The 243,793-nt window shown below is 38.2% G+C and overlaps 5 protein-coding genes across 12 annotated transcripts; 2 read left to right on the forward strand and 3 right to left on the reverse strand.

The window, feature by feature from the left end:
- Nucleotides 1–21,977: 21,977 nt before the first annotated feature.
- On the reverse strand, nt 21,978–34,130 carry ANKRD66 (ankyrin repeat domain 66). The gene is given in 6 exon segments (XM_028847496.2): nt 21,978–22,431; nt 27,140–27,368; nt 28,975–29,149; nt 31,091–31,110; nt 31,113–31,173; nt 34,062–34,130. Coding segments are annotated over 6 exon segments (753 nt in total). The 3' UTR covers nt 21,978–22,232.
- Nucleotides 34,131–50,190: 16,060 nt separating this feature from the next.
- On the forward strand, nt 50,191–83,519 carry PLA2G7 (phospholipase A2 group VII). 3 transcript variants are annotated; one of them, XM_015136497.3, is made up of 12 exons: nt 50,191–50,883; nt 64,732–64,874; nt 70,897–71,018; nt 71,465–71,609; nt 73,435–73,528; nt 75,657–75,725; nt 76,419–76,542; nt 77,372–77,485; nt 78,639–78,730; nt 79,905–80,075; nt 82,747–82,895; nt 83,350–83,519. In XM_015136497.3, exons 2-12 carry the CDS (start codon nt 64,766–64,768, stop codon nt 83,478–83,480), a joined length of 1,320 nt encoding a protein of 439 aa, XP_014991983.1. In that variant the 5' UTR covers nt 50,191–50,883; nt 64,732–64,765; the 3' UTR covers nt 83,481–83,519. The 3 variants fall into 3 exon arrangements, with proteins under 3 accessions (XP_014991983.1, XP_077855957.1, XP_014991984.1); XM_077999831.1 differs by having other exon boundaries at nt 50,525–50,883; nt 64,735–64,874; XM_015136498.3 differs by having other exon boundaries at nt 50,642–51,811.
- Nucleotides 83,520–83,730: 211 nt separating this feature from the next.
- Nucleotides 83,731–100,822, reverse strand: TDRD6 (tudor domain containing 6). The gene is made up of 4 exons (XM_001103211.3): nt 93,317–100,822; nt 91,531–91,655; nt 89,947–90,036; nt 83,731–86,183 (listed from the first exon to the last, which is right to left on the reverse strand). The coding sequence occupies exons 1-4, from the start codon at nt 99,363–99,365 to the stop codon at nt 86,154–86,156; spliced, it is 6,294 nt and encodes a 2,097-aa protein (XP_001103211.2). The 5' UTR covers nt 99,366–100,822; the 3' UTR covers nt 83,731–86,153.
- A 2,512-nt stretch (nt 100,823–103,334) lies between these two features.
- Nucleotides 103,335–133,099, reverse strand: SLC25A27 (solute carrier family 25 member 27). 4 transcript variants are annotated; one of them, XM_015136461.3, is made up of 10 exons: nt 132,755–133,071; nt 130,034–130,225; nt 127,005–127,089; nt 123,586–123,708; nt 121,205–121,317; nt 118,430–118,514; nt 116,989–117,081; nt 115,960–116,062; nt 105,902–106,014; nt 103,335–103,504 (listed from the first exon to the last, which is right to left on the reverse strand). In XM_015136461.3, exons 1-9 carry the CDS (start codon nt 132,855–132,857, stop codon nt 105,970–105,972), a joined length of 942 nt encoding a protein of 313 aa, XP_014991947.1. In that variant the 5' UTR covers nt 132,858–133,071; the 3' UTR covers nt 103,335–103,504; nt 105,902–105,969. The 4 variants fall into 4 exon arrangements, with proteins under 4 accessions (XP_014991947.1, XP_014991949.1, NP_001247778.1 ...); XM_015136463.3 differs by lacking the exons at nt 103,335–103,504; nt 105,902–106,014 and adding an exon at nt 109,107–110,590; NM_001260849.1 differs by lacking the exons at nt 103,335–103,504; nt 105,902–106,014 and adding an exon at nt 109,188–110,855 and having other exon boundaries at nt 132,755–133,099.
- Nucleotides 133,100–133,175: 76 nt separating this feature from the next.
- On the forward strand, nt 133,176–238,766 carry CYP39A1 (cytochrome P450 family 39 subfamily A member 1). 3 transcript variants are annotated; one of them, XM_001102611.5, is made up of 12 exons: nt 133,176–133,645; nt 142,646–142,781; nt 145,151–145,325; nt 146,856–147,005; nt 148,348–148,441; nt 153,998–154,105; nt 159,479–159,569; nt 190,965–191,098; nt 200,270–200,365; nt 201,230–201,318; nt 234,428–234,515; nt 238,140–238,766. In XM_001102611.5, the coding sequence occupies exons 1-12, from the start codon at nt 133,469–133,471 to the stop codon at nt 238,209–238,211; spliced, it is 1,410 nt and encodes a 469-aa protein (XP_001102611.3). In that variant the 5' UTR covers nt 133,176–133,468; the 3' UTR covers nt 238,212–238,766.
- The last annotated feature ends 5,027 nt before the right edge of the window (nt 238,767–243,793 follow it).

Raw genomic sequence — 243,793 nt, forward strand, 5'->3', positions numbered from 1 at the left:
TCTGAAATTCTGAAACCTCCCAAAAAGAATAATATTTTAAACCAAGGAATCTGACATATAGTTCCCTCCCCAAATGTACAGCCCATCTGAAGTTTTCAGAACATTACCTTTGTCTAATAATCTAGACAGTATATAACGAGACCAACAAGGCCTACCCAGTTGCCCATCAACGCAATTATGTTGCAAAAAAATGTCAAGCAAGAAGCCTAAAATAAAAAAGTAATCATAATTAAAACTAAATGCAATTATTATATAATTTAGAGCTACTTAATTCTATAATAATTACATCTTAAAACTGGGGTATTATGAAGGTTTACTGACAAAAAAAAAATGACAGAGAAGAATAAAGCCTCCATTATACCCTTGATTTTTGTTTGTTTGTTTCTGTTTTTGTTTTTCCGAGTCTTATCAACACGTGCAAGCCAACCAGGCAAAAACTTTCTCGAATTTCGTTGCTATCAGTTAAATATTCTTGCAGGCACATTCTCACATATCCCCCATTTCCCATACATGCGAGGTTTCAGATTATGTGGCCCAGTCCTCCTAAAGAAAATGTAGACAACACAGCTAGTAACTTTTTTGGCCACAATGTACTCATTCAAGCCTGTTCTTGCTCTCATATTTCCTACCTGAATTGCCATCAACTTCGTTGCTCCAAATCAGAAATTTTGGAGCCATTCTTGCCTCTTCCTTTCACAGCAACCAGTTTCAAAAGGTTCTGTGAATTCACCCTCATCAAAACTCTCTAAACCATCTGCTTTACGGTCTTCCTGCTACCCCACCTCATTGCAGGTCAAGGTCAGCATCATCACCCACTTCCATCAGGGCATCAACCTCATCATTAGCCCCCTCCACCCAATTCACTCTTATGTAGGGTGAGAAACTTCAAGAACGTCTATGGGATAAAGAACCATAAGGTGTATTATTAACAGTATTAATTTTAAAAATTAAATTTATTAAATGAAAATTTATTGAATACATTTTAATAAAAATAAGTTAAATTTTATTTAATAAATTTTAATAAAAACAAATTAAAATTAATTTAATTAAGATTTATTAAATTAAAATTGAAAATTAATTTGAAAAGTATTTTAAAAGGTATTATTGAAATATTTCCCATACTACATGTTTATATTTCTCTTGAGGCATATCTCTTCATGATCTTTTATGCACACTCAGCATGTTAATGCTATTCTTATGAAAGGTTTTAAATTCTTAGCAGGATCTCAGATTGTTGATATTTTATAATTTGAGGATAAGTCACTTAATTTCTTTGAAATTTGGTTACCTTATCTGTCAAATGATGTGACACCTTGGTGATGTAGTTCTCAAATTCTAAGGCTCTCTGTTGTGTTGAGTAAACTTATCTACTAAGATTTTATTTGCTTTTATAATTCATTTCTAAGGGTTCAGTGCATACGTTGGTGAATGAATGCTGCTGTGCTTAGACAGTTTAATCCTTTATTGATAACATCTGCTTTTCTTTGGTATTAAGTGTTCCACAAGAGGGCGCCCACTTTCTGGCAAATTGGATATTATAGCCTTAGGCCTCAAATTTTAGGGAAATCCCCAAGAGCGATTTAAACAGCAGTTTAAACTTGTAACCTATTTAAATAGTACATATCACTTGTTTAAATATTTCAAAAGATAATTGTTAGTACAAATTTAAGTCTTTAAAAGAGGATCCCTACAAATGGGGTGAATTGGTGATTTTTCAGTGACATTGAAACGATGAAAGACATGAAATTTTGTATGAAGATAGACTTGGGGTTCTATTAGACTTTCTAGAGAACCTTCAATTTCTTAACTTCCTGCTTAATAGCCATGCTTCCTAATTACATCTGAATGGTCTACCTCAGAGGGTTTTATGGAGGTTGATTTAAAGTATATGAAAATGATTTGAAACATTATCTAAATATAGGCTATTGTTTTTAGGCAAGAGTCTATTGCTAAAAACCAGGACTCAGGTTGTGTCTTAATTATCTTAACTATCATTAGATATGTATAGCAGGAAAAGGTAAAACAAAATTATGAAAGATCCAGTTTTTCATGCTGAAATGTCTGTATTTGAAATTCCCATCAAATAGATGAAAGGTAACCACGTAAATAGCATGTCTGCACTCAACAGCATCAAACGTTTTATACTACATGGTGGCTTTATCAAAATAAAGCCATTGAGTCAGACATTTTCGATAAAAAATAATTTTGGGTAGAATTCTTCACAAAAACAACAAAGCACTCTGGAGAGCAAATAAGCAGTTTCGAGGAAAGATTCCGCTATCCATTGAGAAAATTTCATTCAAGGGTCCACATTTATAAACTTTAGGCAAATTATAATGGAGTTTGATGGTGGAGATGATGGTGATGGTGAAAGGAGTGGGGCAAAGTTGATGAGAATAAAGGAAGGGAAGTGAATGAAGTTGGGAGATTGGTGGGGGATGGGGAAGGAGGAATAAACTGATAGTCAAAGGGACCCTGCAGGCAGGCAGACATTAGGTCAGGACAGCTAACACAAGACAGCAGCTTCCAGGCTCACTGGACACTAGAAGGACTCAAAACATCACACCAAAGGCAAAGCAGCCACCCAGGAGACTAGCCAGGGCATCAAAAGATGTGAGAGATGACATCTATGTATGAGGTTATAAAGTTAGTAGAAAGAGTATACGTTTCTCTTTCAGTATGGTTTTAAGTGACTTTGAGAAAGTTAAATAATGTTTCTGAGCTTCCATCTGTTCAACTTTTTTTTTTTTCGGTTCTAATCTATTTTATTTTTATGTACTATTATTGTTTTTATTATTTTAATAGTTTTTGGGGAACAGGTGGTATTTTGTTGTATGGGTAAGTTCTCCAGCAGTGATTTCTGAGATTTCAGTGCACCCATCACTCAAGCAGTGTGCACTGAACCCAATGTGTAGTGTTTTATCCCTCACCCTAGAGTCCATTATATCATTCTTTTTGTTTTGTTTTGTTTTTTGTTTTTGAGACGAAGTTTTGCTCTGTCACCAGGCTGGAGTGCAGTGGCGCCATCTCGGCTCACTGCAACCTCTGCCTCCCGGGTTCACGCCATTCTCCTGCCTTAGCCTCCCGAGTAGCTGGGACTACAGGCGTCGCCACCACTCCCAGTTGATTTTTGTATTTTTAGTAGAGACAGGATTTCACCATGTTGGCCAGGATGGTCTTGATCTGACCTCATGATTTGCCCGCCTCTGCCTCCCAAAGTGCTGGGATTACAGGCATGAGCCACCATGCCTGGCCCATTATATGGTTCTTATGCCTTTGTGTCCTCATAACTTAGCTCCCACTTACGAATGAGAACATTCGATGTTTAGTTTTCCATTCCTTAGTTACTACACTTTGAATAATGGTCTCCAACTCCATCCAAGTTGCTGTGAGTGCCATTATTTTGTTCCTTTTTATGGCTGAGTATGGGATATAGACATATATATATAGAGAGATATATATAGATATATAGATATATCTCACAGGTTCTTTATCCACTCATTGGTTGATGGGCATTTGAACTTGTTCCATATTTTTGTAATTGTGAATTGTGCTGCTATAAACATGTGTATGCAACTGTCTTTTCTTATATGACTTCTTTTCCTCTGGGTAGATACGTAGCAGTGTAAATGGTAGATCTACCTTTAGTTCTTTAAGGAATCTCTACAGTGTTTTTCACAGTGGTTGTACTAGTTTACATTCCCACCAGTAGTAGAGAAGTGTTCCCTTTTCACCACATCCATGCCAACATCTATTATTTTTTGATTTTTTAAGTATGGTCATTCTTTCAGAAGTAAGGTGGTATCACATTGTGGTTTTGATTTGCATTACCCTGACAATTAGCGTGTTGAGCATTTTTTCGTGTCTATTGGCCATTTGTGTATCTTCTTTTAAGAATTGTCTATTCATGTCTTTAGCCCACTTTTTAATGGGATTATTTGTTTTTTTCTTGCTGATTTGTTTGAGCAGCTCTTCAACTTTAAAATGAGGATAATAATACCTCTCAGTGTTATAATGATTTAATAAAATAAAACATAAAGCTGCACATGGTAAATACTATTACACAAAAAACAGTACCTCTACCATCACTATCATCAATATCCTCCTCTCCTCCTCATCATCATTATTTTTATCTGTGTCATCACACATTATTTCTGTTTTAAGACTTGATCATGTGGTAAGTCCTTCAGTGAATGTACCTGGCTAAAATACTTCTGTGGCTTTCCATACATGGCAATTAAATTTTTTTAAAAAAGAACTCTTACAAAGGTTAACATATATCTACCTGGTGACCAAGCAATTTCATTCCTAGGTGTTACCAGAGATAAATGGAAGTATTTGTAAATAAAAAGACACATACTAAAAGACCATACTAAAAGTATTAATTGTAATTACCTCAAACTGGAAGCAACCCAAACGTCCATCAAGTGGTGAATTAAACAAATTACGGTATATTCATCCAGAGAATAAGCCACCGGCACAATCAATAACACATAAATCTCAAAAACATTATGTTGAGAGAAAGAAGCAAGACACGGATAATGGATACTAATGATTTCTTTATACAAAATTGAAGAATACACTAAACTAATCCATGTTGACAGAAATCAGAACAGAAGTTCAGGCGGGAGGAAGAGGGAGCAGAGGAGGGAGCGGGACAGGACTGGTAAGGATTGACTAGAAAGGGGTATCCTGGAATGTAGAATGTTCTCATCCTGCCTAGGATGTAGATTTTATGAGGATACACGTTAAATGGTTCACTTACGCTGTGTACATTTGCCATATGTGAGTTATATCCCAATAACATGTCAGTTCTTTGGAAATGTAAGAGAAAATAAACAAGTCTGTGAGATTTAAGTAGCCAGAAATTGCTCACAAAGTGAAACTGATCTACCAAGATACAGTGAAAGGCAACACGTACAGAGATAGCTTCCCTGGCAAAAACGAAAAAAAAAAAAAACCCAGAAACCTACAGTGATTAATAAAGTAAGAGCAGATTTTCAGAAGTTGCTGAATCCATAGCTCATGAGAAAAATAGTCAGTTGTCAGGGGCTGCCTGTAGCAAATTTTCCCTGTGTGGAAGTTGAATTATCATTAAGCCAGATCAGCGTCTGTGAAACGGGTTCATGGGGGCACATTCTGCACATTTACTGCACATCCTACTCACCCTGTAACTGAGTCCTCTGCCAGGCCTTCACGGTATGTCCATAATCTGGGCGCTTCCCACCACCTTCACTGCAGCTCAAGCCACCATCCCCTCTAGCCTGGTTATGGCAATAGCTTCGGTTTGCAGTCTTCCTGCTTCCACCCTGGCCTATTTTCAGCATAGCCTACTCTCAGCACAGTAGCCAGAGAGACCTGGTTAAGACTCTCCAGTAGTTTTCAACGACCCTTAACACAAAATTAAGAAATTTCTTAATCCGACTGGATTAAGAAAATGTGGCACATATACACCATGGAATACTATGCAGCCATAAAAAAGGATGAGTTCATGTCCTTTGTAGGGACATGGATGCAGCTGGAAACCATCATTCTCAGCAAACTATCACAAAAACAGAAAACCAAACACCGCGTGTTCTCACTCATAGGTGGGAATTGAACAATGAGATCACTTGGACACAGGAAGGGGAACATCACACACCGGGGCCTGTTGGGGGGTGGGGGGAGGGGGGAGGAATAGCATTAGGAGATATACCTAATGTACATGACGAGTTAATGGGTGCAGCATACCAACATGGCACATGTAAACATATGTGACAAACCTGCACGTTGTGCACATGTACCCTAGAACTTAAAGCATAATAAAAAAATAAAAAAGAAGAAAAAAAGCCTAATTATTTATTCTCTTGGCCTACAAGGTCTGCATGAACCTGCTGCTGCAGTCCACCTCTCCAACTTTATCTCATTCCCTGAGGCACTCTCCAGTCCTCTGTGATCCACCCTTAGCAGTTTCTTATTGTAGTTTGGATATCCTAAACTTGTGTCAGATATAGGGTTTCGTACTTGCTATGCCCTTTCCTGGGAATGATCCTCTTTCACAGCTTCTGGCTTTTACTTCATTTAGATTACTGCTCTTATGGCCTCTTCCTAGAGATGCCTTCTCTGAAAACCCTTTTAAAATAGCACCCCCAATTACCACCTTTCTCATTAACTCATATGATTGTTAATTTTATGTGTCAACTTGACTGAGCCATAGGTGTGCCCAGATATTTAGTCAAACATTATTCTGGGTGTTTCTGTGCAGGTATTTTGGGATGAAATGAATATTTACATATGTAGACTGAGTAAAGCAGACTGTCCTCCCTAATATGGGTGGAAAATCATCTGAAGGTCTGAATAGAACAAAAGGCTGACCCTCCCCAGAATAACAGAGTCTTCTTCTGCCTAATGGCCTTCCAACTGGAACACTGTCCCTTCCTGATTTTGCAGCAGTCTGCCAGCCTACAGGCTCAAACTGGGACATCAGCTTTGTGGGCCTTGGACTTGCTGCCCCTCCATAATCATATGAGACAAAACCACTTAATGAATAATAGATCCTATTGATTCTGTTTCTCTGGAGAACCCTAATACAACATGATTTATTTTTCCCACAGTGCTTACCCTCATCTGGCACACAATATATTTTCTCATTTATTTGTTTATTGCCTGATCCGTCATGTAAGTTCATGAAGGCAGAAACTTTGTCTTATTTTCTGCTATAGCTAAGCACCTAGCACATAGTAGGTGCTCAGGAAATAATTGTGGAATGAATTCTACTGGAAAAGCTTATTCTACTTGAAATGCCAGTTAAGAATACTTAAAAGGCTTTCCCTTACAACGCTAGACACCTTGAATAGTGGTTTCCTACTTTGGTTACACATGAAAATCAATAAGAAGCTTTTATGTATTTTACTTTATGCTTTTAATATATGATTCTGATAAGTGGTGTAGAAGCTTCACCAGGCAACCAAAGGAGTCCATGGTACACAAACGCTAAGAATTTACCTCGCTCAATGAACATGGCAGGAATTATATCTTCATCTTCACTCACAGTGTTTAACACATTGCTGCTGTGCAGTGAGTCTTTCTTGAGCAGAGTGTGAGATGGAGAGGCTATGGTGGATCCCCGCTGCCCAATAGCTCACATTGTTGAGCACCTGATGCCAGGCACTGTGTACGACGCTGTAGAAGCCTTGTCACTTCATTCTCACATTGACAATCCTGTGAGGAGGGTGTTATTATGCTCCCCAATCACAGATGAGAAGTTTAGAGAAGTTAGGCAGTGTATCCAAGGTTCAACACCTCTTTGATCAGGCTGACTTGGGAATCCAAGCCTTTACCTACTGTGCTGCCTCCCTGTGGCATCTCTTACCTACGTTGCTCCAGAAGTTTTCTAGTTGGTCTCCCTGCCTGCATTTTTGCCCTGTTCCAATATGTTTGCAATACCACTATGTCACAACCAACTTTATCTAAAGCCCTCCAGAGGCTTCTCGTTGCCCTCAAGGTACCATCAAATTGCTATGCCCTGGGCATCTGTGACCGGGCTTCATCTGCTTTCTAGGGTCGCTAGGGCCATCGCTTCCCCTCCCTGTCCCAACTCCCTCACACACACTATACTCCAGCCTTGCCAAACTTGCTTTGGTCTCTCAAACTTGGCACAAATTCTCTTCAGTCTGGGCCTTCCTAAAGCAGCTCGTTGGCCTAGTGTGTGCTGTCTCCTCCTCTTCTCCTGCTTAACCCCAGCCTTCCTTTTAGTTTTCTGTTCAGATACCACCTCCTCCAGGAGACCTCCCCTGACTTCTTCACACTACATTATGAGCTCCAGGTAAGCGTTCCTGAGATCTTTGGGCCTCTCCTTCACATTCCATCCCCCTTTACTGTTTTTGGTGAGTTAACTTCTTGCCTTCCCAGCTGGATGGGATCTAGCCCATCTTGTCCACTTTAGGGTGAGCCCCTAGCACCTACAACAGTGCCTGGCACATGAAGTGTGCCTAATGTATATTTGCTATATGTTTGAAGAGATGAGTCATTGAGACACCTACTCTTAAGAACTCATCTGTTCATTTGCATGAAATGTCCAGAAATGGCAAATCTATAGAGACAAAACAATTAGCAACTGCCAGGGCATGTGAGTGGGAGCTGGGAGTGATTGCCAATAGGCAGGAGAGATCTCTGTAGGGTGTTGAAAATCTTCTAAAATTAGTTTGTGGTGGTGGTTGCACAACCATATGTCCACTAAACATCATTGAATTATACACTTAAAATAAGAGCATTTTATGACATGTAAATTATTCTTCAAGAGAACTGTTTTAAAAAGGAACTCATCTAGGCTTTGCTGGCTCCTTGTCAACTAGTTCCAGCAATTGCTGTAATGGCAGGAAAGCCATCCCAAAATCTTACATAGCTTAGCATTTTTGTAATAGCAATAAGGTCCAGACCTCAAGTTTCACTGTTTCACACACAACTTTGACTTCTCAGTGGAAAGTATTTTACTCCCTTAGATTCTTCAGGAGCTGCCGTCATCAAGTTTCATGGAACCTGATAAGGAGGCTCAGAGTCACATGGCGGAGGGAATTCCTGTACTGAACATTAAAAAAAAAATCTTTGTAGCTGAGTTTACTTGGAGACTAGCACAATGTGCACGGGTGTTAGATAAGGCCAGAGAAGTGTCTGAGTGTGACCAGGCAAGGGATAGGAGAGCAAAAGCTGTTCTCTCTAATTTCTGAACCCCGGCTGCAAAGTTGCTAAACAGTCACATGGTTCCTAGCGGGTGGAAGGTCTCTGATTTCTCTTCTGCAAATGTGGCAAGAATTTAGAGTTCCCCAGCCCAATAAGAGGAACATGTGTGGCCACAGGCTGGCCTTGGGACTCCAGTTACACCCTGGAGGGGAGCTTCTTTTTGCCTTGGTTTTGTCAAATGACATGTGGCAAGAAATGGTTTGCTAAGAACCTGCTGCTGTACTTATAATGTTCCCACAAACCATGCCAGAGTACCCAAAGAGAAAAATGATAGTGCCCCTCAAGTCCAAGATCCCTGGAGAGCTCACGGCTGCTGCCCCAAAGTCCTTTGGTCTGATGGAATCTAGGACTACCCAAATGTTGAGAACAGAGTGACAAAGCCAGCAGGGAAGAGAACTCCTGAGCTGTGTCTTAGTGAAATTCCCTCTTTTGCATACGAATTATTGGTGATGCCTGCCTGATTGCCCTATAGTTGGTATATGTGATTTTATAAGATGGGGGGAACAATCCTCTGGAAGGAGTGTGGAACGGTGGACAGATGACTGGACTAGAACATAGAAAACCTGAATTCAAATACTAATTCTACGACAAATCCGCTATGTGAGCTTGGGGAAATCACTTTTCTTCTCTGAACATCTGACTGCCCATCTGTAAAATGAGGAGTTTTGGTTAGATGAACTTTAAGATCCTCTTGACTCCGATAACGAGAAGAGTAATAACTATAATAATGAGTGCCAGGTACATCGTGTGTAATCCTAAGAGGCAGGCATAGCTATCACCAATTACAAATGAGGAAACTGAAGATATGGCAGACTAACCAAACTCCTCCAGTTCAAACTACTTAGAAAGAATTGCTTGAAGTGACTACCCTAAAACAGATCCTGAACTCTGACTACACAGCGGAATGTGAGGGAATTGTTTCTCATTTCTTGGGCTTGTGAGCACCGTAGACATTTCCAAAGGCGACTGGCTACTACAGAAAAGCCTCTAGATTTTCCCCCTAACATTACATTTAGAAAACTTTCAAATACACAGAAAAATTAAAAGCATTTTATAGTACCATCCTAATACCTACCTTCTACTAGCTCTTACTGCTTGCTTTCTCACATAGCTAGTCACCTGCCATCCCACTATCCCTCCATCAGTCTTATTTTTGGAGGAAGCTTCAGTCTTGATGAGTTCTAAGAAAGGGGTCTCTCATTAAGCTTTCTCAGTTCTTTCTCCCTGGCCACATATTGCTTAACCTTCACAAGCGTCAATGAAGCCAGCGCAAACGGGCCTCATGGAGGAAGAAACTGAGGCTCACAAAGGTCAGCAACTTGCTCAAGGCCACTGAGCTGGGAAGTGCTGGAACCCACCTGCCTCAGGCAAAAGCCCCTGCTCTTACCACCATGTTCTGTTGCCCTCTGACACAGCACTTTTCAAAAACACAGGCATCATGCCTTCGTTAGCCAGTCATCTTATACTTCCACTGAGGGTTCTTTTTTCCTCCCTAGGACATTAATATCTTTGAGGCAAAATGAAACAAAATAAAAACAACTCAGGTTTTATTCACTCTGCTATAAGCAGAACTTCATGTATAGTGTCCTAAAAGAGAATGAGTAAATTATGTGGTCCCCCTCCATAGAGGTTAACTTTAGCGTCTGGTTTTGTGTGTGTGCGTATATGTGTGTATTTATGTGTATTCCATCATATCTGTTTGCTTTCACAAACCAGTGCCTTTCAACTCCGTTGCCAACCTTAGCTGCTGCTTTTGTCTTTCTTCCTTTCATTTTGCGTGCCATGTTCTTGAAATGGTGGGAGAAGAGGAAGTTCCATCAGGGTGAATGAGTGTAGGTATAGGCACTTGAGTGATGTAGGAATGCTCATATTTCTCAATGTGCCTTTCAAGACCCAAGCCTTATCGTCCTCAACCCGTCAGCTGGGCTTGCACAAGTAAATACATTCCATGGAATTTTTTTTTTTTTTTTTTTTTTTTGAGACTGAATTTTGCTCTTTTTTGCCCAGGCCCCAAAGTGCTGGGATTATAGGCATGAGCCACTGCAGCTGACCTAAATACATTTCCTTGCCAGCTTGATTGAGTAAAGGGATGTTGGTAACCAGAAATGCCTTAGGTGATCCAGAATCCCATCACACCTTTATTTTAAAGTATCTTTTCCCCTCTGCTTTCATTTAAATATTGGTGTGTCTGCAGTTACAGGAGCCATAATACTTTATTTTTTAGGATTTTTCCCCACTTTTTATTACTTTTTATCTATTTATTTATTTCGAGACAGAGTCTTGCTCTGTCCCCCAGGATGGAGTGCAATGGCACGATCTCGGCTCACCACAACCTCTGCCTCCCAGTTTCAAGTGATTCTCCTGCCTCTGCCTCCCAAGTAGCTGAGATTACAGGTATGTGCCACCACACCTGGCTAGTTTTTTTTTAAATTATTTCTAGTAGAGACAGGGTTTCACCATGTTGGTCAGGCTGGTCTCAAACTCCTGATCTCAGGTAATCCACCCACCTCGGCCTCCCAAAGTGCTGTGATTACAGGAGTGAGACACCATGCCAGGCCCACTTTTTTGTTAAAGAATAAATCACAGATTGGAAAAAATGGGTTAATATTCTTAGTGGACAAAGGTAGTGTACAAACTGGCAAAAAGAAAACACATTTCCAATACAAAAATGGGCAATGACAATGGGAGCCCTAACACTTTAAATCAGGGAAACTTACCATGAAAGCGTTTAACTCTTTTGTCCCATGAGCCATTCTGGCTGCCTGGTGAAGTCTATAAACCCCTTTCTAGAAAAAGCATTTTTATATAAAATGTAATATAAGAGATTACAAAGAATATTGATTTTATCATAATGCAATTATTAAAATATTAAAATAATTATGACATAATATTTATGTCATTATTAATATATTACATAACTAAATTTAGAGATAATTCTAATAGTTACTATAATTTCTGGTTAATGAGTGTAAATATTTTAAGATATCTGAGATATTATGAAAATATTTCATAATTCAAAATATAATATTAATATAACATGAAAATATTTGAGAGATCTGTGAGCAACAAAGCCACAGGAACTACTAATACACACGAGTTTTCTTTCCCACCATTCATAGTTGAAGGAAATGTTAAATGTCACATAGGGCTGGTAAAAATAAATATTTTTCCTCCAAAGACGTTTACATCCATCCTAAATTCTATGCAGTCATAAGAATGATTAGTTTAGAAAGGATTTTAACAATTATACAGCTCAAGGGTTCTAACCCTGGATGGACATCACATTAATTTAGTGAATATTGAAAAAATAGAAATTCCTGGGACATGACTTATTGAAATAGAATCTCTGAGGGGAAAATCCATAAATTTGTATTTTTTATAAATTCCAGAGGTTATTCCGATACAAAGCCAATAGGGAATCCACTGAGCTAGCCCAATATTTCCAATAATTCATTCACGAAGAATTTATGGAATACATTCCCTTTTCCATCCTCAACTCTCATGGACCTGGTGTTTTGACAGGGGCTTTGTCTTACTACATGAATTAAATAATCATTTTTCCTCATATTAAAAAATGTTTAACATGTACTTTGCACATACTAAAACTTATATTTTTAGTGTACCATACAGTCATGTAACCCAGTCATGTAATCACCACAATTATCAAGATAGAGAGCAGTGACTTCACCCTAAAAAAATTACCTGTGTTCCTTTGGAGTAAACTCTTCCTCCTATTCCCAATACCTAGAAACCACTGATTTGTTTTCTGTCCTGGTTGTATATTTTCCAGAAAGTTATACAAATGCTTCATACTGTATGTATATATTTTGAATCTGGCCCTCTTCCATTGAGCATAATGCATTTGCGATTCATACATACTGTGTGTATTAGTAGTTCATTTCTTTTCATTATTAAGTAATATTTCATTGTATTGGGATACCAAGTATTTTTACTCATTCATTAGTTGAGGAATATTTGGATTGTTTCTAGTTTTTGGCAATTATGAATAAAGCTTCTATACACATTCATAGGCAGGTTTTATGTAAGTTTTTCTTTCACTTGAGTACATATCTAAAAGTGAGATTGTTTGGTCATATGGTAAGTGTATATTTAACTTTATTTTAAAACTCCCAAGCTGTTTTCCAAAGTGGCTGCACCGTTTTTCATTTTCGCTAGTATGTGAGATCCCGTTGCTCTGCATTCCCAGCACTTGGCATTGTCAGCTTTTTGTTTGTTTTTTCTTATTCTATTCTAATAGGTGTGTATCTCATTGTCATTTTAATTTGCATTTCTCTTATGGCTAATGAGGGCAGCCATCTTTTCATGTGCTTATTTACCATCTGTGTATTTTCCTTGGTGGATTATCTATTTAAATCTTTTGCCCATTTTATAAATTGGGTTGTTTGATTATTATTGAGGTTTGAGCTTTTAAAAAATATATTCTAGATGCAAGTCTTTCATCAGATGTTTTTCAAATATTTTCTCCAGGTTTGTATCTTGTATTTTCATGTCCTTAATAGTGTCTTTTGAATAGAAGTTCTTAATTCTCATTTTTTAATGCTAAATCATGGTTTTGGTACCGTATCTAAGATGTCTTTGCCTAACTCAAAGCCACAAATAATCTCTCCTTTGTTTTTTCTAGAATTTTCAAAGTTATGTGTTTTATTTTCAAGTCTGTGGTCCATCTTGTGTTAATTTTTATATTTGATGTAAGATATGAATTAAGGGTCATTTTTGCATATGTGGATATCCAACTTAAACCATTCAAACAAATGATTCCTACATCATTTGTTGAAAAACTTTTCTTTATTGAATGTCCTTGACACTTTTATAACAAAAAATCTATTGACTATTTTCATGGGGATCTATTTCTTGACTTTCTATTCTGTTTCATAAATATAGGTATCTGTATTTTTGCCAACATTACACTATCTTGATTATTATTATAAGCCTCGAAATCAGGTAGTGTGCATCCTTCAATGACGTTCTTTTTCTAAATTGTTTTGACTATTCTGGCTCTTTTGCTTTTCCTTATAAGTTTTAGAATCAGCTTGACAATTTCTAACAAAAAATCGTGATGGCATTTGGATTGGAATTGTATTGAATTTATACAGCAGTTTGGGAAGAACTGCCATTTTAACAATATTGAGTCTTCTAGTCAAGGAGCATTTGTATCTCTCCACTTACTTAGATCTTCGATTTTTCATCAGTTTTATAATTTTCAGCATACAAATCTTGCTCATGTTTAAATTTATCCCGAAGTATTTCATGTAGTTTGGGTACTATTATAAATGGCATTTTATGCATCTTTCAATTACCAGCAGTGCATTTGCTAATATATAGAAATGAGGAGTGACCTTAAATATATTGAACTTGTGTCCTGCAACCTTGCTAGTTTCACTTACTAGTTCTAGTGGCTCTGTTTTATGATTATTTGGAATTTTCTAAATAGACAGTTGTGTCATCCATGAATAGATATTATTTTAGTCTCTTTTTAGTCAGCTTTTTTTTTTCTTGTCTTTTGCACAAGCTAGAACCTCCAGTATAATGTGGAATAGGAATGGAGAAAAGGACATCCTTGTCCTATTCCCAGTATTAGGGAGAAAATGTTCAGTCTTTTACCACTCATTACAGTAGCTATACTTCTCCTGATAGATGAGATCAAGTAGGTTTTTCTAGTTTTCTGAGTGTTTTTATTTTATTTTACTAAATTTTCTCAAATGCTTTTCTCATGTCTACTGAGATGAGAAAAATTATGTGGTTTCTTTTCTTTAGTCTGTTGATAGACTAAACAGAGAATTACGTAGAGTTATTACTGAATGTTCAACCAGTCTAGCATTCGTGGGGTAAAAAAATACTACCTAGCCATGGTGTATTATCTTTTCATATATTGATGGATTTGACTTGTTGCATTTTGTTAAATATTTTTGCACCTGTGTTCACGAGAAATATTGGCCTGTAGTTTTCTTGTGATGTTTGTGTCTGGTTTTGTTATCAGGGTGATACTGGCTTAATTACAAGTGTTAGAAGTGTTCCCTCCTCTTCTATTTTCTGGAAGGGTTGATATAAAATTGGTATTGTATTTTCCTTAAATGGTTAGTAGAATTTTCCAGTAAAGCTATTTGGGCCTGAAGTTTTCCTTCTTGGATTATTTTTAACTAAAAATTCAATTTTTAAAAATAGATAACTTCTTTATGAATAAACTTTGACAAATTATGTCTTTCAATGTATTTTCCCATTTCCTATAAGTTGTCAAATTATAGGCATCAAGTTTTTCATAGTATTATTTTTCTCACTTTTTAATATCTATAGATTTCTCCATTTTTATTAATCAAAAATTTTATCAAATTTGTAGTCACCCTAGTCAGATTACCATAAAAGAACGAGGGTTATCTCACTGGATTGATATAATTCTAGACCTAAGCAAAAAATTAGATGTTTGACTTATTAAGGTCTGTCTTCCCTACTAAGATTTATGTTGGTCATTTTGAACTATTATTCTTTTAAGGTCATCATTGGTGTATTTGCAACGCAGTGGCCCAGATAGTTCTAGCAGTTACTTTTCCAGATGTTTTGGGGATTTTCTAGGTAGACATCATGTCAACTGTGAAAACCATATTTATAAAAAAGAAAATTGAGATCAGAACTGTTAAGTAGTTTTCCCAGAAACATTCCAGATGCAGGTTGAGAACTAAGGGAATTCAGCTAAATCCAAAAAAGGCAGCATTGGAGAATATAAAATAATGAGCTAAAAAAAAATCAAGCGCAGCAGCTACAGTTTGCAATCTTTCATTAATAATTTATTGATTGGCTGGGTATGGTGGCTCACACTTGTAATCCCAACACTTTGGGAGGCTGATGGGGGGCAGATCTTGAGGTCAGGAGTTTGAGAGCAGCCTGGCCAACATGGTGAAACCCCATCTCTACTAAAAATACAAAAATTAGCTGGGTGGGGTGGTGTGCACCTGTAGTCTGAGCTACTCAGGAGGCTGAGGCAGGAGAATATCTTGTACCTGGGAGGCAGAGGTTGCAGTGAGCCAAGATTATGCCACTGCACTCCAGCCTGGACAATAGAGGGAGACTCCGTCTCAAAAAAATAAAAAATAAAAATAAACTATTGATTGATTTCAAGCAAATGACTTTATTAAACTTGCATTTCTCTATCTGTAAAACACTTATCTTACTTAAGTATGACGTTTTGAAGAGATTGATACAAAATACCTGGCATGCACATGGTTGATGCTCAGTAAAAAGAAGCTTCTATTATTTGTCACTGCAACCACTTCAGTAACTTGAGTTAAAATTCAACTTGAGCCACTTCCGAAAGGCCAGGCTTGGAAGACAAAAAGGTCAAGTTTCTCCAGGTTGCTGAGAAAACCATCCTTAACTTAAATACTCCAGCTTAGGTTCAATGAGGTTTTTATTTGTTTTGTTTTGTTTTGTTTCAGTTTTAGGGAAAAAAATTATTCCTCACCCTCATCTAGAAAACACTCAGTGACTCAATTTCAGTCAAGAAATGTATATTGAGCATGACATGTGACTACCTAGGCCCACTGGGAGAAACAAAAGAAGTATATGCAGAGCCCTTGCTTTTTAGAGAGCTTAAAGAAGACCCAAACTCAGAGGAAAGTGATATCTATGAATCAATCAAGAAAAGGAAACTATCTCATTAGAAGTTTATTTAGAACCCAAAGCAGGACTAGATAGAGTGGGCGTTGTACTCTGAGTGGCTTTCTGGTGGAGGCAGACCCTGAAGAAGGAATAGGATTTGGAGAAGAAGGAGGGAAGACGGAGGGTGTCTAGCAGAGATGACAGGAGCCAGGGCTCAGAGCCGACAGGCAGGGTAGCACATGGGCATGAGGCCAGGTTGTGGAGCTTGAGTGCTTAAGTCCAAGTTCCAGCTCTGTCCCTTGCTGGCTGTGTGACTTGGGCAGATTACCTAACCTTATGAACCCCTATGTACTCACTTAAAATAACAACTACCTCAAAGACTTATTGAGTAGACATGGTAACACATTTGGGACAGCACACAGGGTAGGTATCACCAGGCAGCAAGCAGCCCAGCTTGGCAGGCACCAGGGGTGTACAAAGCAGAGTATTAGGAAGTGAAATTAGATTGGAGAATTGGGATCAGAAAAAATTTTATATAATTATTCATAAATTTTATTATTAACTTTTTTTTAAAAGAAATCTGTCTTTTCTCTGAAAATTGTACCCTCCTGTTTCAGTATTGTTCTTGATCAAGGTGAGTTTTGTTGTTGTTGTTGTTGTTGTTGTTTTAAGACGGAGTCTCCCTCTGTCGCCCAGGCTGGAGTGCAGTGGCATAGTTTCTACTCACTGCAACCTCCCCGTCCCAGGTTCAAGCGATTCTTCTGCCTCAGCCTCCCAAGTAGCTAGGACAATAGGCATGCACCACCACACCTAGCTAATTTTTGTACTTTCAGTAGAGACAGGGTTTCACCATATTGGTCAGGCTGGTCTTGAACTCCCGACCTCGTGCTCCACCCGCCTCCACCTGGAAAGTGCTGGGATTACAGGTGTGAGCCACCACGCCCGGCCGATCAAGGTTGTTTTAAGGGTCTCATTCTTGAGAGATTTTAAAATCCACATTGTAGTCACTTTATCTTCTAAATTTTTCTCCTCTTCACTTAATAATGTGGAGGGTGGAAAGCAGGAGTCAAGATATCATTGTCTCGCAAATCAATGTTGCAGTATTATAAGAAGATGAACTGAATCAGTCATTTTAAGTATTACAGAATAACAGTGTGAAATCCGTGATCTGGTTAAGTTGGTTTTTGCTAAATGCTTTTTTTGTTTTACTTATAATGTTTCTCTTCAGGAACTTTTAAAGTAACATTGCCTGCCAAGGGAGTATATAAGACAGAAACAGAAAATAAAAAGTTGTTAATTCTGAAGTTAAAGGATTAAGGTCTGAAAATTGATAAGAAAAAACTTTAACAATGTTTTTGGCTGAAATCAAGGTATTTGTGATTCTCTTTCAAGGAATGACAAATAAGGGATATTGTTAAGCAAAATAGATCCCACCAATCTTTTTGATAATATAAATACTTTTTTTTTCTTTTTTTTTTTTTTGAGACGGAGTCTCGCTCTGTCGCCCAGGCTGGAGTGCAGTGGCGCGATCTCGGCTCACGGCAAGCTCCGCCTCCCGGGTTCACACCATTCTCCTGCCTCAGCCTCCCGAGCAGCTGGGACTACAGGTGCCTGCCACGACGCCTGGCTAATTTTTTGTATTTTTAGTGGAGACGGGGTTTCACCGTGTTAGCCTGGATGGTCTCGATCTCCTGACCTCGTGATCCACCCACGCGGCCTCCCAAAGTGCTGGGATTACAGGTGTGAGCCACCCCGCCTGGCCTATAATATAAATACTAAACAATAACATTGTTGCCTGCGTTTTTAATGTTTCTAACTAGTTGCTTTTATTTCATGGAGACACACCCTGAATGCACTATTCTGTGTTGCAGTTCTTAGAATTCACAGTAAAGGTTGGTTTTTAAAAATAAGATATAAAAATCTTCCCATGGACAAGAAAATATTTCCATATAATTCTGTCGTTGGCCAAAGTAAACATGTAAATGCTATGCAGAAGAGCCCTGGACATACATAGTACTACCCACCCTCTTGGTAATATAATGGAAGTAGCTCAGAGCCAAGAGTCAGTAGCTTCTGAATTAGTTTGCTAGGGTTACCATAACAAAGTATCACACACTGGGTATCACGCACTGGGTAGCATAAACCAGAAATTCATTGTTTCATCCTAGTTCTGGCAGTTAGAGCTTCAAAAATCAAGGTGTTGGCAGGGCTGGTTCCTTCTGAGGACTGTGAGGGAAGAATCTGCTGCAGAACTCTCTCCTTGGTGTGCAGATGGCCATTTATTCCCTGTGTCTCTTCATATCCTCTTTCCTCACTGTGTGTCTCCTTCTATAAGGATAGCAATCATACTGGGTTAGAGGCCCACTCAACTCCACTCCACTTAATTACATCCGCAATGACCTTATTTTCAAATAAAGCCACTTTCTGAGGAACTGAAAAGTAGGACCTCAACATATAAATTTAGGGGGGGAAACAATTTAACCCTTAACAGCTTTGATTTCTCATTTATAAAGCTAAGATAAAGGCATCTTCTAATATTTTGATTGCAGCTCTCTGAATTTTCTCTTAGCAAGCGTTTATAATTACTGATCTAGGTAATAGATATCCAAAGTTGAATAAAGTGCCCTCAGGAGCACACAATCTACTCAGGCCTTATTTATCGTTTGATTCTCAGAATCTAGCATAGTGCTAGACATAAAGTATGGCTCTACAAATATTTGACAACTGGTAAAACAAAAGAAGGGAGGTAGGACTGTGCTTACTTTAGATCTTCCCTAGTGAAAGAAGAATTGCTTGTCATTTCCTTAATGAGTTCAGGTTTTGTATGGGTCCAAAATTAATGATTATAGTGAATGTGAACATCTTAATTTAAATATGTAAATTTAGATTGGATGCCTGGTGTAAATTCATTAGGGGCAACATCCTGCTTTATCTTGGTTTCTTAGTCTAGATCAAAGGTTCCAGACTCTGGTATGATATCAGCAATAGATGTGATCTTGGAGATCTGGTTCTACCCTTTTGTTTTATAAGTAAGGAATCCCATCCCGGAATCACTGTCCACAGTCACATAGCCAGTGCCAGGTGCAGTCAAGTCCAGAATCATCTCTCCTCTTCCACTGCCCTTTGTATGACATGATACCACCTCTACGTCCTGCATGATATAAACAGCTCATTTCTCCTTGCCTGTGAGGGTGGGAGAGGATAGGCAAGGACCACAAATACCCCTCCCTCCAACTGCTGCAGATCCTCAAATAGACCCCAGTGAAATGGACAGTCAGCATGACAGAATGAAGGCAGGATGTTGGAAGCCCATCTGTTTCGGCTCAGATACTTTGCAAGGGACAAACCTCAGCCCTAAGGCTGCTCGGTGGAGAGCTCAACCTCAGGAGCAAGAATATAGTGGACAACTTCATTCAGGGTTTTGATGGGCTTCAGAGAATGATGTCACCCCAAATCTCTGCCTCTGGACTGAGGGAAATGCTTTGTAGCAAGCCATTCTTCATTGTTACATATCTGGGACACTGAAGGCTGTGAAAAATAATAACTACCACAGCAACTGACATTTGGTGACCCACACCTTGTTGAGGACATTGTACTAAGTAGTTGACATGTATTATCTCATTTGATCCTTACCACAACCCTATGACATAGGTGCTGGTATTATCCCTGTTTACAGAAGAGGAAACTTGAGAAGTTAAACAACCTGCCAAAGGTCTTAGAGCCTGAAAGGTTAGCCCATCGACCAAATCCAGCCAGGCTTTACAGCCTGCACAACCACTGGTCAGGTGGCCTAGGGCAAGTCATTCAACCTCTCAGAACTTCAGTTTGGGATGTCAGTTGGGGATAATGATACTTGCCTTGCAGCTATGTCATGCAGATTAGATATAATACATGTAAAGCACTTAGTACAGAGTCTATGTTGCATCAAATTAGCCATACAGAGAAGCTATTTTAGCATTCTCTTCCTGCTGTTCTCATTGACTACCTAAAAACTTGTGGGAGAAGACATAAGTCTCTTTATATCTCAATGAGAATAAGTATGAAGTGAGGGCACAATGAAGGCACTGGGAGCCACAGGGTTGTGGACACAGTAAGAGACCCCCAAGGACACTTTGCTTATCACAGTTTTGTACAGCTGATGGAGGACAGGCTATTATCCATGCCACAAAATTAGATGGGATATTTATGGACTAGACAATAGAGAGCCTCATTTGACCTATAAAAGGCATTATTCCTGGATCCCCTTGGGATTCCCAGGGGGAAACTGAGTTCACTTCTGTAGTAATACAACAGCCATGACATAAACCAGTTACAGTGTACCAATGTCAGCATCTTACACACATTGTCCATCTCATTTTCACAGCAACCCCAGGAAATGGGAATTCTTTTACATTTCCATAGAGGAGGATACAAACCTAAGTCAGCTTTACTCATAAGTCCATGATTAAAATATTGTACTTATTAGAAAAGTCTGCTTGCAAGGAAAATAATCAATTCAATATACTGTAAGCAAAGGAAAACTTTTATGATAAAATAGTATTTCACAGATTCCTGAGTAAGGAACCAGAACTAGGAATAGCAAATTATCTAACTATTCATCTCTATCTATCTATCTATCTATCTATCTATCTATCTATCTATCTATCTATCATCTATCTATCGAATCTATCTATTCATTTATCTACTGACCTATCTCTATCTCTTTGTCTTTTCCTCTGTCTTCTTGTCCTTTTTGTAGAGCATCTCTGTACCCTTCCTCAGTCCTAGTGTAGAATTAACCACTCCATACTTCTGAAGTCATCTGCTACTGGTCCAGCCTCTCATGAGGATTTCTTTCCAAGTACCCAGGAGAAGAATCTTATTAGTCCAGCTCGAGTCAGTTGTCTTCCAATGTTTGTACTGGTCCAAAGCAGGCACTACTCTGTATTGCAGAGCATAGAGAAAGGGATTGATGCTCAAAGGTAGACCAACACGAGGAAAGATATCCTCTATAGCTATACTGCTTTTCTATGAGATTTTCAAGCATTTTTTTTTTCATTCCAGAAAATTCAAACTAAGCATGGCCTGTATTAACACAAACATTAATTAAGGAATGTGTAATAAAGGTACTTGATAGCTAAATAAATTTATTTAGGCAGAGAAATTAGTATATCTAAAATGCAGAGCAGCCAGGGAAAGTAAAATACACCAGACTAGTTTCCTAGGAGAGGCTTAACATGCTGTTTGGGTTCTATAGCAATGCTGTCTGATAGAAATAAAATAAAAAACACATGGGTAATTTTAAACATTCTAGTAACCACATGTTTTAAAAAGTAAAAAGAGAAAGGTAAAATTCATTTTGGTGATATATTTTATTCAACGCAATATCCAAAATATTATCATTTTAATGTGTAATCAATGTTAAGTATTACTAACGAGACATTTTATATTTTTGTACTAAGTGTTTGAAATCTAATATGTATTTTGCATCTCAATTTGGATGCAATTTTTTATTGGAATTATCTCATCTGAATTTAATTTTCCAAAATTTACAGTTGAAAAAGTAGGCCTATAATCACATGTTCATTATTTTACATTATCTCTTGTTCGTTATCAGGGATGAAGTTAATTCATGCCAGAGTTTCCTTGTCCCCTGAAATTCTAAAGATGCTGACCGTGCAAACTGATGACACTGATGACAAAATGCAAGCAGGTTTTGTCCTCTCCTGGCAATTATTGTACACAGTAGGTGCTAGCCAGGAAACAACAGCCCATGTAGAGAGCACCTAATGACAGGTCCATGGGCTTTTGGCAGAAGCCAGATGAGTACGGGTCTGTAAGTAAAGTCATGGAAAGGCCACCACGCCTAACAGCCTCAATTCTGGCAGGAAAAGTTCCCTGCCAGAAAACGTAAGGTTAAGTTCTCATACTCTCCTCCCCTTGGTATTGCTGGGCCTGGTAGGGCCTCGACTTTTCTTATTCTTTTTATTCGTGTTTTGATTTAGGGAAGGAAGAGACAGCTCCAGCTCCCTTTTCTTGGCATCCCAGTCTTCATCGCGCTCATCCAGAGGCAGCCCCTTCTGCTGGGCAGCACGGCGGTGGTCTTGGCACTCGGGCTCTGCCCTAGGAAAGAAGAAAGGGGCTTCTGAACTTGGAGCAGGAGGGCCTGTCCCAGCCTGGGAATCGGCCTCTATTCACAGGTTCTGCACACAGCAATTCAGTTGAGAAGGAAGGAGGCCAAGTTTGAGCATTTCCAAGCATACACTTAGGGAAGGTCTCAGACACTAAAGAAACGACTTGGACGTGGAGAAAAATTGTGTGACCCCAGTGAGATGTTAACAGACTCAAAGATAGTCACTCAGCTTGAAGAAAATGCTACTGATTCTTGAAATGCTCACATTTATAGAGCAGCTTGCAGATTATTGGGAGACTGTTTTCATTTGTTTATTTTTAGTTTTATTTTTCATAACCGTAAAAGTGATGTGTGTTCCTTGTATAAAATTTAAAAGTACAGAAACATATAAGGAAGAAAACGAGAATCACTCACAATCACATATGTATTATATGTACGAATGGATTATGTAAAAAATATATAATTTTAAATGGATATATGGATGGATAAATAGACAATTAGATAAATAGAGCATTATACACACATAGACAATGGGAAATATACACATATATAGTTTTGTATGAGGCCAAAGGTGAGTATGTGACTTGCTTAAAGGCACTTGGAAAAGTCACTTTACAGAGAGAAAATTTGAACCAATATGAGGACAAACGGAATTTAAGAGGGTAGATAATGGTATAGGGAAGGCAAATAGCATCTTAAGTGCAAACCATTATTAAAAGCACAATTCATTCAAAGGACAGTAAACTCGCTAGTCTTTCACCCTAAGCTGGAAGTGACCTTTCAGTCTTCAGATCACACCATGTCCTTCCTCTGCCTAGTTACTCTCTGTCTTGTATTAGTGTTATTTATGTAAACAAGTTATTTCCTCTCCCAAACAGTTAAACTTCTTGATGTCCAGCACTGTATCTGGTTTATTTTAGGTCGTTTTTAGTGTCTAACTCAATGACACACACATAGTAGAACTCAAAAATATTTGCTAAATGAGTGGTTTAATGTGAATCAATAAGACATTCCTTAAGTGATCCCCTTGCCTGAAGTCTAGCATTCTTCAATCCCTCACAGTACCACTGCCAACTCCTCTACTACACTAGTAAATTGCTAATGCATCTATTTCAGCCTGTGACTCCCCTGATGAGCTCACATTCTTCTGCTTGCCCTGCTCACTGTGGTCACCCTCCCCCTCACCTGACCTTATCCTCCATTCCTCTCTAGTGTGAATGCTCTGCTTAGCCAGGCCACTCATCCCTGCACTGTCCCTGCACTGTCCCTCCACTATCCCTTGCCTTCTCACATATACACACAACCTATGCACATTTCCAACTTGGTGCCTTCACTCCAAATCAACAGTTTTCCCCTCCTCCACTAGCCTGCTAGCTTTCAAGATCCAGGTTAATCCCCCCTTAATTCAGGATTCTTCTCCCTAAACCCTCTAACTGTCAGAAGGGAAGTTCTTAGTGGGAGCTGATGATAAGTAGAAATGACTCACACGTGATGTGACTGATGTGACTTTGCTGTTTTTGCCGGCTCAACACTGTCTACTTTTCTTGGTAACAGCACTCCCCACTCTTTGGAGGCAAGCACCCCTCCTGCATTTCAGTTATGCTGGGGTCATATTTCATGTTGATCCCTGGTCACTAGGGAGGGGCTGGGATTACTTAGAGAGAGTCAGTAGAGGACAGTCAAGGGCAGGACCCTGAGGAATGTCAGCATTTAAAAGGCATGCAAGAATATATCATGAGATTTATTCTTAGAAAAAGCACATTTTAAAAGTCATAAGGAATTCTAGGAGAAGTAGAAGAAAAACTAAAAGAGAATAGCATCAGATAAAACAAGGGAGAAGGGTTTCAGGAATATTAAATACCGAATTAAGTGGAGGTAAGATGTGAATTGAGAAGAGGCAATTGATTTACCGTGAGGAGATCCCTAATGACTTGAGTGACAGCTGATTCAGTATGAGGATCGGGGAAGAAGTCTGAAGCGTGGGTGAGGGATGAAGAAGTGGAGACAATTATGTAGATTAGTTTCCTCAAATGTAATGTTTCAAAGAAGTACAACTATCATGATTAATACTGAGATATATATACATATATATGTTAAAGTTCCAAGGCTACATATGACTATCAAGTAATATCAGTAAGCATTCCTATCATAATATTCAAGCAAATGAAACAATGTTGCCTTTTTAAGAGAAAAACATATTTTGAAACTTTTACAAGCAGACATAAAGACAGTTGACATTTCCAAAAAGGCACACATAATTTATGAAAATCTATTACGTTCCCAATTTAGTACAAACTCAAAGCTGATCTAATTTTGATATTTAAAATGCACCTCTTTCCTCTGGCTGAAAGTGAAATAACAAACCCTTCCAATTAACAGACATTTAAAACCTACTCAGTTTGATTGATAACAAGTCAGAGGAAGGACATTTGTCTCTCCCCAAGATTTTAGGACCTAACGTTTATCATGATCTTAGATATTGCAAACACGAACTACTAAAGAATTCAGGTGTTTCTTGATTTATATAGAGTCAAAATTCTATTCCACTGGGGAGAAGAAAGAGAGGGTAGTTGTTTATGGGTATGGAGTTTCAGTTTTACAAGATGAAAAAGTTCTGGAGATCTGTTTCACAGCAATGTAAATGTACATAACACTGATGAACTGTATACTTTAGAAACAGTTAATATGGTACCTTTTATGTTATGAGTTTTTCATCACAATAAAAATACAGAAACTATTCAAAGATTCTATTTTTTTACACAAATTATTACTATAAAACATGTTAGACACTCTGAGAGGATAAGTGTTTTTCCTTTTGGATTAAAAAAAAAGTAGATTAGCTTTCAAGTTGCTTAGAAGTGTAGGGAAGAAGAAAGACACAGAGGAATTCAGAAGGGCCTCTAACTTTTTGTTTGTTTGAGAATACCTATTTGAACACGTTCACAGTCCAGAAAGAAGTCAAGGGAAAGGAAAAAACACTAAAAATACAAGAGAAAGAGTAAAGATGTAACAAAGAATACACGAATAATGAATGGCCTTCTAGAAGACATGACGGATTGGATCAAGAGTCTATATGGAGAGATGACACTTTACAAAGGAGGGACAGGACGGCAAGAAGGAGCTGATGTAAATATACATAAAATCTGCAGGTGTGAGCCTTGAAAAATTTGTAACTCATGGCTCAATATTTTTTCTAAAGTAGAAGGCATACCTCTGAAAGCCAGGCTGAGGTGTGATGTTGCTTTAGAATTGCCAATGAGGGAGTAGGACAGGAAGAGATAGCCAAGCTGCTCTGAGGGCTCAGATAAAAGTGGAAATATTCAAACTGCTGGTGATACCCATATATTGACATGTGGGATTTTCTCTAGCTGAACAAGCATAAATGTGGAGAAGACAGAGATTCATCTAAGGTTGGGAATTCCGGGTTATATGCTGGGTTGAGAATTAATAGCAGGAATAGCGGGAAGAGAGTGGAACAATGAAATGTATTATGGTGCTCATATGGTAGAGGAAATTTAGTGAGACCTTCAGGAAAGTGATAGATTAGGAGAAAAAGGAGAAGTTGAATGACAAGATATCTTGATGAATTCAAGACCTGGTGATAATGCAGGAACTGATAAAGTGAAGAGAGCTATGGTCACATTGTGGTATGTTAGGATTTTAAAAAGTTCAGAGAACAATGTCTGCTGATGCTGAGGTCCACAGAGGATGGAGATCATTGAATGTAGGAGATGACAGTTGAAGTTGGGGAAAAGTGAATCCGTGAGTCGGGACTCAAGTTTCTGCCTCTTTACTCCCCAAATCATCTCAATTGTGATATTGGATATTTTTAATGTAAGACATTACCTTTAAGAGAATGTCTCTTGGGTTACTTCTATGGATAACTAACCTCACCACAGGCAAAATTTTCACTTGTTCAACTCTCTGAAGATAACTGCATTTTCAGGTTCTTCAGAGGGCACCCCATCATGAACTGCCCCTGTAGATGGCATTGCTGTCTATAGTCTATATCATTTGGTTTCCAAGCAATGATGCCCTCACTCTGATACTGTACTTTCTTTGGTATGAATTGCTTGTCGAAACAATCAAATTCTAAGTTTCCAAATTTTGTTCAATCCCTCTCAGAGCTATAACTGTTATGTAAATTATTGGTGCTTAATTATGTTTGAATGCTTGGCTGAGCGAAAAAAATAAACAGGTGCTAGATAGATAAGTTCTTTGGTGTGCCTATAAGTAGGGCATTCACAGATGAACATAGAAGTTTTAAAAGATAGGAGGGTACTGAAAAATTGAAGTCTAATTCACCTGCCTCACTTTAAATATGAGACAACTGAGGGTCAGGAAGCTGCCGTGACTTGCACAAGGTCACACAGCCAGTTTGGATGCCTTTCAGAAAGCTGAAGGTCATGATTCTTGCACCATGTCCCATCTTCAAACTTGGTATCCCAATTTTCTTACCTGAGATAATTTCTGCATAATCTAAAACAACATGTTAATATAATTTTGACCCCCAAACTAGTCTTTCAAGTGAAACATTAATAAAAATAACTCAACTAAAAAAATCAATAAAATAATCATTCGCTGGCTGGATTTCCTCATTTCATTTTCATTGACCTGAGACCACAGAATCAGACAAGATCTTGATCACAGACTCCTGTTCCTCTGCTCCTTCTATAGATGGAAAAAAAATAAACTTACTTTTCCAGAAATGCCACACAGGCTTTCTGCCCATAGATCTGTGCAATCCTCTTTGGTGTGTCTCCAAAGAAGTCGGGGGCATCGATGGCAGCGTGCAATGCATGGAGAGTTCTGAGTACATTCAGATGGCCTGATTCTGCTGCAAAATGAGCTGGGGTCCAGCCCACACTAGTAACCAGGCAGGGCCTGGCTCCGTATTCTATCAGGAGCCGTAACACCTCCATTTGCCCTTAGATATACCAAGAAGAAACAGGATGAGGTTAGGATAAAGATGTCCCGAGTGGCCTGAGGCCAGGGCCAGTCTAGGTAACACAATGGAAAGGGAACCTTTGCCTTTGAGGAGCCTCCAGTTTCCAATCATCATCCCCTCCTCCCTTTTCCCTCTTCTCACCAGGAACTCAGTGCCCTACTTTACCCCACGAACCTAGTTCTCACCCAGGGCCTGAGCCCTGCAAGCCTTCCCTGTCCTCCTTCCAGGACACTCCCCTACCCTGTGCATTGCCACAGGCCCCAGGAATCTTGCTTTCTCTCCCAAGCCACACTATACCTGCCTATTGGTAAGGCCTACTCTGTTTTTGACAGTCTCAACACTGAGTCAAAACCAAATATTTTAAGTCCTATTTACATGATAGCTAGCACAAGTTAAAGCACAGGCTTTCTAGTTGATAGATGTGATTTCATATCCTGCCAATCCCACTTGCTAACAAGTGGCACCTCAGATAAGAAACAAATATCTGAGGCCAGTTTCCTAATTTGCAAATTAATGATATTACCCCTTATATCATTGAATTCTTGTAGAGTGCAGATGAAATCACAGACATGAAGTTCACAGTACAGTACCCAGCACATAGCAAATGTTCACTAAAAGGTGCTTTGGTATAGCTACCATTACTTTGCACTTAGATTTTTGCAAAAATATCCCAACTAATTTCTCTGCAGCCAGTCTTGCTTCTTGTCAACCCATTCTCCATGCAGGAATCACAATAAATGTTTAAAAAGCAAGGTTGACCATAACACTTTCTTACTTAACATTCTTTAATGGCTTTCTATTGCCAAAGCCTTTGAGAAGCCCATTGCCAGAGTTTTTGCCACTATCTTCCTCCAATTCTGTAACTGAGCTATGTAAGGCGTGAGGGATTCAATGATGAATGAAACAAAGTCCCTATCCTTCTTCGTGATGTTCTATTCCTGTTAAAGGTTGAGAGGGAAAAGGGCTAATATTAATTGAGAGCAGACTATACGATAGGCACTGTACACTCGTTATTTTACTGAATTCCCATCACAGGGCTCCAAGGTGGCATTCCTGCACATATTATTTAGGTGAATAAACAGGCCCAGAGACATTAAATAACTAGCTTAAGGTACTACAACTAGTAAGTGGTGATGTCAGGATTAAAATGTTCCATCTGGGGCTGGGCGTGGTGGCTCACGCCTGTAATCCCAGCACTTTGGGAGACTGAGGCAGGAGGATCACTGGAGGTCAGGAGTTGAAGACCAGCCTGGCCAACATGGAGAAACACCTTCTCCATTAAAAATACAAAAATTCACTCGTCATGGTGGCGCGCATCTGTAATCCCAGCTACTCAGGAGGCTGAGGCAGGAGAATCGCTTGAACCCAGGAGATGGAGGTTGTAGTGAGCTGAGACTGTGCCACTGCACTCCAGCCTGGATGACAGAGCGAGACTCTGTCTCAAAAAAAAGAAAAAAAAATGAAATGAAGTTTCCATCTGGCTCTAAAGAAACGTTTGTTCCACTCCCCCACATAGCCTATTGATTGATAGCCTCATGAATGGTGGACTCAAAGGGGCAGATCTACCTAAGCATCGCCCACTCACCTTTGATTGCAGCCCAGTGAAGTGGGGTCCGGTCATTCCAGTCTACATATTTGTAGTTTGGGTCACAGAGACCTTTCTTTAAAATCTTCTTCACTAAGCTGTAGTCTCCTGCAGCAACAGCTTGGTGAAGCTTTGTCATGTCTGACATTTTGGCCAATTCCATGACAGAAAAAAACTGTGGGAGAGACATGCCACTTAGAAAATTCTATGTAACGCTTTATTCTTAGCCAGTAATCCCACAGACTTCCGTATCATTTATTTCCTTTCCCGCCACATGCATTTGCCTCTACGTTTGCCTCATGTGTGTGGCATGAGTGTGTACTTAGACCTTAGGTCCTGTGGTTAGTGCCTGCCTGTCCCCTACCCTAAAACTATCGGTGGCTCCCACTGCACACAGAATTATGTCTAAACTCACGGGCTGATACACGGCTACCTGGCCTCAAAACATCCTCTAGTGCTATTTCCTACTCCTACTTCAGAGTTCTAGTCGTGTTCCTTTATGTTAGTTGTGTAATTCTGTGCCTTATCTTTCTTATCTGTAGAATGGATATAATCTGCCAGGGTTGTTGTAAGGATAAATGTCAATTTGCAAAAAAATTTATATTGGATACAGAGCAGGTACTCCATGAAAATTAAACAGTATTAACATTGTTACACCAGTTGAGATGGACACGCAATCACACAAATAAATACCTAAAAATTGTTATCAATGTTATGCCATAAACCAGCAGTTCTCAAACTATAGTCTGTAGACCCTCAGAAATCCCTGAGGCTCTTTCAGGGGATCAGTGAAGTCAAAGCTGTTTTCATTATATTAAAATGTTACTGGCCTTGTTTCACTGTGTTGACAATTGTTCGGATGGCTCAAAAGCAATAGTGTAGAAAACTGCTGGTGCCTTAGCATGAAGCAAGGCAATGACACCAAACTGGACCTGGAAGCATGCCATTCACCACACACTCAGAGTAAATTTTAAAAAGCCAGTTACATAGGAACATCCTAAATGAAACGATAAGAATTATTTTTATTAAATCTTTATCTTTGATTACATGACTTAATAAATGTGTTTTTAGAATACCGTACAATGAAATGTGTGAACGTTTAGAAAATATTTATCACCCTAAAGACAAATATTTTCCATGACAAAGAAAGGATGTTATGAAATCATGCATGGATAAAGAGATCCATTTGGTAGACCAATGGATTTTAATATAACAGTGTAGAAAGTGCATTGATACCATTTCAGATTGCACATTGCAACTAACCTTTAAGACACTACAACTTATACAATTTTGTTGTAGTATCAAACAATATCCATAATTATCTGAAAATATTTCTCCCTTTTCCAACTTTATATATATAATATATACATGTGTATATTATATGTACACACATATAGGTATATATAATATACATGTGTATATATGTATGTGTATATAATATATAATTATATATTATATATACATGTGTATATGTATATATATCATACATATATATGTATATATGTATGATATATATATTGTATATACGTGTGTGTGTGTGTATAACCACATTGTCTTTATATACCTTAACCAAAACAACAAACTGAATGCAGAAGCAGATACAAGAATCCAGCTGTCTTCTCTTAAGTCAGATATTAAAGAGATTGGGCAGGGGAGCGTAAAGCTATGTGACTAGTCACATTTCTTTTGTTTTGGAAAATACATTTATTTTCATAAAATGTCATTTATATTATAGTGTAATAAGTTTATTACAGTCTTTTAAATGAACTAATCAATATTTAAAAGTTTTCTCAGTTTTAATTTCCAATAGAATAAATTGACAGCTATAACCCACATAAACAAAAGCTCTCTGGGGCTCTCAATAATTTTTAAGAGTGTAAAGAAGCTCTGAGAACAAACAGGTTGAGAGCTGCTGGTGTAAACAAGGAGCTGAGATAGAAAACAAGAGTAGAGAGAGTACCATGTGAGACGGGGCCGTTGGGAATGTCTCTGATCTCAAGATTTAAGTTGGGATCACAAGAAGGAGCTGGTGTCAACCTCACTAACTGTGACCAGCAGCAGCAGCGCCTGCGAACTTGTTAGAAACACAAAATATTGTGCTCAGCCCCAGACCTACTGAATCTGAAACTCTGGGCGGGGGCTGGCCATCTTTGTTGTGGTAAGCCCTCCAGGTGAGTGCATTGAAATGTGTGAACAGCCCTGGAGGGAGAGAAAGAAAATAAAAGAAATTAAAATACAATGCCGTAAATGCCTGGGGGACAGAGAGAAAGAGCCATTCACAAAGGCTGGGAAGTAAAAGGAGCTTTCTCTAAAAGTGGCCTAAGCTGGGTCCTGAAGGGATGGGTCAGAGACATATTGGCAACTGATGGAGGTGGAGGATCCCCTGCTGAAGGACAGCCATGTCTGTGGCCGGAGTCACACACTGCAAAGGGCAAGTGGTTCCTAACGTGTAAACCAAGAGTCAATAAACTTTTTCTGTAAACAACCAGATAGTAAATATTATTAGGCCAAGAGGAAAAAAAAGAGGGGAAAAAAAGAGAAAAATATATATGCCAAGAGTCTATTATACATATGAAAGAGAAAACTCCTGCTCCACCCTGCCCTACTTTCCTGGGGTGGATCTTTCTACCTTCTTTGTACCCTGGAGGGTATCTCCTCAGCTGGAGATATTCTTAGTGGAAAGAGGACAGGCCTGAGGGGGAAGGGCCTGGTCGGTGAGATGGTCAGTTTCACTCTGCCCTAGTGATGCTCAGATCCCAGTGAGCTTTCTCTCCTCCTAGAGGGGTCATCTCCAGTTAGTTGGCAGGAGACAAGGTGGTTCATGGAGCCACCAACTCCCATACTGAGATTCCACTGCTCAGTCCCAGCAGTTGCCACCAGGAGAGTCCCCATTGTGTAAGTGGTGACCAGCAGGGCCCGGGCAGTGGCCAGGCACAGCGGTGGGCTGCTGACGGGGCAGCAGGGGCAGAGGGCATTGCCTGGGCTTGCTCTGGGAGTCTCACTGTGCCATCCCATGGAGATTCAGCACCTTAAATGGTGACCACGGGCCTACAAAAATGGGGTGAGTAAGATTTGGTCTGTAGACCATAGTGTGGCAACCTCTGATGTACACAAATCATTAGAGATCTTATTAAAATGCAGATTCTGATTTAGTAGGTCTGGAACCTGGCCTGAGATTCAGCATGTGTAACAAGTTCTCACAGTGCTACTAGCTCACTTACCACACTCTGAGTAGCAATATCTCTGTGGCTAAAAAGTAAGGTATAGACTGGCAGGAAGCAAGATTGGAGAGCTGAGGAGGGAGTAAGGATGTGGTAGCTGTTCTCAACTGAGGGGCTACATGAGAATCAGCAGTGGATTTTTAAAAATACAGATGCCTGGGCCTCAGTCCAAAAGGAATCAGAATTTTGGGGTGTGCAGGACAAGGATTGGGCATGTTTTGTGAAATAGATGCTCTGTACATACTATGTTAGGTAAGAGAGAAGATGGCACAGACTGCATTTTACTTTTAAAATTCATTTTAATAAAATCCCTTATACTGGAGTGTTTGATCAATGATAAAATTGTAAACAAAAACACTAGAGTGTTTCTAATCTGAGGGTGCCACTAAAACAAAACCGTTTTTTAAATCAGTGTCTAGAAGTCTTTTCGCTTGCCTTTCATAGAAGCCTTCAAACAGGTTTACATTTCAACCAACCTCATTTGTCCCACATTTGAGTTCATGCCAAGATTCCATAACTTCCCATGGATGAGTTGCAATTCAAGTGGAAGCATTGGGCAGCAAAATTTATTTCCAGAGAAATGGAAAATCTGATTCTAAAAAATTGTATGGAAATGCAAGTGATCCAGAAGAACTGAAACAATCTTGAAAGAGAACAAAGTTAGAGGACTCACACTTCCTGATTCCAACAAGTATACCAGGACAATTCAGTGACAAAATAACAGTCTTTTCAATAAATGCTGCTGAGACAACTGGATATCTATAGGTAAAAGAATGAAGTTGCTCCTTTCCCTCACAGAGATTTATTCCTGTGTTTTCCCCTAAGAGTTTTATAGTTTTAAGTCTTACTATTAGGTCTGTGATCCATTTTGAGTTAATTTTTATACATGACACTTGCTGCAAAACAATTGAACATAAATGTAAGGGATTTTTTCTAGACTCTCAATTCTACTCCATTGCTCTAAATATCTATCTTCATGCTAGTACTACACAGTCCTGATTACTGTAGGTTTGTAGTAAGTTTTGAAATGGGAAAGTCTGACTATTCCAATGGGCTATATACCCAAGAGAAGAAAAATAGATATCCATATAAACATTCGTACATGAATGTTCATAGAAGCATTATTTATAATAGGCAAAAGTGGAAATATCCCGAAGGTTCATCAATAGATGAATACACAAAATGTGGAGCATCCATATAAAGGATTATTATTTGGCAATAAAAAGGAATAAAGTACTGATACATACTGTATGGATGAACCCTGAAACATGCTAAGTGAAAGAAGCCAGTTACAGAAGACCACATATTGCATACTTCCATGTATGTGGAATGCTCAGAATAAGCAAATCTAGATAGCTAGAATGTATACTATAGGCAGCCTAGGGCTAGGATGGAGGTTGGGGTGGGGAGTGACTGCTGATAAGTACAGGATTTCTTTTTGGGGTGATGAAATGTTCTTAGATTAGATGCTTTCACAACACCAAAAGGCCAAAAACCACTGAATTGTACATTTTAAATGAATCGAATTTTATGGTATGTGAATTGTATCTTAATAAAGCTGCTTTAAAAAATACCTATTAATTAGAAGCTTTCTACAGAACAAAAACAAACACAATTTGTTTGCAGAAAATATATGCAATTCACTAGCTTAGCATTGACTACTGAAATTTATCAATTGGTTCCTTTAGCAACCAATCCTTGTGAATTTGATTAAATGCACTTGATTTCCTATCTTTCTGGTGGATGTGTCTCTACCAGAAAGATAGGAAATCAAGTGCAAAGTAGTCAATAAATATCAGTTCTAATAAATGTCAGTGATTTTTAATAACTATAGTAAATAAGAGAGGGTAACATAAAGGCACTTACTGTCTTGTGTGAAATCCAAGGAGCTCTGTGCTGGCAGGCAGTCCTAACTATCCGGAGTGTTGTGCCCATGCCATGGAAACTGACTCCTCCTTCTGCATGAAAGCCAGCCAGTCAACTTCAGCTTCCCTAGGTGTTTGATGGGGTAGGATCCCCAGTCTGTTTCACATCCTAACTCTTCAGCAGTTCCAGCTATCTTTTTTAGTCCAAATGTGCTGGCCCTTAACAGGATCTTTCAAATAGTATTTAATGCAAAAATAAAAATAAAAATAAAAAAAGCTGTGAATGATTTTCTGCCCATATAACACTGTGATGGAGGTAGGCTGCATAGTGACCGTGTATCCATAGGAGATGTGAGACCTGTGGGGGAGTGGGGACAGTTTGGGCTCCTCACATTCAGAACCAGTTGTCAGGTCTTGGGCAAGTTCCTTAACTTTAGAGAGATTTTTTTTTTCCTCAACAATAACATGAAATTTTAACATCTTTTTTTGCATAGTGCTATTAAATATGATTAGTTAAAATAATTTAGAAAACACTTGGCACAGGGTAGATGCTTTTACAAAGAAGAGGAAGAAGAAGAGGAAGAGGAAGAAGAAGAGGAAGAAGAAGAAGAAGAAAAAGAAGAAGAAGAAGAAGAAGAGGAGGAGGAGGAGGAGGAGGAAGGTCAATGAAAAATTCCTAGGTGCTTTCTTTTTACTTCCTGTTTTTACCACTTGCTCTAAGTGAAAATCTACCATATTGATGATGATGCTGGTCAAAAAGACCTTATTTCTTCTTCCTTCCTTTCTACATTTTCCCTGCCTTTTCCTTCTCTCCTTCCTTCTCTTTTTCCCTCTCTCTGAAGGGAGTTCCTCTCTCTCACTCTCTCTCTCTTACTCTCTTTCCCACGTCCCTCATTCTCCATCCATTTCTCTCCCTGCCTTCCTTCCCATATATATTTAGCAAATGCCTTATATCTGTCAAGCCCCACTGTACTGGGCCCTGTGAAGATCAAGACACCCATTGTTCCTGTCTTCCTTGAGCTTATGGTCTAGATAAGAATAAACAAGAAAACAAATAAATGTACACAAGTAGACTCACAACCTGTACAAGTACCATGAACAAACAACCTACAATAGCAGACAACACCAGGAAAGGAGTGTGGGCAACCTTTGGGGATGACATTTGAGCGTCTGAAGGAAGACCTGGCACGGGAGAAGAAATCAGGCATCTGAAGAGCTAGGGAAGGTGACCTCGGTGGTGGGAGGAGAGGAGCTTGGCTTAGATGAAGAATGAAGAAGAGGATGATGCAGCTGGTTTATGGAGTGTGGGGCAAGTAGAAGATGAGATCATTCCCGGTCTACTAGGACACGGTAAGGAGTTTGGATTTTATTCCAACTACAAAGAATAGACATTGGAAACACTTAAACAGTGAAGAAGAATGTGCAACTTTCATTTTCTTAAAAGACTACTTTGACTATTATGTGGAGAATGGAGCAAAGGGAGACAAGATGGAAAGCAGGAAGACTGCTAAGGAGGCTACTGTGGAAGTCTAAACAAGAAAGGATGGTGACTTGGTGAACTGTGGCCATAGACATGAAAGAAGTGAGTGAAATTAAAAGTTTTTTAGGAGGGAACATTGACAGGAGTTGCCAATGGATTAGGCATCAGTACTGGGGGGAAAGAGGGCATCAAGGATGACCCTTGGGTTTCTGGCTTGATGAACCTGGTGGAAGGTGGTGACATTGGTGGTAGGTGGTGACTGGGGTAGGGCCAAGTTTGGGTAAGGGAAGGACAGTATAAATGAAGTGTTCTGTTTCAATGTGTTAAGTTTGAGATACCTACAAGACACCCAAATATCAAGTAGGAATCTAGAGTTCTGTGACTTTGGGCTAAAGATACATATACTGGAGTTATCAGCATATAGGTGTCATTTAAAGATGTAAGAGTATATAAGATAATCTAAGGATAGCAAGTGCAGAGATGAGACCCAAGCTCTCAAGCCCTTAGATCTGGCAGCAAAGAATAATTAGCAAAGGGTATTAAGAAGCACCACTGAGAGGTAGGAGGAAAACCAGGAGAATTGAGTCTTATGGAAGCCAAGAGAACAGTGTGGTTAGAAGCAGTAGCTGTCAACCATTTAAAAGGGAGTAGATTTAATGTGTGTCTATCACAACCAGAAAGATGCATATGAGACCCCTTCCCCACCCTCAAAGAGCTCAGTATCTCATCACCCTTTCTAAGATTTGTAACAGTCCCGGTTCATATCAGGGGAACTCACCCCTGATAGTTAACATGGGTTCTTCTCTATTTCCCTAAGCATCGACTGGTCTGAGAAATGAAGGGAAAGAGTACAAAAGAGAGAAATTTTAAAGCTGGGTGTCCAGGGGGGACATCACATGTTGACAAGTTCCATGATGCTCCCTGAGCCATAAAACCAGAAAGTTTTTATTAGTGATTTTCAAAAGGGGAGGGAGTGTACAAATAGGGTGTGGGTCACAGAGATCACATGCTTCACAAAGTAATAAAGTATCACAAAGCAAATGGAGGCAGGGCAAGATCACAGGACCACAGGATGGGGTGAAATTAAAATTGCTAATGAAGTTTTGGGCACGCATTGTCATTGATAACATCTTATCAGGAGGCAGGGTTTGAGAGCAGACAACCTGTCTGACCAAAATTTATTAGGTGGGAATTTCCTCATCCTAATAAGCCTGGGAGCACTACAGGAGACCGGGGCTTATTTCATCCCTTCAGCTTTGACCGTAAAAGACGGCCACCTCCAAGGGGGCCGTTCATAAGCCTACCCTCAGGGGTGCATTCTCTTTCTCAGGGATGTTCCTTGCTGGAAAAAGGAATTCAGTGATAGTTCTCCTATTTGCTTTTGAAAGAAGAGAAATATGGCTCTGTTCTGTCTGGCTCACTGGCAGTCAGAGTTTAAGGTTATCTCCCTTGTTTCCTGAGCAATGCTGTTATCCTGTTCTTTTTTCAAGGTGCCCAGATTTCATATTGTTCAAACACACATGCTCTACAAACAATTTGTGCAGTTAATGCAATCATCACATGGTCCTGAGGCGACATACATCCTCCTCAGTTTACGAAGATGATGGGATTAAGAGATTAAAGTAAAGACAGGCATAGGAAATCACAAGGGTATTGATTGGGGAAGTGATAAGTGTCCATGAAATCTTCACAATTTATGTTCAGAGATTGCAGTAAAGACAGGTGTAAGAAATTATAAAAGTATTAATTTGGGGAACTAATAAATGTCCATGAAATCTTCACAATTTATGTTCTTCTGCCATGGCTTCAGCCGGTCCCTCCATTTGGGGTCCCTGACTTCCTGCAACATCTCTCCCTTTCTTTTTATATAAATGTGCCATGGCTATGAAGGTTTGTTCATTCTCTCGATTTTGAAGCCAGATTCTTTGACTGGTCCAGCACACTAAAAACAAGCTGATTAAACAGAGAAACATAATTCCAAAATGTACTACAGTGGAGTCCCCAGTAGACTTAATCCAAGTCAAGAGGTTTAATCCATAAATATTTTCTGCCACCTGATCTAACACCTCAGCTCTAGGCACAATGGATAAGTGAGCTTGAGAGGCTTCAAAAATTTGTTTCTTTAATTTAGTTATGTCCAATGATAAATTGTCTTCCCTACCCAGAAGGTGTCCTTTGACCATTTCCCATGAATGATCAGTCTTGTTTTAGGAATACAGGGTGATACAGAAATCAGAGGTATTCCAGTCACACTGCTTTTGCATGCAATGTTTGAGACATTATAACAGACTGTCTTAAATCATTAATTTGATTAGCCAATTTTTGATCAATGCCTTGTTGAGAATTCTACATTTGGGTGGAATTGGTTTGCTGATCATTAACAAAATGAGCCGTTTGAATAGATTGATGTAATGCCATTCCAGCAGTGGTGGCCAGCGCAGTGACTGTAATTAGGCCCATGATCACAGCAACTAAAGTAAAAACAAATCTCTTAGATCTTTTTAGAATTCACTGTAACACTTCATTAATTAAATGTATTGAGTGGGAGGATTTCCAAGGTCTGGGCAAAGTTACTGGAATCCAGATTCCTTCTCGAGCTCGAACCAACATTACACTTTTCCTGGAGTCAAAATGGGAGTTAATACAACAGTAAAAGCAAATTTTTCACAATCCAATTTATGTAAAGCAATATGAAAAAAAGACAATCTTTAAGATCAATAACTATGAGGGGCCAATTTTTAGGTATTAAAGTAGGGGCAGGCATGCCAGGTTGGACGGCTTCCTTAGGTTTAATTACAGTGTTAGTGGCCCTTAAATCGGTTACCATCTGCCACTTGCCTGATTTCTTTTTTGCTAGAAACACTGGAGAATTCCAGGGGGAAAGAGAGGGTTCCACATTTCCAAGTTGTAACTGTTCAGTAAGCAGTTGAGTTAAAGCCTACAGTTTTATTTTATTTATTTATTTATTTATTTATTTATTTATTTATTTATTTATTTTAGAAAGTGGCCACTGCTGAATCCAAATGGGTGTGTCAGATTTTCATTGTAAAGGGATAGGATCAGGAAGCGTGGCAGCAGCCGCCACTAAAACAGTCCTGTTTTCTTTTATAATAACTGGGACGGGTTTAGTAATCCCTTCATGTTTTGGACCGAGACCGAGACCAGGAACAAACCCCATGTTTTCCATCATATGCTGACTGGGAGCACTATAAAAGTTACATGGAATATTAATTTTAGCCTCAGTATCTACTAGGCCATCAAAGCTTTTTTCCTTGAATGTGTACGGTGTAGGTGGGCCATTGTTTAGAAATTACATTAATCCAAGAAGTGGCCTTTTCACCGCCAGAGCTCATCCCAGGGCCACCATCCCAGGGCCACATGTCTTGTCTCCTTTGTTTAAAATGATATTAGGTAGTAAAAGCAATTGAGCTTGTTTAACAGTAGTAAAAGAAACAGGAGCTTGGCCCGGGGCACATAATTTATCCCAAGCTCTCATACACACCTTTGTTACTTGTTTTGTGATAAGAGTATCAAAACCTAATTGGGCATAAGTATTAGAGAAACTATCAGAACCTGTGAGCTGAGCCTGAGTAACTAGAATGCCATTAGTTCGATTTAGTTGAGCCTGCAGACAGGCCTCCTCTGCCCACCAAGCTGAGATAGAACAGCTTTTTGCCAAAAGGTCCCAGTCTAAAGGGAGCAAAATGACCTCAGTACAAAAAGTTTGTAATACCATTTTAGCATAAGAAGAAGTAGGGCAATACTGAGTACAAGCATCCTTAAATTATTTTTAAAAAGTAAATTTGAGCAGCGCATATCAACGCAGACTGGAATGAGAGTGTGAGAAAGGGGAATTGAAGAAGTAGAAGAAGCAGAAGTATACTGGTGATCACAGGCATTTATGTGTGAAGAAGGGTACAGAGAAGCAGGCTGAGTGGATGGCAAAGTGACCAGTTGAGGAACCGAAACGACAGGAGGGTGAGGGGCTGAAGTGGACAGGAAGGGCCTATAGAATTACAGGTAAATTGTAGTTTGGTCCTGGAGCCATTAGGTAACACCCAGAGGCAAATGCTGCAAAGGTTTGAAGAGGGAAGAATTAGCATATCTATGGTCCATATGGTCCCAGGCTGTGTGAGTCCTGGCCTCGGGAGCTTCAAGTACCGGCTCTTCATGAAAAAAAGTAGGATCATCAGGGGGTAACATTAAGCCAAAGTCACTAGAGTTAGACATTGAATTTTCGGTATCTTTAGGTAGGGGAGGAATAGCTGAAGGGAGAGGCTGATCTGATAATGAAGGCCCTGTGGGAGAGGAAAGTTGAGGAGGTATTAGGATGGCATGCACAAAGGCCCAATCATCCCAAACAGTGTTGGAAACATAATTCCCTGTCAAGACCAGTTCCTGGAATGCTGCAACAAGATCCCATACTTTTACATATATGGTTCCTTTTTCAGGAAACCGAGGACAGTATTTTTCCACTGCCCTGAATAGAGTGACCATATTTTCCATGGTTACTCGGACCCTTCCCTGTTTTAACAGGTCTACATCTAAGGTTCCTTTTTCAGGAAACCAAGGACAGAATTTTACCACTGTCCTGAATACAGTGACCATATTTTCCATGGGCACTCAAACCCTTTTCTGTTTTAACCGGAGTTTAATATAGAAGAGGTAAGTATAATTTTTATACTCCATATGACCCACAGTTAACCCAGACCATACACAGACTACTTACCAGTTATCAGGGAGTTGAACACGCATATCTGTGGACCATACCAATGACGTTTCTCCACACCTACCAAAGGGAATCAGGTTCCCACATGCACCTAGGAAAAAAGAAAAAACCACGTTGCCGCATCAGATATCAGGGGAACCCACCCCTGATAGTTAACGTGGGTTCTTTTCTATTTCCCTAAGCATCGACTGGTCTGAGAAAGAAAGGGAAAGAGTACAAAAGAGAGAAATTTTAAAGCTGGGTGTCCCGGGAAGGCATCACATGTTGGCAGGTTCTGTGATGCTCCCCAAGCCATAAAACCAGCAAGTTTTTATTAGTGATTTTCAAAAGGGGAGGGAGTGTACGAATAGGGTATGGGTCACAGAGATCACATGCTTCACAAAGTAATAAAATATCACAAAGCAAATGGAGACAGGGTGAGATCACAGGACCACAGGATGGGGCGAAATTAAAATTGCTAGTGAAGTTTCAGGCATGCATTGTCATTGATAACATCTTATCAAGAGGCAGGGTTTGAGAGCAGACAACCTGTCTGACCAAAATTTATTAGGCGGGAATTTCCTCATCCTAATAAGCCTGGGAGCACTACAGGAGACCGGGGCTTATTTCATCCCTTCGGCTTTGACCATAAAAGACGGCTGCCTCCAAGGGGGCCGTTCATAGGCCTACTCTCAGGGGTGCATTCTCTTTCTTAGGGATGTTCCTTGCTGAGAAAAATAATTCAGTGATATTTCTCCTATTTGCTTTTGAAAGAAGAGAAATATGGCTCTGTTCTGTCTGGCTCACTGGCAGTCAGAGTTTAAGATTATCTCCCTTGTTTCCTGAGCAATGCTGTTATCCTGTTCTTTTTTCAAGGTGCCCAGATTTCATATTGTTCAAACACACATGCTCTACAAACAATTTGTGCAGTTAACACAATCATCACAAGGTCCTGAGGCGACATACATCCTCCTCAGTTTACGAAGATGATGGGATTAAGAGATTAAAGTAAAGACAGGCATAGGAAATCACAAGAGTATTGATTAGGGAAGTGATAAGTGTCCATGAAATCTTCACAATTTATGTTCATAGATTGCAGTAAAGACAGGCATAAGAAATTATAAAAGTATTAATTTAGGAAACTAATAAATGTCCATGAAATCTTCACAATTTATGTTCTTCTGCCATAGCTTCAGCTGGTCCCTCCATTTGGGGTCTCTGACTTCCCGCAACAGGTTCAGCTTGATTTCATTGGACAAATACTTGATGAGTAACTAGTATGTGTTGACGCAAGGGTACAGAAGCAGAAGTCCTGCCCTCAAATAGCTTGTAATAAGGGACAGATGGTAAAAAGTTGCATGCATCTGTGGCCTCACCTTCTCTTTACACCCTCTCACAGGTTTCCTTCCCCTAATAACAGGTGTCTGACATCTAATTTCTTGGCAAGTCATAAGCTGGCCAGAGAGTAAGGCAACCAAAGGCAGAGGCCCCCAGGATTTCCCCAGGATTTTCCACAAGTCCAGAGTGATCTACTTCCACTATACTAAAAAGAAGAAGGAGAAGAAGAAGATGAAGTGATGAAAAAAGGTGCAAAATACTATAGTATGTTTTGAATAAAAAAAATAAAACTTTGACATAATACACAGAGTTCTATAAAAATAAGGCCAAAATAAATCTTCATCTTATGAAAATATTAATTATTTGCTAACTACAAGTAATAGGGTCTGCTAACGTGATACTCAGTTTGTATGATACGTGTTTCTCTGTGCTCTTAGTGTGCCTTTGTGACTGAATGAAGGTCAAAAGTCTACAGTCAAGAGTCTCTCACTTATCCTGCGATAGGTCACAGAGGTCACCTGGGGCAATATCTATGGGTCAGCCATTGATCTTTGGTCACATTGGCTAAAGCACTGGGACTAAATTTTCTGGATGAGGTGATTTGCAGGAGACCTTTTTTTCCATAGAATCAAAGTCATTTTTAGATCAGGAAGAAACTCTGGAAATAATATATCCAAAACTCATTTTATAGGTGAGAATATTGAGAGCCATTGACATTAAATTATTTATTTAAAGTAACACTGCTGCTGTGTTTTAATTCATCTCTTACCACCTCCCGGACCCCAGCTAAGTTCAACATACATAATCTATGCACAGCAACTGCACATTACGGGTTCAGTTCAGGGCTCAGGGTTCAGGGTTGAATGGGTGTGGTCTAGGCAGCTCCGCCACCCATGAGCTGCTGACTCTTGCTCGGAACACTGAGATTTGATTCTCTCCTACCTCCCTCCAATTCTAAAGAGGATGATAATAATAACAAACCCATATAGGCTTTGTTCTAAGTACTTGAAAACACATTAACAAGTTTATTTCTGTGGGGCAGGTACACCTATTATGCCTGCTTTACAGAAGCAAAAACAAAGGCACATAGTAATCAAGTAACTTCCTTAAGTTTACAAAGTTAGCTGTGGGACAGTTCTGGTAGTTTGGTTGCAATATCCATGTTCTTATCTACTATGCTACACATTGCCTCCTGAGGTGGAAGTCAAACTTAACATTTGAAAGTTATTGAAGTTAAGACTTCTCTCCCCGGGAAATAACCCAGTTTCAACTTCAATATGCATGAAAGAGGCAATACAGTAAAGGGACAGAATGGTGACTTGGACAATGGGAGTGGCAGGAAGGAAATGGAATATCTGTTAGATGCCTTTGTGCATGAGGTATTGTTCTAAGTATTTTATGGATATTATTTCATCAGTCCTAACACCAAGCCTGAAATACAGATAACTTGCAGGCAAAGAAACAGGCTCAGCGGCTCTGCCTATGGAGTAGCCATTCTTTTCTTTCTCTACTTCTCTCTTGAAAAAAAAGAAAAGAAAGAAACTGAGGCTTAGAGGGCTTACACATACTCAAAGCAGGTCTCTCTACTTCTTGTTGAGTGTTATGAGGATGAGAGCTGATGAAACTTGGTGCCTGATGGCGCTACTACCAAAGCTCAGACCTCAGGCAAGTTCTCGAGTTCCCTGCCTCTGGGACTAGGAGGGAAAGAGTTGGGTTCCTTCTGGGCTTCTGGATTATTCATTCCCTTCTGTATATATCCATTTTACTGGAGCTTTCACAGGGCCTCCTAGTCAAGGAGTAGGACCTGAGTTGACATCTTGGACCACCCATGGGAAGAGACTGGAGAAAAAGCCTGTGCTGGATGTAGGATTCCAGCATTGCTGCTAATCAGTCCAAACTGGAAGTGTGTGTCAATCCATCATGAAGCTTGTAACATCTTGTTCTGGGGAGTTAGGATTTCCAAGTGGACCATGTTTCCTCTAAAGTGTTATTTGAAGCAGATACTAGCTTCAAAGACACAGCTATGGCTCTCCTCTCAGTCTCTCCTGTGTGCTGCACAAACTGAAGGTGGGCCTACGTAGCTCCCTCACTCTGTAGACCCTGACTCTTGCATGGGTTTACAAAAGGGCTCCATATCATTGCCTTGGTATCTCATATGCCTTCCACCTAGGAGCCCTTGTCCAGACAAGTCATCCTTTTTAGCCTCTCTGGTATACCTATTGTCCCCATATCAAGTTCCTTGAAGGAGTTTCTTTGGGGGATAAATTCACAACAAATTATTTCCTGAGTACCTGATCACACATGTGAAAAAGATCACTTCTGTCTTTAAGAAGTTATTAATCTAGTTGAGGAGGTAAGATATTGCACAACAAAATGTAATTGAGGCTATGTTAAATGCTGTAACAGGGGCACTAAAGCACTTGAAGACTGGTATATAGGAATAAGCGGGTATGCTGGACATCTTCCATTTGTCTCATCAGATCCACTCTTCATTGTTCCCACCTGGCATCCGTGGGCTCTGGCGCCACTGGCTTCCAGTCGGGCCTGGGCAATTTCCATCATGAGATTGGAGGATGGATGGAGAATGGGTTTGGAATATTTAGTCCCTTGGCCTCCCTCCTGCCTGAATGCCAAGGATTTGCTGTGACGGTCACAGCTCCTGCCTGGTGGCCTTCTCTATAGAGTTGTTCTTGCTAGGTCACAGCTACTGTTTTCTCCTCTTGCTCCTGCAGGTCCATGCATGATAAGGGCTCTTCAGTGTTGTTTGCCCAGAGTCACTGCACTATGCCTTGTTAGGTTTCCTAAACTCTCCTTTCACCTTTGTCCACATTCACTTTGTTAAACATTCATCCAATAATCCAGTTTGAGCATGCTGTGTGCTTCCTGCCAGGACCTGGACCAATAAAGTAGGAATTCAACAAGCCAAAGGGATGCCACGACATGACATCCAGAATCGTTGAGCATAAAGTGAACTGAATATGGGAGGCCTAAATGAAAAAGAGCTTGAGGCCAGATCCTGGGAGGACACAAATGCCATGTCAGGATGTCTAGATTTTATCTGTACCTGTGTCCAGTGGGAAATGTTGGCAGTTACTGAATGGGGAAGTAGACTGAATTAAAGTCCATCCTTTATTTTTGGAGATGTAATTTTGCCATAACAATGTAAAATGTATTCTGGGGTAAAGGATACCCATGGAGGTGGAAGAACGAGTTAGAAGACAAAAATATGCATAAACTGTGACTCAGAAAATTCATTTCTAGGTATTTCTCACAAACAAATAATTAAAAACATGCATAAAAATTTAACTGCAATGATAGTCACTGAAGTACCTTTTCAAAAATTAAAAATTATGAATAACCCAAATTTTCACTAACAAGAAAATAAATATTTAGCCTTTCAAACCGATGCTGTAGATGTGGATCTGTTGGCTTAGTAAAATGCTAGTATTATATGGCTGAATGAAAATAGAGTCTTATCAAAATAGCCAATAATTTCAGTATATGTATTTGTTTATGTGGAAAAAGCCTAAATGGATATACATTTAATTAGTAATAAGAACTTTTTAAAATAATGAGCATGTATAATTTGTGTAAACAAAAGAAACATTTTGTAATTGTCAGGGTTAGACCTTTTGAGGGCCTTGATTAGCACGAAAACAGTAGGAACTGCACAACTAGATAAAGGATGTGGGTGACTGAATCACAGTGTCAACTGAGAGAAACCTGGGAGTTCGGATTTAGCACAATGCCTGCTACATCTTGATTAAGGTGAGTAAGGGTGTTATCAATGACTGGGGTAAGGAAAAATGCCCTGAAGACCAATTTGGCAGTCCGGGTGGTAGAATCCAGTTACTGAATGCATACAAAAAAACCCATTGTGACATTCACAGTTCTCAAGTCCCTAAGTGAACCACATCCACAAAAGATATCAAGGCATTGCCAATGAGGAATGAAGGCTTAGTCTGGCATTGGATAATTCGTTTTTGAATTGGCTAAAATATCAAATAAAAGATTAGTTTTTTCTACTTCAAAAACTTAGAGGCATAGTTACTATCATTGAACTCTTGGATCTCAAATTCTATTCTCAGACCATGATATGCTACCTTCCCACTTCTGTCACTCTGTCTTGTGGTAGGTTCTTCCAACCCACACAAACCACCAGTATCTTCCAGGTCTTCCTAGTTATTCACATACATATTCATATATGTATGAATTGTCTTTCTCATATGTATATTTATGTGAGATATGGCAAGATTTCTCTTCAAACAGCCTGCTCAGCTTCTTATTCTCTAATTCCAAATTACCACCCCTCTTTCTTCTTTCTGATTTTACTACATGCCCAGGCATGCCACAGCCCCAGCTCACATTTCTTTCCTTATTTGGGAATGGACTGGCACTCTAGTCCTCTGTAGATGACCCCTTTCTCCTCTCCCGTCTCTCCCATCATAATCCCACCTTATCTAAGAAAGTTTAAATATTTAGCCAATCGAGTCCAGTTTAGATTGTGCCATCTGACCCCAACCAATGGGGAAAGGACACAGGGGCAGGAGTCGCCTCAGGAATAAAAGCTTCTACTCTCCTTTGTTCTGTGTGCTCTCGTGGCAACCAGCCCTACAAGAAGTATCCTTCTGCACAGAAGTAAATTTGCTTTGCTGAAAAATCCTTTATTTGCTCATTTTTCTTTGAGACTCCGAGCTTTATTTCTAACAATTTACGTATCTCTATATGCATATATATCTATATACATACTAATAGCTAACATCTATCAAGTGCTCACTCTGCTTGTCAAACATTGTTCCAAGCACTCTACATGCATAATTCCTTATCATCCTCACTGCAACCCAGTGATGTAATTGCTGTTATTATTTCCATTTTACAGATTAGGAAACTGAGGGGTTAGAAGGCTACATGACTTGCCCAAGACCTTAGAAGGAGTACAGGTAGAGCTGGATTCCAGGCTTTGTCTGACTCTGCTCTCTTAATAATCACACTCACATCTAAAAAAGCATCTAGAAGGTATGTACCAAATTGTTAAATAATTACCAAATGAAGTTGGGGTTATAGGGCAACCTGCACTTCGTATTTTTTTCTGTTTTGTTTAGATTTCTAGCAATATTAATATTACATCTTAACTGGAAAACATGTTTTCAAATTACCATCAATTATGTCATTTTCTTATGACATAATTGATGCATGTTGTGATGTACTACTACTGCCATATGCTAGACTTTGTACTGGATGCGAGAATAACAATGATGTGGTTTCTGTCCTCAAAGTGCTCGCTGTCCAAATTCTATTACATTACCCAGAGGACTTTTTTAGTAACCCCAGCCCTCCTTTCATTCTTATCTTCTGGTTTGTCCTATCCATATCCCTAATGCTCTTGACATGATGGAGAACTTGACATTCCCAAGATGTATTTTTCACTTTTAGGCCCCTGAGCCTTTGCTCATGAAGTTCCATATTCTGTAGAATGAGTAGGAGTTCTTCTGGAAGAACTTCCAGAAGAGCTCTTCTTCCAGAAGAACTCCTACTCATGCTTGAAAGCTACTGCCATGGTGAAGTCTTTTCACAAAGTTCTAATCTTGAAAAGTTTTAAATATGTATTCTGTACAATCATGAGCATAGTTCAAATAAGTAGCACTGAAGTACTAAAAAAGAAAAGCAAGAGTCCCCACCTCAGCCCACCCCAACCCCAGCATCAACCTCAATCTCAATCTCATTGCCATTCTCCAAACTCTTAATGGTTTCTGCTTTTAGATTTCTGGTGGTGATCTCCACGTTTCCAAAATAACATGTTATCTTATTATTTCTGGGTATATCATCTTAGGCCCTATCTACCTAACTTTTCCTAACAGAAATGAAGATTTAACTCAAATACACACTGGTCTTACCTCCTCCTTAACCTCCTAACAGAGATACCTCTCTATACTCAGCCCTGCACTGCTCTATCCTCTGTACACCCAGACCATTTTGTCCTGTTAACCACAGAGAGTATCTTCTGACTGTCAGTTCCCAAAATGAGAACCTTAGTACCCCACCCTTCTCTACACCCTGCTCCTGCTCCTACCCCTTTCTACCTATTGATGTTTACCCTGTGCATTAAAAAAATTAGTCATACTTACATTTTCTTTTATAGTTATAGTTCTTCTTCGACTTGTTTATAAGGTGAATCTAAAAGCAGAAAACCAATAGGCAGCATTTCTGTGACTATGTGAATATTGTTGCCTGTAATCTTGTGGAGGGCTTGATTATGCTTCCTGCTCTGGGTCATTTGGACAACATTCAGATTTCAGATTTAAATGGGATCTCCTGTTTGAGACACCACTAGTAGCTCAAAATCAATCCATTTTAGGTACATCACACTTGCATCAGGCCTTTCCTGGACATTTTCTCCCTTGAAGATCCTAGTTATAATTTTAACTTTATATTTTAGATGGAAATAATTTAACCATAATTTTTTTTTCTTTGCATTCTGTCACCCTCTAACAACCTTAAGGGCTTCCAAGTTCCTAGTCATGCTTTCGATTGTATTGAACCCTATTTTTCCCTCCAGTCTTCCTACTGCAGTCAGGATGGGTTTCTTCCTAGCCTCAACACTGCTGCCATTCTGGGACCTCTCCTGCTTATCTGAGTTGGAGCCACTTTTCTTTGGGTCCCACACAGTGAGGTGTCCTTGGCTCCCACATCTTTCTCAGGATAATTAAATAACTCACCTTGCTGAACTCCCACAGTACTCCATTTGCCTAATAGGGTAGCACTTTATGTTGTTATTTCCTTATCCTCCAGGGAAGGACTGTCTTATTCATCCTTGAAATGGTAACTGACATACAGCTGGGCCCTCACCTCAATAAACACTATTCAAATTAAACAAAAACACTGAGCGCATGGCAAGGCACAGTGGCTCACACCTGTAATCCCGGCACTTTGAGAGGCTGAGGCCGGAAGATCGCTTGAGCCTAGGAGTTCAAGACCAGCCTGGGCAACATAGTGAGACACTGTCTCTACAAAAAATAAAAATAAAATTTTAGCCAGGTGTGGTGATATGTGTCTGTGATCCTAGTTACTTGGGAAGCTGAGGTAGGAGGATTGCTTGAGCCTGGGAGGTAAAGGTGGCAGTGAGCTGTGATCACGCCACTGCACTTCAGCCTGGGTGACAGAGTGAGACCATGTCTCCAGAAAAAAAAAAAAAAAAAAAAATTGAGCACATTATTACAATTTAATATCTTGATTGAAGGGAAGAGCCGAGTCATCGGTTTCACTCATATTAAAGAGGAAATAGGTACTGTTATGTTGATGGGAAATGAGAGGAGGAATTAAATGTAGGAAATATAATAACAAAGAACCAACTTACAAAAAACTAAAACAACCTATATCAGACTCACTTTATAATCTGTATGTCTGTGTTGACTTATCCTCTTGGAATGTGAGGAATATTCTTTATTAATTTTACTTACTGGGTTGCCAGATATAATACAGGAAGCCCAGTTATCTGAATTTCAGATAAACAACAAATAACTTTTTAGTATATGTACCAAATATTGCATGGGGCATATTTATACTAAAATACTATTTATTGTCTATCTGAAATTCAAATTTCACCCAGTGTTCTGCCTTTTTATTTGCTAAATCTGGGCACTCTTCACCGGGCATCTTCTCAGGGCACTAAACTGTCAAATGCCAACCGATGTGGGGCTGCTCATAGAATATGACCTAATGACAATGGGAGATGACATTTGCTGGCAATGAGAGAAATGAATAAAATGTTGTATACTTGTTTTTAGGAGCTGTTCTCAAAGCTTACCACCTTTTTAGTGTGGGGTTAGGTCTTCAGCTTCAACTTTGTCTTCATCTTTGTCTTAAGGTCAAAGGAAGATATTAGGGATCTCTTTGGTAGGGCATAATGTATCCTTTTAGATTGATGTTTGTGGGCCATTTGTTTTACAGGGGGTTAGTCCAGGAAGTACAAGACAATGTCATTAGGTGGATAGAGTTTCATTTAAATTAAAAAAAAAAAATCTATTGTTAGGTTTAAATGAGTCACTGCTTCATTAAGCATCAACGCTAGATAACACATATTGAATGAATGTTTCCCATAGGCCAAGCTCTGTCCAAAGCATTTCACATGTATTCGCATTTTATGCTCACAAACTGCCTCTGACTGACTGATTTTTATTTTCTTGATTTTACGGATGAGGGGACTGAGAAGCAGAGATGATGAACTTCCCCAAGGTCACGCCACTGGTAAGTGGGAGAAACAAGCTAAAATTCAGGCCGTCTTACTGCAGAGTACTCAAAATCAAAATAAACCAAATTTCATCTCCAGTTCTGACAACTCACCAAAAACCAAAACACTATTTAAAAATATAAAATTTTAATAACACCCCACATAAATTTCCAACTACTTTACCTAAGTTTCTAACTGAAGTTTTAAATGAGTGTGTTTTTTAATTTATTAGAAAGTGGATTGAAGAGAAAGCATTGGAAAATGAAGGAAGGCGTTTCAGTTAAACCCCAAATAACTGTTAAACTGAGCTATAAAACGGCTCCTTCTAGCTCCATTTGTCCTCACACCATAAGTGCTATTTCTGATTGCCCTTCATTGTCATTTCCAGGGAGAAATCACACCAGCACAGTGGCAGGCCTTCCAATCTGGAGCACGGTCCACACAGCTTCCGAATTGGTGTTCAGTGTACAATGCACCGGAGTGCGGAAAATGCGCAGGGCATTGCCAATTATAGATGCTCGGAGTAATTCAGTGTATTCAGAGAACATGGGGAAAAAAGCAAAACCAGCCTGATTGTGGGGCGAATTCAGCAGGGAGTAAATCTGATTCGCATCAGTTCTGCGGCCCGGAGTTGGCGAGCACGGCACCACCCAGGCATTGCTGCACTCTGCCCGCAGCGGGCTGTTAACTGCGGGTCCAGGTGCGGGCCCTGGACCTGGGGAGGGTGCTGGGTGCGCTGGAGCATGCTCGCGTCGGGAGCCGCAGCTGCTAGTGGGAGGCCGGGGCCACACACGCTCCTCCCCGGTACCTCCTCCAGCATCGCCCGGGGAGAAGAGGGTCGGGGACAAAAGGCCGCGCGGAGCGGACTCGGGACACAGCCGGCGCGCAGCCCACCCGCCCGCCTCCTGCCAGAGCTGCTCGGCCCGCAACCACGGGGACCGCCGCCGGTCAGAGGCTCGCAGTGCTGGCGGCGAGAAGCAGTCGGGTTTGGAGCGCTTGGGTCGTGTTGGTGCGCGGTGGAACGCGCCCAGGGACCCCGGTTCCCGCGAGCGGCTCCGCGCCGCGCCTGGGTGAGGAGGGGTCCCGGGGGCGAGGCGGGGTCCCGGGGGCGAGGCGGGAGTGGGAGGAAGGGCACAGTAGCCGCGCTGGAGGCCAGGATCCCGGAGCGGCGACCGGCTGGGGTGGGCTAGCTGAGCCGCACCCGCTCTGCTGGCCGGTCCTGGGCTCACAGTCCCTGCAGCCCTCGGAAACGGCGCTAGGATCCCCGCGGGGAGCGGGGGAGGGTGCCCGGATTCGACACCAGTTCTTCCAAACCTTTTCCCAAAAGGAAAGGAAGCAACTCTAAGAGCTCAGAGCGAGTGGGGAGAATCAGGTCAGGGGAACAGGGAACACACGGAGTTTTGTTTTCTTTTCTTTTTTTGGTGGAGTCTCACTTTGTCACCAGGCTGGAGTGCAGAGGCGCGATCTCGGCTCACTGCAATCTCTGTCTCCTGGGTTCAAGCGATTCTACTGCCTCAGCCTCCGGAGTAGCTGGGACTACTGGCGCGCCCTATCACGCTCGGCTAATTTTTTTGTATTTTTAGTGGAGACGGGGTTTAGCCGTGTTAGCCAGGATGGTCTCGATCTCCTGACCTCGTGATTCGCCCGCCTCTGCCTCTCAAAGTGTTGGGATTACAGGCTTGAGCCACCACGCGCACTCCGGAGTTTTCTTATCTGTAGCTCTCATACAGGGACAGTCTCTCTCTCTCTCTCTCCCTCTCTCTCTCTCTCTCTCTCTCTCTCTCACACACACACACACACACACACACACACACCCCACTACACACCTCTCACTCTGCCTCCTCTCTCTCTCTCCCCGCCGCCCCCCCTGCCCCCCGCTCTCTCTCTCATTCTCCTTTTGAGGAGTATTGCGTCTTTTGGAGCCCAGTCATGAGTGACTGCTGTAGGAACAAAACAAAGCACGCTTTGTTCTGCCTGGAGCATCCTTCTGCTGGCCAGGTAAGATCACAGCTGTTTCACCAAGTCAAGGGAGAGGCTCATTTTCAAAACATTAAGCAAAATCAGAAAACAGGGAACACTGTCTTCCTCCTCATCTCTTGGAGCTTGTAAGAGAAATTTCTGTCACCGAAAACGAAAAGTTCGGGCTTTTATTCATGCCTGTGGTTCTTGGGATTGCTGCAGGGGTGATGAGGGAGGAGGAGAGATGCCTATGGCTCGTAAATGGCAGCTTGCCACCTTTAAAAGGCACACGGATTCAGATTTGGGAGGGATGTGTTAACAAATCAGGCTTGCACAATTTCCTTTGATCCAAATGAGAATGCTGAGCTGGGAGACTGGTATATGGGTAGCAGCTGGAAAATGTATCCCCTGAGGTGTTGGCAATCCCAAGAGGCTCAGCACCAAACCTTGAGCTTACATTGAATTCAGAGATCTGAGCATTAAGCACTGGCCTGATCAAGAAGAAGCAGATGGCCTTCTGGTCATGAGGCACTGGTGAGCTTCCATCACCCAGGCGGATTCCCTCACAGAGGAATTCTGCTGGCCCTGCAGAAAGCCCTGAGACAGCCCACCACCTTGGGATTTTCCAGCAGGCCTGCTTCAGCTCCTTGCACTTGGGCACTGAAAGGGCTTTCCCCTCCCCAGATATTTGTGCAGCAGAAGCTGCTGCTGGCCATGTGGTGATGTCTCAATATCTTTCTTCATTGAACTGCGCCCTTCATACCCCAGGCTGGCACCATAGTCTGTCACTACCTGTACAGCCAGCGAGACTGAAGGAGTCGCAGCGTTAGGAGTGTTGTGAATCTGGTTTGGCCACTCATTTTACAGTTGAGAAATCCCTTCTGAGGTGTGGAAGGGCCTGCTTAGCACTGCAGGACTTTTCCCTCAAACAGAGCCTGGCACAGCTGGGTCCTCATTTCCTCTGCATTGCATCTCTGTGCCCTTTGCACTTTTGTCGCCAGGAACATACATGGGCCTAAACACATTCCCTCACCCTCACCTTTACACATGAATACGATTTTCCACCCTCTTTGAAGCTCTGTCAGCACAGAACATTAAGAAAAGTACTAACTAGGTACCTGAGCAGCTGGAGTGGGAGCACCTGGGAAGGTCAGTTTAGGAGTCCCCTTTATCTTCCTTTTCCTGATACCCAAGAAGATGGCTCTTTTCTGGAAAGGAAGGCGGTTATTGAATTATTTACACTCTGATTCCTCTTAAGCCTAATTTTTTTTTCAAGATCCATGATAATAAGCCTGACTGATGTCTCAAGACGTTGAGAAATTTCCATAAAATAAAAGCATTGAAGAGAAAGCACTGAGTGAAGAGAAATTGAAGGGGAACATTTAATTCTAAAATCATATTGTTCCAGAATATGATTCTGGGTTCTTACTGCCTTTCTTTATGACGCTAGTCACCTGTTAGACACATTATGTGCCCTCACTGTCATTTTGCTCAATTTTATGGGCGTGACTCATAACACTTATAGAAACACGCTAATACATACAAATATGTAGGGTTTTTGTTGTTAAAGAAACTTGGCAGTTGAGGAGAAGTAAACAGTCTATTGTAAGAGTAGATGCTCATTGAATTAAGTGGGCTAGTTGATTCCTAGTAGAAATTGTATTCATTCATTCATTTCAAAAAAAATATTTTTTGATCAGATCCTAAGTGCCATGTGCTGAGTACAGAGCAGTTGGTAAGATACATATGCTCTGTGCTCTCATGGTGCTCACATTCTAGAATTGAGGGATGAACAACATGAATTTATATAGTGAGAAGAAAAGCAAGCAGAGTGCTGCAGAATAGTGGGGTGTGTGTGTGTGTGTGTGTGTGTGTGTGTGTGTGCGAGTATGTGTGTGTTGGACATATGGGAGGTGCCCAGTTTCTTGGATTGGATTGTGAGGAGAGACCTCTGCAAGAAGGCCTTGAGATGAAACCTCAGGAAGATGGGCAGACATTCCTGAAGAGGGAACCACAAGCACTAAACGTGCTGGTCCTGGGAACAGGTGTGATGTGTTGGAGGCACTGTTGAAAGGCCATTGTGGCTGGAGTTAGGTGAGGGAGAAGGAGAGTTGGAGGAGTGAGCTTTAGGGGCCGGAGCCAGATCAGGAAAAGCCTCATAGGCCAAGGGAAACATTTGGATTTTACTCTAAGTACAAAGAGAAGCCAAAAGAGAGTTTGAAGCAGGGGTGTGACATAATTGATTTACATTATAAAGAGATGACTCTGGGTGCTGTGTGGAGAGTGGATTATAGGGGAAGGAGAGGGGACAGGAGGACAGCGGCGAGTTTACTGATGGAGGGTGGTAACAGTAGATGGGCATAGGCTATTTTTTATACTTACAGTGGGAAGTTAATGTTTCTCTGTCTCAAATTTCCCATCTACAAAATGGGAATGACATTGCTATACCTGGTCCACTTGTAAAAGCTAATAAACAAATGAATATGCCCTGAAGTGTAGTGTAACACATTATTACCATTATTATTTGCTAATATTGTATTACTTTGAATTCCCTGTGCTTTATTTTAAAATTTGTTTTAATAAATTTCGATGTCTTATTATATTCTTTTCAATAAACCTAATTTATTATACATAAAAGTATTTTTCTCTGTTCAGAGAATTGGAAACTCTTAACTGAGAGTTATCAATAAAAACAAGTCATCCCAGAATGTAGGGAAATTATTGCTAAAATAATAGCTGGCTTAATTTCAAAAGTTGAATATGCTCAGATGAAAATTCAAAAATGGAATAATTAAAGCTGGGAATGGGAAAAAAATATTTTGGACCGATTTGCCTTTGTCCTGGCTATGGCCATGCAGATATCTGTGAGTGCAAAGATTTGTAGATAACTGAAAATATCTGTATGGCAGCAGAATTTCTGGAGAAGGCTTGGACCAGAGTTGAGTAGGGTTGTTTCCCTTAGTGAAGCATTCCTCAGAAGAAGCTCTTGAATTTTCTCTCGTTGATAACTAAGTTTTAGAGAGTCAGGAAGTTTTAAAGTTGTTTATCAACTAGGATAGCGATGTTTTTCACAGAGACAGGACAACCAACTGCCACAATGAGGCAACTCTGTTTCTCTTTCCTGACTCACTTTGATGTGCAAGTCACTAGAAGGAGATATGCCTGCTTAAAGGAAACCAAGCCCTTCCTCGTTTATATTGTGGGCAGTGGAAATGTCAGTTCATGACTTAATAGTCCCTAGGTCATGTTAACTTGCCAGATCCCCTTAATTATTTATTGGTCAGTGTGTCTGAATTTCAGCTCGAAGTGGCTAGTCTGGTGATTCGAATTGCAGACAAAATGTGATAGTAATTCTGGGAGCTGTATGATTTATCTCTTGCCATATCTACCACCATATTTCTCTTAGGACTTGGGAGTGGGGGTGTTTGGGTATCTTAAAGGGAGAAGTTACATCTCTCCTTGAAGCCAGAAATCTATTTGTTTCACTCATGTTTTGAAATGTTGAATTAGTTGCTCCTTTAAAAATCAGTGGAAATTACATACAAATGTAATTTTCCAGCTTTTCTTGGAAACAATCAGATCATCTAGTGACATGGAGCTGCCATTCCTACATGGAAGCAATTAACTGGAATAGAGTGGTAGTTGCCTTCTTTGGATGATCCAGCTTGCCACAGTCCACGCCAGTCCTTATGCTATTGCATGGACCTGTTTGATTCATTTAAATTACCTGTCTGGCCCTTGTAGACTTTTGATTTTTAACTTCAGGTTTAGGGCAATCAAGTGCGGCCTGTCTGTTACACTTTCACCCTCATCTAATGCAGGAATCTATATTCCAGTACCCCTGCTGGTAGTCCCCAGACCTGTACTTTAACTGCTCCTCTGATAAAGAAGATAATGCTAATTGTTGAAAAGCTCCCGTTGATGGAGCTGTACAGTCTGGGCCCACATAGAACATGTTTAGGACCCTTGCACAGGACTGTGGCTGTCACATGCCATCTTGGTTTTCCCCATTAAAAGTAAATATTCCTCATTCCTTCAACAGCTCCTCATGTGACTTGCTGCCTTGTTCCCTCATCATTCTGGTTATTTTTGGGTTATTGTCCCTTGGCCTGAACCTTTATTTCTTAAAATCCTTAAAGCCCCACCAATTCAATAAGATGTGGTCTAACTGGTGCAGAATGCAGTGGGAGGGTGGCCTCCCTTTCTCTATGATGTTATACTTTTGTCATGCAACTGAAGATGTCTTTAGATTTTTCTTGGCCAATCTATTGTGTTTTTAAATTTACTTTCAGGGCTTATTTTCCAGTTAGATTGTTCCTGACAGTTTACAGGAGAACTGTTCGATGTACAGCTTGAGAGCAATTGTTTTCAGCTGAGGATGATTTCTGCCCCCACTCCAAGGGACATTTGGCAATGTCTGGAGACGTAATATTTAGTTGCCACAACTGGGATGTGCTATTGGTATCTAGTGGGTAGAGGCCAGGGATGCTGCTAAACACCCTGCAAGGCACAGGACAGCCCCACAACCGAGACTTATCAGCCCTAAGTGTCAATAATGCTGAGCTTAAGAATCCCTACTTTATAGTCAAAGTCTAGGTTCAGATCCTGGTTTAGCTACTTCCTATCCTTGTGAACTTGGGCATGTTATTCAACCTCTTTGTCTTCATTTTCTCATCTGTATGTTGAAGAACTCTGAGGACTAAATGACTTCATTTATATGAAATGCTTAGAAGGGTACCTGTCACAGAGTAAGTCATCATTATTAATAACTGCCATACAAACACGATCTTATTTTTCTACCACATTTTATTCATTTTGGTGTGTACATATGACGTCAGATAAGTGGGTGGGTAAAGTTTGAGGGAAAGCACTTCATTTCTAATCTTGCCTATGGGATGGGCACTGATGCATTTGGATGTTTTAGGGAGCTAACAGCTCTTCTCAGAACTGCCTTCCCTCTATGGCCTTCATTATCATTTTTCCAGCTTCTTTTAGTATTTTCCTCTGTATTGGGGCATATATGTCAGTTTAATACTGCATCTTCCTGGAGAACATGGACACTGAGTTCCTTTAGCAGGAGAGGATCTGTGCCTGTTGCTTGTACATCCTGTTTCCGGTGTGCCTCAGGCTCCTCCACACTGCAGTCACTGTGGCTTGCACCTGCACAACAGACTCCTGGGGCTGAGGAGCAATTGGTAGACTTCAGATAATAATAATAGCATTCCTCCAAGGGCTCACATCCCCATAGCAACCTCACTATCAGGGTTCCCCTTTGACAGATGAGGAGAGAAAAGCAGAAAGTAGGTAAGAACTTAACTGCGGCTACCAAACTAGTAAGTAGCAGATTCAAGATTCAAACCTTGGCAGCCAGAAACTGGAGCTAGATTTCTAAACCACTTTATTATTCTGACACAGGTAAGTTTTCTCAAGAAGTATACCCATGGCCTTAACCTGACCATCATGTAGCCATTTATGCATACAACACTCAAGAGATCCAGTTACTCTTACTATTGTGAGTAATATTGCATACATGGGGTGTATGTATTTGTGTATATATATGTTTATTATTCTTTCACTGTGTTTCACTTTTTAAGGGCAGGGGTTGATTGTGACTTTCATTTTTCATGATGCAAGGAGCTCTGATCCTTTAAGGAGAAGCCACAGTTACTCTAGAAAAATCATTCTTCTGAAGCTTTAAACTCGTTGTAAGACTATAGAGAATATAATAGCTGAGGTCATAGTGCCAGGTTGGCCTATCTAGGCAGGCAGGTTGGGGGACTGAGTCTGAGAGTAAGATCAGGAACTTTCAGTATAACAGCAAGCTGCACAGTGATCTTAGACACCTTTTACCTTTTATGACCATTAAGCCATATAGAACACCAAACATTTGGACATTTGCACATGGGATGCAGATTAGTTCCCATTTCCAAAATTGTGAGTAGAATCAACTAAGTATATGGTTACTTGCAGGTTTTCAGTACAGTACTTGTACTTATAAATGGCTGTGTTATTAAACTACTTCCACAATAGGGAACTGTTTCTTATTTTGCTCTTTTGACCCTACTTCTTTTTGTAGGTTGTGAAATGATTATGCAAGAGTTGTGGCTACTGTCCCCAAAATAAGAGGCTTTTGACACTTCTGCAGAAGTCACTTGAGTGCTACACATTTGAGATAACGTCCAGGTTAAGTTTTGATTCCATTAGCCAATATGGTGGAGAGAAAATAATAGAGTAGATACTATCTTTTCTCTTTTCTTGGTTTCAAATTAGCAAGTATTGAGTAGGACATTTTTTGCAGATACTTTTAAAGAGAATCATATATCTTAGATAAAGATGGGACCTGAGAGTTCAACCACACTCATCCCTTTTTCAGCATCCCTGGCAGGGAGTTATTTAGCAGTGTCTGAGTTCTCATGACAGGGAACTCCACACTGTGAGGTAGACATCACAAATTACTTAATTATCAAAATGTTCTTCCTTTTATTTCTCATGCATCTGCCTCCCTAGAATGAAATATTTCTTCCTTATTAAACAAGAATAGAGTTGCCCCAGCGTTTTCTTAGATCAGGGTTTCTCAACCTCAGCATTATTGAAATTTTGAGATTCCTCTATATTGTAGGGCTGTCCTGTGCACTGCAGGATGCTTAACGGCATCCCTAACTGCTACTCACTAGATGCCAGTAGCAGCCCCCTCCTGGTTGTGGCAACCAAAAATATCTCCAGACATTAATAAGTGTCTTCTTGGGGGGCAAAACTGCTTTAGATGAGAGACACTGTTGTAATGTTCTAGCTGCATTCTCCAGCCTTCATCCTATTGTAAAATATCCAAAGAAGATTTTATCTTCTTCAGCAATCATTTGGTCTAATAATGGGTCCGTTTTGAGGTATTTAAGCCACTTTCTTTGACTTTAGTTGAAACTGAATTGGGCTATTATTTGCTCTTTGTCTCATTCGGTTACTTTATATGCTCCATATTTGTTTTCTATTGCTGCTATAAAAATTTTCCGCAAATTAATCACTTAAAGCAACACAATTTATTATCTCATGGTTCTGAAAGTCAGAAGTCTGACATGGCCTTAATAGGCTAAAATAAAAGGTTGAGTGAAACTTCAGAGGTCAGCAAGGCTGTGTTGCTTTCTTGAGGCTCTAGAGGTCTCCTTACCTTTCCAAGATTCTAGAGGCCATCCACATGTCATAGCTCATGCTGGCTTCCTTCATTTTCAAAGCCTGCCATGGTAGGTTAAGTTCTCACATCACATCATTTGGACCTCTTCTTCTGCCATCCTCTTATAGTTTTAAGGACTCTTGTGATTACATTGGGCCAGATAATCCATGATAATCTCCCTATTTTAAGGTCAACTGATTAACATTAATTCCATCTGCATCTTAATTCTTTTTTGCTATGGAATGTAACATATTCGCATGTTCTGGGGTTTAGAATATGGACATTTGGGTGGGAGTGCATTGTTCAGCCTGTCACATGTCCCCATTCCAAAGGTCAATCAGGAAGAATTTGGAGAGTACTGATACTTAACAAATGAGCATTTTCTTTTCTGACTCTTTACCAATAACACAAGAGTTAAGGCCTGCCTGCCCTAATCTCTTGCCAGGACTGGGTTTTACTTGGATGGTTTATTTGTCAGCTCTTCACGGAGATTCCAGACTTGAGATTGGACATTTTACATGTTGTTTTGGTTTGTCTTTTGTTTTGAAAAGGGAAATGATGCCTGATGAGAATTTAACAGTGACAAATAGGGGAAATAAGGATTTGTGGCAGTTATGGTTGTGTATGGAGACTGCAACTGAGATCTGAAGAACAGGTAGGGAACTGTGGTTTCAGTGGGAGAAATGAAGTCTACGGGAGAGAGCAGAAAGGTGGAATCCATTTAAATGGAATGTATTATCTGAGTGCTCATTGAAAGTCTTCTTGATTGCCAGGATGATATTTTATCTAGTGGTCAAGGTGCCAAATTGAAGATAATTATTTTCAGGCCTTACTATTTGAAGAAAATTATTGATTTTTAAAGTGAACATTCCCATTGATTTAGAATGTTGGACAAGAGAAAAGTAGGAAAAGCTTGAAAAAATTACCTTTAGTTTCTAACTATACAAGACTCTCCAAAGAAGATAAACTTGGCAAACATTTGTTATTTTTTGTATTTGTTTTTCTTCCTCCTCATCCCCCTCCTCTTCTTATTCTTCTTTCTCTTCCTCCTCCTCCTCCTCCCTCTTCTTCTTTTTCATGTATCTGGGATCATGGATAATTTTCTTAATTCTCTACATGGCGTTTTACTTGATATTAAACATAAACACTCTTCATGATCATACAAATGCTTTTTAAATGTCCTTTAAAAATTATTTATTAGTAAACAAACATTTTATACTAAAAAATGGGGAAAACACCCATAAGTTCATAACCCCTTTTTATATATGTTTTACTATGAAGTTTTAAATGGTAATTTTATATATATTTTTTCAATTAAAATTGCATTGTAAATAGTTAATTTTGTGACTATCATGTCAATAACTGAATAAAAATCCCATTGATTATATCGTCTGATATTTGTAGGGTTTTCATTGTAAGTATATATATGTGTATGTGTTAGCTCTTACAGAGTTGGAATAAACATTGCAGGTCATCAAGGTTTCAGAGTTTTATTTTCCTGTGTATAAGATATTTTTGTGCTAATCCCAGGGATTTAATTAAAAGGTCAGTTAAGGGTGTGGACAATTTAAGTCTTGCCAAATTGCCTTCCTGAAATCAGTGTTTCCACTTACAAGTCCACTGGCATTGCTGACTTGTTTTGGTAAACTTTGCAGTCTTAAAACGTAAGTCCTGTGTTCCTAGATTTCTGGCCTACTAGTTATTGATCTGTTTGACCAGTTACATGTTTCTCAAAGAAAATTTTGACCGGATGCGGTGGCTCACGCCTGTAATCCCAGCACTTTGAGAGGTAGAGGTGAGTGGATCACCTGAGGTCAGGAGTTCATGAGCCGCCTGGCCAACATAGAGAAACCCCGTCTCTACTAAAAATACAAAAATTAGCCAGGCATGGTGGCAGGTGTCCGTAATCCCAACTACTCAGAAGGCTGAGGCAGGAGAATCCCTTGAACCTGGAAGGCGGAAGTTGCAGTGAGCTGAGGTGGTGCTATTGCATTCCAGCCTAGCTGACAAAGTGAGACTCCATCTCCAAAAAAAAAAAAAAAAAAAAAAGGAAAAAAATTTTGTATTTTTGTATTGACCAGTGATTGTGGTTATGGTAATAGATTTTCATGCAATGTGATGATGAAGACTGCTGTACCAAGGGTTTTAGTGTAGTCCCTTTGGATTCTCTAGTTCTAAAAGAATGTCTAAAGTTATCATTAGGCTTTTCAGGGTCCTAGTTCTTAAATATAAAAACATTTCTAGCTAACTGATATCCCATGGTTGAGAAAAAGGCACTTACCTGTGTAAAGAGAACTTTAAAAGTGAAAAGACTTTTTGTGAATTATTCCTGTGTGTTCATATTCAGAAGTCTCTCTGTGATTATTACATGTTAATATGGTTCCTGGCTCATAACTCCCGCAGCCCTTGCTAGAGTCTTTTGTTATAATATTGGAGTGTTTTGGGCCTCAGGAGCAGATCTCAGAAAGGAGAATCTTTCTCTCTGACCTTTTCCTGCCTTCCTTTCACCTGCCCAAGGCAGGACTCTAACCTGATTGTAGGTTATGAGACCCTCATTCCAGGAAGGGTCCTCTTACCCTGGAGGATGGAAGGCTGCACAGAGAGACCAAGGATAATCTGAACGGACAGGCCTTGCTGGGTTTCCCCTGTGAGTCTATTAGCATTAGAGCTTACCCTTATTGTCCAGTCATATTTCCACACAGCTGTTCATACTTTGTTGAACCTATGCATAAAAATAGACAGTTTCCCCTGTATCTTTGGGTTTTCATTCTGAAGGCTCCTTGTGAATACATATTAGATAAATAATCTGCCTTTTACAAGTTGAGTTTTCAGTGAACCTTCAGAGGTCCAAGGGCAATGCCACCCGTGGCCCCCTTGACCCCTGCAGTGTGCATGTATTCAAGCCTAGAAATGCGTCTGGAAAAAAATCTGTTAGCAAGTCATTATTTGTGAAGAGACAACTCAATTTACCTTTTCCTGTTATGTTTGGAGTTTTGAAATCATCTATTAACTTTATAATAAAATTAAATATAATACTGAAATAAGATAAAATAAAATCAACCAAAATTATAAATAATCTTATAGAGTTACACTATATATACTTTTTTTTCTGATCAAAAGAAAGATGTTGAATAAGGAAATACAGTCCCTCTGCAAGTAGTTTAAGAAGTTTTGACCGGGCGTGGCGGCTCACGCCTGTAATCACAGCACTTTGGGAGGCCGAGGAGAGCAGATCATGTGGTCAGGAGATCGAGCCCATCCTGGCCAACATGGTGAAACCCCGTCTCTACTAAAAATACAAAAATTAGCCGGGCATAGTGGTGGGCGCCTGTAGTCCCAGCTACTCTGGAGGCTGAGGCAGGAGAATTGCTTGAACCCAGGAGGTGGAAGTTGCAGTGAGCCGAGATCACACCACTGAACTCCAGCCTGGTGACAGAGTGAGACTCCGTCAAAAAAAAAAAAAAAAAAAAAAATGTTTAGAGCTTCAGCAACACATTTCCCAGTGGCCTGTATGGGTGTTTCTAGCCTGTACAATAGGAGCTGCCCTTGCACGAAAGCCCCATCTCTTTGAAATCTTTCTGTCTAAATTTCTGTTGCTCTCTCGGAACTTGCACCATATCATTTAAGAATTATAAAATGCCCCTGTAATTTGCTTTCTTCCTGTATTATATTATTAATATATGCTAGTTTTGTCTCTGAAACACAATTGTAAACTCTCTGAGAGTAGGGATTGTGTCACATTCTCTGGTACTTACCACAATTGTTGCCATAGCAGAGGGCATATAGTATTTGCTTAAGAAATACCCTTTGATTGAATGACTGCAGATCTGACATTCAGGATAGGCCATGCTGTGCTGCAGTGAGGCAGTAACAGCTTCACCTGGAAATTTCAGTGCCTTAACACAGCAAAGGTTTATTTCCTATTTGTGAAAGATCATTTGAATTGGCAGGGGCTCTTCTGTGTTTAGTGACTAGGCATCCAGGCTCCTTTCACTTCAAGACTGCACTATGTCAGCACGTGATTTCTAAGTTTGCTGTGTCAGGGAAAGTAAGGCATGAAGGAGATACAGTGACTCTGTTTCAGACCCACTTCTGTTCAAATTTCTGTTTCTCAGGAATGAGTCCCACGGGCCCAGCCCAACCACAGGGGCAGTTAAGAAATGTAGGGACGCACATAGATGTTCAGGGGCACTCATTGTCTGTGCCACACATCTATATTATATCTGCCCACAAAATAGCTATACTAACGAGTGCTTCATTAGTGTCCGTGGGACACCGGATCATTAAACTTGGCGCAGTTTGTATTACTAACCAGATGTGCTAGATTTATTCACTCAGCAGGCATTTATTGAGTGCCTCTGTATACCAGGTACTATTCTAGGTCTTGGGAATACAGCAGGGGGAAAAAATCATAAAAAATCCTGCCACTCACGGAACTAAGTTTTTAGTGGAAGGTGATACACAGCTAACAAATAACATACAAAGCGTGTTTGTTGGTGATAAATATTGGAGAAAAATAAAGTAGGGAGGGAAATAGGGAATGTATTGGTGTGAAGAAGGAGGTTAGATTGCAATTTTAAATCGATTGATCCAGGAAAGTGTCACTGAGAAAGTATCGCTGGAACAAAAACCCGGAAGTGAGAGGACCAGTCATTTGGGTGTCAGAGCAAAGAGGATTCCCACAAAAGGGAAGATATTCAAAGCCCTCAAGGTGGGGATGGGGGGTGGGTGTGGAGTACTTGGCATGTTTGGTGAATGGCAAGGAAGCAAGTGTGATTGCAGCAAGTGTCCAAGAGGGGATAGTGGAAGGATTGGGAGTGTGTTCAGTAAAGGCTATATAGAGCCTTATATGCTATTTTGGGTGAATGGCTTCTGCCCTGTAACATATGACACCATTTGGGGGTTTTGTGCAGAAGGGTGACACAATCACTCTGGCTGCTGTGTTGGGGATAGATTATAGGGTCAAGGGCAAAAGCAAGGAGACCTGTTAGAGGTGATGGCAAATTTTAGATGAGAGATGGTGGTGGCTTGGACCTTTTCTATCCCCCACAAAAGTTGAAGGCCAAATTTTAGAGGGGAAAATGGGTGCACAAATGCAAGATAGTTTTTGCTAATAAGATGTTAGCATACAGCCTAATTGTAATATAATTTATTATTACCACGCATCTCATATTCTGTTGTTTCATTTGCTGATTCAACAAGCATCTATGCAATACTACTTCTTGCCAGGCCCTCTATTAGGCACTGGGACAACAAATAAGACCTGACATCTGCTTTTTGGAAACTTGTATCATAGTAGGATTATAGAAATTACCAAGAATATAACATCATATTAACACCCAAAACAACCACCGCAGCAGAAATATAATCACTGTATAATTAAATGATGGCAATAGCCAAAATTTATCAACTGTTTACTATGTGCTAGACATACCTATGGATGTTATTATGAAGATGATAGATGGTTGTTATCTTTGTTATATTTTGTTGGCTATTTTCATTGCTGACTATACTGTTATAAAGTTAGAAAACTAGTGACCAAAAACTTAATCTAACTGTCTGAAAGTATTATTTCTGTGCTCTACAATCCAATGTAATCCTTGGTAATGTAGGTAATGGTAATCCTACATTACCAAGGATTTTACTATTCTAGTGCCAATCTAAAACCCAGCCCAGAAAATACACGTTTTATTTTTTCCAAGTGTTACTAGTACCTCAGCCTCTCTTGATTTGTCAGCCTATTTAAGGCCTCTTCATTGCATGTTTTTTTTTCTTTTAATCATCTGCTTTAAAGAAGACTAAGCTGAAACTGCTGCTCAGCTCCCAAGATGGTGCCACCCAAATTGTGTGTGCTCTTCTGCCTCTGCGGCTGCCTTGCTGTGGTTCATCCTTTTGACTGGCAATACCTAAATCCTGTTGCCCATATGAAATCATCAGGTAAGAGGTATATTTGTTCAAGGTCTTGAGCAACTGATCTGTTGCCATACTTCAAGTGGGCCCCAAGAAGTTGCACATCTGCACATCTAAAAAAGTCCTATTTAAATGCTTATGGAGATCCTGCATTCTGCTGGAGTCGGGGAGAGGTTCTCACTTTTTCCTTATTTCAATGGAAATTGAAGAAGCGCCTGTGTTCTTCAGTGTCAGGACTGCAGGACAGAACCAGGATGGGATATTTTAAGATACACTGGAAGCTCAGCTTGCAATCACCAAGGAGAACCTCCTTAATGCCACCCCTTTTCTCTCCAACTGCCCTAACATATGCCCACACAAGCATAGTAATGCAACGGCTCTGGAGTCCACTCCAAGGCAGTCTCAAAACGTGCTTCCATGAGGCGGAGAAGAAGCAGGTGTCTTGTTCAACAGGCCTAGTCCTGGTTAATAGTGGAAAGTCATGTGAGATAACAGTTTCAGGTCTTGGGATCCAAAAGGAAACAATCTTTCCTACCTAATAATAGAGAGAAGTAGGGACAAGGGAGGTGCTGGGGAGTTCCAGATGAGAATGGATGTGATCACTGATTCTTTCTTACCTTGTGATAAGAGGGGAAAGAAAGCGGAGGAAAGCTGAGACAAACCTAGGAAGAGGAGGGGTCAAAACAGGACAGCCATCTTTAGACAGCTACATTTAATGTCATTAAGAGGGACCTTAATTGCAAAGAGATTGTTTCTGGAGCTTTGCAAATTCCTGCTCATCCCAGAGGGTTGTGATGCATAAACTTCTCTTCCCAGTCTCCTATGGAAAGCAGTGTAGGTGGCTTCTGAATGGTGTCATAGTGACTATACCTACAGAGCTGTGCACCTGGGTAGTTGTGGGTCACTCTGGATCTAGTTGTTCAAGCTTGATGGGTGACTCCTTACTATAGAATTTGCAAAAGAGCTTTCATAACTCAGTACCTTAAATTCTGCCCTACTACATAACCAGGAAAATGAATGCATTAGGAGAGGTCCTATATCTTATATCTACATTTGCATAGGAAATAGAATAATATCCGCAGGTCCATTCATCCTACAACACAACAGGAAGTTAAGTCATCAAGGATACACTAGTGACTAAGATAATAAATTTATAGCCAAATTCAAGGGTCCTGCATCCTAGATGACATTAAATTCATTTTTTCTATTACCTTTTCTGTGGATTGAGAACAGGTAATATCTTATATGGTGGGAAAATCATCATCCAGGAAACATTTATATCATTCACTTTTTATTGGTACAGGATAAAAATTTAAACAAATTTTAATTCCCTTTATCTTTAAAAATCATTGGAAAGCTGTCACTGGACTGACAGAAACTTCGAGGACAGGGACATTGCTTTATTTATCTTTATAGTCCCAGCATTGAGCCCCATGCAGTGCCCAGATGAATGCAGGCCAGGCATGGTGGCTTACGCCTGTAATCCCAGCACTTTGGGAGGCCAAGGTGGATGGATCACTTGAGGTCAGGAGTTCAAAACCAGCCTGGCCAACATGGCGAAACACCATCTATATTAAAAAACAAAACAGGCCGGGCGCGGTGGCTCAAGCCTGTAATCCCAGCACTTTGGGAGGCCAAGACGGGCGGATCACGAGGTCAGAAGATCGAGACCATCCTGGCTAACACGGTGAAACCCCGTCTCTACTAAAAAATGCAAAAAACTAGCCGGGCGAGGTGGCGGGCGCCTGTAGTCCCAGCTACTCGGGAGGCTGAGGCAGGAGAATGGCGTGAACCCGGGAGGCGGAGCTTGCAGTGAGCTGAGATCCGGCCACTGCACTCCAGCCTGGGCGACAGCGCAAGACTCCGTCTCAAAAAAAAAAAAAAGAAAAACAAAACAAAACAAAACAAAAACATAAAATTAGCTGGGTGTGGTGGTGCACACCTGTAGTCCTAGTTACTTGGGAGGGTGAAGCAGGAGAATTGCTTGAACCCAGGAGGAGGAGGTTGCAGTGAGCCGAGATTTCACCACTGCACTCCAGCCTGGGCTACAGAGTGAGATTCTGTCCCAAAACAAACAAACAAAATGAATGCATACATATTGGTTTAAAGTATTAGAAATAGTTTATTAAATAAAATTAAAATAATAGGTGATTCTTTATAATTTCTTACTAAATGAATACACAGAAAATATGGCTATGCAGGTAAAAAGGTTTCTAAGAATGGGCTAGAGATATCCTCTTTGCTAATGGAGGACCTAAAGCCATATAAGAGGGTAATTTTCCTAGCATGTTTACAGTTCATCTCCAAACCCAAGACTGAACATCAGGAATATTTGACAAATGAACACCACCAAAAATATGTAATAAAATTAATAGCATGCCATAGGTTCCAATCCTCCTATTAAAGTTGAAGAAAACTAAGAAGAGACATTTATAAATTCTAAACCACAAAACCGTGTGAGTGGTCATTTGATCTGATGAGTTTCCTCCTTCCAATTCCTTAATGATGACTCCTGACAGATGGTTAGAGAATGGGAAATCCAGGCCCATAACCAGGTCAGCTGCAGGCTATGGAGCCTGTTCCACTGCCACCCCCAGCACCCTGGCACTGGTGCACAGGACCCCATAGACCTATACCAAAACCTGGGTCAGCCTGACGATTCCTGAGGCCTTCTCAGGGATCAGGTGTCCTGAAACAGGTAGACTTATAGCCTCACCTTGACATGAATGCGCCTGAATGCTGAATGAGGAACCTTCTCAGGGAGAACAGGTGTTGGACAACCAGGGCACTCCTAACTTATTGGAAAAGGTTCCCTGGTCCTTTGGAGTTGAGATCTCACAAATGGAGGCTTGTGTTGGGTGAAACCCTCCCATGCCTCCAGAACTGAGCCTCCAATTCTAAAGGTTAGTGTCTCCAACAGCAGCTGTGACTCTGGGGCTCCTTAGCGAGTTGTGTGAGTCAGAGGTCTCCCTGCCCCAAGCCCTGCACAGGCACACCATGTCTGCCTAGGGGTGGGGGCGCAGTAGCGCCAGGCTGCTCACCACAGAAGAAAAGGCAGGTGTCCCTGCCCTAAGGTCCTCCTCCTTGGGACTTCACATCTCCCTGTTACACCAGAAGCATGGCTCAATAGATACTCTTTTAATGGAAGAAGAAGAGCCTTTTGTAATTCTAAATAGACCCTGAAAGTTCACCTTACAGGTAAAGTTTAAAAAAAAAAAAGTTTCTGGGGTTTGAATCTACCTCGGGGGAGGTTAGACCTGCTAAAACTTCCCTAAGGACTCAGCACAGATTTAGCTAGCAAGAGTAAATGAACTCTGGGGAAGGAGTAAACAGCATTAGTTGTCTGCTCATGATGTGTCATGTTTTGTACTAAGAACTTGACCTGCATTCTCACCTCATCTTTACAACTGTCCTGTGGGCTGGTCAAGTGCTTTTATGTCATTTTACGAATGTGGATCAGAAAGGGGAGCAAATTGCCTAGGCCAGAGGATTATAGCTTGTAAGAGGTACACCTGAAATCTGAAATAGAACCATGTCCCTCCAATTCCCAGGGTTTGTTCATCTCAACCCCCTCTCCCCTTGTCTTTCTTGAAACTACCTCCTACCATTTGACCATGGATTGCTGAGCAGTGTGTCAGGCCAGGTGGTCTGGAACTTCAGCCCAGTGTCCCTTAAACTTTAATGGGCACTCCTTTTCTAATTCAGTAGAACTGTGGTGGTGAAGTCCAGGAGCCTGCGATTCCAAGCTCCATGTGGTGCCAATGATGCTGGTCCATGGATCAACTTTGAGTAGCCGAGCCTTATGTATTGAAAGGCTTCATGATGGGCAGGTGTTTCACACATGAGTCACCAGTGTGGAGGCTGTAAATTGGTTTCTTCCCATGACTCAAAACCTTTCTGGGCAGTGTTCCATGGTATTGATGCAGATGCCTTACCTAACATAGCTCTTGATAGCTGGCTAGCAGAGAGTAATCAACTCTCACCATCCAATGGAAGGAATCTCACCATCCAGTGGGCAAGCTGAGTATGTCAAGAAAAGTGAGAGTCTGAATATACTGATATATGGATTCAACATCTTGGAATTAAATATGGATTTGATTGGGATTTGGAAAGGAGAACAGATGAAGCTGCAGGTGTGTGGAAGGATTGCACCAGAAAGATAAAAGGAGTTGTAGGAGCAGGTAAGTAAAATACTACATATGATAAAGGGTTTAAAGGAAAACAAGAAAGACCAGTGGCCATTCAAGTTAACTAAGCTCATTTTCACAAGTATTTGTTGAGCACTGACTATGTGCCAGACACTGTGTTAACATCAGAGGATGCAAAGACATGGATATGACTCTGGAGAAATAGCCTAGTGTAGAATGTAGACACATCATTTTAATATGTGATAGGAAGAATGATTACATGTGTGTAAACACACAGGCACATAGAATCTATATAATACTAGGTTGGAATGATTAATTCTGTCTAGGGAATCAGAGAAGGCTTCAGAGAAGACAGGATATCTGACCAAGGTATTGAAGTTTGAATAGGAGTTTGCCAAAGGGATTTAAGCATAGGCAGTAGCATTTACAAAGGAGCAGAGGCATCAAATCAGCCCAGTGTGTCACTCAGGGGTACTGTAGCACAGGGAAGGGGGATAACTTAACGGGAAGAAGCAGAAGAAGAGTATGAGGCAATGGGCCTCCAGTGGAGGGTTTGCAGTGCCCAGAAACTTGGGATTTAACTTGTGCACCTGTGAACCTCAGTATGTTTCAACGCCAGAGCACTGGAAGGATAGGCCACATTTTTGCAAGTAGCCGTGTATTTGCTTAGGAAAGCATGCGGAGGCTTAAATTCCTCATACAAACTGCCTTCCAAAAAGATTACAATACATTCCCCCTTCAAGGAAAGAACACTTGCTGATAGGAAGCCACTGAAGGATTTTAAGAATTGTCTGGTGTGATTTGTGCTTTAAATCCCTCCAGGAGCTATGTAAAGGATGTGTTTGAAGGGGTCAAGATCCAAAGTGGGTAGAACAGTTAGGAGAGAGAGCAACAGTCTGATCAAGAGACAGTGAGGGCATAAATGAGACAGTTGAACTAGAGGGTCAGCGATATATTGTGGAGATCGTTCTAAGCTAAAAGCTAATGTTAGCAATAGAGGCTTGGGGCTGGGTGCAGTGGCTCACATCTGTAATCCTAGCACTTTGGGAGGCTGAGGCAGGTGGATCACGAGGTCAGGAGATCAAGACCATTCTGGCCAAGATGGTGAAACCCCATCTCTACTAAAAATACAAAAATTAGCTGGGCATGGTGGTGCATGCCTATGCCTGTAATCCCAGCTACTCAAGAGGCTGAGGCAGGAGAATCGCTTGAACCAGGGAATCGGAGGTTGCGGTGATCCCAGATTGCACCACTGCACTCCAGCCTGGCAACAGGGCAAGACTCCATCTCAAAAAAAAAAAAAAAAATAGAAGCTTGGTTGAATGTAGGGGGTTGGTGGGAAAGAGGTAGGAGAGTAGGATGATTCCCAGGCTTCTGACTTGTAGTGCAGGAGATGAGGAGTTCTTGAGTTGTAGGCTGTGTGGCTGGAAGATGAGAAGGGGGAGTTGAAAGATGGTCATTTATTTTCATTTTGGAAACTAAATGGCTTTGACATTCTTATGGGAAGGACATCAAGTAGAGATGCTTAAGGAGAAGTTGTAGGCACAAATCTGAAATGTGAGATAAAGTTCATGTTTAGGAAAAACAGATTGTGAAGTCATCTTTAATATACTCTGGATAGAAGTAGAATGAGAGGGCAAGGCTGCAAACATTAGGAGGTAACAGTCCAAGGTAGCTTGGGAGAAGGGCTATGTCTACTTTCATCTCTTTACACTCCAAAACCCCTACACAGTGTTTCGAACAGAGCAGACCCTCAATAATTGCATATTTTACTTGTTAGGTTGAGAAAGGAAGAAGGCCAGAAACTATGGGAAGTAATTTGATTCCATTGGAATTCCTTTGCATAATAAAATCTGATGTGTATTGGATGACAAATGAGATAATATATACCTGTTTTTCAGCGTGGGTCAACAAAATACAAGTACTGATGGCTGCTGCAAGCTTTGGCGAAGCTAAAATCCCTAAGGGAAATGGGCCTTATTCCGTTGGTTGTACAGACTTAATGTTTGATCACACTAAAAAGGTAATGCTTAATTTATACAACTTATCCTGATACTCTAATATTGTCTGTCACTATGTACCACTGGAAGGTGTTCAAATGTGACCTTGCCCTAACCTGAGAATGACTCATTTTGCAATTTGTATTGTTTCATATGAAGGCTTTTACTAGTTTAGCCATTCCCCAATTCACTGCTATTGTCTGATTAATTTCACTATAAACCCTATTTTTCACTTCATAAAATACCTGAAGCCAGGCTGCTTATATTTTCCTTTCACTGAGAGAGAACATTGTTTTTCTGTTTCTCTTTCATGACTGTCTTCAATCACCACAGCAGCCTAAAAAGTTCTCTAGACCTCTTTGTGAACACAGAGGTATTTGGGTCCCCACTAATTAAACATGCAAAATAGCTGCTCGAATGTGTTTGAGACACAACTTCTCTAAAAGTGCATTAATTTCTTTCTTAACAGGGCACCTTCTTGCGTTTATATTATCCATCCCAAGATGATGATCGCCTTGACACCCTTTGGATCCCAAATAAGGAGTATTTTTGGGGTCTTAGCAAGTATCTTGGAAAACACTGGCTTATGGGCAACATTTTGAGTTTACTCTTTGGTAAGATTTCTGTTGGTCCTCTGTAGGCTTGCATATAAGAAAACCTTGAAAACAACAATAATTTCAAGCAGTTAAGACCAGAGTAGATTTTTCTCCACTCCCAACAGCTCCGAAAATGATAAGGAAATTATTTTTTTAAAGCCCAGGCAACTATGACAGAATCAAGGGTTCTCATTTTGTCCATTCTGAGTTGGATGGGAGTGGCCGAGAGTATCAGACTGACTCTGACATCTTTCTATGGCTGCTCTTTAGTGTTCATCTGACATACCAAGGAGAAGGCAATACCGTGGTGAGAATAGCAGGTTCTTTGGTGTGGCCACTATCCTGCATGTTCTGGGCTAAGTTAGACAAAAAGGGAAAGAAAGTAGAAGCCACCAGACTCTCTAGATCCAAAACAAAGGAGTCAAAGCTAATGCCTTACTTGTCATAAATGAAGAGACTCTACTCTCATTTGCATCACCTACCCCCATTACTAAGACCATCTGATGTGCATTCTTCACTTATTGTCTACATTACATTAATGTAGACTTTTCCTTCCTTACCTGTTTGACTAGACACGACTGTTGAGCTGATGTTAACTGTGTCTTCACATTTCTCCCACAAAACTATCTACAACTTTTGGGATTCATCTTAAACATCGGCTTCTAATTGTCTTAAAAACCACTTACAACAGACATGAAAATACCATAACTCTGCATATTTATATTGCAAAATAACTTATAAATCGCTTCCATAGCAATCATCACATTTAGTCTTTGTGACCACATCTGCATTTTATAGACGAGAAAATGAAACACAAATGATTGCTGATAATAATGGTGATAATAAAAATTGAGAAGTGCAAGAAGACAGTATATCCGTTTTTGAGCCCCTTACTATGTGATGGGTAGGTGCTTTACATATATTACCTAATTAAATAAAATTCTCACAAAACCCCTATGAAAGAGGTATCATTTTCTCAAGTTTACCCAAGAGGAATCTGAAGCACAGAAAGTTTGAGGAACTTGCCCAAGATCCATAGCTAGGAAGTGGCAGAGCTGCATCCATGACTCAGTATGAAGTCAGTGGTTTCTCTACCTTTTGCTGCATGATTATGACCAAATCATAATGAACAGCATCTCTGTTTCTTAGATTCTAGCTCTCAGTGTAATATGTGTGAGCTTTTATGGGTAGTTTGGTTTCAGAACATTACCTTTGAAATTTTTCCAAAACCTGGGAATGGCAATAAGTAGCAGCCTTTATGAATACACCTGTGAAAATCTCTCACCTTAAGTCCAGAGCTGTCAGTGACAACTCATCGTTAATAATCCTGTGGTCTGAGGAAAGAACTTACGCCGGATGCGGTGGCTTGTGCCTGTAATCCCAGCACTTTGGGAGGCTAAGGTGGGCAGATCACCTGAGGTCCGGAGTTCGCGACCAGCCTGACCAACATGGAGAAACTCCGTCTCTACTAAAAATACAAAATTAGCTGGGTGTGGTGGCGCATGCCTGTAATCTCAGCTAATCCGGAGGCTGAGGCAGGAGAATGACTTGAACCCAGGAGGCGGAGGTTGCAGTGAGCTGAGATTGTGCCACTGCACTCCAGCCTGGGCAACAAGAGCAAAACTCTGTCTCAAAAAACAAAAAAAACAAAAAAAACCTTACAGTTCGGGTCTTTGGTTGGTGGGTATCTAGTAGCAGTCTTTTTAATGAATCTACGATTATTCATCCATAAAAAAGTAGATATAAATCAGATGGGTCTGCATTTTATGCTAATGAGATATGAATTAAATTCACTAGCAACACTCAGAGAAAACACTAACTATAATCTCCCATTGTTGTGTAGGTTCAGTGACAACTCCTGCAAACTGGAATTCCCCTCTGAGGCCTGGTGAAAAATACCCACTTGTTGTTTTTTCTCATGGTCTTGGAGCATTCAGGTAATCTTTGAGAGGTTGAACACTTTTAGCTTCCAGGAATAAATGACAATTTTTTTTATTCAAAAAAGAAATAGCAGATTTGGGAATGTCATGCAGGCCCTTGTCTGGAGGAGTTAGGGTTCCTCAATAATTGGCTGTGGGTCTGTTGATCAGTCCTAGCCCTGTCTGGTCAAGTAGTTTTTTTCCCTACTACCAGCTCATTGAGATTAGCCTCACAGCAGAGAAGAAAGGGTGTTGCATTTTTTATAGTTGTCCTTCTATACTGTAATATTTACACCCTTAAAATTATCCTCTGTAAAGTTTAGGACTTTTGAAAAACCAATTTCAGATTAGCTCTGAAAGACATTTGTTAAGAGAAGTATCTGTGAAGGCGAGAGAAGGAGCAGGAAGAGATGGGGAGAAACCTTGGACCATGACACAGGTTGGACATCTGAAAAGGTGATGGGGAAGGGAGAAGGATCAGATAAGAAGAGCTTCAGACTGCAGCATGGTTCTAAGAAATATTGAGCCAGGCCAATGGAAGGAGTGCTTGGCCAAATTTGCTTATCAAGAGTCCTGTATCTCATAGGAATGGGTTAATGTTAGTACCCATGCTGTGCCAAGTCTCTGGGAGCAGCTCACTGGATGCTTAGATTCCACTTGACCATGGTGATGGATCCAGAGGGGCAGGAGCTGGATAGGGTCTTTAGTAAGCTATGAAGTCTGTAGCATGATAGCTGAGTGGCACATTTTCCTGACAACAACCACCCTCTTCACTTTCTTCCACCACTTTATCATCTGTTGCCCCTCTTCTACCTCAGGGGATTGTAAAACACTCAGAAAATAAGAGAGATGGCTTTTAGCTGGGCACAAGTTGGGTAGCACCTGCAATAAAGAATTCTCTTCAGCACTTTAAATGTAGTTCAGCTAGCTATTTGATTTCTCCTACACTAGTGATTGGCAAATTAGAACCCAAGGGCCAAATCCAGCCCACTGCCTGTTTCTATAAAGTTTTATTGGAACACAGCCACACCCATTCATTTTTGTACACTGTCTATGGCTACTTTTGTCCTACAACAGCAGAGTTCAGTAGTGGTGACAAAGACTGTATGGCCCACAAAGCTGGAAATATTTACTCTCTGGCCTTCAGCAGAAGAAGTTTGCTAATCCCTGTGCCATATCATTTCCCCCTCTTGAAAAGGTCCTGTATCTTCAGCAATAAAGACATAGTTTCTAGCTACCTCCTTTTTATTCTCTGCGGACATTTCCTATTGGATGCATGGTATGGGGAAAAGGTTGTGCAAATGAAGCTGTGGAAGAGGGCATAAATGCAGTGCTTAGCACATGATTTTTCAAGTATTTCACCCAGTCCAATCATTTAATAATAGCTAACATGTATTAAGTATTTACCTGTTTCTAATATGATTATAAGTACTGAAAATGTATTAATTCAATTGATCCTCACTGATGAGGTACCATACTATTATAGCATCACCATTTTATAGATAAAGAACCGAGGCAGAGAAAATATTGTGACTTATTAAAGGTACACAGCTGACAAGTGGTAGAACCAGGGTTCAAAGACAGTGGTCAGACTGCAGTTCTCATTCTCATAACTACCATACTGTAGTGCTTTCCTGTATACATTATCTTAGCAAAACCTTGCAGCTACCGTAAAACAAACACTTTACTCTTAGGCCCATTTTACAGGTGAGGACAAACATGCAGTAATTACCTAAAATCATATAGCTGGGAAGGGGCGGAGCGAAGATTAAAAACCCAAAACTCTCAAAGGCAATATTTATAATCACTGCACTGGGTTTTCTCAACTTCAGTAGTCTTGACATTTTGGACCAGATAATTTCTTGTTGTGAAGGGTTGCCCTGTGCATTGTAGGATGTTTGACAGCATCCCTTTACCCACTAGACATCAGTAGTACCCTCACCCACATTCATGATAATGAAAATACCTCCAGACATTATCAAATATCCCCTAAGGAAAAAAATCACCCTCCTTTAAGAACCGTAGCTCTCCACTCCACCCCAGGGCACTACTATGGGATGTAACGGCCTCCATGTTCCCAGTTTTGTTAGTGGACTCAGCCTTGTAATCATGACTGGTAGTTGTAATGCTTCTTTTTGTTTTGAAGGACAATTTATTCTGCTATTGGCATTGACCTGGCATCTCATGGGTTTATAGTTGCTGCTGTAGAACACAGGTATGTTACCTGATGTAATTGGGCTCTTTGGCCAACTACAGGGAATGTCAATGCTCATAATTATGTTTCTAATTTTCATAAAAGTTTATTTAAAATGTTGATGGAACTTTCAAGTATGATAACATGATGAGCAAAAAAGGAGATTGAGTCTGTCGACTTAAAAGACTTAAAAACACCCAACATTTCTAGAGGGTTTCTTGCCTGCCGTGTTCTATGCAAAATGTTTTTTATACACCATCTCATTCAGTCTTCATAACAATCCTATGAGATGGTTATTATTGTTGTTGTTGTTTTAAGGAAGGGGAATATAGAGGTGATAAAGGGTAATTTGCCCAAAGTCACACAACTAGTAAGTGGCAGGGCCGGGATTGGATTCCTGAGAGTGAGTTTCAACATGGCTAACATTGCCTCCCAGAATTAGGAAGATAGAATGCTCATAATTTTGTTTCTAATTTTCATAAAAGTTTATTTAAACCCAAAAGTTTAAAAACCTGCAACTTGACAATAGACAATAAGGTTTTTTTTCCTGGAACTCCTTTAGGGTCTTCTTTAATTTAAGAGAAAGTATAGAGTGGAAGAAGAGAGGGACGTCAAAAGATCAGAGGAAGTTGAGTCAAGGATGGAACTGAGAAACATGGACCAGATGAGGAAGGGAAGGAGCATGCATAAATAATAATTTTACTTGTATTATAGAGATAGATCTGCATCTGCAACTTACTATTTCAAGAACCAATCTGCTGCAGAAATAGGGAAAAAGTCTTGGCTCTACCTTAGAACCCTGAAAGAAGAGGAGGAGATACATATACGAAATAAGCAGGTACATTGCAATGAAAGGAGAGGTGGATGGTGACCTAAAAGCATGTACAAAAGGATGACATTTGTTAATTTAATTTTAGATATGGCAAGTTATGCTTCTAGCTCTCCTATTTCCCATTCTCAAAAGACCTGTCAATAGATTCCCGGAGTAGTAAAATTCCTTTAATGGAATATCTCTTTCATAGTGAAAACAAAGGCAAATACAAAAATGTGGGAGATGACGGTGACTATTCAGAAGTCCCCTGAATTAAAACTTCTAATTTTAGAATCTAAAAAGTGCTAGAAAATAAATTCATAGATTCTTCCTCACAGGCAATAAAAAAGGACTACTTTTCAGAGAGGCAGTATACAATAGAATTAAGAGTATGGGCCTTAGAACCCAACTTTCTATGTTTGAATCCTGGCTCCACCACTTAATTTTGTTATAAAATAATGAATAAAAACATTGTCTGTCTGACAGAGCTATTAGGGCAATTAAGTGAAGCATATTGGCTTCCTCTTTATAGTGGGTGTTTTACATATATTATTACATTTGAGCCCACCCACATTTCCTTTAGGTAGGCATTATTGTACAATCAATGGAAACTCAGAGAGGTTAAGTAGGTCATCTCAAGTCACATAGTAGGTAAGCAACAGAGCCAGGATTTGGACCAAGCTATACCTATGTGCAAAGCTAGGGCCTGTGTCATTATGGTAGCATGTAATAATCACTAATCACATTCCCAGTTTATAACTGACCAACGATTTTTCCCACATACAGCTTCTACACAAACTTTAAAATAAGTGTTTTAACTTTTTGCTTTGTCATTTCCTTCTAATAATTATATTAGGTACGACAAAGAGCAAAAGAATGTTCCCAAGCTCTCAATCTGATTCTTGACATTGATCATGGAAAGCCAGTGAAGAATGCATTAGATTTAAAGTTTGATATGGAACAACTAAAGGTAAGCTAAAAAAAGAAGTAATTTTTCTCTTGTCCTACAGTTCTTTATTGTTTTTTGTCATCTCATTTTCTGCTGTATTGCAAGGTGCAACATCATAAAGGGCTGCAACCACCTCCCTCTGCAACACACACACACACACACACATACACACACAAAGCAGTACAGGTAAAGTATTGCAGCAATTAAGAATGCATTGTCTTGGACTAGATATGAAATTGCCAAAAGTTAGTCAGTTTTGATCTACAAAAACAGCAATATCATATGGTTCAACTTAACTCCCGTGGAAGTGTTATTATTTCATGGACAGCTCCTGCTAGTTTTTAAGCTTGACCTTGAAAACTTGACACAAGTTTGGGAGTGGGCGGAAAAATATCAGACAGAGTGGGCAGCAATGAGCAAAGACTCAAAAGTGTGTGTGGCATAGAGAGTGCAGGGATTAGGGGGAACTAGAGAAGAAGATGACGGTCTGTTCTCCAGATACAATGAAGAAATTTGTTGTCCCTCAAGCAGCCACTCTCCTCTGTATCCTTGCCTTTGTACATGTTGTCCCCTTGGCCTGACACACTCTTCCCCTTGCCTAACTCCTACTTAATTTCAAAACTCCAGTTAAGCATCACCTCCTCTCAGAAGTTTTCTTGGACCCCAATGCCCACTTCTGGACCGGGCTCGCTGTCTGTCTTGTGTGCTCCTTTGTACCACTATACAGTATTGCATCATGCCTCTGTGTAACTTTCTTCCCTGATGGACTGCAAGCTCACTGAAATGAGACTGCAGTGCCTGGCACAGAGTAGGTACTCAATAAATACTCATGGAAAGAAAAAAACAAATAAACATGGGGTGAGGAGAGGCAGAAGTCAGAACTGATGTTGAAATTTCCAGTGTGGGTGACTACAAAGACCATTAAGTTTACTTTCAAACCTTTACATATATTATATATATATATGTGTGTGTGTAAATGTGTTTTATATGTGTATGTATATATGTATATGTGTGTATGGTATGTATAAATGTATGTGTGTATATGTATATTCTATTTTATAAGAAATCAAGGTATTTAACCATCCCCATGAGATGAACAATTATATAATTGACAAAATCATTTTTTCTAACATGACGAGATAATTATAAATTTATATCATGCTTTTTCACATAGGACTCTATTGATAGGGAAAAAATAGCAGTAATTGGACATTCTTTTGGTGGAGCAACGGTTATTCAGACTCTTAGTGAAGATCAGAGATTCAGGTAAGAAAATAAGATAGTAAAGCAAGAGAATAGTAAATTACTGGAAGAGGGGGAGTGATAACTCATGTAAGATATAATTTTTTATTCAAATTCTTAGTGAAGAAGGGATCTCTTGGAGTTTATAAGGCTATTCTTTTGCCCCCATCAAGTACTCTGTATACATTTTCCTAGGCTAAAACATCTACTTCTCCTGCTATTAAAATCTCCCCTTACTCCCATGTTTTCCCTCATTATTCTTGTCTACCCAAGGGCTTGACACTTTTCACTTAAAAATTTATCTTTATATAATTTTTTGGGACATAATGGTTGTGATAATAATATTGTCATCTTACAGTATTGCCAGACTTCTCCAGTGGGCAGGACATTTTTTAATTAGGCTTTTCCCCCTTCCACCTTTAAGATGGAGCTGGATCTAAAATTACGATTATTTGTATAGGAGTGGGGACCAGACCCCAGTTTTCTAGCTTGCAGGAACATTTTCTTTCTTAAACTACTTCATTCCAGACTGATGAGATCACATAGGGCCAACTGTATAGACAGTGGGCAGGATCATTTGTAAAACTTCACCTCAAATTTCTTAGAAGTTCATTTCAGTGTAAGATAATTCTCTTCTTTCATCCATTTAGCAAAAGGCAGGAAACGTAGGATAAACTTATTTTTTAAAAGGAAGTTAGTTCCATTTTCAAATGATATGCTCCATGTGTTTTTCTTCAACCCTCTGACAGTTTTTCAGCTGAAGCGCCTCTAAATGTAAAGTAATGGGCCAGTTGCTACTCTGAAAAAGCTATAATAAATACACTACAAGGTGCATAAAAGCTCTGAAAACAAAGGTGCATTTATTATACTTTTTCAGATACTCCACAGTGTTGAAGAAATTATTATGTATTTAAAAATTTATTTTGAATAAAAATTGTTAAGGATATATCACTCAAATGGTTGCAATTCCTAAAAGGCATATAAAGAAAATGATTATACATAATTCCAGGTCTGATACTTTACAAAACTAATCATATCTCTTTCCCACATTGAAGCATAATACCTCTTTATTCCAATGAGATAACCCATAATAAACTGGTATGGTGCATGTCCACCAATCCTAGCATTATTAGGATGTTCTCAATGTTGCCTAGTATGTAACCAGTTTAATTTCATCATTGTCAACAAATATCTACAGATGTGGTATTGCCCTTGATGCATGGATGCTTCCACTGGGTGATGAAGTGTATTCCAGAATTCCTCAGCCCCTCTTTTTTATCAACTCTGAATATTTCCAATATCCCGCTAATATCATAAAAATGAAAAAATGCTACTCACCTGATAAAGAAAGAAAGATGATTACAATCAGGTAAGTATTAGTGGCTTATTTCATTATCTGAAACAAACTTGAAGCTTGGATAAATAACAATAGATATCATTGGGTAACCATTACAGAATTGCTGAATTGGTTGTTTAGGCTTTCAATAAGGAGAGAATTAGATAATCTCAGTTTCTAAGAACATTTAGTCTTACTCTTTTTAAAATGGGAATGTTAATGTATATAGCATATATACTGGTTATATTCGTCTGTTCTTGCATTACTATATAGAAATACCTGAGACTGGGTAATTTATAAAGAAAAGAGATTTAATTGGCTCACAGTTCCGCAGCCTGTGCAGGAAGCATGATGCTGGCATCTGCTTGGCTTCTGGGGAGGCCTCGGGAAACTTACGATTATGTCAGAAGGCAACGGGGGCATGAACACTTCACATAGCCAGAGCAGGAGGAGGAGAGGGATGGGTGACGGTACTACACACTTTTAAATAACCAGGTCTCACAAGAACTCACTGTCACAATGACAGCACCAAGGGGGATGGTATGAAACCATGAGAAACTGCTCCCATGATCCAATCACCTCCCACCAGTCCCTACCTCTGACACTGGGGATTCTAGTTTGACATATGATTTGGTGGGGACACAGATCCAAACTATATCACTGGTAATTTTTAAAATTAGCATAATACTATATACTACTTTAATCTAAACATCAGAACATGCCTACAGATTTTTGGGGGTAGAGCTAGGGGGAAGTATTTCATCATTAAGCTGGGCTAGGAACTCTTTAAAGAAAAAGTCAGATTATCTATCGAGACCTGCAATATACTTACCTGTTGAGAAAGAATATGAGTTTATAAATTCCCCAAAGCTATAATGGGGTACCATCAAGTGTTGGCAATTCTTGTATCCTGGAGGTGAAAAAGAACTCCTGATAAGGTTTTGAACTCTCAATGAGATATTACAAAGCAAATATGGACCTGAACTCAGCCCTTTCCTATCTGAAATCTGGTTTATTTAGGAGAAGAGAAGAGGCAAGAAGGAAACATACAGAGTATAGGCAATAACCACTATGGGCTCAGAGAATAGAGGGGTCTCTTCCAACGGAAAAGGATTCATAGATGATACTAAAATTGGATTTTGTTTCGATCAAGAGAGTTTAGATAGTAAGGAAGGGTTTAGGTATTTCAGGCAAGGACTTCATTTAGCTTATGTGTATGTGCAAGTCTCTCTAATTCTAAAACGGAAATAATACAAAGCACCTAACCCTCCCTCAACCCTACTTCCTTGCTAGGCTCTCACCTTTTCTTTCTTCCCTTCTCTGCTAGAAACCGTCAAAGAATAACAAATATTAGTTATTGCATGTGCTTACTTCTACTCACTCTTTAAGTCTTATGGTCTAGCTTCCTGGGCCCCCACCGGCATGCCAAAACAAAGACACTAAAGGCCTGCTGCATGCCACACCAGCAGCCTCTTCAGAATCTCAACCTTGCTTTCTGCATCTGTTCAACATTGCTGACCACCCCTCTTCCTGCTCCCTTGGCTACTATGACCCTCCTCTTTACTGCTTCTCCTGTCATTAATACTGCTCCTTCCATTTCTCCTCCTCCAGCCAGTTCTCCACAGTCAGAGCATCCAAGCTTCTGCTCGCAATTCTCTTGTAATCCTGCCATTTATCTTCTTTATGTTTCTGACATTTGAGTTTCCTACTACAATGTGGGGAAGAGTGAGAGGGAGTTAAGTGGCCCTATTTTGAGCTTAGAAAACTAAGAGAATGATGGTTTGCTTATAAGAACCAGCAGAGTCAAGAGGCAGAGTAGCTTTGGGTGGGGCTGGGAAGATGTCTTTTAACTTCACAATTTCTTAGCTTGAGAACGGGGGAATCTGTTTATAGATGTCTGGCCACAAACTGGATGATTATATAACTTACATGATAACATAGATGAAACATTTGAAGTAGAAGAGATTGCAAAGTGAGAAAAGAATTGGTCTGGCAATAGAATCGTAAGGAATGCCTACTTTCAGCCAATGGGAAATGGGTGAAGAGCCAGTGAAGAACATAGAGTGGTTATTGTCAGAAGGGAAGGTGCAACGCTAAGGAAGTGAAAAGAAAAAAAGTGCAAGAAAGCCATCAAGTGTCAAATGTCCCAGTGGTGGTAGAAAATAAGGACTAAAAAAAGGCCATTCTATTTGACATTAGGCTATTGATGAATGTAGAGAGCAGTGCAAATGATATTTATAAAGTGCTTACAGTTTAAAACTGGGAAAGGTGTTGTTTGAAATCTATTTCCTCTAAGGCTTAAATCTAAAGTGATTTAAATTTAAAGTGACTAGCATCAAATACATACCATGTTCAGTGGTGAGGGCAGGTGGCAGGCTCTGGCTGTGAGTTCAGGGACCCTCAACACACAAATTGGAAGTATTCCAATTCACTAAAAAGCAAGAGTCATTTCTTCTAAAATCAAGATACCAAGCAAGACCAAGATTCTTTGTTTTTCTAGAGGGAAGATGAATATCCTCTGGGATCCCTAAACAAACAGCCTGTGACCCTTGAAATACATCTAAGTAGATCAAATTACAAGTTTTATTTCTTCCTTGGTTTTCATTAAACAGACCAACAAGACCCGTATCTTTCTTACACCCTAACTAAAAAATTAATAATTTTATCAAACAATGTGACTTTTAAATGTCTTGTTTTCTTTTAGGGGTTCAGTCCATCAGAATTTTGCTGACTTCACTTTTGCAACTGGCAAAATAATTGGACGCATGCTCAAATTAAAGGGAGATATAGATTCAGATGTAGCGATTGATCTTAGCAACAAAGCTTCATTAGCATTCTTACAAAAGCATTTAGGTAAGAAACCAATATTTTTTCATGAAATAAACCAGATGAATCTCAGGACAAACCTGTCTATCTTAATACAGCTTTAGTACCATTTAAACTATTTCCAGTTGGTTTACAATGGAACAAAGCAGTAAATCAATTTGAAAACAGAAATTTGAGAGTCAATTTTGCTGCTTTACATCATATATATTATAGAAAGCAAACCCAACTGTTAAAGCTAATAGTCTTTGTATGAAGCCTAGAGTGGACTTCCATGTTGAGGATACTGACAGCAGGTTGCCTCACTCCTATCCCGTTTGCATTCAGCTGCTAAAGCAGCCATGGGGCAGCTGAAACAGAGCATTGTCTCTACCATCCTAATGCAACTTGGGTAATTTGTAAATCTGTATTGCCACCTAGGGGCACCAAACTGTTTAATGCTCTCAAAAGTTTAATATGTTCATTAACACTTTATATTTTACAGGACTTCATAAAGATTTTGATCAGTGGGACTGCTTGATTGAAGGAGATGATGAGAATCTTATCCCGGGGACCAACATTAATACAACCAATCAACACATCATGTTACAGAGCTCTTCAGGAACAGAGAATTAGAATTAGGATTAAAACAGTTTTAGAAGTCTTGCTTCAAAACTGCCTAAAATTATGTGTGTGTGTGTGTGTGTGTGTGTGTGTGAGAGAGAGAGAGAGAGAGAGAGAGAGAGAGAGAAAGAGAGAGAGAGATTTTTAATGTATTTTCCCAAGGACTCATATTTTAAAATATAGGCTATACTGTAATCGTGATTGAAGCTTAGACTAAGAATTTTTTCCCTTTAGATGTAAAGAAAGAATACAGCATACAACGTTCATATCAGCCTAAATTTTAATTTTACAAAGATGTTTCCTTTTTAGTGTCGAAGTTAAAACATGCTTTTACATTACTTTGACAGACAAGTAGATTAAAACAGGCAAAATGCCAGTGAAAACCTGTTGCAATGATACAAGACCCTCTAAACATACAGTAAAAACAGAATTTCTTGCTTTTTATTATCTACTATGGGTGGTAGAGTTTAATTTTAGCAACACGATATTCTAGGTAGAATTTGGCAGCACTTTTCTTTGACTTTTGGTCATGGTAAGAAAAATTAGAACAAGCAAAAGCCCATTGTTTTAGCACAGGATTGGTGGTACTACACAAATTCAAATGATGATTAAATGAGGAGTGGAGAAGGGTTAAGAATATTAGAGATGAGGCAAAGGCAGTGGATTAGAGAAAATTGGTAATTTTTGGCATTTTCTTTAATTCTTTAAGGCATTCTACTTACTAAAGAAAGGTTCCATAGGTATTACAGCATATAGCAGGGATTCCAGTTAAAATACATTAGTACTCACACAAAGGCTGTGAAGGATAATAAAACATTCAGAATTACATTTAGCTTCTTCATATTCCAATTAATTTTATGTTTTCAATTCTATATGTAGTAGTAAAACAGAGTAACACAATTAAATGGAGGTAAAAATATAGCTTAAGAATTTATACACTTATAAATATGGGAATCATGGAAAATGATTTTATTTCCCAAGGGATATAAAAGTTTTTACCACTCATTTGGTACCCTAGTCCTATCTTAGTAGCGTCAGGTGCAAAGTCACTAATTCTGAGAAATTTTACCTCTGTAGCCATTCAATGTTTTAAAATAGGGAGTTAAACTCAGCTTGAAACTGAAGGCTTCCTATAATCTGACCCTAACACATCTTCTCTGAGCTTTGCTCCTGACAATTCACATTATATTGTCTATACGAGTAAGCCAAACTTGTTTATTCATTATTCCAGGAGTAATATACCCATCTACCTCAATTACTTTTAATGCAAACCTCTCTCCCTTCTACTTACTGAAATTATACCTGGTTTTTAAGGTTCATAATTCTATTTCCATTAGGCTTCAGAGTCTGATAATGCTTCACAGAGATACACCTTTACCCCAGTCTCATTTAGCAAACCTTTTTTCCCCATTTATTTTAGAAATAAACATTCCAACTGTATGGATGTGCCATTCAACACTTTTTTTTTTCTTACAATCTCTTTTGTTGGTGGTGCATGCTGATGCTGAAAGGAGAAAATAACTATTGAAAATATCTAATAAGTTAAGGTTAAAAAGAAATAACCTAACATAGTACACACTGAGTATTTTTCAGGGAAAAGAAACAATTACCAAATGCCTACACCTTTTCAGGGACTTTATATAAATTATTTCTAATCTTAAAAAACACTGCAAGAAAGGTTTTATCATCACCACTTTACAGATGAAGAAGATCAAATCTCAAAATATTACATAATTTGCCTATGTCACATATCTGTTAAGCAGCATACAGCTAAGATCTGTTTCCAAAAGCTAAGATCTATACTTTGCAAAATCATGTTTAAAAAGTCATGGGCTTTAAAGTTAGGTAGGTCTGGGCTTGATCAAGCCTCTGAGACTCATTAGCTATCTGACCTTAGGCAAGTAATTTAACCTCTCTATGAAGCTTCAATTTTCTCACCTATAAAATATGGATAATATTGATATGCACTTCAAAGTTGATGATTAAAGTGAAAAAATGCATTTAAAGTACAAGCTAAGTGACTAATACATAAGAACTAACATTTAATATTACTATGCTTTCCCCAATCCTCCATTATAGAGGAGAGATGGAACCAAGTATATTTAAGAGTTCTATTTCCTTTTTAATAAACTGAGACCATCATATTAAGGATAAACTTTATTTAAGGATAAACTTTATTCAAATCTTGTATTAGAATACTTCCAAATTCAAACAGAATGTTAGTCAAATGTTTAGACAAACAGGCAAAGATTCAAAATCAAGACAAAAATTCTGAAGGAGATCCTGCTAAAAAGCTATCCTAAGTAGAATCAAATAATGTACTTGTCATGAGGCTTTATTTTTCTATTTTAATGTAAACACTGTATTTGAAAGGTACCAAAATAGTTTTTTGAAATGTAATGTGTTAGTGAACTGTTTAGCAAAATAAATCCTTCCAACTAATTAGAAACATAAGACAATAAAGAGGAAAGATCCCAGATCCGTATATACAACAGTGTCACTATAAATACACTCCACTGTCAACCTGAGACCTATTTTGTTTTCCACCTATATAAAAGTTTTTGAAAATAACAACTTCCTGTGGTTACATGTTTTCAATTTTCTCAAATATTCTGTCGGTCTGGGTAAGATGCCACTTGTTCGAGGGCAGCTTCTGACTGATTGGCCACAGCTATAGATCCACAATTAAATCTCCATCACCTCCAAACCCCTTTTCTGAAACAAAAAGAGAAAAACTTCAAACAGAAAGAAACATACAAACAAAAAAATTTATTTCCATGGGTGTTACCGTGACAAATGTAATGTTCTCTAAAAGGGAGGGGGGACAGATGAGTATTCTAGTTACTACAGGGCATTATTTCCATAGAAATAATGTTTTATTTTATTATTAATATTTTGGTTCTCACACTGTACCATCAAATCAAGTTTCTCTTAAAAATTATGAAATTGGCATATTTTATATTTTGCTACAATGGTGTGAACAAGGCTGATAATCAATTAGTTCTTTGTCCTTTTTGATTAATATATATTTTTCACATGATATTAAAGCTATCATGAGCTGATTTTATTCTCAACGTGCCTCATTTCTAAGAACATTGCATTATTTATGAACAAGAATGTGCAATACCAAGAACCAACCAATAATTTGAATCTTATATAAAGATTCAAAAATTCCAAGAGATTATTTAACAAAGATCATTTGAACATATGAGTTAATTAACAGATAAAATTCTTTAAAATGTGAATTGATCACATTCATAATTTAACTTTCAAGATCAATTAACAAATTTCCTATATTTCAAGAAATCCTCATTTTGGTTATTTATTCCCATAAGTATATTCAAACTTTTTTTACCTAAAGTGGTTTTTCTTCCCTGCTACCTATGTCCAGAGAAATTGATAAACCATTTTTGTTTGAGGGATTCAGCATAACAGTATTTTTAAGAGATTGTAATTCTGGGTGATAAAAGTATTTTGTTTTAAAAACACAAGTTACCTTTAATTGTGGTATCACCTGATGACATGAAGTAAAGATCTTTCCCTACTCTTTCGGATACAGCCTAACAAAAGGAATCTTTGAATTGCTATTGATTCTTTATCATGAGCACAAAATAATTCAAATCAGAAATAGAACCACAGATAAGCCAGAAAAGATGTAAACAACAAAATGTATTTTTATCAAAATTATGACAATCTGATTTTATAATGAGGATCACGTGAAGTACATTTTCTATTCTTCAAATACTCATTTCTCTAGAACATACCCCTGGAGCACTCTACATGGGGCGTAAAGTACCCTTTTCCAATGTTTAGCTCCCAAACCCCCAACAACTCTGGTAATTGGTGAAGGGGGGAGGCACATCATTGTTCAAGGGGCTGTTATTCAAACACGGTATCCATGTAGAGCCACAGATGCTTTATTAAAGACAATGAAAAGGGAAATATTTCTCCTATATTCCTTTTAACAACCAACAGCAACATGTGCATGCATTATGTGATACAGAAACTAATTAACAAGATACTCTTATGGTAAAATAAAATAACTCAGATGAGAAACCATTTTTTAAAAATGTAATTAGATTCCTAGATCATAGTGACTTGATGTATCATAAAAAACGTCATGCATAATACAATATTCACTTTGTAAGGAAAGTTAGCTCATTTGTAGACAGGTATCCAGATTTAAGAGCTTCCTCAAATTTGAGGGAAGGATATTTAAATCTCATTAGTAACTAAATCAAAACATTTTAGAGCCTTACTCATAAGTAATTTCTATATGTCTGCTAACTGGCTTAGTCAAAGCCAGAGGTAGTTATCTATTTACTTATCTAGATACATGATTTTATGTTTACTTTTAATAGTCCTAAATAGTTCTTTTCTATGTGGCAGGCATAGAGAACTTTATCCAACTGAATCTTGTATGTACATATGTATGCATTTGGCTCTGGATTCTTCATAATTAATGGATGGAGACAACCTGAATGTAAAAAGTTTTAGTAAATACTGACGCAAAAAGTGTAGTAGGCTGTTATTTCTGACCTAAGCAAAAAAGTAATTAACATAATGTAAAGAGAGATGTTCAATGATTTTTAATAGTAAAAATTTCAAATGACCTAAATATCCAACACTACAGAAAATATTTACTACATTATGGTTCACTAGTGTCATGCAGCATTATTCAGCTATTAAATATTGTTTATGGCTTTCTGAGTGCAGCCAAGATGGAATAAGCTGACTATAACCTCTCTATCACTGATTACAATGAAAAATTCTAGACAGAATATAAAAAGCAACTACTCAAAGATTCAAAAGTGAACAGGAATAGGTAGATTAAGAATTAAAGTAAAAACGTGAATAATGACTCACAACAAGAGTGAGTTTCACAGGCCTTTTCTTTTTTTTACTTCTTTGTCTCCTGATTTTGATCTGAGGGTGGGCCAAATCAAAACTGCCCAGCTAGGGCAGACAGTAAAATTCTGAGAGAAATTTCTTATTTATAGTCAGGGGACAAGGGATAAAGGAACCCTGAATGCTAGAGAGTAAGAAATAGGTAGGAAATCTCTTTGCTGTATTGTGGTGTTATGTTTTTTTTCTGTTTTTCTTCTGGCCCTGCCCTGAGGGTGGCTAGCCCCAGTTACTACCTGGTGACAGCTATGGCAACATAGGCACCTACAAATGTAAGAGATGACCCATCTCTCTAGCCAGTGGAACCAGGAAAAGAGCTTTCTGTTGTCTGAAGAGTAGTAATAGGAGATTGTTTTTGTTATCTCTTTATCTGCTTCTTATGCGCAATCAAACAGAACTGTGTGGTGGAACAGAGGTTGAGAGAAAAATACTGTCTGGCTAGGGGATGAGAAAAAGGGGCCATTGGAGGCTGGATAAAAGAGGATCCTGGGAGCCAGAAAATGTGGAGAACATCTCAGAGAGGAAAAGAGTTGAAAATGTTTAACTCCTAATGCTACACGTGAACTGTAAGTCTCAGGATTGCCCCTGAGCTATGCACATGCAGAACAGAGCCAAATAAGCACAGCAAAGTCTCTGACACCTAACTACTATATAAACCACTGACCAAAGTCCATGACTACCCTGGGTGGCTTATGTACCGGGAGGATCTGAACAGCAAAGGCTTTGAAAACTAAACCGACAGGAGAATCACCAACTATAGAAGGAGAAACAGAACATGTGGTATGAATTGAAACCAGCTGATCATCTGCTATAACAAAAACTTCAACATTCTCCAGATTTTAACAGGACCCAAAGTCTTAAAACATAATATGCAAAATGTTCAGGATATAATCCAAAATTACTCAACATACAAAGAACCAAGAAAAGCTGACCATTTCTCTAGAGAAAAGAAAATCAACAGCTACAAACCCCAAGAGGACCAGATATTAAAACTATCAGACAAAGATTATGAAGTGAGAAGTTCAAGAAGTTCAACCAACCCCAAACAGGATAAATTCAAATGCCCAGACACATCATAATGTCATGGCAAATTGCCCACCATATCGTCTTAAATGAAGAAAATCAAAATATAAAACTACACATAGGATGAAATCAATTGTGTCTAAACTATGTAGATGCAATACTTACATTACATATAAACAGAAAAATTATAAAAGAAAACCAAACTGGTCAACCTACTTGTCTCTGGATGGGTATATTACAGGTGATTGTTACTTTCTCGTTTTTAATATTGCCATATTTCCCAGGTTTTCTGCATCTAATATATATTTTATAAGAGTCATGAACACCAAAACATTTTCTAATCAAGGAGTAAAACATTAATAACAGTTTTCTCAGAGAATACTTGGCATAAGGACCAAAATCATCCATTTTGTTATTGCTGCTTTTAACTATTGTCACAGGATTTTTCTCCCATTTTTCCAAACGCAAGGGCTTTGGAAATAGTTTGTTAAATCACCTTTCAAAATGAAGAACAATGCTCTCACTAATTACTACTCATACAATTCCATACCTCAGGTGGACGCTTATCCGATTTGGGTATGCCATTCCAGACATTCTCAGGGTTCACTATCTCCTCCATACCATTTGAAAGGTTCAAAACCTACAGGAGAAAACAATTTTTTTTTAAGTGTCCAATTCAAAAAAATAACTGATTTATGTACCAGAGCAATTATTTTAAAAATAATATACTATTATTATTATTTTGAGATAGGGTCTTGCTCTATTGCCCAGGCTGGAGGGCAGTGGCAGGATCACAGCTCACTGTTGCCTCGACCTCCTGGGCTCAAGGCAATCTGCCCACCTCAGCCTCCCAAATAACTGGGACTACAGGCGCACACCACCATGCCCAGCTAATTTTTTGTATTTTGGGTAGAGACAGGGTTTCACTATGCTGCCCACTCTGGTCTCAAAATCCTTGGCTCAAGCAATCTACCTGCTTTGGCCTCCCAAAATGCTGGGATTACAGGCATGAGCCACTGCACCTGGCCCTAAAATGAAATACTTTAAAAAACAATGAAAATGAATTTATTGAACTTCAACCTTATGTTTCAAACTCCATGCTACTTCAGTTTCCCAAACATATACAGAGTATCTATGACTGGTGATCAAAGATGGATAAAATTTCAACATCAAATAGTTCAAAATCTAGCAGAGGAAAGACCTCTAAGCAGATAATTACAATACACCATAGAAGTACAGACTTCAGCAGTAAGGGGTATAGGAATGTAATACAGAAATAAGGCCTTTTTGGGACGGGGGGAAGGTTGAGGACAAGGATTAATTTAGAAAACAACGTCAGTGAATGGCTCCCTGGTAGAGGCAATGGGTAAGTAAATTGGAATTAACCAGTTCGGTAACAGGATGGAATATAGGTAAAATAGAACTGAATTATTAAATATATCGAAACAGCAAGCAGATTGTATATCCTATGCCATGTTAATGAGCTTGACTTTTATGTTCCAGGTCAGGGGCTCTCCAATTTTAATGGAATATTAATGCACATTCTGGAATCCTAACCCCAGAAATTCTGAATTAGCAGGCCAGGCCAAGGCCTAGGAATCTATAATACAATTTAAAAAATACACCAGGTAATTCTCAAACAGGTGGTTTTCAAATCACGGGAGAAACACAATCAACTGGAAGTCCCTAATAAGTTTCACGCAATAATGATGTAAACAAATTTGCCTTTTACAAACTTCACCCTGACACCGTGGACCATCAATTTAAAGAAGACTAGAAGCAGCAAACAAAATAGAAGGTTATTAGAGGAATGTAGCTGTGAAATGACTCAACTAAGGTAGTGGCACTAGATATAAAAAATTCCAACTAAGAGGTAAGATGTGTAAAGTGTGGAACTAGATGACTAACAGAATTTAGAAAGAGTAAGAGAGATAGATGATACAGCCTAGGATGATTTCTTGCTACGATTCTTATATATGGAGATTTAAAATATTTGTGCATTACATCAAATTATCAGGGGGAACAAGCAGGTAAACATTTGTTCAATTGCATTCTCTAGTCTAACAGAGTCTGGTAAAATTTCCTTAATAGTCTGCAAATACATTTGGAGATAAAGAACTTAAACGTCACTTACCCTTGTTCCTTCTTCAGCTGTTTCTAAAATCTCACATTTAGACCATGTGTTTCTTAGACTTGACCACACAACACATTTAGATCCAACAGTAAAGGCTTTCAGAGTGTAGGTGTTCTGTGGTTGAGCTGCCAAATTGAATTAAGACTCAATGCATATCTCTTAATTCCTTAATGTAACATACACAAGCAAAGCATTTTCCTAATGTGCATTATTTCTATATCATCAATATCATGTAATTAGTACATTGATATGACCGTCTCCCTCAATTTTGTTTAAAATTCTTCTAGCGCCCCTCCCCCATATAATCTCTTGCTGCTTTTCTAAACCAACAAACCAAACAAAAAAATCACCATCATAAGGATGTGAATCTGATTTCTAACACTGAAAATCGCTAATAAAATATGGTACTATTAAGACAAGTGTCTTTTATACTTACAACAGCCATTTCTATAACAAAGCAGCGTGTTACAAATGAGCAGACATTCTTATCACAGAGTTAATACTTACTATTATTAAATGTGACAATGAGGAATAAATATCTAATACAAGGGAAATACTTAAATAACTTATGTGTACCCACAGGATGGCATACCATGCAATTAAAATATTTTGAAAGCATTTTTAAGGGACTAAAATGCAGGATTCAATACTGTATGATAGTATGATCTAAATTGTTTTTAAAACTATGCAGTAGACATACACAAAGATGGTAAAAGACAACAAAAAGAAAATACATCATGGTGTTAACATTGATCACTTTTTGTTGATTTTCATTCTCACTATTTCATTATTTTCCTTATTTTTACAATGGTTCAAATTTCATAATACAAAAATTGACATTTAAAAAGTATAGCATTGATTATAAAAAGCTAAAAGTTACCCATTTAAATTTTTTTTAAGTAGCAAAGAAAACAGCAGTAAAAATAATTTATAAAAATGTTAATATAATAAATGTTCTCCAAGATTTACTCATGACAAATTTTTTAATATAGGCTACCTAAATCTATTTTTTTTTGTTTGCGGGTTTCTAATGAATTGCAAGATCAATGCATGATACAGTTAAGTCTAAAAGACCCTGTTAAAATAATCCTTACTGTAAAGTTATGCCTACCATAGTACTTGGCAAGGGAATACCATGTTTTATAAAACTTACCAACACTTGCCCTCTTGATTATAAATGTGATTACATTTTAAATGTGATTACCTTTTGGAGACTCATAGATTTTAAGCATTCAATTTTTAAACACAAAACTAATATTTCAGCATTTCTTCCAGCATATAAAATTTTGCACTGATTTCACAATATATTTTCCCCAAGTTTAAAATGCCCTTCATAAAATCCAATCTGATTCACTTCCCAGGTTTTTAATCTTTCTTACAAAAAATTATTTTTTAGCAATCCATGTAACAATTATTCTCTTTTCTTTAAAACAAACAACTTTGGAAAGTCACTATGTTAAACTTAAAAGTAAAAGGACACTTTGGGAGGCTGAGGCAGGAGGATTGCTTGAGACCAGGAGTTTGAGACCAGCCTGGATAACACGACGAAACTGTCTCTACAAAAAATACAAAAATTAGCTGGGCGTGGTGGCACACGCCTGTAGTCCCAGCTACTCGGGAGGCTGGGCTGGGGTGGGAAGACCACTTGAGTCCGGGAGGCAGAGGCTGCTGTGAGCCAAGATCACACCACTGCACTTCAGCCTAGATGACAGAGCAAGACCTCACCTCAAACAAATAAACAAACAAACAAAATTACAAAAGTAAATGGGAAAAAAAATTCACATACCTGAGACATGATCTGGTAAACCATTATTGTGCTTGCTTCCATCACTGCTTTCTTCCTCAGGGAACAAAGGCATCAATGCTGAAATGTCATCCCTGTTTTTATACTCTATAAATTCTTCTTCATATATATTCATTTCAATCTGTGTTTTAGGATCACAATCTGCTCCATGTAGATGCAATGACATCCTGTGCTGGTCATCAAAAGATTCTACACAACTTGACTTTCTCACGTCCTCAGTACACATGCACTCTTGTGCTTTCTGACTAACTCCTAAAGACAAAGGATCCATCTTGTCATCTAAAGGCAGCTGGGCTGTAGGTAGCTCTAGTTCTGGTTGTTTCTCAGCTTCACAGGTGAGAGGAATCTGCCCTGTAAATAGCTCCAGGGCACCTTTTGTGACACACTCTTGGGAGAGTGGCATACTTGGTGGCACCAGGCTTAGCTCCTCTTTTTCTTCATCCACCACCAGAGAATTCTGTAACTCAATAGATTCCAGCTCTAAGAATTCTTTTGATTCATCATCAGGAGAAAGTGGCACCTCAAGTGAATTCAGTTCTAGTATCTCCTTTGTTTCATCACCATGTGGTAGTAATGTGTTAAATCCTGTAATTAGGTATTTATCATCAAACTCTGCTTTGTCAACCAGATGACACTCTACTTCACCTTCCAGTTCCTCAGTATCAATTTTATCTTTGCAGGGGTTTTCAAAACCTTCACAAATGTTATCAGTTTTAGGGTCACGGAAGTTACTTGGTTTGGTTCCGATATTGTTTACATCTTTTTCAGTTCTTTCAGCAAGCTCATCTGCCCGTTCCATATATATTTTATTTTGGACAGCTTTATTACTTAATTTCTTAAGTCCTACATCAAGATTGCAGGACCCAAGAGCCTGCTTTATCTCCGAGTCCGTATTTTCATAGGGAAGAGCACTTTTAGCAATACCAATCTTAGAATATTTCTCCATTTTCTCATTAATACTTTTACCTTTGCTTTTCAAGTCGACAATTGCTAAAGGGATATCACAAACATCCCTTCTGATTTCTAATATTGTTATTTCCAACACATCTTCTGTTACTATTTCATAGAAATAGTCATTTCCCTCTTGAGAACATACTCCTTCTGAAATGTTAAATCCCGAGAGGCAACATGGAAAGGCTTGCATGGGAACCGACAAAAGTTCAGAAGGAATGGCCCAGAGTGCTTTTGGGTCCACACAGTCTTCAACGTTTCCAAAGTCCACAAGCCTGACAGATACAAGATAATCTTCACAAATATTAGTGATAAGTGCTCTATAATAATGTCCATCTTCTCTGTATCTTACTATACAAGGATCTCCAATATAAGGACATGTGATACAATTTCTCCTGTCTACTACCTGTTCTCCAGCAGTCTGTACTTCTACTTCTAAATACTGAAGTTTCTCTGTATCAGCAAACTGACACCAAAAGTACTCGGGTCCATCTATCACAGTGGCATAAGCTCTTACCATTTTTTTTTCTGGATTATACCAGTTAAGAAATACTGAAGTGTCAACGTCTGATTTGTTAGCAGAGTTTGAACCGGCACCTTTAATTACTTGGGTAGAAAGTTCTATTTGAGATTTTTCACTGACAGCATACCTGCTAATCATGTCATCTGCTATGATCCCATGTTCATCAGCAAGAATAACTTCCCATCTGTCTCGAAATGTTACAAATTCACATCTTATTGCAGTCTCGCTGGTCCGTTGGGAAAAGTAATGCATCATTTTCTTAGAGTTTTTATTGTCAGGAACCCCAAATCCCTGCAAGGAGCAATGAATGCACAATCCTGGCAATACTGCATTAACAAGGTCAAGCCTACCTATTTTGTTAGTATGAACCACAGAAACATTGCCATAATCTATAAACTGCACAGAGAGAAGGTCATTGGGTTGCTGCTCCTTGACCACAGCACGATACCATAAATTGTCTTCTGGGAAAACAGCACATATCACATCTCCTCTTTGCAAAGGTGGACCTGCATAATATTCGGGCACTGTTTTAACACTGTTTAATCTCTCTGAAAGACGACTAATTTCAGATTCATCTTCTATTAGTTGAACATAAAAATCTGAAAGGTCATTTATATGAGAAACATATACAGTTGTTTTAAATCCAGGCATTATAGTCTTCTGTGGGAACTCACAAAATTTCAGAGGTAAATCTTTGTCACATGAATCTCCTAATTTTCTCTCTGAAAGAGTGGCTTCTACTCTTGCTGTTTTCAAGAGTGTCTCAGCACAAATTTCTTCTTTCTTTTCTGTTGTTAATGGAAACACTTGACTATTTTTATTTCCCACAGTGTCTTGATATTGAGTGACTAAGTTTGTTTTTGTTAAACTTTGTAAAAGTCTGAGTTCCTTGTATGATGAGTTGATCTTAGGTTTATATGACTGTTCCGAAATTTCTTTATTATGTAACTTGTTCCCTACTGATTTACTTAAATACTCTGTACATGGCAACTTCATATTCTCATTTTTTTCTGCAAGATTTTCAATTGTAGAAGGGAGCAGTTCACTTTCTTTTTTTCTTATTCTATCTTTGTAACTAAGTAGCCCCAACTTCTTATTAATACTAGCACTAACTTGAATATTATCACCATATAGTTCTATAATCAGTGTTCCATCTGGATCTTTTGCTACAACTAAAGCCTTCAGTGACTTATCTAAAATAGTCTCCTGAAACCACAACACCACTTCTTCTGGTATATGATCAGGAATATCAGATAATGAACATTTGACAGCTTGCATGGGCAAAAGTAAGACATCATATGCATCACTAGGTATTGGAAGCAGATCATCACTTGTTACTACATAAATATTCCCAAAATCAACAAAGAAGACTTTCTTTGGCTCTTTTTCTATTACTATGCCCCTATACCAGTTTCCATCAGTATATTTGGCAAGGCACAAGGTTCCAGGGTTCAAGGGAGATGTTTTTAAATTCAGCAAAACTTTACTTAGTTGTGTAATACTACATGACAACTGTTCTAAAATACTTGCATTTCTTGCCAGCTGGCAATAAAATGTCCAAGGGTCATCAATATGTGTTATATACACTAATTCTTCACTTCCAATTTTCATATCATGCATAGAATAGAAGTAGGAATGTAGCTGAACAGAGGACTCCAAAGGCTTCTGAAGTTTTACTGGTCTCGCAAGTCTCTTTTCTACCAAGAAATGGCATGCGCTCTGAAAGGGTGTTAGCAAATCCACAATGTTAAACAGTTCTTCATTATTAATTGAAGCCAGAGCAAATACCGTACATTTTAATTCTAGATTTTTTTGCCATGCATTATCTACAAATTCATTGAAAGCTTGTATCGCCTTTACATCCCAAACAAAGGGATTTTGACCATTTGGTTGAATTAAATTATAAAGGCTGCACCTAAAAGCCTGAGCCTTAACCTTGAGAAATTCTTCACTAATTGAATAAATATTCTTCACAGATACCATTTCTCTGTCTCCATAATCTACAAATATTACATTGACATGCTCCACAGATTGTATCCCACTAATGAGCGCTCTGGACCATTGTCTGTTTACCGTTCGCTTAGCCAAACAAGCAGGGGTGTTTCCCTGGTGAGGAGCAGCTATATTTTTGCAATAGTACTGAATATCAGACATTAGAGTTTTAAGTCCTTGTATATTCCTGGTCAGCTGACACCAGAAATAGCCAGGGTTTTCAACATAAGACACTCTGACTTCTACTGTACTTCCAACTTCCAGCTCTCCTTTACAAGAGGAGCCTGGCTTAATTTCCAAGAAATTCTGTATAAGAGGAAAATAAACAGATGCTCTTTTCACTTTTTCCTGCACAACTGGTTTAGCTGAACCATTTGTCACAACTGTTGTGTCACTCAAAGCTTTTGAAACAGATGTGGTTTTATTCTCTCTCTTGGCTTTCTGCTCTCCTTCTCCAGTTTTGGCAAAAGGTATTTTGTTATTTTCCGTAGTAAAATGATTTGAAACATGCCCTGGGGAGTGGGCATTTACCGGGATATTTTCCTTTGTTTCAAATTCCTGATACTTGGCATATCCAGCTTGGGCAATTACCTTACTAATGTTTTCTTCCCCTGTTCTTGATTCATCAAGAATCTCAATAACATATTGATGATCCTGTTTATCAAGAATATGGATGACTAATTCTTTGTGGAGCACAGTCTTTTCAAAAAAGGAAACTGCCTCCTGGCTCCAAGTTTTTCCCAAAGGCCAAATATCAGCTAGGGTGCACTTCAGAGCCAATATTGGCAGCTGCCTAAACTGAGGAAGCAGCATCCTTACGTCATACCAGTCCACATTTTCCGAATTGCCTCGGTCAACTAAGAATACATCCACACTCTTGTCATCCAACTTGGTGACTATGGCCCTATAATAACCATTTTCTTTCCACTTGACACAGCAAAGGTCATCAGGTTCAGGTTTCAAAACTACACCATCCAGCTTACTGGCAGAGGAATAGAAACCGCACATTCTCCTCATCAGCTTACTGAAGGTGACATTGTGTTTCCTCAATCTAATCCAAAACTCAGAAGGATTTTTAACAAACTCTACCTGTGCATCGTAGAAGGCATTCATCTTTAACCTGATAGATCTTAAGGCTGGGAGTGAAATCTCTTCATCTACTTCTTCAGCAGGAGACTGAGACTGAGGAGATGTTTCTGGTTCCTCTTCCTCTGTTCCCTGGCTCTGAAGGACTCGGTCAGCCAAGCAATACGACTGTACTCCAAACACACGGTTCAGATTAATCCCATCTTCTCCATACAGGGTGACATAATATACATGCTCAAAGGAGCAATAAAATTCAATCTTTGCATTCACTGCCTTGCCCAGTATCAGCGCCTTCAGGTCACCAACCTGTGACCGAGACCAGCCTCTCCCACCATCCCAGAGTCCATACAAAGCGCAAGGGTAGGTCACCACTGGCATTCGAAAATATTCAGGCAACAGGTACCGAAGGCTACTGCAACTCACTAACTCCTTCCTTCCATAGTCCACGTGAAGCACCTGGGCACAGCGCTGGGGCCGAAAAGTCTCAAGCAAGAGTGCTCTGTACCAATGTCCATTCAGGCCACAGGATGCACACGGAGAGCCTGGCTTGTCTGGGCTCTCCTCCCTCTCCTCCCAGGTGGCGCTGGTGCAGTTCTCATCCCCTGTCCCTGTGGAACCCCGGTATACCTGGGCCATACTCTCAGAGAGGCGGTGGATCTCCTGCGAGAGGCTGCGGAGCTGGCAGTGAATGCGGTGGGGATGGCACACTTGGGTTACGACCACGGGCTCCGTCACGCCCAGCTGCAGCTGGGGATAGAAGTAATCCAGACCAGGCTGCTTTTGCTTGAGCGGGACTCGCGAGAGAACCGGGACCCCAGAGCCCACGCTAGCAGTGGCCGCTGTGAGATAGCGCTCCAGCAACGAACGGAAGAGGCTGTCGGGCACCCGCCGGGCCAGGCCCAGCTCCCGCATCTGTTGGAACACATCGGGCACCTCCAGGAGGACTAGGCGATGGAGCAGCAGCACGTCCAGGACGCACCCGTGCACCTCCTTGCCCTGAAGGTTGCTAAGGAAGTCCACGGCGTCGGCGGGCCAGTGCTGCGGCTCGCCCGCGCCCGCGCCGCAGCCTGCCGGCACCAGGCCTGCCAGCACGCAGCCCAGCACTTCCGAGGGCAAGTTGAAGAACTCTCTGCGCCCGGGCGCCAGCGAGCCTGCGCCGGCAGTGATGGTGCGGCCCTCGTCCAGCAGGAAGACACGGCTCTCCTGTGCCTGCCGGCTGAGCACGCGGCAGCGGTGCCACAGAAGCCCCACCTGCACCAGGCACAGCTCGCCGGGAGAGGCCGAGGCGCTGCCCAGCGCCCACTGGCCGCGCGTGGCCGCCGCTTCCTGGATTTCCCGGCTCAGCCGCAGGTACTCGCCCCGCCGCTCGCCCACCAGCCCCCACAGCTGCACCGGGATCACATCGGGATGCACGTCCACGAAGGATACCCGCAGGGCCAGCGAGGCCCCTGGCGCCGGCATTCCGGGCGTCGAGCACATCTTGACTGCGCGGTGTGGACCCCACTTCCGGAAATTCAGGGCCGCGCGTCAGGGCCTTGAAATCCTCCGCGCCGCCAGAAGGCGAGTCCCAGCCAAACTAGGTTCAAAGGACCCCGGGGAGGGGAAGGACGCCGGAGAGGCGTTTCCTCGGCAACCCCCCCTCCGGGACTCACGCAGCGGACTGGTAAGACCCAGTAGCCCCACCAACCGCCCGAGGTCGCGCCTACGGGCACGCATTTACTGCGCTCTGCGCCGCCACTTCCGGCCGCGGGGAGTGGGCGGGGCCAGTCGAGGCCTGGGGTTGGCCTAACGCCTAAGGGCCTAAGGAACTTTTTGGGACGTTCAGGAGACCCGGAAGTGGGAGGTTTTGGACACAACTTGCATCTCCTCAGAGCGCCTTTAACTCTGGAGGCCTCCGTGTGAGGGCCTGGCTCAGGGCTGCGGTGAGGACGGAACAGAGAGGGATTTCCTTTTCGTCCTCCCAACTACCAGGGATTGAGCACTGGGGGCCAGGCACGGTACTAGCCAGTGGCGTTCCCGACGAGAATCGGGAACGAGAAACACAGGAGACAATGGCACATTTCTAGGCGTTAAGGCCAGAACTCTCGGAGGGCCCCGGGCGCTGCCGCGGTGCTCCTGCTGGCTCATTGTGTCTGTGGACAGCCAGGTGCTCAGCCTCTATTCTTTAACCCTGTGTCATTATCTGAATTGATAGAGTTGATATGAGGTTAAAATGACGTATGAAAGTATATAGCGACTGGTACATATTTCCCTTCCCACACTTAGCTGATACGTGTTCCTTTGTTGCTTTGCTGGCTAACTCTGGCATCCCAATTTTGAAGGCATTTTCATTTACTCACAGAGCTAGCACAGAACTGGATTCATAAAAGGAGGCCAAGAGATATGGAATCAACATTCCTTCAAGCCCCTGCTGTATCTACTAAAATCTTAACAGGATAACCCTTTGAGGCCTCTGTTTGTTAAATGTCCAAACCTACATTTGGAATGGAAAAGTGCAGGTAAATTATGGGAAGTTTCCAGGATATGTCTACATTAGATTTTTGTTCATTTGCAAAGTTAGACACATCCCTGGAAGCTTCTTATAGTTTGCCTGCACTTTTCCTTCTACTCCATGTTTCGAAATGTTATTAAATACAAATACAATAAGGCAGTGCTTAAAATGACCCTTGCCTAACTGTAAATCTCAGTATCTTCCATCTGTCCAGATTAGAGGCACCATGTGCTTCCACATCACCCTATGCTTACTTTTTCATGGCACTTTTAACATTGTGTGGCAACTGTCTGATCTCTTATCATCCCGCCAGCCAACAGGTTCCGTTTGGCAAGTAGCGTTTGTTGGATTCTTGGAATCTAGCTTGGAGTGAAGGCAATTAATATTTGCTAAATGAATATGAATGAATGAATGAATGAATCCAATTTCTCTAAAAGCTTTGGCTTTTTCCTGAAGAACTCATCCTTGAAAACTCAGTTTTCCCATTTTTTTTCTAATTGTTTCATATTCATTATGGAAGAAAAACATTTTATTTAAAAACATCTAGCAAAACCTAGCTCAAATGTCTTTTCCTCATGACCCTACTATTCACCCTGGCAGAACTGGTTATTCCTTTTTTTTTTTTTTTTTTTTTAACACACTTCTATATTATCTATTGTATTTTGTAGCTCTCTATCTACCACAGTAGGAACATCTTAAAAGCAGGAACACTTCTCATTTATTTTTATGTTCTCGCTGCTTAGCCAGTGCTGGACTGTTAGCATCCAGTAAATTTTAACAAAAGGGTAAGCAATCTAACACTATGCCCTTTACAGTGGAAAGAAGGAGTTCATTATAAAATGGTCTTATGATCACTTGAAATTGTTTTATCATTACATAGAATAATGGAGACTTTAATCCATCGTCTATTTCAGGTTCATGTTGTATAACCAAACTCCTTTGTAGACCACAGGGTTGTAGATACTATGACTTACTTTTTCTATTTCATTTGTCCTCCAACCTCCTTCCATGGCTCATGGCCTTAATCCTAGGATGTCTGGGTGTATCACGTGGCCGTTGATCCGAATCCCTTACCCCCATCCACCCAGATGTTTCAAATGTCCCACTTTTTCTGTATCTGGAGCAGTTAGTGTTAGTTTGTTCTGTCTTGCTCTGCTGTTGGACAAGGACTTGGGTTAGTTTTGAAAATCAGGTCATTGCACTGTGAGGATGAAGATCCCCTCATATATCTCCCCTACTATATTAAGCAAAATATCTTGAGTTTTATAATAAATAAACTTTCCTCCCATTAGTCTTGAGAGGCCCTTGGTTTCGGAAAGGAAGGGAGAGGGGATATTCTTTTATTATTATTATTATACTTTAAGTTCTGGGACATATGTGCTGAACATGCAGGTTTGTTATATAGGTATACACATGCCATGATGGTTTGCTGCACCCATGAACCCGTCATCTACATTAGGTATTTCTCCTAATGCTATCCCTCCCCTATCCTTCTACCCGTTGACAGGCCCCGGTATGTGAAGTTTGGGAGACGGGATATTCTTATCCTAATATAAATATGTAAAGGATAAAGGGGGAAAGGATAAGGCCAGGGATGAAATATGTATGACAGGTGTTTGAATACTAATATTGTGAGCCACTTCAATATTTTTTATGGAAAAGATGCAGGAAAATTGGGCTAAAGAAATCATATTTATTTTGTGCTACCTTAGACCTCTGTATATAGAGAACTCTAAGTAGAAATGCAGTATACTTTACAGTCTATAGTTTCTATACTACTAGTTGGCCTTGTTTAAAGTTGCTTAGAAAAATTAACATTCACTGGATATTTTTAGAAAACAATTCAAGTAAGAAATACCCTGTTAGGATAATGAAAAAGACAAGCTATAGACAGGGAGAAAATATTTGCAAACCACATGTCTGACATAGGACTTGTATCTATAATAGATAAACAACTCTCAAAACTCAATAGTAAAAAAAAATAAATTTGGCAAAAGATATGAAGTAGCATTTCGCAGAGGAGGATGTACAGATGACAAAGAAGAATATGAAAATATATTCAATGTCATTAGTTATTAGACAAAAAAAAAAAACCCACAATGTTATATCATTACATTCCATGATAATGACTAAGCTAAAAAATTGTGATAACACCAGTACTGGCAAGAATGTGAATCAACTGCATCACTTATGTTGCTGGTAAGAATGTAAAATGGTACAGCCACATTTTAAAAACTATGTACTTGCCATATGACTAAGAAATTGCATTTAGGCATTTATCCCAAATAAATGAAAACATGTTCATGCAAAAACCTGTACATGAATGTTAATAGCAACTATATTCCTAATAACCCTAAACTGAAAACAACCTAAATGCCTTTTGATGGGTAAATGGTTCAACAAACTGTGGTATATCAATACCAAAGGGTCCTACACAGCAATAACAAGGAAAATGAATTATTGATGTGAGCAACAACTTAGGAAGGTTCTCCATAGAATTTTACTGAGTGAAAAAAATAGTAAAAGGTTACATACTGCATTGTTCTATTTACATAATATTCTTAGATTAACAAATTATAGAGATGGAGAAAAGATTAGCGGCTTCCAGGAGTTAGGGATGGGGAAAAAAGGGATGAAAGTGCCTATAAAGGGATAGCATTAGCCATGGGCTGATGAACTGTTCTTTATCTTGTGTGTAGTGATAGTTATCAAAGCTACACAAAGGTGATGAAATTGCATGGAATCACACACACACACACACACACACACACACACACACACAGAGAGAAATGTGTGCTTGTAAATGAGTGACTTTGGAATCTGTGGATTGTACCAATGTCAGTTTGCTCCTGGTTTTGATTGTGTACAACAGTTATGGTACATCCCTATACATTTTTTTGGAAACTTTATGAAAATCTAAAATTGTTTTTAAAAATTCTAAAAAATTAAGATTTCAGTGCCACAAAATACAATTTTATTAGAATACACACACAGACAATTCAAGACCAAATCATTATAGGGGGCAATGAGAGTAGAGAGAGCATAGTCTTTTGAGTTACAGCAGGATTGGCCTCCATTTGTAAGAGCCATGTAACCCAAGCAAATCATTTACCGTCTGTTTCCATATCTGAAAATGGATATAACGACATGCACCTTACACTTTGGTTCCAAGGACTGCATGAATTAATGTAAATACAGTTAACATGTTTGCATTAAATAAATACTTGAGATGCAACAAAACATAGTGGGAAAGGAAGGACTTTAGATTTTGAAAGTCCCTGTTCATCATCTCAGGGTGACATGGATAATAAAATTTTCTTGGTTAGGTTCTTCATCTCTAAAAATGGAACTATACTTAAATATGATGACTAAATGAGCCAATATGGGTAAAATACCCACCACAGGAAATGTAATAAGTTGTCGTTATTAGTAATATGAATGAAATTGAAACTTAAAAATATGTTCTCTCCTAAGATTCTTAAAGATTAAAAATCTTAAATTAGGTTTTTAAAAAATTTGATCTATTTAGGCATAATTTTTGTACAGTAAAACACTTTCATATTATACAGTTTGATGATATTTTGACAAATGTTTACAGTTTTATTCCCTTAAATAGTGTCTTTTGAAGAAAAGAGTTTGTAATTTTGATGAAATCAAATTATTCACACATTTTTCTTTTCTAAATGGTAGTTTATTTTGTTGTTATTGTTCCATTAAATCTTTTACTAACCCAAGGTGAAAAAACAAAACAAAACAAGAACTCACAAAAACAAACTTTCAGTGCTTTGTTTAGAAGTTTTATAATTTTAGCTCTTGTATTTAGGTCTATGATTCATTTTAACTTTACTTTTTGTAGTGAGGTAAGGATTGAGGATTTTATTTTTCCATATGGATATCCAATTGTTATATTGCCATTTGTTGCAAAGACTATACTATTCAGTTAAGTTATTGGCGCTTTTGCCAAAAATTAATTGACCATATGTATGTGAGTTTATTCTTTGACTCTTTATTCTGTTGCATCAATCTCTACATCTGTCTTTGTGCCAATACCCCTTTGTTTTGATTATTTTCTAAACTGCTTGAAAGCTAATCTTAAAATTAAGTAATATTAATCCTCTAACTTTGTTCTTTTTCCTCAAAATTGTTTCTGATTTTCTATATGTATTTTAGAATATACTTGTCAACTTCTGCAAAAAAAAAAAAAATTGAAACCTGCTGGGGTTTTATTAGAATTTCATTGTAGGTAGAGATCAATTTGACAAGAATTAACTTTGGAGCAATACTGAGTCTTTTAATCCATGGACACAGTTCATTGCTCTACTAAAATCTTTAATTTCTCTCAGTAATGTTTTATATTTTTCAGTGAACAAATCTTGTATACTTTTGTTAGATTTATATCTAAGTTTTTAATGTTTTTATGCTATTGTAAATAATATTAATTTTTAAATATTTTAGTCCCCAGTTTTTCATTGCCAGTATATCAAAATATATTTTTGTATATTGGCCTTATATCTTGTGAATTTACTAGGACTTCATTATTAATTCTTGTAGCTTTTGGTATCCTTGAGGCTTTTTTATATACATAATTATATCATCTGTGAATAAAGGCAGTTCTATGTCTTCTTTTCTAATAAATGTGTCTTTTATTTCCTTTTCTTGGTTTACTGCAATGGCTAAGAACTTCAGTACAGATTAGAATAAAATGGTGAGAATTGATATTGCCTTGTTCCTGATTTAAGGAGAAAGTCTTTCACCAATACAATGTTAGCTATAGGTTTTACTTAGATCCTTTTTAACAGGATGAGGAAGTTTCTTTCTTTTTTTTTTTTTTTTTTTTTTGCTATTTTGTTGAGAATTTTTATCAAATACTATTGAATTTTATCAAATACTTTTTCACATTCTATTGATACATGTTTTGTTTGTTCTGTTAATTGGGTGAATTATATTGATTTTTTTAGGATGTTGAACTAATTTTGTATTCCCAGGATAAATCTCACTTAGTCATGATGTATTTATACTTTATATGATGCTGGATTTAATTTGCTAACATTTTTTCGCATCTACGCACATGGATTTTTAAATTTTCTGTTTATTGTGGTACAATATACATAAAACAAAACTTACTATTCAAACCATTTTTAAGTGTAGAGCTCAGTGGCATTAAATATATTCACATTGTTGTACAACCATTACCACCATCCATTTCGATTTTTTCATCTCCCAAATTGAAACTGTACCCATTAAACAACTACTCATGCCCTCCCCACTATTCTATATTGTCTTTATGAATTTCATTATTCTAGTACCTCAAGTAAAATTATGTATGTGTTCACTTTTGCCTGGCTTATTTCACTCAGCATAATGTTTTTAAGGTTCATCCATGCTGTAGCATGTATTTTCTTCCTTGTTATTACCTTCTTAACTCAGAACTATAACAGGACAAAACAAAACCCGTGATAACAAGCAATTAGGCACTTTAAAACATTTACTTTTAAAATCAGAATAACACAGTTTATTTACTCACATATATTCCTGTCTGTTACCAGATATTTTCAGCAAACAGACATCTTTAAGCATCTTCATCTGCTTTTATCAAACCTTGAAGTGGCTCCTGCTGCTGTTGACAATCACAGCAGCCTGTTGGGGGTAAAGTATGGGGAGAGAAAAAAATAATGTATTCCTCAAAATTCGGAAATAATTAAACACTTGAGTGTGGGTAAAATGTGCATGTGTATGGCATCAATGAAGGCCAAATAAAGGCTTTGTTTCCGTACATTTCCATACATGCTTTAAAATGAAGAATAATGTAAGCATATCACATATTTATTAACTGTTAGTCAATTATATATTATTTGAAACTATCAAATTCTAGATTTTATGGAATAGCTATTAAACTGATGAAGATGATCCTTAAAAATTATGACATGTTTTAAACACACATGATCATTTAAAAACAATTAAGCATTTAATATGGTAAAAAAATTTTATAAAATCAGAAATGTTATTGACCCAACATAATTATTCTGAAGAAGAGAACAAAATGATTTAATCATGTGTATAAATGTCTTTCTCCCCACTCCCCAAAAAACCCTCTCAATTCAACGGGTACCTTCAGAGTGGCTCCTATTTGAAGTTTATAAGGGATACAAAGATGTGTTACATGGTCCTTGCTTTCAAGCGATACATCTTGTGTAGGGGATGCTGATACGTACATCTATGTAGTAGGGGAAGCAATGGGAGAAAGGGGGTACTGAAGATACTGAAGGCTTCAGAGAGGAAATAGTAGGTGATCGTTTTAGATAACTGAGGTAGAATTTAATCAATACAAATAAAGATGACTAGGTGGTGGTGGTGGGAAGAAAGGTAGATGGAGGGAACAGAATAAACTACATAGAAAAGCAGCAAGTATAGAGCATCTCCAGGGAAATAATTAGAGCAATGCATTTCCAAGGAGGTAGGGTACAGGTAGCAGTGAAAGGTAAAAGTGAGAAAAATGGCCTGTAGTCAGATTGAGAAGGTCTTGGATATAGCATTAAAGGTTTTAATTTTTACTATGTGTGTATATAGGAGAAATTGAAGGTGAGAATATGCCCAAAGTTGCCCAATGGAAGATGAGGGTGCTTCCCTGTGAAGAATGGATTTCAGGATGAGACAGTCCAGACACATTAAGAACTCTGTATTATACTTTAAGGTCTGAATAATTTTTTCCCCTATCTTGAAATACGAGAAAATAAACCCAGGCAAAAAGAATCCTAATGAAATTTTAAAAATTCTATTTTTTTAAACATTACATCAATATAATGGCTCCCTTTAAGTATATACAGGTTAAGATTCTAGAGGTCAATCACTTCAGCATTTTTTTTTTCTTTTGCAGACAGTCTCCCTCTGTTGCCCAGGCTGGAGTGCAGTGGTGCAATCTCAGTTCACTGCAATCTCCGCCTCCCGAGTTCAAACAATTCTCCTGTCTCAGCCTCCTGAGTAGCTGGGACTATAGGCGCATGCCTGCACGCCCAGCTAATTTTTTGTATTTTAGTAGAGACGAGGGTTTCACTCTGTTGCCTAGGCTGGTCTTCAACTCCTGAGCTCAGGCATCTGCCCGCCTTGGCCTCCCAAAGTGCTGGGTTACAGGTGTGAGCCACCATGCTCGTCTCACTTCAGCTTTTAAGGAAATGGGAATTCAGAAGTGAAGGGACTTGATCCTAGTTATACTCTTCTGTCAGAATTAGAACCCAAAGTAGGATACTCTGGGTTCAGTCTTTCTTCCACATTATCTGGCATTCAATAATAATATATATTTGCTTGGTAGTCATCTTTAAAGAGTCTCAGTTTAATTGGAAAGCAAAGAATTACTTATTTTCCTTTCCAAAGAACTTGTTTTAACCATCAAGTATTAAAATTAACCATTTTTTTCTAGGAAAGTCCTGAAGGAATTTGTTTTCATTAATAGAAAAAATATATGTAATTATAACAACTGTAAATAAATGTGCTTGAAAATTTGAAGATCACTGAGTAACAAATTCTTTTATATTTACATTGTCCTGAATTTTTTTATTAGCAAAGTAAAAGAGAAATTGCAGACTCATATGATAGTCACAGATTCTTAAAACAATAAAGATAAAATTAATTGATTCTTGTTATCAATTAATTTTATCTTATCAATGTAGCTGTAATCACTTTTTTCTTAATAGCAAATAAATGCTACTAAAGAGAGCAGAGATTTATATAAAAATGGAAGATGTACACCTGTCCACTAGTGGCTTACAATCAAATAGGATTTGGAGCACTTGAAAAAGACATGTTATTCCATATTGAAAGCAAACTTAATAAATGTTACCACTTTAATTATATATATAAATTAATTCATATATAATTTATATCTTATTGTATAAATTAGTCTATAATTAGATATACTAATTCATTTATACAAATAAAAAACTGTACATAATTAAAAATAAGTATATGCATTTTCAGTAAGAAAAAAATCATTTGAGAGGAGAAAAAATGTAGAGAAATACCACATAGAGTGGTATTATAATAAGTAAGTGAGTTTAGAATTCTTAAGCCTGTGAGTATGGACACAAAAATTACTGAAATTTTAAATCCTTTTTATTTACTGAGAATTATTTTGGAAAATGAGTTGATAATTCCGAGTTGGCAAAAATAAGCAGTGTTCCAAGATAATCAGTAGATATGATTTCATCAGAAAATTATGAATGTGATTGGATAAGTGATGGGTATACTGGATTTGGTTAGATTATAGAAGGTCTTAATGTTCAAGCTAAAGCATGGTGACTCCATTCTAAAATGTATGCTAGAGGCAATTCAGATTCATTTAAAATGTATGAGACAAAAATGCCATAAGGAAAAATCTGTTTTTAGAAGACTTTACTGGTTTGTGACCATGATATAAGAGCCTTCCTTGATACCTAATTAGTGAACAATAACTCTCAGTCATAATAATCATATTAATTAGGGGAACTGTGTTTTTATCCTGGCTCTGCTACTAAGTCACTCATGAGCATGAACAACTCTACTCTGAATCTCAGTTTACTAACATGTGAAATGGGAAGGTTGAATCAGATAATCTCAAGGAGTCATTTCAGGTTAAAAATTCCTGAAATTCATGTTGATCCAGATCCCAAGGAATGATGTCAGTGCATAAGCAGTGTTTTCATCCCAACTCCCCAACCCCCCAAAGAATAAAGCTAAATCAATTGTTCATGGTCCAGTTTGGATGTAATTATTTTGATCCAGTCTTTACTTAATTTTAAAAATTACAAAACATAAAAAAACAAAATTTTCCCAAAGTGGTTCAATGCAGAACATGTGGGAAGTTAAGCATATATATATATATATATAATATTTTACAATGCAATTACATATTGACAAATTCAATGAAAAAGTAGACCATCTAAATATTTTAAGAGATTAAACTTCACATTCTCTGCAACTAGAAAAACAATAAGCTACTGCATATCAGTACATGACATTCAAATATATTTTAAAGTGTACTTTCCCCTCTTAAAATGGCAGTGAGTATACATTAGTGCAACCACAAAGCACTTGTAAACTTTTTTCTGTTCAACATCATCCATGTCCATCAGAACCAATTCTGTTTGGCTGGCTCCAAGGCCTTTCTTGGGCCTGAGCTTCATGTTTTTCTATTTTAACAGTTACAGGCTTTATCCATAACCGCAGCCAACCATCCAGAAATGCCCACCGTCTGAGGCTGGGAGAGCTGGTGGTATATAGCTGAATTTGAAGAACTCTTTTACCTTTCTAAAATAAGAACATGGATTTGATTCAAAGATTGGAGACATAACTGTATACCATAAACAGATTTTTACTTATCACTTTTTAGGCAAGGAGCTTCGCTAAACTGAGTAAGAGTCAGGCCATTGGCAGTTTTAGTGTGATTTGTGAGTGCTCTCTCTGCCTCTCTAGAGCCCCTAGTGTCAGGTAAGGGAGATAAGAAAGGACGCATGACTATCTGCCTTGCTTTTAAAATACCAATGAAAGGCTGATGGTTAACAAAAGGTGCTTTATAAAAGGATCTATACAGCTGAGTTTTAATCAAATAAGTTGTAGTTCTTAATATATTACAATTCTTGAGAGCTAGCAATATATCTGGCTTGTAACAGACTATGTAACAAGGCAAATGCTCTGCTCTTTTTTCATCAAGATTCTGTGTGTGGCTGTCAGAGGAAGTCATTAGCATGTGCAGTGGAGTGCTAACCAATTAACACATCTAATGAGAGGGTACTGACAGCAGCCTCTTTTCTTGAAATTCAAACATCATTTCAACTTGATTTTTTTAATCTTTCTGACAAGAAGTACAACTTCCTTCAATACTAGGGAAACTCAAAATGTTTATTCATTAATTTCCATTCACCTCCCTTTAATTTACAATATGTACACTTTAACAATGACAGAAAAGTGAATTATCAAACTTCAATTATAAATACTGACATAACAGGTTAAATGTATTTCTTAAGCACTACGTATATGTTCTTCCACATTCCTATCATCTACTTCAGATCTGAGATGCTGGCTCCCTCCTGGTACTCCTCCTCTAAGCAGGCTCTTCAGCATAGAATAGCAACTCAAGGGCCAAACCTTCTTGCCCAAGGTGAAAGTGGTCAGGCTTCGATTCTTCTTTAGAAAATGCTGTGCGGGGTCTCATTGGATGGCCTTGTGAGATCCGACCAGATCACTTTTGGACAAAAAGAGGAGTCAAAGAGAACTTGGGTTTCCAGAAAAAAAATAAAGTGCTGCCCCCTATAAATCAGTCTCTGTGGAATAGGTGTCTTCCTAAAGAGGTAGAAATAATAGGGGGTATGTGTTGCAGATGCCCATATTTCAATAATACTGAACACTGTATCTTTAAGGGCTGCATCTTTAGGGGTTTAAAATGGACTGACTCCACTCATCTCTCTGATTTTTTCATAAGTAAGCCAGAACACCATTGACCAAGGGGTCTGAAAGATTAACCAAAGAAGTTAGTGCATATTTCAAAGCAATTATAAATATTCTACATATGTGCATACATATATTTGAATGACAAAGTCATTTTCCATCCACTTAGGCTGAAAACAAATATTTTGGTATTTCACCTTTGTAAAGGACTTTATAATTTACAAAGCATTTTTATGTCTTATTTATCACAGATTTCTCTAAACAACATCTTACAATAGAAAGGAAAGATATTAATATCCCTGTTTTTCAAATGAGACCACTGAGGCTTAGCAGTCAAATGCCTTTTGGCATGTTATAGAGCTAGACCACAGGCTTCTGTTTTCCATTCTCAGAGTTCTTTTTATTGAACCATTACTGGCTAAAGGGCTGGGACTCAAGATGCCTGAATTCTAGGCAGGCTTTTCTATATCTAGTTTGTATATGGAGCATAAAAATAAGTCACTTTAGAACTTGAAAGTGAGGAAGGTGAAAGATTATCCTTGGCGATTTAGGTCACAAAACCAACACCTGATGTCTCACAACATTTACATAAAAATTCACATTAAATATAGAAAAGCCCTTCCAGTTCAGAAAGCATTGTCTTTAACTTGAATGAAGGTATAGCTACATCTAAAGGAATTATAAAAGAATAAGGGTTAGAAGAAGACATAAATGCTGAGGATGTAAACAGTAAAGATACAGAGGGAAATCACAGGGTAAACACCGGAACAGAGAATGCCTTGGATCTAATAATTCCTGTCTAATTCAGTTCTAATCAAAATTGAACAGAAAGCAGCTCTATCATTCTAGAGTAGATAAATAAGCTTAAGCAATTAGAAAATAAAATGTATTTAGTTTTGTTTGTAAAGCAATGTTTATCTCATATTTGTTTGGAAATACTGAGCATGTTATATTAGTAAACTGAGAATTCACTAAGTAGTGGATTTAGGAGAATATATCTTGGTTATTTAAAGGTATGATGACATACATGAAATAAGGAATATAAAGCTATGATGATACCATATTCTTGTGACAACAAAAATGAAGTAAACGAATATAACTGGAGTTGGATGAAGAAGGTAGAGGTCTTAGTTAAGAACCCCTATGCAATCATTCTTAATTGCTGTGGTAATCAATCTTCTTCTTCATGTTAATGACATTATAGCAACAAAAACTATAGGCAAATGAAATAAGTACTGACCAGGGACTGAGCAAAGCAAGGTCATAGTACCTCTATCCAGTAGAAGGGATCAGGATAGAGTTTAGCTGGATTTTGAATAGAGTTTTTTTTTAAAGAGTAGGAGATCATATAGCCAAAGAATGTGGGTGGTATATAAATGGAATTTACCAAGCCTCTGTACAGGAGTAGCACATGTGGGCACTATGTTTGCTTGCTGATTTTCTCACTGATCTAGCTATGAGCATTGCAAATAATACAAGTGTATATGAACCTATATTGTTTCTTTTGGTCTATCTTTTGCCATAAGGCTGGAGAAAAACCAGAAGCAGAGTCCCTTTTCATGCCTGCTACTGTGGAGCTGAACACATAAGAGCTCTCTTGGGTTGATTAAGTTTACAAATAAGCTCCTCTTGTTCTGATTCTGTGTTAAGAAAGAAACCTTCTAATTATTACTTGAGTACCCATATAGCTTGAATTTAGGAAAAAACACATTGACCAGAGGACTTGAACATCTAGATCACTTGCCAAATGTGTCGTGCGATGTGAACGAGCCAACTATTGTGGCCTGATCATCAGTGTCAATGAGATCAGCTGAGTCAAATCTATATTTTCAAGGCCAATTTACTTGGAAATGCTCATGAACTAGGTTTCTGTGCTCCGGGTCATGCACTGTGGCAAATCAACCAGGCAGTGACTTTCTGGTGATCTCTGGTGGTTAGCTAGCCTTTCTTTAAATACCCCTCCACTGCGAGGAATGTCTCTTCAATTTTAAAACTTCTGTAGCTAGCTGCAGGATGTTGAGCAAATCAGTATACTGTGTTAGTAAGGAGCATAACGTTTTGAGTGGAACAGATCTGAGGTCAATTCCCAGCTCTGCCACATACTAGCTACATGAACTTGGGCAAGCTTCTTATATTTTGAGCCATGATTTTCTTATCTGAAAAATAATGAGGATAATACTGCTTGTTTTGCTAGGTTCTTATACAGTTTAAAAAAGTAATGTATGTAGAGCTTTGCACGTATTAAGTACTCTTTTTTGTTATTTATACTTCCTGAGTCATATGTATAAAGACAAAGGATTAAACAAAGTGGTCCCATCCTTTGTACTTAAATATTCTACCTGCCCCTCATCCCTTCTGACCCTGATTTTGGGTTTCTGCAATGGTCTCACTCATCCTCCTAAAGAAACACAAGAAGCCCCATTTGCTTTTTTCTGCCCCTCACCTTCTGCATATAATCAGTTACTAAGTCCTATGGAGTTAACCATAAATGTCCCTAAAATTTATCTTCTCTCCATTTCTACAGTCATCTAACTGGTTAGATCATTGCTAAAACTTCTTTTCTTATATCCTAGCTTTCAATGCATCTACTATACGGCTTCCAAAGTAATCTTGCTGTCAAACAAACCTTAGCACATTGCTCCCGGGCTTAAGCAGGTGCTCCATAGAGTTCATCTAAACTACTAGGCTTGGCCCACAAGGTTCTTCCCAACTTGGTCCTTAAGTACTTCTCTAACCTTATCTCCTACCATCTCCCCTATGAGGACCTATTCTTCAACCAGACTGAATTTTCTGTAGTTCCTCAAACATAACAGGCCTACACATGACATGATCCCTATGCTCATGTTGTACCCTTGTATTTCTCTTGACAAATGCCTATTGATGCCTCAAAGCCCAGATCAAATATCAGCTCTGTGAAGCTTCTTGTGACTTTCCAGATTTAGTCATAGCCATTTCTACTCCACTCTCTGTGTTCCCACAGAGTACTGTTCATACCACTGGTAGAGCAAGAATACAACCTCCTTAATAAGGCTATGTTATCGGGTGTCAGGCCGCCTGGGTTTGATGCCCTGAACCACTCACCTGGCCAAGCTATTTAGACTTTTGATGTTTTTTGTTTCCCCCTCTATAAAAGAGGGATATGATAGTAACCTACAGCACAGATTGTTGGGAGAATTCAATGGGTTAAGCCATGAAAATGATTAGCACAATATTGGCCATATACCAAGTGATTCAGTAGTATTTATTTAGTAATTTTTATTATTTCTGTAATTTTAACTACTTACATGTTTAACTTCTACATCTCATTGTAAGCTCCTCTAGTGCAAAGACTATGTTATTCCTCAGTGTTACCAGCGCTTATAACAGTGCCTGGTTTATGCAGGCCAAATCAAACTTTACCTTTCCAGTAAGAAACAGCCACAGTTTTGACATAATTTCAAGGTATAATCAAAACCACCAAAATAATATCTCAAACTCGAGTATACTTTTATCAGGTATTGCCAAGGGCTTTGGCTGTTAATTTCATATTAATACACAAATACCTACTATTCCTTGATGATATCATTTATTACCAACATTTCAATTACTATCTATATGTGGAAAATGCTCAAATCTAAACCTCCATCCTTGTATTCTCTCCTAAGACCCAGACCAGTATATTCAGTTTGTCATCCAGACATCTCTGCTTGGATGTCCTATGGGTATCCAAAATTTCACAGGTCTTAAACTAACCTTATTTTACCTACAGATCTTCTTCCCTGCAAATGATCCTTGTTTTAGGAAATTACATCATCATCCTCCTTATCTTCTCCAACCATTCTCCTATCCCCATCCAATTAGTCATGTTTCTATTCCCCTTCTACCTCCTAAACATGTTTGTAGTCCATCTTCTGTTCCCACTGTCATACTCTTGTCCAAGCCACCATTATCTCTCATATATCATTACTCCTGGTCTTTTCCCAATCCACATGACAGGCAGAACAAATTTTCTAAAAATGCAGGTTTCTTCAAACCGGTGCCCATTACTCTTCTGGCTCATATGTCCTTCCCAGTGTGGTGTCTGCCTCTCTCTGGTCTCACCCTTTGACTCTCTCCATGAGGTCTCTCTCTGTGGCTTGGCCTGCTAGGTTTCCTTGAACTCACCCTGCTCTCTGTCCACTCCAACTGTCCCTCTATAGAGAATGTTTTTTTTCCTGCCCTCTTTACCTGGCTAAGTCCTACTCATTTTGCAAATCTAAATTCAAAAGTCCATTCTCCAGGGAGGTTTTCCTAATTGCCAGTTTAGGCTGTACTTATTTGCTATATATTTCTATAGCACTATGCACTCTTCCCATAACATTTATCACTTATAGTTTCTTATTCAAAACTGAGACCTCAGGACAGGGCTTTGCATGATGTAGGTACTCAATTAAAAAGATACATGTAATATTATATATAATTGTATTATAATATATTGTGTTAATTTTTGATTGCTTGAATTTCTAAACCTATAACTCACCCATTCTTTCAAATGTTTTAACTTATAGAAAAGTCAGCACTTTGTTTTTATTATATTTGCTATATTGCTTAAACAAGTCTAATTCTACATTATAGATTAGAATTCTACATTTTATTATATTTTCTATATTGCTTAAACAAGTCTAATTCTATATCTTAGTTCACTGCAATGAAAAATAACATCTAAACCAAATAAAAATGATATAATGTTTTCTTATGAAGCAGAGTTTTGTAGTAATAAATATTAATGGGTAATGTAACATTTGCTATCAAAGTAACAAATTTTTTTGAAACAGTAAATTTTTTTGTAGGAGAGATCTCTAGTGTAAAATCTGTATATGTGTTCCAAAATATTATATTAAAATATACCTAAATGGAATACTAAAAATTTTACATGACAGAAAATCTATTTACTGGCTTTATAACAAGCCTATCAACTTATTCATTAATGGAGGTAACTTATTTTATCTTACTCTACCACAGAAGGCAAGATAACTCTAAGGAGAGGTGAAAGGAAATAAAAGAAGATTTAAAAAAGAAAGGACTTTGATTTGGGGGGCAGGGCCATGCTTCAAACCAGAAGAGAAAAGGGAAAATGCTTATAGATTAAAAGTAATTTAAGTACAAAGAAAAAAAAAAAAAAAACAAAGGAAGTAAACCTAACTTTACCATTCTCAGCCAAGATGGTAAAAAGCCTTTATATAGACTCATGAATCCTTCACCTTGAACTGCCTGAATCAAGCAGTCAGTTGATGATTTATACAGAAGTCCCCTACAAAGGAAACAAGATCCTTTTGTTAATTTTTTTCTGTGTAAAATATATATATATATATATATATATATATTTTCATAAAATTAAGTTGTCTAAGGAATCTTACAAAAATTAAATATTGGCCGGGCACAGTGGCTCACGCCTGTAATCCCAGCACTTTGGGAGGCCAAGGTGGGCAGATCATGAGATCAGGAGATTGAGGTCATCCTGGCTCACACGGTGAAACCCCGTCTCTACTAAAAAAAATAAAAAAAATTAGCCGGGCATGGTGGCGGGCACCAGTAGTCCCAGCTACTCAGGAGGCCAAGGCAGGAAAATGGTTTGAACCTGGGAGACGGAGCTTGCAGTGAGCGGGAGATTCCACCACTACACTCCAGCCTGGGTGACAGAGCGAGACTCCGTCTCAAAAAATATATATATATATTTTCTGCTAGTTTAGAAAAATATTTGTGGTTCTACAGATACAGATAACGTCTTTTGATCTTAAAGATATTTTCAAGGTTAACTCTTCTGATTCATGCCACCCTTGGTCTTATACTTAGAATTCACTCTATCTTTTTTCTTCCACAGAGAACATACTGTTTCATATCGAATCAAATTCTCCATGTTATCTACTCAAGTCATAAGCTTCTGAAGAAAGTGCTGTGTAAATTCTCAGCAGAATATGCTTTCAACAATTCTTTAAAAACAATAAAGTCCTAATAAAAACCTTGTGTCTAAATAATATGATTGTTAATTAGCTTATCTCCCCAAAGGCTTGTCACTTTTTCATCAAAGAGCAGGTAACTGCATAAAAACAATGCTCTTAATTTTCTCAAAAAACACACAAACACATTTCTATCAATAAAAAATGCAAAGATGCATCTTTGAAAAACAATGGTATTACAGACATTCAAGAACATGGATACTGAAGACTTTTTACTTACCTTCCTTGTTTATCTCGTGGTTGATTCATTATTCTGCTTTTGATGACATCAGCTGGTGTTCCCAGAATAGAAGCTACCAGTCCAGAACATAAACTATAAATACAAATAAATGAAATTGAAAGATGATATGTAGTAGTTTCTAGCTTAGGAAAGGGAATGTGGTATTCAGAAAGAATATACTACTAAATGTATTCTTATAAGCTTCATAATGCTCTTTTTGCTTAAAATTAATGCTAAATTAATTAAAGAGGTAGAAAAAAAAATCAAAAACAAAAAGAATGTCAGTTAACAAACAGGCATTGTGTACCTGCTGGTGCCAAGCATTCTTCTAGGCAATGAACAAGACAGGTAAGACCCTGCCCTTGAGGAGCTTATACTTCACTTGGGAAAAGGCAGAAGTGAAATAAATAATTTCAGAAGCTGACAAAAGCTATGAAAAAAAACATGGGGAAGTGTGACAGGGAGCAAATGGGTGACAGGCAGTCAGGGAAAGCTCCTGGGGTGACAGCAGAACTGAGTGGTCAAAAAGGACACATCTGTATGAAGACCTGAAGGAAGAAGGTTACATGAAGATAGAACAGTACATGCAAAAGCCCCGAGTCAGTAATACTCTCGGAGTGATTAAATTCACACACACACACACACACACACACACACACACACACTCCTACCTCCAAATATTTGACTTGACACTATTATATTTAGTTTTAGGGTCATCTAAATAGCATAGGAAGTTTTAGAATTTGGAAACAAGATCAGAAGCTAAATGAAATCACTATAATGTCAAGGACAGTAGACATCTATAAAATAAGTCATTCTAATGGATAATTTAAAATTGTGTTGCAAAGAGATCAAGGTACTGCTCCTTCCTGGAAAGGCCTTCCTCCTGTCCCTTTCTGTGAAGAGACACAGCTTTTCAAAACCCTTGTCTATTTCTACCTCCTTTGTGGATCCTTCCAAGTGGTTTTTTCCTTCCTCTGAACCCTGTAGTAACTAGTTGCTTCCTTTTAGCATTTCCTGTAGAGTGTTTTTATATTTGTCTTGTTTTCCTTGTTGGTAAGTTCCCTGGGTAGGAATTGAGTTTACTCCTTTGATGCCCACTGCAGAGCCCTGCCCAGTGCCTTTAACATAAAAGGCACTCAAACATATCTGTTGAGTTGGAGAGTCCATCATCATAGCCTGTTCCTGGGATGGCTCCATCAAGGTGCAAATATTTTGAGAAGTTTAATCCAAAACATCCTACAACTGTCTCTTCCCCATTCTAACTGCAACAAACTTTAAGAAATTCATCTTTATAAATATACTCTTCTCTAAAGGTGATGCCAGTACAATCCCAATCAAATGAGTCTAAAGAATTTATGCCAAATATAGAAGAAAAAGTTATTTAAAAACAAAAAAAAAAACAAAAAAAAACCCAGAGTCCAACTAAAACAATCCTTACCTTGATAAACCATGAGTCATGATATTGTCCTCAAGTGGTGTATTCAATACCAAGTAGTGTTTCACTGTATCGTAAGTGGTTAAATCTGGCAATGGAAAAAGTTTAAATATTCATCAGTCAACAGTGAATGTCTTGTGTCAAGAATATGCTAGGCTTGGGGCAGGAATGTGTACCAGGATAAAAGATACCAAGGAATCTTTCTTGTTCTCAAGGAAAGCACAGCTACAGAGAGAGAGGAAAAGAAGAAGAGACAGAAAGTCAAATGTATCATTTGGACTCCTGAATCTAGCTGTGCCTAAAGTCAGCTCAACCCCTGGGCCTTTTAGTATTTGAGCCAATAAATTACTTTTTTTAGCCAAAGCTGAATTGAAATCCTATCACTTATAAATAAAAGGTCCTGACCATTATTCTACATTAAGCCTTTTATACATTTTCAAGACAGGGTCTCTGTCACCCAGGCTTGAGTGCAGTGGCACAATCTCGGCTCATTGCAACCTCCGCCTCTTGGGCTGAAGCGATTCTTGTGCCTCAGCCTCCCAAGGAGCTGGGATTACAGGTGTGCATCCGGCTAATTTTTAAATATTTTTGTAGAGATGGGGTTTTACTATGTTACCCAGGCTGGTTTCAAACTCCAGAGCTCAAGAGATCTGCTCACCTCTGCCTCCCAAAGTGCTGGGATTATAGGCGTGAGCCACCGCGCCTGGCCCTTTTATACATTTTCTCTAATGGCAATGAAGAGCTATGGAAGGGTTTTAAATAGGAGAATGACATCACAATGCTGGAGTTATATAAAGTTTACCCACACTAAAGTATAGGGAAGTAAGTTTTAATAAGGCAAGAATGGATAGGTACATTTGATTGCACTGGGGGAAACAGCCATGGACAAAGTGAACAAACACCCTTGCTCTCTGTTGTGGGATGAGACAATCAAGTAAACTACATGGTGTTTCAGATGCACTTGCTCTTGAAGTAAATGCCCTGAAGACAAAGAAGGTAAGGAAAGGGACAGAGAGTACCAGAGGGTAGGGAGGAATAGTTTCTATTAATTTTAAATAGGGTGATCAGGCAAGACCTCTTGATAAGTGGACATTTGAACAGAGACCAAAAGAAAGCATGAGAAAACAAACTTGTAGATAGCTAAGAGAAATTGCCCCAGGCAAAAATACAGTATGCTTTCTAACCCTGAGTCAGGGGTCAGCTTGTGGTGGTAGAGGAACAGCCAGAAGACTGGGCCAGCAGCAGCAGAATATGCAAGGAGTAGCAGAGTCTAGATGATGAAGAGCGTCAGGAGCCAGGGGAGGCTTTTGAGCAGAGGAGTGACTGCCCCAGGTTACTATTTAGAACTTAACAGAACTACTGAGAACTCTATTAAGAACTCAATAGTTCTATTAAGAGTAGACTACAAGAAAACAAGGCAGAGCAGTCATCCCGGTAAGCGACGATGACGACTTGAATAAGGGAGTAGTGGAGCCCTGGTCAAGTTCTGGATAAATTTTGAAGAATCAACAGGATCAGCCAGCAGACTGAATACAGAATGGTAGAAAGAAATCAAAGACAACTGCAAGGTTTTGAGTGTGAACAATTTAAAGGACAGAGGCACCATTTATAGGGATGGTGAAAATGAAGATAGCTTTAAATTTTAAAAAATAAGGTAACAGCAAAGATAATCTTGGTAAAATCAGTTTCGAAGGCATAGTGGGGCAAAATGGGAATGGGGTAGATATGGAAAAACCAGTTGTGAGGCCTCTATAGTGGTCCAGTTGGAGGGAATAAATAATACTTGGACAACAGAATGGCTCCAGGGATGGAGAAAAGTATGAGTCTGAGATATATCTGGAAGATGGAATGACTGGATTTGGTGACTGCTTGGATATAAGCAATGGAGCAAATGAAAAAGAAGAGCCAAAAATCATGCCTAGGTTTCTGCTTGTACAGCTGAAAGAGTGGTGATATATTTTTGAGATTATGAAGAATGTAGAAAGAATGGTGTGAAAGAAGAGTTTCTAGCTTCTTTCGCACACAAAGATTGACTTCCTTTGATGTTTAGGTACTATATTACTGGAACTCTAAAAATGCTATTTATATTCCAGTGACAAGTTTTAAGAACACCAATAGCGTGTTAATATCTGTGTTTCAAATAAATCACTCTGGATACCAGGCACATATTTGAGGATGGAGGAGGAGACGAGTTAGATGGCTGTGGCAGTGGTCCAGCTGAGAGGTTTTCAAGGCTGATGGTGTACAAATCGTCATTTCAAGGATACTGAAGTAGTAGGTATTGGAGGGGAAAACTTTTAAGAAATATTTGGGAGACAGAATTGGTAAGTGAATATGAGAAGTGAGGGGTAGGGATGAGTTAAGAGAACATTCAGGTTTCTGGCCTGGGGTGTTAGGAATGGGAGCAGGATTGCCAGGGGAAAGATTTGGACAGTCTGGATACAACAACAATCAGATAGCTGTATCTATCGGTTTTAATCTTAAAGGAAAGTCTGGACTAGAGAGGAGGACCTTAGAAATAGTTTGGCCTTGTCTCCTTATTGTCACAATTTGCCTATTTTAGTAAATCCTTTTCATACATCACTGTAGAATGAAGCAAAAATGCTCTGTGGAAAATATTCAATTATGACCTAGAAAATCTATACAGCTGGTCAACAATATATGGTCACCAATATATTATAAATAAAAATAAAACATAAATTTTCACTTCTCTAATTTAAGTGCTTTTAACTATGAAGGCAATTAGAACTTTTTAGAATTTAACAAAGTTTCCATTACCTCCCATATTCACCAGCGCTGCTCTTTGTATATTGGGTACCCAGCCTGCCCACAGCCCACGTATTCCTCCTTCAGCTAAGATTTTTGCAAATGCATGATGTACACCACGAAATCTAAGGAGAATAATAACAAAATGTGAAAACTCCATATATTCCTGTGTATGAAATGCAACTGGATAAGCTTCACTTACAGCTCTTATCATCTGGAGTAAGTAACATCCAGATATAATTTATCCAGAATTATTAGAAATTGAAGCAATCTACGTAAGTCTAATTTACAGATAAACATAATAATCCTTTAGGAAAAAAAGCCAACATTTGACTTAAACATTTTTAACGGAAATCTTTATAAACTGTGTCATCTTCTCAAGATTATTAAACAGATAAAAATACCTTTCTTGATATTTTATATTATCACTACACATATTAATTATAGGAGAAAACCAAAGGTTATCAGACTTCTGAATTAATTTTACTGGTGATGGAAGGGACCTGCAAATTTTTAGAGTTCATTAAATAATGACATTAACAACAATTAATCTCATAAAAAATGACAGACTAAGAAGTAAAAAGGACAATTTCATAATAAGAGTTCTTAAAATGGAAGAATTTTAGCTTCAAGAAAATTTAGTAGACTATCTTGCTCATTTCTCTCTAGATAGATGAAGAACGGTGCTGAAGAAGCATAAACCAAATACGGAATCCTCTGGCATTAAAAAAAAGTTTGAGCTTTATGCAGTCAGAAAAACCTGAAGTCAAATGCCACCTTCACCACTTACTAGCCTGTGTGGCTTTTACTCAGGCATCACACTCTCTGAATCTCACCAAAAAGACAATGTCACATATTTATTGCTGTTATGCTACATGAGAAGTTATGATCATGAATGATGATCACTGTAACTAAAATTTATGGAGCACTAAGTGCCAAGTATTTAATATACATGACAGCATTTTAATACTGAAAACTCATGAGATAGATAATATGATTTTAATTTACATTTGAAGAAACCAAGGCTTAAAATGGGCAAGGAATTTGACTATGATTACAAAGCTAAGATGTGGTAAAGACTGGCTTTGAATCCCAGGCTGTCTCATCTCGATGTTCATGCTCTTTTCTATAGTATATAGACTTGTCCCCATTACACGTTAATATAAAGAGTTTGATTATTAAAATGCACTACATTAGGTGTATTCAAACCACAAATTTCCAACATTAAGAACAGAGAGGAAAAAACTGAGGGATCAGTTAAAAACTCAGATATTTCTGGATCCTAATAACCAGTTTTCTCCTCCTATCCAAGAAGGCAGCGTGACTTCTCCCTGTTACTTAGTCATTAGAAGTTGTTATAAGATGACAAACTGGGCCCTGGGGTTCTATAAACTACTTGGTTAAGTCACAGTGGTACCCTTTTCTCCTGTGCTGTGCATGTTCTCTCCATGTTTTGAAGGCTGAAGGGGACCCTGGGCTGCAGTAGCCCAGCCTCCTTTTCCACTGAGTCAGCTACACGAAGAGGGGCAGAGAGCAGTGGTCAGTGGTGAAGATGGCCCCAAACCCTCCTTTGCCTCTGGCTCAGCTGCAGACCTGGAGTGTTCGGAGGAGCAGCTCCCTTTGTACTCAGCTCAAGTCATCCTGTACTTCCCTTTTTTCTGGGAAAGGTCTATCCATCTGCATGATTTTGTCCCTCTCCCAGGGGAAACCAAGTAGTATTTTAATAAACTGTTGAACATGGAACCCTTGAAAGAAAGTCGGATTTCAATAATATAGTGTAATGCAATGGGAGGATTTTATATACCAAAGCCATACTTAAAAATTCCTTTAAATTAGGGAAAAAGAGGGCTTCAAGATGAAGAAGGAATTAGATTCAACAAGAAAGTTGGGACAATATGCAACGTTAACCCTGCTACTCTCTTCCTGCAGGGTGAAGGGAACGAAAGCAAGGTTTTTCACACTAATGAGCAGCCAGGCATGTTAACCATCATGACAGCCTTTTGAGGGAGTTTATAAAGATGAAAACCCAAGAGACCAGAAATGTTAAGTACTTCCACAACACCAAGCCACAATGGCAAAATTGAGATTCATACCAGGGCAAGTTTTAATAATCAAACTGTTTATGTTAACCTGCAGTAGGGGACAAGTCTAGCATTGGCTGGAAAAACCAGCAAAGAATATCACACACATATAATTTGTCTGGTATAGAACATGTACACTTTCTAGTGCAAAGAAAAGATCCAGCTTAGTTTTCCTCTTAATGAACTTCCAAATTAAAAAAGTCAGAAGTAATATCTTTACTGCATATTGGATGATAATTCTACCAGGTACATGTTAAAAATATGATGGTGGCCAAGGGAAAAAGAGAAGTATTGGTTAATTGGAGAACTTACCGCAATGGTTTTCCTTCCAGTTTCCTTTTTCCTTCCATTTGCATCTGAACCTTCACTAGGTCAGTTGGATTGGCTAAAAACTGGCCAATAACACCAGCCATCATCCCTCCAATGACTGATTTCCTAATTGTAGAAAGAAATTGTTTTTAAAGTTTCCATTAATTTCATGAATTTTACAGTGAACCAATACTGAGCTAGTACAGGGCCTAGGTAAGAGATTTCAGATCAAGTAAAGAAAAGGGCATACCCAAGTAAGTCACAGAGTAAACAGTTTGACTATTTACTGATGGGAGGTTAAAGGAGTATAAGGAGTGAAAATTTCAGGCCTTATATGGCCTGAAATCCAAAGGAAAGAGCAGTTGTTTCAAAGATATACACATCTGAATTGATAATTGTAGTTTAACTCCAACTACAGGGGAATCAAAACTGCGTAGATGTAGTCAGCCTAACAGACAAAGGCTAGACTCCAGTCACCTTTAACCCAGATTACTGCAGTAGTCTCGGGGAAAATAAATATTTTATTTCCTTTTACTTTAAAATAACTTGAAGAACTATAAAAGGGTATAAAAGAAAAGTCTCCTTCTGACCCCTATGCCCAGCTCCCCTCCAGTGAAGCAATCACTACTACTATTTTATTATACCCCTTGCCAGATATAATAACAAATTCACTGAATGCTCATGTCAGGCACTGTTCTGAGCATTTTAAAAATACCATTTAATTCTCCTATCAACCCTCGTGACAGTGCTGTCATTCTCTCTGTCAGATGAGGAAACTGAAGCACGGAGCAGTTGAATGACAGCTCAAATCACACAACGAATGAGTGGGACAGCCAAGATGTGAATCCAGACAGCCTGCATGTAGAGCCCACAGTCTTAAACATTAAGTTATGACTGACAGTTTGTGCATACACAAGCATATCTGTACAAATGTTCCTTTGTAAAAGCACTAATATAGAATGTCAAGTTGTACAGTGTTCTACACTGTTTTCTTAACAGCATATCTTAAAGGTTATCCCTATCAGATCATATAGAGCAGCCTCATTCTTTTTAATAGTTCGATAGTATTTCATTTTATGGATATGCCATAATTTATTTAACTAGCATAATTTTAAGAAATGTGAACATTTACATAACATTTGCTAGAGCCTGTCAAATTGCTTTCCAGAAAACCTTTATCAATTTGCACTTCCACCAGCAACCTATGAAAATGCCTGTTTCTCCACACAATGATAAGCACAGTATCATATTTTCTTCTCTTTGCATCTCTCAAAACTACTCTTTTTCTGTATTTTTTACATAATTCTAATTGTTTATTCATCGACTGTTACTGTAAGCTGAATGACAGCAGGATTATTTCTTTTTCATTACTACAGCCTCAGTATTAAGTATAAGACTGGCATACCATAATTACTGAATAAATTGTTCTGATTGGGTCAAAAGGACGTTAAACCTACCCACCCTGAAAGTTCTGGTATAATATTTCCTTTGAACTTTTTACTTAAACCTTTGCCTTCTGGAAGAAATTCCAAAATGCAAGGACTATTAATCTTCTATTCCATAACTGACTTTGGGAAAGCAATTAGTATAGCTTAGTACATTACAATTTTTCAAAAACAGGATAAAGAAATGTGGCCTGAAAGGTGAAACTATATATTGCCCTTTTTTTTATAGTTGTGACTTGGATTTTTTTAACACTAAGAAAGATTTTATAGGCATCTTTCCATGCTAGTCACATGAAACCTACCTCATGCTTTCGATAGCTGTGTTATGCCATAAATATATCATAACCTACTTAACTGCTTCCAATCAATAGTTTAAATTAAAAAAAAATTTCTATCATCAACACTGCTACAGTCAATATCTTTGTATCTATCTTGATGCATATGTAGAAGCATTTATAAATGATTATAATCACAAAGGGTTAAAGGATTACACATTCAAAAATGTTAACAAGTAATTTATGCTCCAGAAAGACTATTATAACTTATATTTCCACTAACAGCTTAAAGTTAGTTTTAATTAATCCCCTTGATTATTGGTGAGTTTGAACATTTTAATGTTTAATGAACATGTATATTTCTTTTGTGAACTGCCTATTGGAATCTTTTCCTTAGTTTATTGTGTTTTTTCCCCTCTCTCTCTCTCTATATATATATATACACACACATATATACACACACATATATACACACACACACACTTTCTCTCTCTCTATACACACACACACACACACACACACAGAGGTGAAGAACAGTTTGGTATGTGCAGGCAGTGGAATCTTTCAGCTCATTAGTGCACCACTCTGCAAGAGAATCAATGAATTGCTTAGTTCTCTGAAGGCACAGGTCAGATTTTGCAGATCTTCTAAGTCACATTCCAAAATTTCCACTTTATTTTGTGGGTGATTAGAAGCCAGTGACAAGTTTTAAGGACACCAATAGCGTGTTAATATCTGTGTTTCAAATAAATCACTCTGGATACCGGGTACACATTTGAGGATGAAGGAGGAGACAAGTTAGATGGCTGTGGCAGTGGTCCAGCTGAGAGGTTATATATTATAATTATATACATAAAATTTTTTATTTTTATTTTTTATTTTTTGAGACAGAGCCTTGCTCTGTTGCCCAGGCTGGAGCGCAATAGTGCAATCTCAGTTCACAGCGACCTCCGCCTCCCAGGTTCAAGCGATTCTCCTGCCTCTGCCTCCTGTGTAGCTGGGATTACAGGCCCCCACCACCACACCCAGCTAATTTTTTGTATTTTTAGTAGAGACAGGGGTTTGCCATGTTGGCCAGGCTGGTCTCGAACTCCTGACCTCAGGTGATCTGCCCACATTGGCCTCCCAAAATGCTGGGATTACAGGCATGAGCCACCGTGCCCAGCCTGTGTTTTCTATATTTCTATTTATTTATAGGCACTCTATGTATATTATTTATAGTAACCGATTTTTTCAGTTTCTGTTAAATAATATACACTTACATTAATAATCTCACCTAGTCCTATAAAAACACTTAATGGTTAGTGTTACTTCTATAGCTGTGAAAACTGAAGATAAAAAAGGTGAAGCAGTTTGTCCAGGTTATACAGTAGTAGAGCAGGAATCTGAGCCCATCCCTGACTGACTCTAAAGCCGAGAGTTCTTAATAAAAAGAGAAATAAAAAGGTACTCTATAAGAATTCTTTCAACAGTAAAATATTAAATATCTCTATATATGCACCTTATATATATATGTACATGTATGTCTGTATACCATGTGCAGTAAAATGCTCAATTACATGGACTTATATTGTAATTATTTATTATTTTAAGTCCATAATTATTTTAAGGCAATTTGGGTACAAATGTACAATTTTACATAAACCTAATAAACATTAAGGCATTTGGGGCAACAGCATGTTATTTTCAAAACAAAACTTACCAAAGGGGATAATGCTCATCTTCACTCTTGCCAAACACAACCTCTCGGAGATGTTCATATGTGACCATTCGACCTCCGGAGTACACTGTGTAAAAAAGATCATTAAAAAGGTAACTTTGGCTACATGTATCTATATGCTTATGTCTATATAAAATAAGAGGACATTCCGACATGGCCTAGTCAATCTCTCTAGCTGTGTCTTTGTCTCATGGGGCCGATGCTTCTGACATGTGGGTTTCTTGATGCTTCTCCAAATGGGGCATGTTCTTTTCAGACTCTTGCCTTCCCACATACTGTCTGATCTTTCCAAAATGAATTCTCCCTTCTCTGCTTTACTAACATGTCCTTGTCTTTCAGGACTCAACTCAAAAACATGTTTTTCAGAAAGTGCTCTCTGACCTTTTGATCATATTGATTAGAAATTAACTTTTCTTGCTTATCTTTCCATCAGACCATGAGCTTCTCTAGGCAGGCTCTGTGTGTTTGTTTTTACTTACCCCAGGTGCCCTAGTACATACCTTGGTGCACAGCAGGTATTTTCATTACATAAAGATACATAATTTCATTGGAGAATTTATTGTAATTTTTCAGCCAAGTATCAAACATATGAAATGAATCTTAGCTGTAAAACAATACAATGAACAACAAACTACAAATGAAAAGAAATGAAACTCAAAATAATAATGGGATGCAAAGGAGAAAATATTTTTAAAACGATGGAAAACAAAATAATTAAAATCAATACATGGTATTTGTATAGAGAGCTTTTCTTAATGTTTTAGAAAGTTGATGAAGTATTTTAAGATACTCAAAAATATACAACTTGCAAAACCAGTAACAGTCTCTGCACACAATTCTAGAAAGTTTTTGATGATACACCCTAACTGACTCATCTGGAGAACTGAGTCTTTAAAAATATTAAGCCAGCAAATATCAGAAATTAGAACTGAGCACTTTTCTGATCAAGGATCCTTTCATGCTTCAGGAAACATTATGAGGAGAAAAATGCCAAACCTATCCTACCTCCTTTGAAGCCAATTTTAGATTCTCCCGTACACAAGCTAAAAAGTCAAGTCCTCCTCTTGTGAGTGTCACTGTGAAAGCAGAGCAGAAAAATGTTCTCACTGGCATAGTTGCAACCATCTTCCTTTAAGGGTGACTAAGGCCCACATAGCTAGTTAGGTAGCCTTGGAACCGGGGCAAAAATCACCTGTGTTGCATTTACACTACAGCCAGTGTTGGATTAGGCAGTGAACTCTGTTCTCTTTCAGAGTAGCCTGGTCTTAGATTATGAGACAGAGACTCATGAGATTTGGCACTGTAATAAATATGTTAATTTTCAAAAAATATGAAAAATGTAAATGTGTTTAAAGTTCTTAGGTGAAGAAAAATGATATCGGCTATTCATTTTTTTCTTTCTTAAAACTATACAAATTTTTATTAAGAAAATTTTCAAACACTGAAGAGTAAATAATATATAACTCCCTCTATCTCTACCTATTGAGATTTATCAACCACTAACATTTCTGCTATATTTCCTTAACTGTCTAACTTTTAAAATTTATTTTGTATTCTTCTGAGACAGAGTTTCACTCTTGTCACCCAGGCTGGAGTGCAATGGCATGATCTTGGCTCACTGCAACCTCCACCTCCTGGATTCAAGCGATTTTCCTGCCTCAGCCTCCTGAGTAGCTGGGACTACAGAAATGCACCACCATGCCCAGCTAATTTTTGTATTTTTAGTAGAGACAGGGTTTCACCATGTTGGCCAGGCTAGTCTCGAACTCCTGACCTCACGTGATCTTACCCGCCTGTGCCTCCCAAAGTGCTGGATTACAGGCGTGAGCCACAGCACCCGGCCCAATTTAATTTTTTTAGAGATGGGGTCTTGTGTTATTGCCCAGGCTGGAGTGCAGTGGCAGGATCAAAGCTCACTGCCCCCTTGAATTCCTGGGTTCGAGGTGTTTTCACACTTCAGCCTCCTGAGTAGTGGGGACTATAGTCATGTGCCACTTTGCCTGGCTAATTTTCTTACTCTTTGTAGAGACAGGGTCTTGCCATCTTGCTCAGGCTGGTCTCGAACTCCTGGGCTCAAGCAATTATCCTGCCTTGGCTTTCCAAACTGCTGGGATTATAGGCATAAGCCACCATACCTGGCTTGCTTCATTGTTTTTTGCTTAATTAATATTTTAAAGTGGTTTACAGACTTCATGACAGTTCATCCCTAAATACGTGAGTATGCGTTTCTAAAAATTTAGGACAGTAACTTCTTAATAATAATTGGTAGTTAAGTTTTTTCTTCTTAAGAGACTATATGTGTTCTGGCCAGGCACATTGGCTCATGCCTGTAATCCTAGCACTTTGGGAGGCCAAGGCAGGTGGATCACTTGAGGTCAGGAGTTTCGGACCAGCCTGATCAATATGGTGAAACCCTGTCTCTACTAAAAATACAAAAATTTCATGAAGAGTTCAAGACTAGCCTGACCAACGTGGTGAAACCCCATCTCTACTAAAAATACAAAAATTAGCCAGGTGTGGTGGTGTGCGCCTGTAATCCTAGCTATTCAGGAGGCTGAGGCAGGAGAATTGCTTGAACCTGGGAGATGGAGGTTGCAGTGAGCTGAGGTCACACCACTGTGCTATAGCCTGGGCAACAGAGAGACTCTCTCAAAACAAAAAAAAAGGAAAAAAGAAAAAAAATTAGCTGGGTGTGGTGGCGTGCACCTGTAGTCCCAGCTACTCGGGAGGCTGAGTCAGGAGAATTGCTTGAACCTGGGAGGTGGAGGTTGCAGTGAGCCGAGATGGCACCACTGCACTACAGCCTGGGCAATAGAGTGCAACTCTCAAAAAATAAATAAATAAATAAAATAGATAAATAAATAAATAATAAAAAAAGACTATGTGCTGTATGTGTTCAGTTATTGATTCAGTAGGAGAAAAAAACTAGCTTGTTTTTGGACAAACAGAAAAGCACAGGAGACAAACACATAACTCATAACAAACTTACCAGCTAGAATCAAGATAAATACCTACGTGTCTGTAAATGGCCGGTGTCACTCCTTGCCAAAGCTTTAGAAAGCCCTCCTCTTGAATGATCCCTAGGGCTGTGCGCACCATTCCCCTATAGGGGGCAGATTCTCTTGCACCGTCTCCCAACCGAGCAAGAGCTGCTTCTCCTTGCATTTGGAGTCGAGTTTTTGTGAGATCCAGGGGAAAGGTTGCTAACAAAAACACAAATGCAGGGAAAAACCCACAACATTCAGAGAAACAAACAAAAATCTAAAATTATAGGAGTAATATTTTCCCAAGACTGGTTGTTCTCAAATTTTAGAATATAACAGAATCAGCTAGGGAGATTTTAAAAATTAGAAATTTCCTAGCCCCATGCCCATGGATTCTAATTCAGTAGGTTGAAGAGAGTTTAGAAACTTGATTCTCACGCAGTTCCAAATTTAAGAATCACTACGCAAGAGCATCTCGTACCACTGGCAAAAATAAAATAAAATAAAATAAAATAAAATAAAAATGACAAGCCTTGGGTTCTTTCTATTCAGAAATTTCACTTTAATATCTGTTAGTCATTAATTTTTGCTTTTCAATGGGAAATAATTTATCCATATTCTGTACCATCCTCTTGACTGCAGCCATGATTATTTGAGATCTAATGTAACATTAGAATACTGCACTATATATTCTTATGTACTACAATAAATGCTAGAGGAAGCTGAATTCTATAATTTCATGGATGATGTTCACATGCAGATGAATCACTGACATGATGTTTGAGATGCAGAAAATGTAATGGAGTTTATAATGTTGTCTTTTATATGCAAGGGTCACAAGCTCAATATTCTTTCAATTAAAGCATAGATGGAATTATTTTTCCAGCACTAAATTATATGCAAGGCCTACTCATGGCCTCCTTACAAGTACTAACTGTATTTTGGAAAAATTTTTTGGTTTTAAATTTTAAATTAGAGATAGGCCTTTTACCTTAATACAGTTAAGCTACATGGCCTACATAAGGAAGATAAAGCTTATAACTTTATAAAGAAACTGTCCTGAATAATTAAAATAATGACGTTCAGACAACTTCATGAACATTACTCACATTATATGAGACTTTTCAATGACCACCACCCGACACAAAACCTCAGTATACCTTTTCCAAGAGAAAACAATGTGGGGAAGGGAAGTGAATATTAAATCTTACCACTGGTTTTTGGAAAAGTTAGTATCTTGCTGACAGTTTCCCTAGAACAGAAGTAGCTTGCATAGACTTCAAACAATGTTTTATTGACATATGAAACCTGAAAAATCTTAATAGGATTCTCCATATTACACAGATTATGTCTTTCAAAATAAGTTTTATTTTCTTGCTGGTTTCCTAAATGATGCTTCAGGTTCCTGAAGTGATTTGTACTTAAAACCATCCCACATTTTGATTTCCATCCACTCTCCCCACACCACTCTCTCCATGAATTTTTAACGAGGAACAGCCCTGTATAAAAGCCATTGAGTCGCAGGGGGGACATATCAGTTAAAAATAAAACCTGGAAATATCATTCAGCAATCTGCTTTTAGATCTTTTTAAGCTGATGAATTTTATTTCAGTAAAAACAATGAAAATTAAAAATTCTCCATCATTTTCGAAAGGAGAGACATTAAAAAATAGAGGGGCTAAAAGGCAAAATGGAAGAGCACAAAACAACCGATCATGGCTGGCTATGCTAGAATTAAAAAATAAACTCTTAAAATAGGACCAACTAACATTTACAAATGATAACGCATCAGAACTGTTCTTTTTATTTTTTTGTAACAGGCAAGAAAATATAAGGGTAATCTTAAAATACACAGTTAAGGCTTCACAGGAAACACATGAGTACACTACTCACAAAATCCTTGGAATAAACGCTACTTGCTCATTCAAGGGCATCATCATTCCGCTCTAGATGGCCTCTTAAAGTTTTTTCTGACTCATTTAGGCAGATGTGGCTGCTCTTCTATGCTTTTATGACACCTAATAATATCTTCATTATAACAAGTAGCACATTATAATTCTCTTTCTCTGTCTCCCCAGCAGCCTGTAAGAAGGTCAGAACTGGGTCTTTTCAAATATATATCCACAGTCCCTGGTATTGTAGTAATTATAAAAATGTCGCAACTAATTGGTGTGCTGCCTTGGGTTTAGCAATCATATATTATTGACTTCTCAGAATCCTGCAAGGCAAACAGTATAGATGAATTACACTCAGAGAGGTCAAGTAACTGGCGGATGCTTAAGTCAATGCTCTGTGAGTGGCAGGTTAATAACGGAAGTCCCACAAGGTAGGTCCACAACTTGGACCCACAAGATAATGACAGTGTGGCTGTGTAAGACTATAAACCACAGAGATTATCTCAGTAACGATGGAAAACAGATTACGTTTTTAAAAAGGTCATCCTCATGAAAAGGAAAATGATTCCTACAGAGGAATGACAGCTGGCGAGGCTTCTCAAAGTACAACATTCAAGCACCACAGCACATGCCTAAGGGAAGCATTAGACGAGATTAGAAGGAAAAGGCCGTGGAGACCTCAATCCCTCCTCCTCCCACCGCGGGCCTGGCCTCCACCACCACCTCCGCCAGGCGGGCGTGGAAGGGGCGACCTCTCCGATGCGCACTGCCGGGCGCCAAGCCGCCCGCGCTCCCTCCCCCAGCGCGGCGCGTGCCACTGGCCCGGGAGGCCCAGGCGTGGGCAGCCGGGTACCTAGCTCGGCCACGGTGGCCGCGCAGCCGGACAGTAGGAACTTGCTCGCTCGGGGCCATCTCTGGGTCAGCGGCAAAAGCCTCTCCTCCTCCGGGACGGACATTCAGCAGCAGGGCAAGGCGAAAACGCACCCCTTCTCGCCGCTGCACCGCGCCGCGGCTGCCGCTTCCCTGCCAGGGCGGCCCCTTTTCAACCGGCGAGTGGCCGGGTGAGGACCATTTCCCTCGTTCGGCTCGGCCGGGCGGACCCGCAACCTTCCTAGCAGTCCCAGGCTGGAGTGGTTCAGCTGCCCCCTGCACCCCAGAATAGGAAAACACAGCGGAGCCCAGGAGGTTACTGGGCAATGTAGTCCGCCGGGCTCCGCGACGTCTCTGATTGGCCGGCCGCGGGGCCCGCTGCGGCTCCGCCTCCGGTCTCCATAGCAACGCGACTAGTTCTAGCCCGTCAGTCCTAGCCCTGCCCTGCCCCTCCCTGCATTTTTTCCGCGCTGGCTGAGATTCAAAGAGAAGTGGAAGTGGGAGGGAACGACAATGCAAAAATCACCTAAAAATTGGGACAGAGAAAGGAAGCTACAGTTACGAAGGAGAGCTGCAAAAGTTGCAGCAGAAAGATTGAGAGTCCTGGCAGGTTCCGTAGCCCGTAAAAAAGAAGCAAGTGCCAGGACGGCAGGACTATTTCACACTTCTCTGATTCTGGAAGGTGCCGGACAAAAACATGGAACTAATTTTCCCAACAGTGATTATAATCCTGGGTTGCCTTGCTCTGTTCTTACTCCTTCAGCGGAAGAATTTGCGTAGACCCCCGTGCATCAGGGGCTGGATTCCTTGGATTGGAGTTGGATTTGAGTTTGGGAAAGCCCCTCTAGAATTTATAGAGAAAGCAAGAATCAAGGTATGTGGTCGTGGCAGGCGGGGTCTCCAGAGGAGACTCTGCTTTCTTTTTAAAATTTTCTTTCATTGGCTCCTAAGTGCAGTGCTAGAACACGGGGAACATACCTGCTTGCCTCAACTAAAGGATCTAGTCATTTCTGAAATCCTCTACTAACAATTAACAGCAGTATTCTGTGCAAAATTTTGCGAAAGAAATGACATACAATTGCAGCGTGCATCTACATTTTTGGAAGTAGAGATTAACTTTTCATGTTTTTACTTCATCGAAGTTCCAAATGTATACGTGTTCAGTAAATGTTTGCAGTAATTGGGAAAGATAAAGTGTAATCCAATTTAAGTTTGTGAAAATGAGTAATTCGTATCCAAATCGGAGTTAACACCAAAGTATTGCACAAATTGCTTGCACAGTTGGTTCATACAAAATAAACAGGCTCTGTATTTTTAGCTGACGTTGTTATTTGATGATGATGTGCTCCATTTTCACTACGGCCTGAGGAGACTAGTAATCTTCCTTGTACTAGATGTTTTTGTTTTGAAAGTATCTTTTAAATGTCTGAGCACTTTAAGGAACAGACCTTTATTAATGTCTTTTAAGTTAATTCAATTTAAGTCTTTTATTCAATTTCCAGTCACAAAGATTTTATGATATTTGATTGTCTAATAAATTTGTACCATATTAATTATCATTATTCTTATGAATTATAATACTTTCTGTGGTGACCCGTTTTCCTTCTGGTTAGCCCAATTTGTAGAATTAATTTATACGTAGTAGCATTATTTTGCCACTGATCATTTACCTTCAAAATCTCTGAGATTCCAATTTAGTAAAAAAGGTATAGAAAATTAAAGAGAACTAAGATGAAAATAAAAATAACCCAGCATATCACACCAGAAATACTGTAAAAATTTAGTGTATTTATATTATTTTGGTCTTTTTCCTATGTATTTACAACTATTTAATGAACAACAATGGAATAATAGTGTAATACTCTTTTATGTCCTTTTGACTTTAACATATAATGTTAATAACTTTCCTGTATCATGAAATACTTTGAATCTTCCTTTTATGGCTATATTTTGTCATAGGAGGATACACTAGTTTACTTAAATCTCAATAGTTGGGTTTATAGGTTGCTGCCAACCTTTTTTCTTTCTCTCAACCAATGCTCCAGTGAACATTCTTGGGTGTGTGTGTGCATGTATTGATTGTGTGGTTGTACATTTTGCATTTATCTGATTGTTTACTCAGAATACATTTCTAGGAGTAGAATTGCTGAGTCAAAGGACATGCACATTGAAATTGTTTATATGAAGGTGTTACCTTTGGAAAATGGTGTATGAATATGCAATTTTTATTTTCCATTGACTGTATGGAATTGCCTAACTTCTCATATCCTGGGCCACACTGAATGCCATAATTCTTTGCAATTTTTGCTTGTCTGATAGATGAAAAATTATATCTCCTAAAGAAATACTCCTTTGTCTCCCACAGCCTTCTTTACGCATATAATTTTGATAATTTTTAAGCAATGTTTTTTTACAAGCTTGTGTCAGAAGGCTAAATATTTGTGAGGTCTCTGTTGCTATCCTGACTAAACAAAACAAGTTATTGCTGGACTCCGTGGCTCACACCTGTAATCTCAACACTGTGGGAGGCAGGGATGGGAGGATTGCTTGAGGCCAGGAATTTAAGACCAGCCCGGGAGATATAGCAAGACGTCATCTCTATAAAAACTAAATATAAAAAAAATTAACCTGGTCCAGTGGCACACGCCTGTAGTCCCAGCTACTCGGGAGGCTGAGTCGGGAGGATTGCTTGAGCTCAGGAGTTCCAGGTTCCAGTAAGCTATGACTGAGCCCCTGCACTCCAGCCTGGGCAACAGAGCAAGACCTTATCTCTTTAAAAAAAAGAATACGACTGCTTTATTTGATGTTTTACTACTAAAAGCTTTTAAGGTTCACCCTTGCCTCTTCTTGTACCCTTAATCTGGGCAGTATGATTTAAAAAAAAAAAAAAAAAGCCAGGGTGCTCCCACCTTTGGTGCCAGGAGAGATTCAAACCGCACAAACCCCAACCTTCATGCAGGAAGGCTCACACCAGCCTACCCCCTAACCATAATAAAACCCTAAGACCTGTCTTTCTTCACTGTTTTCTCAAATCATTTTCAGATCAGCTTGAGAGGACTGCCCTACTTTCCCCAGAGAAGTCTCATTATGTATGAAATAAACCTCTTCATACCCTCTCGGGGGGTCGGGGTGTGTGTGTGTGTGTGTGTGTGTGTGTGTGTGTGTGTGTAAATGTAGTCACTGTCTTGACATCCAAACCAAATCTTGGGTGGGAGGTTCCATTCTGAGTTTTTGCAGTGGCTGCAACAGGTACTCAGTAGACTTGATGCGAAATTGCATCTAAATGGCAACCGCATAAGACACTACTTATGGCATATTGAACCTTCAAGAAAAAACTTCTAAAATTCCATCATTAGCTAATACTCTCAGCTTCTCATGCCCCTCTAGAATACTGAAAAGAGACAACTTTGGTGACCACAAAATAATCTTCGTATTATTTGTATTTAATCTTTGAATAGATTATGCATTTATATGGTTCAAAAAATTGTAAATATAAAAACTACAGGAAAAGTCCCTTCAACCTCTGTTTCCCTTCCACCCAGTTCTCACTCCTCACTCCCAACCTTGGCAACCCTGTAATTCATTTCTTATATGTTGATTCATAGTTTCTTTAACTGTATACAAGCAAATAGAATTATAGAATTATTTTCCACCTTATAAGCAGAATATGTCATATTATTCACACTGTTCCTTTGTCAATAGGTATTTACTCTTTACATATTAGTACCATATAGAACTCCTAATTCTTTTCTTTGAAGATGCATGGATATGGCATTTATTTAATAAGTTTCCTCATCGACAGACATGGGGTAGTCAGATTTCTAAGATAGCCTGCAATGATCCTACAATGATTCCCTTGTGTAATCACCTCCTTTTGAGTGTCAACAAAACCTAGTGACTCACCTCTAATGAACAGAATATGGCACAAGTGATCTGATGTTACTTCTGTGATTAGGGCTTTCATCTTGATAACAGACTCAATTGCCTTCCTAGTTTACACTCTTTGATGATGAGAGCTGTCATTATAGAGAGGACTACAAGGCAAGAAATAGAGGGAGGTCCTGGCCAGCCCCAGTAAAAATCAAAGGTCTTCAATCCTATAGCCTGTGAAAAACCAAATTCTGCTACCAACCGTGTCAGCTTGGTAGTGAATACTACTACCTGAGTTGAGCCTTGAGATGGCTAGAACCCAATCTTTAGTTACGAAATTCTATTACAAAAGAAAAACCCATATTGCAAACCTGATACTTTGTACTTTATAATTGAGACAGAGGATTTTGTTTATGCTTCAAATTGCCTGGTTATATCTGTCTTTTGTTGATTAAAATTTACCATTTTTTAAGAATGAGACATTGATAAAATTTCTGGCACTCTAAGAAAGTTATTTTAAACACGTAATAGTATAGACTATCTGCAGCTATCTACAAGTATCTATTTGTTGACACAATGGAGGCATTATTTGAAAACACAGTGTCCCAAAGTGTACTAGGCTGAAGTTTGGTATTTTGTAAAAATATTCAATAAATAGTTTAAGTAAATTGTTGGAAAAATATTGGCTCAGTAAAGCATCATTATTTTTCAGGTTCTAATCAGGGAAATGGTGTCTACCTCCCACCAACAGGTGTAGAATGTGAAATTCTGAAAATGTGGGCATAGGATCTAAATGTCAAGCAGTCTCCAAAAAGATAAAGTTGCCTACAGTAAAATAGGTAAATTAGACAACTTCTGCAGTTTGTCTGCAGAACAGCTCTTGGGAAGGGTACCTCCTTTAAGCCACTCCAAGTGATATTTGAAGTCTTACCTGTAGTCGTCTATGTTGAGTTAAAATCTACTTTCTCTTGTATTATTAAAGCTGCACCAATTTTGTTTTGGATACTGTTTGGATAATACATATTTTTCTATCCCTTTCAATTTTTTGGAGTCTTTATATTTTAACCCAGTCTCTTGAAAAATAAAAGATAGATTGAACCAAATTAAAATAAAAATACAATGTATCACAGTTTCTGTCACTATGTGCTTATATTAGAAAAGAAAAATCTGAAACTGATAAACTTTCAAGGATCATCTCCTTCTAAAAAAGAGTAAAATAAGCCCAAATAAAGCAGAAGGAAGGAAATAGTAAAGAACAGAAATCAATGAAGTTGAAAATTAAAAAAATAAAATAAGGAAAATCAATGAAAGAAAGAACTGGTTTTTTGAAAAGACCAGTAACATTGCCAGACTTCTTGCAGAACTGATAGAGAAAACACAAATGACCAGTGTTTGAATGAAACAGGGAATATCACTGCAGACATCAAAAGGGATGATAAGAAAATACTATGAATAACTCTACAAAGAGAAATTTAACAAGTTACATAAAATGGATCAATTCCTAGAAAAACATATTCTAACAAAACTATCCAATATACAATACATAATTTTAATAGCCCTACACTATTAAGAAAATTGAATTTGTAATTTGATAACCTCCCAAAAAGAATTCTCTAGGCCCAGATTGTGTCATTGGAAAACTATACCAAATGTTTAAAAAAGAATTAACTATGAGTTCTATACTATTTCTTCCAGAAAGTAGAAGACATAGAAACATTTCCCAGTCTATTTTATGAAGTTGGCATTACCTTGATATCAAGCCACAGATAGTACAGAAGAAAACTACAGACAAATATTACTTATGAATATACTAATAGATGCAAAAATAACAAAATATCAGCAAATAAAATTTACCAATATATAAGACAAATTACCAAGTGAAGTCTGTCAATCCATGTAAGCTGCTGTATTAACAAGCTAAAGAAGAAAAAGTACATAATTGATACAGAAAAAGCATTTGACAAAATTTGATATCCATTCCTGATATCCATTCATGATAAGGAATAGAGGGAAATTTCCTAACTCTATAAAGGACATCTACAAAAATCCTTCAGTTAACAGGACACTTAAATGATTAAAGACTAAATACTTCCATGTGATTGGGAACAAAACAAAGATCTCTGTTGTCACAACTCTTATTCAGTATAGTGCTGGAAATTTTAGCCTGTGCAATAAAGTAAGAAAATAAAATAAAATACATATAGATTTGAAAAAAGAAATAAAACTGTCTTAATTTGCAGATGACATGATTGTCTATGTAGAAAATCCCAAGGAGTCTACAAAAACCTCTGGAATAAATATAAGGTATACATAAAAATATCAATTGCTTGGTTACATACGAACAATGAACATGTGGAAACCATAATTAAAAATACATTACCATTTATAATAACTCAAGAAATATTTAGGTATAAATCTAACAAAACATATAGAACTTGTATGCTAAAATCCACAAAACACTGATGAAAAAAATCAAAGGTCTTAAGGGAGACACATACTGTGTTCCTGATTGGAAAAGTCAACATATTAAAAATGTCAGTTTCCTCCAAACTGATATCCAGGTTTGATGCAAATACTATTCCCAGCAAGATTTGCTGTAGATATAGACAAGGTTATTCTAAAATTTATATGGAAAGGCAAAGAAACTAAAATAAATAAAACAATTTTGAAAAAGTAGAATAGAATAAGAGGGATCATTCCACTCAATTTCAAGGCCTATTATTAATCAAGATGATGTAGTACTGGCAGAAGGATAGACACAAAGATCAGTGGAACAAAGTAAAGTCTCTAGAGATAGATCCAAACAAGTATGCCAACTGGTTTTTGGCAAAGGTGCAGAAACAATTCAATGAAATAAAGATGGCTTTTGTAAACAAATGGTGATGCAGCAATTTGACTCTGTAAGCCAAAACAAACTAAACAACAACAAAGAACCACCCCCAACACACACACAAAATGAATTTCTACCAAAGTCCTATATCTTATACAAAATTAACTCAAAATAGATAACAGACATAAATGTAAAACGTAAAGATATAAAACCTGTAGAAAGAAATATAGAAGAATATCTTCCTAATTTGGGATAGAAAATAGCTCTTAGACTTAACACCAAAAGGACAGTTCATAAAAGGAAAAACTGATAAATTGAACCTCATCAAAATTTAAAAACATTTGCTCTGTAAAAGAGCTCATTAAAAAGAGTTAAAGAAAAGCTACACACTGGGATAAAATATTTGCAAACCACATATCCAACAAAGGACTAATATCTAGAATATATAAAGAACTCTCAATACTCAACAGTATAATACAAAATCCAGTTAGAAAATGGGCAGATGACATAAACAAGATGTATCAATGAAGAGAATATTCAGATGGCAAATAAGCACATGAAAAGATGTTCAACATCAATAGTCATTAGAGATAAGCAAATTAAAATCATGAGCTACTACTACACATCTATCAGAATGGCAACGATAAAAATAGCAACAACACCAAATGTTGGTAAGGATACAGAGAAACTGGATTACTTATACATATGGTGGAAATATAAAATGGCACAGCCACTCCAGAAAACACTTTCCCAGTTTCTTAAACATCTAAACACACAGCCAACCATATGACCTGGCAATTGCACTTCTAGGAATTTATCACAGAGAAACTTAATGTTTACATAAAAACCCAGATACGGATGTTTATGTTTGTGATAGTGCCAAACTGAAAAGAATCTCACTGTCTTTCAACCTTATTCATTTTTATTGTTTTTATTTTTAGAAACAGTCTTGCTGTGTTGCCCTGGCTGGAGTGCAGTGGTGCAAATCATAGCTCGCTGCAACCTCAAAAACTCCTGGGCTCAAGTGATACTCCTACCTCAGACCCACAAAGCAGTGGGATGTCTAGCCCAGCCTTCATAATGTTCAAATAAACTGTCGTACATTCACACTGTGGAATACTACTCAGAAATATAAAGAAGTGAATGATTGATACACACAATTTGGATGAACATTCAGAGAGTTACACTGAATGAAAAGCCAGTCCCCAAAAATTGTATACTACATACTTCTGTTTATATAACATAGTGAAATTCAAAGTTATAGAAGTGGAGAACAGATGAGTGTTGCCAAGGATTAAGGAGAAGGTGGGAGTGGGAGAAACAGTGGGGGTGGCTATAAAAGGGCATCATTTAAGATCTTTGTGGTGATGGAAATATTCTGCATCTTGACTATCAATGTCAATAGCTTGGTTGTGATACTGTACTATAGTTTTGCAAGATGTTAATACTGGGAAAACAGAGTAATAGATATGTAGGCTGTCTCTGTAACATTTCTCACAACCCCATGTTAATCTACAATTATCTCTAAATAAAAAGTTTTAAAAATATACAAGCACCACTTCTACAACATACCATGTGTGCCTGCCTTTACTTCGTAATACTGAGGCTGCTGATGTTGCATACAAGAAAAGAACAAAAGGAAAGCAAGTACAACAACAACACAACAACAAAAACCCTGTTACATAATTTCTAACACTGTGCATGACCATCTTTCACTCTGCAATTATATTGCTGTTACTTTAAATGCCTCACATCAACAATTATCTCAACTGCTGATTCAATGTATTTGAATGTGGTTAGTCTACACTTGTGGCCAGGTGCTTATAGATGTTACAAAAAGTTACCTACTAATGGGAAGCTAAGAATTCTCATTTGAACAAAACTTTAACAGTGAAAATAAATCATCTTCTAAGTACTGGTTAACAAACAATTATAGATAGGAACGTTAGAAAGCAATGTAGCTGTCTGGATCACTAATGTACAAAAATGGGACTTCATTTTTTTGGTGGCTTAAAGATTTTTGGGCCTGCAAGTTGCCTAGTACTACCCAACAGTGTGTTGCAGGAGTAATCATGTGCCATCTCTTGGGAGGTAAAGAAATGACTAATACTGAAGTAGTGATGAGCAGAAATTATGCCTTGAGATATGTATAATACTATAATGGAGTATGAAAGTATGATGATTTATTTTGATGATAGAGTCATGGAAAAGATTGTGGTTTGTTGCCCACATTCATAATTGAAGAAACTGATAAATTATACTTAGATGCCAATGAAGATGAATGACATATTTTCTTTTCCCAGCAAGGTCATAAACCCCTGATATCAAACCCTGTGCTACACAGTATGTTTACAGGTTGCTAAGAGTGATCTGATAAAGAGGGGAAAATTAATGATGTAGGAGAGAGAGGCATAAATGTAGAAAAGAGAAGGCAAGAGTGTAGGATCCATAACACAAATGGAGAAGTGTTGACATTTCACAAGGGCAGGAACTTCCATCCATGTTAAGAGGAGGGAACAGATGGAGAATGGGTACAAATGTATATACCTTGCAGGATTTAGTAATGAGAAACTGAAACTGCTACTTGATGGCTCCATTTTTCCAGTGAGTTACAAGGCAGGGACTCTATGTCAGAGTGGAGAGGCTGGGTAGGTTGAAATAGTCATTACAGGTGAATTTCATTACAGGTGAAATAGTCATTTTGAAAACTAGGAAAGTGAACAGATTAGGAAAGTGTATACGATTGCAAGACATTGTTGAATAACCATAGATTTTCCGTAAACCAGCTGGCACTTTTGAACTTTCTTGTTGAACAATATTCAGCTATAGGTTGCTTATAAGTCTACTAATATCTTGAAAACAATGTTTAAATGTCACAATGTTGATATAATTTCTAATTATTTATAATGATTATTTTCTACTTATTTCATACTACAAGAAAGGAAGCTACAAATAGGCAATAAAATGATCAAAGGGAACATTACATATCAGGACAGAACAAATTAAAATTTATATAATTCAGATCTGACTAAAACAATCAGAATTTATAACTAATTACCAAATATAATAATTTGTCTCTTGACTGTAACTTCAACATTAGGATTCTTGAGGAGAAAGGTCTTAAACATGGCTTAGAAATGCTTACTAATATAATCTGTGTTTGTTTTATTTCAGTATGGACCAATATTTACAGTCTTTGCTATGGGAAACCGAATGACCTTTGTTACTGAAGAAGAAGGAATTAATGTGTTTCTAAAATCCAAAAAAGTAGATTTTGAACTAGCAGTGCAAAATATCGTTTATCATACAGGTAAAGAATATTTTTAGATAGTCCATTCGAAATCCAACATTGGAATCCAGGAGTAGTTTTAGGTAAAAAGTACATCCTCACTCCTCTATCAAGAATGATGAGGGTCCGCTATTTTATTCTTGAGGTATGGGTAGAAGAGGAAAGAGTTACGGGTAAAAGAGTTTGGCCATTGAAACACAAATGAATGGCAGCCTCATACATTTAGATTTGAATTAGACACGTGAAAGTGATAAGGTTACCTCATTGATGTTTTCTTTAGAGAATATTTGGAATCTGTATCATGTTACAGCTTCCAAGATGTCACTAATTCTGTTCCACCGCTGTGTGTACAGTGTTCTACAGGCTACAGCTCTTGGACTGATTACATGCTATTCAGTCCCTGAAACTAGAATTCCATGGCTTAGTAAATCCTTTACAGTGGCATTTCCTGACATATTTTGTAGGGCTGTTATGGTAAGTGGGAGCTTGACTTGCCCTTTCACAAATCCTCTGTCTTCAGAGACTGCCAGATTGTACAGTCAGCATGCTTCCAGTATGGCTGTCTGCCTTCATTTCTTCCTAGGCTGCAAATGTGTGTACTGGGGCCACATGTCCTCCCTGGAATGCAGAGCTGGTTCATTTTGTGTTTGGTTCTTTTTTGTGCTTTCACAATGTTTTTGCTTGCTTCTATTCTCTGTGACTTCTTTCTCTCTGCCTTTTTTCTTCTTTGGTTCCTTTTCATGTAACCTTTTGTGCATTTCTTACCATTAAGATAAGAAAGTTTGTTTTAAAAACTACCAGTAATCAATAGAATTATATATATATTTTTTTCTTCTTGCATGCATGATATCACAACTTGTTGGTGAAATTCTTTGATTATTTGGTACTTCTTGATACTTGGACTATGGAATTTCAGATCAAATAATAGAAATATTTTGAAGGCCTTTGATCTGTAGAGTCACATATCCCTTTAGAAAAATTTGCTAAGTTAACAGAGGTGTATGGAAATGATTGAGTTTTTTTCACCTGGGCCTCCTCTGGGGACTTTCATGCTTAAATATTTCTGTTGAACAGATAAAATATATTAATATTTATTCTTAAGTCAGCTTCCCATTCCTCCCGTATATTCCCCAACCATAGAGAAGATGTATGCTCAGGAAATCTAAAAACTGTTTTTCATTAACTTACACAAAATGTAACTTACACGTAATAGCACAATGAAATACAAAATTAAAACTTATTTTTTGAAAAAGTTACTTTAATAAAACGACAACAGTGGGCACAGGGGACTACTGGAGGGAGGGGGACAGGTGGCAAAGGTTGAAAAACTATTGAGTACTGTGCTCATTACCTGAGTGATAGGATTAATCATGCCCCAAACCTCAGCATAAAACAATATACTCATATAACAAACCTGCACATGTACCCTCTGAATCTAAATTTTTTTTTAAAGAAAAAGTTACTTCAAAGTCAATAAAACAAGGTAAAAGAAAAATATAAAGAAATGAGTAAAAAATAAACCCCGATTTCTAATTAGGAGAGTGTGTTGTAGAGGGAGCATGAATACTAATATAAAGAAAATAGTGGGCTGAAAGCTATTCATGGTGTTAGGAAAGGTCTCCTGGTGGAAGTAATATTCAAGAAGACACTTGAAGGACAAATAGAAATGTGCAGCATAAGTTTAAAGCTCATAGGTATAAGTGTGTGGGATTGGGTGGGAGTAGATATGGGTATAACGAAGGAGAGAACATTCTGAGCAGACAGAACAGCCTCTGAAATGCTGGGATATGTAAAATATGTGTTTTTAATGTATCTGGACTATAGATTTGGAGGGAGAAGGGTTGAAAATACCAGCTCTCTTAATCATCCATTTATAGATTATCCCTTAAAGTGAATAAAGTTCCACCATCTCACAGAATACATTGAATCTTTTTTGTTGTTTATTTTGAGATAAAGTCTCTCTCTGTCGCCCAGGCTGGAGTGCGGTGGTGTGATCTCAGCTCACTGCAACTCTACTTTGTGGGTTCAAGTGATTCTTCTGCCTCAGGCTCCCCAGTAACTCAGATTACAGGTGCCCACCACAGCCAGCTAATTTTCCTATTTTTAGTAGAGACAAGGTTTCACCATGTTTGGTCAGGCTGGGCTGGAACTCCTGACCTCAAGTGATCCACCTGCCTTGGCCTCCCAAAGTGCTGGGATTACAGGTTTGAGCCACCACACTTGGCAGAGAATATGTTGAGTCTTTATCTACTTTTATTTACGGGAGGTGATCTTATGTGCTGGGAGGACTTTGGCTGTAGTCCCTGCTGACCAAATAATAGTAGAGATATATTGACTGTGTGTTTCAAGGAGTCGTTGCTTATTTTGAAAATAGTTTTCTTTGTTCATAGCATCAATTCCAAAGAATGTCTTTTTAGCACTGCATGAAAAACTCTATATTATGTTGAAAGGGAAAATGGGGACTGTCAATCTCCATCAATTTACGGGGCAACTGACTGAAGAATTACATGAACAACTGGAGAATTTAGGCACTCATGGGACAATGGACCTGAACAACTTAGTAAGGTAAATAGATGCATTAATATGATTTAGTCTTGCTTTTTGTTTTAAATAAAAAATTGAAACCTATACATTGGACTTCAAACATTGTCAGGTTGATTAATGAAATCTACCTAACTAGGCTATTAAGAGATTATTTTAATCTTTTAAATTCTTTTTTTTTTTTTTTTTGAGACAGAGTCTTGCTGTGTCACCAATCTTTTAAATTCTAATTCAGTTTAGCATTTCTATTTTATGGTGAGCAAATAAGCCAATACAATCATTGTAATATATTTGCAGTAATTTCTCCTTAGTCATTCCATACATTTTTGTATAAACTACATGGATTTTCTTCTTATAATTTTCATACTTCCCCATTAGAATTTTGATAAAACCTTCAGTACAATTTGCAATTATTAGAACGACAGGACGTTGAGAGGATAGGGGAGAGAATGGAATCACAAAGTGGTGAAAAAGGTCCAGGAGATGTTTGTGTTACTTAACAAGTGGCTCAGGCAAAGTCAGTGTGGGCCTCAGGACTGAGCTCCAGGGTCCTTTATTAATGGAGATCCCAGGAGACAGGGAAGAGCAGCAGACGGAGTCAGCCCCATTCTGAAGCTTTCTGGAAAAGTTAAAGTCTGGGCATGGGAGCCGTGAAAAAAATTTCCCACGTGCATAAAGAGATTTGGTAAGTTGAAGTTACCTGAGTCACGTTGCCATCTCAGCAGGATCCTGGAATGCCCAAGGCAAGATTCTGCAGTTCAGACTCAAACAGAATGACAGTGAACATTCTGTTAGAGGTCCAGTAGTGGGGGCTGGAGGGGGGACACAAAAACAAACAACCAAATTAAAAAATATGCTGAAGCGTACCCAGTATCTATAATGAAACAAATACATTGAAATGAACAAAATATTCCTGGATATTTTTGAAACTTTGGGTGAATGAGATTATGAAGGGATGGTAAATAAAAATTAAATAAACAAGTGTTAAGTGTTTTAAGGCATGTTAACAATATTTTATATTCTTTATCTTAAGTTTGCTATAGTAATCACTTTATTATCTTAATGGTAAAACTTATTGATGATATGTACTGTATTTCAATAGGCAGTAGTTTGAATTTATGGGATCCTGTGAGAAATTAGGAAATTGGTGACTAATATTGCCCTGATTCCTTGTTTTTGTTTTTGTCGTCATTGTTGTGGTTGCTGTCTAAAGGAATGGACTATATCTTAGCTACTATTATCTGCTAAATAAATTCTTGTTGAATTGTATTAGATCAATGTATTTATTATCTCATATTTGTCAGAGTCTAATATGCTTGCTTAGAAAGCATTTAAATATCTTCAGATAAATCAAACCACAGTTTCAGTTCCCCCTGTATTATCTTGACCACAGTAAGCAAATATCAAAACTTCTTAAGAGTGACTTTTTCCCAAGAGAATCTGTCACCTATTATCTGCCCCTCATATATCGCTATGAAATAGCACCCTGCTTTGTATCCTTTGCCTTTCTTCTTTGGTCTTTGGGTCTAACTTTCTGTGTTTCTGTCTTTGTAGACATCTCCTTTATCCAGTCACAGTGAATACGCTCTTTAATAAAAGTTGGTTTCCCACAAACAAGAAGAAAATCAAGGAGTTCCATCAGTATTTTCAAGCTTATGATGAAGATTTTGAGTATGGTTCCCAGTTGCCAGAGTGTCTTCTAAGGTAGCAGTTGTTTCCTATAATTAATTCATTGACCAAGCTTCTCTCAGCAACTGATACACCTCTCATTTTTCTGTTCTAAGTAGATGTAACCCCAGTTTAAGTGGGAGAGAAGCTGTTTCTTATGACCTGTTTTTGGTGTCTGTATGTGAATTGAGGGAAGACCAAGGAAGAGAGATGCTTTTCTTATTGTGATGAACAAAAACAAAAGAGAGAAAGAGATCGATGGGACTAAGAATGTATTTTGAGGCCTTTTATCCCATCTACAGCTTATTATTATTGCACTCGTTGCTACAGTTAAGATTCCTGCTAAATCATCAGTGTGAGCAGTCTCAGAATCAGACACTGTGCTCCTCATTCTCTCTGAGGCAAACATAGGCGTGGTTAAATGCATTTCTCACAGTTGGTTCAGACAAGTGTTTGTAAAATGAGGCACATGCAAAGTAACTGCGCGATTTTGAAATGTCTTGGCAGTGGCTCTATATCTTTCTGCGTTTGGGTTGCTATAACAAAGTATCAGACTGGGAGGCTTATAAACAACAGAAATTTATTTCTCATCGTCCTGGAGGCTGGAGGTCTGAGATGAGCGTGCCAGTATGGTCACATTCTGGTGAGGGCTATTTCTCATTGCCCTGGAGGCTGGGGGTCTGAGATGAGAGGGCCAGCATCCTCACATTCTGGTGAGGGCTCCTTCCAGGTTGCAGACTCCCAGTTTTTCACTGCATTCTCACGTGGTGAAAGGGGCAGACAGACTCCCTCAGACCCCGTTCATAGGGGTGCTACTCCTTTGCATGAGGGCTCTAGCCTCATGACCTAGCTACCATCCAAACACCCCCACCTCCTAATAACATCACCTTGGGGTTAGGATTTCAACATATAAAGATTTGGGAGGGACACAGACATTCAGACCATAGCCTACATAGGCCATTCATCTACCATGGTGACTGTTCAGACAAGATTTAGAAGATTAGAGCAAGTCTGTTTTTCACGGCTTAAATCAGAGATTGATTCCGTGCATTGGGTTTTCATCCTCCTACAACTTACAGCAGCCACAGTAAAGGCAGACCAAGCAAGTTGTGGGTTCTGCCTTCTTATTCAGCACCAATGCAATGAGACTCTGAAGTATTATTTACAAAAGACACTAAAATGGAGTTGCTCTGCCTCCCCAATTGTCTTTGTGGACTAATAATTCCAAAGGTAGACCTTTCATGAAATTATACCTGAAAATTAAGAATAAATTTGGAGAAATAATTTTAATTCCACAGACATCTGTTTTTTATGCTGTGACCTGTTATTCCTAAAGTGCTTTCAAATTAATTTCTATATATGTCTTTTTCTCATGTAGAAACTGGTCAAAATCCAAAAAATGGTTCCTGGAACTGTTTGAGAAAAACATTCCAGATATAAGAGCATGTAAATCTGCAAAAGATAATTCCATGGTAAGTATTTCTTACCTTTTTTTTGCTAACGTAAAGATAGTAATAAATTATGGTTGTTAAAATATATTTTGCTAAAACACATGAGATTGATTAGATACCATTTTTGTGTCAACCACTGTACTGGACATGTTGAGATATGTTATTTCATTGTTACATCATCACAACAACCTATGTAGAACAGGTATCCTATTCCACATATGAAAAAACCAGAGACAACGAGCAAAAAAAAAATTATAATTCCGATGTTCTGTACTGATTTCTGTGTTATCATACAGTTGGCTGTGTCAGTAGGGACAGGTGAAAGTAATGGCAAATTAGGAAAAGAGAACAAAGCCCTACAAAGTAGACTTTGTTATTGATGCCACTACCATTAGTTGTTTCTTCAGATGCAGGGAGGGAAAATAGTATAATTTAAAAATCCAGGCACTAGGAGTCTGCGCCCTAAGTGTTATTCCAGATCTGTGGTTCTTCAAATGTGGCCCGTAAACCAACAGCACCAGCATCATTTGGGGATCACTCAGTCAGAAACTCTGCAGTAGGCCAGGCATGGTGGCTCACGCCTGTAATCCCAGCACTTTGGGGGACCGAGGCAGGAGAATTGCTTAAGCCCAGGAGTTCGAGACCAGCCTGGGCAACATAGCAAGACCTCGTCTCTACAAATAATGATAAAAAAAAATTAGCCAGACATGGTTGCACACACCTGTGGTACCAGCTACTCAGGAGGCTAAGGTGGGAGGATCACACTTGAGCCCAGGCAGTCAAGGCTGCAGCAAGCCCTGATTGTGCTCCTGCACTCCAGCCTGGGTGACAGAGCGAGACCCTGTCTGAAAAACAAACAAACAAACAAAAACCTCTGAGGTAGACAATCTGCTTTAACAAGCCTTACCTTTGGTTCAGATGCTTGCTAATGAATGGTTCTCACCTCTGCCTCCTCATTAGAATCACCTCCGGGAGCTTTTGAAAACTGTCTGAGGCCAGGGTCTGCCCACAGAGACTGGGTTTCATTTGGTCTGGACTGCTTAGGCTCAAATCCAGTCACCGGTTGTGTAACCTTGGGCACAGTACCTAGTCTCTTGGCCTCAGTGTCCTCACCTACCTCATAAAGTTGTGGGAATTAAATGATTTAGTTTTTGTAAAGTGCTGAGAACAGAGGACTGGATAGGAGCTTATCATTGTTATCCTCATTTAAAAAATATCTTCAAATATTTTTATATTTAAAGATGGCATCAAAAGTTTTTGTTTGTTTTTAGTTAAACAGCAAGTATTATCACAAACAGCTTTGCTTAAAACTAGAAAGGAAGATGGCCTTAGGAAAAAAGACTATATGAATGTTTAGGTATCTCCTTCCTGAGTAAAGGCAATAGGAAGCCATACTGGAAGGCCCTTCATTGACAAACTGTGTTTCAGCTAATATTTTTGTTTTATAAACAACCCAACAAACACACATGTTCTTTGCATTATTTTCCAGGACTTAGGGGCAAAAGCATGTGTATATAAAAGATGTACCCAAATAGATCTGTAATCTCTGGGCCTAGCAAACAGAGTTTTTAAATTCCCAGTTAAAATTCCCTACCAAGGCTGGGTGCTGTGACTCACGCCTGTAATCCCAGCACTTTGGGAGGCCAAGGCGGTTGAATCACCTGAGGTCAGGAGTTCAAGACCAGCCTAGCCAACATGGTGAAACCTCATCTCTACTAAAAATACAAAAATTACCCTGGCATGGTGGTGCGCACCTGTAATTCCAGCTACTCAGGAGGCTGAGGCAGGAGAATCGCTTGAACCCGGGAGGCAGGGGTTATGGTGAGCTGAGATTGTGCCACTGCACTCTAGCCTGGGCAACGGAGTGAAACTCCATCTCAAAAAAAAAAAAAAAAAAAAAGTAAAATTTCCTACCAACAATACCTCTAGAATAGCATTTGTTTTTCTTACTCTGAAGAAATGAGGTATTTTTAATCATAGGTACTCTTAACTCCCTTTTTATATTAGTCCTTTTTCATGCTGGTGATAAAGACATGCCTGAGACTGGGCAATAAAAAAAGGGGTTTAATGGTTCCACATGGCTGGGGAGGCCTCACAATCATGGTGGAAGGCAAGGAGGAGCAAGTCACATCTTACGTGGATGGTGGCAGGCAAAACGAGAGAGCGCTTGTGTGGGGAAACTTCCCTTTGCAAAACAGTCAGATCTTGTGGGACTTACTGACCGTCATGAGAACAGCACTAGAAGGACCTGCTCCCATGATTCGGTTACCTCCCACTGAATCCCTACCACAACATGTGGGAATTCAAGATGAGATTTCAGTGACTTCATAGCCAAACCATATCATTATTTGAATAAAAACAAAGTTTCAATTCTGCTGAAGCTAATCCAGTGTTTAAAACTTTAGGAGACAATTCAACTTGAACATCCATGAACAGTTTAACTTTATTTTTTGATGTATTGCAGCTCTGTTTTCCTCTAGCAGTGTTCACACTGAGCTTGTGTGTGTGTGTGTTTTGTGTGGCTTTTGTGTGTGTGTGTGTGATGGAGTCTTGCTCTGTCGCCCAGGCTGGAGTGCAGTGGTGCGATCTCGGCTCACTGCAACCTCCACCTCCCAGGTTCAAGCAATTCTCCTGCCTCAGCCTCATGAGTAGCTGGAACTACAGGCATGTGCCACCACACCCGGCTAATTTTTATATTTTTAGTAGATACAAAGTTTCACCATATTGGTCAGGCTGGTGTCAAACTCCTGACTTCATGACCCACCTGCCTCGGCCTCCCAAAGTGCTGGGATTACAGGCGTGAGCCACCGTGCACGGCCGAGCTCGTGTCAAGCCTGTAATCCCAGCACTTTGGGAGGCCGAGACAGGCGGATCACGAGGTCAGGAGATCGAGACCATCCTGGCTAACACGGTGAAACCCCGTCTCTACTAAAAAATACAAAAAACTAGCCAGGCGTGGTGGTGGCCGCCTGTAGTCCCAGCTACTTGGGAGGCTGAGGCAGGAGAATGGCGTAAACCCGGGAGGCGGAACTTGCAGTGAGCTGAGATCCGGCCACTGCACTCCAGCCTGGGCGACAGAGTGAGACTCCGTCTCAAAAAAAAAAAAAAAAAAAAAATTGTGGGCTAAGAAGAAATTTAAAAGGTTTTGTTGTCTTCAACTGCATAAATAGATTTCAGTGGCCTAGTGAAGCAGAAGACTGGGTAGAAGTTGAGTCTCATTTGTAAAAAATATATACACATTTCATTCCATCATTAACAGAAAATGTTGTGATTTCTTCCATGTTATTTTAGATATATCTTAAACTAGTGTTTTTCATTTAAAATTATGACTGTGTCACAGAATAACATATCAAAATAATGAAATATATCTATAGGATTTTCATGAGGTATAAACTTTGTCCTGTGACAACTTACATTGTAAGTGTGATAAAGACAAGCAGTAAATGAAATTCATATCTAAACTATTAATTCTGCTAATCCATTATTACAAAAAGAGTAATAAGACATTGGCTAACATTTTTGGGGTGCTTACCTTGTGCCAAGCATAGTGTTACACATTTCACAAGTAATCTATTATTTATTTTCACAACTTTAATACCAGGAAAACTGAGGATGTTAAACCCAGAAAGCTAGGGATTAGAGTAGTTAATCCCTTGAAAAATTACAAACTTTAGTAAATAATAGCATCAGTCTCTGTTTTATCATGTACTGTATATGCTAGTGACCGAAAACTTTCTTTTCTGTGTCATAGTGTCTGAAGCAAAGCTACTATGCTGTGGTACAATGTAGTTCTCCAAATCCCTAATACATGAGAGTTGTGATTTGTTCTCTAATGGGGCCAATATAGCCTGGTGGCTTAAAGTGTGGGCTTTGGAGTCGGGTCTAGACTCACAGGGTTGGGATCCTAACTCAACCACCTTCAAGTTATATGTCCCTGGCAAAATTCCCTAACTTTACTGTGCTTCAATTTCCTCATATGCATAATGATGGAGATAATAGTATCTGTGGGGAACCACAGACACTGGACCTTATTTGAGGGTAGAGATTGGGAGGGGGGAGAGGAACAGATAAAAACAACTATTGCATACTAGGCTTAGTACCTGGGTGATGAAATAATCCGTATAACAAACTCCTGTGACATGATTTTACCTATAGAATAAACCTGAACTGTACCCCTGAACCTAAGAAAAAAAAAAAAACAACAACTGACAAATAGAGCCAGGGAAGGTCATGAAGAAAGGGTTCTCATGCTTGAATATGTGATTTAAAAAAAAGAAAACTCTACAAAAATGACAAACCTGCACAAAGGCCATCACAGCCTACACAAAAATACTTCTACAGGAACACCTGTTTAGCAACTGGCCTGTCCAATATTGTTATTGATCTTTGTAGACAAGGATAATGATTGCACGACAATTATGTAATCCTTCTCATTTTTTCCTTTAAAAATCATTGTTCTCCTTTAACTCTCTGAATACACACATAGTTTACTATTGCATGCATATTCCCATTGCCATGTTCTATTCTGAAGTAAACATCTTTTCTTAAAAATAAAAAAAGATAGTAGTATCTGCATCTTGGAGTTATAGTGAGGATTTACATGGGTTAAATACTTGCAATACACTTAAAATGATACTTGCCCTTAGCAAGCAGTGAGTTAATATTAGCTTCCATTATTTCTATCACCTAGATATAAGTTATTTAAGATTAAAAGTATATGAGTAACTTAATGAAAATGTTACAGTATCTGAATTCTTCCCCATGATAGGGAGCCATCACTGGCAAAGACAAATCTGGGGAAACCTCCCTAGGAAGAAAATACTTTAATGGGATTTGTTTGGTGACTTAGGAGCAACCATAGTAGGTAACCTTAGATGGGGCCCTGCCCTGGGCTGTCACTGTTCAAGTCAAATGTCAGTTCTCTGCATGGTTTTAGAGTATTGTGGTATTTATAATATTCTGACTTGACAGTTCTCTCTCCCATGGTGTATGGGCTGAGAGTCTGTATGGTGAATGGGGGTGGAGTTTTCTGAATGCTCCAGAGATCTGTGTTTCTCTATTGCTTGCATTTTCCTAAGAGCAGAGGCCTATAAGACAGGGATTCCAGGGCAGTGTGGAGGGCAGAGATGATAACACACAATTTGCCAATTCAGTTTGGTAAAGTAGAGATCCAAAGTGCATTGTACCCTCTGAAAGATTTTGTTTTAAGCACTTTTTAGGTACTAACTCATTTAATTCTCACAACAATCCTATGAGGTAGGTACCATATTATGAACATTTTATGGATGAGGACACAGAGGCACAGAGGGATTAAAGTAGCTTGTTCAAGGTCATCCAGCTCTTAAATAGCTGAACCAGGATTTGAACAAATGCAACGAGGTGGTCAAGCTCCAGAATCCCTACTCCTAATTACTATACTACAGTAAGGACGTAAAACCCTTCGCATGCCTCAAACCGCAAAACCTGGGAATGGCAGAAATGATATCTTTCATATTAAAGAAAAATGCATGATCTCTTGTTTTTTAACATCAATATCTGTCACATAGCCATGGTTTGACAGTGTTTATTTCTTTACAGACATTATTGCAAGCTACGCTGGATATTGTAGAGACGGAAACAAGTAAGGAAAACTCACCCAATTATGGGCTCTTACTGCTTTGGGCTTCTCTGTCTAATGCCGTTCCTGTAAGTATATTAGTAAAGCGTGAGTTACACTGCTCTCTACTGACCTTTCGTCTTTTTTCCTTCATTTCTTTTTTCCATTCTTTTTTCCACTCTTCACTCATGGAAAAGAAAAAAAACTACAGTGGATTTGGTTGTGCGATAAAAACCAAAACTGAGTGCCTGATGAAATCGGATTAGGTTACAAAGGAGACAAAACAGATCCCAAGCAAATTCTGTCCTCTGAAAGGTAGTGTCACAGGATGAGGGGTAAGCTTGCCCTTTGGGGCCAGTTGTAGACAACAGTCTGTTTATGGAGCACTTTTTGTATGTCTGCCAATGTGCTCAGTATTGCTATTGAAAAGATGAACAGGGATTGGCCACATGCTTTTATTGGAAAGAATAAGTAAATGGATAGTTTCAGGTAACTCGGGCTTGGATCCAGACATCCCAAGTCATAGCTGTAGACTGTCATGGTGGTAATTTAAATTCTCTGTGCCTCCATTTCCTAATAAGGGATAATGTACTATTTTACCTACTAAGGGTAAAAAAAGGGGATAATGTACGTGAACCCCCTACTGTGGTCCTAGAACTTGGGTGCTCAATAAATGGTAATTCTCATTTCTCTACAGAGTTGTTATGAGGATTTAATAAGCCTAGCTGGTACCAATGAATATTAGCTCTTTCTCTCCATTTGTACCCATTCTCCTTCTGTGTGCCATTCCTGTTTGCATTGCTTAGCATTATGGTCCTACAAGTTTCCGCATGAATGGTGCTGGTGAAATTGGAACTTTCAATACTTCTAAAGAGAGCAGAGACGTAAAAAACTGTTTATTTTTTTCTTTTCTTTTTTTCTTTTCTTTTTTTTTTTTTTTTGAGACGGTGTCTCATTCTGTCGTCCAGGCTGGAGTGCAATGGCGTGATCTAGGCTCACTGCAACCTCCGCCTCACGGGTTCAAGCAATTCTCCTGCCTCAGCCTCCTGAGCAGCTGGGATTATATGTGTGAGCTACCGGGCCCGGCTTAAAAACTGTTTCTTTTAAAATCTGTCTTGAATTAGATTAGAGCCATGAGATTTATCTGCCACGTCACGTTCAGTGCACACCCCTTTCCTGGGCCAGGAGGTTCTCACGTTAGCCTAAGATGCTACTTGTATTATCTGAAATTAAAGGGTAACTTTTAAAATATATTTGTTTTCTACTGAACAGGAGGATTTAACCTATCCCTAACGATATGTGTGGGCATTTTTCTTCCTTTTTCTTCTAACAGATAGAAATGAGGAAGATGTTTTAAGTATTATTTATTTAGCCTTACTTTTATAAAGACCCAGGTTGTTAAAGGCTTTCTCAGTCCTGATATTCTGGTTTCCCTTAACTTGTTGAAAAATTTACTGCATAAAGAGAAGAGATAGAAATTCTGACCTCTTTTCTCAAATGTATGTTAGCCAGTGGAATATACGTTTCATCTGATATGGTCAAGTAAAAGGAGTCTAAACCCTTCCCCTTCTTTATGTACCTATAATATTATTCTCTGGTTTTTCCTTAAATAATATTCTTGGAAACTGATTAAGCTATAGCAAAAATTGAAAAGCAAACATCAAAACAATTCCCAAAGTAGCAACAAAACAGGCACTCCTATCAAAGAATTATTTTTCAATATCTCATTAGAAACATCCCCCAGAAGAAAGACACAAAAAGCCTCATTGATCTGACACAGGCTAAGTCAGTTCTTTGGAATTTGTTCTTGGCACTGGTCTGAAAGGATTTAAATCATTCATTTCAGAAAGAAAGTGTCTGATGATTAGAGAAGATTCCATCTCACTGGCTCTTGTTGGCACCTCCAAGAGGCAGCCTGGTGAGCAGGCAGAGACCCTGGAGAGGCTTTAGAGTCAGGTCCAAAGCCAATTCCCAGCACTGCGTAACAGTAGGCCAACTGTTTAACCTGCCCAAGTCTCAGTGCCCTTATCTGTAAAATGGGATTAATGCTATACCTACCTTAAAGGGTTGTTATAAAGATTATTTTGGTAAGAAATAGATTGTGGCTAATAGCACCTGGTTCAGCGTAGGTCTTCAATAAATGCTAGTTTTCTTCCCTAACAAAAATTATCTCCCTGGTTTCAGTCAATCATTACTTTCAATGGCCCATTGATAATGAGCATAGGCTTCCAAATATTTGATGGCTCAAAGGCCCCAGAGTGGGAGTATCCACTGCTGGCCTAGTTTGGTGACCTTTATTGCTGCTGAGAGTACCAGAAGCCCTGCCAGAGGTATAGGTGGTAGGGCCTGTCTTTTTCTGGAGCCCAGATTATATCTATATCTCCTCTCTCCTACTTTGTACTCTGCCTCAAGGTCCATAGGACTCAGAACTCAGGCTTCAGTTGGGCTAGGCACTGGGTCACTAGGAGGCTCCATTATGACCCAAGATATTAACTATAATTTATGAAATTATTTTTATGGGAAAACCATTTCTAAGTGCCAAGAAATTTCTGACTACTAAATGATTTTTTTAGATTTCTCCAAACCAATCACAAAGCTGACGTTTTACCTTTTTTATCTGCTACATCTTTTACATTCTTTTTAAATACTTTCAGTAGCAATTGCTACTCCATCCCACTCTCAACTCCCACAGCATTTATTTTTTGTAACATGTGTTTGCTCTCTCACTGTCTTGTACATTTTGTTCATTTTTCTCCAATATGTATTCATATGCCCAACTAAATGTGAAAATACTTTGGACAGGAATTATCTCATACATATTTGTGTTTACCATGATTGGTAGAAGACTCTGGCATGTTATAAAGACTCCATCAAAATCTTTTTTTGAATAGATAAATCAGTACCAAAGAACACACTGAATTCATCTTCTCTTTGACACAGCAAAGATACAGAGCTTTCCTCCTTGCCCTTTCTCTCATTTGTTCTTACCTCTTCAAAACAATGGAATGGCATTGTGGTGGCTGCTTCTGCAGTTCAGTGAGCTGAGTGGCCCTTTTTCTTCTTGCCCATCTCTGACCATGGACTTGAACTGTTTCACAAAATACTAATAGGTACTGTTGGGAGCAGTTTTCAACCCCTTTCTCAAATGTGGGTGCACAAAGACCTCAAGGTCACTTATTCTTGCTTATTGATGTAGTAATACATATAAACTTTTATTAACACTTTACTTTCTTTTATATGCCTTTTTTATCTTTTAAAAATACTCTGGCTTTCTTAAAAATAGAAAAAAAAAATAAAAACAGAAATCTGTTAAGGAAAAAAGAGACATTAAAAAAAAGTGGCTCACGCCTGTAATCCCAGCACTTTGGGAGGCTGAGGCAGGCAGATCACAAGGTCAGGATATGGAGATCATCCTGGATAACACGGTGAAACCCCATCTCTACTAAAAATACAAAAACTTAGCTGGGCATGGTGGCGGGCACCTATAGTCCCAGCTACTCGGGAGGCTGAGGCAGGAGAATGGCGTGAACCCGGAAAGGGGAGCTTGCAGTGAGCCGAGATCGCACCACTGCGCTCCAGCCTGGGCGAAAGAGCCAGACTACGTCTCAAAAAAAAAAAAAGTAACAGCCATTTGTAGTTTAGCTAAATTCCTTGTGTTTGTCATTTAAAAAGTAGTATCCAATTTTATTGAATCTCTAAAACTATATTTAGGCACATACAACTATGAACATCTCTTTCGCGTGACTGAAAATCTAAGTGATATGGCTTGGCTCTGTGTACCCACCTACATTTCATCTTGAATTGTAATCCCCACATGTAAACGGAGGGACCTGGTGGGAGGTGATTGGATAATGGGGGCAGTTTTCCCCATGTTGTCCTTGTGCTAGTGAGTGAGTTCTCACAATATCTTATTCTTTAAAAGTGTTTGACCGTTTTCCCCACCCGCTTCTTCTGCCATCATGTAAGATGTGCCTTGCTTCCCATTTGCCTTCTGCCATGATTGTAAGTTTCCTGAGACCTCCCCAGCCATGCAGAACTGTGAGTCAGTTAAACCTCTTTTGTTTACAAATTACCCAGTCTCAGGGAATTCTTTATAAAGCAGTGTGAAAGCCGACTAATACACTATGTATTGTCACTATTTTTATCCCCAACATGAACTCTGACTCTTCAAGTAAGATGAAGTGAGTATGGAGTAGTTATTAACTGAATTCAATAATTCAGCACTTTTATCTGGCAAGATAGTTCTCTGAGCATCTGTTTTATCATCTGTAAAAATGAACTAGATAATCTCTAGGATAAATCTTTCTTAATCTGTATAATACTCCTGAAAGAGGGTCTCTGAATTGAGGACCCTTGTTTCCCCTATTCACCTTGTTTATGTAAACAGTACCATATTTAGCCTTGCACTATCAATTTGAAGTTACAAAGGGAAAAATAATGAACAGTATTGAATTTGGCTTATTTGAGCACTTCTTTTCAGACAATTGCTCTTCCTCTTTTGACCACAGAGGGGAGTATTGGTATTACTTAAAGGTACATAATGTTCCCTCACAAAAGAGACAGACTAAGTTTAGTCAAAGTATTGCCTGATTCATTTCAGGACCAATTTTCCTAGATGAAATCTCTTTCATAATAAATGTATTTAGAAAAAAATGAAAGTGAAACCCAAACTTCTTTGGATGATTTTATACAGGATTTCTTTATTACGTAACCTAAGAATAGAAGCAAAACTATCTACCTGAGGAGGAAGTTAATTTTTAAGATGTAAAACAGTATGATTTTATCTTGTAATACCATAATGAGGAAAGATATGAAATTAGTTTGAGTGGCCAAGAGAGAAAATGTGCAAATATACTATAGAGCATTCAAGCATGAAAGGACTCTTAAATTTTTTTTTCTTTTATTTACTAATTCAGAGCCAAAAAAGGATTCTGTTTTTGACATTGAGTACTCTCATACTTTAGTTTATGGAATGGTTTCCTGCTATGTTTTCCTGGGCTTATTTAAAACTACTATGTTTCACTTGCAGAATATAAAATTTGCTAATTCACTTGTATTCTAAGGAAATTAAATTTTAAGAAATGTTTTCATTTTGGATTAATATTCTTAAATGTCATAACTAGTTGCTTCTGAAATTTTATAATATTTTATGTTACTCATTAGTAAAAATAACAACTTTTCTCATTTTTTAGTGAAGATAGATGTTTGATCTATTTAAATTATATAGTGAAATTATAGTGACAGAATAAAAATTTAAATCTAAATCTGGCTTCTTGGAGATAGATTACATATCTCTTATTCATAATATCTAGTTGTTTTCAAAATATGCTTTCTACTAATGTGCTCTTAAGGTTAATTTAAACATCATCCTTTTTTAAAAAAATGTGTATGGCTAATACTAACTATGCCTTTGTTCACCTTCAAATAAGTTTATATTTTTGACATATGTTTTTCTTTTTAAGGTTGCATTTTGGACACTTGCATACGTCCTTTCTCATCCTGATATCCACAAGGCTGTTATGGAAGGCATCTCTTCTGTGTTTGGCACAGCAGGTACTAAACCTGAATTAAATTATATAGAAAGACACAGCTAATAATGCATGTTTGTCACACACTATTGGCAACGCTAAATACTTATAATTTTATAAAAATTCAACATAATACAAAATTCAACATAATTTGTTATATATCAGGATATAAATTGATCAGGTAGAATCCTAGAATTTAATTACTTCAAGCATTTTTGTGCAACACCTTCATTTTCCAGATGATGAAATCAGTGCTATAGAGATTGTGATTTGCCTAATTTCCTTACTTAAATATATATACACCTGTTTGTTCTTCTAATCTCTTGGCTCCTCACCTCAATTGAATGAATGTCCGCAGTTTTCAAGTTCGGGATTTTTCAGATTTTATAAAAGTAATACGGGTATATTCCATATATTACATAAGAGCCCTAATGGGAGTGTAGAGGTCAGGTAAGGCTTGCTACCAAAGAATTATTAAAAGACAACAAACAAAGAACAAGTAAACAAAAAACCAAAAAACCCCTTACAGTTGTTAGAAATTTGAGGATTTAGGAACTGCAGATAGGGATTGTTGCCTTGAACTCTTTAGTTCAGATGTCAGTTTTAAAAAGCAAAAATAAGCTTGAATAGAGAGTACTCAACTACTTGTTTATTCAGCATAATTTGACCTATCTGGGGAGCTGATTTTTTTAAACTTCTTAATATGTCATGTTATGTATCCTGATACAAAAAGAAAGAAATGATAGGGTTTGCTTGGAAGAAAACAATATAATATTAGGGCAAAAGGTGTGAGGCCAGTTAGTGGTTTTCCCTCTCCCTTCCATGATTACTGAAAATATTTTATTTAAAGTTTTTTTTTTTTTTTTGGATTTCTTGTTATTGAGTTAAACCAAAAAGCAAACTGGTTTGGCAAGCATGAATATCTAAGTAATATTGTCTGAGCCTTGAGTATGCATCTGCAGATTCTAGACCTTATAGAAATGGTGAGCATTAGTATCATTGAATGCCAACAATGCTAGCAGGTTAGATTCTGGAAAGACACTAATGAATATAAGAGAAGACAACTGGCTTTTATGCAGCTTGCATCTACAAAGCGAATAGAAAGGCACATGCCCACATGTCTACAAATGGAAAAAGGCAATGCACTCTTGATTGTCACATAGTCTCCTTTATCATTTCCTTACTAGAGTCTTTTCCTGACTTAGGGTCCTCCAAATTTGTGGTATTTAGGAAATAAAAGGGTAGAGAGGGGATGATGGGGATAATGTGGGGATCCTCACTGACCCAAAGGCCACAACAGAAGTGTAACATTAATCTAAATTTCTACAAGGCTTGATTCTGGAACTCTTGAATCCAGTTCTAGTGGAGAAAGATAAAACCTTTTTTCTTTTTCTATGTTCCTGATTATTTAAAAAACCCATTGTTCTCTTCTGACATAAAAAATACTCCTTTGAATAGTACTGCCAGTGTAACAGCTACATTATATCAATGCTTTCAGTCTATAAGATACTACTGCAGACTTGAAAACTATTTATAAAATACATCAAACTTTTTTTTTGTTAGCCATACTTATACAGAAGATATTCAATCAATCTATACATAAGATCTAGTAGCAGCTCAGGAATTTAAATGTTGTGAGAGGAGTCCATAGATCTTTGGAGGCTGATATCAAGGAAGATACCCATGTGTTCATACAAAGGATTCTGTCAAGGAAAGAACATTAAAGTACATTGTATTAGTCAGGATTCTCCAGAGAAATGGAACCAATAGGATGTAAATAGATACATAGATAGAGAATGCTCAAAAGACATTTATTATAAAAAATTGGTTGAGCTGACTATGGAGGCTGAGAAGTCCCATGTTGTGCTGTTGATGCAGGCGCTCAGTGGATTGGATGATGCACACTTACATTAGGCAGGGCAGCCTACTTTACTGAGCCCACGAATTCAAATACTCATCTGTCATCCAGAAACACCCTCACAGGCACACCCAGAATAATGGTTAATCTGTATACCCCATGGCCAGTCAAGTTGACATATAGAATTAACCATCATCTCATCTGTTGAGTTTTGTTTCTCTGGAGAACCCTAAGTAAATTTACCTATCCATGTATGGGAAGGCAGTCTGCCCTACCCAGTCTACTGATTGAAATGCTAATATCAACCAGTAATACCCTCACAGACACACCCAGAAATAATGTTTAGCCAAATATCTGGGCACCCCCTGATCCAGTCAAGTTACACTTACAATTAATCATCACAGGCATGGGACAAGAATCTGACTCAGTACAGCAGTTTTTCCATTCTATGCTCATGTCTACTGCAAGATCACCATTTCCTTCTTGGGGATGTCTTTTGTGAATTTCCAGTGTTGTATCTCTGTGGCCTCAATACTCACTTCTAGGAACTTTGCCCAATTTTGTAATAAAACACATCTCAGGGTAAAAACTACTATTGAATACTTGGGAAAGGAAAGGATCAGACTCATACCACTTTTCTAAAGGCAGTTGGTTCTTGAACGACCTTGATAGCTGCCTTTCAGCCTACTCTTGTGTTCTCTATTTGTTTACTTTAAAATGAAAACTTCTTTAGGGCTCCTTTGTGAAGATGCTTGCTTAGCCCCAATTATTTTGGGTGGTGCTTTTCATGATTCTACTTCCTCTAACTAATGTTGTACACCTTCTATCTAAGTCTGTATTATCTGCCTAAGTCTTTATTATCTTCCTAAGTCTTCGTTATCTGCTTCTTTCTTTTCTTGTTTTCCAACTGTGTTTTTATATTCCAATCGCACACTTTTAATTCAATTTAATTTTTAGAGACAGGGTCTCACTTTGTCACCTGGAGTGCAGTGGAATGATCATAGCTCACTACAGCCTCGAGCTCCTGGGCTCAAGTGATCCTCCTGCCACAGCCTCCTGTGTAGCTAGGACCACAGGTGTGTGCCAGCATATCTGGCTTCATTTTTTTTTTTAATGGGACATTGGGACAGAGGAAGGTAGAAGTGTGTTCTCAGATTGTCATCTTGAGCTATAAGTTTGTGTGCATGTAATATGCATCAACTTATAAATAAAATTACATATATATAATTATATATAATTCACCCTTTCAAAGTGTAAAAGTTAGTATCTTTTAGTATATTTATAAGATGCCAACCATCAACACTATCTAGTCCCAGAACATTTTTATCACCTTCAAAAGAAACCCCATACCCATTAGGAGTCACTTTCGATTTCCTATTTCTAGCTTCTGATGACCACTAATTTACTTATTGTCCTGACACATTTGCCTTTTGTGGACAGTTCATATAAATGGAAACATACGATATGTGGTCCTTTGTGTCTGGCTTCTTTCACCTAGTGTACTGTTTTATATTATAATGTTTTACATTAACTGATTTTCAGGTCTTGAAGCATCCATGCATTTCTGGAATAAATCCTGCTTATCTTGATGTATAATTTTCTTTACATGTTGCTGGATTCAGTTTGCTAGTATTTTCTGTGAAGAATTTTGAAGTATTTTTTGAATAATCTATGTTAATAAGGAATATTGACTTATAATTTTCTTAAAATAACTTTGTCTGGTTTTGGTATCAAGATAATTCTAGCTTTAGAGAGTGAATTTGGAAGTATTTCTTCTTCTTCTAATTTTTGGAAGAGTTTATGAAAGATTGATGTTATTTCTTCTTTAAACATATGGTAGAATTCACCAATGAAGTGATCTGGTCCTAAGATTTTCTTTTTGAGAAGTTTTTTGATTAATTCAGTCTTTCTACTTGTTACTGGCCTATTTAGATTATCTATTTCTTCTTGAGTCAGTTTTATAGTTTATGTCTTTTTAGGAATATGTCCATTTCATCCAGATTATCTAATTTGTTGGTGTAAAATTTTTCATACTATTCCCCACAATCCGTTTTATTCTGTAAGAGCACTAGAAAACCAAGTATTTCATTCCTAATTTTAATTTGGGTCCTGTTTTACTTTCTTGGTCATTGTGGCTACATATTTGTCAATTTTGTTTGCAAAGAACTAACTTTTTAATTCTGTTTATTTTAACTTGATTTTATTTTTCCTAGTGATTTTTGTATTTAATTTAATTTTGTTCGAATCTTTACAATTTCTCTATTGATATTCTCTATTTAGTTCTTTAGAAATGATTTCTTTAGTTCTTTGAACATCATGAAAATATCTGATTTAAAGTCTTTATTAAGTCCAGCAACTGAGTTTTTTCAGGGACCCTTTCTGTTGATTCCTTTTTTGCTCTGTGAATAATCTGTTTAGACAGTCTTCTACTTATAGTGGTTCAACTCTTAATTTTTTGACTTCATGATTGTGTGAAAGGGATACACATTCAACACTGTATTTTCTTTTTCATATCTTATTTCAGGTTTCTTATTGTATGCCTTGTAATTCTTTGTTGAAAACTGGACATTTTACATAATAGAATGTAACAACTTTGGAAATTAGATTCTTCCCTTTCCTCAGAGTTTGTTGTTGTTGCTGTTTATCGTTTTTGTTATTTGTCTGATTGTTTAGTGACTTTTCTTAACTAATTCTGTAATGTTTGCATTCTTTGTCACATATGGCCACAGAAGTCTCTGCTTCATTGTTTAGTGATCAGGTATCAACTAGATAGATTTTTCTTTACATCAGTAATTTAGAAGTCTCCCATTCTTTGCTAAGGGGCTACGTGTGCATGTTGGGGCATGCCTTCAACACTCAGCCAAGCAGTTGACAACTCTGCCTTAGCTTTCACTTTCTACCTGTGCAGAGCCTCAAGGATGGGTGTACGTGAGAGCGTGTGGCCTCTCATGTCTTTCCTGAGCATAAGTATAGCCCTGGGCAAATGGATGCCCTTCTAGATTCCTGGGAATGCATTGGACCTCTGCAAAGCCACTGTGAACAACTCATTCCCTAGCCTTGCATTTTCATCCTGTTGGTTTGCCTATTGTTTGTCCAACAGTGTTCTACTGACTCAGACAGTTGCAAAGTTAAACAGTTGTCTTTAAAGATTTTAAACCAACAACCCTGGAGGAAAGCCTTTTCATACTGAGTGAACTCCAACTCAGGTCAAATAAAGACAGTCTTGCAAGTAAGGTCTAGGAAACTGCCAAACTTGTTGAATAATGGGAATACTCTACTAATGAGGTTTAGAAGAAGTTCCAACCTTGTTCTGCCCTATCTAGTGAGTGCTGGGGTGTTGGTTTTCACTGTGAATGCAGACTGCTGGCTTTTAAGTCTTCTATGCAGATGTAGAGAGGGGGATGAGAATAGGGCAGGTTAAAATGACATTAAGTTTGATGTTCTTATCAAGATTCAACTGTTTTTTTCTTGAATAGACATTTTTGAATTGCTGCAAAACTGTGGTTAATCTGTAGAATTCTAAAAAACTTGGTTCTTAGAATTTTTTTACCAAATTTCTTACTGCTTTTAAGGAGGGAACTTTAGGAGTTCCTTGCTCTGCCATTTTTGCTGACATCACCCTGAACTATAAGTTTTAAAATTTCTTTAGAAAACCTCCCAGGCTTATGTGGATTAACCCTTAATTTATCCATTATTTTACTAGGCCCTCAAACATATTTTTTGAGTGTTCACCATGTGAAGGCATTGTGTGAAGTACCAGAGCTATGAAGATGAGTAAAGTATGGTCCATGCTTTTTATAAAAATTGAAAGCAGGTTTGGAAGTATCTAGAAGATATTAGGAGAGAAAAAGGAATATTTACATTGTTTCTTTGGAGACATGTACCTGCTGATAAATTCAGTAAGACTCCTGTGCCGGGAACTCTTTCCCTTACTAATCTTTCAGTCAGCTTGAATGTCACCTCTTCAGATAGATATTTTAGTCTTACCCCACCTAAAGTCACTTTCCCCAACTCTGCCCTGGGTGATTCTCTGACTTGTCTCACTCTATATTTCCTTAAAAGTACGACAAGTTAGAGAATCATTAACTTTTTTTTTTATTATTATACTTTAAGTTCTAGGGTACATGTGCCCAGCATGCAGGTTTGTTACATCGGGATACATGTGCCATGTTGGTGTGCTGCACCCATTAACTCATCATTTACATTGGGTATATCTCCTAATGCTATCCCTCCCCACTCCCCTCACCCCACAACAGGCCCCAGTGTTTGGTGTTCCCCACCCTGTGTCCGAGTGTTCTCATTGTTCAATTCACACCTATGAGTGAGAACATGCGGTGTTTGGTTTTCTGTTCTTGTGACTAACTTTTAAAAATATTTTTTTATTTGTGTATTTATGTATTTACCCCACCAGAATGCAATCTCTCCAACAACAGAAACTAAACATAGTTGGTCTTTGTAGTACCTAGTTGCTTAGAACTTAAAAATTATTCAGCAACTATTTTCTGAATGAGTTTAATGAACAAATGTAAGAATATATGGCTAGTTTTAAGAGATAAGTGTCTTGGTCTAGCCTCTATTTGCAGCTTTATCAACCATCCCATTTGACATTTTATATGAAATGAATGTTTTATATAAGGACTTTTTGACAGTTTTCTGCACTTAATTTTGAGTTAGCAGAACCCTATTGTATGATGGTCAGTCAGTTGGGGGCCACAAAAGGAGCTAGATCCTTTATTAGGGTTTCCCACAGGAAAGGCAGAGAAGGGACAAGTCAACAGGTTAGCATTAGCTAATTTGAATAATCCCCAGGGGCTCTAAACTGTAGAGTGGTCTCTGGTGGCCTGGTATCTGGACCTGATATGACTAAGGCAGAGGAATATTGCTTCTTGGGTTATCTGGGCCAGATAGAGGAGGTATAGTTCTAGATTGGTTAATTTGCATGTCAGAGGCATGCTCCAGGCTGAATTTTGTGCCAACTGGAAGAACTAGCTTGTCCGAAGAGGGAGAGGAGCAGTCTGTCCCCAGCCAGGAAGGTTTTCTGTTTCTTTTAAAGATATTATACATTTAAGAAATATTATAAAAAATTTACACACCCACACAAATCATAATATACAGAAAATTTTAAAAAATGTATAACACACCTAGTGCCAGCCAATATCTTATCAGTACTTTGAGACACTGAGTAATTTCAGCCCCAGTAATCCATGTGAATGGTAAATAATGTTAACTTTTCTCTAGAGTTTTGATCTCTGTAAAGCATTTTTTTTTTCTTTTTTCTTTTTTTTTTGCCTATGGTTTTATTTTGTCCCTTGGTTTTGGGTAAAACATATATTACCAAATCATTGATGATCTAATAAAGAATAATTTTGCTTTGTTTTCAAATTTTGGGGTATAGTTCCTAGAAATTAGTCATTTGGTTTTAAATTTTGGTTGATAAGTTACTACACATTATTTCAATTGCCTGTCATAACCTCATAATGTAGTGTGGACCCTAGAGTCAGACTGCCTGAATTGAAATCCAGGTGGAGACACTTATTAATGGTGTATCTTTACTCAAGTTACCAAGTTCTTTAAGACTTTTTCCTCTTTGGGAAGATGGTTAATAATAATCCTCATCTCGTGAAGTTATTAGAAGGATATAGCAAATGTAAATTAGATAGATAGCACAGTACCTGGCAAATCGTAATTGCTTTGTAAATCTTAGCTATGACCAAAGCTGATACAACTGTATCAGTTATATGAAATTTTATAATCCTCCCATATCATGAAATTAGTAACTTATAACTTTGAGTTTTTCTACTTCCAAATATTAGTATTGTTTCTTGAAATAAGATCGTTTTCTTAAATGTTTACAGCCACAAATAAATTACTTTCATATGAATTGGCCACACTTCTGACGGTGCCAAAATGCAGCAGAAATATAGCCTGAGACTATGTATGTCTAATATTGCCCTATAAGATAGGAGTAATAGAAACAGTAATAGTTAATACTCAGTACTAATTAAGTAGCAGGCCCTATTTTAAGTGCTTTCCTTGTTGACTTATTTAATCCTTGAATCATCCCTCCTAAGCATCATTATTTGCCCTATTTTATGCATGAGGAAAGTGAAACCCCAATTAGATAACTTACCTAAGACCATACAGCTAGCAAATGGTGGGGCGTGATTTGAGTCTAGTTTGTTTGGCATGAAAGTTGACAATACAAATCAGCAAATCTCCTTGTTTCAAAATTGTACTTGGAATCCCTGAATTATGATGCTTCAATCCAATTTCCAGCTTTATTCTGCTCCAAGTTGCTTCCACATTAATCTTCCTAAAGGATAGCTCTGGATGTATGCTACATGTATACTCAGAAAATGTTCCTGGAGTAACATTCATACCCCTAAGCCTGATACCCGTGGCCATGATGGTAGGTTTGACCCACCTTTGCATGCAGAATCACAATCTAACCAAGGAAGACTTTGGAATACCCACTAAAAACACTCTGCATTTCCTTTCTGCTATATGTTAACATTTATAACACTGAATATGATTTAATTCTAATATATTTATAAAACTTTACACATAAGTAAACTTATAGATTAGAGAAAAACATTTTCTAAGCCATTCGCCTCATTTTTGATTCAGAAAATATGACTACCATATTTATAACCCAGTTGTTTTCCAAAACAATATGATGTGTCTGCCAAGACAATAAAATTACCCAGAGATATGAAGGGCCACTTAACCAGGGCACTTTAACCAGAGGTTTATGTAGACAATCATCTTTACTTGTTGTGTACCTATACCTTCTTCTGACCAAGGCCACCTGGACATGTAGATCCCAACCCGCCTAATTACCTCTAATGTTTTGTTCCATTAATCAATCGCCAATCTCTTGGTGGGTTCAACTTCTCTTTCTCCACTGGCTCTTTTCTCTCGATGCGTCAGATTCTGATACTCAGTGCACACATCCAGTGGCCTCATAGCTCACTCAGAATGAAATCTAAAGCCTTCAAATGGCCTCAGAGACTGTCATCTGATTCCTGTCTAACTCAGCGACCTCATCTCTGCCTTTTTCTCCTTGTTTATTTTACCCCAATCACACCCATTCATTTATTAATTCAGCAAATATTTGTTGAGCTCCCATTATATGCCAGGAACTGCTTTAGGAATTTGGGATATATGAACAAAGTAAATATTACTTTTTTCTTGGTGCTTACATTCTGGTAGAGGAGACAGGCAATTAACAATAAATGCAATGCATAAGTAAACTCTAAAAGTAAAAATATTAAAAGGTGATAAATATATGTTAAAAGATAACAGAGGCTGGGCATGATGGCCCATGCCTATAATCCCAGAGCTTTGGGATTGCTTGAGGTCAGGAATTCAAGGCCATCCTGGGTAATATAGTGAGACTCCATCTCTTAAAAAAAAATTCTTAGCTGGGTATGGTGGCATGCACCTGTGGTTCTAGCTACTCAGGAGGCTGAGGTGGGAGGATGGACCTGAGCCCAGGAATTCAAAGTTGCAGTGAGCTAAGTTTGCGCCACTGCACTCCAGTCTGGGCAACAGAGCAAGACAAAGAAACGAAGGAAGGAAAAGGAAGGGAAGGGAAGGGAAGGGAAGGGAAAGAGGGAGGGAGGGAAGGAAGGATAAAGAGAAAGGAAGGAAGGAAGGAAGGAAGGAAGAAAGGAAGGAAGGAAGGAAGGAAGGAAGGATGGATGGAAGGAAGGAAGGAAGGAAGGAAGGAAGGAAGGAAGGAAGGAAGGAAGGAAAAAGAAAAAAAGACAGAAGAGGAAAAGAGGGAGGGAGCGGAGAGGGAGGGAAAGGCTAGAGAAAATCATGAATGCCAGGGATGGGGGAAGGTGGGAAGGTGGTATTATAGTATTAAATAGAATCAGTGTAAGCCCTAATTGGCAAAGTGAGATTTGAGCAAGGACTTTAAGGTGTTAAGAGTTAGACAAGCAAATATCTAGAGGAAGAGCTGACTGGGGTCAGAGACAGCAGATGTGACCTCACTGTGGGCTCACAAAACCCTTTGAGATCACCATCATGATGGCATTTCTGTTGGAAGATGTTTGTCCTTTTTTTTTTTTTTAATTCCAGAGAAGAATGTGAGCATATTTCTAAAAAATGGTTAATATTAGGTTGGAAGAAGAGATTCAGGAAAAAGCTTTTGTCACATTATTCAAAGCAAAATTTGATTGAACTATCAATGTGTGGATTTTTAAATTAAAAAAGAGGATGAGCATTTGGTTTTGATTCAGAAAATATGACTACCGTTCAGAAAATATGACACCAGCACACAGGTGTTCTAGTTAATGATTGCACTGTTTTAAAAAACTGTCAATGCTTTAGACAAGTTTGAAGTATCATGAGAAAGGTGGGGAGATATCATTGTACTTAGTCTGCTTTTATGGAGTCTTTAAGCAAGGGGTCACTAGCCTGAGAATAGGCAAGGAGTGTATTTGTATATATACACACAGACATATGCATATATAAATATATATTATATTTATACAAAGATATATAGTTATAGTTATAAAATGTATTTATATTTATAAAAATATGTTTATAATGATATAATAAGAGTATATTTTATACTCATGTATATATTATTTACAAACACACATATTGATACGTATCCATTTTTGGCTACACAAAATCTGATCTCTGTGTTTCAACAGAAACTTGCCTACCATAGTGGTGCAGAAAAATGCTAGATTTTTGTTTTCCTTGCTTCCCTTGAAACTAGGATATTACCATGAAAATAAGACTTTGCCAGTCAGATCTACCAACCCCAGACTTCGAATCAAGAGTTACCGAAATAAAAAAATGGAGACTAAAAAATTTTTCCTGGAAGCAACTGCAGGTTTTGCAGGATGACGTTTCTGGGGGCACAGTGTCATTCAGTATCCTGTGCCAGTGGCCACAGTGCACTTGACATCAGTGTCAGTGTCATACTTGCCAGACCAGGTCTGCGGCCTGATTTAGAGCAAGATTCCTGGCTATGCACCCTTCAAGCCTGGTTGTCCAGCCCTCCTAAAAGTTATGTAAACTACTTAATATACTTTTAATAAATTATCATTATTTTACTAAATCAGCTGGATTTAGGTTCTGCTGCTTCCCTCTAACAGATCTTGCTGATAAAATATAGAAAGTGTATATTTTACAGAATGTCCAATATGGAGAATAAAGTAGAAGTGACAAAGTCAGCTATCAGGAAAAGTGAATGGAACCAAAGGAGAAAATGAGCATACTCTTCTATGGTGGTATAAGGGGTAAGATGAAGAAGAAAAGACACATCTATCCAGATTTTCTGCTGTGATCAATGGGCAGTGCACTTTTTGCATTGGAAACATCTGTAGGAAGCAGAAAGTCAGGTGAAAAGGGAAGTGTGAAAGCCATGAACCTAGCAGGTTCTTGTGTGATGGAAACTAGGAAGGACTAGGGATACACTTCCATGACACCTCTCCTCTTTATATGTCCTCTCTAAATATGGTAAATCAAATTACTTGGCTGGTGCAAAAGTAATTGTGGTTTTTTGCCATAACTTTATTTACCATATTTAGAGAGGATGTATAAAGAGGAGAAGATGTAATGGCTTCCATCACCACTGAGATATTTCTTCCTCCTGTAGGGTTTTATGTATTCTCAATATGGTGAATATTGTTGTATCCACAGAGCTGAAGAATAAAGTTATCTATCTTTTTGCTTTGACATTAAGCTATATAGTGTCACAGATTCAATTTTATTTAAATACTTATGTTTTAATTTGTTTAAGGAGGATTTCATCAGCCTACCATTATGGTTTACTCTTCTATTTTATTAAAATATAATTTTATTTAAATATTTAGAGTACATATTTAGATGTGGTTTTTTTTTTTTTTGCTTCTTTGTGTTTTGTTTTTTTCAAAATAACTACTAAAGTAATACCAGATCATAAAAGATTAATTGACAGTGTAAGTACTCACACTTAAGGGTAACTGACCTAAAGCAGTCAAAGGCATTAATGTTTAGCTCCTGTGTAGGCTGTTTTATAAAGTAATTTTCATTTCTAATTCAGGACTCCCACATGAGAATCTGCCCATCAACAGAGGCTCATTCTTTCTTTAAAAAAAGCAAACAAATAAAAATGTGCCTGAATTTTTTTCACTAGTTGCATTTGACCTTTCCACCTATGCTTTTTAACATAGGATAGCATACCCATGCACCCTTTTTATTTTATTTTGTTTTTGCTGATCAGTTTTACTTTGCCTTTATCTAAGCGATAAATTAATAAGCATTTTCTGTTAATTTACAAGGGACCAGATTAATTAATAGAAATGCACCTGCATAGAAATGATTCCTATCTTAAATAAAAGTCATGATTTATGCATCATAAAAGGCACATACAGAATTTTCATTGGATTAGAGGGTTAGCAGTTGGATTCATGAATTTAAATCTTGTCACTCACTAATTGTGTGATTGTTGATGAAAAAGAAACCTTACTCAGAGTCAATCAACAGTGGTTTTTGGTACCATTGTGTTTTGATTTAGCAGCAATCCTGACTAGGGATATACCAACACTGTGGGATGTCCAGGGTCTGTTACCTGGTGACATTGACTCAGGTGGCTACACATTACTCGCTGATGAGGAAAGTGTCTAAAGTGAAAAATGAGACTCAGATTCCACAGTGATATTCTAGATAAACTCCGTATTGTCTGCTTTATTTTAATTAGTTGATTAGTTTTACTTTATTGCATTTAAGCATTTGTATTCTTGAAATCTTATATATTGTCATTGTCATGAAACCCATATTATAACTTGTATGCAGCTTCCCTTCACTTGGATGTGTCTCAGTACCATCTTGCCAACCAATAACAACCTTCTTGGAGGCTTCCATCATGGCGTATTGTAGATCTGAGTCCCTTCAGTTAACTTAAGCTCACTCTCACTACCCAACTCCAACCTGCCAGGGCCCAATGGCTGATGGCCAAAGTTGTGTCTGTGACAGATTCTTGGCCTCTTGCGCGATGCATTGCCCAAAATAATGAAGAAAGAGATCAAGGAACAGAGCCAAGGACACTCCAGTGGAATTATGAACAGAAGGAGGTTATTTTGTTTTTAAAAATTATCTCCATTCCCACTAGTAGCCTGACACTATGAACCTAACACAGAGATTTTGGAGGCTATAGCTTATCATGCAGGAAATTTCTCACATAACCTCATTTACCTTTGCTAGGCTAGTTTTTAAAATCCAAGAATGGACCCAGGAATAGTAGATTATGGAGGAGTTTCTTACAAACTACTTCTCATTTGTCAACCTTGAAGACCACATATAGATTACTTAAGAAAGTATTTATAAATGCAAGGAAGTTCATTTGAAACTATTCCTTGTACCCCAAACATATAATTTGGCTATCTTCTTATTCCCTTGGTCTTGAAGATCAGGATGATGTCATTTTGGAACTCATAACTTGTGATTTTCCAGTCCAGTAACCTAGCCATAATGACTAGGGTGAGACTTGCATGTCTAATACCTGGCCCAGGAGAGATTTCTCAGGAAGCTTTATTTCTTCCACTGTTTTCTACCTTTAATACCCGAAGTGGGTCTTGTAATACCCTAGCTCAAGAGCTTTTGTGTGAAGTCACTCTCTCCTTTTTTATTGCTTAGCTTCAGTGGCTGAAAGAGATGCCTCTGATATCTGTAGATTATTTGATATCCCTGTTCATATTTATAAGCTTGGAGACAGGTTCTACTCTGGTGCCTCTCATTTTAAATCTTTCACTATCATATTCCAGGGCAGCACTGTTGATCTGCTTTATTTATTCTCTACATTTTTTCATTTAGACACAATTCTTTCTTCAGAGCTTTCTGTTGGTGAATTTTTCAAGCATTTGGATAGTGTTTTTTTTTTCTTCTTCTTCTTTTGGAAATACTAAGGTAAAAACTCTTAAAGTCAGGCTGACATCTCTCCAGGGAACATAAACCAAAAATTTGGACTCAGACTCAGTACACTAACTTTATACATAAGGGTATTTCTAGATCAAAATTTATTTTACATATTATTATCTACCCACTGTTATCTTCTTTAGGCAATATTCTCTCCCTTTTATTTATCATGTATTGGACTGTATCCTTTTTTCCTTGAAAAAAAATCATGATTATGAGGCATGCTCCATTTTTGTCTTCTAGTAATTAGAGAAGATGATAATCTCTTTTTTAAAATATGAGAGAAGCACTTCTTAAAATAACACCAAATATTGTTTTTCAGAAGAGAGTCCTAGGTGGTTGACTTGGTATAGTGGCATTGAACTTCTTTTGACATGATGGAGTGGGATATGGGACATTTAATATGTGCATATATTGACGGAAGAAAGAGTTGGGAGGGTCAGCCTGTCAATTCTCCTTATCTTCCATTGGATGTAATAACCTGTTCTCAGAAACGTTGCAGTCAGTCCTTCATATCTTTCTCAATCCATTGTTATCACTGCCTTTTTCAGACTTTGCCTATTGTTATAAATGTCAGACGGAAGCAGCTGAGCAGGATCTACCTCCAAAAGGTTATTGCTTGTAATTTTTCAATAGGAATATGTGTCTTTGATAATAAAATCTTATCCTAAATCCTTTTCATGCCAAAGGCCATATCCATCCTTATAAAAGTGAGAACTAGAGCTGAAGGCCAGAAATGACTGAGATGCTTGGAAGAAGCTGGTGGCTGGAGGAGGAGAGTAGAAAGACATGTGGTTTGCCAGGCTACTGCTACAATCCCTAAGGCCCCAGTGCTCATATTCCCAGAGTCCATGGACAATCTCTAGGCTTTTTATCTTCTTTCCCCAGCCTGTATTCACCACAGATGCTTTAAGCTGCTATTTAAGCCTTCCTTCTCATGTTACATCTCTCCTTCCTATTCATTTAACTGGTATTTCTCTTGCATAAGGAAATCAGACTGGGGCAGGACCTATATGGAGGAAACTATATGATTTTTTAAAAATATATATGTTTAAAACAATCTACATAAAGAAAAAGGCACATCACATTCCTGGATGGGAAGATGTAATCTGAAAATACTAACACTTTTCAGATGACTGTACATATAATTGTAATGAGAATTCTATTTTTGGTGGGGGGGGGTGTAGTTAGCTAAATGATTTAAAACTATATAGAAAAATAACTGTGATTATAAACAACAATTATTAGAAATGTGATCAGGTGCAGTGGCTCACACCTGTAATCCCAGCACTTTGGGAGGCTGAGATGGGAGGATGGCTTGAGGTCAGGAGTTTGAGACCAGCCTGGGCAACATGGTGAGATTGTCTCTATGAAACTTAAAAAAAAGTTTAGCCGGGTGTGGTGGCGTGCATCTGCAGTCCCAGCTACTTGATGCTGAGGTGGGAGGATCGCTTGAACCCAGGAGTTCGAGGCTGCAGTGATTTATGATAGCGCCACTGCACTCCAGCCTGGGCAACAGAGTGAGACCCCATCTCTTCATATACATGAAATGTAAATTAGTAAGGCCAGATTCACCCTAATTAAGGCCAGATTTTAGTAAGATATTATAGCTGATTATAAAACTGCTATAACAAAAGAGTACACAATTGGCACAGGAAAAACAATTGATCTACATAACCCTTGTGTATCTTTTACCAATAAAAATCAACTTTATAATCTTTTCTTTCAAAACTAAAAGAAAACTGTGGGAAAATAGTTTTTTAAAAAATTGTTTCACATTGTTGAGACAAAAGTTCCCAAATGATCTACATTTGGAAAGAATTAATATTCTAGAAACCTGCACCCAATGGAGAGAATCTATAAAGAATTTGCGGGGACTACAGTGAGCAAAAAGACATTTAACTTCACAGCTACCATCAAGATCTTTCATCTGCTGTCATCCTCTCTTCCTTGAATTTTCTATAATTTGACTTATTATCTTTCCCATAGATATTTTATCTCACACAACATGTATAATAATAAACGTCTACAATTACAAAAGAGGTAAAAGTTTTGTAAGAAACAACAAACCCAAATAGTATATCATTTTTCTCTGTTAAAGCAATATTTGGAAGGTAATGTAGAATATTGATGTTTATGTTGAATTTTTGAAGGGTCTCTCAGCACGGTAAGCTTACAAGTTGCTTGGAATGATAGCACAAGCCTTGTGTGTTAAAGAAGGCTGGAATAGCTTATATTTTACACATGTGTCCTCAGCTCCACAGCTTCCCTGTGTGGACCTCCTTCTGTTTTTCCTTTCTTCATTTTCAAGAGGTTTCTGCGAGCTCTCTAAATGAGGCAACAAGACATAACTAATCTCCAGGGACTCATTCTACTCTTTTCAAAAAAGATTAATCATTTTTTTTTTTTTGGATGTTAGGAAAATCACATTTACTGATTTTAGGTACCCAATAGATTTCTAATCTATATTTTCAGGTGACATAAATCCAGAGTCACCCCTTACTATGTGCAAGAGGATCTGTATACTCTCCAAGAGGGAGAAAAAGGCAAGGAGGCGGTGAGGGGGAAAAAAGAGGAGGAGGGAGGACTGGAGGATTGGAAGACTGTCAGCTGCATTAAAAAATAATAATAATAACTGCTGGGTGCTAGGGTTAAAAGCTGGGTGATGAAATAATCTATACAACAAATCCCTGCACATGAGTTTACCTATATAAGAAACCTGCACATGTACCCTCAAACCTAAAATCAAAATTATTTTAAAAGCCCAACTCTCCTACACAAAGCAAACCCCTGTTTTATTCCCCAGACCTCACTCCTTAGTGACCTCTCCATCCCACCCTCCCTTCTTTTTTTTTTTTTTTTTTTTTGAGACGGAGTCTCACTCTGCCGCCCAGGCTGGAGTGCAGTGGCCGGATCTCAGCTCACTGCAAGCTCCGCCTTCCGGGTTCACGCCATTCTCCTGCCTCAGCCTCCCGAGTAGCTGGGACTACAGGCACCCGCCACCTCGCCCGGCTAGTTTTTTGTATTTTTTTTTTTTTTTTTTTTGAGACGGAGTCTCACGCTGTTGCCCAGGCTGGAGTGCAGTGGCGCGATCTCGGCTCACTGCAAGCTCCGCCTCCCGGGTTCCCGCCATTCTCCTGCCTCAGCCTCCTGAGTGGCTGGGACTACAGGCGCCCGCCACCGCGCCCGGCTAATTTTTTGTATTTTTAGTAGAGACGGGGTTTCACCCTGTTAGCCAGGATGGTCTCGATCTCCTGACCTCGTGATCCGCCCGTCTCGGCCTCCCAACCACCCTCCCTTCTTAAAAGAAAAGGAACCCCTCCCTTTTCCGAAACACTTTTGAAACTTCTTTATTCTTTTCACATCTGCTCTATAAATCCACTTAAACCTAATTTCTCCCCAGTTAAAGTGATTTGGTTATGTTCTGCTCTGTGTCCACTGATCACTACTAGGGGTGTGATCTGGTGAGTCCCACTACCTGGGGAAGGTGCAGCCTGAAGCACCATCAGCCACGTTAGGGAAAGTCTGTATATTTATTGTGCTGCAAAACTTAAGTGCCTCATCATTTGTTCCTTGCTTTATCCATCTTAGTTCTATGAACCTGTATATTCATGAATTATGTGATAATGTCTTCTCTTTCTAAGGCTGTTGCTCTGTTTCTCAGTTCTGGAATAATTCTAGGCATTTCTTTCACTCTTAGCCCTCAGGAATAAAGGGAAATTAGATAGGGAAAAGGGCATCAGGTTCTTTATAAAAAGTTTAAAATTGATTTTTGTTTTTGTTTTTGTTTTTGAGACAGAGTCTCGCTCTGTCGCCCAGGCTGGAGTGCAGTGGCGCGATCTCAGCTCACTGCAAGCTCGGCCTCCCAGGTTCACGCCATTCTCCTGCCTCAGCCTCCCGAGTAGCTGGGACAACAGGTGCTACCATCACGCCCGGCTAATTTTTTTTGTATTTTTAGTAGAGATGGGGTTTCACCGTGTTAGCCAGAATGGTCTGAATCTCCTGACCTCATGATCTGCCCGCCTCGGCCTCCCAAAGTGCTGGGATTACAGGCGTGAACCACCGCGCCCAGCCCTAAAACTGGTTTTTCTATTCAGTAATCAAAGGTCAGTTTCACAGTATTTCTTTTCAAAATTAAAAGAATAATTGTACAAAAGGGTTTATGTTTTCTCCATTTAGGAGACAAGTCAGACAAATACTCGTCTCACTAAAAATTCCCACAAATCTATAACCAGCCCATTCTCACTCTCTATAAATAACTGTTATAAAGCCTGTTGTAGGCGGGGTGCGATGGCTCACGCCTATAATCCCAAGACTTTGTGAGGCCGAGGTGGGTGGATCTCCTGAGGTCAGGAGTTCGAGATCAGCCCGGCCAATATAGTGAAACCCTGTCTCTACTAAAAATACAAAAATTAGCCTGGCGTGGTAGCAGGTGCCTGTAATGCCAGCTACTTGGGAGGCTGAGGCAGGCGAATCACTTGAACCCAGGAGACAGAGGTTGCAATGAGTCAAGATTGTGCCACTGCACTCTAGCCTGGGCAACAAGAGTGAGACTCTGTCTCAAAATAAATAAATAAATAAACTAAATAAATAAAACCTATTGTGAATGGTATTATCTACTTCAGATATCCCCTCAATAAGAGTGAATATATATTTTATTAAAAAGTAGATATATAATTTTTAAAAATGGAATTGCTGAACATTACTTTTATTGAAGTTTTAAAAATCCCTGAAATGAAGAGAAGGATGTAAGGGTCTCTTTTTTCCCACTCTGGAATACTGACTACTGTACATTTTTATTTATTCTTTCTCTTTAGCTTTGTCTCTGTTCTCTAAAAATTGATTTGGTAGGATCTTATCTGGAGGTCTCTGGTTGAGAAAATAAGCCAGAAATCTGAACAGTTTTCTGCCCTTATTTTTCTCACAGGAATTGTTGTCATTGCTTCATTATTTTTGCGTAGAAGTCATAGAAATGCTATATATTTTCCAAAACTATTACATAATTTTCTGAAATGACAGTATAAACACTAATTTTTTATTATTTGGCTTTTACTTTTTGAAGAAATTACTATTGTAAAATTTGAAGAGCAGACTTATTGACCAAATGTTGATAGGACTTATTGCTGAAGGTTATTGGATCGGTTTGTTTGTTTTTCATCTATTATCTCATGTATGTTTATTCCAAGTTCATTCTCCTTCATGCGCACTATGATCTTTTGCACACACTTCAACTTTACATATTTTAAACAAGCTGTTCGGTGAATATGGAAAGGCAGCCTCTGCGAAGGAGAACTTACTCATGACACAGAGGAGTAAACAGAACTGAGAATTCATGCTTTCAAAAGTAATGAAAGAGGTGGTGGACTGTGTTGGGGTTGCACTCTAAATCTTCGAAGGATTTTATTATTTGCATTTGTTCATCTTTCTATGTGTCTCTTTGCCAGGAGACAACTGATTTTCATTCTTGGAGAAACACTGGGGCTTCCTCAGTATTCAACCCCACTTTGCAATCCCACCTTCTGATTCAGTCTCCTTGAAATTATATTTCCAAAGGTCTGAATGACTTAGTAAATGCCAACCACTCCCATTCTTTTCTCTCAAAACATGGATTATTTTCCCAAAGTTATTAGTTAAATTTTTAATGAATATTACTTCAGAGCTATAGAAACATTTATTTATTTACTTACTATGTCTGTATGTATGCATATGCGTGTGTGTGTGCATGTGTGTGTGTGTGTGTAGGGAGAAGGGGCTTGAAATATTAAGGAGCCAGAGGAGCCATCTCTCAAAGAAGGACATCCTTTAGTGATTGTGTTTAACTCATGTTCTTTCTTTTTCCTAAGCCCAAGAAATTTTTATGATTAATTTTGGAATTTAAGTTAACTTGTTTTCTGAGTCCAACCCATCCTTCCAGGCTTAGTTGAAATTTCAGCCTTAAGTGAGAAGAGACACTTTAATCCTCTTCTATGAAACTTATAGATATTTATATCCAGGTATTTTTGTGTGTGTGTTCTTGTTTCCAGGATCCTTTAAGGCAGTGGCTGTGTGCTTCTCATTTCCTTCTCCTCTTTGAGGAAGCAATGTGGCGTAGTAGCAAGGGTGAAGGCTTTCATTATAGACAGACATAGGTTTGAAGGCTGCTCTGATACTTTCAAGCTTGTCTCCTTGAACATTTAAACCTCTCTGAGGCTCAGTTAGCTGGCAGATATCTATGAGGAATAACTGAAGTGATCCAAAAATTTGTGACATTAGATGGGCAATAAATTAGTTTTATTTCCTTCCTATCTCTTATAGCACCTGTGCTTAGGCTAGCACATAACAGATATGGAGCAAACTTATATTGAGTGAATCAATGACTAAAGTAATAGAATTTCAATTTGTTATAATTATTAACAAATATAACTTATAGGAATGTGTTATAATACATCATTCATTATGAGTATATAATCCTAAAACTATATATAATATTTCATAAACATTTTTTGCTATTTCTGAATGCAAGAATCATCATTTCTTTTACTTGATTTTCAACATTCTAAGGTTTGCTTTAACCATGTTTGTGCCAATTTTAATCCAGATCACTCATAGTTTCTTTACTGGTCTGCTGTCTGTACTGGTCCCTTCAGCTGTCTGACTGTAGCCCTTTTCATGATTACCTTGGCATTCTTCCAAGTGAAGCCTTCTAATTTTAGAATCACGATGCTGGAAGAACAAATCACAGATGTGCATTGAAATATGCACAGTATGGGTACAGAGCTGTTTCTAAGAGTCATAGTAAAAAGATCTTTTACACTAAAGAATCATTCGAAAACATAGTGTATTTCCTTTTCTTTTTCTTTGTATGGTCCAAGAATGCTACTTTGTTTTTCTCATATGACACTGAGATTTGAGAAACAAAAATATTTCATCAAAATATTTATTTTCCAAGTGTAGGCTACATCTGTAATACATTTATAGATCATAATTTTAAATATTTTCAATTCAAAACAAGCTTCCATTTCTGTATTATGTAATATAAAATGTTTTTACCCTTTTTAATTTAATAAGAGTACTTTATCCAAAAATGTTTTTTCTGAAGGAGGTCAGAAACTTCACCATTACTGGAGTCCCAACTTTTCCAATACCAGAAGTATGCAATATGTAGGTCACTGTGGAGTCTCTTGGAGTCTCACAGATCCAGTTTCAAACACAAACTGACTGTTAGTTGCCACCTACTCTTGGTCAAGTAGAAAGATACTTCTTTTCTGCATCCTATATGCAGTAAAATAAAATAGAAAAAAGTAGAGGAATTGTTTGATTGATTTGTCCAGTGTAGATGCTCTAAATAGATTTTGAGAGAAAACAAATTTTTGAAAAGTAAAATTTAGAATTTAAATTGTAAGCTACTGCTAATTTATTTAAAATGTCCATTTGTGAAGGGCCCTGGCTTGCTGGAACCAGCTTGGTTTTTAAAATAAAGGTAAATTGTTTGGGCCCCATCTCATGTTTCTAATTATCTTTGGAGGGAGAAATAGGAGAGGAGGCAAGAGGTAGAGGCTTGTGTTTTTTCTAGCCTTCTCTTGATTCCTAGTTCCTGCATTTGCTGATTTTGCAATTTCTAAACTCTTTTTTTTTTTTTTTTTTGAGACGGAGTCTTGCTCTGTCACCCAGGCTGGAGTGCAGTGGCTAGATCTCAGCTCACTGCAAGCTCCGCCTCCCGGGTTTACGCCATTCTCCTGCCTCAGCCTCCCGGGTAGCTGGTACTACAGGCGCCCGCCACCTCGCCCGGCTATTTTTTTGTATTTTTTAGTAGAGACGGGGTTTCACCGTGTTAGCCGGGATCGTCTCTCGATCTCCTGACCTCGTGATCCGCCCATCTCGGCCTCCCAAAGTGCTGGGATTACAGGCTTGAGCCACCGCGCCCGGCCACAATTTCTAAACTCTTTCCCTTCTGCATGTCTGCCACTTTTCTGCATTGCATTGCCTCACTGGACATCCTCCAGCTCTTTATTTCCCAATGTGTTAAGTTAATGTTAGCTGATTTTATTAAAATATTAAAAATATGGGACAAGGAAAGTAAAAATTACACTGCAGTCAGAAACAACTTAAAATTTAAAGTCCTATCTGCCAAAGAATTTTCCTTGACATTCTACTAGGTTATCAGTGACCTATCATTGAAGCTGGGCCCTCTCTGTTCTTGGACATCCCCAGCTTTGTCTTCCTTACCTTGCACACTGGAAGCCCCAGTTGCCTTTCACTTCCTGTGCAAAGCCACTCACTTTCCCTTTGTCTCACCATAGACATTCAGGGGTTCTAACACAGGGCTTCATCTTCTCATATATACTGCTAGGCAGTGGTTTCCTTGCTTTCTTTTTCTCCAGGACATTCTAGAACAAGCTTGTCCAACCCGAGGTCCACAGGCCACATGCGACCCAGAATGGCTTTGAATGCGGCCCAACACAAACTCGTAAACTGTCTTAAAACATTATGAGACTTATGCATGGACCATTTTTTTTTTTTTTTTAAAGCTCGTCAACTATTGTTAGTGTTAATGTATTTTATGTGTGACCCAGTGCAATTCTTCCTCTTCCAATGTGGCTCAGGGAAGCCAAAAGATTTGTTACCTATATTCTAGAAGAATTTTATATCCCCTCACAGATTTTTAAATTGATGTCTAATAGTTGCTATCTTATGTTTAAGTAATTGCAAAGGATATCATTCCTGGTATATTTTCTATGTGTTCTTTGTCTATTTAAAATACACATCAAAAGTTGCAGATTTATTATAGTTCACTCAGTTATGAAAAACGAGTGCCATATAACCTAATTCTCAAAGCCAGTTCTTATTACCAAACTAATCATCCAATCCTATTTATCTTCTAACAGAAAAGGTCTGACTTCATTCTTTCAGATCAAATAAACATGTTAACATGTGTTGCTGTGATACTCATCTCACTTTTGAATTCTGATTCTGAGATCATCAGGTGGACAAACATGGTTTGTAAGCAAGGACTAGTGGACAAATAGATGAAAGAAGGCATATCTGCTTTTGGTATTTCTTTCCTGTGCCTGTTTTACTTTGCTCTCAAGGGCTTTTCCCTTAGGTTCCATGCGTTATCTAATTGCCCTTTTGTTTGGCACCCAAGAGAGGCTTCTACCTCAGGGAAAAAGCACTATAGTAAAAATCAGGATGGCTGAGAGACAAGATATTCCATAGTAAAGTCAGGAAAAGGTGATTGTATTGGGGAGGTGGGAAAAGAGAACTGAACCAGTCTTTTCTTCAACAGATCAGTTTTAGTAAAGAATGAATATGGAAGTTGAGTATCAGGGAATTGATTTCCTTACCATTATTTGCTGTCATGTGCCCTCTGCGTATGTGAATATAATTCGAAGATGATTATAATGTATTCTAAACGAAGACATTTTCCTTGTAAAATATAGACTACTTCTCAGGGAAAGAAATTTTCCTTGTAAAATACAGACTACCTCTTAGGGAAAGCATATTGTAAAATAAGCATATTTTACAGGGTTATCCAGATACTATGCTAGACATTGTATACTTGACTTGGTTATATAAATGATATGTACAGTGAAGACTACATAGAATTTATAGTTTTGTAAAATTCAAGTACTGGAATAAAATCTGGACTTCTAAGCAATAGGAAATACAATGAGGAGCAAACCGGTAGCTTTGTCCCCTTGATGCCCCTTAGGCAGGGACAAACTTTTTCTATATAAGACAGAGAGTAACTATATAGGCTTTATGGAACAGAAGGTCTCTGTCACCACTCTGCTATTGTAGTGCAAAAACAGCCATAGACGTGTAAACAAATGGGTAAACCAAAAAGTATCTGAGACAGGTCTCAATAAATTTAGAGGTTTATTTTGCCAAGGTTAAGGATGTGCCCAGGAAAAAGGAATGCAAAACCACAGGGACATTTGTGAATCCTGCTTTTTCCAAAGAGAGTTTGGGGACTTCCATATTTAAAAGAGAAAGAACAGACAGGGGGGGAAAGAGGAAGGGGGAAAAAAAAGGAAGGAGGGTAGATAAAAGGGGCAAGCGATTGCATTCTTTTGGGTCTTTGATGAGTGTTCACTGAATCCACATTTTATATGTGAAAGAGGGGGTACAGGAGTAGTCAATTGTGTATTCATCTAGCCCACAGTAAATGGTCACTTGATATAAATAAACATAGAGTAGTTACCTGTGGAGACCTCTGGCCTTCCATCTGGCCTTATCTGTAGCTATTTGCTCAGGAACAAAAGGAAAGGCAGTTCCAGCTTAATGTTTTTCCCTTTGGCATAGTGAATTTGTGGTCCTGAGATTTTATTTTTCTTTCACATTTCCAATAAAACTTTATTTACAAAATCAAGCAGTGAGCTGGATTTGGTCTGTTGGCCAAAATTTGCCAACCCATACCCATTGTTATGGCTGCATACGGGGAGAAGGAGAATAGGGTTCAATATATGCGGCTGCATGTAAGCTCCGGACTTTTGTAGCTGTAAAAATGATATAATTTTGAATCATTTCTGAAATCCTGGACAAATAAAAATTCAATTATAATTGATCCTCACATTATTTAGTTTTATTGTTCAGAAGAAGAAATAAGGCTTTTTTCCCCCATTTTATATTTTGATGCTAATAAGAGCTAGTGGCTTTCAGTGTCATATTCAGTCAGGATTTCTGATTTAAATCATAATTTTTACCCACTAAATATATTTACCTACATTTTATAAAATAGAAAAGATAACTTAAAAATTGGCAATAATAACTGCTTTAAGCCTAATAATAATAATATCTATAATATTATTATTAAGAATATTTAACATTATCTAATAATAAAATCCAAGGATGATATCTAATAATAATATCTAATAATTAAATCTAATAATAAAATTCATATATCTATCTGATAATAAAATCCAAGGATGTCTTCTACCTCTTTAAATTCAGCACTGTGGTTCTTTTATTTATTTATTTATTTTGAGACAGAGTTTTGCTCTTGTTGCCCAGGCTGGGGTGCAGTGGTGCAATCTCGACTCACTACAACCTCCACCTCCTGGGTTCAAGTGATTCTCCTGCCTCAGTCTCCCGGGTAGCTGGGATTACAGGCATGTGCCACCACATGTGCTACCACGTCCAGCTAATTTTGTATTTTTAGTAAAGATGGGGTTTCTCCGTGTTGGTCAGACTGGTCTTGAACTCCTGACTTCAGGTGACCCACCTGCCTCGGCCTCCCAAAGTGCTGGGATTACAGGCATGAGCTACCGCGCCCAGTCCAGCACTGTGGTTCTTAAAGTGTGGTACCTGGACCAGGAGCATAAGTATCACCTGGGAATTTTCCAGAAATGCAAATTCTTGGGCCCCACATCCAACCTATTGAGTCAGAAACTTTCGGGTCCCTGCAATCTGTGTTTTCACAAGCCTACCACGTGATGCTGACGCATGCTTAAGATTTGAGAACCACTGCTCTAGTATATATCAGGTTTTTACTAAATCTTTTTTACTTAAAGATTTTTACTTTCTCCCTCAGAAACATCTTTCAAATTTGACTTCTCTACATACCTCCTATTGCTGTTACACAAATTGAAAGCTTCCTAATTAACCTCACCTTCCACCGTTTTAGACATGCATTCATTTATCCATCCATCCATCCATTCATTTATTCAATAAAACTATATAGAGTACCTACTGTATGCTGGACACTGTGTTAGATACTGGATGTACATCGAAGAATAGATCTAACACATTTCTGAAATACATGTAATCACATCCTATTTGGGGGATCCCAGGTTATTTTATGTATTAATTGGACCTATAAGGGAAAAAAATGACATAATAGTGATTAGGGAGATGTTAGTTGGGGTGGTCAGGAAAGAGTTTTCTGCAGAGGAGAAATTTTAGCTGAGAGCTAAAAGGTGAAAGGGATCCAGCCTTTCAAACAGTTGGAAAAGGCAGAGGAAATAATAATAGTAAGTAACCTGAGGCCGGGCATGGTGGCTCACGCCAGTAATCCCAACACTTTGGGAGGCCGAGGTGGGCAGATCACCTGCGGTCAGGAGTTGGAGACTAGCCTGGCCAAAATGGTGAAACCCTGTCTCTAAATAATAATAATAATAATAATAACAACAACAACAACAGGTAACCTGAGATTTTGCCACATGCCAATTATAGTTGTAAGTGCTTTACACATATTAACGTTTTTAATCCTGACAGCAACCTTATTGGGCACATACTTTCGATATTTCCATTTTATATGTAAGCAAATTGAGGCATAGAGAGGTTGGATAATTTACAAAGGTCGCATAGCCTCCAGGATTCAGTGTGAGATGGGACTAGAGGGATAGATATGGCTTTATCTGCCAAAGTGAGAATGTTGGATTTAATTCTAAATGGTATTGAAGCCATTCGTGGGTCCTGAGACAGTACAGACTTGGTCTTATTTACAAAGGGGTTGTAGAGGAGCCGGGGGGAACAGGAAGCATGATGAAGGCTGTCACCCTGGACCAGGTAAGAAATATTCACGGCTTGGACAAGAGTGGTAGCAATGGAGATGGAATCATGTGGATGGAAGTAGGATTTAGTTTGCAAATTAGAACAAATTTTGCTGATTGGTTAAGGAAGTAAAAGGGAAAGGAAGGACAAAGGAAAACTGTTTCTCTACACACAACACTTCTGACACCAAATGTGTGGGTTTTCCACACCAAACAATTCTCCAGTTCTCTTCAGATATCAACTGGGTGTCCTAGAACTTAATTCAATTCTGACACTAACCGCATGACGTTACCACAGACCCATAGGTTAGGGGCTCAGTCCCACAAGACTCTCCCCAACTTCAGATGCCAGTTGAAATTAGTGCGGCCCCAGGTCATCCACGCTTCTGTCCAACTTGTCTACAAATCGGGGGTTTTCCACAACCACCTCTTTGGGTTTGATAATTGTCTGTAAGGGCTCACAAAACTCAGGGAAACACTTTGCTTCCTATTGCCAGTTTCTTGCAAAGGATATTAGAAAGTGTACACATGAATAGCCAGATGAAGAAGCACATAGGGCAAGGTTTGGAAGCATCCCAAATATAGGAGCTTCTTTCTCTGAAGTTGGGTGTGTTACCCTCTGGCATATGTGTTCACCAACCCAGAAGCTCTTTGAACCCCTTTATTTAGGGTTTTTATGGAAGCTACATTACAAAGGCGTGATTGATTCATTTATTCTCCATTGGTGACTAGCTCAATCCCCAGCCCATATCCCCTTCCCAGAGCCTGGGGGATGGGGCTGACAGTTCCAGCCCTCTCATCTCATCGTTGGTTCCTTTGACAACTAGCCCCCCGACTTCCAAGAGTCACTTCATTAGCATAGTCAGGTGTGATTGGAAGGGGCTTATTGGCTGGGCAGGGTGGCTCACATCTGTAATCCCAGCACTTTTGAAGGCTGAGGCAGGCAGATCACTTGAGGTCAGGATTTCAAGACCAACCTGGTCAACATGGCGACACCCCATTTCTACTAAAAATACAAAAAATTAGCCAGGCGTGGTGGTGCTTGTCGGTAATCCCAGCTACTCAGGAGGCTGAATTGCTTGAACCCGGGAGTCAGAGGTTGCAGTGAGCCAAGATCACTCCATTGCACTCCAACCTGGGTAACAGAGCAAGACTCCATGTTGAAAAAAAAGGGAGGGGGCTTACTATGTATGAATACCAAAAGATGCTCCTCTCTCCCCTATCATTCAAGAAATTGCAAAGGTTTTAGGAGCTCTGTGCTAGGAACCACAGACCAAATATATGTTTATTATTTCACAGTATCAAACAGAATTATCATGGATGATTTCTAGGTTTGAACTTGAGCAGCTAGCAAACATTGTTGCCATTTTGTGCAATGGCAAGACAAAAGGAGAAAAGGCTTTATTTCAGTGGGACAAGTGAAGAGTTCTGTGTAGGCCAGTGTGTGTTTTGAGATGCCTTTTAGACATGCAAACAAAGCCAATGAGAAACCAATTGGATAACAATAATCTGGAGCTCGCAAAAGGGATCAAGGCAAAAAATATTATTGTGGGTGTCACTAGTCCACTGATGATTTTTTATTGAAAAGGGTTGTTTGAGTTCCCCAGGAGGATAATGTAGAGAAGAGAAGAGGGCCCAGAACTGACACCTGGCAGTCTTGGGGCACATTCAAAAGTTGGATAGCAGGAAAGGTACCTCCTGTCATCTCTGGATTCATCTGGTATGAGCAGACTGGAACCTCAGTGGAACACCCTTGGAAGAGAGGGAGGATCCATTACCAACCCACCAAGAACCAGTGCGACAGCCTGTTCTGACTGCATCTACAGTTGATTGACCTAGTCCTTTGCTACACTGGATTCTATTTCATACTGAATTCCTGTTATCTGAACATGCTCTTTATTTTTGTGTATCTGATTTTTTTCTTCAGATTTTTTTTCTTCTGAAAAGCCCCTCTGACACCTCCTTCCCCTGTCCGGTCACTGTCACCGCTGTGCTCCCATAACGAGTTGCACACTTTAATGTGATAGCACTTATCGCATTAACCACTTTTAGTTCTCTGTCTTCTCTATCAGACTATTCAGAGCCAGAGACATGGCCTACATCTTCATACTCAGCACTTGCAAACTACCTATAGGGTCTCAGTCTCTGCAGATATCTATTGAACAAGTGATGGAAGGAATTCCTCAGACCTGGCACCCAATTCGTGTTGCATATGCAACCCCATACGCCAATCTCTAAATTTTCTCCCAATAAAGGTTTCAGGAAAAAGAATAACTTTATTAGCTATGGAGTAAAACTAGATAGGAAGGTGTGGTTTCTAAAGAGTCATTATTAAGTTCACATTAATACTAATGGTAATAATAAATAACGAGTAAATCAACATCACCTTGTACTGAACACTTAGTACATATTGGGCACCACTCTAAGTTTGTGTGTCGTTCATAAACTAATTCAAAAATTAGAACCTCAGAATTTCTCATTTTAACATTGTCTAGACAAAGCACTTATTCTTTCTTTAATTTTTCATTTTATAGTCTTTTTGATGGTAAAGATCTCCAAAACGTAAATTTCTTGTATTTCCTTAGCACTTTATTCTTCAGTGAATGCCAAATAAGCAAGTGCCTATTTGATTTAGCCATGATGTCTGTTACATATGCGAAATCTCAGCCACTTTTCAAATAAAGAATTCCGACCATGGCTTTTCTAAATTATTTTTCTGAATTAGTTTAGAAAATGTTGGGATAGTTTGGGAGAAAGGTAAAGTAAGTAACATTTATGGTGCCCCTATCTTTCCATGGTATATCAAGACAGTTTTCAGTTGGTAATCATGTTTTTAGTTCTTAATAACTACTCAAAGATTACACCATATGCAAGAAAGTTTATACCACATGCTAGTAATCCTCAGACACATTAAAAACAGAGTTTGCTTTTTTGGAGGATTGCCTTGGAAATAATCTGTATCCTAATTTATATAACTAGTTATCTTTTATGTAGCTAATGATTTGCTTGTATGGATACTGGTAGAAGACAGATTCCATGTTATAAAAAGTTTGGGAATATCAGTGTAAATAACTGTTTTATTACAGGATTTCTCAAAGCCTGTAATATACTAGTGTGTCCAGCGAATCACCAATAACATGTAGCATTTTTCACATTTGGTTGCTCATGGAACCTTTTTCCTCCTTCATACATTTGACATCTTGCAAATATTTCATAGAACACAATTTGGAAAAACTGTGGCATTTAAGTTGTGAAGATGCAGGAGGCATACTTATTATTTTCCAATCTTTGTTATGGAAAAGCAAAAGCAACAGTTTTATTATGCAATGCCTGCAAAGATTACAACAAAAATCCCATAAGGGTACCTATCTCCTTTTAATATTAGATTGCTCAGATCTGAGCAAATAAGCAGAAAGTCTTAATTTAATAGAGAATAGTGCTGTATGTCACTGTTTCACTGTTGAGGTGTTAACCCTCCCTCAGCCTAAGACAGGAAGTTTCCAAATTCTCTAGTCTCTGGATTTTCCAGAATGGCATTTAGGATCATCTATAGTATGGCCTTAGTGGATCTCTCACTGTTCCATCACATATGTCTCACCTTCTGGGCAAACTGGGCCCTTTGACATTTTCTAAATATACTCATGCTGTCTGCAGTCTTACTTTTGTTCTTCCTCTTTGCCTAAAATATTCACCCATTCATCTCCTTATGTTGAAGTTGGACCATTTGCTAATTTAATATATATTTACTGGGGTCTACTCTATGCAAGGAACTAATCGTATTTGTAGTTTTAGAGAAAGATATTCACAAAATATTTTCTTTTTCATGTAGTTGGGTGTGAACCCTATCTGCTTTTAACTACCTTAGAATATTTTACACCTCAGAGAATAGTTTCTTTGCCTGCATGATATTCCAGTCAACTGTGTGCTTGTCTGTTACCTCCTAGTAGACTAAGTGTATTGCAAGCAAGAGCTGTGCCTTAATTGTAATACTGGTACAGCCTGTCTCAGCTCCTGGTCCCTACATAGTACTTAACAATCTGTCAGGTTGAATGGAGTTCATGGACACCCATATGGGCATTAGTAGAACCTGGTGGAGTCTAGGTTCCTAGACTCCACTAACCAAAGGTGTTTGCTTCTGACTCCTTAGGAATTCCATCTATACTGACAGAAAAGATTTCCCAGGCAGCACCCAACAAACCTTTTCCTGCAGAATGGGCTTGCTTTTGAACAAGCCTCATCCAGAGATAAAGAGAGACATGGCTGGAGACCCTAGTTCTACTCTTACCCACTCATTCCCAAGATGGTCTGAAAGCAAATGTGAAAAAGAGAAATGTGTTGACTTAATTAAACTGACAACATGGTTGACTTTTCTTAAGTAAATACTGTCAAAAACAAATGGAGATCTCAGTTATTTCAAGTAATTTTCAAAATGCAAACATTTGCTTGAAATATTGTTAACTAAACTGTCTAATTTGACTGAAAGTTTCTGCCATTACTTTAGATGGTACAAAATTTGCTGGTTGATGCCCCTCATCCACCCCGCCCCCTCCTTTTTCAGGTGCTTTCAGTCTAAGGATCAAATAAAGTATGCACATCCCATTAGGAAAGTTTGATGCACCTGTGTTTAGAGGGCGTCTTCATTCTTCCAGCTCAGATACTTGTGCCCCATTGCCCCTTTTCCAATTGTTTTTTGAAATGAATGATTCAGGAAAAGAAAAAGAAAAAGCAATTCAAAAGGGTAAAGGCAGAAGAAAAAGGCCAGGTGCCTTCTCGTATCTTTTTCTTTGCTTTTGATGTCAGTCTTTTATTGCTTTTTACATAAGTGGAATGAGAATTTAGACAAGAATAAGATGAGTAAAACCTTTCTGACAGGGACTATCTTAGCTACTTGATAGCTTTAAGACTGTGGGAACCTAAGTTGGATACTAATCCATCACATTACAGTAATCAACATTGGCTTAGTTTTTTATGCCATTCATTTTACCTTGTCAAGAGGAAAGTGATAAAGAAAAATAGGCAACTAACTAAACTTGTAATAGGTAATAGTAATAGGAACACTTTACGTGCTGTCAGAGGCAACATCTAACCTCTGTTGATGAGCTTACATGAAATCACTTTCTGGCCTCTATAATCTATCTATTTATTTCTCATTAAAATTTTTTTTCTACAGGCAAAGATAAGATTAAAGTGTCTGAAGATGACCTGGAGAAACTCCTTCTAATTAAATGGTGTGTTTTGGAAACCATTCGTTTAAAAGCTCCTGGTGTCATTACTAGAAAAGTGGTGAAGCCTGTTGAAATTTTGGTAAGCTTTGGTTTGGTTTTAAATTAGTCAACCTTCTACAAAAAAAAATGTACACATTTTGCCCACATATATTTTTCAGGTTGACATATCTTGATTTATTTTTACTTGACAAATAAATATTTTATATATTTGTCTTGTACAACATGTGGTTTTGAAATATGTATACATTGTGGAATGGTTAAATCAAACTAAATAATATATGCATTACCTCACTTGCTTATCAGTTTTCTGTGTAAGAAGACTAAAAATCTATTCTCTTGGCAATTTTCAGGAAAACAATATGTTGTTACTAAGAATAGTCACCATGTTATACAATAGACCTCTTGAACTTACTCCTCCTGTCTAACTGAAGTTTTGTATCCTTTGACGCATATCTCCCCAGGTCCTCCTCCACACCCCTTCTTTACTCTTCAATCCCTGGTAACTACCATTCTACTCTATTTCTGAGCTCACTTTTTTTAGATTCGACATATAAGTGAAAATACACTTACTTGTGGTTTGTCATTCTTCCTGGCTTGTTTCACTTAACAAAATGTTTTCCAGTTTCATTCATGTTGTCACAAATAAGAGCATTTCCTTCTTTTTAAAGGTTAAATAGTATTCTATTATATATGTATACATTTTATTTATACATTCATTCATTGATGGATACTTAGGTTGAGTCCGTATCTTGACTATTGTGAATAGTGCTGCAATAAACATGGGAGTGCTGATATATCTTCAACATACTGATTTCATTTCCTTTGGATATGTACCCAGTAGTGGGGTTGCTAGATCATATGGTAGTTCTATTTTTAATTTTTTTGAGGCACCTTCATACTGTTTACCATATGGCTGTACTAATTTACATTCCCACCAATAGTGTGCAAGTGTTCCCTTTTCTCTACATCCTCTTCCACAATTATCTTTCATCTTTTTGATACAGCCATTCTACAGGTGCAAGGTGATATATCCTTGTGTTTTTAATTTATATTTTCTTGATGATTAGTAATGTTGAGCATGTTTTTATACCTGTTGGTCATTTGTATGCCTTCTTTTGAGAAATGTCTATTAAGATTCCTTGCCCATTTTTAAAAATCAGTTTTTGTTTTGTTTTTGTTTTTTACTATTGAGTTGTTTAAATTTCTTGTATATTTTGGATATTAACCTCTTCTCAGATGTATGGCTTGCAAAAATTTTCCCCCATTAGGTTGTATCTTCATTCTGTTGATTGTTTCTTTGGCTATACACAAGCTTTTTAGTTTAATGTAATCCTATTTTTCTATTTTTGCTTTGGTTACCTGTGCTTTTGGGTTCATATTCTCAAAAAATTGTTGTCCAGATCAGTGTCATGGGGGCTTTTTCCATATGTTTTCTTCTGGTAGTTTACAGTTTCAGATCTTACTTTCAAGTCTTTAATCTATTCCAGTTGATTTTTGTATATGGAGTGAAATACAGATCTAATTTCATGCTTATAAATGTGGATGTCCAGTTTTCCCAATATCATTTATTGAAAAGACTGTCCATTTTCCATTGTATGTCCTTGGAAACTTTGTTGAAATTCAATTGACTATAATGTGTGTACTTATTCTGGGGCTCTCTATTCTGTTCTGTTGATCTATGTGCCTGGTTTTATGGCAGTACCATGCTGTTTTGATTACTGTAGCTTTATAGTATATTTTGAAGTCAACTAGTATGATGATTCAGGTTTATTCTTTTTTCAAGGGTCTTTTGTAGTTTCATATGTTTTTTCTATTTCTGTAAAAATGTCATTAGAATTTTTATAGCATATAATATGTAATTTCTTGAATTCCATTGAGCACAGAATGACCCTAGAACAGGTTATTAATAAGAGTTGTATAGCAATGTTACATTAATATAGAAATTCATCTTATGGCAAGTACTTTATGTAAAACATAATAACCCTTTAATAATCATTCTGGCCATCTGATTCTGTATCAGAATCAATATAATCCTATTTAAATCAGGCAGGTGAATTGAATGGTCTCTTGTCTACTGATTCAACCAACAAGAATTTCTTAGCACCAATGAGCTAAGGAATTCAGTATGCGAAGAAAGTTATTTTGCATAGCTGGAAGACAATTTCAGGCCACAGATTACAGATATGGGAACAGATAACAGGAATATATTGGATAATCTCAATTTATATTAGGAGCCAGCAGCTGAATGAAGGTGAGAGGATTTTCTATGGACAAAGTAGGAGGAAATTCTCAAGTGCACCATGAAAGGGTATGTGCACATGGCAGACTTATCAGTTAAATATTTGTGAATTAATATGGCATAACAAATTATTTTTTTTGAAATGATTTGACTTAGGGCCTGCATTATCCAGATGGATCACATTTAGTCAGTCCTCTGCTTTTGTTTGCTTTTTTATATGCAGCTTGAGAGTGCTTGGACTCAAACCAAGGAAATTTTGTGATAGAACACAGATAAAAATCCACATTTTGTAAAAGTTGAAACTTTTGCTTCCAAAGGAGGCATGATTTATCTAATTGATCTTATGTAAATTAGAGTATTTAGTTTTTGTGGGATTTCAACAGTTCATATTTTTATATATTTTTATTTTATTTTAATTTTTTTTGAGACAGGGTCTCACTCTGTCACCCAGGCATGGGTGCAGTGGCACAATCTCAGCTCACTGCAACCTACAAGTAGCTCTTCTACGGTCTTTTAACCTCCTATCTTTGTCGGGATTATGTTATAAAGGGAGTTGTAACTTTTGTTGGGGCAATTAACCTCCTATAGTTTTTCAAAAGTAATTTTACTTATTTTGACAGCTTTGCCACAAGAGATACCCGTGCTCAAACACATGCACACAGATGTATACTCTTGCATGCACAGTCCCCCATCCGCACAACCTCTTAAATGTACTACCACAACTATCTAATATTCTGTTTGTATGACATTAATATAGAAACCAAAGTTTCAGCACAGTGTAAATCTGTCATTAAAATTTTTTAACACTAATTCTTCACTTTTTATGCATCTGAGAGTTTTCACATTTATTTCAGTGGTCACATAATAGTCCATTTTCTTGATAGCATAAATATTTATTGATTTTTGACTCTTCAGAATTTAGATTGTTTTACTTTGTGGTTATGTTAATGTGGTAATTGTTTATGTCTTTGTACATATACATTCATTTTAAATAATTAACATTGAATTATAGTAGTAGATTACTAGCCACAAGGCATAAACACACTTATGATTCACTGCATATAATCCTGTTACAAGTCTGAACTATTTTATAGCACCAACAACTTGGAATTTCACAATATATATTATTTTTAATAAAAAAGGATAGATATCTAAAACAATTCAAGAAATTATTTAAAAATTAATAATCTATTACCTCTACCTCTTTACATCCATGCTTTCTTTTAGAGAACATGAGGCTTAAATATATCCAGGCTTTTTACAAGCCTTAGCAGCTGGTCATGACTATCTCAATGGGAGGGCAACCCCAGAAACATGCACAGGCTGCCATCTTCTGGGCATGTTCTAGGACTTTCTTTCATTATTTTTCACAGCATTTTTTTAGTATTTGTAAAAGGTGAAATTTTTCTTCTACTTACTGTTTCTTCTATAAATAAACACACAGTTTTTCCTCTAAGAAGGCCTAACCTAATCACTATAAAGTTCTCCCTGCAAAGTTGAGACTTTATCTTTAGAAATAATAACTGGCACAACTTTTTCTTCTTATTAAATAGGTAAAACATGGTATTTGTACCGTGGGGAAAAAGGAGACCATAACAAGAAAAGGTAGCAGAAGGGGACAGGACCATAAAAAGAAGTTAAATGAATAAATTAAAAATTGCTTAAATCCCTTAAGCCAGAGATAATTGCTGTGTTCATATTGGTATTATAATTTCAGATGTTTTTCATGTGGTGTATGCATTTAAAGAAATTCAACTGGAATTGTACTATGCTAATTGTTTTGTAACCTGCTTTTATTTTATTAAATAACAGATTATGAGAGGTGTTCTTTCTTTTTTTTTTTTTTTTTTTTTTTGAGATGGAGTCTCACTCTGTTGCCCATGCTGGAGTGCAGGGACATGATCTTGGCTCACTGCAACCACCGCCTCCCAGGTTCAAGCAATTCTCCTACCTCAACCTCCCAAGTAGTGAGATTACAGGAGTGTGCCATCATGCCCAGTTGATTTTTGTATTTTTAATAAAGCCAGGATTTCCCCATGTTGGTCAGGCTAGTCTTGAACTCCTGACCTCAGGTGATCTGCCCACCGTGGCCTCCCAAAGTACTGGGATTACAGGCATAAGCCAACACGCCCAGCTGAAAAGTTTTCTGTATTAATAAAACACATCTACACAATTTTGAATTGGTAGCAAAGTCATCTAATATATGGATATAGTATACATTTTTAAACCAGTCCCTGTTCTTGAATATGTATGTGGCTTCCAATTTTTCACCTCTATAAACAGTGTGAAGATGAACATTCTTTTAGCTAAATCGTTGTATAATTACTAATTATTTCCTTAGTATAAATTCATACAATGTGGTTCTTTCAAGATTCATATGTTTTCGAAAACAGGCGGAATGTTTTTGCTGAACTGAAGTTTAATGATAATGTTCGCAGAAATTTGTATTTTAAAACACATTTCACACGGGCTTATCTATGTTGAGTAATGACAGAGGCTCATATTTCCTCCTCTATTGGGCAACTGGTCAAAGTTCCTTTCTATGCATACTAGAAGTATTCTCCCACTACCCTTCCCTAAGGTAGTTTGAACAGGCTCTCTTTGTTTATTTTTGCCTGTGTGCCCTTTCCTGGAAATGGAATGAATTGAAATGGACAAACACTCTCTACTTTCTTGGATTTACTGCATTCTTTCTTTCTCTTTATTATGCTACCTTTCTAAAACTCTGAAACTTCTACCTGTATTCTCTTTTCAAGGTTTTATATGTTTGGTAGAAAAGTTTATCTTAAAGAATATCCAGAAAAGAGTAATTTAAAAACGTATTGGAAAAGATGAGTAATTGAGAAATATTAATTATCCTTTACAGGTATTAAAACCTGTTATAAAGCTAAAAGAATTAAAATGTTATGATCGTGGTGTCAGACCAGATGTTCAGATCAATAGAAAAAACTGGAAAGATAACAAAGAAATTAGCTCCCTTATAAGTAAGAATTTAATATAGGATAAGTGACTCTTTTTATAAATCAGTGTAAAGAGAAGAAGTTAATATGTGGTTTGGGATGACTGACTAAAAGTGTTTTTTTTTTAAACTTCTAAAGTAGAAGTTCTCAAACTTTTTGGTTTCACGATCCCATCACACTCTTCAGAATTATTGAAGATCCCAAAGAATTTTTGTCTATGTCTATTTTAAATCTGTCAATATTAGCTATATTTCAAATTTAAACTGAGAAGTTGTTAAAATATTAATTTGGTGATTCATTTAAAAATAACAAAAACCTCTTACATGCTAACATAATAGCATGGTTTTCTAAAACATTAACTGTATTTATTTTATAAAAAGAAGAAGGCTGCCTGATTTTAAGATTAATCAATGAAACCACAAAGAGGATAAACAGATTCGAATGTACCATATCAAAATTTAATGTCTCATTTTTTAAAATTGTAACTCAAATGTGAATATAATGCAAACATCAATATACAACACAACTATAAATAATTTTAATATTTAAAGAACTGACAAAAGTCAGTAAGTGAGTGCCACATAGGTTAATCAGGACAGAACATAAGAATTTATAGGATAAAATAAATGGAAAAACTCTCAACATAAACATAAAAATGTAAATGTAAAACATAAAAATGTAAACCTAAAACAACCATTAAAAATGTCAGATTACAGATAAAAGGGTACTGAAACTTACATTCTCATAAATTATAGTTAGAAATATGTATTGCGGCCGGGCGCGGTGGCTCACGCCTGTAATCCCAGCACTTTGGGAGGCCGAAGTGGGCGGATCACGAGGTCAGGAGATCGAGACCATCCCGGCTAACACGGTGAAACTCCATCTCTACTAAAAACACAAAAAGCTAGCCAGGCGTGGTGGCGGGCGCCTATAGTCCCAGCTACTCGGGATGCTGAGGCAGGAGAATGGCGTGATCCCGGGAGGCGGAGCTTGCAGTAAGCCGAGATCCGGCCATGGCACTCCAGCCTGGGCGGCAGAGAGAGATTCCGTCTCAAAAAAAAAAAAAAAAAGAAATATGTATTGCTACAAAATTTGAGGAAACAGTTGAATAACATGCATTTATAGCCTTAAAATATCATGTCCTGTGTCATGTGAACATCTGTGTTAACAGAATCTGTGTGAAAAAATGCTGTGTGGAACAAAGTGCTTATGGTGGCACTATTTACCATAGAAAAAAAAGTAGGCAATGATTACATTAATTATTGTTTAATCTACCCAATGGAAGATTAAACAGTCATTGGAGGAAGAAATATTCACCATGAATATACAATAAAAAGGGAAAACATGTTATGAAGTTAAGTGAGTTAAGAAAGATTAAATTGGTTATTCAGGAGGATCAAAACTATGTTTAACAACAACAAAAAATCTCCTATTACTACTAAGTAAGCATACTGGAAAGAAGTCTAACTAATTAATTACTGTCTTGAGGTGTCAGAACTCTGGATTTTCCTTTTTAGTTTTTCTACTTTTCAGAATTTTCCAAACTTTTTGTAGATGTCAGTTTTTATCATACGAAAGAATATACTCTTTAATTTAAAAAATACTTATTTTGTTTATTTAATTTAATTTTATTTTTTTGGCACAAACACCAGCCAAGTCTCTGATTAAAAGCTAGGAGAAAAGGCTGTGTGCTTCAGACCTCCTGCTATAGATATGTTGCCTCTGGACTCTTCCTTTCTTTTTAAGATTATACATTCCTGGTGGCACCCACTTAGCTCTGAGCACCTTTCTTGAATTACAACACAGAGTCCTACCTTCTCTTCCTTTTTTAAAGAAAACCCCACTTCTAGATTAGCAGATGAAGCTTGTTTTGGCCTCACACCATCCAGGTGAGGTGCGGTGGCCAGGCTCAATTCCGTCTACCTGAGAGATGCAGTTCTTGCCATACACAGAAGTTGTAGCTTCCCTTTGCTAGTGATCTGTGTTCTCCTTCTGCGACTGTCTTGTTTCCCTCTAGATCTTTCGCTTCATCTGTCATGTAAGTAAAGATAGGGACTGTTTAGGCTGGGTGTGATGATGTCTGCTTGCTCAGAGGGTTTCTTGATCGAACCAGCTCCAGCATTCCTTCATGCTATTTATCAGTCTGACAGTTGCTGCTGCTGCAACAGGAACCTCTTTCTTGTCTCCTCCCTGTTGCTAGTGGTAATTCTGCTACTGAGGACCTGTATGAAGTTCTCCTCCCTTTGCTAACCTGCTTTGTAGGCTGCAACAGTCAGCAGCCTCCAAGTCATGAGCACGGGTCAACAGCAACTGAAGAGGACTTTGCGGTGGGAAGGGGAAGGGCTGTGGTTGTCCTGACTGAAGGTCTGTCCCTGTGCTGCCCCCAACCCTGCTCTCAGATACACATCACGGCCCTCTGTGGCTGATTCCAGAGTCAGTCATGACCTCTCTAGCCTCAGTTCCAACAGAAGTAAAACAAACAGACAGGATTGGGATCTCACAAGTTTCTCTATTTTAAAATGATAAGAGGGTGCCTGCAAAAGCTTCACTCTCTTTCCAGTCTTGGATTTGAGTCTTTCCAGCTCTCCTGGTTCTGAAATGGCCAAATCTCAAGCAATACTCAGCTCCCACTAGAGCCAATAGGGGTTCTCCTGGGTTAAAAAAATGATGACATCCCTACCCCATATTCCACTCACAGCTACAAGTAAAAGACATATTTTTATTTTTCTTTGAGACAGCATCTCACTCTGTCTCCCAGGCTGGAGTATAGTGACACAATCATAGCTCGCTGTGCCCTCAACCTCCTGGGCTCAAGCAGTCCTCCTGTCTCACCCACCCAGGTAGCTGAGACTATAGGTGTACCATCATTCCCAGCTAATATTTTTAGGGTTATTTTTGTAGAGACGAGGCCTTCCTATGTTGCCTAGGCTGGTCTCAAACTCCTGAGCTCAAAGGATCCTCCCACCTAGGCCTCCCAAAGTGCTAGGATTACAGGCATGAGCCACCAGACCCAGCAGAAGACGTATTTTTAATTGTAAGGTGTTTATGCCTCGGAGAAGTAAACCTAAAGTAAGTGTTTTGCAAATATCTTGAGGACATTTCAAAATTATACAAGGTTAAATAGGTGTGGCTTATGATGATGGGCAGTGGGAATTACCTAATAAAATCTCTTCACCTTAGTAAAGTTGGTAGCTATCTAGCAATTATAAAACTTGGGAGATCTCTTTGTCCTGTGGTTCCTGAACGTGGTGATGATAGGGAGATTTTGTGAAATGGGTTTTAGTTCTTTGTACAGTTTATAGATCATGAAAACCTGTTGTCATATAAATCAGGAAGGATAATGTAGACTGCCTGAGGAAACACGTTGCTTATCCTCATTCCCACAAGCACTGTGACCCTAAACACAAACCCGACCAAAAAATATATAACACTTGCCTTCTCCTGTGTCTTCCTAACCAGTTGTTTTTCATTTTTTTCTGTCCTAATAACTGATGCTGGACTGACAAAAGAAGAGTTCACTGCCCTGCCCTAACACTGTCATCAGTATCCACAAGAACAGGACATCCTTGGCCCCTCTTCTCAGTGCTAGCGTGGCCATTGTCCCTGTCTCACAGTCCGATTTTTCTGTTCCATAACCTGAGGCTCCACCATAGTTTCTGTCTTTGAGAACTCTGGCCACAAACCCTAATATCAAACATCAAAAGCTACATTAGAATGGACTTATACTAGTTTCAAAACTTTTGACATTTAGCTAGTATTTCCTTTTATGTAACTGAATATATGTACATGTAAATCAGAATTATATAATTCCCTCTGTGTAACCAAATATATGTATATGGAAATCAGAATTATATAGATACTATATTATTAGATTTTATATTTAGTGTTAGATATTATATAATTATATAGATATTAAAAATAAATTTTCTCACAGTCAATTATAAAATGTATATCTTCACCATAATATAATTGTAGCATTAATTTTAGTGGCCAAAACTCTCTTTAAAGCATATTTCCAAAAAATGATTTGGAGCTGATTTTTCTGTTATAGAATTACATCATTCCTTCTGGTGACTTGTTGATGTTGTCTCCGTTTTGGCTACATAGAAATCCAAAGTATTTTCCTGAGCCTGAATTGTTCAAACCTGTAAGTTATCTCTTTCAGTATATATTATTATTTAATTTTAATTTCTTTTTATTTCAGGAGTGTAAATTCATAAATTAGGACTATGTAATTAAGCACCCATATTTCTCTTGTAACTAAGAACAAAGTTGACTACAAAGTATAGAACAGATTTGCAATATAGACAATGCGACATTTACAAATCAGTTAGAAAAGTTTTTGTAATAAACTTCTCTAACTTTAAAATAAATTTTACATCAAACCAGAAGGGCATGTTCAAGTAAATAAGCCTATTTTTGATAGAAGACTTATTTCATGTTCTTTAGGCAATTGCCTCTGTCATTGGTTTCCAAGGAGTACAAAAAATACAAATAAAGCAAAATAAAACTGTGATCTGCTGTTTCTTAGAATTGGAAAGTTACAGGACTGAACGGAATGTTAAGAGGTCATTTAGTCTGTTCTCTGCCTTTAGGTAAAACTGTCAAAAATGGCATCTAGATGCATTCATTCTGCATCCCAAGCTTTTTCCAACAGGCAGGGATGTCAGTGTCTTATTACTAAATTTATTACCAACAGCAATTTTATGACGGAGCCTGAGACCTTATTATAAATATTCTTCCTTTTCTTAGGTCAATTCTGTGGTTGATTTACCTTATCATTTACATTTACCACTTAACAGAATTTTTTTAAAACCTTTTTATTTATAAGTTCATGTTCCAAAAACACAATTGTGTCTAATATTAATAACAGGGTGGAAAAAATTACCAACAACCCTGCAACTTTATATGCAAGGATTAGCTGTACAAGGTCATTTTTAGCCTAGAGAAATAAAGTTAAGCTTATTTATATAAGGCTGATTTGGAAAAAAAAAATGTTTTCTTCCCACAGGAACGTTGGAAAAAGGCAAATTTAGAGAAGCACTCTTTCTTGGACTGCTTCGTGGCATTTGGAAGCGGGAAGTTCCAGTGTCCTGGAAGGTCAGTGAGACAGCTGGGCCACATTTATCCAGAAAGTCTGCAGAAAGATGATGGCTCAGAGGGAGAAAACTTGTGTGTGTGTGTGTGTGTGTGTGTGTGTATTTAAACTATAGGGAAATCCAGAAGAACACATTTGTCTGGTTGACCTGTGGTCCTGTGCAGTGTCTCTGTGGGAATATCTAAAGTGGCTTCTAATAGAGGATCTCATGAGAAGAGATGTTTATACTTGCCAGATGGCGCATCAAAGCAGCATTTATGGTTCAAATTGTCAGCTTTCGTACAAACATAATTGGAAGTGATTTGAGTACTACCTTCTTTAAAAACAAAGATAGAATTATGTTTCTTGTACTACAACATTGTCATGGATATTTGCTAGGGTTACAGAACATCTTTGACTTGGAGCATAGCAGGAGATTACTAGATGGTTTTGGTCTATGGTGTTGGTTTGTGAAACTTTCTTTTGATACCTTATGTAGTTAAATTAATCTGGCACTCAGTGCTCCTCCACAGTGTGATACCCTGTTCTAATGCAAGTGTCCATTGTTTAATGAAAGTTATTATTATCTTTATCTGTTCAAGAAGAAAAGGCTTTTGAACATCTCATCTGTGCCAGGCCCTCTGCTAAGCTTCAGGGAGCACTGAGGAAGACCAACATGGTCCCTGACTTAATAGAATTTACAATCTACATTAAATATATCCCATTTCTTCATTGGGGATGATTCTATAGGGGAAACGTCAGTACCTGTTTATGACAAAATCTCACTCAATGAATGTAAAAATCCATTAAATTTTTATAGTTGAAAAATTGTAGTTTCTTGAAGTCAGTCATCTTCACTATTTGAACAGTAATGCGAGCCCATATTTGCAGTCATTACTTGCTCCACAGTATCCATTCCATCCTTCTGTTTTTCATGTATTTAGTGTATCAGTATGATTGTAGTAATTTACGCTTGCCCTAAAATAGTATTAATTAGTCTTAGCCAATCATGGAAATTCTATCCTCATTTTAGACATTATTCTAGAAACCTAAGCCTAAGCAAATGGGTACCTGGCGTTTTGCTGAGCTGCTTGTCCTGAGGTAGGAGTTGAGCTAAACTGGCCAATCAGAGTGAAAGGAGAGACTTCTTCAGGATGAGGCCCCGTTCATCCTGTCCCACTGGATATGAACAAGGAAGCATGCAGCCTCAGATGTTACTAGCAGCAAGTTCAAGAGGAATAAGCTATATGATGGTGCAGTCTGTAGATGGCAGAGCAGAAATATATTAGAAGCCTGAATCCCTGAAATCTCGGTAATATTATTTTGTTGCTGAATTCATCAGTTTTGAGGAACTTGTCTACTTTCTGTTATGTTAGATAATAAGTGTCCTTACTTTTCAAGTCAGTTTTAGTTGAGGGTTCCATTGTTTAGAGCTGAATACCCACTATATACTGAGATGCCAGCCATAAAACTCCAAAGTTGAACATTGTAATTGAGTGTCAGTTACTTTAGGGACATCATATAACACACAACAATGTTAGCAACAAAAACCCATCATACTCATCCTGCCTCTTGTATTATTTTCACTTTAGAGAAGCAGTTCTTAAGCCAATAACAAATTTCTTGTTTTTGTCACATACCAAGTGTCAACGTCCTAAGAATAGCTCTTCTAAAAACAATAGATGCTACTTTTCTTCAGGTGTCTTTATATCACTATATATATATACACACATACACACATACACACACACCTATATATTGGTATTAATTTGCTTTATTTGTATTTTATTTATATATACCTATATATAGGTGTGTGTATATATATACCAATAGCAACTAAAGAATTTATTATAATCATCCTTGACCTGGAGCTAGCAGTATTTTAAACCAACGACTGAAATCTCTTGCAATGGAGTATATAGTATGGGCCAACTATCAAGGATTACCTACTGACTACTGTTTCCAAGACGGGCTTTTACTACCTTCTATGATGGCTTTTGAAGCTAACAGACATTCTTTTTGAGTTGGAAAGTAATTGGTATAGTAAAGGGAACCATGACGCCGCAACTCAATCAATAGTATCTTCTTTAGACATAAACTACATATTTTTAGAGTGCGCTGAGCTCTTACTCTGTGCAAGGCAGTGTTCTGGGTACCACAGGGGCTTTGGGCATGAGTAAGACATGTTCTCAACCCACATGAGAAACAACTTAGTAGGGGCAAAGTGGACATTGAATTAATAAATAACTGCAAGGATTTCTGGTTGAGAGATGCCAAAGCATCACACTGAGCTTCAAGAGAAAGATACGTCTGGATAAGATGATCTCAGAAGATTTCCTGGGGAAAGTGGCGGAAGATCTTTTAGCTTGAGACAACAGAATGAGCAAATGGTTACTAAGCACAGAGGCGTGTGGCTTAAGGCCTTATGGTTTTACTGTTACTGGGACCAGATTGCAGTGGTGAGAAGTAAGACTGAAAAGGTACACTGGCCCAATTGAAAAGGCCCCGTAATACCTGATGTATGAGTTTATTTGCAGCTCACATGGCACTAATAAAAAACTAAAAGGTTTTGGGCAGAATGGATTTGTGTGAAGCATGACTTAGGTTATATGGTTATGCTAATATTCTATGTGTGAGACACGGAGTAGTAGAATCTACCAGATTTGGAAGATGATTAGAAGTGTGGGTCAGGTGAGAAGAAGGCTTTGAGGTGGACTGTGGCTTTAAATCCAGGTGTCTAGTAGAGGTGGTAGAAATAGAGAAATCAGAAACAAGAGAGAGTCTGGGAGCAAGATCTTAAGTTTTCCTTTGAAAGTCGAGTATGTCAAAATATATATCACTTAACCAAAATCTACCAGTTAAATATAAATGTTGAATACATGTGACCTATTTAAGAAACCTCATTAAGTTTAGTTTTCTACTGTTTCTGTTTTAAAATGTCATTAATTTTTTCTTATCATTTATTAATTATTTTAAACAGCCAATTCATGAAATGTTTTGTTTCTAAAGAGAAATAAAATAGAAAATTGCCCAGGAAAGCAAATGACTTCATTTGTACAATGTATACCAAGATAGATTTTTTTTGCACTAGAAATTTAATCGCACAAATCCTTAGTTGTAATCCCCAGAAAATTGCACTCATTCTTGATTTGTGTTCCAGGAGCCAATTTATTTTCTCATGCACCAAATACTCAGTGAGTCAGAGAAAGTTGCCCATAATATGGCTGATGATCAAAGTTTGTCATGAACACACACTCTTACGGCCTTGCAGCTGTCACTTGTTGGAGTTCAAACCGCTGAGGTGGTATAAGAACCCCTCTCACAAGTAAACACAGAAGGTTGTGCTGATTTAACTCAATAAGTACTCGGTGCTGCCATGGGATAACAACTAAAAATCAGTATGGAAGAACTGTGGTTCCTGTTCCTATTCGTGGGGGTTCTGAAAGTAGGTTTGGAGCAGGATCCCACTGCTAGGCACTTCCTTGTAGCACATGGAAGAAAATCTTTCTAGTAATTCTACTACTGGAGAAGTCTGGTGATTTGTTTTTGTTTTGTTTTGTTTCGGAAAAACAAACAGGAAAGAGCAGCATGAACCACCAGACTTGTTCAGAAATTGTAGCTTGTAAAGTGAAGAGTCTCATTATAGTGGACAGTGTCACATTAAACTCTACTATTTAAATGGAGGAATAAGACGGAGGACTTTCAGTGTAGAGGACAACTCCTTTGAGTGAGCATCTCTGAGAGTTGATGATCTTAGGGATATGCTTGCTATACCTGTCCCCTGGAACACACACCAAAACCAACAAGCTTGATTTTCCTTAGTTCTGATTCCCGCAAGAGACTGCCTGGTTGGCTATGTCATTGTGCAAATTGATAGGCTTAAACTCCGGTATAAAACAACAGCCCTGATCTTTGGCAAGATTAATCTGCTTATAAAGGCATGCTTGGATAAGAAGAGGGTGTAATAAGAGGAAGGCTGCAATACTTGAGAAGTGAAAATGAAGCATGGATTCCTCAGGAATAGAAAGTGTGATTTTTACTATTTGTGTGTGTTTGGGTCTTTCATGTATTCTGGGGAGTCCTAGGCCACAAAGTCATGGACTTGTCTTGAATTCCTAATGAAAAATCACACATCTATTGGAAAATTAATTAAAATCAGAGGACCATCTAATAGTAATTTAGTAGTACTGTTTTTAACCAAACATCTCTGAAGCATCTAGTATTAATACAATTATTCCTTTATTCGATAACTATTTACTGAGTGTGTGCTATGTATCAGGATAGGGTTCTAGCAGTTATCATGGAAAACAAATCAGATGGAGCCCCTTTCCTTGAGGATGTTATATTCTTACCCAAGTCACTTTATTAAAAACTGGGAAGAGTCAAAGACTCATAACATTTCTGAATTGGTTATAATGTGGTTGGGGAAATGAGACAGCAATATGAAAAACAAGCCCTACTTAACAGCTTAAGATGGCACATGACAAATGCCAGAAGACTCAGATATGTAACAACTGCCATAAGAATTTGGAGGAAGGACGATTAGAAAAGGCTTTTGGACTAGATGAGAATAATCAGTAAACAACATAAAAGAAAGCTCAGCTTCCTAAGATTCAGCAGTATCAAATTTCAAGGCAAGAAAACAAATTAAGTGCTCATAGGAATATAATGTACGCATATGTTAGTGATAGCAAGGCAATCATATATTTGGGACTTTTGATGCTCTGAGCACTTTTTTTTTCTATATATTTATGTTAAAGATAATGCCATTTTAAAAGCTGTGCCTTATATAGTAAGTATCTGCACACTCTTGTATTTGAGAAGTGTTATTAGTAGCTTTCTGCCTTTTATACTTAGAAATAGCTGATTGCTTTTAAGGAATGAGCAAATTTAAATCCCCATGGATTTAATGACAATTTAAAAATCCAATCTATTCTGAGGAATTTGTTCCATAAACAAATGCATTCCCTCAACTCTAGTTGTTAAATATAATTAAAGGAACTGTATTTACTTGTATAATTGTTTCCTAATGTTTTCACAAGAGTGTGCACAGATCCTGGAGAGTATATAAAAGAGGGTTAGGAATGAGGGTAGGAAAGGTGAATGTGGCTAATTCTAAGACTCTGAGCCAGGTTATCAGAATCCTTATTGATTTTTAGCCATGCTTCTGTCTTCCCACCTTTTTGCAAAGGAGCAACAAGTCACTCAAAGGAGCATAGAAACCATTGGCAAAATTGCTGTCATTATTTTCCTGGCCAGTTCATTTTGATACTTCATTATGAAGCTAAGATATAAGTATGTCAAGAACAGAAGCAGCAATTCAAGAGTGATCTTTTTTTCTTTTTCAACTTTTATTTTGGGTTCAAGGGGTGCATGTGCAGGTTTGTTACATGGCTAGATTGAGTGTCTCTGTAGTTTGATGTACAAATGATTTGTCACCCAGGTAGTAAGCACAGTGCCCAATACGTAGTTTTTTGAACCTCACCCTCTTCCCATGCTCCACCCTCAACGAGGCTCTCTTTGTGTCCATGTATATTCCATGTTTAGTTCCCACTTATAAATGAGAACATACTGTATTTGGTTTTCTGTTCCTGTATTAATTCATTTAGGATAATGGTCTTCAACTGCATCCATGTTGCTGCAAAGGGCAGGATTTCATTCTATTTTATAGCTGCATAGTATTTCATGGTGTTATTATGTACCATACTTTCTTTTTCTTTTCTTTTCTCTCTCTCTCTCTTTTTTTTCCCCCCTTTTTTTTTTTGAGACAGGCCCTGTTGCCCAGGCTGAAGTGCACTGCCATGATCATAGCTCACTGTAGCTTCAACCTCCTGTGCTCAAGCATCCTCTCACCTCAGCCTCCTGAGTCACTGGCCCTACAGGCATATGCCATAGTGGCCAGCTAATTTTTAAAACAAATTTAGTAGAGACAAGTTCTCACTCTATTTCCTGGGCTGATCTTGAACTCCTGAGCTCAAGTGATCCTCCCACCTTGGCTTCCTAAAGTGCTGGGATTACAGGCATAAGCGACTGCACCGGGCCCCACATAATTTTAAATCTAGTCCACTGTTAACGGGCATCTAGGTTGATTTCATATCTTTGCTATTGTGAATAGTGTTGCAATGAATGTATGAGTTCATGTGTATTTTTGGTATAATCATTTATATTCCTTTGGGTGTAATGGGATTGCTGAGTCGAATGGTAGTTCTAAGTTCTTTGAGAAATCTCCAAACTGCTTTTTATAGTGGCTGAACTGTCTTACATTCCCATCAGCAATGTATAAGCATTGCCTTTTCTCCTTAACCTCACCAGCATCTGTCATTTTTTGACTTTTTGATAATAACCATTCTGGCTGATGTGAGACGTTATCTCATTGTGGTTTTGATTTGCATTCCTTTAATGATTGGTGATGTTGCACAGTTTTTTATATGCTTGTTTTCCACGTGTATTTCTTCTTTTGAGAAATGTCTGTTCATATTCTTTGCCCATTCGTTAAATGGGGTTGTTTGTGTTTTGCTTGTTGATTTAAGTTCCTTATAGATTCTGGATATTAGACCTTTGTCAGATGCATATGCCAAATATTTTCTCCCATTCTGTAGATTGGCTCTTTACTCTGTTGATAGTTTCTCTTACTGTGCAGAAGCTTTTCAGTTTAATTAGGTCCCACTTGTCTATTTTCGTTTTTGTTGCAATGGCTTTTGGAGACTTTATCATGAAATCCTTGCCAAGGCCTATCTCCAGAATGGTATTTCCTAGATTTTCTTTTAGAGTCATTATAGTTTCAGGTCTTACATTTAAGTCTTTATTCATCCTGAGTTGATTTTTGTATGCAGTGAAAGAAGGAGTCCAGTTTCAACCTTCTACATATGGCTAGCTGGTTTATCACAGCACCATTTATTGAACAGGGAGTCCTTTCCCCGTTGCTTATTTTTATTGCTTACTTATTTGATCTGATGTTTTTAGGTGTGCAGCTTTATTCCTGGATTTTCTAACCTGTTCCATTGGTCTATATGTCTGTTTTTGTACGAGTATCATGCTGTTTGGGTTACTGTAGCCTTGTAGTATGGTTTGAAGTCAGGTAACGTGATGTCCCTGGCTTTGTTCTTTTTGCTTAGGATTACTCTGGCAATTTGGGCTCTTTTTTTTGGTTCCATTTGGATTTTAGAATCGTTTTTTTCTAATTCTGTGAAAAATGACATTGGTAGTTTGATAGGAATAGCATTGAATATTTAAATTGCTCTGGGCAGTATGACCATTTTAACAATATTGCTTCTTCCTTTCCATGAGCATGGAACACTTTCCCCATTTGTTTGTGTCATCTCTGATTTCTTTCCTCAGTGTTTTTAAATTCTGAATTTAAATATATTTTACCTCCCTGGTTAGCTGTGTTCCTAGGTATTTTATGTGTGTGGCTGTTGTGAATGGGAGTGCATTCTTGATTTGGCTCTCAGCTTGGGCGTTGTTGGTGTATAGAAATACCACTGATTTTTGCACATTGATTTTGTATTCTGAAACTTTACTGAAGTTATTTATCAGCTTTAGGAGATTTGGGACAGACTGGGGTTTTCTAGGTATAGAATCATATCATTTGTGAAGAGAGAGAGTTTGATTTCTTCTCTTCCTGTTTGGATGCCTTTTATTTCTTTCTCTTGCCTGATTGCTCTGGCTTGGTCTTCTAGTACTAGGTTGAATTGGAGTATGAGAGTTGGGCATTCTTGTCTTCTTTCAGTTTTCAAGGGGAAGGGTTCCAATTTTTGCCCATTCAGCATGATGTCAGTTATGAGTTTATTATAGATGGTTCGCATTATTTTGAGGTAATTTCCTCCTATGCCTAGTTTGTTGAGGGTTTTTAACATGAAGGAATGTGGAATTTTATCGAAGGCCTTTTCTGCATCTATTGAGATGATCATGTATTTTTTGTTTTTAGTTTATGAGATGAATCACATTGATTGATTTGTGTGTATTGAACCAATCTTGTATCCTAGGTGAATAAAGTAAACAAAGTAAGCTTTATTTACTTTAAAGTAGACTTTATTCCTGGTATACAAAGCATGATGGATTAGCTTTTTGGTATATGGCTGAAATCAATTTGCTAGTATTTTGTTGAGAGTTGTTGCATGTATGTTATTCAGCAATATTGACCTGAAGTTTTCTCTTTTCATTGTCTCTGCCAGATTTTGGTGTCAGAATGATGCTGTCCTCACAGAACGAGTTAGGGAGGAGTCCCTCCTCCTTGACCTTTTTGAACAATTTCAGTACCAATTATTTCAAGATTGGTACCAGCTCTTCTTTATGTGTCTGGTAGAATTCAGGTCTGGTAGAATTCAGCTGTGAATCCATCTGGTCCAGGGCTTTTTTTGGTTGTTAGATTATAATATAATAATGAGTTTTCATTCCATTTCAGAACTCATTATTGATCTGTTTAGGATTTCAATTTCTTCCTAGTAAAATCTTGGAAAGCTGCATGTTTCCAGGAACTCATTCATTTATTCTAGGTTTTCAAGTTTGTGTGCATAGATGTGTTCATAATACTCTCTGAGGATTTTTTAAATTATTTCTGTGGGATTGGTTGTAATGTCCCTTTTGTCATTTCTGATTGTGTTTATTTGGATCTTTTATCTTTTTTTTTTTTTTTATTAATCTGTCTAGCTGGTGGTGTATGAATCTTACTTATTCTTTCAAAAAACAAAGTTTTGGTTTTCTTATAAATCTTTTATATGGATTTTTGTGTCTCAATTTTTGCATCTCAATTTTGGTTCAACTCCAATTTTGGTCATTTATTTTATTCTGTTAGCTTTGGGGTTGGTTTGTCCTTGGTTTTCTAGTTCCCATAGGTGATATTAGATTGTTAAGTTGAGATCTTTCTAACTTCTTGATGTAGGCATTTGGCACTGTAAACTTTCCTTTTAACACTGCTTTAGCTGTGTCTCAGAGATTCTGGTATGTTGTATCTTTGTTTTCATTCATTTCCAAGTATTTGTTTTTACTTCTGCATTAATTTCATTCTTTAAAGTCATTCAGGAGCAGAGTATTTAATTTCTATCTAATTATATGGTTTTGAGAGATGTTCTTGGTATTAATTTCTATTTTTGTTGCACTGTGGTCCGAGAGTGTGGTTGGTATGGTTTTGGTTTTTTGAATTTGTTGAGTATTGCTTTTATGACCCAGCATGTGGTCAATCTTAGAGTATGTGCCATGTGCATATGAGAATAACGTCTATTCTGTTGTTGGGTGGAGTATTCTGTAGATGTCTGTTTGGTCCATTTGGCCAAGTGTTGAATTTAGGTTCTGAATATATTTGTTAGATTTTCTGCTTTGATGGCTTTTCTGACACTGTCAGTGTGTTGTTAAAGTCTCCCACTATTATTGTGTGGTATCTAAATCTCAATATAAGCCTCTAAGAATTTTTTATGAATCTGGGTGCTCCAGTGTTCGATTCATGTATATTTAGGAAAGTTAAGTCTTCTTGTTGAATTTAACGCTTTATCGTTATGTAACACCCTTCTTTGTCCTTTTTGAGCATTGTTGGTTTCAAGTCTCTTTTGTTTGAAATAAGAATAACAACCCCTACTCTTTTTTTATTTTCTGTTTGCTTGATAGATCTTTCTCTATCCCCTTACCTTGAGCCTTTGGTGTCATTGCATGTGAAATTGGCCTCTTGAAGACAGAATACAGTTGGGTCTTGTTTCTTTATCCAGCTTGCCACCCTGTGCCTTTTAAATGGGGTTCTTAGCCTGTTTATATTCAAGGTTAATATCAGTATGTGAAGATATGATCTTGTCACTGTGTTGTTCACTGATTCTTAAGTAGACTTGATTATGTAGTTGCTTTATAGTGTCAGTGGGCTATGTACTTAAGTGTGTTTTTGTGGTGGCAGATAATGATCTTTTCTTTCTATGTTTGGTGTCCCTTAAGGACCTCTTGTAAGGCAGATCTAGTGGTAATGAATTCTGTTTACATTTGCTTGTCTGAAAAGGATTTTATTTCTCCTTTGCTCATGAATCTTAGTTTTTTTGGCTATGAAATCCTTGGTTGGAATTTCTCTGCTTTAAGGATGCTAAATATACACCCCAATCTCTCATGGCATGTAAAGTTTCTGCTGAAAGTTTCACTGTTAGCCTGATGGCAATTCCTTTGTACATGATCTGCCCCTTCTCTGTTGCTGCCTCTAAGATATTTTCTTTTGCATTGACTTTGGAGAATCTTACGAGCATGTCAACCTCTCTAGTGAAGTTGAGGAAATTTTTGTGGACAATATCCTGAAATATGTTTTCCAAGTTGCTTGTTCTCTCTCCATCTTTTTCAGGAATGCCAACAAGTTGTAGGTTTGGTCTCTTAACACAAGGGGTGTCAGGATGGCCGAGTGGTCTAAGGCGCCAGACTCAAGCTACGCTTCCCCGCGCTGGGGATTCTGGTCTCTTAACATAATCTCATATTTCTAAAAGATTTTGTTCATTTTTATAAATTATTTTTTCTTTATTGTTGTCTGCCTGCATTGATTTGAAGGAGCTGTCTTCAAGCCCTGAGATTCTTTCCTCAACTTGGTTTACTCTGTTATCAATGCTTCCAATTGCATTCTGAAATTCCTGTGGTGAATTTCTCATTTCTAGAAACTCAGTTTGGTTCTTTGTTAAAATGGCTGTCACATCTTTCAACTCTTGGACCGTTTCAGTGTTTTCCTTGGATTGGGTTTCAGCCTTCTCCTATATCTTGATGAGCTTCCTTGCCATCCAGATTCCGAATTCTATATCTGTCATTTCAGCTATTTCAAGCTGGTTGAGAACTATTGCTGGAGAGCTAATGTGATAGTTTGGAGGTTAAAAAATGCTCTGGCTTTCAGAGTTGCCAGAATTCTTGCACTGGTTTCTTCTCATCTGTGTGAGCTGATGTTCTTTTAATCTTCAAAGTGGCAGTCTTTTGGATGGGACTTTATGCTTCTTATATTCTTTGATACCTGATATGGTTTGGATCTACGTCCCCACCCAAATCTCATATTGAATTGGAATCCTCAGTTTTGGAGGTGGGTCCTGGTGGAAGGTGATTGGATAATGGAGATGTTTTCCATGAATGATTTAGCAGCATCCCTCTTGGCTCTGTCCTCATAATACTGACTGAGTTCTTGTGAGATCTGGTTGTTTAAAAGTGTGTAGCACTTCCCCCATCTCTTTCTTGCTCCTGTTCCTGCCATGTAAGAAGCTTGCTCCCCCTCTGCCTTCCATCGTGATTGGAAGTTTCCTGAAGTTCGGCCTCTACCCACCCCACCAGAAGTAGAAGCCACTATGTTTCCTGTACAGCCAGCTGAACCATGAGCCAATTAATCCTTTTTTCTTCATAAATTACAGTCTCAGGTATTTCTTTATAGCATTGTGAGAATGGACTAATACAATGCCCTTGAGGATTTGGTTGTGGTATAAGTTGGATTTAGTTGACTGGCTTCAGTCTGGATGTTTTCAGAGACCCAAGGCTCAGCTCAGCACTCCTGGACTGGGTGCTCTAACCCAGGAAGGCTGGGAGCAGGCCCACAGCTTTGTTCTGGGGCCCCTTGAAGTTAAAGCATGGGCTATGCTGGAGCATTTGAGGTGTTTCCAGTCTGTTGGCAATAATACTTGACTGGAGCTTCTGGCAAAAGTGCTCTGGCAGGGCAGTGGTGGGCCCCTGTGTGCATGTATTCCAGTGAGGTGGGGACAGGGAGATGCTATGGGTGAGTATACATCAATGTGGGAAGGCTGCAGGTGGGTGCATGCTGGCAAGGTGCAAAAGTGCTCCAGTGGGTATGCAGCATCTGCCAGTGAAAGAACTGTTGTGGCCACTGACAAACACTTTGGCTGGGCAACTGAGGCTGGGCTGCATGTGTTTGCAGCCAGGCAGGGACCCTGAGAGAGGCCAGCAGACTGGGGTATGCTCAAACCAGACTGGCCCTGTCCCATGGACAAAACAGCCCCACTTTCTCCAGGTCCAGCAGCTAACAAAGGCTAAAGTCACCTAAAGGAGTATGGTGAGCTTTGTGGGATGAGTGTCCATGGCCATGCTCCACTATAGACATTCCCATGTCAAACCCTCTGGGCTCCTTCCAGGCTGGAATTCTGTTTCTGCGAACTCTCCAGGCAATTATCACTGGCAGCTCAAATGTCCATGGGAGTTGTGAGATCTCCCATAGCTAGGATCCCAGAAGTCCATGGTGAAGGTGAGCCACTCCATGCCTATTTCACTCACCCTTTCCCTAGAAGGCTCTTGGGCCCAGAAATGAGTCCTGGTGCTTTGCAACCCCCTGCAGTGTTCCCAACTTTCTCTAATTTCAGCCTGTGGTCTGTGTACTTTTTCTGTCCACTCTCAATACCTTCTTTCCAAAGACCTGTTCAGAGTATGCTGGTCTCCTTGATAATCTGGTCTCTTTCAGTGGGAGAGTTTCTTCCTGGCTGTATCTAGTTGGCCATCTTGGCTCCCTAAAAAAATTAACAGTGATTTTTGATACTTAGACCAAAGTGATTCTAAAACAAACTATGTTTATTTCTGAGTAAAAATTTCAGGATGACACCCTTTTCCTTTATTTACAAAGTAGATCTCCAGCCCCTGTCCTGTGCACAGAATACCTGGGCAGGATATGTATCTATGGAGAGAAAGAAAGGCCACTTAAGGTTGGATATCCTTTTTTTTTCTCCCATGGGCTTTCTCATCTCATCTTAACTGAATGACTACTCTTTAATAAGTTAGATATCTCCAATGTTCAAAAGAAATTTCATTCCTAAGAAAAGGGGACTAGAATTAAAACTGTGCTATGTTACAACATTGTCCATAGGTTATTATCTCCTCATCACCTAATCCTTCTCCTCCCTTTCTAACAGTTTTAATTTTCATTTGGATATCCATGGGGATTCTGAAGCACTGATTCCACTCCCAGCTCTGTAGAGATGGAACACTTCCCTAAGACAACCAGCACATAACGTCCTTGCCCCCTCTCTCCTTTACAATAGTGATTGGTTTAGGTATTGGCAGATGTTTTAAGCAGGAAAATTAACTGCTAGGGTTTCTGTTGAGACTTCTGGGTCCAAAATAATCATTCCTTCAGGATCTTCATAAAGACATATTTGACCCCAGAAACTGATGCGGCTATTTTGAGACTAGAAAAGCAGACAATATTATGCTGAAGTTGATAATATAAAACAGAGCAGTAGAAGGAACCTGACTCCATGGCAACATCACTGAGCTGCTGGAATGATCTATTCCTGAAGCCAGCATGAGCCACAGGTTTTTCACATACATAAAGCAATGCATTTCCTTCAATATATAAATAAGTATGAAGTGTCTTTTCTGTTCTTTGCAACCAAAAGTATCCTCAGTAATATAATTCCCTTAAAAGCAAGAGTTTTCTTTCAAGAATTATTGAACTCCATGAAATCTTGTATTAGCACTTACTAATCATATAATTGCTTTCTAAATAACCTGTGCTTTCTTAGAGGCCTGAGCTTCATTTACTTTGGTTGTATCAGTCAAGACTGTCAAATGCCTGTCTCAGACACTGATGACACCCACTGCTATAGAATTATGGCCCTGTTCTCCAGGTGCCATAGATGTTCCATACACTCCTGAGCCCAGGACTCTTGACTCTGATGTTGCTCTGAGCACCTGTGCCCTGAATACTGGGACCACCACTGCCACAAAAAATGCCTGTGCCCTAGAACCGGTGCTACTGTGGTTACCAGCATGCCCTTGTGACAGACCCAGCACCAAGAGGATCCCTTTGGCTAGGACTTCCCCCAGTGTCCTAGGAGGCCCCAGAAAAAAGAATAGCAGGAAGACCACAGCAACCTTTGACACTAAGGCCCTCTAAAACTTTCATCACTACTGCTGCCTTCAAATACATCTACAACCTTGGCCACTGAGGACCCCCACAGTCCTGCCAAATATTGATTACAGCTGATGGAACTGCACAGACTATGCCACCACATCCTATTCACTTAGCATAGCACTCACCCACAAATGAAAATATTTGCCCACAAATCCAGTCCATCAATCTTGAAGAGATGACTGCTCCCTCAAATGCACAGATATCATTGCAAGGTCATAAACACCTACACAAAGGAAAAATGACATCACCAAAAGACCTCTATAATTTTCCAGTAAGAAACCCTAAAGAACTAGAGATCTATAAGCTTCCTAAAAAGGAATTCAAAATAATTATTTTAGAGAAACTCATCAAGATACAAGAGAACTCAATAATATCAATCAGAACAATAATACATGAATAAAACTAGAAGTGAAGCAAAGAGAGAAAGATAAAAAGAAAGCAAACATAAATCCTGGGGCTGAAAAATACAGTGAATCAACTGAAAAAATGCAATAGGGAACTTCAACAACAGACTCAACCAAACAGAAGAAAAAAATCTCTGAGACTGAAGATAGGTCTTTGGAAATTATCCAGACTAAGGAGAAAAAGTTGAAAAGAGTAAAGTAAACCTGTGGGACTTAACGGACACTAATCATGAAACCAATGTATGCATCATAGAAGTCTCAGAGGAGGATTGAGAAAGGGGAAGAAATCTTATTTAAAGAAGTTATGGCTCAAATTTTCCCAAACCCTGAGAGAGATATGGACATTTACACCTGTGAAACTCAAATGTCTCCAAACATGTTCAACCCAAAGAGAACTTCACCATGACACCTTATAATCAAATTGCCAAAAGTCAAAGACAAAGAAATTTAAAAGCAGCAAGAGAAAAGTGACTTGTCACATACAAGAGAACCTTTATATAACTATATTGTACTTTTCAGGAGAAACTTCATAGGCCAGAAAATAATGGGATGATATATTCAAACTACTAAAAGAAAAAACACTCTGAAAACCAATAATACCATATCTGGCAAAGCTATCCTTCCAAAATGAAGGTGAGATAAAGATATTTCCAGACAAACAAAGCTGAAGGAATTCATCACTACTATACCTGCCTTATAAGAGATGCTAAAGGCACTTCTTCAAGCTTAAATGAAAGGACACAAATTAATAACATAAAAATTCATGAAAGTATAAAGGCCATTGGTCATGGTAAATATATAGTCAAAATCGGAATATTATGATCCAATAATGGTGTTATATAAATGTGTTTTAACTACAGAAAAAGATTAAACACAAAAGTATTAAACATAACTATAGCTACAATATTTTGTTAAGAGATACATAATATAAAAAGCAGTAAATTGTGACATCAAAAACATATAATGCATGTGGGGGTGGGAGACAAGTAAAATGTAGAATTTCTGTAGGCAAGTGAAGTTAAATTGAGTGCACCCTTGGATAGGAATGAGGTATAGTGTAGTACTGGTTTTTTCTTTTAACCTAATAACCTAATTATTAGGTTAAAATATATTGCTATAAACATGCTTTCTGTAAGACTCATAGTGACCACAAAGCTAACAGCTACAGTAGATATACAAGAGATAAAGAGAAATGAATTAAAGCATACCACTGTAGAAACTAACCATATCAGAAAGGAAGATAGCAAGAGAGGAACAAGGGAACTAAGGAACTACAAAACAGAAAATTTTTACAAAATGGCAATAGTAAGTTCTTACCTATAATTAATTACTTTACATGTAAATGGATTAAATTATGTAGTCAAAAGTCACATAATAATGGAATTGGTAAAAAACAAAACAAAACAAAGCAAACAAACAGAAACAGTACCCAACTATATACTGCCTATAAAATGCTCCCTTGAGGACACATACAGGCTGAAAGTGAAGGGGATGGAAAAAGGTACTCCATGTAAATGTAAACCAAAAGACAGCAGGGTTAGCTCTGATTAGACAAAATAGACATTAATTCAGAAACAGCAAAATAAGACAAAGAAGGTCATTATATAATGATAAAGGGATAAATTCATCAAGAGCGTATAACAATTGTAAATATATGTGTACCCAACATCACAGCATCTAAATATGCAAAGCAAATATTAACAGATCTAAAGGGATAAATAAATATCAATGCAATAATAGTAGAGGACTTAAATACCCCACTTTCAACAATAGAGAGATCATCCAGGAAGAAAATCAATAAGGAAACATTGGACTTGAACTACATTTTAGACCAAATGGACCTAACAGACATATACAGAACATTTCATCCAATAGCAGCAGCATACACATTCTTCTCAAGCACCTATGTCTAGTATATGACATTCTCCAAGATAGGTCATATAGTAGACCACAAAAAAATTTAAGGAAGTTGAAGGCATATCAAGTGCCCTTTCTTACCACAATGGTATGAAACTAGAAATCAATAACAGGAGGAAAACTGGAAAATTCACAACTATATGGAAATTAACATACTACTGAATAACAATGGGCCAAAAAAGACATAACACTTTGTTTAAATTTTGAGACAAGTAAAAATGGAAACACATCTGATATGGTACGGATGTGTGTCCCCTCAAAATCTCATGCTGAAATGTGATCTTCAGTATTGGAGGTGACCCTATTGGGAGGTGTTTGGATAATGAGAGGAAATCCCCCATGAATAGCTTGGGGCTGTTGTGTGGCAATGAACTACTGCAAGATCTGTAAAAAGAGTTTGGGACCTCTCCCATTTCTCTCTTGCATTCTCTCTCACCATGTTGCATGCTGGCTCCCCTTCACCTTCTTCCATGATTATAAGCCTCCTGAGGCCCTCACCAGAAGCAGATGCTGGCACTATGCTTCATGTACAGCCTGCAGAACCATGAGCCAAATAAGCCTCTTTTCTTCATAAATTCCCTAGTCTCTTCATAGCATTCCTTCATAGCAACACAAATGGACTAACACAACAACATACCAAAACTTACAGAATGCGTCAAACACAGTTCTAAGAGGGAAGTATATAGTGATAAACACCTACATTAGGGATAAAGAAAGACCTCAAACAATCTAAATTTACACCTCAAGGAACTAGATAAAGAAGAACAAATGAAGCACAAAGTTAGCAGACATATGGAAATAAAGCTCAAAGCAGAAATAAATGAAATAGAGACTAGAAAAACAATTTAAAAAGTCAACAAAAAGGTTTTTCAGTTAAAAAATTAAGCCTTGAAAAATGATATATCTTTTGGTAGACTGATGAAAAGAGAGAGAAGACAAATAAATCAGAAGTGAAAGAGGACAACAGATAACACATAGGATCATAAGAGATTACTATGAGCATTTAAATAAAACAAGTTAGATAACCTAGAAAAACTAGATTAATTTCCAGAAACATAAAACCTACCAAGACTGAATTATAAAGAAATAGAAAATCTTAACAGATCAACAACAAGTAAGGAGATTGAATCACAAATTAAAAGTCTCCCATCAAAGAAAAGCCCATGAACTGTTTCCCTTCTGAATTTTACTGAACATTTAAAAAATTAGTACAAACTATTTTCCAACTCTTCGAAAAAATTGAAGAGAGAACACTTCCAAACTCATTTTACAAAGTATTACCCTGACACAAAAGTCAGACAAGGACACTACAAGAAAAGAAAACTACAGGTCCATATTCTTGATGAACATAAATGCAAAGCTTCTACCAAAAAAAAAAAAATACTAACACTTGTATTCAACAGCAAATTAAAAGGATCATACACCATGATCAAGTAGTATTTATCCCTTGGATGCAAGGGTGGTCCAACTTATGCAAGAGAAGAATGTCATATACCACATTAACAAAATGAAAAGCAAAAATTATATGATTTTATCAATGGATGCAGAAAAAACATTTGACAAAACTTAACATCTTATCATGATAAAAAACTGTCAACAAATCGAGTATAGAAGGAAAGTACCTCAACATAATAAAGGCCATATATGACAAGCCCACAGCTAACATCATACTTAATGGTTACAGATTAGAAACTTCTCTCTATGACCAGGAACAAGACAAGGATGCCACTCCTGCTACTTGTATTTGACATAGTACTGGAAGTTGTAGCCAGAGCCATTAGGCAAAAAAAGAAATAAAAGGAATCCAAATTAGAAAGGAGAAAGTAAAATTATGACTGTTCACAGATGATATGATCTAATATGTAGAATCCACTGCCCCCAAAACACTGTTAGAACTAATAAATGTACTCAACAAAGTAGCAGGGTACAGTATGAACACACAAAAAATCCATTGCATTTTTATATACTAACTGAACAATCTGACAAGGAAGCTATGAAAGCAATCCCATTTATAATAGCATAAAAATGAATAAAATAATTAGGAATTAGCTAAACCAAGAAGATGAAAGACTTATACATTGAAAACTATATAACATTGCTGATAGAAATTAAAGACATAGATGAATAGATATGTATCCCATGTTTGTGCATTGGAAGACTTAATAATGTTATAGATGCCAGTGCTACCCAAAGCAGTCTACAGATTCAGTGTAATCCCAATGATGTTATTTTTTTGGCAGAAATAGAAAAGCCTATTCTAAAATTTATATAAAGTTTCGAGGGCCCCAAGTAGCCAAAACAATCTTGAAAGAAGAACAAAATGGAGGACTCTTATTTTCTGATTTCAAAACTTACTACAAAGCTACAGTAATTAAAACAGTGTGCTACTGACATAAAGATAGACATGTAGACCAATACAATAGAATAGAGAGCCCCAAAGTAAACCCTGGCATATATGGTCAAATGATTTTTGACAAAGATGCTAAGACCATTCAATGGGGAAAGGGCAGTCTTTTCAATGATGGCGCTGGGAAAACTAAATATCTACATGCAAAAGAATGAAGTTGGACCCTTACCTAATACCATACACCAAAATTAACTCAAAATAAAATAAAGACTTAAAACTATAAAAATCTTAGGAGGAAAAACAGAGCACAAGCTTTATGACATTGGATTTGGCATTAATTTTTGGATATGACACCAGAGGCACAAACAGCAAATGAAAAATAGACAAAATTGGACTTTATGAAAATTTTAAAATTTTGCGCATCAAAAGACAGTATCAACAGAACAAAAAGGCAACACACAGAATGGGATACAATATTTGCAAATTACGTATCTGATAGGGTATTAGTATCCATTATGCATAGAGAACTTCTAAAATTCAACAACAACAAAATAACCCAATTCAGAAATAAGCAAAGAACTTAAATAGTCATTTCTCCAGAGAACATACACAAAGGGACAGTAAGCACATGAAAAGATGCTCAACATCATTAATCATTAGGGAAATGCAAATCAAAACTCCGTTGAGATACCACCTTACACCTGTGAAAGTTGATTATACAAAATGAAGTCATTTATGTCATACCCGACTAAAATGAGTCAAGAAGCCATGAGAAAAACACTAAGGTTACATACACCTGTTTTTTGTTTGTTTGTTTCTTTGTTTGTTTGTTTGTTTTAAGTCTTATAAGCTCAATCCAGATCTGCATGGACCTAACCGTAATTTAAAGACGATAGGACCCACCTGACAACTGCTGAAACTCACCTATCAGAGCTCACTAGCTCTTGTAAGGTGCTGCCAGCACCAGTGAACTTTCTCTCAAAACAATTTGCATAACTTTCCCTTGCTCTAGTAAACCCTAACCATTTCTTTTTTCTGTGGGCGTAACAGAGGCCACAGTCTGTGTGTGTGCCCTGAATTGCAATTCTATTCCTTATATATTCCAAACAAAACCTCTTGCTTAGAGATTCATCTGTATATAATTTTGAGTTGGCACATCCATTAGAATGACTACTGTAAACAAATAAATTAACAAGTGTTGGTGAGGATGTGGAGAAATTGGAACCTTTGTGCATTATTGGTGGGAATGTAAAATGGAACGGCTGCTGTGGAAAACAGTATGGCAGTTATTCAGGCATTTTAAAATTGCCGTATGATCCAGCAATTCCACTTCTGGATATATATCCAAAGGAAACAAAATCAGTATCTCAAAGAAATATTTGCCCTCCTAAGCTCATTGCAGCATTAAACACAATAGCCAAAATATTAAAGCAACCTAAGTGCTGATTGATGAATGGATTAAAAAAGTGATATATATATATATATATATTCCATATATATTCTCCATATATAATATATATATTCTCCATATATTATATATATTCTCCATATATACAATATATATTCTCCATATGTAATATATATATTCTACACATATACATATATATAGAGAGAGAGATGGAATATTTTTCAGCCTTATAAAAGGAAATCCTGCCATTTGCAACAACATGAGTCAACCTGGAAGACATTATACTAAGTGAAATAAGCCACACACAGAAAGACAAATCCTACATAAAGTCATTTATATGTGTAATCTAAAAATGTTGAACTCATTGAAACAGAGAGTAGAATGGTGGTTACCAGGGGTTGGGGGGATTGGAGATAATCAGGCAGAGAGTACAAGCTTTCAGTTACTATAAGTTCTGGAGATCCAGTGTACAGCATGGTCACTATAATTAATAATAATGTATTGTACAATTGACATTTTCTAAGAGAACAGATCTTAAGTTTTCTCACCCCCACTTCCCCCAAACACACATGAGATGATGGATATGTTCATTAGGTTGACTGTGGTAATCATTTCACAATGTGTGTGTATGTGTATATATGGGTACATGTATATATGTGTGTGTGTGTATATATATACACACATAATCATCTCATTGTGCACTTTAAATACATATAATTCTTGTCAATCTTACCTCAATAAGCTATAAATAAAAAAAACCATAAGATCATTTCTATTTTGCAAGTACTTAAACTTAATTAAGTCAGTACTATTCCTTTGCCCCTTTTCCTCAATAAGAAGCTAATGTAGTTAGGCTTTGTGTCCCCACCCAAATCTCATTGTGAATTGTAATCCCTATAATCCCCATAATCCCCATGTGTCAAGGGAGAGGCCAGGTGGAGATAATTGAATCACAGGAGTGGTTTCCCCCATGCTGTTCTAGTGACAGTGAGTGAGTTCTCACGAGATCTGATGGTTTTATAAAGGACTATTCCCCCTTCACTCACACTTCTTCCTGCCGCCTGGTGAAGAAGGTGCCTTCCTTCCCCTTCACCTTCTACCATGATTTAAGTGTCCTGAGGTTTCCCCAGTCATGCTGAACAGTGAGTCAATTGAGTCTCTTTCCTTTATAGATTGTCCAGTCTTGGGCAGTCCTTTGCAGCAGTATAAAAATGGACTAATACAGAATGTTTACAGAGAGATACCCAAATTATTAGCTCATAGCTCATTTATATGGAAGTTTTATTTCTAGGAGAAGTAACCATAGGATCACCATTAGAACAATGCTGGCTGCAGTCAGGAAAACAATAGCTCCAGAGCATGCATTCCTAGTAAGAGCCACGTATAATCTTCCTAGTGAAATGGAAAACAGTATCTCAAATCAAGAAGGGCTGAGGTTCTCCAGTTCTTCATTCTTGCTGTCCCATCTGCTCTTGTGACTGAGCATCAATGAGTTTGCTGTCAGATGTGCAGAGGCCAATACCATGGCACTGGCTTTTGAGAAAAGTAAACCTTTATTTCAAGTCAACTGGCAAGGAGACAGGAGGAAATGCTCAAATCTATCTCCCCAAGCTGGAGGCTGGGGTAGTTTTCATAAGCATAGGGTAATGATGTGTGATCTGATTGGATCTTAACAATGAGGTGACATTGGGAAGCATGATCTGACTGGATCCTGCCATGGGTGATGACAGTGCTCTGATTGGATCCTGTATCCTGCAATGTGGTGTATGCTGCTTAATTCAGTCCCTGCTCCTTGGTCCAAGCACTTATGTTCCCTCTGTGGTTGCACAGTTAGTTATCTGGGCATGCCGTGGTTACATGACCTTCAACCTGGGGGTCCATGGCAACTGAAAAGCAACTCACAACATTGTTGCATAAACGTCTACACCAGATTGGTTTGACGTGGTTACACTTTCTCATCTCCTTTTTTTATTTTATATATTTCCCATTTTCTTCTTTTTTTTTATGTTTTCTTCTTTTCCTTCTCATTCAACTTACCCTTATCCCTTTCTTCTCTTCCCATTTTATTCTATTTTTTTCTATATTTAATATAAAGCATCTACCTTCCAACTCTACCAGATTATGCTTTCACCAGCATTCCCAATCAAAAATTTGGTACCCCAGACATAATGTTGCATGTATAATGGATATATTCTTTATAATTTTAATGTTGTGTGCTAAAATTAAAAGGTTTGGCAAACTACATCTTCTAAAATACTTTTTTTCCTCATTTTCCTTAACAAGTTCCTCTAGATCAGTATTCTCAAAATGTGGTCCCCAGACCACCCGTATTCACATTACCAGGAAACTTGTAATAAATGCAAGTTCCTGGGCCCTGTCCCAGATCTCGTGACTCAGAAACTTTGGGAGTGGGGCCCAGCAATCTGGTTTAACAATCCCTCCAGGTGATTCTGATGCACTAAAATTTGAGAATCACAGGTGCTAGATTATTTTATCTCCTGCTACCATATTGATTTTATTTTCCTAAGAGATTTCTCAGGGGAATGAGGTTGCCGAAAAAGTACTTCTGCTTTAACTTGATAGCTGTGCTTCAATGAATGATGCCTTCTGTAGGCTGCCTTCTCTGAATTCCAGGGCAAGATCATTCCGTTTTCATAAGCTGCAGCTGGTGGCAACGAGGAATATACTTCAGACCTCTTGCTCCTGGCAACAGTGACAGCTTTCCAGCATATGCTGGCATTACCTGCAATGACTTCTAGGAGAAAAAAAGAGAGAGATGTTCTCTTTAAAAGTGACAGAGGTATTCAGTCTCAAAATCAAGACATCTAAAATTAAAATCATCAATTTTCCCCAATATTAGCATTCCTTCAGTACTCTCTCTCTTCCTATCACTGCTGTCTTAGACACCTGGGTTTTTGGAGTTATCCTTTACTCCTCCTTCCTTCTGGCCTTCTGTGCACATTTTCCACTCCTTTAAAACTAGGTCTTCTCAGCCAGGTGCCATGGCTCACACCTGTAATCCCAGCGTTTTGGGAGGCCGAGATGGGTGGATCACTTGAGGTTAGGTGTTTGAGAGCAGCCTGACCAACATGGTGAAACCCTGTCTCTACTAAAAATACGAAAAAGTTACCTGGGTGTAGTGGCAGGTGCCTGTAATCCCAGCTACTTGGGAGGCTGAATCCCGGCTACTTGGGAGGCTGAGGCAGGAGAAAATAGCTTGAACCCCGGAGGCAGAGATTACAGTGAGCCGAGATCGCACCACTGCACTTCAGCCTGGGCAACAGAGCGAGACTCTGTCTCTAAATAAATAAATAAACAAACAAATAAAGTAAAAAACAAACTAGGTCTCCATCACCTCAGCATCAGATGACTATTATCATTGCCTAACCCTTCTCACTGACTGTATTATCTCTTATTTCAATCTGTCTTACTCACTACATACAGATAAGTTTCCCTTAAATAATAATCTCTGATTGTCACTCTCTCGTTAAGATTCTGGTGCCACTACCTGCTGGCCAAACTCATTAGCCTAGAACTCCGGGCCCTCCATAATCTGACACCAGCCTTACCTTTCTAAACATCTGAGAATGTCCTCCCCAGAGCGTCTACTTGCTGTTCCTTACTACAGAGCACCCACTCCTCCCCTTGCCCGTGTTTTCTGCTGGCTCTGGAATGTTCTTACTCAACAAGTCTACTTATTTAATGCCTCTTCTGCCATCATGGTCTAGCTCAAGTTTCACCTCCATATAAAGTCAATGTTAATCATGCCAGGTTATAGGGTTCTCTCCAGACTCCAAATTTTGTTTCCCTTGTTTCTACCTTCATCTGTTATAATATTGTGACCTCTTCCGTCTCTCCACGTGCATTGCTAGCATTGTGTTGTGTAGGTCTTGGTGTTCTCAATGCCTGTGTAGCATTCCTTAATGAGGTATTTAAATACAAATGCAGAAAACATGCAAGTGCCAATTATTTAAAGAATTTTCAACATGTTTATAGTTTAATGAGCTTTATTTGTAGATGTGTAATGTTGTTCTTGTAAGTGTAAAAGATAAATCTGTTATAAACAATGTGCCTCATTATTTTCACTGTTTTGACATTAGAAGTATTAAGAAAACATTACCTACATGAACATAGCTTAGCTTGCTTCTGAAGAGCTTCTGTAAAAATACGAATTTACAAGGCCCATTTTCTTTGACATAAAAACTTTTCCATGTCCTAGGTATGTATATGTCAGTTTCTGTTATTTTACACATTGAACAAAATTCAGTAACATAGTAAAGGCTTTAAAAAACAGTATTTTTTTTTCACTGTAAAGAAAAAAACTTTAGTGGCTAATTGAGGTAATTCTATTAGAATATCCAAATATTTGGATTTGAAGAAAATTCAACTGTTCCTTTAAGATACCAAAATCTTAATGTAATATAAATATCAGTACTGTCTTAATAGCTAGTTATTAATTTAATAACTAAACTAACAACACTAAAAAATAGAAAAGAAAAATATTAAGCTACACAAATTCAAAATGTACAGTATGAATTGGCCAAAAGCCTGAGCGATCATTTATCTTTAAGGGAAATGTAGTTTTATCATTTTTAAAAACATCACATAGACTAAAATTAATTAAGGAAATTCTGCCTTATAGATTATAGTAGAAAATTATTTTAATACATTGGTAAATATTTCTAATCTTTTTTTGAAATTTTTTATTATTCCTTCTGTTCCTCATTCTACTTTCTCTACAGATTTTTTCTAACATGTTTTTCTGCTTCAAACTTTTAAAAATTTATGTATTTATTTATTTGTTTATTTTATTTATTTTTTAATGGAGACAGGGTTTCACCATGTTGCCCAGACTGGTCTGAAACTCCTGAGTTCAAGTGATCCACCTGCTTCAGCCTCCCAAAGTACCGGGATTATAGGCATGAGGCACCATGACTGGTCTTTGCTGACCTTTAAAATGTATTTATTTTAAATGACAAGTAAAAATTGTATATATTTATGATGTACAATATGATGTTTTGAATATGTACATGTTATAAAATGGCTAAGTCAAACTATTTAAGATAGACATTATGTCACATACTTTTTTTTTTGAGGTGAGAACACTTAAAATCTACTCTTGGTCTGAACACAGTGGCTCATGCCTGTAATCCCAGCACTTTGGGAGGCCAAGGTGGGTGGATCACCTGAGGTCAGGAGTTAGAAACCAGCCTGGCCAACATGGCGAAACCCCATTTCTACTAAAAATACAAAAATTAACTAGGTGTAGTGGTGGGCGCCTGTAATCCTAGCTACTCAGGAGGCTGAGGCAGGAGAATCACTTGAACCCAGGAGGCGGAGGTTGCAGTGAGCCAAGATCACACCACTGCACTACAGCTTGGGCAACAGAGTGAGACTCAAAACAAACAAACAAGCAAAAAAACTACTGTTTTAGCAACTTTCATATTGTCATTAACTGTAGCCACCATGATATACAATCGGTATATTGAACTTACTCCTCCTAACTGAAATGTGTCCTTTGAATGACATCTCCCCAACTCCCCTAACCCCAGCCTTTGGTAACCACTATTTCTAATTATTTCTAGTCAAAATATACACGATATTTCTAAAATGTTTAATATTGTGCTCTTAGCTTATGAATGTTGATCTTGTTTGCATTTCTCATTTGCTTAGCAAATTATTTTAGTGATCTAGGACGTATTTATGGAAGACCTCCGATATGTTGTAATAATGCTTCGAGAAACCCCGTTTACACACCTAGGTATAATTGTTCTATCAGTGCAATCTATTGAGGGGCACTTTCATTAAAGTCCCAACACCGTCACATGGCACGTTCAAACCCTCTATGAACCAGCTCCTGCTGCACTGTCCACCTTCGTCTCTCGTCACCTCACCTTCTGCAGGGAGTCAACAACTTGCAGGTCCCTAGATATTATTTTTCTTCTAAGTCTGTCCCTTGGAACAGATTTTCTCTCTGCTGAGTGTACCTTCTTCACTTGCACAGCTCCCACACTGCACCTCCAAACTGTTGACTGTCTTTATCACTTGTTGCAGTGCCTCTAGGGACTTGAGAGGAAGAGTGGCAGGGGCCTTTTATCCCAGGATGCTGAACTCAGAGAAGCTGGAAATCACTGCATTGGTCAATAGCAAGCTAATATTAGAGAAGGGCTTAAACCAATGATAATAAGATAGGATTTATTTGAATAAAGCAAGGAACCTACAAAACTGTTCTATAATTCACAAATACAAAATCAGCCAGCATTTTTCTAGTGCTGCCAAGTAAACATTGAATGCTAGGAAGTCACTACTTAGTTATTTGAAATGCCAACTTAGTTATTTGAAAAAGTGAGCTCATTTAATTTACTTGTAGGAAGGGAGCTAAGTACTGAAAAGAAGTGGTTACTTTATGCAAGTGGGAGCTTGATGTCTAATTTCACATATTGGTGCTTTTTGCCTTCTTTCCATTTGATAGGCTGGCTCACACCTTCCATGAAATACTTTCTTTATGGGGTTGCAGACACACCACCTTCCTTTATTATTCAGCCCTTTGGCCTACTTCTTCCTCATCTCCTTCACTCATCTTCCTCAATTTCCTGACTTCCAACTTTTGGATTATCCCAGGGCTCCTTCCATAGATTTTTTTTAAATCAAGTCTATTTAACTCACTCTCTAAGTGATCTCATACTGCCCCATGGCTTTAAATAATTGTCTAAATAATGATGACTCTTATATTTATAAATCTTCTATCTCTGACCCTGAATGAATCCTTCCTAATCATGGGGCTCATTACTTAGCTTCCATTCAACACCTCCCTTGGATATCTAAAAGGTACTGGTCTATAGAGAGCTGTACTTAAGAAGTCCAAAACTGAGCTCCAGATTAGAATTCCCTCAACCTCCTCTTCCTTCAATCTTCCCCATTTCTGAGGTAAATAACAGCTGTATCCTTGCATTTCCTCAAGTCAAAAACTTTGGAGTCATCCTTGATTCCTTTATATTCTTCACATGCATAATGTAAACCATCAGTCCATCCTGCAGAATATATCCAGACTCTAACTGTGGCTCACAACTATTTCTACCATCCTGGTCTAAGTTACCACTTTCTATTGTCTGGAAAATTGTAGTGACTTTCTTATCACTCTTATCATTTCCATCCATCTCACCCTATATTTTATTCTCAGTGTAGCAACTGAAGGATCCTTTCAGAGCTTGTCATACTTCTCAAAATGGTCTAGTAGCTTCCCATTTCAACATTAGCCTTCTCATCATTACTCATTCTTCTAACTCTGGGTTTTTGCACCTTTTATGGCTCACTCTCTTATTTTATTCTAGGGTCTGATAAAATGTCATCTCATCAGAGAGGCCTTCTTTCTCTAAAATATTTTAGCCCACACCTCCATCAACTTCCTTTCCTGTTCTTATTTATTATTCTAATATGTATTCTACTAGAATTTAAGCTTCATGAGAACATGAATATTGTTTTTGTTTCCTAGGGTGACTTCAGTGCTTAGAAGTATATAAAGCACATAAAGACACAATAAACATCGAATGAATGAATGAATGAATGAGGGTCTTATTTTATTGTTAGAACTCTTAGTATATAATCTAAGTGTCGCTTTACTGTTCCCACAGAAATCACTTTTTTTCAAAGGAGAAGAGAGAAAAGACAGGTGTGTTACATTCACACCCTAGTTATCCATTCAAACTTGACCCTTAGTGTTCTGCAATCTTTGCTGAGCTCCCTGCTCCTCCACATGCTACCACCCACAACACTGAAGATGAGATGCTGCTTTTTTCAGATCATCTCCAGCAGAGGGATGAAAGTGAGGCTACTCATGCTTCCTGCCATTATATCACCTCTTTACTTTCCACTGTACTATGACACAAGATAGTGTGAATGTATCAGTTCTTAAGGAATTTTTAGGGTAAACAAATTACAGCATAGGTAGGGAAATATTAAAATTGTACATAAAATGTTTCTTTTCCTATAGTCCCAGAGAAAAGCACTTAAACTGAGCACTTCACAGAAGGTTCCTTTTTCCTAACCTTATATGCCTTTGTATGGCAATGTGTTTGTCTCTTTGCAAAATAGTCACAGAGCAGCTCCTTTTAGTCTCATCCCTCCTCTGAGAAGCTGATTTTACTCCAAGATACACCACCCTCCCTCCATAGGTCATTTCTCAGTCTGAGTATAGAGTAATATGAGGGGCTTTAGCAGGACCGTCCATGGTTGTTCTTGGGACTTGAGGTCCTCAGAACTGTCCATGGTGGGCACAGGCACACTATGTCCTTAAGACCTGCCCAAATATTACTTGTTTAAATTTTCTACTGAATGGTTGATTGTCATTTCAACATCAGTCTCTTTCTCTCTTTTACACATTTCCCAAAGACAATCATCTTTTTTCCTAATGCATGCTATAATCTAAATCCTTACAGAGGAAACTAAATATTTACCCCCAGATTATTTAGGCTGGTCTCTCTCATTGTAAAGTTAGTGCATTATTGTAAGGAACAGTGATATAGTTTGCCTCTGTGTCTCCACCCAAATCTCGTGTTGAACTAGAATCTCCACATTAGGAGGAGGAGGGGCCTGGTGGGAGGTGATTAAATCATGGGGGTGAACTTCCCCCTTGATGTTCATGATAGTGAATGAGTTCTCATGAGATATAATGGTGTAAAAGTGTGTGGCACTTCGCCTTTGCTCGCTTTCTCTCTCCGACCACCATGTGAAGAAGGTGTTGCTTCCCCTTCACTTTCTGCCATGATGGTAAGTCTCCTGAGGCTTCCCAGTCATACTTCCTGTTAAGCCTCCAGAACTGTGAGTCAATTAAACCTCTTTTTTTTCATAAATTACCCAGTCTTAGATAGTTCTTTTCACAGTGTGAGAACAGATGAATGCAAACAGTATTAGCTCCCTTTCTTTATACCTTGTCTGCTTATTATTTTTCTTTCTATTCTTTAAACACATTGTAAGTCCTCTGGCTTGCATAGTTTCCAACAGAAAGTCTATGTTAACTTTTAATGTTTGTTGTTCTTTATTTATGGTGTTTTTCTTTTCTGGCTACTTAAATTTATTTTTAATCCCTGGGTTTGTTTATTTATTTATTGCAGTTTATGATTTGCCTTAACATGATTTCTTTTTTCTTTCTTTTCTTTTTTCTTTTTTTTGTTTTGAGACAGAGTCTTGCTCTGTCACCCAGGCTGGAGTGCAGTGCTGGGATCTCAGCTCACTGCAAGCTCCGCCTCCCGGGTTCACGCCATTCTCCTCCCTCAGCCTCCCGAGTAGCTGGGACTACAGGCGCCCGCCACCACGCCCGGCCAAGTTTTGTATTTTTAGTAGAGACGGTGTTTCACCATCTTCGCCAGGCTGGTCTTGAGCTCCTGACCTCATGATCCACCCGCCTCGGTCTCCCAAAGTACTGGGATTACAGGCATGAGCCACTGTGCTTGGTTTTTTTTGTTTGTTTTTTTGTTTTTTTTGTTTTTTTTTTTTGAGACAGAGTCCTGCTCTGTTGCCCAGGCTGGAGTGTAGTGGTGCGATCTCGGCTCACAGCAACCTCCGCCTTCCGGGTTCAAGCGATTCTCTTTCCTCAGCCTCCCGAGTAGCTGGGATTACAGGTACACACCACCATGCCCAGCTAATGTTTTTGTATTTTTAGTAGAGATGAAGTTTCGCTATGTTGGCCAAGCTGGTCTCGAGCTCCTGGCCTCAGGTGATCCACCGGCCTTGGCCTTCCAAAGTGCTGGGATTACAGGTGTGAACCACTGTGCCTGGCCGGCATGATTTTCTTTATATTTCTTCTGCTTGGGGTCATTATCTGTAAATTATAGTTTTCAAAAGAAATTGAAAATGTTTCAGCTATTACTTTCCAAAATATTTTCCCCCCTTGCTCATCTATATGTCTAATAACATGTATGTTAGACTTCTTTATTTTATAAGTTAATCTATTTATTTTTCCTTTTATTCTATGTACTTCATTTTAGATATTTTTCTTTGTTATGTTAAGTAAGTTCCATTATCTTTTCTTTGGCAGCATTTACCGTCTGTTAATCCCATCCAGTTTAGTTTTCATTTAAGATATTGAATTTTTCATTGCTAGAAGTACAATTGTTTTTTAAATATCTTATCTTTCTCCCCTCATCATGCTGTTTTTTTTCTATCTTTATAAACCTGTGGAGTATATTAACTATTTTTAATATCTGTCATTTCTGGGCCTATTTTTTTTCAGTGGGCTTTCTCTTGGTTTGGGGGCCTTCTCTTTGGTTTGTTTTGTTTTTTCTAAGCCTGTTAACTTTGAATACATGGCAAGACATAAATGTTAAGTGCCATGGATACTGGGTTGTGTCGTATTCTTTTAGTTTAGACTTTATTATGACATCTAGTTAGTTGCTTAGAAAAACAACTTTTCAAAACTTGTTTTTAAGCTTCAGTAAGGTAAATCCAGAGCATCATTTAATGTAAAATAATATAATACCACTACTAAGGCAATACTCATTTAAGAGCTCTAGCTAATGGTCCATGTGCTATATGATGGTTGGACTTTTTCTTGTGTGAACACAGCCTCCATGCCTTGTGTGAGCTCTTGGCCTTATTCAGGATCTTGCGCTTTGATTTTCCTTTCGTTGTTCTTTTTCAGCCTCAATAGTTTCCTCTCACACATGCAGAGATCAGAACTCTGCCAAATACTCAAGTAGACCGCTGTCTAGATCCCTGGAATACCCTTGCTCTCTCTATGTGAAACTTCTTCTTTTCTGATATTCTTCTCTACAAATTTTAGTCTCCTTAGCTTGGCTGAACTTAATAATACTCTCAGACCTGTGTGGGTATTTCTGTCCTTGCACTGTAGCCTGGAACCTGCCAGAAGCAGGAAACTGAAGCAATCAAGGGGTTCGTCTCATTCTTTACTTCCTCTGGAGATCTTTGTCCTACACTGGATTTTGCCCCATTTTTGAGTTAAGGCAGGAAGATAACACCAACTTTTGTCACTTTATCATGGCCAGGAATGGAAGTTCCAATTTGTTAAAAGTTTGACAAAACCTTAGTTGTGAGAAACTCTGAACCTTCATACAAGTTAGCAAAATTGTTTTTTCTTAGAAACATTGCTGACTTTGATCCAAATCAGTAAATATTAGGCATGTCCTATTTCATAGACACTGATACTCTTTTAGAATAAATTATCTTTAGCATTTGCAAGTAAGTAGGGTTACATTTGCATCATAAATAGTACTGAATAATTGATGTGATATTCAGATGGCTTATAGCAACACCTGGAGTGCTCCAGATTTCATTTGAAATAAAATACAGTCAGGATGTTTCAAGAACAGCAGTGGGGAAAAATCTAACTATTTGATATGAATATGAGATCATCAATATGTATACCTTCACTCATTCAATCAATAAACATTGAGGATTTAAAGATAAGACATAGTTCCTGTTTTTTGTGAAGACTGTAGTCTATAAAGGAAGACAGACATGCAAATTACTAGCTGTAATATATAAGATATAGTAGGATTGTAGGCTACAGACATTAGTTAAGGGATATGTAAAGTGCCACAGAAATACAGAGACCAGTGGAAAGGGCAGGAAATTGAATCTGCTCTATGGAAGGCATCACTTTCCATCACTATTAGTTTACTCAATTAACATTATTAAGTACTAATAGTGTGCTGTGCACTGTGCTAAGGCCTCATAATACAAATCCTCCTCAGGGAGAGCCATAGCTAACAAGCAATCACAATGTGGTGCAGTAGCAGCTGTGGCTAAGATGTGACCAGGGAACCATGTGGTGGAGTGGACAGCCCGGGGGACAGTTATCAGGAATGCTTCCAGAGGAGATTGAGCCTCAGAAAGGGAAAGGCTTGTGGCCCAGAGCATCATCATTCAGAGAATGTCAGGTAATATAATGTGGCTAGAGCCACGTGGTATCAAGTGGGAGCTCTGGGGGAGAGGAGACTGCAGAGATATGTAAGGGGCGGATCTTCAAGGGCTGGCTGTTTTCTGCTGTGGTGTTTGAAGATCTGTGTTTTAGAAAGTTTACTCCAGTGGTAGGATAAAGGACAGAGTAGAGGGAAGTGAAACTGGAAGCAATGTGGAAGCTAACTTGATTCAGTAATCCAGGAAATAAATGATGAAGATCTACACTGAGGGAGTCATGGAGGGACCAGAGATAAGGGGTTAAGGAGGGGAATTAAGAGCTATTTAGGAGAACAATAAAAAAAAGGACTTGGTGCCTAATTGGATATGGAGAGTGATGGAGAGGATTGAGTTTATGACAATGTTCTGTCTCGTTGGACTAATTGTATCATTAAGGGCTATGTTTCCTAAATGGGTTTCCCAATCCTGCAGAGAGTTCAAAACAACCCAGTGGGACACAAGGAAAAATAACAGAATTCTATTTATACTTTTTTCAGGTTTTTAGTTTCTATTTGTGTGTGTCTTAGAAAATAGACACTAAACAGTGTAGTATATGTGCGTAATTTAAAATAAATTGAGTATCAATATATTGTAGGGCATGCTGAAATATTTTATTATCAAGAGTGTGTGATCAAAATGCTTGGGCACTCTTGAGACAAGGAATGCAAAAGGAAAAGTGGATTTGGAGGTCCTAGGGAATTTGATGTTCCTGTAGAACATTCAGGCAGTAATTTCCAGTAGGCAACAGGGTCTAGACTTAGGTAGGACTGTCCAGCAGAGCCTTCTGTGATCATGGAAATGTCTTAAATATACACTGTCCAGTATAGTAGCCCATAACCACATACAACTTTTGAGCACTTGAAATATGGCCAGTGCAACCGAGGAACTGAAATTTTCCATTTCGCTTAATCTTAAATTTATTTATTAAATGTATTTAATTATTTAATTTTATTAAATGTATTTAATTATTGAAATAGCCACTTGTAGCTAATGGCTATGATACTGGAAAGCACAGTCCTAAAGAGAGAGACTTGGGACTGTCATTTATTGAGAGCTCCCACTGGCTCAGCACTTTATATACATTTTAAAGCAATTTAATCATCCCACTACCCTATGGAGTAGGTGATATTAAGAAAGTAAAGAGTTCAGTTCTTACTCTATCCTTTAAATAGGAAAAGAGTATATTGTAAAGAAGAGCATATTTACTTTGAAATATGTATACTTTCTAGATATTCTCTGTTGGCAGATATTTATACATCTTTCTCAATCAAATAACAATTGTATTCTTTTCTTTCAGGTGGTTTGCTCTGTTAGAGGTTCAGATGTGTGTTATTTTAATACTTTATAAATATGACTGTAGTCTTCTGGACCCATTACCCAAACAGGTAAATGTTTTCAGAATTTTGAGTATCATGACTAATTATAAATATGACATAACCACCCCCACCTCCCCCAATTTTAATTACTAGAGAGGAGCTGACATTTCCTCACTTAGGCCTGATCTTAACAGGTGCCTTGGATTGAACCAGACTGAGAAGATACTCAGTCTCCTTAATTCAGAATCTAATCTATGTACCCAATTACTACCTGGCTGGGCCTTAATAGCAGTCTTTCTACCACTTCCAGTGTTAGGAGCTCTTCAATGCACTTACCAATTTGAACACTTTTCCCTGAGTTAAATAAACATGGCCCCAACTTTGCCCTTTTTTTTCTTTTTCTTTTTTTTTTTTGAGATGGAGTCTCGCTCTGTTGCCCAGGCTGGAGTACAGTAGCGCCATCTCAGCTCGCTGCAAGCTCCGCCTCCAGGGTTCACACCATTCTCCTGCCTCAGGCTCCTGAGTAGCTGGGACTACAGGCACCCGCCACCACGCTCAGCTTAGTTTTTTGTTTTTTTTTTTTGTATTTTTAGTAGAGACGGGGTTTCACCGTGGTAGCCAGGATGGTCTCGGTCTACTGACCTCGTGATCCCAAAGTGCTGGGATTATAGGTGTGAGCCACTGTGCCCAGCCACTTTGCCCTTATTTTTCTAGAAAAGAATGTCTGTGATCCAAAGGTGAACTATTGTTTTCAATGCAAGTCATAGCACTTGGTGCATCTGAAAACCAACGGCATGGTAAAAAAACTAACCTAGCAGTAAAAACTGAACAGAAATGAAAAGGTCATGACTTTATGCCTACCTCAAACTATTGAATATTCCAGGCGTTTAAGTTTTCTGTAGGTCTATTCTCATAGATCAGTGGCTCTTGAATTGGTGTGAGCATCAGCATCACTAGTAGGGCTTGTTAGAACAGACTGGATAAAGGTGCTATTTATCGCTAGAATTTCTGATCCCATAGGAACCAGGGAGGGGCTACAGAACTGCATGTCTTTCTTTCTTTTCTTTTTCTTTTTTTGGTTTTGTTTTTTGTTCATTTGTTTTTGAGACAGAGTCTCCAAGGAGTGCAGTGGCACAATCTCAGCTCACTGCAGCCTCCACCTCCCGGGTTCAAGTGGTTCTCATGCCTCAGCCTCCCTGGTAGCTGGGCCTGCAGGTGCGCACCACCATGCCTGGCTAACTTTTTGTATTTTTAGTAGAGACGTCGTTTCACCATGTTGGCCATCTGCTGGTCTCCCAAAATGCTGGGATTATAGGCGTGAGCCACAGCGCCCAGTCCAGAATTTACATTTCTAACAAGTTCCAGGTGATGTTGCCGCCGCTGCTGCTTGTCTGGGTGCCACACTTTGAGGACCTCTGTTGTAAGAAATAAAAGGAAGTTCAATTTAAATCCAAATGTTTGGAAATCATGTGAAAACCTTGGGTATAGGGTGCTATTTAAACTGGGGCTGAAGCTCAGAAATTAAGCATTGCAATCTCAGAGCTATTCACATAGCATTTTGTGCTTTGATTTACTCTTGATATGATAAGGCTAATGTATGGAGAGATAAATAAAACTCTTGGGTGACATTTAAATAGGAATTATGTAAGTGCATAAGTGACACAGAAAATATTTTATTACTCACAAATATGCACATTTCAGCATTTCACTTGATTTCTTTTGCACTTCTATTTTGAGAACAAGTAACTTATCAGTGACGAAGAGCTCTCGGAATCTTATAATGAAAGGGAACTCAAAACAACTTTCACAAAGGTTGTCAGCTACCTGCTATGTTGTTGACAAAATGAACATCAGGGTCAGGCTTTATGTACATCAAATAGTAGTTCCCGGTCCACTGAGTTGAATGTCACAATTTTGCTCAGGATTAAACTCAACATACAAAGATTTTCCCACCAGCAAGAGGACACCAGAATGCCTTTTCAGATGAGAAGGATGGCATTTGTGAAAACCATGGAGATTAGTAATTTTGACTAATTCCTTAGGCAGGATTTTTCCTAGCATTTTCTTCCTAAGAATTCTATTATCTGGATTTAATTTCTTATACTATTTTGTATATGTCCTATTTATGTTTTGACACCACTGAGAACATTTTTTAAAGAAATGATCTCTCACGTTATAAAAAGTACAAGTCTGAGTGAATTCCCATGATCTCAAAGAGCATTTTATTTCAAAATTCTTATTCTTGAATGAGAAACATCAATTAACATTATTTAACTATTGAACTTGTTTCAATAAATTGTAAAATCAGGTGATCAGAAAGTGCAGGAAACGGCCTTCAAATCACCAGGCTCTTCTCGGAGAAGGCAGGGATGTGTTGTCAAAGCATGTCCTGAACAGTCTATTGTCTGGTGCAGGGAAATCAGTGGACTTGGAAACCAACTCCCTTGAAGGAATTTACTTAACATAGTAAAAAAAATCAAATGCTAGAATCTCTAATTTTAATTTTGCAACAGCCCAATGTTTCATTTTACCTCAAAGGGCCTTAAGTAATGTAATGTTAATTCCCTTCCATTATGAACCAAACAAAAAGGAAATACTACAAAGTTTAAGGATCTGTGATCAGGCAGCAGTGTCCTGATGCTGGCTGTGGGGGCTGTTCCATTTTGAGCATTAAGGAAGAGTCAACTTTAATTCTCTTGAAAAAGCAAGCACATTTTTGCTAACATAGTGGGTTTTTATTTCTTTGTATGGTTGGTTGGTTGGTTGTTTTTTTCATTTTACTTTTTGGGTTCATAGAGCCTTAGGAAATCTCACAAAACACATGGATCCCCTTTGTAGAAAAGCGTATACTTCTTCAAGTTGTGGATGCAATTTCAGTGGGTTCATGGGCCCCTGTGACTTATTCTATCAACTCTCTGAAGAATCTCCTTGCTAAAGAGCCCATTTTGTGCCCTATTTCATTCAAACTTATAAATAGACTGATTCTAAATTAGATCCACCTCATCTTTCCTCACTCCTCATCTCCCCTCAGCCCTCATAGTTGACAGAAAAAGTTCCTTTTCTTTTTTAATCCCCAAAACCTCAAAAATCTCTTTGTATTATTTACGATACACTGACCTCCGTTTGACCCTACACAGTTTCATATCTTATTTCTAACTCGAGCAGAAAAAGAACATTTGGCATCTACAAAGTATCTTTATGGAGGCTACAGAACAAGACTCCATCTCAAAAAATATATATATCTTTCTGGAAAGTCATGATCATGAATACACTGTAAGTGTTTCATATCACCAACTCCGCATCATTCTTTAAACACCTATAGCCTGCAGTATGGAGATCTCACCCAGCAATTCTACATGAAGTGTCAGTTTTTGAGCCAGAATTGTAGAAAGAGCCTTATTTGTAGTAACCTCTTTAGCCAGATAAAGCGAAGGGTGGCAGGCCCATAGGCTTCAGGTGTGTAAAACTAAAGAGATTGTTATTAGAATAACAAATTGTATTCTTTTTCTTCTGCCTGAATGGAAGGCTAAAGTTGATGCTGGACATTGTGAAGTTCATTGATGCAAACATTTCCCAACTTGAAAAACCTAAACTGTGTACATTTTAGAGAAGATTACAATGGAATAAACCTTAGGTCTGAAAATGTGGTCTTATGTCTCTTAATTTCTATTTCTTCTGCATTTCTGTTTTTAGAGTTCTCTCCATTTGGTGGGTGTCCCCCAGCCAGAAGGGCAATGCCGAATTGAATATAAACAAAGAATATGACATCTGTTGGGCCTCACAAGGGCCAGGGCCTTCTGCGGGAGTGGCACCACCCCACCTGGCAGCACCTAGACCTAAGCTCTACAAAAAAACACTGCTTCACTTTGTTTTGGGACTTAGTTCAAGAACACATTCAAATGGCGCATGTCTTTGGTATCTTCAACAGTAGACCAAGAATCTAACATCGCTCTCAGTAATATAGAGACCGGAATACATGGTTTAGAGGAAATGATCAAATGATCCAAAAAAAACCCCACATTTTTAAAGAAGTTGGAATCTGATTTCATGCATAACTGTATTAAAACATTAAATAGATATAATGTCATTTGAATGAAAATCTTATCACATTAAATTCACTGTGAAGGTAGCATACTTAAATCTCTATTTTGAAAAGACTATAAGGCTTAGATTTTTTAAATTTAATAATTATTTCTACAAATTTCTATTTTTCTTAATGTGATTCTCAACTAGCAATTGGAACTCCTAGGCTCCATTAACGTAATTCTTTATTGTAAACATATCTAATGCTAAAAGTAATAAAATGATAATTTCTGAGAACTGTGAGGACAGGAATGGTGTCTTATATTCATTTCTATACTTTATTATGCTCAGGACTGTACCTTCTCTACAGAGTATATTCAGTAAATGTATGTTGGTTGATGTATTGATTTATATTTTAATTAATGTGGAAGCACTGTTTTGACTCAAGGTGTTTGCAATTATAGTTTGGCAGATATCGTATTTTTGCTAATACATAGAAACACAAATATAATGGTGTGCCAAGACAAGTAAGTATAGTGGAATCTCCTAAAGACTTGTAACTGTCAAATATTTACCATGAAATCCAGAAAAGAAATCTTATCATGTTCAGGAAAACATATGACACTAATAACAGAGTGAACACTTATGTCATAATTTATCTTCCAGTATTCCATAAGGAGCTGCTTGCCTCTCTTATTTCACAGCGAGGAAGCTTTGTGTGGTACATGTTGTTTTTCTGTGGCTTATTTGCTTCCCTGGGCTAGAATTATCCCATGAGGTTGATAATGATTGCTTAGTCATCCATTTTCTACTAGCAAACACATGACTCCCTAGGAGAAAATTAAGTACTTTGACGTGCATTAACTCTTCCAGACTAATGTAGTGATTTTGAAGCTGAGTTAGTAACTCACAGCTTAGCTTATAGGCTCAGGGATCTGGAGTCAGAAGGAGCTGAAGAAAGCAGTTCAGAAGTCCACAACATCTCTGAAAGTTGCAGACTAGAAATTAGCAGGTTCTACTGAATATGGCAGGTGTGTTTTGAGGGAAGGCTTCTTCTCCCAAACAGCTAAGGGTCACAATGAAGCACTGTATTTGAATACAGTATCCACTTTAGCCAAATTTGCAGTCACTCAGAGCTGGTGCTTAGCTGCTTTTTCTTGCTCAGTAAGAATGAATGTTGGCTGACAGGTTTATGCACTTTAAAAAAGAATGCAGACACAGGAGATCTGTTGACCTTTGGAATAATGAATAGTTAAGCAAAATATACTTGGAAGTCCCATATTTCATTTTATTTCCCTAGCCTGGGGTTTTATATTATATATAAATATACATTCAGCATAAATTCTCATGTGTTAACTGGGATTTTACTGAAAGCAGAGCCTGAGACAGGACTTGTGTGCAGATAGCTTATTTGGGATGTTCTCGCAGGTAGCATAAGTGAGGGATCAGGAAGAGAGTAAGTCATTATTAAGGTTCTGTTTTTCAGGTAGGAGTTATAGCATCAAGAGCTCAATTTCACTGGGATCACCTGAGAATAATATATAATACTTCCTAAAATTGTCCACATTAAAGATAAGGAGAAGCAATTATTGACCGGCTCCTGTTTCCCATTCATTAGTGATTACCTCTGGGGATGTTAACCCTGCACTTCCAAGCTACCTTTATGTGTGAACTAAGTATCAGGTGGAAAGGGAAGGAAGTGAAGGCGGAAGAAGGCCGATGAGAAGAAGCAGTAGGAGACGTAGGCATCCTTGAGGCTGAAAAGGAAGTGTAGTGGGAATAAATGAGTGAGAGCTGGAAGGGTAGAAGGTAGAGAAAAAACTGTCTCAAATTAAAAATTCAGAGGACAAACAGGCGGGGGATGACAGTGTTCATGACGGGCACGTAAGGGGTTGCTGGAGTGGGGTTTAGCTGAAGAGAATGGAATGATGAATGTTTTGATTATTTTTTAATACAAAAGTGAGATCACCTGTATGCAGAACATTGTCGTGGAGATAGCCATGTTGGCACTTCCGATAGTAGAAGTTGACCTTCCTTTTCCTTATTCAAAGGAAATAAATTGGCATAGATTATAATTTAATTTTTACTTGACATCCTGGAACAGAAAATGATTTATGTATTTACTGACGGAACTGAAGAAGTAAATGGTGGTGCAACTGAACATTTGTAATTAAAGCAAGAAATTAGGGAGGAAGGCCATTAAAACTTAAAGTAGGAAGTTCCCTGCCAAAACATAAGTGTAAGCATTAAGTCAGAGTTTGCACTCATTTAGAGGTAAGTCATTTTAAGATTTTATCGACTGATTGATTGAGACAGGGTCTCTGCTCTGTTGCCCAGGCTGGAGTATAGTGGTACCATCAGGGCTCACTGCAGCCTCAACTTCCTGGATCCTTCAGCCTCAGTAACCCTCCCTCCCCCTGTCCACTCCCAGTAGCTGGGACTACAGGCACATGCCAACATGCATGGCTATTTTTTTTTCCTTTTTTTCTTTTTTTTTTTTTGTAGAGACAGGGCCTCTCACCATATTTCCCAGGAGAGTCTCAAACTCCTGTATGAAGTGATCCTCCCACGTCAGTCTTCCAAAGTGTTGGGGATATAGGCATGAGCAAGATTTTAATACAGAAAAAAAGAGAAGTGATCACCCACGGTTGTTTAACATTTTTTTAATTTTTAATTTTTGTGGGTACATAGTAGGTGTATATATTTACAGGTTACATGAGATATTTTGATACAGGCATGCAATGCATAATACTCACATTATGGAGAATGTGGTATCCATCCCCCTCAAGCATTTATCCTTTATGTTATAAACAATCCAATTATACTCATAGTTATTTTTAAATGTACAATTAAATTATTATTGACTATAGTCACCCTGTTGTACTATCCAGTAGTAAGTCTTATTTATTCTTTCTAATGTTTTTTTGTGGTGTGTGTGTGTGTTTACTTATTAACCATTCCCACTTCCTACCCACCCCACCCTCTGCCACCATATTCTTCTTCCCGGCCTCTGGTAACCATCCTTCTACTCTCTCCATGCGTTCAATTGCTTTGATTTTTAGATCCCACAAATAAGTGAGAATATATGATGTTTATCTTTCTGTGCCTGGCTTATTTCACTTAACATAATGATCTCCAGTTTCATCTGTGTTATTGCAAATGACAGGATCTCATTCTTTTTTATGGCTGAATAGTATTCCATTGTGTATATGTACCACATTTTCAGCTATTGTGAACAGTGCTGCAAAAAACCTGGGAGTGCAGATAATCTCTTTGATATGTTGATTTCCTTTCTTTTGGGTATATATCCAGCAGTGGGATTGCTGGATCATATGTTAGCTCAATTTTTAGTTTTCTGAGGACTCTCCAAACTGTTCTCCATAGTGGTTGCTCTAATTTACATTCCTACAACCATGTATGAGGGTTCCCTTTACCCCACCTCCTCACCAGTATTGCCTGTCTTTTGGATAAAAACCATTGTAACTGTGGTGAGGTGTTTTCTCACTGTAGTTTTGATTTGCATTTCTCTGATGATCAGTGATATTGGGCACCAATTCATGTGCCTGTTTTGACATTTGTATGTCTTCTTTTGAGAAATGTCTATTCAAATCTTTTGCTCATTTTTTGACAGGATTATTAGATTTTTCTCCTATAGAGTTGAACTCCTTATATATTTTGATTATTAATCCCTTGCCAGATGGGTAGGTTGCAAATTTTTCCCCCATTCTTTCTGTGGGTTGTCTCTTAACTTGGTTGATTGTTTCCTATGTTGTGCAGAATCTTTTTAACTTGATGTAATCATATTTGTCCATTTTTTCTTTGGTTGCTGGTGCTTGTAGGGTATTACTCAACAAATTTTCGCCCAGAACAATGTTCTGGAGATTTTCCCCCAATGTCTCCCTGTAGCAGTTTCGTAGTTTGAGGTCTTAAAGTCTTTAATTCATTTCGATTTGGTTTTTTTATATGGTGAGAGATGGTAGTCTAGTTTCATTCTTCTGCATGTGGATATCCAGTTTTCCCAGCACCATTTATTGAAGAGATTTTTTTTTCCCCCAATGTATGTTCTTGGCAACTTTTTCAAAAATGAGTTCACTGTAGGTGTGTGGATTTGTTTCTGGTTTCTCTGTTCTGTTCCACCTGTCTATGTGTTTCTTTTTTATGCCAGTACCATGCTGTTATGGTCACTATAGCTCTGTAGTATAATTTGAAGTCAGGTAATATGGTTCCTCCAGTTTTGATCTTTTTTGCTTAGGACAGCTTTGGCTATTCTGGGCCTTTTGCAGTTCCATATATTAATAAATTTTAGGATTTCTTTTTCTATTTCTGTGAAGATTGTCACTGGTATTTTGATAGGGATTGCATTGGATCTGTAGATTGTTTTGGGTAATATGGACATTTTAACAATATTGATTCTTCCAATCTCTGAACAAGGAATATCTTTCCAATTTTTGATGTCCACTTCAATTTCCTTCATCAGTATTTTTTAGTTTTCATTATAGTGATTTTTCCTTAGTTAATTCCTACATATTTAATTTTATGTGTGGCTATTGTAAATGGGATTACTTTTAAAATTTCTTTTCCAGGTTATTCACTGTTGACATATAGAAATGCTACTGATTTTTTATGTTGGTTTTGTATCTTGAAATGTTACTGAATTTGTTTATCAGTTCAAATAGTTTTTTATGAAGTCTAAATTTTTCCAAATATAAGATCATATCATCCACAAAAAAGGATAATTTGACTTCTTCCTTTCTAATTTGTATGCCCTTTATTTCTTTCACCTGTCTAATTGCTCTAGTTAGGACTTCCAGTACTCCATGTTGAATAACAGTGGTGAAAGTGGGCATCCTTTTCATATTCCAGATTTTAGAAGAAAAGCTTTCAGCTTTTCCCTATTCAGTATGATACTAGCTGTGGATCTGTCACATATGGCTTTTATTATGTTGAGTTATGTTTTTTCTTTTTTTTTTTTTTTGAGACAGAGTCTTGCACTGTCACCCAGGTTGGAGTGCAGTGGCACAATCTTGGCTCATTGCAGCCTCCGCCTCCCAGGTTCAAGTGATTCTCCTGCCTCAACCTCCTAAGTAGCTGGGATTACAGGCACTGGCCACCATGCTTGGCTAATTTTTTGTATTTTTAGTAGATACGAGGTTTCACTATGTTGGCCAGGCTGGTCTCGAATCCCTGACCTCATAATCTACCTGCCCAGCCTCCCAAAGTGCTGGGATTACAGGCATGAGCCACCACGCTGAGATATGTTTTTTCTATATCCAGGTTTTTTAGGTTTTTTTTTTTTTTTTTTTTATCATGAAGGAATGTTGAAC

The sequence above is a fragment of the Macaca mulatta genome, chromosome 4 (genome assembly GCF_049350105.2).
Source record: "Macaca mulatta isolate MMU2019108-1 chromosome 4, T2T-MMU8v2.0, whole genome shotgun sequence".
Taxonomy (NCBI): Eukaryota; Metazoa; Chordata; class Mammalia; order Primates; family Cercopithecidae; genus Macaca; species Macaca mulatta.

Bases quoted from the DNA above. Each gene is read 5' to 3' on its own strand.
- PLA2G7 (XM_015136497.3), top strand. From the start codon at position 64,766: ATGGTGCCACCCAAATTGTGTGTGCTCTTCTGCCTCTGCGGCTGCCTT. The intron at 75,726-76,418 runs GTATGTTACCTG...CTTGTATTATAG, and splicing joins GTTGCTGCTGTAGAACACAG to AGATAGATCTGCATCTGCAA. The intron at 78,731-79,904 runs GTAAGAAAATAA...AAATATCTACAG, and splicing joins AGTGAAGATCAGAGATTCAG to ATGTGGTATTGCCCTTGATG.
- TDRD6 (XM_001103211.3), bottom strand. From the start codon at position 99,365: ATGTGCTCGACGCCCGGAATGCCGGCGCCAGGGGCCTCGCTGGCCCTG. The intron at 91,656-93,316 runs GTATGTGAATTT...TCAATTTGGCAG, and splicing joins TTTACCAGATCATGTCTCAG to CTCAACCACAGAACACCTAC. The intron at 86,184-89,946 runs GTATGGAATTGT...TTTTTGTTTCAG, and splicing joins CGGATAAGCGTCCACCTGAG to AAAAGGGGTTTGGAGGTGAT.
- SLC25A27 (NM_001260849.1), bottom strand. From the start codon at position 132,857: ATGTCCGTCCCGGAGGAGGAGAGGCTTTTGCCGCTGACCCAGAGATGG. The intron at 130,226-132,754 runs GTACCCGGCTGC...TGTTTTTGTTAG, and splicing joins GGCCACCGTGGCCGAGCTAG to CAACCTTTCCCCTGGATCTC. The intron at 117,082-118,429 runs GTAAGGATTGTT...TTGTATTTATAG, and splicing joins ATGACTCATGGTTTATCAAG to TTTATGTTCTGGACTGGTAG.
- CYP39A1 (XM_001102611.5), top strand. From the start codon at position 133,469: ATGGAACTAATTTTCCCAACAGTGATTATAATCCTGGGTTGCCTTGCT. The intron at 154,106-159,478 runs GTAAGTATATTA...TTTCTTTTTAAG, and splicing joins CTCTGTCTAATGCCGTTCCT to GTTGCATTTTGGACACTTGC. The intron at 201,319-234,427 runs GTCAGTGAGACA...CTTTTCTTTCAG, and splicing joins AAGTTCCAGTGTCCTGGAAG to GTGGTTTGCTCTGTTAGAGG.